General features: G+C 43.8%; 3 protein-coding genes and 1 pseudogene across 9 annotated transcripts; all 4 read left to right on the top strand.

The window, feature by feature from the left end:
- The first annotated feature begins 20,779 nt into the window (after positions 1-20,779).
- Positions 20,780-22,490, top strand: LOC149854860 (ribonuclease pancreatic gamma-type-like; annotated as a pseudogene). The gene is made up of 2 exons (XR_016438772.1): positions 20,780-21,055; positions 21,654-22,490. The product of XR_016438772.1 is annotated as a ribonuclease pancreatic gamma-type-like (transcript).
- Positions 22,491-53,756: 31,266 nt separating this feature from the next.
- LITAF (lipopolysaccharide induced TNF factor) lies at positions 53,757-83,214 on the top strand. 2 transcript variants are annotated; one of them, XM_090023820.1, is made up of 6 exons: positions 53,757-54,170; positions 64,626-64,679; positions 68,666-68,775; positions 76,932-77,135; positions 79,364-79,520; positions 80,032-83,214. In XM_090023820.1, the coding sequence occupies exons 4-6, from the start codon at positions 76,937-76,939 to the stop codon at positions 80,138-80,140; spliced, it is 465 nt and encodes a 154-aa protein (XP_089879946.1). In that variant the 5' UTR covers positions 53,757-54,170; positions 64,626-64,679; positions 68,666-68,775; positions 76,932-76,936; the 3' UTR covers positions 80,141-83,214. The 2 variants fall into 2 exon arrangements, with proteins under 2 accessions (XP_089879946.1, XP_089879947.1); XM_090023821.1 differs by lacking the exon at positions 64,626-64,679.
- A 14,743-nt stretch (positions 83,215-97,957) lies between these two features.
- APOLTP (apolipoprotein lipid transfer particle homolog) lies at positions 97,958-278,864 on the top strand. Of its 5 annotated transcripts, XM_090023138.1 has the most exons (73): positions 97,959-98,099; positions 106,740-106,790; positions 109,842-110,002; positions 112,136-112,206; positions 114,153-114,318; positions 115,984-116,121; positions 118,383-118,572; positions 119,716-119,843; positions 140,461-140,564; positions 142,879-143,044; positions 148,842-149,024; positions 153,681-153,833; positions 155,745-155,889; positions 160,049-160,207; positions 165,591-165,709; positions 166,745-167,026; positions 170,406-170,561; positions 171,047-171,231; positions 173,648-173,830; positions 177,742-177,833; positions 178,052-178,221; positions 182,692-182,851; positions 183,063-183,142; positions 185,425-185,605; positions 186,303-186,458; positions 189,599-189,732; positions 190,766-190,924; positions 193,522-193,702; positions 197,787-197,998; positions 200,717-200,905; positions 202,203-202,342; positions 206,151-206,313; positions 206,435-206,521; positions 206,969-207,103; positions 207,551-207,670; positions 209,363-209,580; positions 214,827-215,020; positions 216,349-216,651; positions 217,568-217,797; positions 219,446-219,607; positions 219,820-219,897; positions 226,785-227,141; positions 228,084-228,440; positions 229,519-229,869; positions 232,332-232,463; positions 233,457-233,606; positions 234,374-234,490; positions 239,279-239,452; positions 240,132-240,339; positions 242,835-243,001; positions 244,427-244,539; positions 245,787-245,862; positions 246,859-246,996; positions 247,720-247,882; positions 249,142-249,263; positions 250,620-250,760; positions 253,370-253,483; positions 254,110-254,238; positions 254,775-254,936; positions 256,564-256,728; positions 257,757-257,922; positions 258,785-258,969; positions 259,886-259,978; positions 260,613-260,817; positions 261,995-262,182; positions 263,347-263,444; positions 265,264-265,448; positions 266,088-266,290; positions 267,141-267,336; positions 269,409-269,518; positions 272,461-272,583; positions 273,365-273,506; positions 276,946-278,864. In XM_090023138.1, the coding sequence occupies exons 1-73, from the start codon at positions 98,039-98,041 to the stop codon at positions 276,948-276,950; spliced, it is 11,580 nt and encodes a 3,859-aa protein (XP_089879264.1). In that variant the 5' UTR covers positions 97,959-98,038; the 3' UTR covers positions 276,951-278,864. The 5 variants fall into 5 exon arrangements, 4 of the variants coding, with proteins under 4 accessions (XP_089879264.1, XP_089879266.1, XP_089879265.1 ...); XM_090023139.1 differs by lacking the exon at positions 106,740-106,790 and having other exon boundaries at positions 97,974-98,099; XM_090023140.1 differs by lacking the exons at positions 202,203-202,342; positions 206,151-206,313 and having other exon boundaries at positions 97,960-98,099.
- Positions 278,865-282,601: 3,737 nt separating this feature from the next.
- Positions 282,602-284,907, top strand: RMI2 (RecQ mediated genome instability 2). The gene is made up of 2 exons (XM_090024583.1): positions 282,602-283,058; positions 283,699-284,907. The coding sequence occupies exons 1-2, from the start codon at positions 282,809-282,811 to the stop codon at positions 283,845-283,847; spliced, it is 399 nt and encodes a 132-aa protein (XP_089880709.1). The 5' UTR covers positions 282,602-282,808; the 3' UTR covers positions 283,848-284,907.
- The last annotated feature ends 3,451 nt before the right edge of the window (positions 284,908-288,358 follow it).

Below are 288,358 nucleotides of genomic sequence, written 5' to 3'. Positions count from 1 at the left end.
TAGCCGCAGCATCGCATTGCAGGCTCATGTTCATCTTGTGGTCAATGATGACCCCCAAGTCTCTTTCTTCTGTAGTGCTAACCAACGTAGCACTGCCGAGCCTATAAGGATGCTGCAGGTTTTTCCTCCCAAGGTGGAGAACCTTGCATTTATCGGTGTTAAACACCATGAGGTTCTCGTCTGCCCATTTGCTGAGCTTGTCCAGGTCAGCCTGGATCACCCGCCTATCTTCTGGCGTGGATGCTTTGCCCCAAAGTTTGGTGTCATTGGCGAACTTGGCCAGTCCACTCCTGACTCCAATGTCCACATCGTTAATGGGGCTGTGTAGTGTGTTGTCTGTTTAATAAAACTTATTTGGACCCCTAAGTTGGGTTTTGCTTTATTATGGTTTGGCCCTGCTCCAATCTCTGCTCCTCGCCCCTCTAACTTCTGTCTCATTTCTCCCTCTCCTGCTTCTGGCTTACTGCCACCTCCAACACCAGTCCTGAGCTCCTCTCTGCCTCCAAACCCCCCATTTCTTTGCCACTGTCTTATCCCTGCTATCTTTTCCTTTTCCTCTGAGCAACCAGGTTTCTGCCTCAGTTTCTTTCCTGGCTGTCTCCTCCTTGCCACCACTTATCTGCCCCACCCCACAATATCTCAGCTGTCTGCCTCAGTTTCCAGCCCCAATCTACCTTAAGTAAACCTAAGCCTTGGTTCCTGAGCCAGCTTCTCTGTAGTCCACCAGTTCTAATCTTGGTTCTGGCAATTTTCACTCCCTACACTTTAACTCTCTCTCTCTCACCTGAACCTTCTCCCAGGTATCCCAAGCACACACATACACACTGTACCATCCAAGTTAGGAACTAACTTGTGTGTTTGTGTAGGTGGGTTGTATGTGTGTGAACTCGTGTGTGTGTATATGTCATTGTGTGCATGATATATGAATTAGTGATCTGTGTCTAACTTTTGGGGTGTATAGTGTATGTGCTTGAATTGGTGATAGGTATGCATGTGCCTAAGCTGGTTTGCATGTGTATGTGCCTGAGGTGGTAGTGTGTTTGTGTGTATGCACCTGATTGATTTGTGTATTTGTATATGTGCAATTATGTCACACCCTCCTGTCTAATGGTGCAATATTGAGATCCTGAGAGTTGGCTTGACCCCACAGGGCAACACAGCAACTCATATCCCTACAGTTAATGGGGCTGCTGCATGGTAACTGAAGTTGCGTCTGTTTTGACATTCCTAAACTGGAGCAGCTTAGCAGTCCTTCATTCAGGGGTAAGCTGCCATGGTTTGGTTTTCACTGGGAATGTCGACATGTGCATTAAGATGCTTTTTCTAATGTGCATTAAATTTAGTACCTCCCATGTGAGGAACTATGTGCATTAGACTGCTTTAGTGCATAGTAATGAATGCACAGGGCTTTAAAGTTATGCTTAATGCACAGTAGTCTATTTTACTGTGCATTAGTGCAATCACACAGTTTTTATGTGATGCATTAATGCTCAGTAAAATAGGCTACTGGGCATTAAAGCGCAAGTGCAGATGCACCCATTGTGGAGTAATTGCTAATGCAAGGACAGTTACTGTAGGGCAGCTGAAATGGCAAATCCCTGGTCCCCGTTAATTGCAGGCTCAGGAGCAGCAGTAGTTGTGTGCATGTCTAACTATAATTACCTGATTATAAGTGCTAATGTGATCAAAAGTAGTTTTGGAAACATCTGGCTCCAATGATTCTTAATGTATGTAAGTGTGAGTGGTCAAATTTATTGCTTATGGGTTTATCTAACACAAAGCAGTTCAGTCAATAGGTACCCCGAGTTAGCTTTGCAGGCACTAGTTCTGGAACCAAAAGTAGTATTGCTGCTGATCACCCCAGGTGCACTGCTGTATTAATATGGCTAAACTGCTTTCAGTTTCAGATGCAGCTTGGGGTACTATGCCCAGTGCTCCTATGTATCATATAGACATACCCTTTCTTTATACCAGTGCCTGAAGGGGATGTTGTGGTTTTGCTGAAATTAGTATAGAGTTGTTAAGAAGGTTGCCCAATAAAAATATTTGTATTCTTTGGAGAATTGGTTAAATTACTTAAATTAAATGACTCATTAGCATCATATGGCCTGGGTATCTTTGTACATAAATCAAGTTACTCTTACTTCTGCTAACCTCTCCTTTTGTGTTTGGCTCTGATTATAGGCAGTTGAGACAAACAGCAGGGAAAAGAATAGATGGAAGTTAGGTGCTGATGGGCTTCCTGTGCTGGCAGCCTTTTAGCCCAGCTAAGTTTTGAACAGTCTGCGAGGAAGGGGCAGGCTAGGGGGATCTCAGCTTTCGTTCTGATACTCCAGAGAGCTCACGGAAGTGGGCTGGACTGGCACCCAGATCAAGCTGAGAGCTGTTTAATATGAATGGTCTTTAGGTTGGGACTGGCATTTGGGCTTGGGGGCAGAGCTAAATACCAGTATATATCACCTAATGACCATTGTGGAAGTCATTCCTCATGAAAGTAGTTGTGATATATGCATGATGTCAGAGATTTGAACAGACTCTAAATGATAATGGCTTCTTAGTATGACTGAGCATTTGAAGAATCCAACATCAGGCTGAGTTTAGCTTGCCACATTCAAGTTGTCCCAGTAAAGTTGCTGAGTCTCTTTTACTTATCTGAATAAGGACAGTAAAATTTGGCTGTTGAATGCATTATATGCTGTCTTTCAACATTTAAATAAAGATGCCATGATTTATTTGGCCAAAAACTTGCTAAACCCAAAGTTTAAGAGGAAAAAATTCAGCTTGAGCTGTGTAGTGCAGTTAACTGTATAGTGCAGTTGGTACTGATAGCACTAATAGCCTACTAAAAAGAAGAAAAAACCCCCCAAACTAATAATTATTTTTTATGTAAAAGCATCAAGGAGGCCAAGTACTTCTAATTGATTATTCAGATCATGGTCTTTCTAACAGTTGTAAAAACAGACTCGCCTTTATCACAGCTTGGTTTGATTTATCCTTCATTGTTGCTGTGTGCTGGAGAATTTAACAAACTGTCTAGGGCTGTGGCTCCCAACCTTGGGTCGCGACCCAAATCAGGGTCACAGGGCATCCATCCCTCGCTCTGCCTCCTCCAGCCTGCAGGGCTCTCCTGGTGCATGGTCCACATGGCTCTCACTGCCACTGCCCCCACCTGATTCTAGCCCCACTTGGGCTCTGCTGGCTCTGCCAGGCATGAGTGAGTTGGCAGCAGGGGTGGGGGTCAGAACCCAGATTCCCAGGGATATCCAGGGGTCAAAAAAACACCCCACACTGCTCCCTTGCAACACAAAGGACAACTGAACATGCAGTATGTGGCACTGCAGACATGTTTGTAGCATCACATACTGCTCGGCTGCACTTGTCCGGATGTGGCCCACTGGTTCCTAACTCTGCCATGACCTGGTATGTGTGTTTGGCTAAGTTTAAGTTGAACAGGGGGATACACTCTCCAAAGGTGGTGACAGTTAATTCATGAAGTTTGTGAAGTTATTTCATGTAGTAAATCTGCAGTGAGGTCGGAAACCTGGAATACATAGGTGCCAACTTCATTTTTGCTGGTGGGTGTTTGCAGACATAAAAAAACAAAACAAAACAATGGTGTAATGTGGTGCCAAGCCCTGCTCATGCCCAGAAGAGGCAATGCCTTACTTCAACCTCGTTCTGCAGTGTCTGTAAAGATTGGGCACTTCACTGGGGCTTTAGTGGGGCTTTTTATCTAATAGCTAATTGAATCAGCTTTAGCTAAAAGTGCCAAAAAAGCCCTGCTGAAGTGCCCAACCTTTATAGATCCTGCAGAGCTAGGTTGAAGTAATGTGCTGCTGCTTCCCATAAAGCATGGTTAAAAAATACAAAACAAAAAATACATCTGCAAGTGGCTCTGTGGGTCCTGAGCACCCACTAATTTGTTTCAGTGGGTTCCAGAGCACCCGCAGAGTCGGTGCCTCTGCTGGAGTGGCTGCCAATTTACCAATTGCTGCTAAAAAGAATCCTGCCAGCTAACCTCAGTACTGACTTAATGCACTTTCAGCTATAGCTGCAGCTAACATGCTGGCTTATTTGCCTCTTGCATATCTGTATTAGGAAGAACTTTCCAGGTCTGAGGGTGGTCAAATCTTGAATGAGTTTACCTAGCTAGGCTTGGAATCTCCATCAGAGGTTTTTAAGTGCAGACTAGACAAACATTTGTCTGGTATTGTTAAAAGGCATATTCCTGTGGCGATCAGGGGAGACTAGATGAACTCCTAAGGTTTCTTTCAGCCCTTCTTTTCTAGTATTTTAAGTCATGATTCTAAGTACTGTAGCAAGAGCAGAGTGCTCTAGAGTGATTTAGCCAAGAAAACCTCAGCAGCATGGGATTAGTCCATGGTAATGGTTTTCTTCCCAAACCAAAAAGGGTATTACATAAGTCACTCATCTATGCCATGGAGCATCAGTTTGGTTGAATGCAGCATTCCATAGTACATGCCCCAAGCCATTATTTAACTAGCCACCCAGTGGATACATCTACACATGCGCTTTAATGCACAGTAGCCTATTTTACTGTGTGTTAAAGTAGCACTTTAAAAACCATGCTAATATGCTAATGTGCAGTAAAAATAGGCTACTGGCCATTAAGCATCACAAAAAAGCATGGACTTTCACTGCTGTGCAGTAGGGCAGTCTAATGCATATTTATGTAATACCTCACATTAGATGGCTCCTATGCATGTGCAAGGAGGCTGCTCCAACACACTGTAATTACAGCACATCAGAGTAGACTCAATTAATTGAGTCTTCTGGAGTATGGCAATTACTGTGCTCCAGCAGACTCCAGTACCACGTGTATCAGCATCCCCGTGCTGGAAAATGGCATTGGGGCGTTTTAAACTAAAGTTTGTTTGACAAGCTTTAGTTCAAAGCTCCATGCCGCTGTTTTTTAGTGCAGGCACACTGATATACGTGATGCTCTCAGCATTTTAATTAGTGCGACTCTCAGAGCTAATTAAGGTGCCTCCCCCACCTCCCAGAGCACATCTATAAATGCTCAGAGGTACTAAATTTAATGTTCATTAGGAAAAGTGCATTAATGAACGTGTAGCTGCACCCAGTAAGAGCCAAACAGATCTGTCTCAAGCAAGCAAAGAAGACAGCCTGCTTTAAGCTGCAGATCCTATGATAAGTTAGGGTTTAAGAAGGAATTCCTGTAGGTGCAACAGAAAATTATGGAAAGGCTAACTAGAAAGCACTTGTTAAGAGTGTGATACTCTACTGAAAACCACATAAAGACACTGAGCACACAGTTCTGATTTGCTAACCAGCTGCTATCACAGTGTCCACTAAATATCACATCTCTTAAAGAAGAATGGTTAAGTCACTAGAATGAGTTGCTATGCTGTGGAGAGAAATGTATTTCTACCTTAAATCATAGCCCCTGTCTCTCAGGTGCTGCAGAACATTTTGAAATATAAAGGCCCTTCATAAAGAAGCACTCTGAATGATCAAGTCAAATCACATCTGTAGTACTTGAAAATCATGAGTTTTATGTTAGTATCATGAAAACAAATAACTGCTATATTTGCAATATGAGGTTTTCAAGCCTGTATAACTGGAGGCTAATAGGTAGTTACTGTATGGACAGTGACCTTTTATGTTGATCAGGGGAACTGAGAGTGTCCTGTCCCTTTTCCCCATGAGAAATGAGGATTCAGTTATGATGTTTATATTTTATTGCAAGACGCTGATGGCTTGGTTTAATGTAAAATTCTTTAGGTTAATGTAACTTTCTTAATTAGCTTTATCCTAATGTTCCTAGAAATCTATTTGTCTGGAACAAATCTGGAATAATACATTAAATGACCGCCAGTAGTTCAGCATAACTACTGAATCCCCCTGTTAATGAGAGAAATCATTTAAGAAATTTCCTTGCTGCAAGAACTGCTGTAGGCACAAATGACTTATCAATAAGATTTAGTTTTTTTGCCCCTGTATTCTTCATTGACCCATGTTCTTCTGGTTTATGTGTCTGTTTCTTGCTGAAAAGCAAAAGAAAATGTGAAATTCCCTAAGACAGGCACACTGACTGCAAGCTCCCTTGTAGGGAGCAATAAAGAGTCTGTTCTACAGTGAAGCCATTAAAAAGTCAAAGTTTGTCAAGTTATCAGTCCATGCTGGCTGGCTGAGATCATTTCCTTCATACTTGCAGAGATCACTACAAGGCAGTGGTTGGCAAACTGATTAATAGTCCCATTGTAACTCCCAAGTTACAATGAGCATTTCAGGAGTTAGAATGGAATCTAAGCATTTGATAGTATTATGCATTTTTTGTAAAGATTAAAATGAGGCAGAAACAGGACAAAAATTTCAAATGCTGTAGCTGAAATTGAGCATTAAGGGGGTGCCTATGTTTAGGGCTGGTTCTGACTAACTCTTACTCCAGCTAATTCTGAGATAAACAGCAACAAGGCAAACTTCTTTTAGAATAAGTGGATCCATACGTGGAGTCAGTCAGGAAAACTTCATGTTGTTAGATAATCCATAAGTGGTCTGTCTTTTATCACCTGTGTTGAAATCAACAGGTTCTGAGAGTAGCTGTTCAGTTAGAAGAAAAAGAGAATCAAGGTAATTGGTTTGGTGCCAATCTTGATACCTTTGTTGGAGAAGCTTGCTTAAGCATCTTTTCTCATTCTCCCAAAGATGCCTCCTTATTTTTCTGCAGGATTAGAGAGAGCACTTTGGTTCATTTTTTGACACTTTTAAAGACATTTTCATCTGGGTTTCATTTGTTGTTTGCATATTGGGTGTAGACACGAGTACAGCTCACAGCTGTAACTCAAAATGATTTTTGCAAAATATTCTGAGTTACAACATTACCTCAGACCAAAGAGAAGTTCACTGTTGGTTCCAGGGGAGAGGAGTCTAGCTGCACTGGGAGCCTGCAGCCAGGTTCCCATAGCGATAGCCAGGGCTTTCTGCCTGGGCTTGCTGTTTTCCAGAATGGGAGGGGAAAAAGGCAGCAGAGGGAGCTCATTCTTGGGACTCCCCAGCTGGTGCTGTAGAGTGGGTGGGGAGGCTTCAATTCACCCGCCACCCCTTCTAGGGCAGGGTCTAAAAAAACCCCAGTCTGAACTCTCTCCGCTTCCTTTCCTCCCTCCCGTTCTGAAAACAGCAACAGGCTGGGATCTCTGCAGACGCAAGTTACAAAAAGCGCTACATTTTGAAATGTCTTTATCTGATACCTCATGCAATGAGGGGTCAGATTTTCACCTGATCAGTCATTTTGAAGCTGTTTTCAGTCATGCACATAGGCGGTGGAAGGCCAGAGCTAAGGGAGCTCAGCCCCCTCAAACATGGGGCAGCAGGTAGGACTTGAAGGTGGTGAAGGAGACAGTGAGGCAGAGGCAGAGGCAGGGGCAGAGGCAGAGGCTGCAATGAATAGGGCCCTAGTCGGGTTGGGTGGTAGGATGATTGGAGCCCAGGTGGCTTGTCCAGGGGCACAGGGGGCTTCTGCCACTGTGTGCACCCTGGGGGAGGACCAGGGGGCACATGGCCCCCAAACTGTGTGTGGGGCAGAGGCGGCTTCTGCTACATGATGTGCTTTGTGCCCAGCTGCAGCTGGCCCAGGAGTGGCACACCATTATGTGCCCACCAACACGGGCTGCGCTGTGTCCCCTGCCTGCCCCACAGCAGGATACCCATGGCATCACATGGCTCTAGAGGCAGTGGCAGCTGCAGTGGGGCACAAAGTGCAGCCTGCAACTGCAGCTGCAGCCACCTTCATTCCATGCAGACTGGGGGGCATGTGCCCCCAGGCCTCCACCAGGGTGCTCACAGTGGCGGAAGCCCCCTAGCACCCCGGATGAGCCATCCAGGCTTCAATTGTCCCAGCACCTGGCCCGGCCAGGGCCCCATTCAGCCCAGCCCCTGGTCCTGCCTGTTCCCCGCTCCCTCCCTCACTGCAGGGACCTCTATCTGCCCTCCCATGCCCCTTCTTTCTCCCCTTGCCCCTTCCCCCACAGACTTACCTGCTGGGCCGGGCAGTGGGGGGAGGGGAGAAGCACGTGTGTGCATGCATGCATGAACGCGATCTCAGCCCCCCCACATACTTTTTCTCCCTCTGTCTATGGACATGTACTTGTATTTGGTCACAACTATAAACTGCTCTCTGTGGTCAGATCAGACAAAAATTGTCACTTCTGTTTGCACCCATTATCTGATGGTTTTAATTTACCTGTCCAGGATTTAGTAATTTTATTAAAGGTCTTATTTAATTTTCACGTGACAATTGTTGCTGATGAGTTTTTCTTTTTATCTGGAGTTCTTTGTACTGCACCAGTCTCTAGGCTGTGTAGGTATTAATATATGACAAAGCGGTGCATCTGTATGTGCGCTTTAATGCACAGTAGACTATTTTACTGTGAATTAAAGCATCATATGAAAAACTGTAACATTATGCTAATGAACAGTAAAATAGTCACTGTGCATTGTGTCACTAACAAAGTGGACAAATGCATTACTGCACATTAGTGCAGTGTAATGCATATTAATTTAGTACCTCACATTGGAAGTACTAAATTTTTGTGTGTATTAGATTACTACAAATGTAGATATGCCCACTGATAATTAACAAGGAGCCTCTGACAGCATTTTGAATCACTCTAGTCATTCCCTGTCATAGGGGAAATGACAGAACCCACCAAATGTATGTAATTCCTCCTGACAGTTTGAGTACCTGAAACACTGTGGGCCTCAGTACAAGTTGAAGGTGCTGAGAATGTCAGGATTCGGGCTCACTAGATTTGCTCAGTTCATGTTTCCCTTAGTGAGACAAGTTGAATATATTGAGAAAAGCTCCTTAAGCACTGAAAGTTGAAGCTGAAGTTACACCTAGATTTTTACTTTTCATACAATTGTTCTCATCTGCATTAGCTACCTCAGGTTTAAAGAACTGCATAGGTTAGTGCTTATGTAGAACACTTGAGTGCAGGGTGGGATCATGACATGATGGGGCCCTAAGCTATATCAAGCTTAAGAGACCCCATAGCATTACCAAAAAAAGTATATGAAAATAGAAAAATTAAAGCTTTATATTTACATATATACTTAGGTGAAGGTGCAATGAAAGACTAATAATTTAACTAAAACATAGCTTCCAATAAGCCTATTTGCATTATGAAATACTTTCATGTTAAAATACTTTATGATTTCTTAATTAGCCTATATGAAAACTTTTGATCTGCAGCAACACAACAGCAATTACACAGATCAGCACCTACTAAATGGAAGTAGCAAAACATCCTGTACTATGTCTATTTGCACATCACATAAAATTTAAAACATTTTCTGTCTTGATTTTTAGAGAGCGAAGTCATTGATGATGTCCTCAAATGATAAGCTACAAAGTTTATCACTTTCTATTCAAATAATATTTAGTGCAGACAGCTTTTCTTGCAGCATTGTTGTTCGCAGTTCATTCTTGATCTTTTTCAGCTGTGAAAATGACCTTTCTCCTGAGCAGTTTGTTACCATTAGACTCTAAAAGAGCCACGATATTGCTTCTACATTAAGGAAAGCCAACTGAATCTTATCTTGGATGATGACTTGATACAGGTCCTGGTGGCATAAATGCCCTTTATTTGAATAATTTTGCTTGATATAAACATGGAAGTTAATATCAATATCATCAGGATACTCTTTCTGTGGAATCACACACCTACAACCAGCAGCCCTACCAAATGTGAATAACATTCTCGTGTCAGGTGTAGTTTCTTGGACTTTAATTGTGGAAAATAATCATAAGGTTACCAGTGTTTGGCCATAAGTTACTTTCATCTGTACAGTCTTTCCATGACAAAATTTCTTCAGTATGTGCTGTGCTGCAGGGCAGAATGAAAATAAACTGAGAAACCTAAAATATTCACTGTGACAGGAAAAGAATGAGAGATGTCCGAGAGTCCTCTAGTCTAAAGCCATGTAATCAAGCAAGACGCCCGTAGTATTCAGCTATCAATCAGCATTTCCTAAGGACCGTCACTTCTTAAAATTAATTGAGTGCAGGCATCTAGGCAGCTTGAATCACAGATTCCCAAAGGATAATTCTCACTACATCAGTAAGCACAGAAGACTAAGTTTCTCTGCAGTCTAATTTTAGTCAACCCTTGATTCTGGTATCACCTGTGAGATTTAGGAGTAATTCCACTGAAATCAATGGGTGTCCCAGAGCAAGATTTAAGGTTGGAATTTGGTTTTTTAAATTGTGAATGTTACATTTTGTCCTTTGATACTCCCATAGTGGTTTGCATGATGGAATGGTTGCATTTCACATGAGGTCACTGGTTAGGGGCTGTCATCACTTTTAGTGCAGGGGAGACCAGACAGGGACCTAGCACTTTCCCCCTCTCTTCCTTCTTGACTTTGCAGAGAGGAACAAGAGAAGGAAAGGGCTTTTCCAGGAGTGGTTTAAAACCTCTTTCCAGATAGTTGTAAGTCCTGGCACCAGCACATTTTAAAGTTTCCCTTCCTGGCACTGTCACCAGCAGTATCAAGCGTAGACTGGTTCTCAGCATTTTTGCCATCCCATGGTCACCCAGACCTGCATCCATTCTAGCCATTCTAGTAAGTGTTTAAGAAAAATACTAGTACAGGTGAGTTCAAACCATATGGAATTGATTTACCTTAGAAATACACAACTGTTCATGGCTGCATGTATGAGTGACTGGTGCCTTTTGAATCTGGGGGGGGGGAATCCCCCAGGGGCCAGCCAGCATCTATAGGGAGAGGGAAGTCCCCCGGCATCCAGTTGCTGAGCTGAGCTTCTGCTGGAGCCAATTTCGGGGGGGGGGGGGGAACTAGTGTTCTCCATACCCCCCTACCAGCTGGAGTGCTCACTCTCAGGGGGGCACTGGCACTCTCAGGCAGGGCATATGCTCCCCCCATACCCTCCCTATGCATTGCCTATGGCTGCCTGAGAGTAGAGAATACCCAAGCATCTCAGAGTGTAGACTGGACATACTAGAAGCAGTCCTGGAATTTTGAAAACTTTTCTTTTGAGAATTGTTAGTGACACATGGATATCTTTGGACTGGGGAACAGGACTCTTCAAAACCTTTCTGCATGTATGTTCTATATTACTATTTCTCAGTTGTTCATAAATAGTCAGAGCCATAAAACTCAGAATCAAGAAAGAGGACTCCCAGTTTGCAAACAAATCCAGTTTCAGCCTGTTCATGTGAGCATTGCAGCTGGGAAATGTGTTTCGGGTAGAAGGGAAACAAGGAGAGTTCAATAGCGAGCTTTTATTATAGAGTTTTATATGTTTAAATGAGTGCCTAACTCCCAGCAAAGGCTATGCAAATTGGACTTCAGTCAGTTCCAATAAAAGATTGGTATATTAGAATTATGTATGGGTGGATACTGTATTCTTCTTTGCTCATTTTAAATGCATGAAACTAGAAAAAAGCAACTTATTAAAATAAATCAGGCCGCTGCCGTCAGTAAAGGCGCAGAAAGCTAAAAAGAGGTTTAGATGTCGGGTTCAGTGATCAGAGGCAGTATGACAGTCCAAGATGATTTACACCGGGGATATCAATCCAGTCCACAGACCCCAATCATTTGCTCACCAGTGCTGTGTCTGAGTCTGGAGTTTACCCACGTGGTGCACAGAGTGCACATGAGACCAGCCCTGCATGCAAGGCCCAGGATAGAGGCCACATATGGCACATGCTGTGGCTGGCCCAGGACCTGTGCTGCATACTACCCAGCCCCGCCACAGCTGGACCAGGACATGCACCATGGGTGGCACTTTCCCCAAGCAGCATGGAGCACACCACAGGATGCCTGTCCCGGCTGGGCCAGAACCTGCATTGCATGCAGCACCCTCTGGCAGTGGAGCTCAATCAGCCACACGTGCAGTAGGACCGAGACTCCCAGATTGCAACCTGGAAGGCATGGTAGGCATGCAAGGGGATGCCAGCCCCAAGTCAAACCTAGCTTATAAAGACTAGCCTGTCCAGATGGGAGGGGCAGAGTGCAGTGGCAGAGTTTAAAATTCACCCAGAACAAATGGGTGGGAGGACTGGAAGTGGTTGTGACAATACAGTGTCAGCTGTGTGTCTGAGGAATTGTCCCTGCAGGGGTGAATGGTGGGAACCACGGCAGCAAGTGGCTCCCATTGAAGCCAGCTTGGAGGAGCTGGGTAACTTACCAGAAGGTAGGACTGATTCTCCTCAGTGACAACATCTAGAGGCGGTCCTGAATGACTTGCAGGCAAGACAAAAAAGTTGTGAGTACTAGAGCTGAGCAAAGGGGAAAGGGAGCCAACTTCCCCTAATCTCAGCATATAGACTGCTTTTGTATGGACTTTTTACCTCCTGAGCTGAGGAGGTACGCCAGTGCAGAGGGTTTTGTTTCCTTTGTCCTCAATGCTGGAAAAAGACTTTGGGAAATTGCCTGGACATTCTTTACCTGTGTTTGTCATCTGAGAGGCACCAGGCAGGGTGTAGGGGAGGTGGCGCCCCAAGATGCAGGACCCGTGGTGTCTGTGTGAGGGCTGTATGAGGGCATTGAAGATCAGCCTCTCTATTTTCTATAACACCAAAGATGTGGCAGGCAAGAACTTATAGCACTCATGCAGACACATGAACTGGCAAGCTGTCTATGTAGCGGGGAATGATTATACCCTCTCTGGGAAAGAAGTCCCATCGGGCAGCAAAGGACAAGCACAGAAGATTATACACCCCTTCTATGCAGCATGGGTCCCAAACCAGGTGGAGTGAGCATCACATGGACTGGGTCCAGCATGTGGCTGGAGGGAGGGTTGGTGAGCCCATGCCAGCCTTAAGGGACAGCCACATACCATTCTTCTGGCCTGTGGACCAGTCCCCTATCACTCATCCATCCCATGGGGCTAAATGAGTTTGACACCCCTGAAGTATAGGCATCCTGCTCCCTGCTGTCTGGGTAGGGATTGTTGGGAAAGGGGGCAGATGTATTTTGCTATGGCCCCAGTGGTATAGTTTGAGCCCCATTCTAGACTTATGTCAAGGCCTCTATCAACCCAGCTGTAAATGGGTACCTGGTCAGTTAGACCAAAGAATCAAATGTGGCTAGATGTGATGCTAGCTGTCTTGCTCTTTTGCATACTGTTGGTTACCAGGACTGGTATGCATTTATCATGCTAGCCCTTACCATACAGGACCTTAAATTTGACTGTGGGAGAAGCAGACCAGATCTTTTTGAGTTACTTCACTTTTGGGAATGAAAATGCAACAGCCAAACTCCTATTTCAACTCTGTCTTGCAGAACAGTTGTCAGGCTGCTGCATTAAAAAAAATCACCATGTGCCATATTGTCCTTTCTGTACAGTGCAACCAGAGATAAAAGGAGGATTTGAAGGGCAAAGGATTGAGGTATTATGATTTCCTTCTCTGTCCTCTGGTAGAAGAAGCTTGAGAATCCATAAAAAAATGGATGCCTTTATGCTGACAAATCTGCCAGCTTTGAATCTGAACCTTCTTCATCACATAGCCATTTTCTCTTTGATTGTTTGTATCAAGCATCTGCAGTGAGCAATTGTTCCCCTTACTATTATCTATATAAGACCCCAAATGTCCTGGGAAAAAAAAATGTCTTATTATCTTTTAGACACCAAATTATTGCTGTTGTGCTTCGTATTGCTCCCTTGGGGAGCCCATATGTTTTACATACTCAAATGTTTTGCCGCAATGTACAGTAAAGAGTTTTACAGTTTGGCAGCTGTGTCACAGTAGTTATTAGCAGTAAGAATGATAATCATATAGGAGTACTTAGTAATTAGGCAGCACCAAAAGGAAGCAATGGTGGTTGTGGTGGAGACTTAGGTTTGGATTAATTTATCATGTGCAGAAGCCTTGGTAGGTCATGTGCTGACAAAAATCTCTAGCTCAAGTGATATGGTGCTTTAAACTCTAGCTAGCTGACTTGTCAGGGACATAGGCTGAAGCTTGAATGCTACTATTGCTAGCACAAGTAAAACAGACAGGATGCAGCAACTCTGTGCTACTGATGGGGCAATTACTCTGCTGTGAGAGCAATCTTTTGTAGGATGGCTACTTATTTGAGTTAGGCTGACTTAAGCACAGTTAACTCACGTGCATGTGGCACAAGCCAACTACAAGGAAAACAGAACTTAAAGTACAAAAATGTATGGAGAAATGTTGCCCAAACCAGAGCAGCATGAAGTCTTGTGGGGTTAATTTATCCTGATTTTCAAGTAGGTTTTGATGCCTATGCTGAGCTGCACTGCTGTTGGAGTTATACTGTTATATTAGTACCCAACCCCCTTGGGTTAAAGCTAACTCAGATAGGTGGAGGCAACATTGCAGTAAATACTGTTGTGAGTCTGAGTGTTTTCTCAACCTACCACTGTGCAGGAATGCCACAGATTTTTAACATACTCTCCCACTTACGCATCACACCTTGATGGTTTGGTTTTCTTGGGGAGGTTTGATGACTCTTTAGGAGAAGGTGCATCTGGTGAAGTCCTGGGTCTTCTGCAGGGCTCCACCTCCCCTGCACCCTGCCCCTTTCCTCTTAGATCTGTGGTGAAAAGTTCCCTGGATCTTGCATGTGGAGGCCTGTCTGGGTCTACTCTCCAGACTCCTTCGTGTTCATTTGTGTACCACTCTATGCCTCTTGTCTCCTCTCCTGCAAAATCTTTATCTATTTTTAAAGTTGCTTGCTTATCCACAAGTAGGACGTTCATTACACTCTCTTTGCCTCATGCCTTCTTTCATGTAACTCAGAGATTCATTTAACTAGCCTTTTAGATCAACTTATTTATTATTTCTCCAGCCTTTCCTTCAACCTTACTTCAGGTTTTAAAAATTAATTCCATCAGTGCATCTTGGATGGTAAGATGGTCAGTGGTAAGACCAGTCCCAGTCACAAATCAGTATCCTCTGGGCTTCACCTTTGCAGCTGTAATTCATTTGCCCTGATAAAGTAAATTACAGTTTCTAATCAGGCCCAAATTCATCTAAAATTCCTAAATTAAATCTCACTCTCTTCTTTAAACTGTACTCTAGTTTCAGCAGGCTGTATAACTCAATCCCCTTTTCTCTTCTTTCCCTTTTTGATCTTACTGTGTAAATCTCCCTGTGGCATTCACTTGTCTTGGCTTGCCTCTATACCCCACTGCTCTCTTCAAGATCCGTTCAGCCTCTTCTGCTAGCTTCTGCTGGATGCCCTGGGAAATGCCTCCTGCCTGGCCCCATCTTTAGTGTTGCTGGCATGGCTCCCACTATCTAGCCTCCTGCTTCACTTAGCTTTCTCTGAGGGCTGGTCAGATCCTCACTCAGGGTTTATTTGGTCCTCAGCGACTCAAAGTGATTCAGCTGCCAGGACCCTCTTTTTCCTTGGTCTGCACAGCTCCAGGTTTCTCTGTGTAGTTTTCCCCTCTCCCAGGTGGATGCCAAACACTGATTGCCCACTTAGCATCACTTTAAATTCCCCATTCCCTTCTCCTGGCCAATCAGAGCCAGTTCCCTGGGGCATGTGGTTCAGTGCCCCTGGAGGCCTGCTCATCTCTTGGGTTTTCCCCGGACACTTTTCTCTGGTGCACCAGGGATGCACAGCCCTTCCAGACCCATGTCCAGCCAATGCTACAGCCATCATTGCAGTGTAGACATACCCAGACAATCTAATTGCATTTTTATAGACTACCAAAATGCATCTAGGCAAGATGGTAGCAAATGTAACCTTCCACTTGGAATTTCCCAACTTTTCAATGCTTAACTGTGCTACCTGAAAGATCTTATGTAGTTGTGGTATGGATTTACCCATCCAACAAAGCAGCTGCTAATGGTGTCATTGGGTACCATCAGTCAGTTTGATTCTGTAATAAGGTATTGATTTTTTTTCCTCATGAGTACTATCCAGTTGTGATGATAAATGAAACTTGTAAGGAAAATGTGATTAGTCATTTTTCAACAAAGTCTGTTTTATTAGAAGAAAATCAGGGCCTTAAAATAGCCTGTTGTCTTAGTGAAAAGAGCTGTATACTTAATGCCATGCTACAAGTTGCAAGGAGAAGATTTGAATAGAATTCAGAATGTTTGAATATAGCCGTCCATATTGAGTGGGCCCTATGTCATGGGGCAAAAATGATGGAATGAATGAGTCATTTTAAAATATATTTTGAGAATTCTGTTCTCAAACCAGCCTTATTGACATTCAGAGGTCTCCAGATGACTGAAACATCCAGCCCCTGTGAGTAACTTATTCTTTTGTATCTCAAACAGCTGAATAATGAAGGATGACATACAAAAGAATTTTAAAATAGCAGCAGCATTAAACCTTGTAACCCATTTCACATGGTATCACAGGATTGTTCCTTACAAACTCACTTCCTAGTTATTCTTTTCAGATTAGTTAGTTTTTAAATAAAAGCCAAAATTAAATGACCCCATTTGGAAAGTTCAGATTCATATTTGCACTCTGTGTGTGTGCCCTAATATGCTTAGATGTTTTACTGCATATTTTAACCAGGACATGGATATTCACTTCATGCAGACTTTACATTCCTGGTTAAAACTAATCAAAAGGGATAAGGCTAAGAAGATAATGCAGGAACCATATTTAACCTCAAGGTCATGGAAAAATTAGAAAAACTGTCCTGTGTATACTCTCTAATACTGGAAAATAAGTCACTTTGCATCTATGACCAATTTAGCTGTAGGAGCATGAGTTTAAAGTGACAAATGGCTTTGATGCTATATTTGAAAAGAAACAAGGATATTGAGAGCACACTTGACTAGCCTTAAGATCTCTCTGAGAGTGACTGCCCAACCGACTTGGTCTCACTAATATTTTGTCTAGAATATGAAATTACAAGTGTCATGCTGAGAATTTTAAAAGCAGGTAAAGTTGGAAACATTATAAACACTGACTTACCACTTGCATTAGCACAAATGGCAACACATGAATGGAATATGGAATATAAGTAAAATTGTTCACTTCACTTCAGTCACTTTTTTCCTGTACAAGACAACCCATTCCTTCTTTCCTGTTCTCTGATCAAGAATGCCTGGACTCTGAATGTTGTTCTGATTAAATACTTAAGTCCTTGAATATTTAAGTCCCACAATAAATCTCCAAATACTTCTACATCTTGCTTCCTTGGTGTCAGCCAAGGACACAGCAATAAAAGCCTTTTTAGGATTAAAGTAGAGCTTCCAAAAATGCTTGTTTTATTTCTTATTTGCACAATTTTGAAAACAAAATTAACATAATTGATTAACCATAGCAATTTAATATAATGGTTATGTCACAGAGCGGGGCCCTGGGGGTGGCCGTGCCAAGTTTGCTTCAAAGAACCCTCGTTCTCTCCTGCCACATCTTGATCTTATGTAAATTAAAGGGAGGCTGCCTCTCGTCCTCTTGGTCACGGTTCTTCTGCTACCCTGAGTCTTGTTTCTATAATAGGCTTCCGGGCACCCCAGCCTTATGGGCTATGTGTGGCTCCAACCACCCCTGTACCACGCCCCAAACCTTGCAGATCTACCAGACATTGTTTGTTCTTAGCTGCAGCCCTTGTCTGTCTCTCTCTGTGTCTTCTCTGGCGCTTGGGCTCTCCACAGCCCTTCTCTCTCACCGCGCCCTCTGGTGCTCGTCAATCGCTGCCCCCTTTTGCCTGGGGCTTCTCACGCTGCCCCCTTTGCCTGGGGGCCTCTCGTGCTGGGGGGGCTAGGTGGCCATAGCCATGTCTGGCCCCAACTCTCCTCCTCGGAATCTCAAACCCCCCCCACAGGGCTCAGGCCTTGGCCTTACCTGGTTTCCAACTCTCCGCTCCCCTTCTCAGGGCTGGGGTCAGTGCCCCCCAAAATGTGCCCTCCCCAGGGGCAGTGGTCCCCACAGTACCGTGGATCCCATATGAGGCTTCCTCCAACCCCTAATAGCCTCACCCAAAGCACCGGATGTAAACAGTAAACAGAAAACTCCAAACCCTAGGCTATAATGTAAATCTCTGCCAATCGGCTACAACAGAATTCTTCCTGCCATGACTGGGTTGCTCCATCTTTCCTGAATCTCGGGCAGTATCTGCAGTCTGGCCTCTCCTTTTTATTCAATCTGGCAGAGCTTCTTCCCCTTTGGCCACCAGCAGGGAACTGCCTGGCTGGCCTCAGCTGGGGGTTATATAGGAGCCAGGCCCTGCCCTTTCTGGTCAGTTGACTCCCACCGGTTAGCCTGGCAACGTGCAGCTAGACTTCTTACTGGCTGCTCCACAAGTAGCAGGCACCTCAGTGCCCTGCTACACACCTCCCCTCTTTATAGGAGCAAAGAACTAAAGTGCTCTGTGACAGGTAAATTTTTTCCGGGAGAGAAATCTGTTCTTCTGTATGTTGCTAATTGAATCGAAATCCATACTGTGACTATCATTACAGTGATAAACTCAGTCAGAATCAATGATTCTCTTGAGGCAGTGATAAGCAGATTACCAACAAATGGTAGAAAAGTTCTGATGTTTGTTTACAGTGTCAAATTTTCAGAAACAACACAATTAAAAAGTCAGGATGCCCACATAAACAATAATTTATCACTCTGTAAGCACTCAATGTTAATTTTTGCATGCTGTTGAAATATAGTGGCTCACCTTAGTGGAACTTGTTAATACAGTGCTACAGGTAATTAACCAGGGGCACTACTTAGTTCCTTGCCACAACTCACTCTAGCACAATTTTACCTTGCCAAGAACTTAAGGGAGGGGCAGGAAAAATATGACTTACAGGCCAGATCCAACCTGCCAGGCCATTCTGTCCAGCCTGTGGGACCCCCCTCCCCCCCCAAAATTAGAAAATTTATATTTATCCACCCTTGGCTGCCTGTCAAGATGACAGGAGCCAGGGGCAGCAGGACCCAGGGGAAGCCACCAGCAGCATAAAGCAGCTGCAGAAGCAAGGCCCAATACCACCCCTCCACCCCCAGCCCTCAGCCAGAGGTTTGTGCTGAGCAGAGAGTTCTGCCTTAGGACTGTGGGGCTGTTCATGCCTTCCAGCACTGGAAGGAAATTCAGATAAGTAGGGGAGGGGGAAGGTAGGGGAGAACCATGGGTAATAGCCCCAGTCCTCAGGGTCAGGCCAGGCTGGCTGCTGCAGTCCCAGCCTGCAGCTGGGAGCCACATGGTGCTGAAGCGCTGGTGTGCTGAAGCCAGGGCCAGCAGGGACCCAGAGTGGGGTGGCAAGAGTACGGGGCTGGGCTAGCAGGGCTCTATGGAGCCTAGCCATCTCCCTGCTAGCGCAGCCTGGCCCGGCTCCATAGAGTCCCTGCCAGTCTGTGTCCCGCACTCCTGCTGCCCTGCTCTGGGCCTCTCTGGCACTGGCCTCACTCTCCTGCCCAGCTGTCACTGTGCTCCGTGTGCCCCACTCACTGGTGCTTCCCCCTGCTTGCTGCAGCCATTTGCCCACTGCTGTCACCATTCCCCTCCGCCATATCCCCCCTACCAGTTACTCCGGCATCACATGGTTCCCAGCTGTAGCGTTGGGCCGCAGGATGCAGCAGGAGCCAGCTGGCTCCTGCAATTCTCGGCTGCCCCTGTACGGTGCTGGCTGGGCCTGTCTAGCTCCTGCTGCATGCTGCGGTCTCTGCCATGCAGCTGGGATGTGGTGCCAGAGAGGTGAGTTGGGGGGAAGGGATGGAGAACCAGCAGAAGGGCAGTGGTGGCAGATGGGGAGAAGTGGTGGCGAGTGGCAGCATGGGGCTGTGCCAGTGCCCTGGAGGCAGGAAGAACAGGAGCCCAGAGTCAGGGCTTGGAGGAGCACTGGTGGGGGCTCTGCCTGCCACGGGGAAGCTGTGGGCAAATCCTCCCCCTCCACACATACTACAGCCCTTCCCAGCCACCCTCCTCCCACACACACTCACAATCCCAACAAACCCCATACCCACCCCACCCACACCCCACATATCCACACACACATTCACATGCTCAGTCACCCCACATACAGACCCACATCCCCCAACAATATACAAGGAAGTTTTCATTTTAAGCTATTGTGCAATCACCTCTATGTACACTACACAAACACATGTAAAACAGGACAAAAATATTTTTTGAAATCAAATTAATGAATGTTCTAGTAGATGTTTGATTTTTAGAATATAATTTGGTATTTTTCTGGTTCTGAGATGGCAAATCCTTGCTGAAAGGAGTTCTTCTGAGGGGCAAGTGGAGGGACTTCTGGTGGCAAAGGTCAGGGGTTAGGGCATGGGACTTCTGGTCCCAAGATGGTGACTGGGGGTGGGGCACCTGTCAAGGGGCGGGGCTACCCTTGCATCCCTCGACAGCTTGCCAAAACTCAGTAAGTGGCCCTCCACCCAAAATAATGGCATGCCCCTGACATATACACTGACTATTTAATAGGAAATGTCTGTTTCCTCTGCAAGTTTTTATGGGATGATCTCTTTAAATGTGCAAGTTCAACTGATCTTTGTCAATCATGGGTTGAGTCCAAACACAGCCATCCATCCATGCATCATTTTTGCCATTTAAGAAAAAAGATACCCATCCAGCCTCCACCCCCCTCCATCAGCCAGGAGAAAAAAGTCATTAAAAAAGTTCCCCCAAAACGTGTTGTTTCTTGAAAGCAGTAGTGGATCTAACCTATTGATGCCTTTGGGCTACAGTTGCTTTACAGAAGCCAGTGTTGTGATCTCCTGATGGCAGTGGGGCCTTGGCTTATTCACACCAACTGGGAATTTGGCCCCATTGATCCTAGAGGACATAGGGCTCATTTCCACAAGCTAGAGACTGCTTTTTTACAGACATTCTGGCTAGAGCCTGCAGCATGCACGTTTCCCAAGAAGAGGCAAGGACAGTGCCTTGGGCTGGTGGTGGGGCTGGGCGATTCCACCACTGCCCCCATCTTAACTGTGGGCATATGCCTGCTTTGCTCATTTTCTCCCCCCAGGGCTCACCTGCCACAACTTTGGAGATGGGAAAAATGATTAGATGTAAATCCCTGAGGGGAACAAAAGCACCACAGACCCTCTAATGGGTCCTGTCAATCTCTCACTGTCCACTCTCCACTGGGTAAGTGTCTCTTATCTCACCACATCTCCATGGATCTGGCTTTCCTCCCCTGGGAGGCTTCGTTTACTGCTGCTTTCTGCAGCCTCTTCCTCTTCTCCAGTGCCTCCAGGGCAATGTGCTGGTTCTCCCCTCCTGCCTTTTAAGCCCAGCAGCGTCCCTAATTATCCTTATCCCTGCCTAGTGAGCTAAAACCTCCACTACTGTGATTCCAGCTCCTCTGGCTGCCCAGGGCCCTGGTTTGCCCAGTAGCAGGGTTTCAGCTTGAGCCCCTGTTACACAACACAGTGCTGGGAAACACAGCTAGGCCCAAGGCCTGTGGCATGCCTCAAGGGTAGGAGAGGAAGACAGGTGGACTTATGAGTATGCAGAGCAGTGGTGTTCAGGAACTGTGAGTCTTGTACAATGTGGCAGATAGTTACTGATGCTCAAGGACCTGGGATTGGGTCTGTACTGAGCAGCCAAAGTTGGAGAGGATAGGGTGGGGGGACATGATGGGAGTGGGATGGGTTTTGGGTAGATGACAGTGTCAGGTGGGTTGTTAAGCAGTACTCCTTATAACTGTCTCCATCCATGTCCCCTGCCCCTTCCACAACTGAAGGTGGATCAAGTGGATCTAAGGAAGCCATGTCTCCCAAGGAACTCCATGCTGCCCTGCTGCTGATGTTCCTGATGTCTTCCTGGCTGACCGTGGATGGCAGGAAATCACAATACCAGGCTTTCCAGAGGCAGCATATCAATGAACCCTCACACCTGCCATTCAATGATGCTGACTGCAATACGATAGTGAAGAGCCAGAAGATGACCACTCCCATATGCAAGCCCTTCAACACCTTCATCCAGTGCCTTCATTTATCAACAGTAAGAGCTGTCTACACATGGACCGGGACCCGGAGGCCCAAAACAGGTATTACAGCAATGACAGCTTCTATGTCACCAACTGTGAATTAATAAGAAAGGACCAACAGCAAGGCTGTGTGTACTGTGCAACCACCGTCTCCTGGAGGATTTGCATAACCTGTGAGCAAGTCCATTCTGGCAAATGGAAGAAGTGTTTCCTTTAGTAGCCAGGGGTGGGGAAGGCCCTGATCCCGCTGGATCCCTCAACTTTTGCTTGGAGCAAAAGGCCTGGTCACAGAGGCCTAAAATCCACCCCACTCACTAGTTACATTCAGAGGCACAACAGAGCAGCTAAGTTCACAGGGCAGTGACAACGCAGTGGGGAAGTGGTGACTTCTGGCTGCCACTGCCCTTGATGTGGTTGCACAGCTTTGACAGCTGCTGTTATTCCCTTGTCCAAAGTTAGCACATGGGGCTGCTGCCTCTCTCCTCCTTAGTCACACTACTGGTTATATTATATCTAGTATACAGAACAGGCACTCCCAGCCCATCTCATCAATCCCCCTCTTCTGGCCCTAGTGCCCAATATGCAGAACAGCATCTTCCTTCCCATCCCATATCCAGAGACAGCAGAAATGTGTGCTTAATCCTCCAGCATCCTGGTGAATCCTCAGGGCTGTTACTGAGTTGAACCTTCTTGCTGATTTTTGCAATAAACAGCTGTAAGTTCAAACTGGTCAGGACACTGTCTCTATCTGTGTGTGTGGTTGGTGGGGGGAGAAGGGCAGGGGGCTTTGTACACAATAATTTATTTTCTTTTCCCAAGAGGTTGAAAATGGGGCATTTCTCACACTGGGGTTTCCCCTTCCCTGCAGACACAAGAGAAAGCTTAACTTAACACTTTCTGCTGCCCTTGATTACTCTTGAGTTGACCCGGCTCAGCAGGCTCCATTCCACATCTCCACCCAGATCCATGACTACTTTCCTTGAGACCATAGCCAAGGAGACCTTACAGTCCTTCTTACTCCAGATAAATTTCCCACTCTGTGCTACTCACTGGCCCCCATGGCTATGAATCCTGAGTGTGAAGTTTCTTCCTGTGCAGTACTGAGGTGGGGTTCCCCTTTATCTGCAGCTAGCAAGGTAGGCAGAGGGGACCTAGGTGTACAGGGTGATCATGGGTGCCAAACAGCAGTACCTGCATGTTAGATCTGGGAAACAGAAGCATGGAGATGGGGAGTGACTTGGGAAGGGGAGAGAGATGATTTTCAATTCTAACATTTGATTCTTTTAAATCGGGGTGGGCAAAATAAGGCCTGCAGGCTGCATTTGGCCCACTAAGCCATTCTATCTGGCCCGTGGGACCCCTAAAAAATTTAGAAAATATTTATCTGCTCCTGGCTGCCTGTCAAAGATAACAGAAGACAGGGAAGGTAGGACGCAGGGAGCCCTCAGCAGCACGCAGCAGCCCAGCTCCACCCCACCCCTAGCCATTTCCCCGCTTTCCTGCTCCAGTACCATGTGGCTCTGGCTGCATCACTGGACTGCGGAGCATGTGTAAGAGTGTGTGTGTGTGCAGGGAAGGACTGTGCATGTGTGTGTAGGGAAGGACTCTGTGTGTGTGTGTTCATAGGGTGAGTCCCAAATGCACATCCCAGCATACACATGCACCCACGCCTCCCTCGCACTGCTATACATGCAGACCCCCACACCCACACCCCCTCACACACCCCAGCTACCCTCCCCTCACACACATTCCCCACAAACCCCATACCCACCCACACCCCACATATCCACACATGTACCCACATGCTCCCTTACCTCACTCCCATAACTCCCACACCTATCCATTCCCCACAGACACACCCACACCCTTCCTCACATACCCACACACCCAGAGACCCAAAGGGACACCACCGAGTACATGCAAAGGGAGGCAAAAGAGCCAAGAAACCTTCTGGGCTGAAAAGGGAAATCCAGGAGAGCCTTCAGAGGAAAAAAAATGCCTACAGGCTGTGGAAGCAGGGGGCAGACACCAAGGAGGAGTATACCTATTTGGCTCGCGGTTGCATGGACACAGTGAGAAAGGCCAAAGCAGAAACAGAACTCAAGTTGGCAACAAAGATTAAGGATAACAAAAAGTCCTTCTTTAAGTACATAGGGAGCAGGAACAAGGCACAGGGTAACAAAGGGCTGCTACAGAATGGACTAGGGCAACTTGTAACTGACAGGATGGAAAAAGCAGAGCTCTTTAATAATTTATTTGCTTCTGTTTTCCTGAACACGGATACAACTGCACCTCCCAATGAGTCTTTAGTCTGGAGTGAGAATAATACCAATCCACCAACAGTCAGCACTGACCTAGTGAAGGGACACTTGGAAGGGTTGGATGTATTTAAGTCAGCAGGCCCAGTGATCTTCACCCAAGGTAAAGGAATTGGCCGATGACATAGCAGAACCACTGGTGCCGCTGTTTGAGTGCTTGTAGCACTTAGGACAGGTCCCAGAGGACTGGAAAAGGGCCAACATGGTCCCTATCTTCAAGAAGGGGAGGAAGGAGGACCCAGGTAATTATAGGCCAGTTAGCCTCACCTCTATTCTCGGCAAGACCTTAGAAAAAATCATAAAGGATCACATTTGCAGGGGGCCAGTGGGTAACACAATGGTAAGGAGCAACCAGCATGGGTTTATAGCAGGCAAATCTTTCCTGACTAACCTGGTTTCTTTTTATGACCAGGTCACAAAATGCTTAGGTGCAGCAGAGGAAGTAGATATTATTTACCTGGATTTTTAAAAGGCCTTTGACACAGTGCCACACCCAATTCTTACAAGCAAACTGAGTAGCTGTGTTGTAGATTTTTTCACAGTAAGGTGGGTGGAAAAACTGGCTTATGGGACACACCCAAAGTGTGGTGGTAGATGGGTTGGTTTCTCCCTGCAGGGATGTGGGCAGTGGTGTCCCCCAAGGCTCTGTCCTTGGACCAATAGTGTTTAAAATCTACATCAGCGACTTGGACAAAGGTGTTGAAAGCACCTTGTCCAAATTCACAGATGACACTAAATTATGGGGCATAGTAAACACACTGGTGGGCAGGGAGCGAATTCAGGCAGATTTGAACAGACTGGGGAAGTAAGAGATCAAAATAGGATGCAATTCAACAAGGATAAATGCAAGGTGCTGAACCTGGGGAGAAAGAATCTCCAACACATCTATAGACTGGTGGGTACCATTCTGAGTACCACAACAGTGGAAAGGGATCTCAGAGTCCTGGTTGATGCAAAAATGAACACGAGTCATCAGTGTGATGAGGTAATAAGCAAGGCTAACTGCACTCTTTCTTGCATCAGCAGGAGTATCATGAGCAGGTATAGGGAAGTGATAATTCTCCTCTATGCGGCATTGGTGAGGCGGCAGATGGAGTACTACATCCAGTTTTGGGCACCGCACTTCAAAAGGGATGTGGATAACCTTGAGAGGGTTCAGAGGAGGGCTACTCGCATGCCTGAGGGCCTGCAGGTAAGACCCTATGAAGACAGACTGAGGGATCTGAATCTCTTCAGCCTTTGCAAGAGAAGGCTGAGATGCGATCTTGTGGCTGCCCACAAACTCATTGCGGGGCCAGCATGGAATAGGGGACACTCTGTTTACCAAGGCACCCTTCAGGGTTACCAGGAATAATGGCCTCAAATTGAAGGAGAACAGATTTAGATTGGACATAAGGAAGAAATTCTTTACAAAAGGGTTGTCAAAATAAGGAATGGGCTTCCCAGAGAGGTGGTGCTTTCTCCTACCCCGGAAGTGTTCAAGAGGAGATTAGACAGGCATCTTTCTGGGGTTACCTAACCCCAGCACTCTTTCTTGCCTGGAGCAGGGGGTCAGATCCAATGATCTACCAGGTCCCTTCTGACTCTAGAAATCTATGAAATCTATGACCCCCTATACCCACCCCCCACAATATACAAGAGTAAGACTTCATTTTAAGCTATTATATATGCATGCTATTCAAACACATGTAACCCAAGACAAAATATTTTTTGAAATCATATTAATGAATGTTTTAGATGTTTGCTTTTTAGAATATAATTTGGTATTCTTTTGGTTCCGAGATGCCAAAACCCCTAGCTGACAGGGGGACTTCCAGGGGCAAGGGGAGGGATTTCTGGTGGCAAAGGTCAGGGGTTAGGGGACAGGACTTCCAGTCACAAGATGGCGATCAGGGGCCGGGCATCCATCAAGGTGTGGGGCTACCCATACAGCACTTGACAGCTTGCCTCTGTTAACTCAGTAAATGGCCCTCTGGCCAAAATAATTGCCCGCCCCTGGCTTAAGGGGAAGTGCTTCAAGAATGTCTCCTTTGGCTATTTGGTTAGATATCAGCCTCTAACTCAAATATAGATCCTATGGTGGAGTCCTTCTTGACTAGCTTGCTCTAGCTTTAGAGAGGAGCCATTGTTTGTACTATACAGAAATGTACATTTTGCCCAAGTTTACAATGTAGCTGAGACAAGAAAAGAGTCTAGGAGCATTTATATACATGATGGACCTCTGTTCTGATGTATGCTAATCAGCATGTGTCAGAGCAGACTTGATTAATTGAGTCTACTGGGAGTCTGCTGGAACATGCTTCCAAATAGTGCACTCCAGCAGTCTTTTTGCCATGTGTATTCGGTGTTCCCATGTTTCAGAATGGCAGTGGAGGCACTTTAAAGCTCATCGAACAAACTTTAGTTAAAGTGGCCCCACAGCCATTTTGAAGTGTGGGATGCTGAAAATATGTGACACTGTGGGTGCTTTTATTAGAGCAGCTATGAGAGTTGCTCTAATTAAAGTGCCTCCACATATCCCCCACTCCTTATTCACAGATTCATAGATGTTAGGGTTGGAAGGGACCTCAACAGATCATTGAGTCCGACCCCCTGCATAGGCAGGAAAGAGTGCTGGGTTCAGATGACCCCAGCCAGGTGCCCATCCAACCTCCTCTTGAAGACTCCTAGGGTAGGGGAGAGCACCACCTCCCTTGGGAGTCCATTCCATACCTTAGTCACCCTAACTGTGAAGAAGTTCCTCCTTATGTCCAGTCTAAATCTGCTCTCTGCTAGCTTATGACCATTATTTCTTGTGACCCCCAGGGGCGCCTTGGTGAGTAGAGCCTCACCAATTCCCTTCTGCTCCCCTGTCGCAGGACACTTCTGTGCCCTGCTCCTAGAAAGAGGGACAGGTGCCGGTTGCCGGGGCAACCACAGTTTGGTCAGCTGACCAGAAGGGGGCATGGCCTGGCCTATATAAACAGCCCAGGCTGAGGCAGTTTCCGGCTAACATCCAAGGGTGAAGGAGCTCTGCTGGAGCAAACAGCGTAGAGAAGCCTGATGCCCGAGCAGCTTCTGTTCAAGGTTACTGGGTGGAAAAAGCCCTGGTAGGGTGTGGAATGAAGATTAATTAGGTGGCTTACAGATTGTGTTTCAGCCAGGAGGCTCAGTTTGAGTTATAGACGGTTGGCTCGTGTTATTGTGTTTGTTGTTTGTTATTACACCGGAGGACTGGGTGAGGCTAATAGGGGTTGGAGGAGGCCTCATAGGGGCTCCACAGTGGTGTGGGGACCCTGGTGCCAGAGAGGGCACAGCATTTAAGGGCACACTGACCCCAGCCCTGAGAAGGGGCACAGTGCATTGGGGGTCAAGTAAGGTCGAAGCTGCTTGAGCCCTACAGGAGTTGTAGACCCGAGGAGGGGATTTAGAGGCCAGGCACAACTACAGCCACCTGAACCCCAAGCGCAGAGAAAGCCCCAGGGAGGGTGCACAGGTGAGCAGCCCCAGGGAGAGTGCTCGCTTAAGATCCCAGAGGGGAATTTGGGGCCAGGCACGGCTACGGCCACCTGAGTCCTGATTGTGAGACAGGGCCCCAGTGTGGGCAGGATCATGAGGGAAGGTCCCAATCGCAAGAGAAGGCCCCAGTGCGGGCATGGCCGTGGAGAATGCGGGCATCTGAGAGAAAAGAGAAGCCAGGAAACGCTCGTGAGGGCGCAGGCAAGACTGCTGCGAGAGGCCAGGGATTGTTCACGGGGAGCGCGGGCAACTGTGAGGAAAGAGAGGCCAGAGAGCATCCTTGAGAGCACAGGACATTGAGAAAGAGGCCAGAGACCCCATGAGGGCCTGGGCCAGGGTGAGAGAACCCTGGGAGCCCGTGAGGGCACAGGCAATTATGTGAAGAGCCAGGGGTGCCCACGAGGGCACAGACAGAAGTTGACTAGACAACATCTGGTACATCTGTGAGGCTTGGGGTGTGGTATCATGGGCGGTAGGAGCCACGCATAGCCCCCAAGGCTTTAGTGCATGGAGTCATCTAAGACGGGGAACAGACTTGGATACATCAGGGGTATTGTGTCCAAGGGGGTGAAAAGGCAGCCTCCCATAACACTAATAACATCAAAGACTTGGTGAGTGAGAACAAGGGTGCATTGACACCAACTTGGCATGGTAGAGGGTGCTAGGAGAGATCACGGCCGCTCCTAGGACCCCGCCCCGTGACAGCCCCCAGGATGAATTTTTAGGTAGCCACAAGGTCGCCTCTCAACCTTCTCTTGTGGAGGCTGAAGAGGTCCAGGTGCCTTAATCAATCCTCGTAGGACTCAGCCTGCAAGCCCTTGACCATACAAGTGGCCCTTCTCTGGACCCTCTCCAGGTTATCTACATCCCTCTTGAAGTGTGACGCCCAAAACTGCACGCAGTATTCCAACTGTGGTCTGACCAGTGCCCGTTAGAGGGGAAGTATCACCTCCTTGGTTCTGTTTGTCATGCATCTGCTGATGCATGAGAAAGTGCAGTTAGCTTTTCTGATGACTTCATCACACTGACGACTCATGTTCCTTTCCAATTCCGTGCTACTGAGCAGGTAATTTCCTAGGCAGTAGGTGTGCTGGACATTTTTTCTCCCTAGGTGCAGCACTTTGCATTTCTCCTTGTTAAATTCTCCCTTATCCTAGGAGGCCTGACTCCCATTCTTTTCTGTGATAGTAGGTACTGTACAAACAAATAAGTCAGGGCTGTCCAACATCTAAGGTCCCAAGGGCCACACCATTGGGGTCCACATGCCATGCAGGCTGCAAACAGTGAACCACTGGCCACCAGAAGGGTGAGTTCAGGCCATGTGCTTTGTGGGCACTTCTCCCCGCTGCACTGCGTGCTTGCCCCTACCCCCACTGCTGCACTGTACACACTTTTGAGCACCCACTTCCCTCACTGTACTGGCCTCACCCCGCTGTTGCCCTACATAGACATGATCCCCAACCCTGCATGCCCTAGGCTTATCCTCATCTCCTCATGTTGCTGCACTGCTCTACTCCCTGGAGCAAGAGCAGGAAGTGACAGCTGGAGGAGGAGCCCAGACTCTCTGGCTGCTGTTGCAGCTGGAGCAACAGGGGAGAGGTATGGGGGGAGAGCAGTGGCAGCAGCTGGGTGGTGACAATTTTCACCTGATCTAGTTCCAGAAAGTAATTTATAACTGTGACAAAACACAAGTACATGACTGAAGACAGCTTTAAAAATGGCCAATCGGGTGAAAATCTGACCCCTCATTGCATGGGGTATCAGATAAAGATGGCGTCTTCTGCAACTTGTGTCTGTAGAACTCGCAGCCTGTTGCTGTTTTCAGAATGGTACAGGGGAAGAGAATGGAGGGAGTTCAGTCCTTGGGTTTTTCAGCCCCTGCCTCAGAGGGTGAGGAAGGTATATAGGAGCCCCACCCAGAGGTGGAGGGAGGCTCCAATTCACCCACCCCCTCAGCACCAGCTGGGGAGCCTCAAGAATGAGCTCCCTCCATTGCCTTTCTCTCCTCCCATTCTGAAAACAGCAAGCATGGGCAGAGAGCCTGGCCACTGCTATGAGCACCTGGCTACAGGCTCCTGGCTGGTAGGTATATTCTCCTCCCCCCTGGAACCAACAGTGAACTTCTGTTTGGTCTGGGTTAGCGTGGTAACTCAAGATGCTTTGCAAAAATCATTCTGAATTACTCACCCTAGCACAACTCATCCCAGTACAACTGGGAGCTGCACTTCTGTCTGCACCCAAGAGCTACAACTTAACTCCTTGTGGGTGCATGTGGCTCATGAGCCACCCACTGGGCAGTCCTGAAATTATTAATCATCGTTCTACCCTGAACAGTTTACGTTCCACTACATAGCATTTTTCTAAATGACCATTTTAATTTAAAATTAAAAGCCAACCTGGATGAAACTATTTCATTCTGAAGTGTCATCTATGGTAGGCATACATAAACTAACACCTGCAGCTCAACATCTCATTTATAACTGTGAAAATCTAACAGGAAACCCTGATTAAAGACTGGGTTGTACATATTTAAATATCTGCTTCTATCTGAATGGAAAGCTATGCACTGTTCTCCTTAATGTGTTTTTTCATTTGTAACATACTCCTTAGAGCAGGGGTGGGCAATTATTTTGGCTGGAAGGTCATTTATGAGTTTTGGTGAGCTGTTGAAGGTCATGCAATAAAATCTTTCAGAAGACATTTTAACAAATTATAGATTTAAAAAAAAAAGTCATATACCAACATCAAATATCTACTATAACATATTTTAATTTTATTTCAAAAAATAATTTTTGTCCTGATTTGTGTTTTTTGAGTAGTGTACATAGTGGCAATTGCATAATAGCTCAAAATAAAGTCTTACTTTTGTATATTGTGTGTATGGGGGGGAGGTGTATGTGGGGGTATGTGGAGTGCGTGTGGGAGGGGTGTAGGGGGCTGTTGGGTGTGTCTGTGGGTTCCAGGAGCTGGCTAGAGGTGGAAGGAGGAAGCAAAAGGCAGGATGGTCCCAGCCCCCTCCCCTCCCCAACCACTGTGCGCAGCTTCCTGGCAGGGCTGTTCCCAGTGCAGTTGCAACTGCCCAGGTACTGCTTGGCTCCCTGTGACTCTAGTGACTCCTCCTCCTCCTACCCCTGCTACACTATTCCAGGCAGGGGGAAGCTGCAGCTTGGTAGCTCCTGCCCCAGTGTGTGGGGCTCCCACTTCAGCTCCCAACTGCCTTCCACCCATTCTGCCCACCCAGCGTGATGAGTAGCCATCTGCAGGTGGCAAAATGGGTAGAAGAAGGCTGGGAGCTGGAGCCCCATGCGCTGGGGTAGGAGCCACCCGCTTCCCACTCATCCCACCTGGAGCAGTGCAGCGGTGGAGCGGGGAGGAGGATGAACCGAATAGTATCCAAGTTGCTGCAGCTGCATTGGGGGGGGGGGGGGGGTAGCCCTGTGGGGAAGCTGTGCACGCTGGCCAGGGCCAGAGCTTTTGGGGACAAAGGCAGGAAGGTGACATGGGCTGCCCAGGGTGGGAGTAGGCGGGGTTCAGCCCCATGCAGAACACCATGGGGGCAGCCAATGGTCAGATCTAATCAATTAGCTGGCACTCACCTGCAGGCCAGATCCAGTCAATTGGCAGGACAGTTATGGTCTGTGGACCAAGTTTGCCCACTCCTGCTCTAAAGACTACCAGCTGCCAAAACTGGCTTTTGTTTAGATCAAGCATCTCCACTTTCATATTTTCAGGCTGTTGTGAAGACTAACAACCCTGAAAGGGGTCAGGTTCTGTATATGTGGAAGTGGCTCAGGCTCCTGAGAGTAAATACTATATAGATACTATATAGATGGTATATAGATGGAGACGGAAGAGCCTGCATTTTAAAGGATCTTCAGACTTCCGCTTCCCAGACTGCTTTCCTAAACAGAGATTGATGGGCAAGTTTTCCTTCTCTCATTCTCCTGTTAGGACAAGTCTGTTGATTGGTACTGGTTGCTGCTTTCAAGTAAGGTTAAATCTCCTAGGGCCTGCTTATTAGCCTGCCTTCTTTTCTGAAAACAAGCTATTTTAACTCAGTGATAGTGATAAAACAAAAGGGAACAACATCTTGTTTTTCCAGCAGCAGCAGTATTCAAAAGTTCAGCATGTTAGAAAACAGAGTTTCCCTTGAGGCTCTTTCTTGTTGGTGTGCTCTTTCATAGTTGACTATATATCCCGGTAAGCTGTTCCCTAAAGGGAAAGGGATTAATGCAAAAATGTATATAAGAAAACCTAGTGGAAATACAAGTGTGACCTGGATCTTACCCCAAGTTTAACTTGTTTTGACTCTCACCTACTTATAAATGTGTAGTTTACACCTGCCTGAATTATCATAGCATAAGGGCAAGGTTTACCCATTCATGATGGTGTAACTCCCCCACCCACTGCTCAGAGGAGAGGAGTGCTGGAAGAGCAAAGGATGTGGACTATTGAAGTGTGTAAAGGGGCAGACCACACCTGCCCCTTTTTCCCCCTAGAACTTTTTTATTTTCTACTCCTTATCTTCCCACTCAGCATAATAAGGCAGATGGCTGGGATGAGTTGAGTCAAGTTGGGAGCCACCATCAGGAAGTTTTGGGGGACTGTACTATGATGTTGACTTAAAAAAATCTTCAGCTGTTTAGATCAGGGATTGGCAATGTTTTCTGGTGGGCGGGGGGGGGGGGGAGGAAGGGACAGGGAAGGCAGATGTAGTGATAGTGTTTGCAGACGTCTTTAAACAACAGCTCCCCAAAGCGTGAACTGGTGTGTTAAGACTGAAGTCTAATTATGACTGTTCACATATCAGTTACACATTTAGGTAAAAACCAAGCGTCACAGTAAAGGATGATTGTATTAGAAAACATGATTCATGGTGACTGTCTCACTGAAATCAACAGAACCACAACAAAAGTAACCTATTAACTGGCCTACAGTTTAGTGCAAGCTCTTTTAGTACTAGCTGTTGTGGGTGTATTGTTCTGTTGTTTCTTCTTGTGTTATAGGCCTCAGTTAGAAAAGGCCAGCTCTTTGAAACAGGGGTAGCTTCACTTGTCAGATAGCTCTATTACTTCTGAGAGGCAAGGATTATATTTTATTTCCCTTGCCCCCCTTTAAAATTCAAATTCACTTCTGTACTGAGGGTCCACACAACTCTTATGCACAATATAAGCCCTTTTTGAAAGTTTGTGGGAAAAGATGTATGTGGGTTGTTACCATGGGCGACTGGTGCCTCCTGTGTCAGGGGGCGGGGCACAATTTATGGGCAGGCCCCGGGGCGGGCCAAAAGCCCCATATCCAGTCCTATACTTCTGTGACAATAAACTCAGTAACAGCAACATATCAAAGCATTTACATAAGTCACCCTATTTGCATGGGGCAAAGATCTGTGTGTTGGGTCAGGTGAACGCAAGTGTTCCCCTGGGTCTCACTGACCACTTTGCTTTTGCTGTTGTTGGAGGGGGAGCTCTCTTTGGGGCTGGAGAGGCCTGGCCTCACATGCCGCAGTTTAGTGCCCCCCCCCACACACACACATACTGCAGGCCTGCATGGCAAAAAATTGCTTCAGGGTTGGTGGGGGGAGCACAGCACAGCACTGCCTCCCCCCTCCCTGGCCGCTCCTCCTAGTCCTCTCCCCACAAGACTCCCAGGCTTACCTTTCTTCCAGCAGCAGGAACAGCAGCTCTGCTGGGGGATCAGAGCACGCTCTTTACAAGCAGGGAGGATGCATGGAGGAAGGAGGGAGGACAGCACTCTGGTTGGCCAAAACAGCCTCTGATGCTCTGGGCTCCAGAGTGCTGTCAGGGAGGGCAGGGCTGGGTAAAGAAGCAGAGCGTGATCCCCGGCTGTACAACCAGGCCGGCGGGGATCCGCTCCATGCCTGGCTCTGTCTGGAGCAGTGCCAAGTTGGGTTGCATAAATGGGCCCCCCAGCACTTTCAGGGGCCCATCTTGGGGGGTCATGTGCACTCTCCTGTACACCTCCTACCAGTCACCTATTGTTGTTGCTCACATAAGAGGGTTCTGGCAGTTTGGTTTACATTTTAGCATAAGATAATTTCTGTGAAGGTGTCTGGGAGTTACCCGGACTAGGGGGCCCCGGGAGGCTCCTTCAGCCCAGGCGCAGGGGGCGGAGCAACCACTTACCCGGTCCAGGCACCCGGATGAAGCGGGAAGCTTAAAAGAGAGCCCGAGATCTGTACGGGGGCGGCGAGCGGTGGGACCGGAAGTGGAGGAGCAGATCCACGCCGCCCAGCGTGGCAATGCCAAGCCGGAGCTGCAAGGGTGGTTCCCAGTCGTCGGGGAGGAAGCAGCGAGGCGGATCCCCACTGCACAGACCCGAGCCGCGGGAACGGCGCTGCGAGCGCAGCTCTCAGGAGGCGCAGAGGAGGCAGAGGGGCGGATCCACGCCACCCAGCACAAAGCCACGAAGCCGGGGCTGTCCAGAGGACTTCCAGCCACCGGTAAGGGAACGGAGGGGCGGATCCACTCTGCCCAGCATGGGGCCACCAAGCCAGAGCTGCCGGCGGGGACTCCGGACGCCAGCGAGGGTGTGGAGGAGCGTGGCTACCACGCCCAGCCCAGAATGGCAGAGCCCGGTCGGACAACGTGGTCCACAGCCGCAGGCAAGAGGGAGGAAGGGCGGATCCACGCCACCCAGCGAGGACCCGCTGAGCCAGAGTGGCCGACAGGGACCACGGTCGCGGACACAGACGCAGAGGAGCGAGTACGTGCCATCCGGCACGGAACCCGGACATTCCAGCGCAGTGAACAAGGACGGCCGGTGGGAACCCGGGGATCCGGTGGTGAGTCAGGTGCCCGGGAATTGCAATACTCGGTGGGCAGAGGGCGTAATGCAAGCCTGGGGCCGGCCAAGGTGGATAAACCCCAGGTGGTGACCGCACCATACGACGCAGGGGAGGAAGTAGCGGGGACCCCCTGGACTGAGGATGGAGGCAGCGGGGACTTACCCCACAGTACCCTGAAAAGAAGGGGAGACTGAGGCTTTACTTAAGGGGAGCGGTGAGGACGCTCAACCCGGAGGACCAGGCGAGGGTGTAGGGGAGGAGGAGCCCTCAGAAGTCCCCACAGACCAGGTCACAAAACGCCTCGACGCAGGAGGAGGGGTGGATGTCGTATACTTGGACTTCAGGAAGGCCTTTGACACGGTATCCCACCCCATACTGGTGAACAAGTTAAGGGGCTGTGACTTGGATGACTGCACAGTCCGGTGGGTGGAGAATTGGCTGGAGGGTCGCACCCAGAGAGTTGTGGTGGATGGGTCGGTTTCGACCTGGAAGAGTGTGGGCAGTGGGGTCCCGCAGGGCTCGGTGCTTGGACCGATACTCTTTAATGTCTTCATCAGCGACTTGGACAAGGGGGTGAAATGTACTCTGTCCAAGTTTGCAGATGACACTAAGCTATGGGGCGAAGTGGACACGCCGGAGGGCAGGGAACAGCTGCAAGCAGACCTGGACAGGTTAGACAAGTGGGCAGAAAACAACAGAATGCAGTTCAACAAGGAGAAATGCAAAGTGCTGCATCTAGGGAGGAAAAATGTCCAGCACACCTACAGCCTAGGAAATGACCTGCTGGGTGGCACGGAAGTGGAAAGGGATCTTGGAGTCCTAGTAGACTCCAAGATGAACATGAGTCGGCAGTGTGACGAAACCATCAGAAAAGCCAATGGCACTTTATCGTGCATCAGCAGATGCATGACAAATAGGTCCAAGGAGGTGATACTTCCCCTCTATCGGGCGCTGGTCAGACCGCAGCTGGAGTACTGCGTGCAATTCTGGGCGCCGCACTTCAAGAAAGATGCGGATAACCTGGAGAGGGTCCAGAGAAGGGCCACTCATATGGTTAAGGGCCTTCAGGCCAAGCCCTATGAGGAGAGATTAGAGAAACTGGACCTTTTCAGCCTCCGCAAGAGAAGGTTGAGAGGCGACCTGGTGGCTGCCTATAAGTTCGTCAGGGGGGCACAGAAGGGAATTGGTGAGTATTTATTCACCAAGGCGCCCCCGGGGGTTACAAGAAATAATGGCCACAAGCTGGAGGAGAGCAGATTTAGATTAGATATTAGGAGGAACTTCTTCACAGTTCGAGTGGCCAAGGTCTGGAACGGGCTCCCAAGGGAAGTGGTGCTCTCCCCTACCCTGGGGGTATTCAAGAGAAGGTTGGATGTGTATCTAGCTGGGGTAATGTAGGCCCAGCACTCTTTCCTGCTTATGCAGGGGGTCGGACTCAATGATCTATTGAGGTCCCTTCCGACCCTAGCACCTATGAATCTATGAATCTATGAATCAGACGCACCAGTCTCATTATTGGACACTCTTGCACGCGCCGCACAGGAGCCAGGAATAACATCAAAGTCGTGGCAGGCGAGCGTGGCGGGCGCAAAGAGAGACCAAGAGAAAAGGGGAAGAGACCGGTGACCTAAAGAGGGGATACTGGAACCGAGTCACCCGACGAGGGACGGACTCGTTCACAGAAGGGTATCAAGTCTGAAACATTGTGGGGAGTAATTCAGGGTCTACAGTGGCTTAGAACTAAAGAAACAAAAGAGGGTCTATTCTGCCTTTATGGCCTGAAGGTGCACCACTGGTGGGAGCTCAGGTTGCATCACTCCTAAGGGTTTGAGCTGAGTAGCTAGGGCTCAGAGAGAAGTGCAGCTTCCTGCCATAGCTGAGAACACTTTGCAGGATGCGTTCTGAGTTACAAGGAACCCCCAGACCAAACAGAAGTTCACCATTGGTTCCAGGGAGGAAGGGAAACTAGCTGCTGGCCACAGCTGGTTTCCTGTAGCAACAGCCCGTCCTCTCACCCAGCCTGTCCCTGTTTCAGGATAGGAGAGGGGGAAGGGAGGAGAGGTGGGTGCATTAGAGCCTCCACTGCCACCTCAGGGGGGTTTCAACACACCACCCTACCCTCCAGCACAGGCTGAAAAACCCCCAGACCAAAGTCCCTCTGCTCCCTTTCTCCCCTCCAATTCTGAAAACAGCACAAGGCTGGGAGCAGGGGCGGATTAACCCTTGAGTGGGCCCTAGGCAAACACACTGTACATTTAGTTGCTTTGCATAGTGCAGCAACAGCAACAGCTGCAGCATGCTGCCCTAGAAGGGGAAAAGAGCTGGGTGGCACTGGTGCTGCAGAATAAACACAACTGAGCCCCTTCTTTACTTAGGGCCCTAGGCATGTGCCTAGTTTGCTTATGCATTAATCTGTCCCTGGCTGGGAGGCAGTGCAGATAGAGTTACAAAAGACACTTTGTTTTGAAACATCTTCATCTGACTCCTCATGCAATGAGGGTTCAGATTTTTGCCCAACTGGCCATTTTTTAAAGTGGTCTATAGCCATACACTTGTGTTTGGTCATTACTATAGACTGCTTTCTGTTACCAGATTGAGCAAAAATTGTCACTTCTCTCTGCATCTGTAATGGTTTAGTTTGAATGTCAACATCACCTGGGTGTGTGCCCATGAAGAAGAAGGTCCCCTGGTTTGGGGCTATGGCAGTGGTGCTCAACCTCTAGCCTGTGGGCCTGTGTCAGTCAGCCAATAGGTCTTCCCTTGGGTCCAGAAGTATGGTGGCATAGGAGCAGTAGCAATATTAATTGCCATGGCTTCCAGGGCTGGTCTGCAGCTGAATCTGGCAGGCTGGATGGATCATGCCCATGGACTGACCTCATGCACTTACCCCACATGAGATCCAGCCCACAGACTGACCCAGCCTGCCAGATCTGGCCCACAGACTGGCCTCACACCCCTCATCCTGACTGTGGCACAAGAAGTTTGAGCACCACTGGGCTCAAATATTTGCACCCTTTTGGCCAAGAGGGTTGTGAGGTAGTGCTGAAGTAGTGGATTGTATTAAAACAAACTTGTCAGGATATGATTCAATGAGAAGTAAGACCAATCATGTACTTGATCAGAAAATACTACCTTAAAAAAAAAGTATAAGTTAAAAATGAATCCTACATAGCCATGTTAGGGACACAGGGTGAATATAATGGGGTCATGGCTACAGAGTCCAGCGAGTTGCAGTACTTGAGTTTCAGAAGCCCTGCTGAAAAATTCTGAGGGCTTCATGTTACTAAATACAGATCTTGTCACAATGAATATGCACTTCATAAGGTGAAATGCCAGCATGTCAGCTGGCCAAGGCCACTGCCTTGTTTCCAGTGAGGCATGGAGCTCAAGCCTTATGTCACGTAGGGACTTGCACAATCACGAAAATAAAACATCTTTGGAATGTTTATTAGTTAGCTGGAGAACAATCAAAACTTCTTTGTTTTCCTGTTTCAGATATGGAACAGAATACCAATTACTGCAAATGGTATTCATGATATGTGTAAAACTTACTGGATGTAATTCAGACCAGCTTTAAAGTACAGTTTGAATGAAGCCCATGGAATTCAAAAGAGCTTGTTTAAATATGTCCCATTGTCACAGTAGTGCACAGATCTTTAAATCAGAGGGGATCATTGGCTCAAAAAATCTGACTTCCTGTAGTTGAATTGTAGTATAGTACAGGCTAGAGAATGTCACTCAGTGCCCCTGTGTTGAGCACAGTGACTAGTGCTTAGTAAAGCCTATTTTCCACAAAGGTAGAGGGTCAGAATTCATCTAGCTCCTCAATAGTATGTTCTAATGGTTAATTAAATTGCTCTCACTGTTAAAAATGTGTTTCTTATTTCGTATTTGAATTTTTCAGGCTTTAACCTCAGAACATTAGTTCTTGTTTTACCCTTCTCCATTAGATTAAAGAGCTCTGTAGTATACAATAACTTTCTGAGTCAGTGACTCAGGGGGTAGTTCTTTAAAATGAAGCAAATTTTATAATTCTATAATTGGAAAGGAAAAATCAAAAACAACCCCCCAGCTAGCATCCACAGAACTTTGAGATTTTATATCAATATTAGATAATAAAGAGAAATGGAAAAATAAGGTTTTTATAACCTTGGCAAATTAGAAAGGGCAAGGTTTGAGGAGTTTTATGTTAATACTGTTTATTTAGGAAAAAAACCAATATGTAGGATTTGTGTCAATTATTATATTTAATCTCTAAATAGAAATTGACAATGCTGAATTCTTAATTGAAAAAAAATCTGAGGGCTGGTAGAGTAATAATTGATCACCAGAAAGAAGGGAGAAATATGCAATGGGGATTATAAACTTGTGTGAACCAACTACATAAAACAAGAAAAGTGCAGGGGATTTATATTGTCACACACAAAAAAATTACATTAAAAGAACTTGCATTGTGGGCTTATAGAAAAAAAAAAAAATCAATAAAATAATTGGCATTTATACTGCACTAGTACAGTAGCAGAGTCCTTTTGCCTTTAAAGAATAATGGCAAGGAGTCAAATGTTTCATTCTATGCTGTCAGAAGTCCCATTAACACACATGGAATGATTATGGCATCTGCCTGGCATTCTTTATCATTGATTCCACCTGGAAATTCTTGTGTAAAGGACTCAGAAATCGGTTTCCGCACAAATAACTGATCCTTGCAACAATTCATGCTGACCTCCCCCCGTTGCCTTTCCCTCCCCTTCCAAAATATGCACACAAAAAGATCAAACACACACAAACTACACATCCATATAAAATACTTGCTGCCTTTCAAAGTTAAGATTCCAGGTTACATCCTGTATCAAAATTAATTTATATTTAAGAATATATATTTATATTTTAAAATGTTTTTCTATTGATCATTAAATATATTTATACCAAAGTATTAATTTAGTAAAACCAATATACCAGTTTAATTAATATATTAATTTAAACATTAATATATTATTAAATATGTTTATATTTAAGACTATATACTTAAGAATATATTTATATTTAAGAATATATATGTATACATTCTTAACTATTTACATTACAAGACCCAAGGTTGCAATTTTAGCTGTTTACTCATATCAAGCTATTGAATGGCCAATGAATTACAGAACTGTTATCTTCTTTTACCCAATGTCAGCTGATCACATTGCATGGCAGTTTTTGTTCTATTTGTTTTGCCACATGAAACAGATATTACAACACTACAGAAAAACATAACTTGAGATAATATTATTTGTCTGGTTTAATATTAGTTACCTACTTTATCTTTAAGCTTATTCATTGTATTGTGATAAAATAGTTGCATTATCAGAGCAGAACTGTATTTTCTCCTTAAAATTTCATTGCTCCTTTGATATGGAACGCTTTCCACACCCTCAAAAAATGAATGGAAACAAATATTTGATTTTAAAATTATTATAAATAATTGGATTGTACTTAGCACAATTCCAATAGAGGTCCGCCTTGAACAAAGTTCTGTTTGAATAGTCTAGGTATCTGGAAATTGTGGAATGCAGTGTGCTAAAATTACTGTCTCTGTGCTGCACAGTCTTCCAATACTGTAATGTAAAAAATTATACAACCTGGATCTTGGTTAGGTTGTGAGTGGGCTATTGCATGTCTGTCTGAATTACTGTGTGTACATCATAAGAGAAATTTAAAGGGATGCATATGTCAATTGTATTCTTACATACAGTAATAAATAACTATGCTCTTACAGACAAAAATTGCAAACAAACAAACAAACAAAAAGAAAGAGAAGTTAAAGATGAGTGCATATAAACAAACGTATTTGTAAAATCCTTACAAAAACAGATATACCTATGTAAAACGTTTAAATAGTCAGGGCTTTCAGCACTATCTGTGTTGAAGGGACCATCATCCTTTCAACATTAACACAGATGTGAGATGATCCACAGAGACCTAGGAGGGAAGGATGCGTTAAAGAAGTGAGCTGATGACTCCAACAGTGGTGCTACCGAGAGTGCTTCAGTTTCTTTGACCACAGCTCACACTTCAGGGAGAGAGGACTCCTGGGAAGGGACAGCATCCAGCTCATGTGGAGGGGTAAGTCCCTTGTCTCAGCCAGGATGGCCGATCTTCTAGATAGAACTTTAAACTAAGATTGCGGGGAAGCACTAACTGGAGCATGCCCGGGGACCAGCACACAAGAAAGCTCTGAAGTTGGGGATGTTACAAGAGCCACTCTTGCGAGAGTTGAGGAAATGGTTCTCCTTCAGCATGACAGGAAATCGAGGGTCTCAACTGGAGGACTCAGGTGCCTGTACACTAAGGCCAGGAACGTGGGGAACAAACAGGAGGGGCTAGCTCTCCTACTCTCCAGTGGGCATTAAAATCTAGGAGGGATTGTGGAGACCTGGCGGGACTGCTCACATCATTGGAACGTAACCATAGAGGGACTGAGTAGGGACTGTAACCTTGCACAGAAGGGACTGAGTAGGGAAGAAAGGTGGAGGTGTAGCTCTCTATGTGAGGGAGCAGTACACCTAGGTCAAATTACAGGTGGGGGGGAGAGCAGTCAGAAAGACCTAACTGTAGGTGTATGCTACAGACCACCAAACCAGGAGGAGGAGCTCAATCTGGAGTTCTCTCTAGAACTGGCACAGGCTGCATGCACACAGGACATTGTTGTCATGGGTGACTTCAATTAGCCAAACATCTCTTGGGAGGAACACTCAGCTAAGTTGCATCCGTCACGTTGCTTCCTGACTGTATCGAAGAGCTGTATCTGACTCAGGAAGTGCATGGGCCAACCAGAGGTAACACTCTCCTAGACCTGGTCTTGGCCATAGGAGATGATCTGGTGAGTGACTTGAATATAGAGGATAGCCTGGGTGACAGCAACCATGAAAACATCATGTTCACTGTCTATTGCAAGGCAGGCAAATCAGCAAACGGTTGAAGTTTTGGACTTCAGAAAAGCCAATTTCATCAGGCTCGGGGTAATAGTAGGGGAAGCACTGGAGGACCAGGGACTGAAGGTGAAAGGATTGTGTGAAGAGTGGTTGTTCCTCCAGGGCACAATCCTTGAAGCACAAAAGAAGTCCATTCCCATGCACTGAAAAGGTAACAGAAGGGCTGGTGAGCCCTCCTGGCTTAATAGGGATATTGTGGTCCTCTTGAAAAAGAAGAAAGGGGTATGCAAACAATAGAAGTCTGGGACAGTCCCCAAGGAGGACTATACAACAACGACCCGCACTTGTACAGAGCAGATTAGAAAGGCTAAGGAGGTGACTGAATTCAAACTAGCAACAGAAATCAAGGACAATAAGTTCTTCTTTAGGTATGTAGGGAACAGGGGGAAAACAAATGGAAGCATGGGGCCATTTCTTAACAACTCAAGACAGCTGGTTACCAACACTCCAGAGAAAACTGAACTCTTGAATCATTACTTTGCTTTGGGATTTCACCGGACTAATGGGAAAATTATACTAGATAAGTTTCAGAATGGGCATGGTGGGAATGACTGTCTTCCTACTGTTGGCATTGAACTGGTGCATGGTGCACTTAGCAAAGTTAGATATTTATAAGTCAGCAGGACCAGATGAACTTCACCCAAGAGTGCTGAAAGACCTGGTGAAAGTCATCGTGGGACCTCTGGTAAAACTCTTCCAAAACTTGTGGTTCTCAGGGGAGGTCCCTGAAGACTGGAAGAGTAGTATCGTAGTGCTTAGGGTTGAAAGGGACCTAAACAGATCATCAGGTCCAACCCCCTGCCCCGGGCAGGCATGGATGCGCTGGGGTCTTATCAACCCAGCCAAATATCTGTCCAGCCTCCTCTTGAAGACCCCCAAGGTAGGAGAGAGCACCACCTCACTTGGGAGCCCATTTCAGAGCCTGGCAGCCCTAACTGTAAAGTAATGTCTCCTGATGTCCACCTTGAACCTTCTCTCTAACAATTTGTGGCCGTCATTTCCAGGTGGTACCTGGGGGAACAGAGGCCCCCTAATTCCCGCTGGTCCCCCCGGTGAGTTTGTAAATCACCACCATATCCCCTCTCAGCCTTCTTGTGTAGAAGCAGTATAGGTTTAGGCCCTTAAGCCTCTCTTCGTAGGGTCTGTCCTGCTGCCCCTTGACCATGCGTGTGGCCCTCCTCTGGACCCTCTCAATGCTAGCCACATCCCTCTTGAAGTGCAGCGCCAAGAACTGGATGCAGTACTCCAACTGTGGCCTGAACAAAGCCGCATAGTGGGGAAGGATCACCTCCCTGGACCTGCTTGTGATGCATCTGTAGATGCATGACAAGGTGTGGTTAGCTTTACTGACCGCTTCCTCAGATCGGCAGCTTGTGTTCATCCTGGAGTCACCGATGACTCCAAGATCCTTTTCTGCCGCCATGTTGTTGAGAAGGGTGTTCCCCAGCCTATAGGTGTGTTGCTGGTTCCTTCTCCCTAGATGCAGTACCCTGCACTTGTCTGCATTGAATTCCATCCTATTCTCATCCACCCACCTCCTTTAATTTGTGTAGATCTAGCTGGATTCTGTCCCTCCCCTCCAGCATGGCCACCTTGCCCCACAACTTGGTGTCTTCAGTAAATTTGGACAGCGTACATTCCACACCCACATCCAGATCTCTGATAAAGATGTTGAACAGTACAGGTCCTAGGACCAAGCCTTGCGGGTCTCCACTGCCCACATCCCTCCAGGTCAAAAACAACCCGTCCACCACCACTCTGGGTGCGACCATCTAGTCAATTTGCCACCCATCTGACTGTGTAGGCATCAGTGCCACAGTCACCTAGTTTTTTTAAGAGAATGTGGTGGAAAACCATGTCAAAGGCCTTCTTAAATTCCTGGAAGACAACATCCATCCCGACACCCTCGTCCAGGGACTTTGTGACCTGATCATAAAAAGAAACCAGGTTATTCAGGCAGGACCTGCCCTCAGTGAATCCATGTTGGTTACCCCTGAGCATTACCTCCCATGCTGGGCCCTTGCAGATATGCTCCTTGATAATTTTCTCAAAAGTCTTCCCAAGGACCAGGGTAAGACTGACTGGCCTATAATTGCTGGGGTCCTCCTTTCTCCCCTCCTTGTAAATGGGGACCACACTGGCCCTTTTCCAATCCTCTGGCACCTGGCCAGTGCCCCATGAGTGCTCATAAAGCCATGCCAGGGGCCTCATAGAGCTGTGCCAGGGGCCCTGCTATGACCCCCGCCAATTCCCTCAGCACCCTTGGGTGAAGAGCATCTGGACCTACTGATTTAAACATGTCTGGCCCCTCCAAAAGTTCCCTAACTAGGTCGTCTCTGACCCAAGGCATGGCAGTGCCTCCCCTGGGTCCATCCTCAGTTCTAGTGGGGGAGATGTCCAGGTCCCTGTTCAGGTATATGGAGGCAAAGACTTCTTTAAAGAGGTCAGCTTTTTCATTTGCTGCAATCACCAGATTGCCAAGCCTGTCCTGTAGGGGTCCCACATTACCCAGTGCCTTCTTCTTACTTCCTATGTATTTGAAAAAGGACTTTTCATTATCCTTAATTCTCAATGTTGAACTTCATCTGGTTGTGCCCATCTTCAAGAAGGGGAGGAGAGAGAACCTGGGCAACTATAGGCCAATTAGCTTAACTTCTACCTCAGGGAAAATCCTGGGAAAATTCATCAAGGAGTCTATATGCAGTATGTTTGCAGAAGGTAGGATTCTGAATGACAGCCAGCATGGCTTTGTTGCAGGCAGGTCTTGTCTTACCAACCTCTTCTCCTTCTGTGACCAGGTAGCTTCCCACCTGGATAACAGAGAGGAGGTTGCCATTATATACCTAGACTTCCAAAAGGGCTTTGGTCTGGTATCCCATGATGTTCTCATGGGAAAATTGGACGATTGCGGGCTTAACTGTTAGATTGGTAGGAAGCGGGCTGCGGGGTAGGACCCAGAGAATTTTAATGAAGGGATCTGTGTCATCCTGGTGAGAAGTGGCCAGAGGTGTCGCTCAGGGGTCCGTGCTCGGTTCAGTGCTTTTCAGAACCTTTATCAATGATTTGGATGTGGGGTAAAGAGCTCATTGGCCAAGTTTGCGGATGACACCAAGTTATCGGGGAGCATGGTCACACTTGAAAATAGGCTGCCGATACAGGTGGACCTAGACAGGCTGGCAAGTTGGACGGATTGGAACCAGATGAAGTTCAACATTGAGAAGTGTAAAGTACTGCTTCTGGGGAAGAACAATCCTTAATGTACTTACAGGGTCAGTGGCACCAAACTGACTAGCACCATGACTGAAAGGGACCTAGGGGTAATAATAGACCATTGTATGAACATGAGCCACCAGTGCGATGCTGTAGCCAGCAGGGCAAGCAATACTCTGGCATGCATCAACCGATGCATCTCAAACTAAACCAAGGAAGTGCTTCTTCTGCTTTACTCAGCACTGGTGAGGCCGTAGCTGGAGTACTGTGTCCAGTTCTGGGTGCCACAGTTCAACAGGGATGTGGAAAAGCTTGAGAAAGTCCAGAGAAGAGCCACCCATATGATCAGAGACTTGCAAGGCAAGCCATACGAGGAAAGGCTGAGGGACTTGTGTCTCTTCAGCCTAAAAAAGTGAAGGCTGAGAGAGGACTTGGTAGTAGCTTACTGCTATATCAGGAGAATACATTAAGGGCTCGGGGAACAACTGCTCGCCAGGGCACCTTTGGGGAAAACCAGGAGTAATGGCCACAAACTCCTGGAAGATCGTTTCAGGCTTAACACTAGGAAAAACTTCTTCAGAGTTAGGGTGTCCAGATTGTGGAATAAACTCCCTCCTGAGGTGGTGCAATTCCTACCCTGATAATCTTCAAGAGAAGACTGGACTGTCACCTCGCTGGGGTCAGTGCCTGGTGCAGGGGGGCTGGACCTAATGATCTTGTGAGGTCCCTTCCAGACCCTTACAATCTATAAAGATAGAATTTAGGATAACATATATTCAAAGGGGTAGATGTGATCATGCTTTGAGGTATAACTTTATTGTTGACTCCGAGAGATGTTAATAAAGTTCCTTTATAAGAAGATTATTCCATAATTTTCCAGTGCAGAGTTTTCCTTAGCTGAAGAATTTGTAACTGGTCATTTGAAACACATTATGGGATTATATCAGTGGTTCTGAACCTTTCTGGACTAGAGGCACCCCTCCAAGTGTTTTGTGAATTGAGTGACACCTAATTTCAAAAGCTAATTTCTGTACTTAGAGTGCCTATCTCCCTGCAGGGGGCATTCAGGGTGGAGGATCAGCCAGGCAGGGAGGAGCCTGAGCCTGCACTTATCTGTTTAGCCAGTTCCACCCTCCTCCACCCTTTCAAAGAACCTGCTGCCAACACCCTGGTCCTTTAGGGCAGTGGTTATGTTCCTGGGAAAATGTACACCCAGTCCATTTGCATAGAATTGATTTCTCTGCAAGGGTCTGCAATAAGTATGTGGCATTGTCATAGCAATAAGTCTTGCTGATTTCATACAAGTTATCTAATTTCATGATCTAGGCCTAAGAATTTAGGCAGGAGAATATGCATACAGTCTGGTACATAACATAACAGGACTTGTTCTATGAGGTATGGATCAGCCTTAGGATTTCATAGGATTGTTCAAAATTATTTTTTTCCAGGGATAATAAATTATTGTAAAGCAGACTGGAGCCAGGGCAACTGCCAATACTGCTAACACTAAGGATTTTGAATTCTTGTAATCCCTGTTAAAATAAAATTACTATGGACAGATCGTTTTCTTCAGAGTGTTGCTGCAAGAGCAAAATGAGGTGTTATAGGTGCCTTTGATGAAAGGGAGTGAATTAGGTGACTAGTGTACAGGGCATGCCCTGCTGTTCTCTTGGCTTTGGAAGAGATGCAGGGAGTATTCTGATATGTATACTGCCCATAGAAAATATGAATTTACGCTCTTCAGAACAAAATATTTCTTTTTGTGCGCCATAACCCAAAATCTGAAAATAGCCTTTACCGAATACTGTAAGACAACCCATCCACACACACAACCTAAAATGTTCTGTTTTCCTTAATGCCACTAGTCTTAGGGATAAAGAATCTAAGAAGCAGAGGGACTTGGAGTTCCCTAAGTTTCTTCTTCTTTTGGGTGTATAACCATAAAAAGCTTAACCAAGTGTGCATCAGCAGAAGTTCCTTGTGTGACTGGCACTGTTCCTTGAAAATGTTAAGATGCATTCACTATGGATGGACTATGAATTAATGCACTACGCTTTTTGATTCTGGTTTTCAAATCCAATGGTACATTGCATATAAGAATGCATTGTCTCAGTTATACTTAGTGATAAGTATCTTGATTGCACTGCACAACTGCTGAGTCATTCACAGGACTAGAAAATACTTTTGACTAAAATAGCAGAGACTTATTTATTTAATGACTTACAGGATGCCTGTTCTTCTAGAAGCTAGAATAAATTCTTTAAGTCTTGAGTCAACTCTCTTAAAGAGCCCTTTCCTCTTTTCCTTCCCGCTACCTAATGGTAGGGTGACCATAATAATTTGAGGGAAATCCAGGATTGTGGGCACCAACATGTGCTCACACCCCTCTCCTGCAGGACTCAGCAGTGGGGCCAGGCAGGACAGTACAGTGCGTGTGCATGTGTACATACACACACAGCCCCGTGGCTCCCCGTACGCTGCCCTCCCACCCCAAGTCTACTGCTCAAGCAACTCTGCTCGCAGCCCAGTGGAGTCCAGATCACAGAGCCACTGGGATCCCTGGAGAAAACTGAAGCAAAGGTCTCAGATTGGTGTGAACCTGCCCACATGGGAGCCAGGTTCAAGCAGTCAGGAAACGGTCAGATGTGGGCAGGTTTACACTAATCGAGGACTTTTGCTTCGATTTTCTCCAACAGTCAGGACACTAAGACCGCCTCCAAAATCCAGGACTGTCCTGGCCAATTGGGGATGCATGGTTACCCTAGCTAATAAAAAAAAAGAAATCTTCGTTAGACATTTCCAGAAGTGAATTAATGTTAAGGCATTATTTGTATTAGGAATGTTTTTGCTATTGGTTACTGACTCTTTCATTGGTGCTCTTCACAAAAGCATCAGACTCTGCGTTAATACGATTTCTTTTCCAGCCTAGGTCTAGATTCATAGGTCTGGGGTCTGCTTTGCCCTTTTTCCTTTATCGTTTTGTACTGACTTATCCTTTTAGGCCACAGTTATAAAGTGACTATTGATTCATAGTATCTCAGTTTCGGCTGCACAATATGACACTCAAAAGCAGCTTAATTTTTCACAGGGCTGCATATTCAGTCCTTTCTAAAACAAGGCCCTTTTAACAGTCACAGGCTATTGATGTGCCCCAAATCCCTTGTTACTTTGAAAATCCTAGCTCTAGCCTTTAGGTTAGTGCAGTTCTAAATTTGAAATGTATTTAATTTCACAGTGAGCTAAAGAATCACCACTCCTACTTCAGGTCATATTAGATTTTTTTTTTCCTAGCTGGAAAATACATAACCAAAGCATCTACTGTTTCCTTACTTAGTTCTTTCTTCCTCATCTGTGTACAAATGCTTGTTCTTTGAAAGCATGTCCAGAGCCTCCATAAATGACATTTTTAATCATTCCTAAACCTTGATGCTCTTTTAAATATTACACACAAGGTATAGCCTCATTAGCTCTTCCTTTTAACTTAGAAACCTTGAAGATTAGCATGAGTCAAAATCCTTTGGGGCTTTTTTCTGTATCGGTGTTCAGATTTCACACCCATTCCACAGTGAAATGCACATTCTAATTTCTGCAATAAAGATGGTTTATTTTCCTGGTCTAATTATTCCCGTTCATTTTTGTTTCATTTCTTTTTTTTTAAAAGGAAAACAACTTCAGGGCATATTGTGGAATGTAAACTACAGCTTGCAGTCTTTTACATCATTTCAGTTTTAATATAGTCTTCATGAAGTTTCTATGGTAGGAAAGTGTTATTGCTGTGAAAACAAAAGCTAATAAGCCTAGCGCATTTGCAAAGGCATTTCTCATTCCTGAGGTTAAACTGACATCTACTGGTATCCTGTAATAGTTAATATACTAATAAAAGCAATTAATTTAATTTACAGGAATACATTATAGTATGTGTTTTTACCAAGAATGTAATATTTCTGGTTTAGTTTCATCATATCTTTCCTCACTTTGTTTTTGTACCAATTGACTTTTTAAATTTCAGTAAAAACAACATTCTAAGAAGTAGCCACCTCATGTGGAGAATGATTTCCCATATTTTTTTTATTTTAGGAAATTGTGTACAGGTCATTTTATAAGAAAATGAGTTGTCTGAACTCTATAAGGAAGAAAAATGTCAGTGTTCCCTTCAGTGAAATACATACCACCGTAACAATTTAGAGCAGGATAAGATTTCAGAAATACCTATTTTCTAAAAAACATGCAAGGTGGTCTGGACTATTGATATCCAGTTGAGATGGAGGATCAAAGAATATACTTAGCCCAGCTATAGCTAAATCAGGACACATAGGTTAAGAAAATCCTGTTCAGTTCTTGGAGAAGAAAAGTGTCATAATATCATAAGATCTTCCTTCCAATAACAAACAATAATCAAGATGTCTGTTTGTTTCGTCTGAAAGAGCAGAGTAGCATTCTCAGATTTCATAATGAGGTTCAGTCCTGGATAACAGGAAAGACTGGGGAGTATTGGATTATTTACCTGCAGGAAAGCAGATCTGTTTTTTTTGTGGGTTCTCATCAAGTACTCACCAGATCAAATTGTGCTTGATTTGAGATTGTTTGAACACAAAGCCTTGGAGAACAGAACTGCAGGGAACTCAGCAGAATAATGCAAGTGCAAAGCATACTATTAGAAGTCCTGTTGCCATTTTGAATGTAACTTTACTTTAAATTCTAAACCTGGCTCCAGGATGCATTTGTACAGATTGTGATCTCTGTGTATGACTTCACCCAGTTCAGACAGGGCAGAGACTAAGTCATGTCTAAGTCTGGGTGTGATCCAGAAACTAGGTATTCCTCCACATTAGCCCCTGGAGGACTCGATCTCAGAGCACACCAATAAGATTTGGCTGCTAACTAACAATTTAAATTGCAGATACCATTCTTTTACAGCATAGATAAAAGTAGTGATGTTTGGAGCACTCCTTGGAGAAGTGGTGCAGTCGGATTTAAAACCCTTCCTACCTGAAAGGGTTCAATCCCTATGTCCCAGGAGAATCCCCATATCCCATGTCCCAGGCCTGTTTTACCAGGCCATAGGCAGCTGGGCATTCCTTTTCTTGAAGTGATGCCAATGTGAAAAAAGAATTCAAGCTTCATTAGCTAGAAGGAGAAGAAAAAGGGAGCATGACACTGTAGACTTGTGATAAGGATACTCACCAGGGAGACCTGGAGTCTAATCCCCAAATGACAGTTGCGAAGGAGGTGCAACAAGTGTTATTTGGCACAGCTGTGTCCAAATGAGATGTGGAGGTAGCTAACATGGGTACATCAGCTATGGTTTGCCAGGAACGCCTACATACCATATACAGGCAGTCCTTGGACGTACGACACAATTGGTTTCTGAAAACCATGTCTTAAGTTGAAATGTTGTAACTAGGAACCAATTTTCTCATAAGAAACTCCATTATAAATGGGGGATTGGTTCCTGAACCAAGGCCTGATACTCTATTTCCACCAAAATACCCCAGAATTTTGTACTCGATCAATTATAGATGAGTAAAATAGTTACATTAATATATTTATATTGTAAATAGCAATCATATTGATTTGGAAGGACTTCTTTGAAGTGACTTTTTGAAGGGTTCTTGGCTTGAGTCTTATCAGGAGTCTTGGCTGCAGGTTTTTCTGGAGTCTCGTCTGCTTTCTTAAAGAAAGTGTCCAAGGAAGTTTGGACAGAGGTTCTCCAGGGAGATGAGTGAAGCCGCGAACTTGTTCATTGGCATGGCATTGCATTGGATCAAGCGTTGTAAGTCAAAACTGGCATTGTAAAGTTGAAACAAGGTGTCAATTTATAAACTTTGTAAGTGCGAAATGTTGTAACTCAAAACGTTATCAGTCGAGGACTGCCTGTACATTTCTGTGGTGTGGCTCACACCTAAGCCCAGCAGAAGTTTCCAAGCTTTGAGTTCAGATATGATCAGTGCTGTGAATTAAAATTGCAAATTCACCAGAATAAGCTAAACAAGTTGCTTGAAATCTGTAGATGGTAAAATCAGTAAAAATGTAGATGGTGAAATATTACATGTAGTAAACAAATGCAGGCTCCTCAATATGTTTTGTTGCATTGACAATATATTGAAGGGGACAGACCCTCCCCATAAGAGACAAGAGCCCCTCTGTAAGATTTGAAAATCATAACCTGGGGGGGTCTCCAATTGGATTGCTCCTTCCAATGAATGAGTTCAATTTTTTGGCAGACCCCCCCTGAGTTGAAGTGTAATCTGAACCCTGACTAGAAGTAATGGGTGTATCCTCCTGCAGCCAGAAGGAAAAGTCTAAAACCCTGCGAAAGGATGGGAAGTAAGCTACTCTGCTGTCTCCAGGACTCCTGGGGGCTGGTTTCAAATTCTGGGTTATTTTGGGGGAAAATAGGGTATCAGGCCTTGGTTCAGGAACCAATCCCCCATTTATAACATTGTTTCCTATGGAAAAATCGGTTCCGAGTTACAAAGTTTTGATTTAAGTTGCGATTTTCAGGAACCAATTGTGTTGTAAGACTGAGGACTGCCTGTATAGGTACTTTTTCCAGAGCAATGTATTCTACTTCAGGAAAAAGAAGTTCAACCTTTATGCACTGCAGTACTTAAGTCCCTCCGGCCTTTAATTCCTCCATTCAGGGTCATAGAATCAATAAGTGGGAAGGGACCTAGGCAGATCATCTAGTCTGACCCCCTGCCATGGGCAGGAAGGAGCACTGGGGGTAGCAGGGGTCATAAGACCCCAGCCAGGTGCCTGTCCAGTCTCCTCTTGAAGATCTCCAGGGAAGGTGAGAGCACCACCTCTCTGGGGAGCCTATTCCAGGCTCTGGCCACCCTTACAGCGAAGTAGTTCTTCCTAATATCTAACCTAAACCTATCCTCCCTGATAAAGTTGTAGGCAGCCACAAGATCCCCCCCTCAGTCTTCTCTTGTGGAGACTGAAGAGATTCAGGTTCTTCAGCCTCCCCTCATTGGGCTGGCCACAGAGGCCCTCAACCATACGAGTGGCCTCCTCTGGACCCTCTCCAGGTTCTCCACATCCCTCTTGAAGTGCGGCGCCCAGAACTGGACACAGGACTCCAGCTGCGGCCTGACAAGCACCGCATAGAAGGGGAGCAAGACCTCTCTGGACCTGTTAGTGATGTCCCTGTTTATGCATGACAGGGTGTGGTTGGCTCTGCCTATTGCTTTATCACATTGGCGACTCATATTCATCTTGGAGTCAATCCTGACTCCAAGATCCCTCTCTGCCTCTGTGCTGCCGAGAGGGGCAGCCCCTAACCTATAACCATAATGCTGGTTCCCTCTCCCCAGGTGCAGCACCCTGCACTTGTCGTTGTTGAACTGCATCCTGTTCAGATCCGCCCACTTCTCTAACCTATCCAGGTCTGCCTGGATGCGGTCCCTGCCTGCTGGCGTATTCACTGTACCCCACAGCTTGGTGTCATCAGCGAGCTTGAACAGGGTGCTCTCCACACCCTCGTCCAGGTCACTGCTGAAGATGTTGAACAGCACCGGCCCAAGGACCGAGCCCTGGGGGACTTCGCTGCCCGCACCCTCCCAGGTCACCATCGACCTGTCCACCATCACCCTCTGGGTTTGCCCCTGGAGCCAGTTTGCCACCCATGTGACCGTGCATTCGTCAATGCCGCAGCCCCTCAGCTTGCCCACCAGAATTGGGTGGGACACTGTGTCGAAGGCCTTCTGGAAGTCCAAGAAGATAACATCAACTTCCTCCTTCACAGCTAAGCTCTTTGTTACCTGGTCATAGAAAGAGACCAGGCACGATTGGCCCTGCATGAACCCATGTTGGTTACCCCTCAACATCACTTCCCCTGCAGGGCTCTCACACATGTGGCCCTTGATAATTTTTTCAAAGACCTTCCCCAGGATAGAAGTGAGGCTGACTGGCCTGTAGTTGCCAGGGTCTTCCTTCCTCCCCTTCTTGAAAATAGGGACCACATTGGGTCAGACCAGTCTAGCTGGGGTCAGGAAGGAATTTTACACCATGGTCAGTTTGGTGTGTTTGGGCGGCAGTTCCAGGAGCCTGGGCACAAATCCAGCTTCACCCCGATGACTTGCCTGAGGGGGAGCTGTTTGCCTTCCTCTGTAGCAGGGCGGCACAGCCCTCTCCTTGGGATCACTTGAACATAAAATGACTTTCCATGGAAGCAAGACATTGGCTAATGGATTCCCTGCTTTACCTGTGGCAGGTTAGGGTGTTAAGTCTGTGCTGTGTCTTTGCTGATGGTAGTCTTAAATACAGTTTATATTGGGGTGGGCAAAATACAGCCTTTGGGCTGGATCTAGCCTGTAAACATATTTGGCAGGTCGCCACACCCAGTGGATCTGGCCCGCAGCTGGTGGCTCCGGCTGCTGTGGTGCCAGGTGGGTGGGTGGCGCTGTTTCTGCCCAGCAACGTCAGCTGTGGACCCAGGTGAGGCCTTCCACCGCAGCAGCAGCTGTGGGCACCGCCGGCAGGCTCAGGAGCCCCAACCGAGAACCTGCTGGTGGATGCACAGCTGATGCCGCCACCCTCCCAGCACAGTCTAAGCTCCTGCCTGAAGCCCCAACCTGGACGCTGCTGGCAGAATCAGCCGTGACCCAGGTAGGAGCTTCTGCAGCACTGGGCTGGCGGTGGTATCAGCCCCAGATGCTGCCAGCAGGTTCTGCATCGGGGCTCTTGAATCTGAGAGCGGTGTCCACTGCCCACCATGGCAGAAGTCCCCATCCGGGGTCACAGCTGGGCACTGGGGTTCCTGGCAAACTACGGCTCACGCTGGGATCTGGAGGGAGGGAGAGAGGGGGACTAGGAGAAGAGTGAGACACAGAGAGAGGGATGCAGCCCTCAACAGGTCACCAAGGCTCATGAAGTGGCCCTGCAGCATAATAACTGCTCCCCCCTAGCTTAGACTGTGAGTTGTAGGGGAAGGGTGGGACAGGGACAAGGATGCTCCTGCCTCAGGCAGGGGGTTGGACTAGCCGAGCCCTGGAGGGCCCCTCCCGCCCCAGGCTCGCTTTTCCGTCCTGGGTCGGAGGGAGAGGCGCCAGAGGAGCCTGGAGCCTCGTGGCGGGCCGGGTCCCCGGCGGGGAGGGTTTGCCTGTTACTTTTCTTGACCCGGGTTTAGTTGCAGCCGCTGGCTTCCAGCCCGCGGGGACCTGCTCGTCCGCCTCCGGCCCGACCCGCGGGCCGCCCGAGGGACGAGCGCGACCTGTGCCGGCCCCGGCCCCGGCCCCGGCCCGGGGGGGCGGCAGGGCACTGGCCAAGCCTCGGCCCTGAGCCGCGCCCGGGGGGTCCGGCCCGGCTGTTCCACCCGGGCCGGGGCATGAACTTCCCGCCGCTGGGGGAGGGGGCCGGGCAGGAAGAGGCGAGGCGAGGCGGGGCCGGGCCGGCCTTGGGCTGCGGCAGCTTCGTGGGAGCCGGGGAGAGACGGTGGGAGCCGCGAGCCCGGCAGGTAGGCGCGGCGCGGCGCGGCGCCGCCCAGGGGCTCCCTCGGGCCGGGGCCGGTGTCCCGGGCTGCCGTCGGGGGGGAGGAGCGCTGCCCCGGCCGCCGGCGCCTCGGCGCGGGGCTCCGGGCTCGCACGCGACGGAGGCACCCCGCAGTGACAGCGCCGAGGCCCCGCGGCGCCTCCCCCGGGCCGGGGTCGCTGCCCCCGTCGACCCCCGCGCCCGCCCCCGCCCCTCGGAGCGGGGCCGCCCGGCGCCTCCCCCGCTCGCAGCCCCGCTTCCTGAGCCGAGTCACATGTCGCGCGATTGTTTTCCCCTCGCTGTCCTTATCGCCGACTCCGAGCTGCCGCCTGCGTTGGGCCCGCGGACATGGTTTAAAACGGGCTGGGGGCGCCGGGCTCCACCAGGAAGCCTTGGAGCGCGCCCCGGCCCCGGCCCCGGCCCCGGCCCGTCCAGGAGCGAAGCGGGCGCCGCTCACTTGGGCTTAGTTCACTCCGCCCTCTGCGCCGATCAGACTCGGCTGCTCGGGACGGAGTGACCCTGCGGCTCCTTGGCCGTTTTTTGAGGAAAAAGCCTCCCCCGCCTCATACATTGCTCTAATTCCGGAGAAAAACCCTTGGCCTGCAATTGGCCCTTAAACATCCAAGTCCAGAACTGAGTCACCAAGGGGCAAGGACCCAGAGGGGGAAAGGCACTAAAAATACTAAAGTGAACACTGACAAAAAAATGTGACTTGGTATTTTTATTGCATGTACAAAAACTACTGGAAGTTCAAAAGTCAAGACTGGAAGGGAGCCCGATGTAGACTGACCGTGTGCCGAAGTCAAGCTCAAGACTGGGTTTTTAGGAGGAAAAAGGCAGACTTGTATCATCTAAACAGTAGGGGAATTCAGCGCTCAGGTTTAATGAACTTTAATTAATGAGCTTTAAGGTCACACCTTCAGTTAATTCATCTTCACTTTTCCAAGCGACTCTGTGGACCCAAGCTCAAAAAGAAACAAAAGTGGCTAGGTCATGTATCCACCCGGTTGTATTACAAGTGCAAAAACGCAGGGCCAGAAGCACAGGTTCCATCAGATAACATTTTAATAAGCAAGTAAGATATTTTTAAGAGGAAGTTTGGAGATAGGAAGTCCAATAACAGAAATCAAAACCAGCAGATATATTTTTATTTTTAAAATGCACAGTGCTGTTTTTCCTGTATCTAAGCTTACAGAATTCTTTAAATTATTCCATGTATTGCTTCTCAAATAACATCATAACCTGTAATACTCAAAGCCAGAGCAGAATTCCAGTTATGCCAGTCATAAAACTTCTTCAGGAGGACGCTATATAGGATCCTGCTTTTGAAAGGCACCGCCACACCCAGAGACCTACTCAAATTTGCAATTTCATGGAACCCGTGAAATCGGGCATTGTTCATGAAATCCTCTAAATTAAAAAACCCCTAAAAATAAAATGCTGGCCTCCCAGTGGGAACCACAGGGGTGGGGGAAGGGTGTGAAGGGGGGGCAGCAAAGATAGTGGCCATCCCTCCCTGCTGATTGGCTGAGAGGGCTGCCTTTCATGCAGCCTTGCTCCTCTCTACCAATCAATATGGAAGGTGGATCCATATCTCAGAGCCCAACTGAAATCCAGCCCCACACTGAGGAGCTGTGAGGGGGCGCTTGGCACCTGATGCCAACTGGTGATGGGCAGGCTTCTCGACCAATTAGTGGTGCGGGCTGTGGCCACTGGACCCCCCCGGGCCAATAAGTGTGTGTGCACCAGGAGGGGAAGGGGCCGCTGTGAAAAGCCTGCAAAAACGGTGGCAAGACCTGCGATCAGTACGCAAAATTGGCCACCTGCCTCCTGAATTTCAGCAGGTCCTTATCCATACCTGATAGGATTGAGCCTTTATTCTTCTATAAACCTGCACTATTTTAATTAACAACAGTGGGTGTGTGTAGACAAAATGGGGGTTTACTTCACCCTAAATTGAAGCGGTGGATTTTTAAAAACACCACTTCAATTTAGGGTGAAGTAAACCCCCATTTCATGTACACCTGTGTCTTACCTGCCTCTGGCAGCAGGGAGGGGACGGCAAGCTCAGGCGGAGCGGTCCCCGGGCTGCAGGGGCAGGGTGAGGTGGTGGTGCTTCCCTCCATGGCAGCGGTGGCCCCCCTCCAAGAGGCACCCAACTCAGGCGGTCCCGGGGGTCAACGCAGGTGCAGAGGGAAGGACCGAGTCTCTGCGCAGCCCATGCAGGCAGGCACTGATGTGTGCAAACACCAATGCCATTAAAGTGGTGCAGAAGCATTTAACCCGCTTTAAAGTGTCGTGCACACATACCCAATAGCAACAGCCTGAAGAGGATTCTGTTTAACTGTAAATAGTTGACAAGTTATGGAAAGCCTTATTGTTCAGAACATGAAAAACTTGATCTTGCACAAGTGTTTATTAGTTGGTTGCTCTTCTACTGAAAAATTGTGGGTGCCCTGACAAATCAGTATATATAGTGGTATATTCCTTCTGGTTTCAGAAGGAAAGACTAGTTTATATCTCTGTTTTTCCAAGTGTCACTAATGACACTGATGACATCCAGATACTTCTGTGCTGCACTGTGGGGAGGGCCATGTACATAAGCCATGTGCATGTTCTGGTGACTAGCACAGGACTCACTAGTGAACAAGAGCCTGAATAGTTAAAACTAGAACAGAGAAGGGCAGGTCAGACACTGAGAGGCCAAGGGGGGAGGGGGCAAACATTCCCCCCGACCCCGATGGATTTGAGATTCACTTCATATTAGGAAAATACTTTGCGTTTTTTTAGAACATTCTCTTGATTCTTTTCCCTACCAAGTATACAGGTGAGCTTTATTTCTTTTTTTTCACTCCAAGCAGTGCCTGCCCTAGTTCTGATAAAAAGATCTAGGTTTCCCTCACTTTATGAGGCTTCTGTACGTGCAAATTTGCTCTTATGCGATGATCCTTTTTGTACCAAAAATTTGTTACATGAGAGGTAAATTCATTCTTATGTGACTGGTGTGGTGCAAGTGCTCAGTCGGTTGCCATGTGCAGTGCATCGTGTGAGTGACGCACACCAAAATATAGTCTCCTGCGTGGATCTGTGCTCCTTGCTTGTCTGCCCCACGTGTTTCTGTAGTTGCCGTCCCCACTGTAATAGTGCCATGTGCTTGTGTGCACTGTCTGCTGTTGGCGAGTACCAAAATTGTCTTGTAAAAGTGGTAGAAATGGGTCTGGGGGTCAGTACAGTTGAGGTCTTGGAACATTTCCCTGTTTGTTACATTGTAAAGTGGGTTCCCTTTATGCAAATTCAAGTTATATGCTGTGTTCCAGCAATGCATGTACAGCATAAAGCCAGGGAAACCTGTATCCGCACCAGCATTTAGACTACTCATGCACTGACTGAATTTGTCATCTAAGAGCAGAAGGTATATTAACAAGATACTGTTGCAAAGGACTGGTGTCAGCTAGGATTTTTGTCTTTTGTAACTGTATTTGTATGCTATACTGTGCAGTGCCAGTATCTTCATAGTCCGGTTATGGGAACTTCTGCATTATCTGTGAAAAGAACATAGCTTAAAAGCTTTAATAATATCTATTATTACAGAAACGTGACCTGGAAAAGATCATTTTTCTTTAAAACTAAGTGAGATGTGCATTTTCTGTGGTGTCAGAAAATGCCACAAAGCCTTTGGAGAACTATACACACATAAAGATAACTGCTTTATCTGCTGTCTCCTTGTCTTGAGGAAATGTGGCAACCATTATAACAGAGCCAGTACCTTAAAGCTATTTAGGGATGAGGAGTGAAAAATGCAAGGTTGGGTAAAAGCAATGAGATGACATACATAGGCTGACTCCTACTGCTCAAGTTGAGACAATATTTTTAACCAGTCACTATTTTGAATTCATTAATAGATGACAACTCATTCACCGAGACTAACCAATTACAGTAAGTTGTGTGGATAAGAACAGTCACTTCTAGGTCTCTTTAACAAACAATATAATTTTTTGTTTTTGGAGCTGAGTTTTACACAACAAAAGACTACATAATGTTTTCTTTCAGTGCTCTGAATAGTGGACACACTGTTGTCTTGAACTTCTCTATGTAGAGTTATTTATTTGTTTTCTTCGTAAGTAACTCTGGCAAATTTTTTTTGGTTTGTTCCTTTTGTCCAAGATGGCATCAGTTTTGGTACTGCTAAAAGAATGTAATAAATATTCCCATGTAATGAAAAGCTGTAGTACTTGCAAAAGTTCAAGAGAGTGAAAAGTAATATAACCATCCTTGTATAATGGTGTTGTGGATGCTGGACTATTCTCACTGTCTCAAATACTACTGCTCTTCTTTATAAAAATAGCAGTGGTTGAAGGGCAGTTGGTAGAGGTGATATATATGTATGTGCCTCTTTATTTTGCTCATTAGATCAACTTTTTTTCCTTTGAAAAGAGCAGTCCATGAACATTTGTAGATTGCTGGTGTTCAAGTCCTCCATCTCCACTTCAAGAAGGATACAATTGCAGACCCATTTAAGCTAATTCTCTTGTGGGCAGTTGGGAATTATTTATGTACTAATATCCTCGTAACTGTTAGTAAAAAACAGAATTACTGAAAATGCACTGAATCATCTTTACCCTTTTTTGTTTCTCTTCCCAATTGTCAGTTTTTTCCATTTGTATTAGGAGTTTTTTGACTTTAGCAATCTGGGGGTGGTACTAGAAACAAATACTGCTCTTAAACTGTACCCACCGCTGTATTTGGAGTCTTCTGTCTAACAGTATCTGAGGATGACACCTGTGTTTTTCTTATACATGATACAACTGTAAATTTCTAGCAGGACTAAATGCAAAACTGCTTCTTTTAACAAGTCTCTCTCTCATTTCTTCTTATTCAAATGAGATGATTGATTGACTAGTGCCAGATATAGTGTTTTTCCAATGCAGCAGTTTGACATGTTACATATATAGGAGGAAAAATTCTTCACTGTCTGAGCCCCTAAGGCCTGGAATAGACTCCTTCCAGAAGTGGTGCAGGCACCTACTCTGGACTCTTTCAAGAAATGTTTGGACGCTTACCTTGCTGGGATCATTTGACCCTAGCTGACTTCCTGCCCCTAGGGTAGGGGGCTGGACTTGATGATCTTTAAGGTCCTTTCCAGTCCTAATGTCTATGAAATCTATAATCTAGTTCAGGAAGCAAGTTTATGTGACTGTTGGATGAAGGAAACATTTATTTTACTGAGCTCCTGGCTGAAATTCTGTTAAGCAGTCAAGTGATCTAAAATGTTTTAGAGACTCTTCATATTCTTGGAAATGAGTAGAGATCCATAACTGTCAGATAATAATTGTCATACAATGTTGACATACTTTATGTTATTTGGTTCTGCTTTGAACAGGGGGTTGGATTGGATGACTTTCCTGAGGTCCCTTTCAAGCCTAATTTTGTATGACTCCATGATTCTAGAAATCTTGCATTTCCTGAAAGGCGATCTATCTTCAGAAATGCGTGTAGAAATAAGGAGAGGGGGAAAATTATAGAAAAATTGTAAAAGTTTCTTGGAAACAACAGAAGTTTGAAAAAAGCAAACAACTCATTTTAAAAATATATATATTTGAAACCTAAGACTCTTTTATAAAAATTAGCCCAACTTCAAGAGCCCTGTGCTAAAATAATTAGAATAAACTTATTGGGGTTGTGCTGAAATAGTCAATGTCTAGGGCAAGGGCCAAACTTTTTGGCAGGCATGCCACATTGGCCCTATAGCCTCTTTGAGCACCACTCAGATCCCCTTCCCCTGCCTGATCTGCCACTCTACTTTCTGTTCCTTTGTTCCCTGCCTGGCAGATCTGCTGCTGTGTTCTGTGCTTCCTTCCCAATCAGCTGCATGCCACACATCAAAGGTGTGATAGAACTCCATTTCCAGCCTCCTCTTCTGTTTTTTTTTTCTTTCCTCTTTCTATGTCCTCTCACATGTCTGTCAGCCTGGTTGCCTTGGCTTACTGAGTACTGACTGACTTCAGGGAAGAGGGTGTGGATTTAACCTCTATTGTTTGGAGCTGTGACCTCATGACCTAGGGGCAGGGGCCTAAGCCCATGTCACTCCTCTAGGTAATTGTGATGTTTTTCAAATTGATTGGCCAACATCAAATGACACCTGTGCCTGACTGGGTATAGGTGGTGAGGTCAGAAAGGCTATTTAAAAGGGTCCCTTCTAGGAAGAAGGAGTTTGGACATTTTAGAACTCGCACACACAGAAGCATGGACCTTCACAGCTCTCTCTCTTGTACTCGGGATGCAGAAGTGAGTAACTTATCAGAAACTTGACTAGGAACTTAGATTAATGTACTCTAGTCGCGTGTCAAAGGGCTACCAGGCCTCTCTGTTTGCTCAGGGTTATTCTTTTGCTCATTCTCTGACTTGTACCTCTTCCCATGCCTATCCTGTCTACAATAAAGAGATCTGATACAGCGAGCCTGGTTGTACATGTTTGAGAGGGATTAGGCAGGCCTTCTTGCTCCCTTTACTCGGCTGACTAAGGGAGGCTACTTTCCATGCTTCAGGCTATAAGACGCACCCAGATATATCCTGCTGGGGTTAAGCAACCCCAAGGTCTAGAGGGTCTGTGTGTCCTGGGTGGCATAGGGCACAGACAAAGACCCGAGTCTGAGTGGTGGCAGCGTTTACCCCAGGCTTGTGGGTGTGCTCCAGGAAGGGGAGCGGCCAAAAGTTGGCACCCCTGGGGAGGCATCCAAAGCCTGGTTTTTGGCCATGCACAGTGAGGCGGGTAACTCAGCGCAGAAGCGCCTCCTGCTCGCCTGCCACAGAGGCTGCCCGTGTCAGGTGTGTTGTTTGATTAACACACACTAGATGAGCGATTCTCAACTGCAGTGCCAGAAGACCCCTTTAGCACCATTGGGGTATATCCCCGTGAGCAGGAACATGCGTTTCCCCGGGGACAGGTAGCAGCAGCACACCTTGTGCCCTTCTGCTTGTCCCTGGGGAATGCCTGTGCCATGTGTGCTCTGGCATGTGGCAGGTTACTCCGAGTAGGGTAGGGGAGGCTGGGGCCAGCAACTGTGATGGCCCCAGCTGCCTTACCTGGGATCCTGGAGGCCTCCAGGAGCTGCAGTCTTAGCACTTCTGTAACAGGGAGACTGGTTGGCATCTGGAGCATGGCTCTGGTTGGCTAGGCCCCAGTTTTGGGCGGTGCGTGCTGCCACCACATGCATGACTGTGGTTTTAGGGGGGGAGGGGTTGGCGTGGGCTTCCTGGGGTCAACCCCTCCCCCCCCAGCTGCAAAGAAGCCCCCCATATACCACACATCTGCACTAGTCTGGATGCCCCCTAGGTGTGCAAACACCTATACATGATTCACAAAATAAACCCAGAAATTTCAAAGAGGAAATCCATATTGTCAAAAACATTCTGACATGTTGTGGTCTTGTTTGAGACCACATTTAAAAATGTATTTCCAGTCATACTTTTTTTTTTTTTTTTACACACTATAATAAGTAATTTAGGTTCTAATATGGGATTCCACTAAATTCAGAAACATTGTGGAGGGCTGTCTTGACTCTAAAAAGGTTCAGAAGTACTGCTCCAGTTGGTGCTGTTTTGCTGTCTGTCAAAAAATCTCCTGGGAAGTCACCTGTCCTGGCTTGCAAGTAAAGTAAGTCTTAGTTTTTTGCTCTCTGCATTTTTTGGATAGTTAGGAATTTAAAATGTAGGACTTGACACTGTCCTGTCTGCCTTACACAGACACCTCTCAGCATCAGCTAGCATACCACATGCTGGCTATGGTCCCTGCTGTGGGACATGGGAGGGAAGGAGAGAGGGAATTCTTGCTTGAGCAGTGTGGGGGTTGAGGCAGGGGGAAGCCAGGCAGACCCTGCTGTGCTTGCCATCTCTGCTGGAGCTCCAGCCAGGGAGCAGAGGAGTGGAGCCAGCCCTGCTCTGGAGGAGAAAGCCCTGCCCAGGGCTGCAAAGCATCTGGGATGCTGGGGGACTCTGTTTTAAGCTAAACCAGGAAGGGGTCTGGGACAGACATTGCATAAACTGGTTTGACCCAAATCAGTTAAGTCTGATACTACATTCAACCAGATTTATCTCAAATTGGTTTCAGCCATTTTCAGACTAGTTTATGTGTACTGAATATCTGTTCTGTTACAGGTTTAAACCAGTTTCTGATCACTTAAACTGGTTTATGTGTGTGGCAGGACACTGTTGGTGCCTGCAACTTTAAGGGCTGGAGCAGGCAGCAGCCAAGTGTTTTGAGTACAGCAGCCATTTTGAGAACTAGGTGTATAAAAGCTGTAGTCTGCTGCTGCCAGCCCAAGGGGAAATAGTGCCTGGCTTAGCTATAGAAGGTACATGTGGAGATAAGGGCAAGAGCTTATGGGGATGGCTAGGAGGTTCTTGGTCCTAGGCATGACCTAAAACTGCGCCTTGCTGGGGGTGGGTGGCCTGGTGGGGCTCCTCATGGTGTGGGAGCCGCCAGGACAGTTACCACCCCAGCAAAAGGTGGGTTAGGGCACCTTAATAGCCACAGCTCCCACAACCAGCTGGGTAACTCCATAGTAAGGCCCAAGAAAGTGGACCCATGTAAGAGAGTATGGGATAGTTGCTCAGAAGCCTGACTTTAGGCACCCTCAACTGGTCAGTGCTGAGGCCAGGACCAGAAGGGTCAAAAGGGACAGTAAAGGGACAGTGGCCACCATGAGGGCCACCTAGAGCCAAGGGCCTGGAGTTCCAACTGGCCTTGGAGGTGAGGCCAGGGCCTGTGTGGCCAAAGGTCCTAGGGGAGGGCACATCTGAGAGGGGGAAGACTGCAGGGAGCTAGGCAGTCCTGAATGAGGGCAGAGTAGGCTGCCTGATAGGAGGGATCTGGTTGGGGTCCAGACTGGAGTGTTATGGAGCCCAGTGTGGGGCTGGAGACATTAAGAACTGAGATGCCATCTGCGAGGCATGGGCTGCAGTGTAGGGAAGGTTTGGAGCTTCAGATAGCACCACCTGGCATCAGGGAGCAAAAATGGGCAGCCTCCTGCCTAATTAACACCATAATTATGTATCATCCAGGTGTGGCAGACTAGAGAGGCAGGTGGTTAGCCCAGAAACAGGTGGGTGGGCCAACATCTAACTGGCACCGGGAAGGCCCCCTGTTACAATGTGTAATGTCTGTCCCTAGCCCAGATGCTTGCCTAACAGGATCTGGACAGGAGGTCCATAGACAAAGAGGGTGACCTATGCAAGTATGTGATCACGAGGACAAGGCACCATTGGCTACTGGGGAAGAAGTACTGTAAGGAGCAAGTTTGCTGCACTGGAAAACTGAGAAGCAACTGGTAGAAACAGAAGATAAAAACTGTTCTCTTAAGAGGAGGAAGAGATGATGGAAATAGCTGGAGACTGGAGCTTAAGAAGATATAAGGATAATGTGCAGGTGATCATACAAAAGAACACAAAGAGGGCCAAAAGGAGAATGACTTGTGATTCATGCCAAAACCAGTAAGGGAGTTCCCTCTTGGGAACTTTTGTTGAAGAATTACCAGGCTTGTCACCAGAGCAGGACCAGAAATTAGCAGGTTCTGCTATTTGCTAGAAGTAAAGATACTGAGACCTGGACCTGAAGCTTAAAGGAATCTCGATACGATGAGAAAAGAATCCTTTGTGCTTGATGTTAGGACAGTGGCATCACATGGCAAGATTCTCGCTGGAACAGGAAAAGCCAGGCAAGAGAGTTGAAGAAAGAGCAGACTTCTTCTAGTCTCTGGAGAAAGGAAAGTGAAGACATGACAAGATGATGATGATCAACAGAACTCAAGAATTGGTGCCATGTGGAAGGTTTTCAGATACTCAGCCATTAGGATGCAATCAGGGAAAAAAAAATGTACCCTAGTTATTCTCAACCAGGGTGCTGCATCACCCTGGGGTGCCTTGAGAACTTTTCAGTTGTTCCACATGCTGTGTAATGTTAACTATTAAGTGTGCACACTTGATTTGCAAGAGAAACCCAAAGATCTCAAATGGGAATCTATAGTGTTTAAAATATTCTACCCTGTTGTTGTCTGAGTTCTTTGCAACAGAAACTTGTCTATTATTTTTCTGTAATCAAAAAACCTGGTAAAAACTAAGAGCTGGCACTTTTGGGCATGCCATAAGTAATAATTGGTACAAGTGACTGCAGTAGGGTTTGGATTCTATTGTTAGGCCAGTTTTGTACCAGGACAACTCACTGACTACAACAGTTGCACAGTAGTGTAGGTGAAGAAAGAATCCAGCCCTCAGAAGCTGAACAGGATGTGCTCCGTTTTCAAGCTTGTTTTGCCTTGCATCTTCGAATTTGCATTTCCTACCTCTGATTTGTTAAGAAATTACTTCCCAGTAGTTACAGTTCCTGTGGGGAAATTCTAAATGAGTTATTTCTGACTCACCTACTATGCCTTTTGTTTCCTTCTAGTAAAGCTGTCTGGTGACAGAGCCTGCTTCCTTCCACTGAGTGCAGTCTGCCCAGGTGTGTGTAGTTCATTCATTACTCCAGTATTTCCAGTGCTGTTCCTGGATTAAAAAATAAAATTGCAGCTGACTTTTTTTCCCCACCCCCAACACTTCCTGTGGAACAGAAGTGCAGTGGACTAAATTTTGTCTTTTACATTGAGAGGTATTACTAGCCTGTATGATACAGCACAAGAGGGGAATTGCAGAGCTTGTCTGTATGTGGTTTCTCTCTCTCTCTCTCTCTTTTTAAATACAGTGAATTTAAGCATGAGGAGTCATGAAATTTAAAACATACAACCCCCCTCTGTTTTGAAACTCAGTGACGAAAAGATCCTGGTATTTACGCACACACTCACTCCCCTAAGTTGTATTTTCTTCCTTTTTGGTTTTTCCTCTGCATCTCATTCTTTCTGCGTAATCAGATGTGGCTATTAATAAAAGCTAGAAACCTATCCTTGCTGTTCTTGTCTGGCATCTTGTTTGCTGAGATTCTCTGAAGAGTCAGTAAAAATAAAACTAACATAAAAAAACAAGCTAGCATAATGTAGCTCTGACAAACCTGCATTAGGCAACAGTTACTACAGTTACAGAGCTAAACATTAACATTGGTGCTCTGTCCTAAGCCACCCTGTATGACCATTAAAAAAATAAAAAACCCTATCCTCACCAAAATGTATAGATATGATGAAGGAGTTTTAGAACAATTATTTTTGACAGGCTTTATTCTGAAAAGTAGCTGATGATGGACACAAACCTTATCTATGTATATGTACTGCACTAGTTTTAAAATGTGATTTAAAAAATAAAAGTTAAACCTGTTTGTAATCTAGTAAAATTATACTTTACATTTGCTGGGCCAGTTCTGTGCCTGGGGTATTGCTAATTGCTCTTGTCAATATTATTACAGCCAGAGTTAAAGATAATTACATTGCGGTGTCCTTTTAATCCCAATGCCTACTCAAATAAGGCTTTGAGTTTAAAAAAATTTCGGGGCAAATTAGTTCAGATTGTATACACAAGTGTGGAATAAATAGCTAAATCAAAACATGTTCATAAGTGAGAACAAAAAAAATAGACTGTAAACAAATATATAGCTAATTCGTTTACTTCCTAAGTGTAATGATGTACAAAAAGTTTTGAAGAAGAAAAGAAACCTGAATGCCCCACCTATAAATAATGGTGAAAAATGTTTTTTTAAACCACAGCTTTAGTTTTAGCAATATGGCTGTATTACTGGTAAGATGGCTAGAGACATTTAAAAATATATATATGTTGCTATGAACTGATACTTTTCAGCCAATTCTTATTTGTTTATATCCTCTTTTTCTAATGTAGCCAATAACTGCGATCATTTTATCTAGATATTAGTTTGTATTATGGAATCAATGTGTACGTCTACATATTCTCACATAGTACCATCAAAGTAGGTATGGAAACATTTCATGAAAGAAAAATAAGAACCAGCCCAATTCATCTGCAATTCTGATAAAGGCAATGACTGCCTTGACTCTTACTTTTTACTTGTTCCTTTGCAATCCAGTATCTTGCCTTACTGCTGTTTTTTGCCTATAGACAATAAAGCAATCCTTACTCTTTTTTTCTTCTCCCTTTCCTTTTGGGTTCCCCAGTGGCACACAATTAAGCCCTGGATTCACAGACAAAAACAAGTGTACTTTTTCAGTTACCTAAGCCAAACATGCTAAAGAAGATCTTTTAGGATGTAGGTTACATGGTAGAAGGTTTCTTTACTAGTTTTTGGCTAATGTGTTAACTAAAACCTGGGAAAATGCTGGTGTGGACAAGGCACTTCATAGTGTTAACAGGTCAAAATGCTGGCAAAGTCTATGCTTTTCTTGTAGGCCACAAGCCAGTGTTTCAAGACAAACTTGCTTGCAGTATTGTTGTGGTGTAGGGGTAAAGTGTACATTATAACAGGACCCTCTAAACATGGCTTTAAACATGTTTGGGTACTTGTCAACAGATTGTGAACTACTTAAATTATTCATTCTCTTCTATAGTACTTACCTCAAGCTGCTACACCTAGGGACAGCTCCCTTTGTCTCCTATGGGATTTGAAAAATCCTTATGGGAATTCAGGCTAGCATCACCTTCCTTCTTTCCCCCCATCCCCCACCAATCAAACACATCCATATGGTTTGTAATGCACAACCTGTGAAAATCATATAGACCAGGGTGACCCACGTTTTAGTGACTGTTCCAAAAATGTTTCAAGCTTATACTCGGATAACGATTGAAAAATACTTTTGCCAGGTGGGACATACCCTTGCTGCACCACACTGCGCAGTTGCCTGTCAACTAGCTTATAGCATGAGGTCAGGTTTTATCTCGAGTCAGTGGGGTTTTTTTGGTCAGTTCTAAACTTGAGTCCATGAGGGAAGTTATAGGAATCGGGGCTTCATAATAAGTCCTTAGCCAATAAGTTTCCAGGATAATAGATCCTTAAAAGATTTCATAATTTTCTCCTTTAGCAAGACTATTAGTATGTGTAACTAGGAGTCTGCTTAATTCATAGTTGCTGCCAATGCAATATTTCCTGGCAATCGTGGACAGTTTCACACACGATCAACCTAATCCCCCATTACATAACATGCTGTCTTAGAACGTCCCAGTGCTCACCTCAATACAAAGATAACACAACAATCACTGCAGTGATAGCTCACCATTGACTTAAGGTATCAGTCAGTGAAGTGAACATGTTTCAGTACCATCCTTTAAGAAGCTAAATACAATACCAATGCCCCTCTGCCAGTCAGTGACCAGGGGCAGAGCCACAGGAAATGCCTGCACAATCAATTCTGTGGCAAGACTTAAGCTGTGAAAATTGCTTTGTCTTGCTGCAAGTTAAGTAGAGCCCTATGTATAACCAGATGTTGCATACTTCTTTGAGACTCTGTTAAACAGTCAACACTTTGGAGCAAGGGGGTGAGTGAGAATCTTGTTAATAGCTTTAGGTTTATGCCCCAGGACCTGGTTTGGAGATACTTGGTTGAATGAAGCCAGCTTTTCCAAGTAGACCTCAATGAAGCCATCAGGGTTTGTTTAGGTTCCACAAACAGGTGCAAGATCCACCTGGCCTCATTATGGTTAGGAGGGTTTCATATGGGTCAGGGTCAGGCTCTGAGAGAGCAGTGTCTTGGTGCATCACTCTCTGAACTTGGGTTTGTGGCATAGTTCCTGTATGCTTTATACAACTGTTGTTAATCTGAGCAGTTTTGATTGAAGCAAAGCTGTTTAGTAGGTTTTTTCCCTTTCTTTTCTCTGCTCAATGAGTTGGTTTTGTGTGGAAGGAGGCAGAGCTGTGGTAGGAGCCTGCCTAGGTAGAAAGTGACCAGAAGGGGTGCTGCTCCTTTTCCCCAAAATAGGCATTGGATAAAAGTCTGTATGGTGAAAAACAGGAAGGATTGTGGAGTAGTGGCAGCCTTCTGTAGTCATGGTTCTCCCTCCAAAATCATAATTAGCAATAGGAATAGCTGAAGTGGGTATTTAAGTTGCCTCATGTACTCCTGGCTAGCACTTGGGTCAACATGTTTTCATATCACTGAGTACAGCTGGGTGTAGTGAGTTGATAGCCACTGTTTTGTGCACCATGAGTTGGTGGGGGAGGGGAGCACTGTAGGCAGTCACTGGGGTCCTGAGCACACACTGAGGCTAGAATCTTTGGCCCACTTGTCCTATAAATGCATTCTTCGGTTGAAAGCTAATGAGGTATATAGTCTGCACCAAGAAGCTGCAGTCTCTGTCAATTATTTTCTTTGCCTGAATTACAGGCATGTATTAGGGAGTTTACTGAAATGATTAGGGCCTTTCTGTGCATCATTCTTGCATGTAGTCTGCATGCTACTCCTAAAGTCTTTTTGTATATTGTAGTTTTGGATTGTGAAAGCACCAGTAATTTTGCCTAATTTGCAAGTTGTATATGCAAATAATCTTGTGTCCGTTGCTTTAGCCTTCTGTTTTTAAGCCCTTATTGTCCTCTTTTAGATTGCCGGGTTCTTTTCACCACCATCTTTCCTATCTGAATCTTAAGGAAGGAGTGTCTTGAGAAGACTGGAACTCCGCTACCAGCCCAGCACTGTGCCTGTTCCATTAAGGTAATGTCTCTTTGAATTTAAATAAGTGGCTCATTTTGTGTATAACGCACACAGTTCCTTATAATGTCGGTAGAAGTCGTGCCTTCTGAATGGGCACTTAAAATTATACAGCACCTGTAAGATTTGGGGCTTTCCTCAGGGCAACTGGTCAGAATTCCTCCTCCTCCTCCACACAGTTGGGCAGGGGGCTTTCCTTTGTCCTTCAGTTCAGAGAGATCTGAACGTCAGCAATGGCTGGTGTGAAAAGTTGTGGCTGAAACCTTGTCTGGCTGAATGAGTGGAATCTTAATATCTTTTTAAAGTATCTGTAGCATTGCACAGTAAAGCGCGCAATATTAACTGCATCCAATGTTACCCTGTTTTGTTCTTGCTGATGAAACCTGCGTTTGGAGGAGTGGTAGATGTTTGTTTCTGATAACAGGGAGAGAGTCTTGCTCTGTCTGAACCTTTTCTTACAGTCTTCTAAATGTTGGTCAGTTCCAAAACAAATATGACTTTGGAATAGTTCGTTTTGCAAATATTGAAAGAGAATGTTCTGACTTCTTGTTCTTCATTCAGGACTACATTTTTTAGGTAAATTTAAAAATGTGACCAAAAAAAACCCGACAGCTTTTTCTCTCTGCTCCCTCCTAAGTATGAGAGGTGTACTTAGAGCATTTTTGTTTGGGAATGTTTTCATAAGTATAAAAGGGGGGGTGGGGAAAAGAAGGGGGACCTCTACCGATGTGTTGTTAGAAAAGGTCTTACCTTTTCTAACACACGAAGGAACACACGATCCCAGCAGATTCTCTCTGCCTGAAGAAGGGTGTTTATGCCTGAAAGTTTGCAAAGAACAATTTTTTCCTTCTTTTTATTTAGTTGGTCTAAAAAAAGATATCACATTTACCCAAAGAACCTTGACTGCCTAAGTCAAAGAACTTGTTTTGCCCTACAGCACAAAGTTGGGGTGGTTTGTGATGGTTCTTAGTTCGATTGGGAGTTTCTACCACAGTCTTGGACCCAAAAAAGCTGTTTTTGGAAGGCTGCAAAATTTCTCTTTCAGAAGAACAGGAGTAAGGATTTTCCAAGGATATAGACTGAAGTTGTTTTGTTCCCCATCCTTTTTAGCTAGTGATATCTGAATTTGTGTGCAAATTTTTGTTCACCCAGCTGTTTTTATATTACATTATTATTTCAGCATTGAAACAGTGCAACTCTTAATAGTACCTACACATGCATTATCCTTGGATTTTGGTTCTGTTTTATGGAGAGTTGTGGCCAGCTTTGTAAATTTAGTTACTAGTTTTCTAAGTTTATTGATTTTTAGGTATTATGATGTATGATCAAATTATAAAGTGGTAGTATACTTTGTAACACAGTTGGATCCCTGAAGTTTGGGTCAAATAGACCAATGTAATTGTGACCAAGTCTCTGATTTTCCTACCTCAGTTTTCTATGTGTACCCAATGGTAACAAATTTGTAGCATGTACAATAATATTATACATGCGTTGTACAATATTACAAGGTTTAATGTTAAAAAATGCTTTTAGATCTTTGCAAAATAAGAATTAAGAATTCAGCCTTTTATCTTGTTGAAGCCTTTATTCATCCTTAAAGAATGAAACAAGCTGTTGATTGACATCCATTATTGGGGAAATAAAACAATGGTGTCTGACCATTGAATTAAATGGATCCACTGGGAGTTTCAGGGAATCTCATTCCACAGTCTCAGTCAGTTGGCTGCAGTCAGGGTAACAGGCTGCTGCATTCAGTAAGGATCTTGCAGGCTTACAGATATTCATGGCTTTTCAAGAGAACTGGAGCTTGAAAGAATCTGACCAAATATTAGAAATCTCTTGGGATAGTGTTGCACAAACAAAATGCCCTCTGAAACTGAGAGCTGGACAATGGGAAAACTTCTGGAATGACCAGCTACTTGGTTTGGGTTCCACCTTAATGCCTACCAGTTTTATAGCACCTAACATTCCTATTTAATGATATAATTCATGTGGAGGGTATTATTTGATGGTACAACGCTTAGCTTTTGGTTTTTCTTGTAGTGTTTCAGGAACCTTGAAAAATATTATCTTTTTCGTCCCTCCCTTGAACAACACAAGAGTTGTTACTTTATTTCTTCATTTTTGGCTGTCAGACCTACTGGTTGGACAAGTTCTATTGCACCCACAAGACTGTCATGCTCTATGTATTTCTCCATTGTTAATGCTTACTGATTCACATAGCTTCATTATAGTAAACAAGCTTCTAAGTCTGATGTAATAGATTAGCTCCCAGAAATGTGTGCCTGCTTCAAAGATATGAGTTTTTTATAGTTTCCCCACAAACATTCATTGTTTGCTACTGTGGAATTCATTTTGCTGAGTTAAGAAATTACTGTATTTTCTCATATACCCTCAAATAAAATATTCACCTTGTTTTTGAATGAAAGGGGAAAAGTTCTGTCTTTAAAAAGACTGGTAAGTAGCAGTAAGCACTTCAGCTAAGTTTCTGCAACAGGAGCTTCTGCTTGGGGTGGGGGGGAGAGGAAGGAAAGGGTCCATAGGCAGCAGCTAGGGAGCCCCACATACAGCCACTACAGCATTACTTTCCCTCTCCCCCACTACCAGCAACAGAAATTGCTATTATGGTGTTTTGTTCCTTATAATGCACACCCCCAATTTCCAACAGCTGGATTGAGCGGGGGAAGGGAAGGAGTGTGTTGTATGCAAAAAAAAAAAAAAAAAAAAAAGGGTATTTAGGTTGTACCATTTAACTAAAAGGGGTGTTTTGTGTGCGTCTTTAATTTAGTTAAACCAATATAAAACTGTCCAGTCCTTGACTGGGGGGAACTATTAATACAAGCCAAGTTTAAATCAAAGTAAAAGTGTCCACTGTGTCCATATTTACTAAATTTAATTTTAAATTTAAACCAATTCATATTTGAATGTGGATGAGGCAAAAATTTGGATGGATGGGCAGCTTGTATTTACATAGCTGTCTGGTTCAGCTACCATGTGCAGCAAAAACTGTAGCTGAGCAGAGTGCTTAAGTGATAGTAAACTCTTATTTATTAAGTAGTTCCTTGGTTTGGTCAATATGAAGCTTATGTCTGGTTTTTCTTCTCTCTCATTTTTCTTTCCACTGCTTTCCTAAGGCCAGGTACAGACATTACACTTTTACTGGTATAAGTGAGCAGAAACTGGTCTGTACCTGTAACAGAACAGAAGTTTGGAGCACACAGACTGGTTTAAAAATGGCAGAACCTGGTCTAAGATTTCCACCCCCGGAATGTGTGTTCTGTTGGCTACCGATCTAAACTACACCACTTGCAGAAAGCTGCGTAACATAGATTCTGGTTCAGGCTTTTTGAATGTCTGTACCCAGCCTTTGTGTTCATAACTGATCCGTTTTTTCTTCTGTGCTCTATTTAGATAACATGCTTTTCTAAAAGCACAAATGGCTGTTACTAAAGTGTCATTGTAGTTCAGCAAGTCCTAAAGGATTTATATACCCAAATGTTTTCACTTGATACAGGTTCTCTCTTGATGAAATGTGTTAGCGTAGATTGATTTTTAACTTGGTTTCCTTTTTCTGAAGTGTAGTTGAAACAACTTTTATGTACTCCCGTTTACCTTCCACCTTGTTTCTCTGATAATCATGCTTCTCTGCCCACTCCTGGATTTTGAAATGTTTAAAGCATGTTTCGTTGTTTCAAGCATTGCTTGCTGTATTAAAAATACTGTTTACTTTGTGATAACGTGCTAGCCATCGCTATGTCCTTGAACCTGCATGTTGTGTCTAGGTAATGCTGAGCACTGTTTGAAATGTATGAATACTGGTACTATCTAGTTTTTTTGTGATAAATTGAGAGCATTGTTGAAATTGCTGCTATAGCTCGAGAGTTCTAAATGTATCTAATCTTAGATTGTGTTAGTGTCAGGTTCCTTACATTATGTTTCAGATAACCAAATGTCAACTGAAATAAGCCAAACTTCAGAGGCACAGAATTTTCTAGCAGCAGTCAGATGTGCGGGTTCAGGATAGTTTTTGGCCCCCGTCTAGCAGCATGCTTTGTAAACAAGGCAAACCTTAATTTGTTTACAAGGCCCAGATGCTGATTTCTGAAATAAGACATATAAAAATACCTTTGTGGTTAAAGGGCAAAATTCTTAACATTTTAATTTCCAGAGCTGAACATCGAGCTTATTTTATCAACATGTGTTGGGCAGGCAATTGATGAAAAAAAATACATGGAATTTAACATCCTTTCTTTTCATTTCAGTCAGTGACAGAATGATGGGCTTGCATGCTTTTTATAATTACCTTAATAGCTCACTGAACTGATTCCACACATTAGTTGAAATCAAAAATGCTTTGTGCTTAGAGCCATTGCTCTCAATTATTTCCAAAAAAATTGCACAAGGAAACTCTTGTTCAGAGCTTTCCAAAAGGTAGCTTTTCAAAATAGCTGAAACTGGTTTGTGATAAACCTGGTTGAATATAGGATCAGACTGAACTGATTTGGGTCAGACCAAACTGATTTGGGTCAAACTGCTTAATCCAGTGTCTGTCCCAGATCCCCTGCTGGTTTCAGATAAATCAGAGTCATCCAGCTTCCCAGTATGCTCCCTAGCTGGGCAGGGCTCTCTGCTTCACAGCATAGCTGGCCCTCCCCTTTGTTGCCTCGCTGGACCTCAGCAGTCTCTGCAGGCATCTGCCTGGCTCCCCCTCTCACTTCCCCACTCTCTGCTAAGCAGGCATTCCCCATCCCTCACAGACTCCTCAGCATTAGCTAGCAGACCACATGCTGGCTACAGTCTGTGCTGTGGGAGATGACAGGCAGGCAAGCTTTTTGGAGCTATTCAACAGTTGTCCTTTCTTGGAAAAGCTGCTTAAGAGCGGTTTGCTCCTTCCTTTCCCCCCCACCCCCCACCACTCCCTGCTAAGCAGGAATTCCCCTCCTTCCCTCTGCCTTGTGGAGAAGGTATCTGTGTATTAGCTAGCAGACCACATACTGGGTCTGTGCTGAATCAACAGGTAGCTGGTAATGTCCCTCTGTTTTTTTAATGGTGTGATGAACACTGAGATAGGGGTGACACTTATCAGTCCCCCCACCCCCAGCTTACTTATCTGTCAGTTTTTGCTGCAGGCAGTATACAGAAGCAAGGCAGGAGTTTGAAAAGCTCCATATGGTCAACAGATGCATGCACTGCGCACGCCCCCTTTGCCTCAGTGCTGTCTGGGGGCTGGCAACACTCCCACCCCTTGAGCAGCGAGCTGGGAGAAGCCTGGGACTGCAGGCAGGCTGGGGGTTCACACCCCTCCCTAATCAGAGCCCCCTGCTGGGACTTGGCCACACCCCCTCAGCTCAGCTCGGAGAGGGAAGGGAGGGCTGCTTTAGTCCTCCTTGCCCCCCTCCCCTCTTCCAGCTGAGCCGCTCTAGACATGTGCCTGAATTTCCTCTGTCCAGAGGGATTGTCTGTATGGTTGGAAACTGGTTCAGCCTAGCCAGGTTAAACTAACCTGCAAAGGTTGAATCAATTCAGGCTCAGGCTTTTTGAGTGTTTGTCCCTACCCAAAGTGTATGGGGAAGGAGCTATAATTTTTTTAACTGATCCTGTTTGGCATCAAAGTCCATTGAGGAAAATAAACAATTTTATGGACTATGTCTGTGTCCTGCAATATATCTGGAGATTTTTCTTAATGATAGCCATTGTCCTGTTGCAACAGAGCTTGATCTGCCTTCTGCTCTTCTACCACATTAAATGAACTCCTAATGGGTCCCTTATGGTCAGCACTGCTTTTTTTTTTAAAAAAGGAACCCAGCTCTGTTGTCTTTCTGTTCTTATTATAAATAATATCCTAGTAACAGTGTGTGTTGTGATAGCTTTAGAGGAAGTGTTAGTAAGTTTGTTTCTGTAAATAGACTGAAAAATTCACAAAGTATGTGGCATAGCTTGTGAGAAGAGGTTTGCTTGTTGTTTAACTTCATTTTGTAAACCCTTTTGTGTAATGTTGGTCTGAATTCCCACCCAAACAAGGAAGTTGCCTTTGTTTAAGACTTTCTTTTGTAGTTTTGCTGTTGGAGGTTGGCCTTAAGGCTTTAAATGACCTTCTTAGATTTGTAAGTTTGGAAATCGGTTAAGTTGTTGACAATAGTTACCAAAAGAGTAAGGTGTCCAAATTCTAATTTTCATTACACTTGCAGTATATCAGCAGGATATGTAGTGGTATCTTGTAATATGTAAGTGCTAATAAGGTGATTAGTGTATCCCAGTAGAGGACTGTTCTTTGGAGTTGGACTGAGGCAGGTTTCTCTACAACTGAAATACTATGTTGTCTCTGTGGCATTACTAAGAGCAGCTTCTCTTCAAATTGAAACATTCCTCATAGTTGTCTCCTAAAGAATGGGAATAGTTATGAAGGAACTGATTGTTGAATTTATTACTATATCAATTCGAATTAACCTGTTTTATACAAATGTGGAATCAAAAATATGCTAATGGCATTTCTCTTGTTTTGAAGCTTGTGTTTCTATTTCTATACTGCCAGAAGTATATGGAGTAAGCAGCAGATAAGTTCTGTCCTAGATGCAGGTTCCATCTAGCCTACTATAAAGACATTTTGCAATGTCTGTCTCCGACCCCTTCCTGGTTTAAGTTTAAACCAGAGTCCCCCAGCATCCCAGATGCTTTGCAGCTCTGGGCTCAGCTGGGCTGTCTGCTCCAGAGAGCAGGGCTGGCTTCGCCCCTCTGCGCCCTAGCCAGAGCTCTGGCAGAAACTTGCAGGCACAGTTGGGTCTCACTGGCTTCCCCCTGCCTCACCCTTCACTGCCATGGTCCTTAAGCATGTGATGTGCTAGCTGATGCTGAGGGATGTCTGTGTGTGTCCAGTTTCACTGGGACAGGCAGACAGAACAATGTCCACTTAGGGGTTTTAGAGACAATCAACAGATAACTGGTAATGTCCCTACATTCTTTTCTTGCAAAAGGCTGTTTAAGGAGAGCTTGAACTAATGAGAGGCTTTTGTTTTCTTGACGGGCTGCTAAATGCTGTGTTATCAGCTCCCTCATGGCTCCCTTGCCTGTCAGATTTGCTGTAGACAGCATGAAGAAGCAAGAAGATGGAAACGCTCAATATCATCAACAGATACATGTAGTGCATATCCTCTGCCCTTTGCCTCAGAGTGCTAGCTGGGGGCTGGCAACACTCCTGCTCCTTGAGCAGTGAGTGGGGAAAAGCCTGGAACTACAGGCGAGGGTGGGGGTTAAACCCCTCCTTAATCAGAATGTCCTGCCAGGGCCTGGCCATGCCCCCCTCAGCTCAGCATTGTGGAATAGAAGGGAAGAATGTTTTAGCATCCCTGGACTTCTAGTCTGAGCCACTGCAGGCATGTGTCTATATTTGCTGAGTCCAGAGGAAATGTCTGTCCAGCTGCAAACTGGTTCAACCTAGGCAGGTTAGACTAACGTGCAGTTCAGGCTCAGGCTTTTTGAATGTCTGTCCCTAGCCTGGGAGAAGGGAGACAATAAAAGTAAGCATAGGGCCAGAATGAAATAAATGGGGGAAAGAGGAAAAAACATTGTTTTTATGCCAATGATATATGGCCATAAAATGATTGTTTGAACTTGAACAGAATTTGCATTGAATCTTTAATATAAAATAACAAATGTAACATTGAGAACCTTTGAAAGGTGAAGGGGCTTTTTGAGTTGCATTTACCTATGCAAACTTACCAACAAAAATGGTCCTATATTAACTCTTCCATGATGAATCGAAAATAACCACCATATCCTGAACATGTATCTTATTTTAACAATGGTTCACATGTTCCAATTAATGCAGAATGTATTCTGCACTTTTTCTATTTAAAGGGATATGCAGAGAACCCTCCTCTCCCCTGGCCCAAGAGATGAAGGGGACTGGTTGCTAGTTTAGTATGTTTACCAGAGATGATGGATGTGCCTTAGCATTTTCAGTTTAAATAGCAAGGAACCCTGGGAAGAGCACTGTGAAAACTGTCAAGACTTGCATTTAATATAAGAAAACTTGTGCAGATTACCAAGTAAAAAAATCTTTACCAGCAAGCCCTGTTTTTGTTAGCTGAATGCATGCTGTATCATAGCTGAATAATTTGCCAAACATTTTATGTTCTGGTTTTCTCCCCATTTTGTTTTAGACCCAATGGCTGCTCCTCAGCCCTGTCCATCAGCTCCTGGAGGCTACCCAGGCCCTTCTGCACCTCCTTCCTATGAAGAGACAACAGGAATTAATGTTAATTATCCATATCCTTATCCTATGCCAGAACCTGGGCATGGACCAGGCACAAAGGGTATGAATCCTCCTCCATATCCTACACAAGCCGTACCAGCTCCTAATCCAAGTAAGTGATGTTTTGTACAATTTTCTTGTACTTGTGGTAGCATGTAGGGACCCTAATCCAGGTACTGTTTAGACTTGCAGTGATCATGATTCACAGATTTTCTACATAGCCTGCCAGACTGCATGTGTAGTGGAACAAATAGAAATATGGTTAACTTTTCACTCAAGGGGGATTGGTGATGACTACATATCTATGAGACTGTCAGTAATTATCAGTTGTTAGCCATATTTTTAACTTTTTTGAGATGAAGACTGATTAACATGAATGACTAATTATTACATCACTATATTTTGCATGTCATAGAAACATCCAAGAATGATTCTTGATACTTATAATGAAGAAAAATATAGTAAATAGTAATTATACATATAAATGAATCAGGTACAATGTCTTACTACAACACTATATTCGAGGTATATGAGTTAGTCAAAGATTTTTGCTATGCTCATAGCCAGAGTAAAAGTAATTATAGAATATAAAACAAAAAGGCTGATCATCTGTATCCTGTTAAGCCAAAAGCTGAAGTATGTCCGGTGTTTTGTGAGTATCTGAAGGCTTTACAGATGCAATAGAGGGTATCTGGATTTCTTTTTCACTGACTTCAATTGTCATCATTTCTTTTGCTTTGCACTGCTGCAAAAATATAGTAATAAAATGTTCAGTCATGCAGAGATGCATCAAATTTGATACAATCAACTATACATGTGGCATGGCAGGAGGCATGATTGTGTAAATTATATACTAGATCCCATTGTGTCTTTACTTGCACATGGGAAGGACTCCTAGTGACAAACTAACTGCATTTTACTCTATATGTTACAGGACACAAGGCAGAAGTGATTCTTGAATATGTACAAGGCCCTACTTATAATACTGTGTCTGACAAGCTTTATTATTAATAATGACTAGCAAATTACCCATCAAGAATGATGGTGGGGGAGGGGAATGGACAGGGATGGAGGGGGGGGGGAGCTTGCTAACTCTAACTGTCACTGTCTCCTGGGGGGTGGGGGGAAGAGAGCTTGCCCTGCTGTCCCCCTCCACCAGCCACCTCCAAGGACCAGGGGTGGGAAGAGCTGCACACAGGCAAACTAGAGATGCACTGATATATCAGTGCCATATTGGGATGTCACATGCAGGCGTGCAGCCACAGCATGCACGCAGCCAAGAATGCAACCCGGCGGCATATACAGCAGCACCCAGCAGGTAAGTCTGTGAAGAGGTGGGTGGGGGGACAGATCAAGGCCCCCACAGTGAGGGAGGGAGTGGGGCAGGGGTAGGGACAGCAGGGAATGGGACCTTGGGATTGGGGCAGGTAATGGGATGGAGCCACAGGAGGCTCATCCAAAGGCACTGAGGGGGGAGGGTGCAGCTCCCCACTAAGGCACTCACCCCAGGGGGAGACAAGCACCGCCCCCCCCGATTTGTGCACAGGACAGAGGTGGGCTGCATGGGGCAAAGGGAACAGGGTGAAGAGCCCCAGCCCACAACAGACAGCCCACTTCTGCCCCATGCACAAATCTGGGGGGGATGTGCCACCTATGCCTCCCCCAGGGGTGCATGCAGCAATGGGGAGCTGGTCCCCCTACACCCTTCCATGAGGCTCCATCTCATTATCTGCCCTGGACCCAGGGTCCCATTCACCCTAGCCCCTGCCAATGTCCCTGCTCTACTCCATCCCTCACTGTGGGGGGCCTTGATCTGTACCCCCTGCTCCTTTCCCTTCATCTCCCCTCCCCTCCACAGACTTATCTGCTGGGTGCTGCTCTACACACCACGGGGCTGCGTTCCTGTAGGGTTTCCATATTTTTAGTTTAAAAAAAAAAAAAAAGACACCTGTGGCAGGTTGAACATGATTGTGGGGGGCCCAGTGATATGCACGTGCCCTTCCCTGGCTCCTCACTTCCAAGCCACAGCCCTGCTGCTGTCTCTCACTTCTGACCCATGGTACCCCAGCTCCTGCCAGGACGTGTGGAGCCCCCTCCCCACCTCCCCAGGCTCCAACTCCCCCACACACCCAGAGCCCCCCACACCTTCACAAATTCCCCCCCATACACATCTCCCGCATCAACCCCCAACCATACAAAGTACCTGCATGATTTTGAGTTTTTTAGCTGTGCTATTAGAATCGCAATTAATTGTGACTAATTTTTTAAATCATACAACTAATCGCAGTCAAATTTTTTAATCGTTTGACAGTCCTAGAACATGTTTCTTTGCTTGCTCAGTTGCAGTTCAGACAGTGTATGTGCAGCAGCCGGTAACATTTTACGACCGTCCAGTTCAGATGTGCTGCCCTTCCTGTAACAAGATGGTAGTGACACGTCTCTCACACAATGCAGGAGCATTGACCTGGTTGTCCTGTGGCAGCCTTTGCCTGCTGGGGTATGTCGAGTTACATTCTATCCTTTCATTTTAATTCTGTCCACCCATTTCATTCCCATAGAGCAGATACGTGCCAAGAGTCTGTGCTTGCTGGGGTGCTTTCACAGGAAACTTCCTAGTCCTGTTTTTACTTATTAATATTAACACATTTTTGGTTTAAAAGCCAAGTAGGCAGAAATAAACTTCCACCGATGCATCTGTTAACTTACTCCAGCAGCAGTAAGTCAGAAACACTTTGCACTTCAAGAGAAAGTCATGAATAAGAAAAATGGAAGTGCCCACATGTTTATAGTTGCTTGAAAACTGCTAGGACTCGCTTGGTTCTTCCCAGTAAATGTGATATGATGAGCTGAGTGGCCTTCAACCACAAGGCATGCTTAAAACTAAAGTGAAAGTCCAGTGAGATAGATATATATCTATTAATTTCAGTTGTGCAGGCATTGTGTGCAGGAAGAATGTTATTTATTATGAGCTGAAGACAGCACAAAAGATACTGTTTTGTCTTTTGCAGGTGTGTAGCTGGCTGCTGTTTTATCCCTTTCTGCATTGATGCTCTCCAAGATGTGGATCACTATTGTCCAAACTGTAAAGCTCTCCTTGGTACCTATAAGCGTTTGTAGGCAAAATAAAATGCTGAGTAAAAATGGATGTTCAAGATTGGTCAGCACCTTTACAAGCTGTTGCTAAACTTCATGGAGATCTCTGTATGATGCTGTGTATTTTTTTGTCATGAATCAATCAAGATGTATGTTGCTAGGTTGGTTTCAATATTAAGAATTTGCTTGAGGACTTGGGTCTAGTAAGAAGGTAAATAATTTGTCACTTGACAGGCCACATACTCATTTTGGCCCATGTCGATAATGATCAAATGCCATCCCTGTCTTGTTGGTTTCTGTAAATTAAGTTAGTGATGACAATGCAGTTATTCTTACCTAATTAATGTTGCACACTATTACCTTCTGTTAGCAGATTCAGCACAGATGTGAAGGCAGACCTGGCAGGAAGAGAGACTTGCTGTTTTTTCCTCTGGTGGGGAAGGCCTCTACAGAAGTGTTGTCTGTATTCTTTAGCTAAAAAGGACTCTGATCTCCAGTCTTGTCAATCTGGCACCTTTTACAAGCACTAAAATTCACTTTAATTTTTGTTTAAAGTTGCCTTTAAGAGAGAGCCAAAGAAGTCTGAAGTTTTCCTTTCCCATAGATGTTTTACCAAATAGACAGCTCAGACTATTATGCGAGAGGGTTTCTTAACCTGGCTTTTTCATTAATTAAAACTTTATCATGATAGAGAGGTTTCTTGATGGAATTCAGTTATACATCCTTTGGATTTTTTTACTGAGTTATAAATATGGAAATATATGTATTTTTTTCTAATAGTCAAGGGTCTATCAACATTTCTATATCAGTATGATCTTTCCTTTTATAATTATGAGAGCCAAAGGGTAGATCCTAAACAAACCTCAGTCTTTTGCTAATTGTGTATAGCATGTATCCCACCTGTAAAACTGTAAAATCAAATCCAAATGTAATCTTTTTTTTTTTTTTTTTTTTTTTTTACTTGGTAGTCTGATAGCCATATCTTTCCATTTAGAAGATAACTTTTGTATGAAGGAGTTTTTCAGAGTATTAGATATGATTTGTACACTGATTGTTTGCAATGAAAGATGGGTTTCTGAAATCAAAATAAAACTTGAGTAAAGGCATTAAGATGCTGGTTACAAGAACTGAGGGACAAGTCTCTGATGCTTCTAGCAATTTATGCTTGAAACTCCAAACTAGCATCTGATCCTTGTTTAAAATAGATTATGATTTGATAAGGAAGGTTCAAATGTGACTTGTCTTGATTGGATTGAATGATGCCTTAGTAAAGTCTGTTAGGAGTGTAAATATAGGCTATGGTTCTAAAGCTGTGTTAATCTATATAAGCAATAAATATTATAACTATATTCCTTTAAACTGTGCCTTTTTATAAATAGTTGGAATATGGCTAACTTTGAAAACACTTCAGCGTAATGTTGAAAACAGTGGCTGCTAGATAGCTTAAGGATACAAATATGTATATACAGGTGATACATTACTTTAATTTTGCTAAATTGATGCTTTTTTGTTTCAGGTTGTTTTAAATGTTTAATAAGAGCTTTTTTCAACATTACAAGTTTCAGGTCTGATATATGGCTGTACCATCAGAATTTACAATAGTGGCTACCACCTGGCAACACAAAATGGTAATCTCTGGTGGATTTATCTAATTCTGTCATTATGGTTTAATTTGCTGCTGTTTCAATTTGCTACTAGATGATCACCATCCTTTCCAATGATCTACTCTTGATAATTGGTCACTACTGGATACTTTTGCCACTTTTTGCAGTGGTAGCTTGGAATGGTAAATTAACCAGAGTTTACTACAATAAGTATAAAACAGTATGAGTCTTTAAATACTTCACACTGTATTTACGAGGTGAACTCTCACAAATACACCAGCTGTGAGTATTAGTTACCTTCGCTCAATAAAGCTCAGGCTTGATGAACAGAGCAGTAGACAGTAGTGCCAAGAGCCCTAGATTGAAATTACTTCTGTGGAAACAGGAAAGAGAAGTTATCATTATCATAGAGGAGTAAGGCCAAAAGGGGACCTCAAGAGATCATTTAGTCCCACCAGGGATTGAACCTGCTATTTTGGTATTATTAGCACCACACTCTAACCACAGTGGAAGTGTTTACATGTCATTCTGCATGGTGTAAAGGCTGCTTTCTGCATTGTCATTTGGGTGTTGTGAAGTTAATTTTTTTCACATGGCTATTTCCAGTGTGTGGTGAATCATGATGTGCAATGTTTCGAGGTGGGGGGGATTGTTTATACGTTTTTTTTGCAACAGAATGCCTTCCAAAAGATCAGATAAGATCAATGAATGTTTCATAGTGTGTTACCTACACTGACCTCTGCAAATACTTGTCCTTATTTTGAATATTTTCGTATTTTTTTTTAAATGTGTTTTCTATATTAGTATTGGGGATACCTTAATGGGCTTAGTAGTGGGGCTCATCTTGCAATTTTATACCAATGTACACTAACAGAGCATGAAGTGGTGTAATAGTACAAGCCAGACTGTCCTGTGTGACAGCCCACTGAACTCATCTACAGTTAAGATGTCAGCGCCTTGGAGTGCTCTGCAGAATATGGGACTATAGCTTTTGTTCAGTTTTAAAAAGTTTTAAAATGCTTGTAAATCTAGTAGTGCAGAGGTCAAGGTATCGGGTGATAAATAGAGACTAACATAACATGCATATTGGTTGCCTCATGGCAAAGCATTATGTTTTTATTCTGTTTATGACCCAGAAAATCTTTGTTTAGCTCACTGTTTATGTGAGACAGAAATGGTGAAACGCATGACATTTCTTAACCTTGACATTTGCTTGCATCACAAGAGGAGGTATTAATTTGCACCTCTAATGTTGCTCCTTTCCACAAGTCTAACAGCTACTCACTTCTTGAAAATGTAAGTTTGCTCCACCCTTCAGAGTGACGTCATGGAAAATCTAAGTCAATAGCAGAACAGTATTTTCGTAACTTGCCAGGCAAGGAGTTTAGTGGTTTTCTTTGATATGTTGCATTTTCTTTGTTTTGTCGTGGAAGCAGAATAAGACTCATGGAGTGGATGAATCCTTTCAAATGTTGCATAAACTTGTTAAATCACCTGCAGACACCATCTTACTACCAATTAAATGTTCCTACTTTGAGCTTTTTTCCTTGAAAAAGTATGTTTCTTGTGTAAAGTTGAAATGGCAACAGAACAGACCAAGAAACTATTAATTGTCAAAATCAGTGTAACAAAGACATGCAGGAGGTATTTTACTATATGTGAACATCTTTGTTAGTCACTGTCTGGTTTTTATACTGAATACATTTAAAATAAAATCTTTTCTCTTTTGTGTAGAATAATTTCAAAACATGTTATGAAGTGTTGCATCATATGTGTGAACAGTGGTTCTGTTAAAATATGGGCTAAAGATGTTGCTCTTAAGATAAAAAGATGCATGCTGTCTGTCTTGGATTAAATTTCTTTAGGGCCAGTGGCATCCTTATCAAAGATGTCTTTCTCTTGCACACACATCCTAACTTTCAGGTGTGGCTGCTTGACTTTAGGCAGCCACTGAATTTAAGATGACCTTGAGTATAAGATAACCCCCCAATAATTTAAATTCTATACAAAAAAAATGTATAAATTCGTTATAATTTTCTTTGTATAGAAAATAATTATTTGGGGATCTTCTTTAATCCTCCCCACCTCCCCCACTGCTGCAGGGGGGTAGGCAGTAGGGGAAGCAGGTACTACTGGGCAGTTGAGTAGCTTGCCACCTGTTTGTACTGCCCTCCCACTACCTCTGCCCCCGTCCTGCAGCCTCTGTCCACTGCCTGGCCCCACTGCACCCTGCCAGCTTCCGCTTGCACCCTCCCCCCCTTCCTCCCAGCTTCTGCTCTGCCTTTTCCCCTCCTTAGCCTTGTTCCAGGCCAGCAGGCTCTGTTCAAGCTGCAGTCTGGGGCATTGAGTCTTGCCTTAGCCCACCTCCCATGGTAGCCATGCAGGCTGTGTGCTTCTGTTATGGGCTGGGCTCAGTGCATGGACAGAGCCTGCTGGTGAAGAGCAAAGGTAAGGGGGGAGGGACAGAGGGATGGGGGAAGCAGAGGCTGCATAGGGGAGAAATGCAAGGGTTGGGAAAGGCTGGAGGAGGGAGATGGTGGGGTCCAGGGACAGTGGGGGTGGGGAGGGACAAGTAGCAGCTGCAGCTAAGGCCCTGACCCTGGGTAGGGACTGGAGCCTGAGGCACAAGAGCCAGCAGTACCCCTTCCCACTCTTGTACGTGATTCTAAAACAAGGGGCTTTCCCACCCATGTTAAATGCAGAAAAAATCTTATCCTAGAATCGAATAAATGTAATTTCCACTATTCATTGGTGTATATAGGAACTTCTGTATTTGGCTGCCCTACAGAAACTTCCAAAAGCTTCCTTGAGAATGAACTAGTACAATATAGTAGATGCAATGCATTCCAATACTGAAGACCTTTGCAAGCAAGCAGGGAATAGCCAATATTTTGGAGGTTCTTTAGAGCGGTGGTCTCCAAAGTGGGGTGTGTGCGACGATCCATTGGGGTGAGGGAAGAAAATATTAGAACTTCTATTTATATAGATAGGGGTGCACGATCAGAAAAGTTTGGAGACCACTGGTATAGAGTACCAAACGAGAAGCAAAGTATAATCAGCCCAAGATTTTATGGAGCAACTGTGGGGTTACTACTCAAACTGAACTGTCTGGGGAGGGATTTCAACCTTGATGGCCAGCATCAGAACATCAAAGAGAAACTGGGAAAACCGAATTAAAAGCTAGCTAAAGTAAGCAAGTAAAACGCTGCTATTAAGCATCTGACCGAGAGAGGGGGAATGAAGGTTGTATTTCCACAATTCAAATACATTTCCGAAAATTGAAGTTCCCAGTAAAAACTTGCTGGAACTTTTGGATAATATCCTATAAAATACTTCTTGGTTATTACTTAGAAAACTTATGTATAATGTACTTCATTATACTGGTGGCCAGTGAGCTGAAAAGAAAATTTTGACTTCATAAATTTCAGTATGAAAATATGGCTAGTAATCTGGTAAGGAAACTTTAACTTTCTTTCATGAGGATAATTATATTGAACACAACTTCTTGCAGGGATGTTAAAAACGGTCTATTCTTTGAAGGCCTGTTAAATAATGTTGTAAAAATCTATTTTAAATAGCAGCTGCACCTGCAAATTTAACCTTCATAAAACCAGAGCTATGTATTTATAGTATGTTTACAGATGAGAACTTGCATCTATTTTGAAAAATGATTAAAAATAGCATAGGGAGGTTCTAAGTTTATGGTATTCTCAATATATCCCATTTGTTCAGTTTACAATTGGAGATTTCTAAGACCCTATCTATACCTTCCCCTGTGATCTGGGGGTATTGGGCTTTTCCCCCTGGCTTATCTGTGTATAAACAATTAGTTTTCAGGATTAATTCTTTGTTCCACCTGTTTAGACAACTGACTCAGGCTGTCTATGTGTAGGTACTACAGGTGGCTTAGAATCTGAATTTAAATCTGCTCACCATACAAGCAGATTTGTTCTGTCATGCAAAGAGGTTCAAAGAATAACTCAGCTGATGTTTTGCAAAGACCAGGTATGAGTAAGAATGTACAGACCATTTTACATAGTTACTATTTATTACTTTGCTTCTGAAAGCACTTCTCTTACAGATATCTGTTGTCAAACTATGTTTGTCTTCAGAGATGCAAGTAGTGCAATTTCACTAACTTAAATCATTTCTAACATAGCTGAGCAACAGAATATTAGTGGCTAAACATACTGTCAAATAAAAGAAACATGTAAGTGAAGATGCTTCTATATGCAAAATTCACACTAGTTTTAATTGTATAACTTGATTTATTTTTATGTAATGCCAGGCTGATCTTTTTACCACTATTTTGTTTTCAATTTTTTTTTATCCCTCATCTCATGAGCACACAGGGAGATACAAATTCATGATCTCAGGGTAATTTTTCAGATGCATTTTGTGATGTGTAGCACATTATATAATGCGTCTGCTGTTGGGAATTTGACACTTATAATACATTCTCTATTAATCCCCTGATCTAGAAGTGCTGTATTTTCTTTAAGGATATCAAAAATATGTTAAGGGTTAATGACTCATGGTGGGATGAGGGCGGGGCAGGGGGAAAGAGTGGGGATTTTCATGCAAGTTGTAAAATTTATTTAGATTTTTTTAAAATTACTTGTAGTTCTCTGAGATGCTGAAGAATTTGGCTGCCTGCTCACTAAAAAAGGCTATGTGGTGTGCGGTTTGGACAGCTTAAAAATAGCCACTCTATGCACACAATTATTTTGGGTAAAGTCTGTGGAAAAATTGTAAATCTCAGTCCAGACAGTCATTTTGTGTTGTTGCATGTGACCCTTTTCCCTTTAGTCTTATGCATGTAGCTCTTCTGATTTAAGCATTTTTAAATAAGATGCCAATTTTTTTCATGGGACTTTTTAAAGGTTAATGTATTTCTAAAGGAGTGGGGAGGTTTAAATGTGGCCCGCAGAATGGATACCAGTCAATCAAGGAATAAATGGGTACCTGGTCATTTGAGTGAGGACTCAAAGGCAACCAGATGTATACTAGCCATATCACTCTACTGCATGTTATTGATTACAATAATTAGAGTAGAGGTGGCCAACTACCCTGAGCCACAAGTGGCAAAGGTGGCTGCTGTGTCGGGCACATGAGCCCTGAGTAGTCAGTAAGGGAGATAGTGGGAAGGATGCAGGGAGTGGAGCACTCCACGGAGCTCCTGCAAAAGGTGTTACCACCAAAAGCCAGGTTAACCCTTTACTGACCCTGAAGCTGCCACCAAATGTAGGTTTCTGGATCCTCGCTCTACTTCTTGGAGATGACACCTGCTCTTGTTGCAGGGTCCTGTTCCTGCTGCAATCCATGCGACTGCAGGAGGATGTTCCAAGCCCCCTGCCTCCATTAAGCCTGTGCAAATAGGCAGCTATTCAATTCAGCTTCAACTCCAGCCAATTTGGATGCCTGAGATCTGATTCAGAGCTCCAAATTGGTTTCCTGCTTCAGTTTGGCCAAAGGACTCCAAAGCTTCAGAGCTGCTTCAGACATCTGGCCATAAGGTATAATGGGGAATCAATGAAATATCTATAACTTTGTTTTTTGTCTGATCTGGATAAAACTTGGAGGAGTGGTAGCCTCTGCTGAGAGCATGATGACTGTCAAGTGTCAAGGAGATGGGTGGAGGGGTTTGGGAGAAACTGCACCCTAAATTCTTGAAAGCAAAACTCATGTCGTGTGTGTGTGTTATATACCACAGTGGGGTGAAAACTGCAGGGGTGGTCACCCCTGCTGAGGCTACAAAGCCTGCCACATTTCAAAGAGATGGGTGCAGGGGGAGTCTGGCTTCTGGGGCCCTGCTCCTCTGACTGCTAACAGGCAAAACTCATGACATAGATGACCCTGTGTGTGGTGAGGTGCAATGGGGTGATAACTGCAAGCCTGCTAGCCTCTGCTGCAGCCACAAAGCCTGCCGGCTGCCAAGGAGATGGGTGTAAGGGGGTTCTGGGGCCCTGCACCCCTAGCTGCTGACAGCAAAACTTGACATGGATGCTTGTGCAACTGACTGCGTCTGTCTTGGGGCAGTTAATTGTATTGATTATTTCCTCTCTTTAGTCTGGTTTTGTAGGTGTTGATACTTGTTCATTAACTGGTTACATTAGCTAGCTACTGTGTATTGAACTGGTCCCCGAGTGAATCATGATTGATTGGTAACACAGTAGCTTAGCAGCCAGCTTAGCAGTATTCATGCCCCCTCCCCCCCCCCCAACACCCCAAGACAGACAGGGTTGCACAAGCACCCATGTCAAGAGTTTTATCTGACAGCAGCTAGAAGTGCAGGGCCCCTGCACCTATATTCTTGACAGCTGGCAGGCTTTGTGGCCACAGCAGGGGCTAGCAGGCCTGCAGCTTTCACCCTGATGCACCTTAACACACACAGTGTCACCCATGTCATAAGTTTTGCTTGTCCACAGCTTGAGGTGCAGTTTCCCCCAAACCCCTGCACTTAGCTCCTTGAAACTTGGCAGGCTTTGTGGCCTCATCAGGGGCCACTACCCCTGCAGTTTTCACCCTGCTGTGTTCTAACATGCACATGACATGAGTTTTGCTTTCACAAATTTGGGGTGCAGTTCCCCCCAAACCCCTGCACCTATCTTCTTGAAACTTGGCAGGCTTCATGCTCTCAGCAAAGGCTACCACCCAAATCAGATAAAAAAAACAAAAAACAAACCCCCCCCCCCCTCAAAGTTATAGATATTTCAATTATTCCTCATTATACCGTATGGCCGGATCTCCGAAGCAGTTCGGAAGCTCTGAACCACTTCAGAAAGCCTAAAGAAGCCAGATCTTCAACCTGGATATGTTGCTTCAGTGTCTGAAGCATCCAAATCTTCTCCAGATCCAAAGTGCAGTCTGAAGTCTCACACAGCCCTAGCCTCCATTCCAGCACTCCAGGGCCAAACTATCACGTATTCCTCTGGTGGAAAATCAGAGTGGCACTGGGTGGGGTTTGGGGGAAGGGAGCTGCCATAAAGTTTGACTATGCTGGTCCGACAGGCTACTAGGTTCAGAAGGACCTTTAAACTGTCCTCAGTATTTCCTATAGCCTAACTGTGGTCAGCATGCTGGCTGCTTTGGATCCTGCTTTGAGGCTAACTCACCCCATTATTCTATAAGAAGCCTGGATGGCTACCGCTGGGTTTCCAGAAATAAATTCTTCTGGAAACAGTGTCCAGGAAGCATGGTATCCCAGGGGGCAGTCTGGGTGAGACAGCAGGAACTTCCTAGTATGGCAGGACAGCAACAAGGTTAAGCCCCTGACCCTTGGGAGGGCAACAGCAAGACTGTTAGTTCTTTACGGTAAGTAGTCCTTTATTATTTACAGGAACTTGCATAAAGTTTCTACAGCACAAGCTTTATCAAGTTACAATTGACTGCATGCAGCAGCTCACCCTGAGCCAGTTCAGTGGCTCTTCAGCCAAAACCTTTGCGAACACTTGTGAGGGTTAACAGTGGACTCTGCCCTGGATCTTTGCAACCCCAAGGAGAAGCAGCAGCCATCCTGGTAGCCGGATGTCACAGTATCTGCTTGCTCTGTTCTACTCTGCTTCTATTCCAGTTTTCTTACTGATTGGAGAACTGATCGGTGGGTGTAGGGGTGGGAGGTGGTACACATAGTATGCAGATAAATATGTTAATACCTTTTAGTGGCCTGGCTGTGGAAGTGGGAGGAATATTATGCAAATACCCTTCCCCCAAAGGCCATCACAGAAATGGATGCACAATTATGTTTGAGAGGTACTGGCTGGAGACGGAGGCTTCTCCTACAGCAGAGGTGGCCAACCTGTTGCACAGGCAACTTCTGCATGTGGTATGTAGCAGATGAGGGAGAGAACACGTAGCACAGCGGCTGATATGGCAGGGGCAAGAAAGAACAGGATATTGGGCAGGGACCACAAGGTGACGAAGGTGATCTGACAAAGGAAATGATTCAGAATGTTAGGGAGGCTGCAGAGCTAATTTGTGTCATACTGACAAAAAGGTTGGTTCCTAATGCCCTACATCACAGTGTGGAAGATGCAGCCTGCAGAGCAACAGCATCTGGCACCAAGCAGGGCTGGTCCAGGGCTCCCCCATGTGCCAGATGCAATTCCCACTCTGGCCAGTACAAGACTGCACAGCATGTGGCACCTGCTTTGGCTGACCTGGGACATATGCTGCATACTGTGTCCACCCATGATGGGCTGGAGCAGGTGCCATGGGTGCTGGATCTGGCATTTTGGGGAGAGGATGGGGACTGTGAGCCCAGTGAAGCCTATGGAGCCAGCCCATGCTGTTTATTTGGCCTGTGAGCCTGTCCCATTCCACTTACCTGGCCTGTGGGACCAGACACGTTTGACCTGCATGCCCTACACAGGATGTTGATAAGAGTTGGGTAGGAACTTTTCCATGAGCTTTATTTGTGGGAAGCACAGGATTTATCAACACTGAAACTCTGCAGAGGCCTCTTTCAGTGCAGCATCCCTCAGGAAGGTACCTCGCACCCCAGGGCAGTGTGCATTGTGTGTGGCACCCACCTCACCTCAGACCGTGGCTTTTTCAACCAGTATCCCAGAAAAGTGCTCCCACTAGATGGGACCTGCTCTCCCTACTGCGTTGGGTTACATTTTAACTAGCTGTAGAAACCATGGAGGCTGCAAGAGGCTCTAGACCCATTAGTCTTTCCTTTTTTCTGTAGCTACACGTTCCTGTCAAGTGAGGACTCAGGCTGCTTTGATGTTACTTGCTTCTACTAATGTCCACTAGTGCTTTTATCTCCCCTTTCATTTGGACATCAGATTTTTATCCTAGTGCATTCAGATCTCCCCTCCCACATGCTCCAGGCAGCAATGTAAAACCAGAGTAAGGCAAGAATAGAGAAAATCCTTACAGCAACTGTTTACTATGGGCTCCATCCAGCCTAGTTAGTGAGCAAAAAAACCCAACATTGAACACTGAACTTGTGTTGCGTCTTCCAAGTATTTTGACCAGCTGATTGAAAAAGTAAAAGAGTTTTACCTTCTCTCTGATGCTAGTAAGTGTGGAAGGTATTTGTATATATTAGCTACATCTTCTGGTTATTAAGCTATTTTGGGAATCACAGAAATAGCTGACTACAAAACTGGCCCCTCATCCCGCATTTAGGGATGTGCTTGTCTTTGCAGGATTCTCTAATCTTTTGACTTTCAAGATCACCTCTCATTTCCTCAACTCTGGGTGTAGAGAATGAGTAATGGGGACAACGATAATATTTTCCAATTTAAAATACTTTTCACTGAAAGATCTCATTGTGCTTTACAAAATGCAGTGTCATTTATGCTTTACAACAGCTGGATGAATTTGTTTCCAAGTCTGGAAAATAGTACCAGACTTCTGAGAATCTTGGAACCTAAATTCTATGTTGTTCATTCTGTGAGCCTCATCAAGCATAAAGATTGTTTAATATTCCTGTGTTTATTAACTGATATATAGACATGGAGAAGAGTTCCTTACTAGTTGTCACTAATGTTAATGGACATCCTCACTGCAAAGGATTGTAGGTGGTATCTTGTAAAATCAAGTAAAATATCTTTTAAAATGGATTAAGGATTCTAAGAAGAATACTTTTAACAAAATGTATTGCCAATAAACTTAAGACCAGAAGAACTGCCATTAACTGGGTAAGAGAGGTTCATCTTGCCCAGTCTCCTGTCACATAGTGGCAGAGAGTGGATGGTGAAAGGAAAAGTGAACAGGATATGACTAGGGGTTTTTTTGACAGTTCCTCTCCAGCATTTGAGGTCTCAGACCAGGTCTCACTGCAGCCTCCAACATTTAAGGTCTAGGAAGTTCTGATTCAGAGACTCTACCCTCTACTGATGCCCCTTGCCTGCTAAAAGTTGTCCAAACCCTTTTTCAGATCTGGCTAATCTGTCAGCTTGCACAACATCTGGTGGCAACGAATTCCACTAATCATCCTCATTGCCCTTCTCTGGGCCTTCTCTAGTTCCTCTATCTTTTTTGAGGTGGGAGGACCAAAACTGGACACTGTATTCAAGGTGTGGACACACCATGGAGTTATAAAGGGGCATGATGATACTTCCTGTTTTGTTCCATTCTTAATTATCCCTAACCTTTTATTTGCCTCCCCGATGGCTGCTGAGCACTAAGCTGATGTTTTTAGAAAACTGTCCACAATGACTCCCAGATCCTTCCTGTGTCCTAACAGCTAATGTAGAGCCCATCATAGTGTATAGGTATAGTTTGGGTTGTTTTTGCCCATGCGCATCACTTACACTTGTTATGTGTTATTTTATATGTATTTTATAAATATAAAATATTTTTCTGTCATTAGGCTTAGTTCACAAAATGCAACTGATTTCCTGAACATCTTAAAAACTTGGAGTGAGTTGATTGGGACAGTGTCATATTGGAAAATATCTGGAAGCATTTTTAGAACAGGATGTGTTTGGTGAGGTTAAAAGAAAGGTGCAATTGAAAATTTTAACTCAGTTTTCAAGCTTGGGCCTGATCCTGAAAACACTGTCTTCACCAAACAAGTGGGCTGTTCATATTCACGAGGTCATTATGTATGATCTATACACCCGCTTAAAGCTGACCTACTAAAGCAACTGTAAACCAGTTCTTCAGTTTCCAGTAAGAGTGTTAAGGCACCAAAGAGCTCAACTGCAAACTTAAATTGAACATTTCTCTTCAAAATTGGGACACAATTTCATTTTTTATTTTGTTTTCTCCACTGGAAGATTAGGGTGAGAAGTGTCAGTTGCACATATCCAAACATTTGAAACCAAATTTTCTTACTCAATATGAAAATGTTTGGGTTTTGTTTAGCAAATTGGCACTTACAATTTTAATTGAAAAAGTAGAGTAAGAAATTTTTAATTGTCATAAAAGCTATTAATTTAAAGTAAATATATCCCAAGTTAATTCTGATCAGCTCGAGTGTTTAGCCTTCCTGATGCTAACAAGCTCTGTGTTTGTGTGAAGGGCCTTGAGTGGGAACACATGGCAAGGTCAGAGTCCAAATCATAAGTGCCAAACTTTAAGGGCTACATCTGAACACTAGCTTGTTTGGGCCTCCACATATAATAAATAATACCCATTTTTAAAATTTAAATTAACATTTTTCTCTAGATGTAAAGAAGCCAAATAGGGTTTGTTGGTTCCCTCCCTCTTCCCCACATTCAATATGCAACATCAGGCATAAGAATTTAAATAAGTTAGTAGTGATCTTTGATGCCCAGCGTGGCTCTTTACAAAAGAGATGCCCATCTCTTCTGGAAACTTTAGTAGTGCAACTAGTTGGGGATGTCCAAAACCAAAGACATCAAAAACATTTTAATGCCTTATGTAAGTCTAGGACATGATCTTACATGCGTTTAAGATGTGCCTAACTTCAGGTATGCAAGTAATTCTGTTTACTTCAAAACGATGACTCCATGTACTTAATTTGAAGTATGTCTATGAGAATTTGCCAAACTAAAACCAAAGGGCACTTTTACATGTACTCTGGGAGTGGGGAGGGAGGAGGGGAGTGGCGCTTTAATTAGAGCGTCTCCAAGAGCAGCTCTAATTAAAGTGCCACTGCATCTTGTATATCAGTGTCTTGTATAATGCTTAAGAATGGCAGTGGGGATGCTTGAACTAAAGGTTGTTCAGTGAGCTTTACTTCAAGCACCCCTGCCACCATTCTGAAGTATGTGGACACTAATACATGAGATGCAAGAGGCTGCTGGATTGCAGTAATTGCCATGCTCCAGCAGATTTGATTAACTGAGTCTGCTCCGATGCACTGTAATTACAGTGGATCGGAGCAGCCTCCACACAGCGGTATAGGCACCCAAAATCTGTAATTTCATATATAAACCTTCAAAAATGGTAATGTTGTATCCTTGAGCCCTTCACAAAAGCTCATTGGCTTGTAGTTTAAGAATGAGAGTTTAACCATAAGACACAGGCTATGATATACACAGTAAAAAATATGAACCTACAGGGCCATGATTCTTGTAGTACTCATAGCAGTTACTTTTATAATGTTATTGCTAAAGAAGATAGAGCACTTTTACATGTGCCCCAGAGATGGGGGGAGGTGGTCCTTTAACTAATGCAGTTCAGAAAGCCGCTCTAATTAAAGCACTGCTGCGTCTCAGCGTCCCGATGCTTAAAAATGGGAGAACGGGCGCTTGAACTAAAACTTGTTCAATGAGATTTAGTTCAAGCGCCTCTGCTGCCACTTTTAAGCACAGCGGTGCTTATACATGAGAAGCAGGAGGCTGCTGGAGCGGTAATTGCCATGCTCCAGCAGACTTGAGTAATTGAAGCTGCTCTGATGCACCAGAAATCCAGCACGTTGGAGCAGCCTTCCTGCTTGTTCATAGGCACCCACAGAAACTTAGAAAATATCATTTTAAATAGATGTGTCTGTAAATGCTATCATTTCATTATAAAAGCTCTCCTCTAGTTCAGCTACAAATTACCAGGCTTGATAAAATTCTCTTGCTTTTGCCAGACCAGGATGATCCTAACAGCCCTCTCTAGCTTTAAACTCAATACATCACAGCATTACTCTTTATTTGCAATATAGCAATGCAGAAAATTCAGGGGTGGGGGTCGGAATTAAATATGTTCTTGAAAGAGAAAGACAACAAAATTTGGCAAATGTAAAGAAAAGCATTTCTTACCTGACCAAGACAGGTCTGACAAATGATTAGCCATGACTGTTGCAGACTAGCTATAGGTTGTTCTGCTGTCCAGTAGTGTTTGTGGTATTAAAGTTAAGGGTGCAATTCTAGTAATGCTCATTATGGTTCTGCTCCAGGAAAGGTCTTAGAGTTAAGTAAGCATTTTCTTTGCCCTAAGGAGCCTGCTCACATACTTAACATTAAACAGACATTTCCATGCTTTGCTGTGTCAGGTCATTGATGTTGCATGTGGTATCAGCACCCTCAAATGTAAAACTTATAAAATCTCTAATTCATTTAAAAATCAGCTTATTTTGGCATTGCTTGCATGTCACAAATGTTCTCATTAGTACAAGGATTGGGCTGGACAACATGAATCCAACATACGCTTATTGCTGTGTAACTTGATGTTGGGCCCTGGAGGTTTTAGGAGAGTCAAGCAAATACAGAAGTGCTCTAATCCCAATACTGACAACTTTCCACAAGCAAAATTCCCATTTCAGTTGAAATTTGATCTTATTAAACCATTCAGTAACAGCCTAAATGAAGTTTAGTACGTAGACTTTTCCATAGTTTGAAGTCAGACTTGTGGAGAAGTGGCAACATCATTCATGTGGAAAAAAAGCAAAAATTGATGTTACACTAAAACAATTTTGTTGCAACTTCAATCTAGTTTTACCATCTAGGGCCTGCCCTAGTTTTTGATGGTAGTCCAAGAGATAACTGGCTATAGAATCATTTACTACGAACTCACTGGGCACATGCCCATGAGTGTGCATGTGCAGTTTGCAGCGCTCAAAGCCTTCTTGAGGCACCGCAAACCACATGCAGTGCATGGCCCATACACTCAGTGTAACATGGCATGTGCGCCCGGAGATCACAGTGTAAAAAACCTGTTGCTAAAAGAAGTGATGTGGCGTACATGGCAGCAGCATATGCCACCAGAGACTGGAGCCTGGCTAGCAATAGCCATGCTCTGGCTGCTGACCAGGCTCTGAGCAGCCAGTTCAGTGCCACTGCTGCCCCCAGAGGACCCCAGGACCCCAGGTAAGGCTGCTTGGCCCAGCCCAGGTGCTAACCCCAGCCTCCCCTACCGCACCTGGGTCCCTTTGCCATGCGCTGGAGCATGTGTGCAGGGGTGTGCCTAGAGACAAATAGCAGTGGGACAAATACATGCTGCTGCATTTGTCCCACAGGAAATGTGCGCTCCTGCACTTGTGCACTCATGGGGATGCACCCACTGAGCCCGGCACCCGGTAGCAATACGAGCAGTGCTGCAGGAACTGAGCCAAATGGGTTTAAGAGTTAACCTGAGGAAGTGTATGTTGGGACAGCTGGAAATCAAGTATTTAGGATTCCTGGTGGGCCAGGGTCAAATTAAGCCCCTAGCTGACAAGGTGGAAACAATAAGGAATTATGAGATTCCCTCAGCAAATGCATATGTTCTTAGGCCAGTTATTACAGAAGGTTTATCTCTCATTTTGCAGGACTTACAGTTTTTCTCACAAATGCTAATAAGAGAAAGGGGAATGGTCTAATTAGGTGGGACGAGGGGCAATGGAGGGCCTTCAAGGAAGTTGAGAGCCCTGTGCCAGAATGTGATATTGCATACACTGAATTTTTCATTACCTTTTGTCCTGCAGAGGGTTATGTCGGGACAAGCAGTAAAGGCAGTACTTTCCCAGAGGGTTGAGGGAAATGAAAGGTCGGTAGCTTACGCCAGTGAAAAGCTTAATGAACAAGAGAAAAGGTATGCTACAGTTGAAAGGGAATGCTTGGCCCTTACATGGAGGATAGAATATTGCCAGTACTATCTGTTAGGATGCAAGTTCACAGTAATAACCAATCACGCCCCTTTGAAATGGCTTAAATCAGCCAAAACAGACAACGCATGTATAACAGGTCAGACGTGACCAAGGAGGGTGCGGATAGGGTGGGTGGCCCAAGCTTTGGGGCGTCTCCCCTTTTGCAGAGGAAAAGGATGCACAGGGATTGTACTCCAGGATTTTAACCCCTTGAAAAGAGCGTCTGGGGCAGGGAAGGGCAGCAGCTAGCAGGTAAGTGTCCCACAGTGATGGGACAGCAATCAACGAAGAGCCATTGGACCCACTGTTTGTCCCCAGGTGGTAAAGACCAATGTAGTGAACTGGACTGATGATAAATGGGCTCTACTAGTGAGTGACCACCCCAAAAGAGGGCTTAAGGAACATAGCAGCGGCTGCTGCCATCTTTTGTTATAGTTTTGGATTGAGTTATGTTTTTTTGCTGTGATTAAAAAAATTTCCCTTTGGGGAAAGGACCCTCAAGTGGGCTGAACATGATCGGGCCACCTGAGATTGTAGGAGAAGGGAAGGGCCGGGCCAGAAAGCGGCCTTGTCACAGGCTGCCACCAAAGACTGCTATTTTGATCCATACCAACAGGTCAACACTGGTAAGCCATAGGCATTGATTGTTTTTCGAAGGCTGGAAGTGGTTTGGTGGGGTAAAAGGGAGGTTTTGGGGCCCCATGAAGAAGTCAGGGCGTTGGGTCGGGAAGGTCACCTGTGAGGGAACTGGCTCCCAGTATTATAACATCAAAGTTGTAGCAAGGGAGAAGAAAAAGCTACCAGGATACCTGGGTGACGTATTCTAGGTCCCACCATACTGCTGCCAGTAGGCTGAGGGTCAGTCAGGAAGGGCCTTAAGTCTTATAACACTTACCGGCTGTTAACACAGGAATAGTGGCAGCAAGAGAAGTTTAGGCTAGGTATTAGGAAGAACTATCTCACGAGGAGCGTGGTAAAGCACTGGAAGAGGGTTCACAGGGAGGTGGTGGAATCTCTATCCATAGAGGTTTTTAAGACCCAGCTAGACAATACCTTGGGTAGGATAATATAGTTGGGGCTGGTCCTGCTTTGAGCAGGGGGTTGTACTAGATAACCTCCTGGTCCTTTCCAAGCCTAATTTTCTATGATTCTGTGAACTGGGAAACAGCATGCTCAAGGCAGGTCCAATCGGGAAGGACTTCATCTCCGTCAGAAGGCTAGTGAACACTGTAACCACATATCCAGTGTGTCATAAACCCAGTAGCTACCTTAAGGGTTCTTTTTAAAAACTGTTTGTGTGTTTTTAGGCACAGGTTCAATCACTTGAGAAGTGGGTCTGTGGCTAAGAGGATGTTGCTGTGCTCTGGAAGCGTGGAGGAGAAAAGCTTACTTGTTCTTTTTCCAAGGGAGGCACCTTTCCCAGACCCTTTTCATGTTCTCCTCTGTTCTTCTAGTTAAAGCTGCAGGGGATGATTACTACACTTTTTACCTGCATTTCAGCACCACACTGGGTTGTTCTGTGATGCCAAATACTCCAATGTTCTCCACACCAGGTTGGCTACTTCTAAAGGGTTAGAAATAGTTTTTGTCTGGGTAGGGGGGTAGTAGGTCTCAGACTTTATCAAAGACCTCTGAGTGGCTGAGATGGCTCCCTCTTTCCCCCTCTGCACACACCAGCACACATGCTCCCCTGCAGCCCCTCCCCTGACTGGAAGAGGGGAGTTGAAATAGTCAGCTCCTGCTTTGTGGAGAAAGTTTTCTTTCACTCCCTGCTCAGAGCTGCCTTTGAGAGGAGGACTGATGTGGTTTTGTTAGCACTGAGCTAAGGAGCTGATCTGGATGATCATGAGGCTGCCTTCAGTCATTTTACTCTGCACCGTTGTGGCAGGAGCTTCAGGGAGTAAGTAGAAGAAAATGTTTCCTCTGCTAGAACTGCAGCTTGCTCTCAAATGTAAAATGTTTGTGCCCAGCAATGATCTCGCTCACAAAGCATCTGAGATAGTGTAAATTATGTTAAGACTTGTAGTTCTGCAGAAATCCTTCTTGTAGCAGCTTTGTCTTGACTTTCAGAGAAGTAGTTTGCTCTACTGGGCTGCCTAGGTGACAGTTTTGCAGGTGGGAGGGGATCCTGCATGTTAAACAGCACAAGTAAATACTGTATCCTCCTTCAGCAAAGGTTGGGAAGGGAATGGAAACCACAAGGCTGCTTTAGGAGGTTCATTATGTCATTAGAGAGTAAGTGGAGACTGTAAAAACCTGCATGAGTGTGCTGGTTAAAAATTATGGTTGCTGCATAGCTGGAAAACAAAATATTGCTTTAGAAAGCAGGAAGTGTTTTTGTCTGAAAAGAAAGAAAAACAGAATGTCTTCCTAAAACCAAAACAAATAGTAAAAAAGATGAAGAAATAAAATCCAGGTGTATAAATAACTAAGTAAAATTGAAAAGAAACCTACACTGAAGGTTCCTTATCAAGCACCTAAACCAAGTGGCTGGATTTTCAAAAATGTTCAGCCCTCCCCAGTTCCTATTACTCAGCTGCCTGTTAAGCACTTTTGAAAATCCAGCTGGACACATCATTTAGGTGTCCATGCAGAAGCTAAGTGTACAACTTAAACTCTGGCCGTAATTATAAGTGGTTCAAATTTCCATGAGGCCCTGTGTGTAAAAGTGAATTGCAGGAATTTTGTGTTTTATTACTTTCTGCGCTCTTCAATAAATGAGTGCTGATTGCTGCACTTAAAGGTTATTATCTTGCTATTAGCTTCCTCCCTTTGGAGAAGGTGGGGAAAGGACCCAATTTTATTTTCTGAATCATTTCCATTTCTGAACTTGCTTGCTAGATTTTTAAGGCTGAAATGCTTTTTTTCTTTTGTATACGTTTGTTTTCCGAAGGCTTATGAGGGAATTAACTAGAAGAGTTTTCTCTCTAGTAATGCCGTATAATTGGGATTTAGAAGTTTATACAAATACATAGATGAGATGTTGCAGTCTGGTGTTATTACTAGTGAATTACATAAACAAATCAGCAAACTGCTATTTTTCTTGATTTCCAGTTACCAGCTGCAGGAAGACATAATTTAATTAAATACAACAACACAGTCCTGTGCATTCTGTTTTCAGTTCCTGTGTGTGCTTTCATAAAGGACAAAGAAATAAATGTATTTGGCAGGAAAAGAGAAAAATGGTGTAAATATACTATGGCAAATGTAATTTGACTCTCTCCAGCTTTAACTCCATTTCAAGAATGAAAAAAGTACATAATGGATACTGGAGGGAAAAAGTGCTCTGCTTATTTTTGTTGCAAGAGCAATTAATTTTTCTTCCCATGTTTTTAAAGTGCAAAAGAAACAGTAAGTTAAATTCTTTTGTGTCATTCAAGTAATCTGAACAGGGGATTTTAAATGCCTTGGTTTGACAAAAGCATTTTTTTTAAGGCAGATGGCACATAATATATCCAAAGGCAAAAAACCCAGCAAGTAAAAGGGTATTATTAATGTCTGTCTCTTGTGGGAATAATTGACCCAAGAAGGTCTGAGATTCTTGCTTATAACTGGAGGCTATATTTTATTAGCATGGAGTTTGTAGAAGCAATATAAACATCTCTGTTCTTCATACCAAAGCATTTTCCCCTTGGTCACCTCTCCCTCAGTTGTCCCTATCTGTGGTACCAACAGTACCACTGTTCTTCATACCAATTGTGTTGTATCATATCTACAGTGAAGTTCAGTTTTTGTAACTTTATGCATGTTCCCACTGAAAACCAAGGAAGTTTTGTGCATCAGAAATGTAGGATCAGGCTGTTGTCAGGGTTAGCTTCTAATATGCATCTGGAATCTATGGGGGTTTTACTCCCTGGATTTTTCCCTGGTACAGCCCTGTCTACATGACACTGGCTCTTTGACTGCCTGGTTTCCCTATTTGTACATGCAGTCTAGGGACAGACATTCAAAAAGCATGAGCCTGAATTGATACAATCTTTACAAGTTACTCTATTTTAAATCAGTTTGCAACTGCACATTCATTCTCTCTGGACTGAGGAAATTCAGGCACGTGCCTGCACTGGCTCAGGCAAGAAGGCGGCGGGCACTAGAGCAGCCCTCCCTTCCCTTGTTTAGTGCTGAGCTGAGGGGCGGGGGGGGGGAATGGCCAGGCCCCAGCAGGGCCTCTGATTAGTTCAAACTCTTCTTAAACAGCTTACTAGCTGACTTGTTGATTAGCTCCAAACAGCCCTAAGCAGTCATTGTTTTGTCTGCCTGTCCCAGTAAAATTGGAAATACACACAGACACCTCTCAGCATTAGCTAGCATGCTACATGGCTGGGGTCCCTGCTGTGGGAGATGGGAGGGAGGGAAAGGGGGATTTTCTGCTTGAGCAGCAGGGCATAGGTAGGGCAGGGGGCAAGTCAGGCAGACCCTGCTGTGCCTGCAAGTTTCCCAGAGCTCTGGCCAGGGAGCAGAGGGGAGGAGCCAGCCCTGCTGTGGAGCAGAGAGCCCTGCCCAGCCCAGAGAGCATGCCGGGATGCTGGGGGTACCTGATTTATCTTAAACCAGTAAGGGGTCTGGGACAGACATTGAATAAACTGTTTGGAGCTAAATCAGTTAAATCTGATACTACATTCAACCAGGTTTATCTCAAACCAGTTTCAACCATCTTCTAACTGGTTTATGTACACTGAACATCTGTTCTGTTACAGGTTTAAACCAGTTTCTGATCCTTAAACTGGCTTATGAGTAATATTTGTCCCTAGCCACAGTTGCAGTAACTGTGCAAGTTACATCAATTACTCTCTCTCTGCCTTGTTTCCCCTTGGGCACAGGATTGTTTCTGCTGGTTTGGAAATCCAGGGATTTGTCCAGTTGTGTTGTATCCTAGTAGTTCCAATGGAAATTGTACATACTCAAATCAAAGAGAATAGATTGACTATTTATGTAGAATGGGCCAAATTATCATTTAATTTATACTGGTGGAAATTTGAAGAGAATGCTCTTTCACCATTGGATTTACCCTGGTGTCTCTAGGACTTTGCTACTCTTTTATGCAGGAGAACAGAGTGCTCTGGGGATTTGGGGTGGCTAAAAAACCAGCATTGGTGTGATGTGATGTGATGTGATGTGATGGCTAGAGTTTGTTTGATGATTTGCTGGTGCTGAAAAATATCACCTGCAGAATTGAAGCCTGCTCTTGTTCCTGTTTCAGGTGACAGAAGCAATATCCTTCATTTAGTATAACTGCAACTGAGTGTAGGCAAGAGTGGCAGAATTAGTCCCTTACTCTCCGCATAAGAAAGGAAAGAAATTAAGTGGTGTTAAATGTTCATGCTAACCTGAGTAGATGCACAAAAGGGACGACGTGTATTACAGGAGCCTCCAAAATGTGCTCAGGGAAGTACAAGCTGACAATGAAATTGTAGTCCCACTGGACTGCGTTGCAGAACTCCCACTACCTTGCTGGTGCCAGGATTGCAGCTGTGCTTCCTGTGCTGAACTGTGTACAAGTGGCTGAAGTAATAAAACAGATAGGGACAACTGAAGGGGAAGGAGCTCAAGGGGAAGATGGCACTTCCTTGGGTCTGAACTCAGAGCGCTAGTGGCATTTGGACTCTGTGTTATCTCAGAATTTTGGGTGTTGTGGAACACGTTGCCCCTCCCAGCCCCGTGTGCACAGTTCAGCCTTCCCTCTGGCAGCTACTGAGCTTGGTTTCGTGAAAGAATAATATTAAGAAGCGTTCAAAGAGAGACTACTTTAAAGGTGAAGCTACATGTTAGATGATACAAATGGCACTTTAAGAGTGTATGTCTTCATGCTAAAGCTTGTTAATTCATGCTGGGTGCCCCCCGAGTCTCTCAAAGTTATGCCACTTCAGGCAAGGGCTAACTCTGACCTGGGCTAACTAGTTTATACGAGGGTAACTTTAGTCTGGTCCACAAAGGTAAAACAAGCAATTTGCAATCCTCCAGCATTCCAAGGTCTCCCCTGCCACAATAGAGCCCGTGTCCTGGCTCCTACCTATGCCCCTGCTTTCCAGTTAACGGTCTTAATCCTTAATGTGAGACTGCTCACAACATCTTCTAACTTTAACATCACTTAACATTCTACAGATTTCGTATGGTTTAAATGTAATGTGCTACTTCACCCTTAGAAACCTAGCATGCCTACAGACGTTTAGGGCCCTGCTCTAACTCATGGTGCTTTACACAAAGTGCCACTAGTTAGAGCTCTCTTCTCTCCCCCCACAACCCAACAAATGTTCACCTGTTGGGTCAGGAGAAGGGGGCTTGAGTCAGCCTACACCAGTCCTGGCCAGCAGGCAGAGGCACTCCAGCAGCCTCCAAGGAGGCTGCTGAACTCCTCTTCCCCCCTATCTCCCCCCGCCCAGCTCTAGGACTGTCAGTGGGGGATGGAAGGGAAAGGAGAGGGGGCAGCAGGCAGCTGCTGGCTGGGCTTGGCCTGGCTTGAGTGGGGGGGTGCGGGATGGAATGGAGCCCCCTCACCTGGCGGACCCCCCCCAGCTATCCTGGCTGAGGCACTGGGGGGAGCTGGGTTGCATCTGTCAGATGAGGGGGGTCCCTTCCCCCATACCCTACCCAGGCCTCTTGACTGTGGGGGGGGGAGCAGGATTGAATGGAGCCCCCTTGCCTCATGGGCCTGCCCCAGTTTTCCCCAATATCCCAGCCAGACTAGCTGTGGTGGGGGAGGGACACGAGGTGGGGGGGCTCTGCTCCACCCTGCCCCCACTCTAGCTCTGGCCAAGCCAAGCCCAGCTGGCAGCTGCCTGCTGCTCCTTCCCCACTGAGGAGCCCCAAGGGCAGGGCAGGGCTGGGCTGGTACAAGCAGCATCCCAGCTGCACAAAACACAAAAAAAAAACCCTGGAGGGAATACAGATTCCCTAAGGCACTCTGCTTTGGAGTGCCTTTGTCTAATATCTGATTTGACAAGGGTTAACTTTTTTTGCAATTGGTTATTTTAAATACACTCTGCAGCCATGTACATGTTATGTTATGACTGGGGAGCGCTTTCAGGAGCCCGATTGCATGAGAAAATGTAATTTATGTAAGCACTCCTAGTTAATTACCATTGCTGAAGCTGCTTTGATAAATCATTTTCTCTCCCTGCCTCTGATTGTATTTATGTGCTATTTATCTCTTCACTAGATGTAGGACTTTACTTTTATTACTACCAGATATCTGCTCTTGGGCCCTCTGATGCATTAATCAAACATAGTGGTTGTGTTGGTCAGTGTTTGCTAGCCTTCTAATTTGGACTCATTAGAAAATTCGATGGTAGCCTCTGCTAAAGCAAAGGCATTGGGTGAATATGGAAAATAATCTAAAAATCAAATGCTTTGTTCAGAGTGGATTGATTTATTTAGGTATGTCTAAAGTGGGCCACAAGTGAAATTACAAAGGGCATGTGCTTTGTTCACCCTGTTGGACTTAAAAGCAGGTTTTTAAATCTAGTGCTTTAAGAATTCATACAACACTCAGTTGTTTAATAGCAGAAATGCTTGCTTTAATAACTACCAACAACCTACACAACTAAATGACAGAAAAAAAAGACTCTTTCCCAATATACTATGAACTATTACAGAAAGTCCTAATACATATTTAGCTGCAGCAGTATTTTCTCACTAATGCAGGCTGGAAAGCTAATCCAGTCTTGAATCTTTACAGAGCACAAGTCCTTCACTTTTGGGCTGGGTACAGGGTGGCTTCTTGATCTTTTCTGGACTGCACACCTTGCTGGCAGTTCTGTCTTGCTTTTTATACTGTTTTAATTGTATAGCTTCAAAGCATTTTTCCTTGATGGTTGGCCAATTTTAAGTCCTAGAGGAACAGGGCGGAAAAGAGTGACTGTCATATTACAATCATTAAGTTGTCTGGTTCCTGTTTTTGGATTTGTCCAGGTGTGAAGATGTGTGTTTCTTGCAATTAAATGTTATGGGTCTTGAGTGGTCAAACACGATACTTAGAGGCAATCATTACCAGACCTGTTTTTGGGTATTTGTTTATCAATGGGGCAAATTTACAATAGCTTGTACCAGTGATGGTCTATTTACAGAACTCCAGACATAAAGTGAATGATTGAAACATTTGTAACACCTTAGGCATTGGATGCCTGTTTTGAGAAATGTAAAGATACCATGTATGGGACATCTTTCCTGTCTTCAATGCACCTTTTACAGGTTTTGCTTGAAATGTATATTTAGTCTTTTATTTTCTTTAGTTGCTACTTCAATTGAAATGTATATTTAGGTAGGTTCCTTGCCTTGTCTAGTTACACTGGCTTTTTCTTTTGCTCTCTTACCTTGGAGATGCATGTGATGAGTGTGTCAGGTTTTTTGCTAACAATTTTTCTTTTAGAGGAGCCAACATTTTTATTATTTTATGGCATGGATCTGGTATCGGGTGCCTCAAGCGCAACTATCTCTACGCCTTAATGGGTTGCAGCCATTGCAGAGACTTGGGGTGGGGGGGGTGGCAGTCTTGTCGCCACAGCCCAGGCTTGCCCCAGCCACTGTTGCATTTTTGTGCAAGAGGCATTGTCCAAGCTTTTACAGCCAACATAATTCATCTAATCAGAATGGTTAGTCTCATTCCAGCATTAGCTAGTCCAGCATAGCATTTGCCAGCCCAGCACCTGCAGAAACCCTCCAACATTGCTTGCAGCCCAAGGAAATTAAAAACTGAGATATGATAGGGAGAGCAGTCTTATGTTGTCCAAAACGCATTCCTTGCTTAGTGCTGTTGCTTGTGGGCCAGCAGAGGTTGGGAGCCAGGTTCAGTGTTCCCCTGGAAGATGGCACTCTTTCTGTCTTCCGGGTGAAGTATAGGAAACAGGTTACTCATTTGATGTATTTGGTCAGTATTGATTGTGCATCTCTGCCCAAAAAAACAGAAGAGGATGGAAAATCACAAAAGGATGGAATAACAGCCACAAATTGTTAGAGAGAAGGTTCAGGCAAGACATCAGGAGACATTACTTTACAGTTGGGGCTCCCAAGGGAGGTGGTGCTCTCTCCTACCTTGCGGGTCTTCAGGAGGAGGCTGGACAGAAATATGGTGAGGGTGGTATGACCCTGGCACCTGTTTCTGCCTAGGGCAGGGGGGTCACACCTGATGATCTGTTTAGGTCCCTTCCAACCCTAAGCACTATGATACTAAAAGCACACTTACATAAGGGCAAATGTGATGCTATATGAGGGGTTGGCAACGTTTTGGGGCAGAGTGCCAAAAACACCCATAACCTTGACTTGTAAGATGTTGGCATGCCAGGGACAGATGGTGGGGGAGCTGCAAGGGGCCCGATTCTTGATGTAGCAGTGCAGACCTGGCCTTTTCCCCACTGTCCATCCAGAGGCATGCATGCCAAGCAAAATGCCATTGCATGATACGCTCTGACACTTGTGTCAGGAGGTGCCTACCTCTGTTTTTATGGTGAGCACCCATCCCTAATTGGGCAGAACAGTCCTGAAATGTAAATATTGAGTTCCAGGCCTGGGCTGAATGACTCTGAAACAGCATTTGTCATGAATTCCCCAGTCTCAACACAATTCAATGGAAAGATGGTGACAGAGAGAGTGAGTGCTAAGCCTGGCTCTTGTAATGGCAGTGGCCAGGAGGATGCAGAGGCAGCAGTAACCGGGGCTGGGGCCAGTTGGGCACAGAGGGTGGCCCTTGGGGTGGGGGCTGTGGCACAACCTGCCCCTGTGGAGTTGGTTGGGGGGGTCCCACTGCCGACCTCCCTGCCCCTATTGTTCTGTGTGTGCTCCGAAGGTGGTGTGGGGGCTGCAGACAACTCGTTTCCTAGGGCTGGCAGCAGCACTGACAGCATGGGGTGGGGTGGGGAATGCATTCCCCCATATAGGCTTGGTGTGGATGGTGGGGTTGCACCACAAAACCCCCCCTCCTCCGCTCCCCCCCGCCACTGCCCAGCTACCAGTGTCATGTGTCCCGCTTTTACATTTTGTAAAGGTGGTCACCATATCTGTTCTATACCTATAGAGATGGACTGATAGTATAGCCCTTGGTGTAGTCCTCCCTGAATGAGCTTCAGGGACATTCAGGTCTACATCGCAGCTTTGTATCTGATTTGTATGAAGAACTCCTAAACCTTATATCTTAACTCACTGTGCAGATCTCCACTTTCCTGCTCTGGCCATTAGTGCCCATTGTAGTACAGCAGATGCAGTGCCAATGATTACAGAAGTTTACTTGAGGCTGCCAGATTCAGACAGTCACTTTGGTTCTCTCTGGTGTGCCAGAATAACTACAGAGGGCCTGCGCAGTGGTGGGAGGGAGGGTGGCGTTTGCATGCTGATTGTGAAATATCAAAGCAAAATGACTGTGTGTGTTCCCACATCCATGTTCCTGCCACAGCATTTTCCCTAGTAAAGCTCTTGCTCTTAGAGGACTTTGTGTGCTGCTGCTTTCACATACCTCTTAGGTTTCCTGCAAATGAACAGCTATAGGATCAGGCACTGGAGCTGCACACAGGATTCTGAATGCCCTTCTACAATTACTTTTGATTTGTTGTTTCAGGAACCCAGGAGACTTTAGAGCAGGAAGCCTCCTGTATGACAGAGTGTGTTGGTGAGTAAGACAAGGTGGTATTCAGGGCTATGGCGCAGTAGTGAAGGATAACTATGAAGTTTTCCCCCTCTATATTGGGCATTGCTTTATTAGAAGGGTGATATTAATATCTGCACTGAGGTTTACTACTGCTAGGCTAGAAACACAGAGGAGAACAGTGAGTAGTATTGATGAATGAGCCTTGCAGTGCCCTGAGTGGCCACAAGTGAAATTCAATGGAGTTGGATCAGTCACAGTAATTATCAGTGCAATATATGCAGAATGTCTCTTCTTCCAAGTCCCAGTCTTATCTTCACAGAAGCAAGTGAGGAGAAAGACCTAACTCTCTCCTGGCTGGTAGGCACAGGGCATGGCTATTGCTGCTAGGGACACACTACAGCAGTGATTCTCAATCAGCGTCATGACACCCTGGAGCGCTTTGAGATACTTTCAAGGTTGCTACGGGTGCCATGCAATGTCAGCACTGTTAGGTGTGCAGACGTGATTCACAGAATGAGATTCTGAGATTTTTAAATAGGAAGCCATGGTGTTCAAAACAGTCTAACCTGTTGTGGGCTTTCTGAGTTCTTGAAATAGAAGAACTGCCTGTTATTTCCTATAGTCAAAAAACAGTGAAAATCAAAAGCTGTCAGAATTTCCTAAGTATGACTTGAGTCTCCCAAGAGGTGCCCTGAGTCCAAAAAAGGTTGTGAACCACTGCTTTCCCTAGGGTATATGACCTACTAAAGTCACGGTTTCACGATTTTTGTGGAAACCACAAAAACTGGCAAACTCCATGATCACTGTGAAAAATGGCATTGGCAGCAATTTCTCGGGAAGTCAACCAAAAAACCCAAACTTACTAAAAATAAAATGCTGGCTCAGCAGCCAGCAGTCCTCGCTCTTGCTACCGCCTGGCCTCACAGCCTGCCTGGGAAGGGAAGCTGTTGGCTGGCGGAGCAGCATGGACAGCAGCCAAGATGTCAGCTGCCACCTTACGCCTTTCTGTCAATCAGTGCTGATGGGAAACGCTACCTCAAGGGCATCCAGCAGTCAAGATGGCAGCTGCCCCCTCATCCCTTCTTCTGCTGGGAGGCTTTCTACCAATCAGTGCCAAGGTGTGAGATCACAGTGACATGACCCCGAAATTGGCTCTTTCAGCTATGACCGAACTGCAAAAATTGCTTTCTTTCACCAGGAGTTATGTAGGCCTCCACATATAATTCATTGGCTCTGGGATATGGTTAGTAACCTCAGCCTCACATTGGCAGCTGCTGCTTTTGTGTGTGTTGCTCCTTTTCTGAGTCACAGGAGGGGAAGACAGGAAGGCCTGTGCTCCCACAACTCCCCTTCCCTCTCACCTAAGCTGTAGGCTGCCCTAGCCCGTGTGACTGAGAAGCCCTTTGCTTACCCAGCTGCAACATGCCTAAAAACGCTTTTATCTCAAAAAGGCTTGGAAGACTGTGCAGACAGAGACAGTGGTAATAGAGGGCAGCTACGCAGTGCAGAAAGTGTTGTGCCAGAAAGTGTTGCAGGCACAAGAGAGCATACTAGCCAAACTTTCCACTTCTGCCTTAAAGTAGTCCCACTGCTAGAGATGGTGCTCAACTCTGATCTTTTAGAGGCTGCATGATTGTCAGCCTTTGATATACCGTGGCCACCTGAAATTCTAGGACCAGCAGGGTTATAGTTCTGATCCTCCAGCTGTTAAATCACAGGTCCCTATCACTTTGTTTCCTTTGACTGTAGCCATATAGAGCGATGACAAACACTTTAGCCCTTCGGACATTCTCTTCATTTGGGGGTGATGCTACCCAGACACAAGGCTAATCCTTACAATTAAGCAGCTGTTTTCAACACCATACTTTGAAAGGGACTGTAGTGAAATGGGACTATTGTCTCTGTTTTGCGTTCAGTGAGAAATAACTACACAAGCTGAAAGCCAATCCATACAAATAGATTGTTGTCTATAGCCAAGCTCTTTTATTATTTGAACTGCCTCATGGATCACGTATCTGTGAAACAGTTTAGATGAAGTTTATAGCATAAAAACAGCTAATGCCTCCAAGAGGGAGGAAAGGGTTAACACTTGCACAGCTCAAAAAATCCACCCCCAGTTTTGATTGCTTGTTTTCCCACTGTTTGTTTCCTGCCTTCTGAAAATGTAAGTAATGCGGCCATACATAAATCGTATCCATTGCCCTATAGGGTGAGATGTACTAAACAACATGGTGGAAAAACATGTAATAGCAGATATTACAAGACGCAGTTTATTTTTTTAGGCTGATTCCACTCAAAAGAATGCAGTGAATAGTTCAGGGCATAATATACCGACTCTGACTTCAGGTTTAATTATAACTCCACACTGGACCACTGAAGATTTGGGAAATTATTTCCCACTCTACCATGCCACAAACATGATTTCAGAAGACTTCTGATTGATACTTGTATCAGAGGAATCTAGCCCCTTTCTGCTTGTCCTGTAAACCTGACAATGTCCTGTAAACCTAATCTCCATCAGTAAGAAAGGATAAAGTTGAATGTATGCCCTTAAATCCAAATATCATTCCTGACTTACCTTTTGGTACCCCAGAGTGAGCCAAAAAGTCTCAGGGGGTGGTTCTGACTTAGAAATCACTCAACAGTTCATTTGTCAGTGGAGACGCCGTTCACAGCACATGTACGAAATGAAAGCCGTGAAGTCTTTGCTTTGGACTGTAGTCAACAAGAAGTGGTGGGGGAGGGAGGCAAGGAGGATGTTATGCCTTCCAGGCCCTGCATACTTCTGCTGTTATTAGATTTTTACAGCCTCAGGAACTGAGGTGTTACAAAATTGTGGCTGGTCCCTGAAAATGTGCATGGGATGAGGGAGGGGAACTTCTCTTCCCTGTATCTTCCAGAAGGAATCTGCACAGCTGGGATGAGTGGGGACTGTTGGGTGCTTTCATGCTTTTGAAAACCTGGCTGCTCACTTTTTAGACGCCTTGAATGGCCCAAATCTACAAATGTCACCTTAATTTTCTGAGACAACACAACAGTTCCTAAATGGCTTTCTGTGTGTTTGTTTCCTAGGACACACCACCTTGCAATTCCCTAAAGGCTCCAGATATATCTATAGGTATTCTACAGCCACCACCACATTCCTACAGGGACCCATTTACAAAAGGAGTGGTGTTTCCCTTGAGAGCACAGTGATCCTTGAAGCACTAGGAAAGTGCCATATGGTCTTAAAAGTAAGTATTTTCATGAATTCTGCAAGTGCTTCAATGACTGGAATTAATTAGCACAGAGCACTGCTACTCTGTAGGGTGACTGCTGCATTTGAACCAGTGGAAATCTGCAATTAAAACAATAATGACAAAACACTGTGACTGATTATGAGCACTGCAGAACTGCTTGGATGTTTCATTGCTTCTAATTAAACAATAAGAAGCTTTTTAAGGGCTGAATAATAGAAACCAGCTTCTTTCCTGAGTGAAAAGACTATTTTGCTTGTTGACTATATGAAGTGCAGAACTGGAGATGAAGGCAATCCCTTTGAAAAGGGCTAGGTGATTTTATTTTTTTAAAATCACTTTTATATCTGCAACAGTAATTTAAACAGCAGCAGTTTTTTTTTTTTTGTTTTAAAGAGACCTTTAGAAGTTTCTGTGAGTTGTTTGACGTAAGCCTTTCGTTCCAGTTTAGAATCCAGGGGTCTCCTAATGCTGCTATTGAACTTGATGGGTAAAGGAGACCAGAGACTTGAATTTCATAGTTTATCCTGAGGTGTGGCCTGCTGTAGGCCAAATTCAGTCTGACTGCTATGAATAGGTGCCCAACAAGAGAAGTATGAAACAATAATCTATCCATACTACCTGGGCTTCCGCTCGTATTCATAGACTGATTAATTCAGAGGCTTCCTGTAGCAAAGCCATGAAGAGGCTTACTGGCATGAGACTAGTTTAGGGGGGTAGTCCGTGGTTTGAGGCATGTATGCTTTCCCTTTGCTCAGGAAAACTGATAATGTTCCTGCTCGAATCATATCCTTTTCTTCTAACTGTGTTATCTAAGCATGTGGGAACTGGGTCCTAGTGGGCAAAACTTGGGGAGTTTGTGTGTGAAGAGACTCTTAGCTAGAAAAAGGAAGCATGAGTTGCTTTTTTTGGTATGTGGATGTTTACTGACTCAGACCCCACAGAGGAACAATACACAAAAATGTGCTTCAAGAAGAGACTGCACCACAATGAACAAATTACATGAAGGGCAAATTGGCTCCCCACCTTGTCACCCATCAGGAACCGCATCAAGGCTGTTCCCAAACTGACCCTGACCATGCTACCTGTGTAAAGGTAACTGGCTACAGCTTCCATGATCCCATCTTGCCACTTGTGAAGGATAAAACTGGCAAGCTACAGGAGATACCAAAGCTTTCAAAATCACCCTGCAGCACCAGCGGCTAGACTCAACACTTCACAGCTCTATATTGAAATAAGGGGCCTTATAACTATTTGGTCCCTGCTGGCAATACCCTGTGATTCAGTATCTGTCTTGATTTGCAACAACTGTTAAAACAAGGTAGTGCCCTGTGGTCAAACCTCCTTGGATGTCAACAAGAAAGGCCCACATTGCCAGCTTCCTTCCAGATTCCAGTCCGTAATTGGACAACTTCCCAGTGTCTGAGCAAATCAAGCCACAAGCCCTGAAGCAACTTCCCTTCCAAATTTGTCCTTATGGTTGTTTTGAGAGGAGGTGGTTGAAATACCAGGAAAGTATCTGCTTTTTACTCAACTCAGCAATAAATTCTGTAAGACGATTGTTCAACATGGTTTCTCACTGTCTGCAGCTTCTGCTTTTAACTGTAACACAAAACAGACAATCTGTTATAACCTTTGTTAATGAGCTGAGGTCTTCGAGTTAAAGCTGAAGCATTTCATACTTTTTGGTCTAGAGGTACCTACTTCCCGGTACATCAGCCAAAATAGCTGTCACACATGCTTTGCCTCTGTAGCGGTGTATTTTGTTTGAAGAGCTGTGTCTAGCCAACTGTATCTTTTTTTTTTTTTTTATCTCCAAAGCAGGATGTCCCTTTGTGTCTGAAAATAAAGTATAGCTTGTATAGAATGCTGTAGGGCCTGACCCTACAGCTTTTATTTACTTGCGCATCATACAGGCAATCTCCAGAAATTAATCATCCATATGTGAGTTGTCCCAAAGACTTCAGTGAACCTGTTTGTATCTTGTGTAGTGTTGACTTCCATGAGTAAAGGCTGCAGAATTAAGCTTCTGCTTAATGTTTTTTTTATATGCCTATGTCCTTGTGTGAATTCAAGCTTCTCGGTCCCTGTTGACAATGGTATTTGCTGCACTGGTATTTTCTTTCCTAGATGCAAGAAGTTCAGATAAAGAAGACACGGGCATCCAGGGAAGATCCACTGAAAGGAATAGATAGTTTAAGGTAAAATGATCCCTCATCTGGCTCAGTTCCAGGTGTTTTTGAAACTACATGGCTTTGCAGCAGCTTATTAACATTTCCCTGATGTTTCTTGCTTCACTTAATTTCCAGTTGAGAAAAAAGATCGGGGTCAGATCTCCACTAGCAAAATCATTAAAAGCCATTTAGTTTAAAAAATCAGGTCTAGTTTTTAGGCCTCTCACGTAGAGACATACCTGCAATGGACAGTGCATGTGCAAATTGTCAGGTGCATTGCTGGTTTGTGATGTGCAGATGCCTGGTTTGTGCTTATGGCTGTGATGGCTACAGGAACAGACAAGATCCAGGGTCCTTGAGCTTTGAAAATGTGTCTCCAAGGTTTTAATTTTGGAGAAGATCAATATTTCTCACGATGCAAATTTGCTTTGTGTTCTTCCACAACATTTAAAGGGCATTTATTTTTCAAGTGTCAGCTTCTCCCTTTTATATGTTAGGAGCTCATTCATAACATGCTGTCACTCTGGCTAAGGTACAAACACTTGTGGGGGTGCCTGTACAATAAGGGCTTGATGAGCTTTGGAGGATTGGTATTTTCCCAGAGATCTAATGCTCCTTGTTTCACCAAGAAAAGCAGTTCTGTTGTCTGGTCTGGCTGAGCTTGGTAATCTCCCTGCATTGTCCTGCTGCTTGGATTCCCAGCCTTTAAACACTGAGATCTGTACCAGGCCCTCAACAAAGATAATTGACTCAGTGCAGAGGGTCAGAAAGAGCAAGTTTTGAGCAATTTTTTTGTATTCATTAGGAAAACCTTTTGTTCCACAATACAAGCCCTGATATCAGAGTTCAAATAATTTGGGACACAGATGCATCTTCAAGGGGTTCTCTGTAGAGATAAGGGCAGTTATGTCCATTCTTCTGTGCAAGGAAGAAGAATGCAGAAGATGAAGTAAGTGAAGACAGCATTCACTGAAGTTTGGCCGCTCAAAATAATTATTCACACCTGCAAACCTTATTAGCATTTTCTTCAGCCCTATTGCATATATGCTGGGGTCTAGCCTGCCTTCTATAGATGCCTGTAATTTCCACTGAAGCTAGTATGGGTCACAATGGCATATTGTTGGGAGAAACCCATACTCCATGCACATAGACATTTACCTTCTATGAAGACTTTATCTGGGTGTTGTTCCATGAAAGACTTTTTCTCCTGAAGCAACATTTTGTCCTCAATGATCAGATGAATAGGTCAGTTTGACGGTAAGGAGCAAAGCAAATGTGTTGTCTACTGTAGAAGCAGACTGGTCACTGGACTACAGTAAATCCTCTTCCTTGGGGCATCCCTGTGCATGTTATTTCCTTTCCTATTCAGAGGAATTCCTGATAAACAAAAGACAATGTTTTAATACCACAGCTGCATTCAGTATTGCTATCCATGCTGGCAACAAGGATGGAGGCTAGGTCTATGTAAATAGCAGAACAGATCTGCAGTCCTGTGGGGAAGCAGCAATTGTTCTCTTTTCTGCATGTATCCCAGTTGTGGAAGGCTTGCAAACATTAGAGGAAATGACAAAGTCAGCATGCAGCTGAGTCACAGACACTGTGGCCCAAGACCTACTACATCACAAAAAGATTCCCCATTAAATGGAGTTACTGTCTCCAATTAAGCAAGAACCACTGCCATTAAACATAATAATTAGCCTTAAATGAATTCCCAGGGAGCTGTCCTGATTAAGTAGAGTCTAATTAAATAGAACGTTTTGTAGCAATTATCTTAATGGATGTTTTAAAGGGCTTGTAAGGAACAAGATCAACTTGTGACATAAAAAGGAGCAGTTATAAAGTGTGAGGTATGTTTTGGAGCCAGATAGTCCCACTGAAAGGGAAACGCCAAGTAAAAAAATTTGAAGTCTATTAAGGTTCATAAATTCCTCTTGCAGCTCAAATCTAACCAGTTGTAACTTACCTAATTGCAGGGAACTGCTAGAGCGGCATCCTCTTCACTTTTCTTTCCACGAGGGGAGAGTTTTAACAATCTCCCCACTGAGGAGTGAACAGACCTGGGCACTGAACATCAAGCGGGGCATTCTCAGTATCCTTCAGACTGCACGTGCACCCACTGCCGATGGAATCGTTGAAGAGGTGAGTGCTGCCACGCTCCAGGCTGACTTTCAGCTGTTGTGGGTATCATGTCGATGTCCTTTTTAATAAGCAAAAGTTGTTGCCACTTGATGGCTGGTGAGCATCCATTGGTGGTCTCTTTCTTAGTGGACACATCAGAAAATTGACTTTTACTGGTATTTTTGTCAGAAGTCTAAGCACACATGGCTTAACTACTACTTACCTACCCTAAAGAGTAATTCTTTCTTCTTGTGGTACAAAGCGGGGCACAGTGGTGTGAGGATGGGCACCTTATACCTGCTTAGTAGGGCTATGCAAAGCTTCGGTCCCTGATTAGATTTGGCTTGATTCAGTGGCTGAATCTCTGAATCCTAATTGAATCAGGAGACCCTTTAATCTCTTCAAATCAATTTGACGAGATTCAGACAAAGGCGGAGCTTTAAATGTTTTTCTACATGCCTCAGGGTACCAGATGACTCATGAATGCTACAGTGCTGGGGCGGATGGAACGTCCCACAGGAGCGCGGGGGGCTCCAGCGCACTCAGCAGCAGACCCAGAAGTGGACTAGAAGCACTTGGGTTAACTTCCACGCCACTTCTGGGTCTGCCAGTGAGTGTACCAGGGCCCCTCCCTCCCCCACACCTCCTAGCTTGGTGACTGGTGCCTCCTGGATCTGAGGGGGCACCTGGGGTCTCCCCGTGACCGAGGTGGGGGGGGGGGCCCTCACATGCTCCCCAGCAGACCCAGAAGTGGACTGGAAGTACTTCTGGTCCACTTCCAGGTTCACTGCTGAGCATGCGGGTCCCCTCTGCCATCCCCCCGCCGTGCTCCTGTGGGATGCTCCATCTGCCCCAGCATTGTAGTGTTCACGAGCCACGCCTGGTACCTCAAGGTATGTAGAAAAAAGATTTAAAGCTGTGTCTATTGCCAAATCGCTGATTCTCCGAATTGGCATTGAATCTTCAGATTCAGATTTGGCCTAATCAAATCACTGTCCCTGATTAGGGCTGAATCCAAATCGAATAGGACCCATTTCACACACCCCTACTGCTTAGGCTATACCTGTTCTGGGTGCGAAGTGACAACTTTCCTCCCCGGGGCTGATCCTGCAGCTATTAAAGTCAAGGAATTTTATAACTGATTTCAAGGGGTTATAACATTTGGCTTTTCAAGGCTCTCACTTGAACATCATCCAAACACTACTTTCAAAGACCTAACTTTTAAAACCTAAGGTAAAATTCTGTTCTGGAATATTGTTTTAAGTCTGTTTTAAGTTATTGTTACCCACTAGAGTTGGTGGATTTGTATGAGTCCAAGAGCTCTTGTCATGTGGCCCTGCACAGAAATGCTGTCTGGAGAAGGACCAAGGTGTTAAAATAAGGGAATGACCCAACATCTGCTTTAAAGCAAGTTATCTGGTCCAAAATCTTTCAGATTACTATTAAATAAACCAACCAACCCTGACTTTTGTAAAATGAAACATTTCACCAGGGCATTTCAAATGACGCTACATGCCAGGCCAGAGCTCAAGCATTGCAAAGGAAAGAGCTCAAGCATTGCAAGGGAAAATTCAGGTCTTGTGCAAAGCAATTATTTTTAGTAGCGGTAATGATATGTAACTACTCTATATTGTGTGCATGGGCATAAATATTATATCTGTCTAGTTATTGCATGTTTGTTACTAGGTGGACATTCTGGGAAAATGCCCAACCAAATATCAACAAAAAGGCCCTATTCTTTTGAAGACGAGAGACTTAAACCTGTGTTCTCACCGGTATTCAGGTTTTACCTCCTTGCAGTCCATTGCTCTACCTGGTGCAGTGGTAAGTGTGGAGAGTTGGTCCTACCATGAATCCTTCCTACTGGTATATTTCTCTGTAGGTCTTGAGAGCCAGGTCTGGTTCTATAGGACTGTGTTTCTGATAATCAAAATATTTCCATCAATTTAAATGAAAGCTGATTGAATGGTATCTTATCCCCAATTTCAACTCATATGTTTTCACTCATCTCTGAATCCTCAGGCCATGAACGTGGTGTTTCATATAATATCAGATAGACACTGTGATCACATTCACATGAGGCAGGGGATGCATTTGCAGCAGTACAAATAGTAGAGGCATAAATTTGTGCTGCTACTTTGTGCTGTAGTGTGTGTCCCTGCCCATGTGCTTTGCAGCAGGACATATTGTCCCACTGCTGTATGTGCTTCAGGGGGGGCTGACTGGGGTACATGGTGCCTCCATGTGGAGCTAGCCGGCAGGCAGCCCCACACAGAAGCACCCTGTGCCCCAGCCAGCTGGGAAGCAGTATTTGGAGATGGAGGAGCAGGCAGCCCTGGGTTGCCTGCTTACCCGTCTATGTTTATCCGAGCACATGTCCCTTTAGCATTCTTTGTGCTGCTTTTTTCTTTGGGGTTTGGGGGGGGCGAGGTTTGCTACTGGGAAATCCCAATAATAAATTTTGCCCCTGCGCTGCAAATTAGCAGCACCATGCATGGTTTAATGTGCAACATGTATGGTTTGTGGTGCCTGCGTGTCCGGATCTGGTTTATGGGTACATTCCGATAAGCATCCACGTGTGGTTTGCAGTGCTGCAAACTGCATCTGCTGCACACGCATACGTTTGCTGTGCTGCTAAATTGCAGTGCAGAGGGTTTTTCTGACACCCTGAGATCTTGGTGTCAAAAACGTGCAAAAAAACCCCATGGTGCGGCACACATAGCTGCAGCATGCACTGCCTGAAACCAGAGCATGGCTGGCCACATCCACTCTCAGTCTGCTGGCCAGGTTCCACGTGCCTGGATCACCACCACTGCAGCCCCAGGAGACCCCAGAGCCCCAGATAATGCTGCCCAATCCCACCCTGGGCAATTTGCCTTATGCCAGAGCAGCATACAGGGGTGTGCCCCAGGACAACTAGCAGTGGAACAAATATGTGTCACAGCTATTTGTCTCTGTGGAAACACATTTCCAGTCACTGGGACACACCTGGTGTCTTCTTGTTTTGTTTGTTTTGGGATTTGTTTTGTGTGTTATGGGCATGATAAAAGAAATACAGCATGTTCCATATGTGCGTGCAGCTTTAACTCTGCCTTGGTAAGAGTATGCATTACATTAAAGTAATTAATGCCTTGTTCTCTATTGACTATATTACCACAATCTGTTCATTATCTAATGTGCAGGCAAGATGGTTCACAGTCAACTTTTCAATTAATCTGGACTTTTTGGAGGACCTATCCTCACTGTTTGTAGGTAGTAGAAGAAGCAGCTGTTCAGTGCTGCTTTCATCCTCACTATTCAGAGTGAGGTCCTATGTATTATACATGACATGCCATTCAACCCATGCAGTGAATGCAACAGAGTCTTTTGGACTCCTGCCTCCTTGACTACTTATCTCTGCTTTTTTTGCTACATCCTATTCTGAAATGACTGACAAGAGTCCTTTGGAATGGAAATATTTAAGCAACCTCTATAGCAGATAAGATCTAAACTGATGACTTTTCCGTGTGTGTGAAAAGTCCTTTGCTAACAATGCACATTTATGTTCTGTGCCAACTCATTACTCATATGATTGGTAAATAAATAACAATATATGGAAGAACCTGATTGCTGGATTAATTTCCTTCCTAGAATACATAACAGATAAAGAATATTTGAAAGTAAAATATTTGACAATAACATTAAAAGTGAGGAAGCTAAGTATTGCTCTAAGTTACTAAAAGCTGTTTTGAAAATGTAACACATCACCAAGTACAATCGGTGTACATGTCACTTCTTTTTTTAAAATGCTAACAACAGAAATAAGTCAAACAACTTACTGTATCTGCTGGCTTTCAGATAACAGCTTTTTTTTTTTTCTATTCAGATCTCCACTCACAAAAGAAACCTAGTTAACACGGATGCATTAGACAATTAAATATAACGAGTCTGTTGCATAATGCGCTTGTGCATGTATTATTGCCACCTCCTGCAAATCGTGAAAGATCTAGCAGGGTACAGAGCTGGTATCTCTGTTTCATAGAAAGAATTGTGTGGGTGGCCATTGGTCACACAGATTTTCTCTAAGTGTTTTTTGTTTCTTTCAGTCCCAGCAGCAGCTCCTGTCTTCCAAATTGGAATGTGTTCAGAGCTTTAAGGAAGGAATCCTAGCAGAGGCCAAATGTACTGAGTCCAATCTCCTTACCCCTTTCTCTAGGAAGGGCAGTGGAGCAAAGACACAGACACAGTCTGCACTAAAACTACTTCAAGTAGAGGCAGAGACCTTGTACAAGAAAGGTATTAAATGATTTCCTGGAAAAGTTTTTAATTGCATTTCACCTGTCTGCTGTAAGAACTTGCATTGTGCCAGCACTTCCCTTTTACATGCGACTCTGTGGAAAAGGAAACTGTTGTATTCTGGGCTGCACTCTGCTGCCTGCTGTGGGACACAAGGCCCTACGTGCTTCATACCTGCAGGAGGGGTTGAATCTGAAGTGTGGCTAAGGCAGGTATCTACCAGAGAGATTCCTTGCATCTGACTTCCTGCATAGCCAAACTCTACTCCAGGTCTTTCAAAGCCCTTGACTTTCAGCATTGACTCAGTCACCTTCCAAATGCATATATTCCTTCTGCAGTGGCTGAGTGCTACTCCTTCCATTATTAATGTGCGGTTCCTAATATAAAGCAAGTCCCAGTGGGACTCAAAGGAGTGTGCATTGTAAAGTTTCTACTTTCTTCTTACTCACTCATCTCTGAGTGTACCTGAACTATAGCAGAATAAATTTGCTGAAGCCTTTGGGAGCTTTTCCTGAGTGAAGATTGACAGTCAAGATCAAAATATTGAAAACCATTTAATTTAACTATGCACACTTCCAAGCAAAGTGTTATTTTTGTTTCTAAAAACATCTTAAGTTTCCCAGACTTTAGTTTGTTAATATCTATCCAGAGACAAAATGCCAAGGTCTTTACCCCTCAAATTTTAAAACTGAAGATTCCAATAACGTGTTTGTTTATACACCAAAAATTGCCACTAAATTTACTGGGACTTCAGGCCCGCACAGTCAGTCAGTAAATGGGTGTGATAGAACAAGGAACGATGAAAGTAGGTTGATTAGGCTGTGGTCATGAGAGAGAAACTATTGAAAAGCATGTGATTTGTTTGTGTGTTGAAAGATCATCTGATTTTTTTTTTCCTGTTCCTGTATATCTTATGTGGTCCATTTTCCAGGGTACATGCCCTTTTCATCCCTGATTCAGCAATGTACTTTAACACAGGCCTCACTACAACACATGTGACCACATCTCTTGACCCTCAAGGAGCGCAGTCATGCTCAATTTAGGCATATATTTTGGACCCTTGCTGACCTGACATCCTTCAGGGTAGTATTTGGTTTCGGTCATAGGAAATGATGCATAGTTTCTTTTTTCCTCTGTTTTCAGTGGACTGCAAGGATCTCTATGTGAGTGGTATCCTATATGAAAAGGAAGAAACTGAGAGGCAATCTACAGAAAAAGATGTGGCTGAAATAGTGCAAAAGCTCTGCTTGGCACATAGCATGAGTTTTGAGGTATCCTGTTTTCAGATAAAATCTTTCCCATGTTTTCTAGTTAAATCAGTAACCACTCAGTGCCATGATGTATACCTCCAGGATATCACCCATGCTTTTCACTTTGTTTTAGTGTAATTCCACAGTATCAAAGCCCCAGTATGAAAAATGGACACAGACCCAGGATTCAGGACACCTAGAATTTTCTTGTTTATTATAGTACACCCCAAGAGGCCTTATTCGAGATCAGAGTCCTGGTGTGTTAAAGGCTGTACAAACATAGAGGAGAAACTTTAGAAGACTAGTCCAAGTTGAAATCAGAAATAAGTATAATAAGCAAGAGGAAGAAAAAAAGAAACAGGTGAGGGCAACAAGATTACATGGATTCATAAACCTATTATATGACTTGATGGTTCCAAATAATATGAAACCATTTTTTAAATATGAAAACAGCCACTTTGAACTGAGACTAGTCATTGTTAACTGGCTAACTTCCTACAAAGGTCCCTTCCTGCGTCTGCCACAGACTTCCTTTGTACATTGAGGCAAGTCATTCAAGCTCTCTGCTTCTGAGTTCCTCATCTGTAAACCACAATATGGCTGCATTTCAGCCATAGACACAGCTTTAAATGTTTTTTCTACATACCTTGAGGTATCTGGTGGGGTAGATGCAGCATCCCACAGGAGCGTGGGGGGTCCCCCCGAGTACTTGGCAGTGAAACTGGAAGTACTTCCAGTCCACTTCTGGGTTCACTGCTGAGCACACAGCCCCCCTCTCCCCCCACCCCCCCGGCTCAGCAATTGGCCACAAAGGGACCCTGGGTGCCCCCCCAGACCCAGGAGGCACTGGTTGCTAAGCAAGGGTCGTATGGGGGGGCCCCCATGGACTCCCCAGTGGACCCAGAAGTGCTTCTGGTCCACTGTCAGTTCTGCTGCTGAGCATGCTGGGGACCACCCTCCCCCCCATGATCCTGTGGGGTGCTCCATCTGCCCCACCACCGCAGCGTTCATGAATCGCCTGCTACCTCGAGGAATGTAGAAAAAACATTTAAAGCTGTGTCTATGTCTGGATCGCTGAATCTCTCATCAATTCGGAGGCTTCCAGTTTGATTCAGAGAGATTAATGGGTCTCCTGATTTTGATTCAGATTCAGAGATTTAGGCATCAAATTGGCCCAAATGTTTGCAGAATCGAATTGGGGACCGAAGCTTTGCACAGCCTTAGTAACGAGTGGTAGCGGCATATATTGAAGGGTCCAGTCCTTGGAGTCAGACCCTTATATATGTAAAGCTGAGAAAAATTCTTTGTCAAATAATAAGTTCACAGAAAAATCCAGTATAGGCTGAGAGAAACAGGGCAAATATTGGAAGATGTTAAAACATTTCATGTTAATACTTTTCAAATGAAACTTTTTATTTCAGAAAACTTTAAATTAAACTTTTTAGGGTTTTTTTTAATGGTATTTTCATTTAGAAAGTGAGAAGTAAAGGGGAGAAACTGAAGGATTCAAAAGGGTAAAATAAACCATGTGTGAAACACAGCATTTCATTTTGTGTTGATGTGAGACACAACTTGTTCATTTTTTCCTCCCAGTTTGACCAGTCAACCAAAATCCATATTTGCACAGTCATAATGAAATGACACTTGTTGTCTCCAGCATATTTACAACACAGAGCTTGCAGTTTCTAATCACCTGGGTTTAATAATGTGGACCCTTTCTCATTTTTAATCACCCTAGCTTTTGGCTACTATAATATAAATTAAGTACTTCTCTGACTAGCACAGGTCGGAGATTTTGGCTCCATCAGCCCAGTTTTGTAAGGCTTGGCTCTCAACAGGAGCACTAGGGGTGTTTAATAGGGCTGTGTGAGGCTCTGGACAGAGCTTCGGATCTGGAGAAGCTTTGGACACTTTGGGGTCCAAAGCAGCACATCCAGGTCGAAGCGCTGGCCTCATTAGGCTTCCCAAAGCAGTTTGGAGCTCCTGAAGAGCTTCAGAGCCGCCTTGGAGATCCAGCCATACGGTATAATGGGGAAACAATAAAATATCTATAACTTTGTTGGTTTTTGTCTGATTTAGATGAAACTTTCAGGAGTGGTAGACTCTGCACAGAGGATGAGATCTGTCAAGTTTCAAGAAGATTGATGCAGGGGTTTGGGGGGGAACTGCCCCTCAAGCTGTGGACAAGCAAAACTCATGCCATGGGTGCTTGTGGGACTGACTGTCTCTGGCTTGGGGCATGGAGGGGAGACACTGCTGCAGGCCTGGCTGCTAAGCTGCTGTGTTACCAGTTACCAGTCGATCGTGATTCACTCAGGGACCAGCTACTACATATTGACTTAAGGAGCATCAATTAGCACCTACAAAACCAGGCTAAGGAGAGGAAAGAATCAATACAGACAATCAACTGCCCCAGGACAGACACAGTCTTGACAGGAGTTTTGCCTGTCAGCAGCTAGGGGTGCAGGGCCCCAGGACCCCCCTGCACCGATCTCCTTGACAGCTGGCAGGCATCGTGGCCTCAGCAGGGGCCACTATCCCTACAGCTGCCACCCCGCTGCGCCTTAACACATGCAGTGTCACCCATGGCAGGAGTTTTGCTTGTCTGCAGCTTGAGGTAGAGTTTCCCCCAAGCCCCTGCACTTATCTCCTTAAAACTTGGCAGGTTTCATGCTCTCAGCAGAGGCTACCATCCCTGCAAGTTGAATCCAAATCAGACAAAAAACAACAAAACTATAGCTATTTCATTGATTCCCCATTATACCCTATGGCCGGATCTCCGAGGCAGCTCCGAAGCTTCCGAGCTGCTTTGGCTGGAGCAAGGCAGAAACCCGGTCCAGGTCTCTGGATCGGATCATGGCCATCCAAAGCAGCCGGATCCGTAGCTGGATCGGATCGCTGCCGACTTGCACAGGCCTAGTGTTTAATCCCCAGCAGTGCTCTGTTTTTGCTGTCATCTGGCAATGTTTGTTCATTCTGTGCTCCTCAGACTAGATTTATCCCTTCAAACCTTTTTGCACATTTCATGAAAAACTGCTCCTGTAGAATCTAGATGTTTGTGGTAAATTCTGGTGGCAAAACTATTAAATTCACTAATTTCTGCAGTGAACGTTGCTTGTTAGCTGACTGCACACCTTGAGAAATAGGAGTTTTCTTACTCCTCACCAAAAGCATTTTAAAGAGTAAATGTGTTTTAAATAGCGGAGAAATATCCTGCAGGTCTCAGACTGGAGCATGGGCAAGCTAGACCCCCATCGACCTTCCTCCACTTTACCCTACACAGTGTCCCACGTCAGTGGGCGAGTTGTCCATTTGCTCTTCTTTCGGCCTTTGGCTCCTTTGTGGAATCTGTCAGCGGCGCGGTAGTGTAGTCCGTATCCGTTTGTGATTTCTGTGAGGTAGGTCCAGTGGGAAGCACACGGGGATCATCAATTCTCCTTTTATCTGAGACACAGGACAGTCAACAAATGATGATGTTTATTCACTACTGACCTGAGGTGAATTGGGACCTGAAACCGGGGTGAATTGGGACCTCGGCAGTAACCCGAAAGAGACAGGCCCCATATTCCATCATCCTTCATTTCCTAGCAAGCATTAATGAGAATAAGATGTAAATACAAAGCCAAGAAAATGTGCTTGTTTGAATGCTACTTGTGTCAAACATACAGAGAGAAACAGCACAGCATAGCTTGAGAGCGCTGGGCTGGGATTCAGAGCCATGGTTTTGCTCCTGATCTGCTATGTGACTTTGAACAAGTGACTTGTGTTGTGGCTTCTCTTTCCCTTTGGCTGTCTTTTCTCCCTAGATCACTGTTGCTCAACCTTTTTGGCCCGGTGGGGTCTGTTTGTGGGCCAGACGAAGCTCTGGGGCCCAAGACTGCTCCCTCCTGTCCTCCATGCACCAGGATTGGATCCTGGGATTGCAATGGGATCCGGTACCAGAGGACAGGGCCGGACACAGGCATGAGTGAACCCAGTGGCCTTCCAGGGCCTAGACAGAAAGGTGGCCTGAAAATGGTAATTTAAAAATTATTATTATCGTTATCTCTGGCAAAGGGGAGCCCAATACTAAAAGGTTGCCCGGGGCCACCGTGAGTCTAAGTACTGTGCTGCCAGCATGAAGAGCCCAGGGCTCCCCACAGGTCTGAAAAAGTAGTGCCAGGAGTGGTAGCACCACACCCCTGTTCCCATATTTCTGGACCTGTGGGGGAGACCCATGGGCTGGATGACATAGTGCCATGAGCCAAATCTGGCCCATGGGCTGGAGGTTGAGCACCTCTGCTCTAGATCGTTAGCTCTTTGGAGCAACGATTGTCCTTTTACAATGTTTATGAGCAGTGCCTTGTTTTGTGAGCTTCTGGTTGCTACTGGAATACAAACAACCATAGGTAGTGAAATCTAACCTTATATGTCAGTCTGTTCCTTTCAAGCTCCAGGGCAAAGAACGAAAGTTGCCCTTAGCCTTTTGACAGGTGGGGACATAGATAGTAGGAGGTGGAGCACACGCCTCCAGGGCAACTCTGGTAATAATTATAGAACCCGCTTCTGCCTTCATCCAGTGGATGAATATATCAACTCTCCTGATTCTGGTCAGTGGTTAATGAGCATGTCATTAATACAGGCACTTATGTAATGTGGTGTGAAACTCGGGGATAAGGTCAGGGGAGAGTTCACATGCATAACAACTGAAATAGAGGACTCCAACTCAACCATGCTTAGTTACAACTCCTCTAGTTACTCCCAGCCTATTAGATGGCCATAACAGTTTGACCCTTATATGACAGCCTAACAAAGGCTTCTAAGTGATGGTAGAGGTGGAGAGAAGAAAGGAGGGTTGTGGAGGTCATTTTTATGTATGATGGACTTCCTGCTCTGAGACAAAAAAGGTGGTGCTGTCCCTCTAGCTAGATATCTGGAAGCTAACAGTGGTTGAGTCACAAAAGTGCCCTCTCCCAATAAATGCAAGAACTGATTTCCTATCTGCTGAACCTTACAACAGAAATGTGGTATAGCTTCTAGTAGGAACAGTGTATCTGTTAAAACTGTTTGGAAAATGTTATAATGCTGGTGCCATGGACTGGGAAAGTTTTTCTAGTAAGACGTCACCTTTTGAGCATGCAAAATACAAAATAAAGTTTCTCTCAGGAAATGACACTTCATTTCTCAATAGTAGTTGGGAGTCATTTGCATATCAGAAGAGCCACACCAAATTCATGAGGAGGGTTTGTTTTGTAAACTGCTAGGACTAGCAACGTAGATGTACATTATGAATAATTCACTTCTCTTTTAGAGAACAAGTCCCACCACTGGAGACTATTTGCCATTTTTAGTGTTCCAAGGTCTTTTTTTCTGTGTGACAAGAGGTTTCAAATAGGACTTGTAGTATTTCTCCCCCTTCCCCCCACCTTCGTCTTCCTCATTCAAAACCAATATAATGTGTTTTGGGAAGGGAGTTATGGGAATGTCTGTGCTGTTGTCTGGGAGACTGGTCTTTTGGTATCTTTGTGTAGCTTATTTGTCCCCCTATTGTCTGTCTCTGAATGAGGCAAGATTACGCGTCTTATTCAGGAAACAAAACCAAGAATAAAGAGAGAGAAATCTCCAACTCCAGAGAAAATAGTGAACAGTGAAAAAGGGGGAGAAATTGTGTCACTCACCAGGAAGCTGGGTTTCTTTGAAATGCCATTAGGAGAACACATTGCATTTCAATGTGAATGTAGATTAGCTAATGAACCATTAAGTGAACAAGCTGAAATTTGAAAAGTGGTCAAAAGGAAGGAGACATTTGCAGGAAGGCTGTCACAGCTTCTGTTGTGGTTTCCATCATTTTGTTGTGGGAATTTTGATGTGAGATTGATACTCTGAATGGGGCATGGCTGGCTTCCTGCTCTTCCCTGTTACTGTGCCGCAGCCGTGACCTGGATAGGTGACCTCTATGGACTAGTTTATTCTCTACCCCATTTATTTGTTGGTCTTGCAGCTCTGGTGTTCAAATAGCTTACTAATTGTTGCCAGTTGCAGTAGCTTTATGATGTGACTGCTTGTACCCTGGGACCTGGACTCACTGATTTTGACTAGAGGGAAGTAGAAATGAAGGAAGTAGAGCTATTCCTTAAATGGATCTGACAGCATTTAATCTGAGGCCCCTGGTACGCATTATGTTTCTGGCACAATTAAGGCATTAATTGCATCAGAAATAGCAACAGGACAGATATTCACAGAATTTATGGTGCCATAAAATTGCAAAGCAGCTGCAAAGATATTACTTGAAAAATGTGTAATATCTTTGTGGCTGATTTATATGGCGCCATAACTTGAATGTGTGACATGGCTCAAGCCCCAGAGAGATCCTGATCAACTGATTGTTGGTTGGCTGGGATGCCCTGGGACTTGAATCTTGGGGCAGTCCAGCTGATGGGACATTGGGATCACCCTGAGGCTCAAACGCTGGGGTAGTTGCTGTTAGCTGGCAGGGACTACTCTGGGGCTTAAACCTGCAAGGTAGTCCCTTCCTGCCGACTGCTGGTGGGGACTGCCCCAGAGCAGTCTCAATCGGCTGGCAATCAGCTGGTCACTGGCTGGGTCCAGGGTTAGATTTAGGTTTAGGGTAACTAAGACCTAATTAGCTCACGGTAAATTAAAGGAAATATGGGCAGGCCGGTCCACTAGGCATTGGCCTATGGCCTGGCCCCATCTAGTGCCACCAATAATTAATTAATGAATAATACACACAATACAAGAGAGAGGGTTAAATGACAAGTGTATTGTACCACAACAAAAAATAACACACAAGGTACAATAGAAACAACAATAACCCAAGATTACACTATGCTATCAATAACCAACAAATGAGAGAGACACGAGAGCTCCCGCAGATGGTGCTCTGGAGCAATATGGCTATATAACCAGCTCTGTCATGCACTGCTGCTGCCAGGCATACAGCTCTCTCTCTCACCTGATGTACTGAGGAATATCAGCCGCCCAGGCCATCACCTGAGACTTGACTGCCCCCCTCCGCACCCACTCTGACACATGACGATCAATCACTCGGTTCCACGCATGAACGATTGAGACACTCTCACACTGAGTATGGTGACCCCTCCTCCAGTCAGCATCCCCTGGACAACCACGCCATCAGTACATGTCACAGTCAATCGCTCGCTTGCACGATTGCACCCCCTCGATCACACCCCTCCACAGCTATGATCAGCTTATAGATCTCTGTCTCATTCACACAATGAACCAATCACCACACGGGTGCATCCGACATATGTGCGCACTTGGCGCACACTGCTACACACAGCCCTATACAAAAATAACAATTGGGGTCTCTCAAAAACTCCTCAGAGCCCTCCCATCAAAACTCATGCTTCAACTGAGCCTGCGTACAAACAGAGCTAGGTCATCGGTCCAAAAGGTCATTGATTGTAGAGCCTTCCAGAAGTGACCGTAACCAGGCCATGGGGACACTGCAGTTTCACTGCCAACAGAGGTGGAAAAGCCCCCATAGCCCCTCTTAATGCCCAGGGAGGTTTGTACCCTGCTGTACTTCTAGTGTGGTCTTACCCAGTCTAGTTTCAAATACCAAGTTCTGCAGCTTCTCCCCCTTTCCCGGGCAGAGTGCACCACAGGTAGCGGAGCTCCCCGTCAGGAGATGTTCACAGAGCTCTGGAATGTCGCTCACCTTCATTTCATTCATTCCAGGTGCCTTGTTTTGGTATTCATCTAAAAACTTTCTGTCCTTTCACAGTGTTTACAGGATTCACATATTTGCAGACCATTATTGTGCCTTCCCATACCTGTCACTTAGCAAACTTTCACTGTAAATCGCACCCTGCTCTTAGCCCCGGTCATTTTTATTGCTTTTTTTTCTGAACTTTCTGAACTCTATAGTTTGTCAGTATTTCCTGATAATATTGTTCCTTGAAATAACTACAGTAACCTGGGAGAGTTTGTATTCCAGCTACTCAGAGAGGGTCGTTTACCCTCGGGCTTTGTGATTAGAAGTGTTTACATGCACAGTCCAGATTTGCAATTTTTTATTGCCTTGTTGCATTGCAAAGTTATATTGCATTATATTTCATATTCCTGCTCTTTAGTTTCTCTGGTTTGTTCTTCCCAAGGAATGCTGTTGGATTGCCGGGCAGATTTTCACTTTCACTTTTCCAAATAGAATTGCGTTTTGTTATGTTCAAGTTTCACTTCACTGGGGATACTAGCGCCTTCTAACTGAACAGCTGCAGGTTTTGCTGAAATACCTTTCTCTCCCATTTCTTTGTGATATGTTGTGAGTTCAGCAACACAGTCTGGACACTTCTGTGTTGAACTAACAGTTATGTCTTCTTATAATTCCTTGGAATCATGTCCAGGTGGATCTTAACAGTTGCCCTCAGTAGGTGTATGCAGAACTTACATTTGTTCTGCCTTTGACTCGACCCCATCCAGTCCTTAGAGGGAGAGGCACCAAGAATGCCTCTGGCCCCTCCTGGCAGAGAACAGGGAGTCCCCAGTGCTGCAAAACTGCCAGAAAGTAACTGAACCCTCCAGTGCTGAACATAAGGGCTTTGGCCTTCAAGGGACAGCACAAGGAAAACACAATAAGACACAACACTACTCCCCACTAAACAGAATAGTCAGCCAACCATTTGGGAGGACTCCACTTCCACTGTGGTCTTCCCATAGAGCCTGACTCAGTGAGGGGTTCAGCAGGTGACAACCTTGTCAGGCTGTCTGGAGATTCAACAGAGATTCTTCCTTCTGATGGTGATGGCAAAGGGTTTGCATTGGTGGAAACAGGTGATTGGCACTTCCCCAATTAACCCATGTCTGTCAGTGGTGGATTGGTGCTTGGAGATTGCTCAGGTGTAGGGTTATCAGTAGGAGAATGCCCACGCAGCTGGACCATATGACATCTCCAAATTTGTCTGTCATCAATCTGTACTGTATATGATACGGGTCCTGTGGCACTGACAATTTCAGATTGAACCCACTGTGGGCCTGTCCCATAGTTCCGAGCAAACACCGTTTCTTGTGGAACGAAAAGATGTAAAGTATCAGATGCCAATGTGGAGTCCAATTCCTTTTCTTTCCTGAACTGCATGTCTCTTACAAGGACTGGGTTAACATAGTCAAGGCATGTCTTGAGATTATGACCCTAGAAAAAGCTCTGATGGGCTGGACCCTGTTGTAGGCTCAAATGAAGTTGCAGCTGGAAAAATCTTGGAACTCGCTGAGGTGAATGTACTGCCATTATCAGAAATGGTAGTGTCGGGGACCCCCTGGGTTGTGAATAGCTGATGGAGAGCTGTTATAGTAGCTGTTGGTGTAAGAGTTGAGACAGTAATCACTTCAAGCCATTTTGAGTACGAGTCAACAACAATTAAGAAGTTCTTACCTTGAAAAGGGCCAGCAAAATTGATGTGGATGCATGACCAGGGTTCCTTTGTCATTTCCCCAGGGAATACTGGTGCCTTTGGATTATGCTGGGTTGCTTGACAAGTGCTGCACTCCCTCACAACCCTTTCTATGTCATTGTCCATACCTGGCCACCATACATAACTTCTAGCCAGTGCTTTCATCCTCACAATGCCTGGGTGTGCTGCATGCAGTGTTGTCAGTGTGATTTGGCATCCTGCTTCTGGAATTACAATATGATTTCCCCACAAGAGGCAACCCTTTTGAGCAGACAGCTCATGCTGACATGATGAAAATGGCCTGAATTCCTCAACCAATTTATCTGCAGGCCAGCCCCTCCACACACAGTTCAGGACACGGGCAAGGATATGTTTTTTTGCAGTCATCAGATAGCAAGGATGACAGCAAAAAACCATATCCTTGCTGTCTGATCAGCCTGAAGAGGGGCTTCTGGCATGGATTCCAGCATGCAGACTTCTGTTGGCAGAGGAGTAGCATAATCAGGTATTTGTAGCAGTAGGTGGCTCAATGCATCTGCATTTGCAATTGTTTTCCCAGGTTTTGTACACGCGTGTATTGTCATATGCACTTAGCATGATGCTCCAGCATTGCATATGGGGAGACAAAATAGGAGGAGTTGGTTTGTCTGTAGTAAAAATTCCAAGAAGGGGTTTGTGGTCTGTTTGGATGTATGGCCATAAACATAACTATGAAATTTTTAAATTCCTGCAATGATTGCCAACACTTCTTTATTGATCTGTGTGTAGTTCCTTTCAGTTGAAGTCATCATTCTAGAGTAAAAAGCAACAGGTCTACCCATGCCATCAGGTAATGTGTGACTGAGAGCAGCACCAACACCAAATGGTGAGGCATCACAAGTAATGGACAGTGGCTTCTGCTCATCATAGTGAACAAGGACAGAGTCTGATGCCACCAACTTCTTGATGCCCTGGAAGGCTTCATTGTGCAGCAAGTCCACTTCCACTGAGCTCCTTTATCCAATAAGTGATGAAGGGGCTCTGCTATGATGGCTTTGTCTTTCAAGAAGATGTGATAAAAATTGAGACTTTTTATGCTTGAAGATCCTGCCTGCATTTTGGTGTAGGGGCATCATGTGTTGTTTTCACCTTGTTTTCAACTGGGTGAATGTCAGACGCATCAATTTGATATCCCAGAAAGTTGATACTGGAAACTCCCAGTTGACATTTTTCTCTTTTTACTTTGATACCTGCTTTATCAAATCTCTGTAAAACTTCTCTGAGTTTCTCAGTGAGTTTATCTCTAGATGACCCCATGATCAACACATCATCAAATTACGGAACAACCCCAGGAATTCCTGTTAGCATTTCTTCCATGAACCTCTGGAAAATTCCTGGTGCCACAGAAATTCCAAACTGGAGGTGCTTGACATGTAGCGCTCTCCAGTGTGTAATTATTGTTTTGGCCTCAGCCGCCTTGTTATCCACTATCAATTGCTGACAGGCTTGAGCGAGGTCAAGTTTGGCAAAAACCTTCCCTCCTGCAAGAACAGAAAGTAACTGGTTAATGGCAGGCACAGGGTACGGGTCCTGCTTAAGTGCTTTATTAACAGTGCATTTGTAATCCCCACAGATGTGAACACTGCCGTTAGGTTTTAAAACAGGAACAATTGGTGTAAAATAGGAACAATTGGTGTGGCCCAGCTTGTATGTATGATTGGCTCGAGGACCCCTTGCTGATCTAATTCTGCATCAGCGTTTGGGTGCAGTGTGAAAGGTACATTCCAGACCTTCATAAAGATAGGAGCTATTGCAGGATCCATTTGGAGCGTCACAGGTCGATGTAAGTTCCTAATTCCTCAGAGAAAACCTGGGGAAACTCCCTTGCAAGCCCTTCCAGACTCTCTGTGCAGAAACTATGTATGCCTTGAATACTGATTCCCAAGATGAGAACCAACTTCTTTTGAGGGAACTTTTAGTGATAGTGAGGGGTAGACACTGTCTAACACATCCATACTGGACATCTACACTGCTGCTACCCAAAGTTTCCACAATCTGTCCATGGCAGTCACGCAGGCTACATTCAGGTTTCAATAACTTGGGAAGAGAGTGCCAAAACAAGTGGAAGAATGTGTTTTCATCTATGAGGGATACTACTGAACTCAAGTCCACCTCCATTTTGTACTTCTTTCCATTTATTACTACAGTTGCAATCATCTCAGAACCTTGAGCTTCAACAACACCAACATTTTGAATCAAATATAGTTTTTGTACCTCACATTCTGGGGAGGACTCTAATCTGTGAGTGGATTGGTAGTGAATACATTTGCCACAGTCTTTTTGTCTCCCGGGACTGGCCTTCAAGTGGCAAACCCTCTCTATGTGGCCCTTCCTCTTGCAGGCATGACACTCCACATTCCTAAACCCGCGCTTCCTTCATCTACATTGGCCGCCACAACTCAAACATGTCTGTGGATTAATTGGCTTACTTGGTGCTGTTGGTGAGGATATAATCCTCTGAATTTGCTGGTGATGATCTGGTTCTTGATATTCTTGGAGTAAGTGGACATTGCTGGAGAATGCCTGGCAAATTTCTATCACATTATGGGATGTTGCTTCGACTGCCAAAGCTTTTTCTTGTTCAGTAGCCAAGGTCAAATTTGGTTCAGAGAGCAGGCAACATTGGATTGCTTCATCTTGAACCCCACAGATCAGACGGTCGTGAAGCAGGCCACCCAGGAGATCCCCAAACTCACAAAATTCAGCAAGGTGATGGAGCTCAGTCAGGTAATCTGCTATGCCTTCATTGGCCTTTTGGTCCTGTTTAAAAAAAAAAAAATCTCTGCAGAGTAACAGAGGGCCTTCAGCAAAAATGTACCTTTAGCAGGGCAATTAGTTCAGCTTAAGACTTAATGTTTGGTAAGGCAGGTGCTGTGAGGTAACGAACAATGGCAAATGTTTTGGCAGCACAAACTGTCAGGAGGATTGCATGCTTTGCTGGGTTTTCCACTTTGTTGGCTTCCAGGTAATAGGATAGCCTCTCAGCATAAGAGTCCCAAGTAGCCGGCTGGGCCGCATCAAATTCTTCTATATGCCCCAATGGGGCCATTCCAACTAACATCAGCCATAACAGAAAGAAAAGAAGAAAAAAATTTCCTCTGATCACAAAACACCTGGTCTCAAAATGCCATCTCACAATCGGAAAGGGGGGGAGGGGGTCTTCTAGGCAACGGATCCCATCCTCATCGCCAGAATGATATGTTGTGAGTTCAGCAACACACTCTGGACACTCCTGTGTTGAACTAACAGCCATTTATTATTAAAATTCTCTGGAATCATATCCAGGTGGATCTTAACAGTTGCCCTCAGTACATGCATGCAGAACTTATATTTGCTCTGCCTTTGACTTGACCCCGTCCAGTCCTTAGAGGGAGAGGCACCAAGAATGCCTCTGGCTCCTCCTGGCAGAGAACAGGGAGTCCCCGGTGCTGCAGACCTGCCACAAAGTAACTGAACCCTCCAGTGCTGACCATAAGGGCTTTGGCCTTCAAGGGACAGTACAAGGAAAACACACTAAGACACAACACTCGATCTTAAGCATAACCCAAGACTGATCCTAACACTGGCCACTATGGAACCTTTTAGGCAGCTCAAGCTTTGCCATTAATTATTAGGATTCATTTACTATTTTTCTACAGCTGCATCACCAGACTGTACCCAATTAGATTTTTGACTAAATTATTTTTTTCACAAAAAGTATGGATTTTTTTTATTGTATAAAATCCCAAATTTCACTCCTCTTGACCTGAAATATATACTTTTTTTTGGTCAACTTTATTTTTTGCTTTTCATATGAAAGTTTTTCACTGATGGACAGAAAAGTAAAAGTTTTCTTCAGAGAAATATTTTCTTTTTCAGCTAGTACTAGATGAGAGCAAGGTCTCTTCAAACAGATGATCAGTATCAAACTCTTACTTTAATTTTGAATGCCAGTTCTGTATTCCTCCTTTCAGTCATCTTCCTAAAATGTGGCATCAGTTTTACTCTGATGATCAGCATGAGTAGAATTGTTTTGTCTTTGGCTCTCCACTCCCAATACATTTATCTTCAAAACACCCAAATAGGAAATTAAGTCCGATAATTCCCATTTTAGAGATGGTAAACTAAGGTACAGAGGGCTAAGGCATTTGGTCAAGGTCACATAGGAAATGTCTGGTGGAGCACAAAGTTTTTAACTGATCTCCTAAGGGCTACGGCAGAATCATTCTCCCTCTCTACAGTAGCACTCTTTTGAACCTGTTGACTTCAGCAGGGCTATGTATGCTATAAAATTTGGGTATTCTTGCAGTGTTTTACAATGAGACAAATCTAATTCAGAGTTCACTAGATGCAGTGGCTTTATTATTACCTTGAAAGTAAGTTGTATGAAGATGCAGTAGTTCTTAATTAAGAATAACCTCACAGAGGCCTCTTATTTTCAGATGAAAATCTGACTTTTATCCTAACTAGAAGTTTATTTTTTCTTTTATGTGGAGCTCTAAAAATACTGTAATTCTAGCACAAAGATTAACACTAGCTTCCCTTTTGAAAATATAGCATGCTTGCAACTGGAAAGTAATGAATAAACTGCTAACTGAAGAGGTGGTTAACCCTTTCCTCATAAAAGTGTTCTTGTTGACACTGAATACAAACAGTTATACTGTTTAAAGCATGATGCGGCATCTGCTGCCAAATGCTACAGCCTCAGTTCGTCAGAGCCTTCATAGAGTTGTGGGTAGATTTGCTTTGAAAATTTGTTGTCAGATGCATTTGTACTTCATTATTAGTATATGGCAGCACAAGCCTGGTTTCCTTTTTGCTAATGCTGTTATCTTTCTTCTCTTGGGCTGTGTATTGCATGCAATTTATTTACCGTTACCTTCAGTTTTCACTAATTTTTGTCTAAAATTGTACTCATAGCGATACAAAGTGGAAAGTGATCCAGGAGGGGTCCCTATTCTATAGTTGCTTAGAGTTTTTTGAAACACTTTCTGTGGACATAGACTGTCAACCATTCTTTTTCATGTTGATTGTATCCCTTCACCCCTTGGCCCTTTGTCAGACCCTCCCTTAGTTGCCTCCTATTTCCAGTGAACCTTAGTATGGCTCTGGTTTAGCTAATCAGGTAAACACATGGTTATTTGTAAATGTATGAATAGTCGTATTCCTGTTCATCAAATCACTGAGGTGTATATTGTTACAGGTATGTGAGTGCTTACTACTTTTGAGGATGAAAGTCCCAATTCAGCAAGGTGCTTCAGCACATACCAATCCTAGTGGTGGAATTTAACCGCATGCTTAAATGTGTAGGGGCAAGAACCACAAAGGTATTTGGGCATCTGATTTCAGTGAAAGTTAGGTGCCTAAATTGGAGTTAAACACCTAAATAGCTTTAAGAATCTTTGCCTGGATACACCCCTGAAAAAGAGCAGAATTAAGCACACATATAGCTGCTTTGTTAAACACGGACCTATATCATATGTATAGTTAAAATGAAGCTTATGAAAAGCTTGTTTTAAGAGTTGTACTTTCTCGCTAATCCTTGAGTACCTTTCCATTGACTGCAGTGGTCTTAAGCCCTTTGGGTTAAATTAAATAGGAACTGAAACTGAGTTAAAATGTAAAGAGTGCTTCAGAGATTAAGGAGCTGAAGGATGGGACTTCTAAATTATTTTAGAGATTTTTAAAGCTGTCACCCACTATCTTCACTACTTTGCTGTTTCTCTCCTATATAGAGAGCATCTAAAATGGCTATTTGATTAGGCTTTCTTAAAGCTACAAGTACTGGAGCCAGAGTAAAGGCTCTGAGATAGCACTGAGTGTTTGCGCATCTCCTGTACGGATTATGGTACCTTTGAGAATACAGAATGGCTGCATGTAGGCCCCAGTTCAAGGAAGTTAGCATTGTACTTATCCACTCCTGTTCAGTAGAGCACAAATTTCACTGACAGTCTTGTAACCCTATACATCACAGCTATGAGATTTGATGGGCCAGTGCGCTTATACAGTTCAGCCAATGTTCTCATTGTATTCACTGAGGCAACTCAAGTGAGTAGCCACTGGGTTTATCATACTAAAATCCATAGTTTGCTTGAAGGGACAATTATTCTGACCCCAATCTTTACAAATGCTTTAGAAGAAGTATATTAAATATGCAAGTCTAGATGTTGTACAGGATACAGAATGTCCATTATACTACATGGTCCATAGTGTTCAGAGTTGGGCAATTTCATTTTTAAAGATGTTTCTGAAACTGATTTTGGAATGGTATTTTTGTGAGTTTATTTTGGTAAGATCGATATGCCAGTGCTGAGCAAAGGCCAAGAGGAACAAATGCATAAAAAGTGAAATAAATTATTTTGGATCCATGAAATGAGGCCCCCCTGCCCAGCTAAGGTAAGAAATTATTCTATCTACTTCCAAGGTGCAGTTCTTTTTAATGAAAACCTTCTGTCACGTTTTAATGAAAATCTATTGCTGGCACCAGATGATACCAAGTTCTCATTGCTTTTGGAAACAGCTCTGGAGTTTTATTTTCCACATCAATAGTAGCCAGCTTATAAATGATTGGTTATTTATTGAGGAAGGATTCCTGTGTAGAAATGTACCATATGTGCTCAGAATTAGAGGAAATTTCAGGATAGTTAGAGGTCAGGAGCCAAATTAGGTCTTCCCCTGTCCTGTGGATCCTTTTGGAACTGTGACTTGACAGATGTAAAAGTATGTGTTTGTTTTTCATGCGAACTATAATTGGTTCTTTTGAGTAAGAATGACATCCTTGCTTTATATACTTTCACATCTGAAATGAATGAATAATGTAAGTGAATCCAGTGAAAATGCAGTTTGAATTTAAAGTTTGGCTAGATTAAATAGTATATTAAAACCAAACTGCAAGCCTCTGTGTGTATTATAGCATTCTGTCAACCTTCCAAGTGCTGTAGTGTTTCCCCTTATGAACTTTGAATCAGTCCACAGAGACATGTTTATATACCATGTAGCCTTTTTTTTTTTCATTTTTATCAACTATGTTACTAGGATATCACATTAAATCATAGGATAAATAGGCTCTGTGGAAATTAGAAGTGTTATTTTGTACATAATCCCTTTCTCACCAGAGGAAAGTCCCGTAATGTGTGTAGTAGGAAGTTATGCATCTTTGAGATTTGGGTAGACAGGACTACACTGCATAAAAATTGAAAGCTGACTCTTCTCACTGTGTAAGACACTTCTTTCCTTTAAAGTTGGAAGTATGCAATACTTCTTTAATGAAGAAACTCTAGCGCTATGTATATTTAAAGTGATTTCTTGGTTCATAGTTCTTTATTACTTTCATATTTAATATTTCCTCTGATGATTCACTGGTGATTTCTTCACTGAAACATTTATGTGTGACATTGGTGCAGACACATGAGAGTGGAGCTCCTTTAAACCAAGAATATAGCATAATCCCTTGTCTCAGGAATAAGCCTTTTTTAAAGGAAGATACAGTCTCACCTTATATATTGATACCAATAGGGTTACCATATTTCCAGTTTCAAAAAAAGGTGAAATCTGTTGGGGGGCATAATACGAGTGTGGGGAAGACCATGATATGCCCATGCCCTGCCCCTCACTCCCAAACCACAGCCCGCACAGCCCTGCTGCTGCCCCTCACTCTACCCAATCCACCAGATCATGCTGGTGCCCCTCACTCCTGACCCACAGCCCCTGTGGCACTGCCTGTGCCATATGCCCTTGACCCACAGTCCTGCCCCTCCGCCCCCAGTGCCCTTCACTTTCAAACCACAGCCCCCTGCCCCTCCCAGCCCTCACTCCCAACCCACAGCTCCCTGCTCTCCCCAGCCTTGCAGCATCTCCCAGCTTCCCAGCCACTGTGAGCACAGGCACTGACCCTGGTACCACTGGCCCAGCCATGCAGCTCCCTGCTGCCCTTGAAGGAGCCCCCCTGATCCTTTCCCCTGCTGAAGGGGCAGGCACCTCCCTTGCCTCCACGCCCTGCTGCAGCCCTAGCACCCTGTGTGCCCTGCCACCAATTGCCTTTCGCCCTCCACTCCCCCCAGTGCCAAGCAGCTCCTTGCTAGGGTAAACTGGGAAGTGCTAGGAAAAATTTTGATGCTGAGCAGAGGCAGAGCAAAGTCCTAGATATTTGTTGATATTTTAAAAAAACTGCCCTGACAGAGATGGGAAGACGCAAAAAGAGGACATGTCTGGGAAAACCTGGACATATGGTAACCTTAGGTACCAATTTCTTGTGAGCTTCAATAGTAAATCTCTGCAGAAAGCTGAAAAAAATGAGGGCAAATGACTAGAGATATGTGAAAGGCCGAATTTCCATTTTGGGGGAAATTCTGCAGGTTCAAAAATTGTTTTCACTCTGAAGTGGAATAAATTAAAAACATTTAAAATTCCTTTGAAACTGGAACAAAACTACTAAAATAAAACAAAAACACCAAAGATTGGAACAAGACCAATTTTTTTAATATCCTGTAAAATTATTTTTTCTTCCAAAACAAAATTCAGTCAAAATCAGCACATTCTTCTGGAAAGTGGCAATTGTACAGGAAAGGTATTTTCCAGTGACCTTCCAGGAAAGGTATTTTCCAGTGAATTTTCCTGCTGGAAAATTTTGATTAGCCCTACAAGTTAGGCTTAATAGGAACTGGAGAAAGACATATTCATATGGATATATTTTTGAGAAAGCAAGCCAAGTATTGGTTAAAATGAGCTGACAGCAGGTTAGCTCCAAGATATAGATCATAAAGTGGGAAAATAAGATGAAGATGGTTAAAAAAATTTACCCTGAAAATGTTATCTTAAGCCTAAAATTCCCCATTCCCTAAAGGAGACTGGGGAAAGAAAGAAAGAAAGAAAGTGTAGGACTAGGAATGTAGAAGTCCATAATTACATTCAAGATATTTGAGTGTCCCAGAAAAGAATAGCTGATAAACTGGAAAAAAGCTCCTTTATTAGTTAATCAAATTTCCAACATTAGGTTTTATGAAACTGAGTTTTATCACTGTTAGTTCAGTATACAGCCAAAGGGACCTTTAACAGAGCAGTCTTTCACTCTGAAAAATAATTATTTTTTCCCAAGAGAAAGATGATACTAATATGTAATTACAGTTCTTGAAGTTTTAATTTGTTTTCCTGTGATTCTGTTACACTGATTAATAATAAAGCCAGTTCTGCTTTTTTGGTGATGCCTTAGAACTGCAAAATGTGATTTAGCTTCATATTATCATTAGTTTTTTTCAGCTACATGAGCACAGATGTGGCAATGAGTCTAAAAGGAGACTATTCACTTTAGGCCAACATTTTAAAAGATCTTAAATAGAAAATAACATAAAATAAAATATTGCTGATTTACTTACTTTGTCTCTCAGGGATCTGATAACTAAATCATAGAAGGCTTGTATACTTGCTGATACAGCTATACAGGCAACTCCATCTAGTGGAGATACAGCTTATAGGTTAGGGACAATAATTACATATAAACTGGTTTAAGTAATTGGAAACTGGTTTAAACCTGTAACACAGCAGAAGTTCAGTGCACATAAACCACTTTCAAAATGGCCAAAACTGGTTTGAGATGAATGTGGATGGATGTGTAGTATCAGACTTAATTGGTTAAATTAAAAAGGTTTATGGCACTTCTGTCCCAGGTCTCTTCCTCATTCAAGTTAACTTACAGTCCCCCAGCATCCCTGGATGCTTTGCAGCTCTTGGCTGTGCTGCCTGCTCCAATGGAGCAAGGCTGACCCTGCCCCAGCTGTCACAGAGCTGAGGCACTAACGCCTCTGCTCCGCAGCCCGCTCTCTGCCTGGGCCTGTCAGCCCCACAGGACAGGAGGGCAGAGGAACAGATGCCCAGGCCTCCCTAACCGCAGGCTCTACAGCAAGGGGAGGAAAACCCGCTGTGTTGGGGACTTTATGCTCCCCTCCTTGCAGCCCAGCAAGCTGGGCAGGAATCAGTTCAGTCCTGCCCTCTCCCCAGCCTCCACCTCCTAGAGGGGGAACATACCCTACCCGCCTGGAACTCACTCCCCCAGCCAGGGTCTGCTGGCAGGAGGGGGGAAGCCTCCACCCGGGAGCTTTCCACCTGCCCCCCTGCAGCTCTGAGCCAAGCTGGGATTGGCTCAGACCCTCTATCTCCTTAGCCATCCACCTCTGAGGAGAGGGCTAGGTAGGTGGGAATGCACACCCCCAGCCAAAGTCTGCCCAGCGTTGGGGGGGAAGCACCCACCAGGGGGCTTTTTGCTTCCCCAACAACTCCCTGCCCTGGGATTGGTCCAGCCCTGCCTCTTCCCCAGCCCTCTGCCTTTCAGTGAGGTGGGGGTAGGGGGGCACAGGATGCAAACTGCCCTCTCCCCTGCACTGGCTTCCCCAGCTGGGGGCTGCCCAGCACAGAAGGCAAAGCACCCACCTGGGGGCTTTTCATCTCCCAGAAGCTCAGAGTTAGGCTGGGATCACATCAGCCCTGCCCCCTCCTCAGCCTTCTCCTGGCTGGGGAAGGAGCACGGCTGAGTCGGTCCAAGCCCAGCTCTGAGCTACAGGGAGATAAAAAGCCCCCAGGTGGGTGCTTTCCTCCAATGCCTGGCAGACCCCAGTGTGGGGGGCTGATGCTGGACCGGGGAGGTGCATTCCCACTCCCCCTTGGAGGCAAGGGCTGAGGAAGGGGCGAGGCTGGAGCATTCCCAGCCTGGCTCGAGCTGTGTGGAGGTGAAATGTCCCTCAGGTGGGTGCTTCCCCCTGTGTGGGGCAGACCCTAGCTGGGGGGGTGGGGGGTGGATGGGGTAGGGGAGAGGAGTACAGTTGGAGGGGATTTAATAGCAGCCTTCACCTACCTGAAGGGGGGTTCAAAAGAGGATGGCGCTGGACTGTTCTCAGCTGTGACAAATGACAGAACAAGGAGCAATGGTCTTAAGTTTCAGTAAGGGAGGTTTAGGTTAGGTATTAGGAAGAATTTTCTGCCCCGGAGAGTAGCAAAACACTGGAACGGGTGACCCAGAGAGGTGGTGCAAGCTCCATCCTTGGAGGTTTTCAAGACTCAGTTAAACAAAGCTTTAGCTGGGATGATCTAGTTGAGGACAGTCCTGCTTTGAGCAGAGGGTTGAACTAAATGACTTCCTGAGCTCCCTTCCAACCCTTATTTTCTATGATTTTATGATTATTATATAATCCTACATTGCTTTTTTTTTCTATTCTTAGAGTACAGATCTCTTCATGACTCTGGTGTTTGAACTTAGAAGTCTCTCCATTAATGCTTTAATGGGCCTTTGGCAAAGATCTTCATTTAAGTGCAGAGACAACTGGTAAGGTCTTTTTAACAGTGAGCACCTCTATTTTTTCATAGTATTTTCCCCTTTATTTTGACAGTAAATATGTGGATATCAATCTGTTCTGCCTCTACTGCATGCTAACAGTCATTAAATCCTCAAGGAGTTTGAACTGACAATTGGCTTTTGTATGACAGAAATATGATATCCCTCCAAATATGATGTTCCTTCTTAAGCAGGATTCTGTCTAGTTTTCCAAAGCATATATCTGAGCATCTTCAAACACTTCCCAAACCCGCTTCTTACAAATGTAGTAATCTGCATAATAGAATATAAAACTAAATGCACATGTTCTGGGGTTGACATCTTGTGGACAAAAAAAGGAATATTTTGCTCTATATCTGAAATTAGTCTGTCCAACTGTCAGCAGCAAAGCATGGCCTTGAGTTCCTGGTTATGTGCTTTGAGATGACTGCAAGATTATTGTTCCCTTCTGAAAATCCAAGTCACCGGACTGGAAGTCTGGAGAATCGGGTTCTAGCCACAGACTCCTTCTATGCCCTTTAAGTCCCTTAATCTCTTGGAGCCTCAGTTCTTCAGTAGTACAGTAAGGATAACCCTGTCTAGCTTGTCTGTTGCGACACTGTCTAGGCCAGGGAAGGCCATTTGCTTTCAGACTGTGTGTTTAGACTGACTTGTGTCATGGGGCCATATTGTGCTAGTGTGCAGAAGGGGTAGGAGTCGGGTACAAGAGGTCATCGGGTTGCTACTGGTAGATTTCGAGTCTCCACAGCAACTGGCTGAGTTGTAAACACATTGCAGGGAGGCGCTAGTGGGCTTGGCCTTGGGCCCAGGTGCTCAGCAGTTTCCAGAAGTAGGATGGATGGCATCTAATGGGAAAAAATGGCAGACAAAGGTGTTTTTAATGAGAATGGTCATTTGGTTTTGGCTAGAAGGCAGGCTAAGTAATGGCCCTAAGTAGCAGCATACCCTGTTTTTTACAAGTATATTCTACATTGCTTTGTCTCTAGGTCCTTTCCTCTACACTCTTCCCCCACCTCCTTTTCCTCCATGGGAACCCATCACTTACTGCTTCAGGTGCTTTGCTTTATAAATCTTGGCTCAGTTTGTATGAAAAAATGTCACTTGGATTCCATTTTTATCTACTTTTTTCTGCTTTTCTTCCTGAGTCAATACAAGTCAGGATCGTTTGGAAGTGATCCACACAGCTTGCTTTAAACCAGGTACAAGAAGAATCCTATCTTGGTGAAATCAAAGTTACATGGACATTTATTAAAATATTTTTAGTGATATATTAAAAAGCTAAGCTGTTTGGCCTTTCCAGGTAAAAACCCAACATAACCTAATTTCTTGACACTGAAAAAATGGTCTGGTGGAGACCATACATGAGAATAATTTCTACTACTTCTTCTTTGTAGTCATATTACTAGTACCATGGAAATTAGTCTCACATGTAGTTTTTCATAGTTCAAGCTTTCACCAGCCACAAAGAACAGAGGTAGGTTAAAAAATGTAAATAAAAATAAATTTTTTGGATGTTGGTGTTTTTAAAGATTTTGTTTCTGCTCTTAACTGGTCCCAGCTGGCTTTCCCATTCCTACAAATGATTTCCTTTCTAATAGAATGCTTTTTACCATCATTGCTGACTCCAAGTAGGAATGTCAAAACCCCTTGTCTAGCCTTTCCAGAGGTCAAACAACTTAAAGTTCACAGAAGGTTTGGTGGGAAAAAAAAAAAAAATCCCAGGTTTGGATAAAAAAGCTGTGGCTGCTGGCCAGGCTCCATGTGACTGAATTGCCACTGCTGCAGCTTTGGGAGCCCCCAGGACTCCAGGTAAGGCTGCTGGAGCCAGCCCAGTGGTGGCCCCAGCCTCCTCTACCCCACCCAGGGTAACTTGCCACGCGCCAAAATGCATGTGGCATGGGTGTTCCCTGGCAACAAGTAGCAGTGTAGCAAGGTGTGCCACCGCTACTTGTCCCCAGGAAACCAAACATCCATGCTTGTCCGGATGCAACCTAGATGTTCAATTTGAGACAATCCTTCCCAATTTTCAGATGCCTTTCTTGAAATTCAGGTCCCTGGTAGGCACCCAGAACCTGAGATGCCCAAAATAAGTAGTCCCAATCTTGGCCTAAGGATCTATGATTCTGCAGCCCTCAAAACCAAGGGCACTCCTACCACTGACTTTAGTTCATAGGCCCTCAGTTCGTTAATGGGCTTTCATTTCCTTTGAAGCTAGATCAGCCTTAGGGTGCCAGAAGCTAGTGTTCTTTGACTCTTTGATACTTTGTATTGGATCAGGTTTAACATTTTTTCTCCCCTGTTTTAGGCAGCCACTGGCAGATGCTCTCCCATCCTGTGCTACAGAGGCTTGTGTTTTCCTTATGAAAGAAATTATAGTCTCAAAAGAAGTGGAAGAGGACAAAATTGAATCTTTCCTTTGGTCACTGTCATTCATTCTGAAGCCCACTGCAGGCATGATCAACTCTCTTGCTGTGAGCAGACCATTTTTCTTTCTATCATTTAAACCAGCTGGTTCCTATTCTCTGGGTATGCCTACACGTGTATTAGTGTGACGTGGTTACTGTGCATTAAGTTTAGTACCTGTAATAACAGGTACTAACTACATATGCAGTAATTGGTGCTATTGGCAGTAGCGGTGGCATATGCCTTCTAAGTGATGCTAGTGCACAGCAGACTAATTCTACTGTGCATTAGTGCAATAGCATGGCGTTTGCTGTAATGCACTAATGCACAGTAGAATTAATCTACTGTGCATTAAGTGTCTGTATATTAAACTCTAGTACAGGAATGATATAAATTGATAAGAAACTCTATTCATTTATATGATTTATAAACTGTCTTTCACAATGAAGGGGCTTACAATAAGTGAACAGAATAACTTATAAAACAGGAAAACAAACAAAAGAACAAAACAGCATATCAAATAAAGTAACCTAAAAATACTCCAGCCTAGCTTTGTTTGCTGAAAGTCTGCTGATTTAGGAGGGTTTTTACAGTGCTTCCAAAAGATGTCAAGATTTGGGCTCTGGTTCGCCGCGAGAGGAAGGGAATTCCAGAGCTGAGGAGTGACTCTGCTCACCTTCATTTGTAAAAGTGATTTTGGTGATGAGACTGGGAAGGAACTGATGCTCCCAACACATTTCATCTGGGACTCCAAAAGAGGATATGAACAGTACTCAGTTACAGGTGCTTGATGTAGACTGGCAGCAGAGAGAAAAATACAGGGGTAAATACTGAAGTACCCTTTGGTCCAGAGAGACTCGTCCCTGTGAGTCACATTTCAGGTTTATCAGTACAGCATTGTGGGGAAACTGATACTGTTGCAGCTCCTGCTGTAGCTGTCCCTTCAACTAAAGAGGGCTGCCAGTTCAGTTTCAATCCCACTCTGCAGTCCTGCCAATCTCCGGCATCTTTTCAGAAGCACTGTACAAGCACATTCCAGCCTTTGGTCAGATTTAGTGCTATTGAAGATGTTATGATTTTAACTTATGCTAATTGCGTATATGTGCTCTGTGTGTACTGTAATGTGGACTTCTTTCCTATGTGGAGTGTGATGTGGGTCAACACATTTCAGCTCATGTAGCATTTGACACCTTTCACTCCAACATTCGGAGAGAAGGATGGAGAATTTTCATATTCCCTAAGGGGACCTTAAGCTCTATTATGTTGTACTTGCACAGAGCCCTTCTGTCGGGCTACCTTTCTGCAGGGGCCAATGACTGAAACTTCTATAAATAGGGTTTTTGATGGGAGTACTTCAAAGAGTTTGGTTCAGTCAGAAGGGCACACAAGCATGAATGCGCTTCTGAAGCAGTATTCTCTGAAGATTTTCTTGGCTTGCAAAATTAAGCTCAGGTTCCTGTTAAGAGATGCTTGTTTGTAAGATTCCCAGTATTTCTGTTACTGAGAAGACTGTAATGAACAACCTGCCTGGCTCTGGCTCTGGCATAACAAAGGGTGGAGGGTCTCTGTAGAAAGGAGAATATGAGATTGCAATGCACCAAACAGTTCTTCTTCAGTTTACCCTGCTTCATCAGCTTTATAGGTGATTTGGCTTTTCAGAAAAAAATGTAACATTAAGACCTCTGAATAAAATAAATAGCTGACCAAATTATGAACAAGGCACAGACCAAAACTCATCTACAGAAAAATGGCCATTGTTCCATGCCTTCTGCAGCGAAGTGAGGAAAAGGTGCAAGAGGAACGCAAAGAGGCATTTCCAGGGGGTGTAGGGGAAGAAGCTCCCACCACTGCACCGGATGAACCACCCGACTAGCGACTCCTGGCCAAGCAGTGCACAGTGGTTGGAGCTTCCCCCCTCCTGCACCCACCCAGATGAGCCTCGGGTTTGTCCCACACCCGCCCTGCCCCGCTCCACCCCGGCTGGACAGCACGTGCCCCTGCCCCAGCTCCAGCCCTATTCCTTCCTCTTCATGGGGGCCTTTATCTGCCTCCCCCCATGCCCCTTCCCTCCCCATACACTAGACTTACCAGCTGGTGTCAGCTCTCCATACTGCTGGGCTGTGCTCCTCACTGCCTGTACTGCACTGCACGCATGCAAGGGCTGTTTATTGGCCAAATGATCGGGCTGATATGGCCAGTTTCCGATATATTAAATTTTCTTTGTATCGGTGCTGAACTGATATCAGACTGATATATTAGTGCACCTCTAGTTCTCAGGCTTCTAACCATTGTTGTTACTCTACACTGGATTCTTTCCAGTCTGTCCACATCCTCCTTGAAATGTAGGGTCCAAAATTGGACAAGGTACTCCAGGTGAGGCATTACCAGTGCTGAATAGAGCATAAAAATCCCTTCCCTTGCTTGCAAGTACAGGCAACCCCTGCTTAACGCTGTTTCGCTTAGTGCTATTTTGTTATAACACTCATTTTAAATTGCTACCTGATTCCAGTTAGTGCTCAATGAGTTTCATTATAATGCTTGCAGTCACCATCTTTGGCCAGTAAAAACACTTGCGGTCGCCATCTTGGGTTGTCAAATACTTTCAGTTTTGTTTAACGCCCATTTTGCTTAACGTTTGGTTTTTGAGGAACCAATTAAGAGCACTAAGTGGGGGTTGCCTGTAACACTTCTATTAATACAGCCCACTGCACTGTTTTGCCTTTTTTGCAACAAGAACTGGTAGTACTGTCCTGTTTTAGTTGGCCAGAGCTTAATAAATATTCATGTAACTCAATGTGTTTAAAAATCCCCTAGAGGGGGAGGGGCAGAAGCAAGCTATAACAAATCATTATTTAACAGAGTAAAATGTCTCAATAATAATTTTTTGTGCATCTTTGGCTTGATTGCCAATGATCTATTGATTAGACATGAAGAGTCAAACTAGCTGTTTCTCACATCCTTCTTTTCCTGATCAAATGTTATAGACTAGGGCAGTAGGAGGACAGCTGCCAAAGAGTTTTGTAGGCTTTCCACAACATCTATTAGGAACAATTCATACTGCATTCATAACAATTCATAACAATTCATATAATATTCATTGAGTTTTCTGGATCCCTGCTGAAATGAAAGGGTTTTTTTAGCAAAAGCATATTTACTTCGGAATTTGGGGTGATCTGGGGTTTGACTACAGATTTATAGGACTAATAGAAAGATACATTCGTTATGAAAACAGACAGACTCTCAGGGACACAACTAGCTTTCAGTATTTTTGTCCTATGTTGCCTTTAGTTGAGAAGTTTTTTTTTCCAGTTTTTTAGAGAAGATTGCATATTGGAGAACCATCTGTTAATAGCTCATGACTCATGAGTCATGGTCCTGCAAGCGCTTACACATATGTACACCTTTTACTCATGGAATTGCCTCATTAAAATTGTGTGTTATATTAAAAGATTGACTATCTTGTATAAATGATGATTCTGCTCAATGGCCATGCTGTATTCATACACATTCATTACACACTGAGCAGATATGTTATGAACTGTTGTTGGATTTATTCCTGTCTTTAGGGTGCTAGGACTATGATTTTTTCAACAAAGTCTCCCCTGTCCCTTCTCATCCTTTTTCCCTCCAGCTGCTTTTTTTCCTTTCCATCTCTTCTTCTCTCCAGGTGCTTTTTTTCCTTTGCATCTCTTCTTCTCTCCAGCTGGTCTTTTTGTTTTCCTCCCTGGACCTCCACATCTGCTCTTAATCTGATAGTTGGTTTGGGTTTGCAATTCTGTAAGAAAGCTAAATTGTGTAGGGGTTGAAAAGCTCCTAACTGCTATCTCATTACTAAAGCACAAATCAGAAACTGCTTTGATTGCCAGCAAGTGCAACAGAAACCTGTTGCCAAATCAACAATATATATTCAATCAATCAATTCAGTCAATATCCTGTATAGAATTGTGAACTCCCATTGTTTTCCAGGAGAATTAACATACTTGAATGTCACACAAATCATATTTGTATACAGGCAACCCTGGCTTAGTGCTGTTTCGCTTATCGCTATTTAACTACAATGCTTGTTTTGCATTGATAGCCGATTCCACTTAGCGCTCAGCGCGTTTTGTTATAATACTCACGGGCATGATACAGCTGGCACTGAAACTGATGCTAATCCTGACAGCCCTGATTCTGGTGATTTTTGGTGGCTTGTGAAAGCTGGTTTTGCTTAACACTTGGTTTCACTTAATATTCAGTTTTTCAGGAACCAATTAAGAGTGCTAAGCAGGGGTTGCCTGTATTATATATCCCAGCTACCAAAATAATGTAAAATATAAAAATAATGAAAATGGAAATAATCCAGTTCCAAAAATTAAATATCAAAATCTTCCAAAATGATTTTCCCCCAGAAATTCTGTTAAATGGGAAATCTCCAAATATTTATCTTTTTTTTATTCCAAGTAAAACTTTAATTTTGAAATCTTGACATTTCCCATAAAACAGAAATCCAGCATTTCAGCCTATTGTAGCTATAGCAGCCACAAACTTCATAGACTGCAGGTCCTATCTGAACTTAAAAGGCTAACTTTATGTGAGTAATGGTTTTCAAGACTCGGCTTTATATACAGCATGTGGGTCAACCCCGTATTTTAAGGGCTTGCTTATAAATGGCATATAAGTGACTCATAAATGTTTTATAGCACTTGTAAGCATGCCAAATGCATGAGAGGCATGGATTATATATAGCTATAAGTATATCAGTGGAAGGTGATATCCATGATTATAAATAACTTATTGGCCCATTGGAGTAAATGGTTGGGTACTTAGATAATAGTTTAGAAAGGGATGACCCTGCCTTGAGAGGGGTTTGAACTAAATCTCCTGAACAATCTCCCAGGCTTATTTTTCTATGATTCTATGACTAATCATTTATTAACTCTTGGTATTAATGTTCCATTCACGGGTAATAAAGTGTCACTTTTTATTATAATATTGCTCCCTTCCACCTCAATAAATGTTTATATTTAATGTGTGCACCACAATAGTTATATCTGATCAAAATTATACTACAATGGGGGGCCTTTATTTAAAACACTTCCCTGTTGAGAGTACTTTAGAATAGCCACTTGTATTAATGTCCACACTAGCTACAGCTAGAGTACAACAGTGGTTTCTATATGTTGTATCTTGATATTAACTTGGAGATCCCAGTCCTATTTGTGATAAAAATGCAGCAGTGTCTAACTAAGAGGATTGTCTTGGAGTACATTTCACTTTGGAGGGAAGCCTCAAGTCTTTCCTTGGATTGCAAATCGGTAATATTAAGGCCAGTTCAGTCCTCATTTCATAGAATCATAGAAAATTAGGGTTGAAAGGGGCCTCAGGAGGTCATCTAGCCCAACCCCTTCCTCAAAGCAGGACCATCCCCAACTAGATCATCCCAGCCAAAGCTTTGTTTAGCCAGGTCTTGAAAACCTCCAAGGATGGAGCTTCCACCACCTCTCTGGGTAACCTGATCTAGTGGTTTACTACCTTCCTAGTGAGAGAATTCTTCCTAATATCTAACCTAAACTTCCCTTGCTGCACCATTGCTCCTAGTTCTGCCATTTGTACATGTGTGGCTGGAAGAATTTCCTATTGGACAACCCCCTTCTGGGGCTGTGATCTGAATTGCCCTGGGATATTTTTATTAAGCCTTTCAAAGAAAAAAATATTAGAAAATGGGGGTTGTTTCAATTTACTGCTAATCTTAGGTTGCTTCTGAAAACTATGAAGTTGTTAATGCTTACAAATCTCTTTGAACACATAAATGCCATAAAGTGTTAAGAGTACTAACAAGAGAGCTACATTTCTTGAGCAGTGTGTCCTTTTGTTGGTTTACAGCCTTTGCTACAATCACCAGGAGCAAGCCAGACTACCTTCCTAGGAATAACAGCTATGGTGCATAACTTCTGTTCGAGTAGCAGTGCCTGTAACCTGGTACCTGCAGTGCAGATGGTAATAAGGATTCTGGAGGGATACCTGGGAAGAAACTGCAGCTTGGAAGAATTGGAAGACCTCAGCCAGGTATCTGCCATTAGATATTTGTGGAATAACTCCACAGAGCAGCTTCCAGTTTCAAATGGCCACTCTTTTGTTCTACTGTCTTGTGATACAATAATATTAAGTACTTGTATGATAAAAATGAAATACAATGCAGTAATGACACAAATGTCTATAAGTTCGTAAGTGTTTCTCTCTCTATAAATTCAGATATGTTCTTTAGTATGTGGGATGAGGTGGGCAAAAAAAGCCTTGGTGGACAGAAAGAAGTTGCTATACCACCACCTGTGATGTTACTGATTCACATACTGATTCACTCTGGGCAACCACAGCATAGCTGGAGTTGCTGGGCATGACACTTGGTGGATCTACTGCAGAAGGGAAATTGTATTGTTCTGGTTGCTTCCTGTTTGAGCTTTCTGTTGCTCTGGGAATGAATTAGTGCATATTCCTAGATTCTTCCTTTTGAACTGTTTTCTGTTCTTTTGGACCTATCTTCCTACCCGTTCTCCTTTCACTTAAATTAGCTTCCTCTTTCTTCTACTTAAAACTCGGACAACCATGGTAGTGCTACAAAGTATAACAGGAGCACCAAAAACATGTAAAATATCATGTGTTTTGTGCTTCCTGGTATTTATTTAAGGTCCCAATGTGCAAAGCATTTGCACACTTTATTTTTTTTGTATGATTTGAGCAGTCTGTTCACTCTCACTTCTGCATACATTACTTAGTGAAAGAATAATTCATAAAACAGTTTTATTTAATGGGAATTTCAAGTGAACTTTTGAGATAAAAATTCCATTCCTGAACTTCTTTGACTTCCCTGTGGGTCATATGATTATAGAAGGAAAATGGTAATACAGGTGGAAAAGGTCTGCTGTATGAGGTTATCTAGTCCTGTCTCCTGGCCTGGGCAAAATTGTTCCCAATTGTGTATTTTCTGATGCTGCATCTAGCCTCGTTTTTAAATGATTCAGGCAATAGCTCTTCTACCATTTCCCTTGAGGCACTATTCCATAGTCTAATAGCTCTCCCCATTAGAAACTGTTTCCTGATAGTAAGCCAGATTTCTCTTAATTTGTTCAACATGTATTTCTCAGCAAGCCTAGTTTTCTTTCAAAAAGCCATTCACATAACAAAGGAGTTTTCCCCTTGGTATTCCATGCATGAGCTTTACATGAAAATACATAATAATTTGATATTTACAGTCCTGTGAAATCCCAAAACTCTGCAGAATGTAGCCAAAGGTTTCACACACTCACTGTTCAATGTAGGCCCCTTGGCACAGATCTCCAAAATTATGTCCATTGAAATCAATGGATGTTGGACAGCTAACATTTTTACACATGCTCTGGGAATGCGGCGGGTAGGGGGCAGGATCTTTTAATTAGAGTGTCTCCAAGAGCCACTCTAATTAAAGCACTCACAGTGTCTCGTGTATCAGGGTCCCTGTGCTTCAGAAAGGTGGTGGGGGTGCTTTAACTAAACCTTGATGAACCAGCTTTAGTTAAAGTGCCCCCACTGCCATTTTGAAGCACATGGACACTGATACACAAAGTATAGGCTGATAGAGCCATCCTAATTAGCATGATGCGCTGTACAGTCTCTCCGCACATCTACAGGCACCGCACCCCTACATATCATTAAGAGTCTACATACTAAGCTAGGCACCTAAATACAAATGGCTTAATCTTTTAGAGAGCTGAGCATCCCTCATCTTTATTGAATTCTGAGGGAGATAAAGATGTTCAAATGCTCACTTTCATGGCCTTTCAGGGGCTGCAGTGGCATAACGGGGAGGGAATAATAGGGGCAGCTGCCCTGGGCAGTGATTTCAGGGGGCAGAAAAAAGTGTGGTTGCTGGTAACCATGGCTGGGGACAGACATTACACACAAACTGGTTTAAACCTGTAACAGAACAGATGTTCAGTGCACATAAACCAGTTTGAAAATGGCTGAAACTGGTTTGAGATAAACCTGGTTGAATGTAGTATCAGACTTAACTGATTTGGCTCAAACCAGTTTTAAGTAATATCTGTCCTAGACCCCTTGCTGGTTTAAGATAAATCAGACTCCCCCAGTATCCTGGCGTGCTCTCTGGGTTGGATGGGGCTCTCCGCTTCCTGGCTGCAGCTCCAGAGACTGCAGGCTGCTTCCCCTCTCCCCCTCACCACTCTCTGCTAAGCAGGAATTCCCTCCTCCCCTCTGCCTTGCTGAGGAGGTGTCTGTGTATTAGTTAGCAGACAACATGCTGGCTACCATCTATGCAGAATCAACAGGTAGCTGGTAATGTCCCTCTGTTGTTTTCTTAATGGGGTGATAAACCCCACCAAATCTTTGCTGTGCTAATCAGAGTATCCTGCTAGGGCCTGGCCATGGCTCCCTCAGCTCAGTACTGTGGAAGGAAGGGAGGGCTGCTCTAGTGCCCCCCCAGGTTCTAGCCTGAGCCACCACAGGCACGTGCCTGCATTTCTGGGATGTCTGTGCAGTTACAAAGCTGATTTAGCCTAGCCAGGTTAACCTAACCTGCAAAGATTGAATCAATTCAGCCTCAGGCATTTTGAATGTCTGTCCCTAACCTATGTGTTTACATTCACAATCCTGGCAGCAACCAGAAGTTGGTCAGCTCCATGCTGAAAGGGGTAGGAGGAAGAGGATTGTGGCTCTAGAAGAATTCTACTAAAATTGCCATGGAACAATTAACATCCAAATACAGTGGAAAGAATCTCCTGGCTGAGATCTTATCAGAAACATCTGACAGCAAATGGGGCCTCAGGGTTATTCATTTACACTGGCTTCTATTGCATTTAATCTTGGTTGGTTTCAGTTACTCCTGACTGACGCTGGTACAGGAGAAAAATCAGGCTTTGTATGATGCAGCTTATCTAAGAACCACAAAAAGATCAGTTGACCTACCAGAACTTGAATCTGTTGATATATGGAGTTTAGGCACAGTAGTGCTATTAAAAGGCGGTCATTTTCCAACAGTTATCTGGTTCCAACCATTGTCCATGCTGTCGGATTTTTGCAAAGTTGCTGGTTTCCCTAATATTTGATATAGGAAACAGCTGTGGTAATTGTATGGCATCTGTTGGCAAATGACTTTTTAATCATCCAAGAAAGAGACTTGGGGGTCATCATTGACTACAAGATGAACATAAACCTTCAATGCGATGCTGCAGCTAGTAAAGTGACCAAAACGCTGGCTTGCATTCATAGATGCTTCTCAAGCAAATCCCAGGATGTCATCCTCTCACTGTACTTGGCCTTGGTGAGGCCGCAGCTGGAGTACTGCGTCCAGTGTGGGCCCCACAATTCAAAAAGGATGTGGAGAAGCTTGAGAGGATGCAGAGGAGGGCCATGCACGTGGTCAGAGGTCACGAAAACAGACCTGATGACAGGCTGAGAGCTATGGGGCTTTTTAGCCTGGAAAAGCACAGGCTCTCCAGGGTGATCTGATGGCCACCTTTAAGTTTATCAGGGGTGACCACCAGTACCTGGGGGACTGTTTGTTCACCAGAGCGCCCCAGGGGATGACGAGGTTGAACGGTCACAAACTACTACAAGACCATTTCAGGCTGGACATAAGGAAGAATTTCTTTACTGTCCGAGCCCCCAAGGTCTGGAACAGTCTGCCAGCGGAGGTGGTTCAAGCACCTACATTGAACACCTTCAATAGTAAAATGGATGCTTACCTTGCTGGGATCCTATGACCCCAGCTGACTTCCTGCCCTTTGGGTGGGGGGCCGGACTCGATGATCTTCTGAGGTCCCTTCCAGCCCTAATGTCTATGAAAATCTATGAAATATTTGTATCCAGAAATCCAGAATTTCCCACTACATTTTTTACCCCAATCAAAATAAGATATGGTTTTAAAGTACTTGAAATAGTTTATGCTATACCCGATCTGCTGTCATGCTGAAATGCATATGAACTATATTTTTATGTCTTTGTAGTTTTACTGTTCCAAGCCCAATTTCACTTAAGTGCCATTTTGTGACACAGGGAAACAAATTTTCTATGCATGTACAGCCTTGTCTCAACTAAAAAGGATTTGCTGGTATATGCATCCATGTAGTTGGTATACTGAAGACACGGTTTACACTGGCAAAAAAGTGGTTTTATTGGCACCAGTTTTCCGCACGAAATAAGTAACTCTGGCAAAAAGGGCTATGTTGGTAGTATAACTGCTTCTACAATAGCATTTTTGCTGGGATAGTTTTTTGTTTTTTTCACCATGCTACTAGATATAACTATGCCGACAAAACTTTAGTTTGTGACCAGGTCTAATTCTCTGGTTGATAGGCAGATGGTCTTCAATCACCTTTTTTGATCCAAACTGCTAGCCTGGATCAAGGGTGCTACCAGTAATTTCTGTTCTGAAATTTTGCAAGGAAAATTCAGCTGTTCTAAAGTATCTAATATAATACTCTTCGCATCCTGTCTACAGGTGAATTTGGTTTGTGGTTCAGTCTTATGATCAGATCATATTTTCTGTTCATTGGGAATGTCTCATGCTGCAATAAATTGCAACAATGAGCAGAAGTCTGTTTTAGGCAGAGAATTTTGAAGCAAGGCATGATAATGTGGCCATAATAAAACATTGTGTACAGATGACTGGATACGTTTGCAAGAGTTCCAGCTCCAGTTTCCCATCCTGCCTTGCTTTTGTATTTTCAGACGCAATTAGTATTAAAAGCAATTGGAAATGCAGGTCTGGCAGCCACATCTCTTACTCCTGTCCTGAGTTCATGTGCATTCCAGAAAAGCCACCCTACCGAAATCCGACTAGCAGCCATACAGGCCTTCAGACGCATTCCCTGCGCTGCCAACGTAAGTGACTGACACTGTCAGTGGCTGATGGTTTATTATTGTTATATTGGATTGTAGACTGCATGCTATAAATTACGGACTAAACAAATGGCTGGAAACTGAGTTTAAAAGTATCTCCCAGCAGAACTCTTTCTGGAAAATACCATGCGCTTCTTAGAGAAGCGGAAGAGCTATTTGGAGGATTTTTTTTGACAAATGTCATTTTTTTCATAGGCAAAAAGGTACAGGTAAACGAACTATAAATACTGCATTATAGATTATGAGGTACTATGTCTTGGCTTGTGTTTGGACAACTGTGGCATCCCAGTTGGCTTGTTTTGGTACCTGTTGCTGGCTTTCTAAAGCAGTAACTTGAGTTGTGTGGCTTGCATGTTTTTGCTGAAGACCTTAGGGCAGTTTTTTGTTTCTGTTTCTGTGTTTTTTAACATTCCACGCCTCCGTCTCCACTTGTGAAATGGTAAGTCTCAGTACTGGAAGTTTGATGCAGTAGGCAAAATAAGGGTTACATCTAGGACATTCCTTTTCTTAGCTAGCTGGAGGAAAGAGCTAAATATAGTTGTTAGCACAGCACTTGGTATAAAAGTCTAAAAAACTATATCCAGCATGTTTTACTGAAGCAAAGCTTGCCTAAAGCATGTTTTCTACAGAGAAAGACGACATTTTCTGTAACACTTGAGAAGACTTGCATGCTGAGTTATACCCAGAAAGATAATGCATTTTCTGCTAATTTTATGAGTCGATGTATTTACCATGTAAGCTGGCATGTAAGTGACAGACATGATCCTGTCATTGTTACTAGCTGCCATTGAAATTGAGTGAAATGTTGAATGCAGTTTCATGGTATAGACAAGTGGTTTTTTTGCAATATCTTTTTATTGAACCAACTGTCTAGGTGGGAGCACAGGTGGATTGAGGAGGGGTTTAGTTGTCCAGTTGCATCCCACTTTTTGATTGCTGCTCCACTCAGATTTTAAAAGAAACTGTCTAGCAGGAGCAGCTGCATTGCTGTTCACATGAGCTGAGGGAGTCAATTGACTTCGTGGCTCATTATTATTTAGCTGATTTCTGTTAAACTCTTTCCTTCATAGGTGTTAACATTTGATCTTCTGCTAATCAAGGTATCCTTTCTTATACAGTTATCCTGGTAACATTTCTCTGCTCACTTCCAGCATGTCCAATAAAGGTGTACCACAACCTAGGACCCTGTACTGGGTTGCTTTACTCCCTGTGGATTCAAACCCACAACAAATCAGTCAAGATGGGGAAGGGAGGGACAGGGTTGAAGGCAAGTACAGCTGCATGCTGGCTGTGATGCAAAGCTCAGAGGCAGGAGGGAATTGCAAAGATGAGGCAGAGGGAATCGGTAACTCCTTTCCTGGGTTATTTCTTGCAGTAGGTGATGTAGTCTGGGATGCTGAGCCAGCGGTGTAATCAGGGCAGCATAAAGCTGGGAATAGGTGGAACCAGAGCAATTGGTCTCTCCGGATGGGGGCACTACAAAAAGCTGAAGCGAGTCCTTTCCTGACCCAGCTGTTTGTTTCTATATGTTGAGAATGGAGGGCAGCGGAGACCAGCTATGGGCATGGTGTGGGGCGGGGGGTAGTTAAAGCCCTGCCCCTGCCTGTCCCTTGGTCAGGGTCTTAGGGGGGTAGGAGGAAACATTTGGAAGGAGTTCTGAGGGGAAAGGGGCTGGATGGGAGTCATGGCACCAAAGGGCTTTTGAAGGGAAGAGCATCTGCTCACATGAAGAAAACCTGCTTACGCACAACTGTTAGCAGGACCAGACTCTTTATGTGGAACTTTGGATTTGGTCCAGTACTAGTGAAACTTTTACCTTAAAATCAGTCCATGTGAGCTATGTTTGGGTACTTGGGTCCTTTAGCCTGTTTCTGATGATTTTTCCCCTTTTAGCGCACCGTATTAGTCCAGCTGTATCAAGCCGCTGATGATGATGTGGAAATAAGAATTGCTTCATATTATATAGCAATGAAATGTCCGAGTAAAGAGCTATTTCGCCAAGTACAACAGACTTTTCAGCGAGAGACATCTAGCCAAGGTCAGCAGACAAGTACTTTTAATATTTTAATTTCTGGCTCTTTTAAAGATTTTGACTTTAGTAGGAATCTTAAGCTGCAAGCAGCAGCAGCCCATCTCAGGTCCACCTTACATACTTTAAAGCAATTATAATTGGCTTTTTTCCTTTAAAAAAAAAAAAAAAGGATAGTTCAGTGAAAAATGAAATAAAAGCAAGAGAGGGTTTCCCCAGTTTTTTTCACTTTTTGTAATAGACACCCATTTATAATATCAAGGAAAATTAGGGATAAACATGGAGCCCTGCTAGGTATTATTACATTCTGAATACCAAATGGCTAATTGCATAGTTTCTGGAATGGAGAAAGAGAAAAGTACCAGAAAAATGAACATTTTCTACATTTCTAAAAATAACATGGTAAGAAATGAGGATTGGAAAAATATTTTTCCAAGTATTTCTTTAAAATGTTCCTTGTTTCCCTGACTTATATGTGTCTATTTAGTGCAGAGTGCACTTTTGTTATTAGTGATTCACCTTTTACTGACTACAGCTTCCACTGCGCTTCTCTCCTTGTCACTTTGCCTTTGCTGTAAGCTGAACTACCCCCAAACATTACAGATGCAATAGAATACAACATACAGTGGGAAATAAATGCAAAGGAGGCCAAAACTAAACAGCAGAGACAAAGCATGTCTGGAAAATCCAGAGAGAGATGCATTGATTCTTTTTTTTCATTAGTTGATCAAAAAGCTTGTGGAAACCTTAAGAGGTTTTTTATTTTTCTGGAACTGTCAGCAAGACTTGCCGAGGTATCATTGTGACAGGAGCAACTCCTCAGACCACTGGAGAACAGTGTGGAAACGACAGAGGTAGTGATAAGCAACAGGAACAGCAAATCATTAATAAGTCTATAAGTGAAAAATACAGTTAAGAGAATAAGGTGGTTTAGAAAGGATCTAAAAAACTTCTATCTTTCTTATGGACTTATAATATGCTGAAATATATTGTACCTAGGTAACAGTGTAGCAGCTGTTTAAAACATGTATAAATATATCTGGAAAAATAGTAGAGCTCAGACAAGTATTATTACTTGTTTGCTTTATTTCATCCTGCTTACTTGAGTAACTCTTTGGGGCTAGGTACAGACAGTCAAAAATAGGGCTGTGCGAAACAGCGTCATTCCATTTCCACTTGCGCTTTGAGGTTTTGACAGAACAGCGTTTCGTTTCAAATTTTGTCTGGATTCAAAACTGCTGTGCCATTTCATTTTGTCAAAACAGTGACACTAGGGCTGCATGAAACACTAGGTCTCTGGGATTTTCAGTCCAGAATTATAGCAGCAGGACTTTGCAGGGTTGCTTATCACTTCCCCTCCCTTCTAGGTGCCTATGGGATTTGTAATCCACAGTTGTAGCCAGCAGTAAGTTTGAGCAGGGGAAGGGGTGTTCAACCCCCCTTCCTGGTCCCAGACCCCACCTGGGGTTTGCCGAGGGAGGGGCAGTCCTCCCCGTTTTGACTGGCCTGCATCTCCAATCGGGCTTGTCCCCCACCCCTTTGTCAGCCAGCCCTCACTGCCCCAGGTAGGAAATGGAGGGGTGGGGTCAGCCCTACTCTGTGGAGTAGGCAGTACAGCCCAGCCCAGGGCTGCAGAGCATGCTGGGATGCTGGGAGACTGTGATTTAATTTGAGGCAGGAAGGGGTCTGGGAGAGAAGTTTCATAAACTGGTTTGACACAGATCAGTTAAGTCTGATACTGCATTCAACCAGGTTTATCTTAAACCCGTTTCAGCCATTTTGAAACTGGTTTATGTGCACTGAACATCTGTTTTGTTACAGTTTTAAACCAGTTTCTGATCACTTAAACTGGCTGATGTGTAACTTCTGTCCCTAGCCTGATTGATTACTCTCTGATCTGAGCCAGATTGCTGCCATGAGATGCTGAACTAAATGCTAAACCTGAGCAGAAACACTAGGCACCACACTAGGTTTCAAACACCGATTGTGTGGTGAATTGTCCAGAGAAGAAGCAAGTTCAGTTAGTATGAAAGGAATAAGAATTAGGGTTGCATAAAAGCGAAAAATCTGTGCAGCTGCTTTTGCCACACACGAGTACTTAAACAAATTCAGGGCTGGCTGTGAAGGGGGTTTGCTCAGAATGGTTTCAGCAGTCATCAATTAATGGTTATAAAGCCCAGTGATTTCAAGTCTGTTGAGAATGAATATGTTTTGCGATCCTCTTCTCGTTAATGTGATGTGGAGAAAATAAAATCAGGGCTTACTTCTACAAGCAGGAGTCCAAAACTATTGTTTGTCTGCAGCAGTGATCAAGCTCAGTAGTCTTAAAAGCCTGTGTAGTGTGCCACTTTTGTCCTGAACCACTGTACTTGCAGAATGTAAACAGATACAGGAGATAACATACCCAAAGCTTATGTTAGACATACAAAAAACCTAGAACTCTTGGCTTGAAAATGATACCTTTTATTAGACCAACTGGGAAATTGCAAGAAAATTGTCCTTTTCTGCAAGCTTTCAGGATCAAAGTCCCTTCATCAGGCTCTGGGAAAAGTGTAGATGGTACCAGATGGTAAAAAGTCCTTATAAGTAGGAAATAAATTTCATTTTTGCACAGAGGAAGCTGAAAATGGAAGGCTGTCTCCCTCTGGGTCCATGAGAGTGTCTTTTAAAAGTCAAGTCTTGCCTCTTGTGTCTCCCCGCCACCCTTGCACCTGGCTTCTGCCGAGGTTTTTAAAGCTCCTGCAGTGGTGGTCGCAGCTGCCGTCATCAGCCAGCTGCTGCCCAGCTTGATTGACAGCCACTTGAAAAGGTGGCACAACACCAGCTCATGCAGCTTCTTCCTGTTCCTGTCCTGCCTCTCCGGTGGGTTTTGAGGAGGGCCAGGACCCCTGAGTCCTCCACCGGGAGTGCCGGGGTCTGTCCCTGGTGCTTCTGGTCCCTGAGGGTGGCCCCCGCCACCACAGTCTTCTTGTCTCAGGTCAACACGGCTACCAACTATACTTCTAAAGCTTATGTTGGAGTTTTTTCATGTATTTGATTCTGAACAAGGTACTAGAAAACCAAACCCTTTTATGAAGAATACAATTGTTTTAGATACTACAACTCAGGTTGTCTTATTTACAGTTAATGCACAGTGGCTGGGAGTTTCAAAAACAGTTACAGTCTCAGTAGTGAAGTACTTTATTTACCATGTGACAAAGGCTTTTCTTGCCAGTTTCCTCTCAAGTGTGTCTGCACAGCTGGGAAATGAGAATACTCTCTACACAGGGTATGGGAAACAGTGCAGCATCGGCAGCTGGATTTGCCTTTCAGAATAACTGTACCGAATCTCTTGTCTATGGTGTTTGTAACCACTAGACTACATGTCAAAGTTAGGCATAGGGTGCAAGATGACCTTATGATCAGTTCTTCTGATGACCATCAGTATGTTTCTACATGAAATAATTTCTTTCTTTTTTTTTTTTAAGGAAATGTTGAAAGTTAAATTAAAAGATTAAAAGAAAGTGAGGGGAACTGGACTGGGATGTAGGGCAGCTAGGCTCTGTTCTGGACCATGCTATTAGCTTCCTATCCTGTGATGGGGAAAGCTGTGAAGAAAAACACTCACACAACATGAAGAAGCTAAATTAAGGCTGCATTCTGACCTTCTGAATACTTGACTTTGTTCTTTAAATGTAAATTTGTATATGTGGTATTACATAATGGACAATCTTCACTGTGAATTAACAGAGAATCTGCTCTGTTGTACTAATAGAAATCCACAATATATCATTAGGGCCAGACTCCTATAACTGGTCAGCATGCCAGATGCACTTAGTTCAGAAAATCCCTTGCATACTGCAAATAATGAGGTTGATTAACTTTAAAAGCTATTTACTTAATTAGACCAATTGGTAAATTTATAACTGTCAACAGGGTAACTGCAGATAAAATCTGTCCTTTCTGTGATATTCTAGGATGCTCTAGGACTGAGTTTTAAATAACTTTGCCACTGATGAGATTAACTAGTGAGCTAGATTTTGATCTCAGTTACATAGAAGTGTATAAAGTTGGAATTAATTCCACTCAGCCAGGAGAGTGATTTTGATTTACACAGGTGTAAAGTGAAAAATCTGGCCCAGACGATTCTTTCTTCTCTGTGATTTACAGAAATTTCTCTTTGTTTCAGTGGGTTCTTTTGTTTGGAGTCACCTCTCTCAACTCCTGGAGACAGATGACCCCCTGAAAGAATACCTCCGTGACTCCATTCCTGATGACATTCTTAGCAAAGAGTTTGATTGGGAAATGTGGAAATATTCCTCATATTCAGATGTCACTTTCCATTCAGGTATGTGTGCTCTTCTTGCAAAAAAAGCCAACAGAATCCTAGGTTGTATTAACAGGAGTGTCACTTGCAGATCAAGAGAAGTGATTCTTCTGCTGTGTTCAGCACCGGTAACACCATCTGTTTTGGGCCTCGCACTTCAAGAAGGACACGTACATTTTGGGAAGAGTCCAATGCAGGACAACAAAAATGATCAGAGACCTGGGAGATGAGACTTATGAGGAAAGGCTGAAAGAATTAGGGTTGTTTTAGCTTGGAGACGAGTAGACTGGGGGGTGATGGGCAGAGAGAGCTCATAAGTCTTCAAATACCTGAAGGGTGATTATAAAGAGGATGAAGATGGGCTTTTCTTGTGACTTTTGGGAACAGAACTAGGAACAGCAGCCTCAAGCTGCAGCAGGGGAAATTTAGACTGGAGATTAGGAAGAACTTTCTGAATATGCAGATGGTCTGGTATTGGAACAGGTTATCTAGATAAGTTGTATAAGCTCCATTCTTGGAAATTTTCAAAAGCAGGTTAGACTTGGCTGGGATGGTTAGGTGGGGATCATCCTGCCTTGTGCAGGAGGCTTGACTAGATAACCTTGTGAGATCCCTTCCAGCTCTGCTTTCCTGTCATTCTGTGTTCCTGTGTTGAGCTATAGAATTGGATGCTATGCAGCAGGCCTGTGGGTTAAATCCTTGTGGCTTTTCTATTCTTTCACCTCTTCCTTTTTTCATAGAATATTTTCAATTGTGAATTAATAGAACCCCAAAATGTATCAGAATCAGGACCATGATTCTCTCTTACTTATGTTGATATAGATCAGGAGGAAGTCCCCCAAACTCTACAGTGTGCCATAAAAGTATGTGAAAAGAAATTAGCCCAATGAACTTAATTTTCGTGCCTGCCGCAAATTCTTTTGATTTAACAATCACTTTGGTGGACAGCCATTGCAGCCAAGTTATGGATAGTGTTCTGGTCCCTGCTGCCAGTGTTACCTTATTTCCTTGATTCTAAGATGAGTGTTTTTGCCCATTTTAACGTGTGTGTGTGTGTGTGTGTGTGTGTGTGGAGTCTCTTATATTAAATTGCATGAGGCGTGGGAAAGGGGGGAATATCCAGCTGCTTTGGCTTAGGTTCCAGTCCTACCTGAGGTCAGGGCTATAACCACAGCAGCTGCCTGCCTTCTCCTCTCCTCCCATTGCCTCTGCACCCACTATCTCCCCCCTACAACCTCTGCTCCTCAGCATGCCCCTCTCCTTCCTCCACTTACCTTGTCTCCATGCTAGCAGGCTCCATGCATGCTGCAGCCTGGGACACTGAGCACAGCTGCTGACTAGCCCATAGCAACGGTGTACAGCCCACACAGCTGCTATAAGACTGGCCTGGTGCCATGCTCAGTGATCCAGACTAAAAAGGGGATGGTACCTGCCAGCATGGAGCATATGCTGGGGGGAAGGGGAAGAGCAGAGGCTTGGCAGGGGTGTGTGTGGGGAGGAGGGGGGCCCCCAAGGCTGAAGCAGGGGCAGGCAGGGGGCAGAGGTGACAGGGAGATGGGCACAAGTAAGGGGAAACCTGCTTGACCTCCCTATATTTCCTGCCTCCTCACTGTGTGCTCCCCTGCGGTGGTGGGAGAAATGACTTAAAGATGATAACAGGTAAGTGATGGGGGACAGGGCATTGCTGAGACTAGGGGGTCAGTGGGCACAACCGTTGGAGGCCTCAAATGCCTCTACACGAATGCTCGAAGTATGGGGAAGAAGCAGGAGGAACTCGCCCTCCTCCTAGCTGTCACCAGCCCTGACATAGTAGGGATCACAGAAACGTGGTGGGACTCATCGCATGACTGGGCGGTGAGTGTCAAGGGCTATAGGCTATACAGGAGGGACAGGATAGGAAGGAAAGGTGGAGGAGTAGCACTCTACATCAAGGAGGAATATACTTCCTCGTTAATTAGCAAGGGGTAGAGGGGGGGCACTCTGAGGTGCTCTGGGTTAGAGTAAAAGGCAGTCCAGGGGAGAGAGACTTAACGGTGGGAGTCTACTATAGACCTCCCAACCAGGGAGAAGAGCTCGACCAGGAATTCTTAGGTCAGCTCACAGAGGCAGTGAGGGCTAAGGATGTGGTCATCATGGGGGACCTGAACTTCCCAGACATCTGCTGGGAGGAGCAGTCAGCCAAGTCTGATCGCTCACGTCGGTTCTTAGCCAGAGTGCAGGACCTCCATCTAACCCAGGAGGTGCACAGCCCCACCAGGAGAGACGCCTTGTTGGACCTGGTGCTGGCCACGGGTGATGACCTGGTGAGGGGGCTGCGGGTGATGGGCCACCTGGGAGACAGTGATCATCGCTTGCTGGAATTCACCATCCAGCGTAAGGTGGCAAAGGGCTGCAGCAAGGCAACAGCCCTAGACTTTAGGAGGGCTGACTTCAACAAGCTAAGGAGGATCGTTGGGGAAGCGCTGAGGACCCAGAGGGGAAGGGAATCAGATGTCGAAGGGGAGTGGTTGCTCCTTAAGGAGACGATCCTCCATGCCCAAAGGGAGGTAATCCCAACAAGGGTCAAAGGGAGCAGGAGGGCACATAAACCCCCATGGCTCACTAAGAGCATCCGGGAATGTCTCCTTGCTAAAAGGGAGGCATACACCCAATGGAGAGATGGGGTCATCACCAAGAAGGACTATGTTACAGTCGCCCGAGGATGTAGGGGGGCAGTCAGGAGGGCCAAGGCAGAGATGGAGATAGGACTAGCTTCCCGGATTAAGGACAATAAGAAGTCCTTCTTCAAATACATAGGGGGTAAAAAGAGGGTCCCGGGTAATGTGGGGCCCCTGCAGGACACGATGGGCAACTTAGTCATCACGCCAGATGACAAAGCTAACATATTTAACGATTTCTTTGCCTCTGTCTTCCTAAGTAGGGACCAGTCCAGCCACCTCCCTGCTGGGCCCCCCTCGGGCCCCGGGAGAGACACGCCTGGGCCAGGGGTTAGTGAGGAGTTAGTTAGGGTACTTCTGGAGAGGCTGGACGTGTTCAAGTCCGCTGGTCCGGACGATCTTCACCCTAGGGTTCTACAGGAACTGGCCGAGGTCATTGCGGGACCCCTGGCGCGGCTCTATGAGCACTCGTGGTGCTCTGGTGAGGTGCCGGAGGACTGGAAGAGGGCCAATGTGGTCCCTATCTTCAAAAAGGGAAAAAAAGAGGACCCGGGAAATTACAGGCCAGTTAGTCTTACCTCAATCCCAGGTAAGCTCTTTGAAAAAATTATCCTGGCACACATCCAGGAGGGCCTTGCGGGGGAATGCATGCTCAGGGGCAACCAACATGGGTTCATCAGTGGCAGGTCTTGTCAGACCAACCTGGTGGCCTTTTACGATCAGGTCACCAAATCATTAGACGCAGGGGTTGCTGTGGATGTAGTCTTTCTGGACTTCCGGAAGGCTTTCGACACTGTCTCTCACCCTGTCCTCATCAAAAAGCTGGGAGACTGTGGTGTCGATGCCCACACGGTCAAATGGGTCGCCAACTGGTTGGAGGGCCGCACCCAGAGGGTGGTAGTGGATGGGTTCTTCTTGACCTGGAAGGACGTGGGCAGTGGGGTTCCGCAGGGCTCGGTCCTCGGGCCTGCACTGTTCAACATCTTCATCAGTGACTTGGATGACGGGGTAGAAAGCACCCTGTTCAAGTTTGCTGATGACACTAAGATGTGGGGGGATGAAGGGTGCACTAGGATACAAGCTGACCTTGACAGGTTGCAACGGTGGGCAGATGAGAATAGGATGGGGTTTAACACTGATAAGTGCAAGGTGTTGCACATGGGGAGGAAGAACCGGCACCACACTTACAGGTTGGGGAACTCCCCTCTTGTCAGCACGGAGACGGAAAAGGATCTTGGAGTCGTCATTGACTCCACGATGAACATGGGCCGGCAGTGTGGGGAGGCAGTCAAGAAGGCCAACCGTACCCTGTCATGCATCCACAGATGCATCTCGAGCAGGTCCAGGGAGGTGATCCTCCCCCTCTATGCGGCACTGGTCAGGCCGCAGCTGGAGTACTGCGTCCAGTTCTGGGCGCCACACTTCAAGAGGGACGTGGACAATATGGAAAGAGTTCAGAGGAGGGCCACTCGTATGATCAGGAGTCAGCAGGGCAGGCCTTATGAGGAGAGGCTACGGGACCTGAACCTGTTTAGCCTCCACAAGAGAAGGTTAAGGGGGGACCTTGTGGCCTGCTACAAACTGGTCAGGGGGGATCAGCAGGTATTGGGGGAGTCCCTGTTCCCTCGTGCGCTGCCAGGAGTGACCAGGAATAACGGTCACAAGCTGGCGGAGGGTAGGTTTAGATTAGATATTAGGAGGCGCTACTTCACAGTCAGGGCGGCTAGGGCCTGGAACCGGCTTCCAGGGGAAGTGGTGCAGGCTCCTAGCCTGGGGATTTTTAAAAGGAAGTTAGATGAGCACCTTGCCGGGGTCATCTGACCCCGGTGCTCTTTCCTGCCAAGGCAGGGGGTCGGACTAGATGATCTACCTAGGTCCCTTCCGACTCTAGCTACTATGAAACTATGAAACTATGATGACCCTCCAATAATTAGAATCTATACATGTAAAATTATAACATATTTATTAATTTTCCATGTATAGACTCTTGTTATTGGGGGGTCTTTTTAAATTCAGGGTCAACTTAGATTTGAATAAATATGGTATTTTCTATTTTTAACCAATGACTGCCCAATGTAAAATACGTGAACAGTCCAAGGAAGTAAGCAAGAGAGAGAAGGAACCCAGGTTTCTGTTCTGGCTGATTTGTTTTAATTGCTAGGACAAGGGTTTTTGACCTTTTTTAGTAAGTGTATCCCTGGTGGCCGGACATGGAGCAAAGGTGGGGGGGAGGCAGCTGGACACAGAATTGCTGCCCTCGCCCTCTCTCCCCTCTCCCTGGCCCCGCTCCTGGGAGGCGGAGGTGTGGGGTGGTGGGTGGCAGTGCTCCATCCCTGCCTGCCCGCGCGTACCCCCTAGGGCTCTCCCAAGTATCAACCCGTGTGCTAGGATATTAGGGAAAAGATAGTGTTAGTGACACCACTGCCCCTTACTCTTTATTTGTGAGCTGAATTCAGTACTGTTGATGCGAGTTAGGTGTGCTTAGAGAAGCTCCAATAGATTGAGTCCTCTGGGACCTAAGCCATGCATTGTAAGTGCTCTTCCTTTATGTTATCCAGAAGTTTTGCATCTGGCACTATCCATTCATCTTTTACTGTAGGAAAACCTCAGCAAGGGATGCCCTTATTGACTGAATGTTCTCCTTTGTAAAGGACAGAACAGCAACATTCCAAAGAATGATTATACGTGAGAAGTAAATGAGAAAATTTGCTCTCCAAATGGCCTGATAGCTGATATTTGTATTGCAGGAGCTGCAGGTGCCAATATGGAGGCATCTCTAGTTTTTTCTCCTGCATCTTTTATTCCACAATCCATAATGACAAACTTGACCATATACATTATGGGGCGGGCTATAAATCTTCTAGAGGTAAGTCTGGTTTTCCTCCCATTCAGGGGAAGCCTGGAGTATTGAAACAGAGATAAACCATTTCTACTTCTAAGTACCAATTTCTTAATCAAGCTTTGCTTTTTTCTTGAGGTTATTGAATATTTTATCCTTCTGGCCCTTCATGCAGGGATAGGAAAAAAATCTTTTATTCTACAGGCTGATTTTGTACTGAAATTTATAACCATTTCCCCTGTATTAATGTGACATTCAACCTAAATAAACCCTGGTCCTCTTATGTACCTGGCTCATTAGATGAGTCTCTAAGGCCCATCCAGCTCCCATTAAAGTCAATAGAAATCTTTCCACAACTATAGTGGAAGCAGATTAGACTCCAGCATAATTAGTCTTTTAATTTAAGGGGAAGAACACTGTGCTTTTGTTGCTGAAGTCCCAGCGTTAAGTCCACGCTGACATCTTGTGATGGATTTATTACAAAGGGGTGATGCTTAAGCAACATATTGTCTTTAAATTGTATCCTCAGTTACTGGAGTTTGAGTTGTATGTTAGGTTTGTAGAATATTTAGTGCCAATGAAGATGCATATGAAGGAAACAACTCAGGTGAATTTTCAGATTTCAAGTTAAGTTGGCAACTGGAAACAAACTTGAAATTTATCTATAGCACAGAATAAAGGATGCATCATTTTATAATCAGGGCTACTAGTTGTCACTTACTAAATTGGAAGTAGCCAGTATTCACAGTCCATGCTTTCAATGGATTACTATCATATTGAAAAAGGAATATTTCTTCAGTATACTGCCTGATATAGTAAGGTAGTTGTATCATGGGAGTTAATACTGAAAAGTGTCTAACATTGGATACTACCCAAGTGAGACTTGAATTTGATGGACCACACTCTGACCTTGCATGGCTAATTCTTTGTTCCTATTAGAGCCTGAGTACTAAGTTTTGTGACTTTAGATCCAGGTTGTCAGTTAAATTTCTATTTCCTAAGAATGTGCATATTTGTAGCCATCTCTTTGTAGTGTTTTAAATGCAGCATGTGTTTCCCCAGCTTGGTGTACGGTTAGAGAATGCAGAAGATCTCATACAGACGATATTTGGCCAACAATCTACTTCTTTCAGTGAATACTTGTTTTCAACTACTGACGAAAGAAACCCCAAATCAGAAATTCCTGTGGAAATAGCTAGAACAGCCAAGCAGAAGAGACTGACTTCAAAGAAATACAGTGCTGGAGAACGTCTTGTGACTAAGGCTGGAAAATCCAAGTTAAGTAAAGCAAAGCAGAGTTGCCCAGGTGGAAAGTATAATAAGATGAGTGAATTAGTGAAAAAGGTAAGTGATTCTGCATCACCTACTAAAAGTCATGCCAGTCTAGAGTTGTTTTTTTGCCTAATCAAGCACTGCTGAGCACTTTGTGCAGATGCTGATTCTTATGCAAAAATGGTATAGAATTTTACTATTAGGCAGTGGTTAACGTATGCTCTGCACAGGTATTAATAACCACGCAAGGTGCAAGGAAATAGAGAATCAGGCCCTCAATCTTTTTTGGAAGACTATATGAATCAGAGCTTTGATTCTGAAGCAGACATATGTAACAAGTGGGTGTCCCAGGGCCGGTCAGATCCTTGCCCGCTCACTTGTCTCTGGGAAAACCACCCACCTAGCTCACCTGCCACACCTTAATGACAGTGATTGAAAGATGTCAATTAGGCAGGAAGGGCATTTACCTGCCCTGATGCCAAAGGCCCATATACATGGCTCCAAACTCCCCTGTACCATGTCCCATGTCTTGCAGATGACATCCATATTCCCCTAGTGCCTCACACTGTGACCCAAGCTCCAGAACCTCACATGGGATTCTCACTCCCCACTGGAGCTTGCAGTCACTGTGCCCTAACACTGGACTCTCCCTCAGTCCATTACTCAGGGCTCCCAGCCCCTACCCATTCAGGGCTGTGAGCCTCCTCTCAGTTCAGGGCTCCAAGCTCCATTCCCTGCCCTACATTGGGCTACAATCCCCTTATCCCTTCACCCCAAGAGCTTCACGTATAGCTCCCCACAGGCTCAGGGCCCCACCCCCCTGAAGCCACACACTTGGCTCCTTAATGCAGCCTCAGATCTTGCAGTAAGTCTGGGTGCTGTCTCTGGCCCCTTTACCTGGCCAGGACCCTGCCTCAGGTCTTACAGTGAGCCTGGGCCCTTGCTTTGTTCTTCAGGGTGTGCTCCCCTAGCCTTTCCCCTCCACAGGGTCACCTGCAAGGCAGCAGGGGCTGAGGATTTCTGGCTTCCCATACTCATCCTTCACTGGGGAGCCCCCAGGTGTGGCATTTTCTGCAGGCTGCCCTGCCACTGGCAGTCCGACCACACCTCATCCTCCCCAGCAGAGCGTAGTTTTAGATCATACCCCAGGACCAAGAGCCTCCAGCCGTCCCTATAGCTCCTGCCCTTACCTCCAAGATGTCATGAGCAGCAGCTTTGGCTACGCAGTGTTCTCTTAGTAGCTAGCAGCAGATTGCTGGCTTTGCTGCTCAGGGTCCTGCTCTTATAGTGAACAGCTGGGCCCTGTTTCTAACCAGGTAATTATGTCTGTTTGGAAGAATAGCCAGCTGCAGGCTGCCTTGCTTCTGCCCACACCCCTAGAAGTAGCAGAGCACACCCTATACTCTGTTACATTATACATAACAGCAATAGCAGAAGCGTTCATGTTGTGGTCCTGTCAGATTTTAACAAATTTGCAGATTCTGCTAAATACTTGTCATTAACAATTTCAGACAAGACACAAGGAGAAGATGATGAAAAAGAATACAAGCTGTCTGTACTCTGGGCTTCCTTCCATGATATGAGTCATGATCTTGTTCTTACTGATTTCTTTGGGTGCCTATACATATGCATAGAGGCTGCTCAGATGCACTGTAATTACAGCGTGTTGGAGCAGACTCGATTAATCAAGTCTGCTGAAGCATGGTAATTACTGCACTCCAGCTGACTCCAGTGTCACATGCATGAGCATCCCCATGCTGAAAAATGGTGGCAGGGGCGCTTTAACTGAAGCTCTTTCAGGGAGCTTTAAAGTGCCCCATCACCATTTTTCAGTGCAGGGGCACTGATACATGTGACGCTCCAGGCACTTTCGCAGAGCCACTCTAATTAAAAGCACACCCCCGCCCCTCTTGGAGCACATGTATAAATGCCTTTTTTGTCCACTGACTTCAGTTAGGACATGAGCAGGCCCTTAATATTGAGCTTATGAGACGTGCCCTGGTGCTTTTCATTATGCCTGTGGTTGTGTATGCTCTCTGAGCTACAGTGGCATCTCTTTTCTTCACTGACCAATGAACTGAAGACATTTGCAGCAAGTTGTCTTCCAGGCAAAATTGGCCAGTAGGTTGGAAGACTGGCTGAAAGCGCTGATGTACAGTTTTATTTCAAGTTCCCCTTTCCAAAGGGAAGTGATTTAGAATGAGTTCTTAAAACAGGTGTGGTATAACACCTTGATAGACAGCACAGAATATGGCTATATGTTAATCTGCATCATAGTCTATAGCAGGCAGTGTTCATTAAGAAACTTAACACCTATCGGGAGGCTTGGTGTGGATATAGCGGTAAAGTCATTGTTTTTTATTATCATATTGACTGTGTTTTATTTAATACAGACTTAGGTCAAACATTCTTTTATTCAAGTGCTTAATTTTCAGTATGAACTAGTGCTACTAAAATTGACAGTGACTGCCACATGTTTAAGATTTATACATTAAGATTTAAGATTAGTGCATGTGAATGTTTGCATGACAGAGGCCTTTCTTTTCACTCCCATGGATTACAAATTGAAATCTGTAAGAACCTACAGCAAACACAAGGTAAAGGAAGCAAAAGGTTAAAAAAAATCTTAAAACAAAGAAATAAACAACCTCCCATTCCCAAAAAAGTAATTCACAAAAATTTCAGGACATTGAAAAGTTGTTGAAAAATTTCAAATTTTGACAAAACACAGGAGAAACAATGTTAAACAAATCAGTTTAATCAGTTCTATTAGAAATACTGTACTATACATGAACATCTTCAGAGTGTTGAGGAGAAACATCAAACAGATTTTCATAGCAGTAAGGAACCATATTCCCCAAGTAGATTGACACTGAGCATTTTCTTAGTACATTTATCTGGGGGAAATGGCTATGTTTTGGGGACAGGAGTATGCTGAAATTGATATGGCAATAAGCAAAGACTAGCAAGTTGGAGTGGCAAATAGTGCTACCATAGAATGTGAGCTTTATTCACAGTGGAAATAATTAAAAAAAAAAAAAAAAAAATTCCAGCAGGGTTTGGGGGCTGTGTTGTCCCAAATTTTCCAGCTCCCCATAGCATTGTTTGTAGCTGATTCAGTAAGCCTCAGTGTTTTAGGAGAGGAGTCCTGTTCCTCCATTATTTTAGTCATTTTCAGTTGGAAACGAATGAAACTTGCTCCTGGCTGGAAGCAGATGGTCAGTATGTGAGTTGGAGCCAATGTGATGCCATACAGGATGCTGCATGCCTGCTAACCAGGGTGTGATGGAGGCTTAGAACCTTTATGGAGGGATAAGATGCAATCTTCCTACCTCCATATGCCTCTGATTAATAATATGAACTGTACTGCAAATGTGTTTGATGTGGGTTTAAAAGGTATTTGGTATAAATATCTCCTCCTTCTAAGCATCTTTGTATCGCTCCATGTCAGTTCACTGATCGGCTGGGACGAAAGAAGGAGTTGAAATGTGAACTAAGCATAAAGATCTTTGGAAATGAACTCAGCTTTTTGGACTGTGAAGATATAAGAAAGAAAGTGAAGCATTATTCCCTGAACCTGGCGGAACTAGCTGTCAAGCTTCTAAAGGTAAAAGTGACTACTTTACCATTTGAAAGTGGGTGCTTTGAGCTATGAGGATCACAGCCTATTATTCTTTTATATCAAACCGACAGAGCATTTTTCAGAAACCCTAGGACTTAGGAAATATATATGATTTAAACTAGGTAGGACACGTTATGCTTTGAATAGCAGCAAACAGGGCTATGAACAGAATTTGTCCTAGTCTTAATTATTTTTATCTTGGTCTCCTGGTATGAAATAGTTCATATTTCAGAGCAAAATAACACATAGTTTTTAAACTCACATAGGATGTGGTCTAGCTGTATTGGTGCCTTTTCTAGAGATGGGCTTGTTTTTCCACTTCCAAATTCAGCTCGGTGAAAAAGCCCTGTCAAGGAAAGGGAATGTTCTGGAAAATCTACACTGAATGGTTTCATCCCAAGCCTAAATCTGGAAAAATTATTGTAGGCTGACTTCCTGGTAGCAATTCTATGTTGTTTTATTTACCATAGGGTCAAGAGATCCAGTTTAATAAAAGACTGAGTTTGGCCACTGAAGAACTGCTCTTCCCAGCAATTTCAGGTTTTCCAGTTCAGTTGGTTTTAAATGCCTCTGCAGCAATCAATGTAAAAATCAAAGGGGATGTGGATTTCAAGCACCGATCAAATTTTTTCATTAATGGATATATCAAGCCAAGGTATGCTTTGGTTAACAGAGACCAGATCTGTTTAATTCAGGTACATTGTTACATATGTTTCTTACTTCCCCACATTTCTGACAGCAAGGAAACATGGGGATGTTTTAGGTACAAATTCCATATGGAGCAGCAGAGTTGATCAATTAGGAAATCCTTGGTGATTTCCTTCCATGATCACTGTTGTGCTATATGTTGCTATATTCTCTTTCCTGACTGTTTGATTTTAAAACCTGTCTTGCTGCCTCTTTGTCAACCATGTTCTTTAGTCATCCTAGCTAGAATATCTATAAGGCACTTCCTACAGGCTTGCAGGTGGGTGATCACATGAGTTGTTTTTTCTGTTGTAGATAACTTTCCTTTGGATTTTATAAGGCTGTTCATTCTCTGTGGAGTGGAGCCACAGGGCAGCCCTGGCATCGGCTCCGGGTAGCCGCAGTGAGAAGGGCCTGGCATCAGCGAGGGAAAGTGGCCAGGTCCTACTTTTTCCCTGCCCCCAGCAGCTTCTGCTCAGCTACCACCACCACTGCTCATCATGGCTGGGTGGGTTTGGAGTGGCACTGCAGGGACCGTGACACCCTATGTAGGGTGGGCCAGGGCAGTGTCTTCAGCCTGGGGCACAGACCTTGCAGGCACAAGTCCCAGCTGGGCTCTATGGGGCCAGGGCTGGTAGTGGTGGCAACAGCTGGAAGGAGCTGCCACCACCATGGCTGCCAGAAAATGGAGTTCAGCCGCAGAAGTGCCCCAGCTCTTCTGTGCACCTGGGGGTAGCGGGACACGCCACAGGCCATATGGTGCCTGGGCCAGACGGGACCAAGGGACCTATTTGTGGGCTGGACAGAGTTCTTCTGTTGGCTGCATCTGGCCCACCCCTGCTCTAAATGGTGTTGGAGAATGGAGTCTCCAGTCTCAAGGGCTAAGGATGGAAATTCAAAAAGACTGAGCCTGAATTGATTCAATCTTTGCAGGTTAGTCTAACCTGTCTAGATTGAATCAGTTTGCCAACTGCACAGACATTCTGTCAGGACTGAGGAAATGCTGGCACATGCCTGCAATGACTTGGGCCAGGAGACAAGTGGTGGCAGTGCTAGGGAAGTTTGGGTGGTGATGACCCCCTCCAAGCCCCGGCACCACCACTTACTCCGTGCAGTCCGTGGCAATGTTTGACCCACTGGAGTTGAGGGGTGGGGCCAGCTCTAGGGGACTGGAGCAGAGAGCCCAGCCCAGCAAGCATGCTGGGATGCTGGGGGACTCTGGTTTAAGTTAAACTAGGAAGGAGTCTGGGACAGACATAGCATAAACCGGTTTGAGCTCAATCAGTTAAGTCTGATAATACATTCAGCCAGGTTCATCTCAAACTGGGTTTTATGCACTGAACTTCTGTTCTGTTACAGGTTGAAACCAGTTTCTGATCACTTAAACTGGTTTATGTGTAATGTCTGTCCCTAGCCAAGGGGACTGTAGTATAGGGCATAGTTTATGTACTTTTTAATTGTATGAGACTTTTCCATTAGAATAATTAAACCAAAAATATTCCTTCTCTCTGTTTTTCCTGCCACCCTATTAACTCAGGAGAGAAGTTCTAATCTGAATCCAAGTTGTACACTTCTGGTATTTGTCTTGCATTTTCACATAATCCATCCATTATTCAACAGTTCTTCCAAAGCAGCTGCCTGAAAACAGATGTTGGTACAAATATTTTTTCTTTGTGCTGTTTTTTGTTTGTTTGTTTGTTTTGTTTTTTGTCCTGGATTTTTTGTGCATGCTGGATGTAGATCTCTAGCAAGTCTACAAAATCCTTCCACTAGTAATAAAATGTGGTAAACCCAAGTATTTCATCCTTCTTCTGAGACTATTCAATAAAACTGCATGCTGACTTATTCCTGAATGTTGGTACATATCACATTAGTTTTGCAAGATTTTAAAGATATTTTGCAAACATTTGAAAACAGAACTATTAGTTTGATGTTTAACTGGTGTCACTGGAAATATATGCTGCCATGTACATTCTTACCTGACTCTGTCCTAGGCACAGAAAGTTGTTTTTGACTTGTTTCCTTTACCTTTGCTATATTGTATACAGGGAACTTTTTACCCTAGATAACTGAGTCCAGTCATTTTGCTTTCTCTCAAGACCTGCTGGTAAAATGCAAATTAGTGTCCAGCTACTATTTCAGCTTGCCTCAGACGAAAACTGTATGTTCATATGTTTGGAATATTTTCAATTGCTTAATAAGACAGAACATCCACTCTAATTTTAAAGTTAACAGTAAAAAGCATGTGGCATCAAAAAGGAGATACTTGTTACAGGGAAGAAGAAGCCTGTCCTTTTAGATAATGATCTTGGCAACAAAAACGGTATTTTTCAAAGGAAACTGTGGTTTGTTGTTCATTTGTTTTTTTTGGCATCCTTCGGCAGTGCATTTATCCAGATTTCTACCCAAATGGGAACTGTGGGGATTCTGGGAAAAGCTGGCTTGGCCTGGGTAACTGGCATTAAGACATCAACCAGCCTGGATGGAGGAATCCAGGTAAAAAAAGGACAAGAACTTAAAGCATTTTTGAATACCCCTGAAGAATCCATGGAAATAATTGATTTCAGGTAAGACCAAATGAGTACATCTTCCAGAAAACACTAACAGTGATCCCATTGCAGAATCAGAATTTAACTAGAAGGGTTGTGAGCAATGCAATAGCTAACATTTGAATTCAGTTTTCTCTTATAGATACTATGAATATACTTTAGCAGTAAGCAGACAGTTGCAGTCTAACTTAGATGGCAGTAGAAAGCTGCCAGCCAAAAATAAAAGCAGCTGGAATTACACAGGTATGATTATATTGCTTCACTAGAAATTTGTCCATGTTCCTATCAGAATGCAATACTAGCTTGCTGACTTTGCTTTACAGGATTTTTTAGAGTTATGACAGTAATGAACTGCTGCTATCCCCCAAAATATTTTTCCTCTTTCTTTCTTATTATTTTCCCTGACAACAATGCTCTGTTTTCTCTGAAGCTTTAACATTCAAGGAGCCTGTGTATCAGGGAATTATGTTAGTGCAGCAAAAACAGATCTATTCCCGCAGATTTAAAAAACTTTAAGTATCAAAATAAGTAGCATCATTTGATAGACCATAATTATTTGAGTTGTGCCTGTACTCTTCTAGTAAGTGTCTACTTATATTCCTGAATATATTGGGTAAAGGATGCTTCATGAAATGCTGCCTCAACAAATTCCAGATGTTAAACAGATAAAGTGTTTGTGCTAATGAAAGCTGGGCTATTTAGTTTGTATATCCAGCTTTTTTTGTTTTCTTCCAACCTTCAGATTTGATAGTCCAGTGGAAAATTCTTTGATCAGAAACATATCTGGATGTGATCACACATTATAAGCCACATGCTCTGGCCACTTGGAAGTTATGGCAGATTTATGAAAGGTTTACAGCATACGGATTGTTACTTTTGTATCGTGTCTTGCTTTTGTACCCTTTGCTATACTCTATGATATGCAGGCAGACCAGTTGTGAGCTACAAGGTGGTAGAATTAGTATTTAAAGTACTCTCTCCTTTTAAGATCATGAGCAGGTTACTGGTTTAATTTTGTTTCTGAAAGCTAAGATGGATCACATTTCATTGATCTTTGAAAGAATGAGGGCCAAAATCAAGCAATTTTCTCTCTTTATTCTACCAATTAAATAAGTTAGAGGCTGTGTTGTGTTATATACTTCAAGTTTATTAACCTGTATTTTGGACCCAATGCATTTTCTGCATTTATTAAGTCTTGTTTGCCACTCTTGTTATGACTTATAGCTTTGGATTTAACTGTGGTTGGGATTTAGATTTTTTTTTGATAATAGCTTGGAAGTAATTTTTCTTCCTATAGGTGCATAGGTCCACATCATGGACCTAGCACTGCACGTTAAGTAAACTGGCTGCATTGTCTGGAGGTCTGTAGAGAATAGTAAGGTTTATTGGAAGATTGCATAGTCTTTTGTGGGGGAGGCCAGTTTCTGAACACCTGCCTAGGCCAAATTGGATATCCCCTGTCTCGTTTCACTCATCCTGTGTGAGGAAGTCACATCAGTTCTATCTTCACCCTCATGAGAGCAATCAGGAAAGGAAAAAGGAAAGTTCTGGTGCTTTTTCTGCTAAAGAAGAAAAATTAGGAAGCTCTAGTTCAGGTTCTATGGTTTAGAGGTCAACATGTAGCTTGTCTGCAAGCTAATTTTCAGAGTAGTGCAAAAATAATGAACATTTGAAGGAGGACAGCTAGTGCCAAATGCACATAACCTTTCCTACCCTCAGCACCTAGTATTTACATCTTGGAATAAACTTCAGCAATTGTACTTAAATAAGGTCTTAAATAATTAAAAAATTACTGTACAATAGAATTCAATTGATGTCATGTGCAGGGATCCAGGTTTTTCATTCACCATGGAAAAATGCGGTAAAACCCAGATTTTCTCCTTTTCAGGAGAAAAACATGGGAAATGATGGGTTTTTCCTTGGAGGTTCGCAGAGTCCCATCCTGCAAGGGGCTGATGGGAGCAGGAGTAGGGCGTTCAGGCAGGGAGTGCCATCAACACATACACATGCACATAGGGAAGGGGGAGACCTGGCTCCTCGCTGCTGCATGCACTTGGGGGGGGGGAGGGCACGGCGTGCGAGGCATGTGCCCCCCAAATCTGTGCACAGAGCAGGTATGGGTTGCCCACTGCAGGTTTGGGGTTCCCCACCTTGCTGCCCTCCTGTCAGGGCCTCTGCAACCCCTGGGTCAATTCCCAAGCCCCTGGGGTGATTCCCCAGCTTTCTGATCATTCCCCCAGCTCTTCCCAGGGGGCACGGGCCCCTGGATCTCTGCACTGGGTTTCAGCAGCCTGCAGCAGCAGCCTGTTGAAACCCCACAAGCAGATCAGGGGCCTGTGCCCCCCAGGAAGAGCAGGGGGAAGCAATCAGAGAGCTGGGGAATCAAACCAGTAGCTAGATGTCAATACCAGAGCAGTCCCCGTCCCACCTATTGTCCCTCCATCTCCTGAGTTTGTTTAGCTGTAAGCAAACCTGCTTTGAAACTTAAAACATTTTGAAAGCTTCAAAATATTTCAAGTGCCCTCATTTTGTTTCAAAGCTGTTTCGAAGCCTTTTGTTTCATTTCGATTTTGCTGTTTTGAGCTCGAAATAAGTCGAAATAGCTTTGAAATGAAGCACCCATTGAAATGTCATGCAGCCCTTCTGGCAGGGCAAGGAAGCTGCAGGTGCAGAGTGAGGGGCACCAATGGGGTGAGGGGGGCTGTGGGTGGGGAGTGATGGATTTTGGGGGTTTTAATCAGAGAATCCACAAATTTTTTTTATCAGAGAATTTTTTATTTTTAAACAGAGAAAATCAGGATCCCTGGCCATGCATCATGACAGTTTCAACTTTATAAACCCTTTCATCCAAACCAGAGCTTGTATTCCCTGTCATGTTACAAAAAACCATTCTGGTCTCATGGCAAGAACCAAAATTACATTTAAAAAAAAGCGTGGAGGTTCAGAAATGAATTCAGTTACCTTAAATTAGGGTGAACTAGTTGCAGTTTTATCTAGTTCTCAGCATCTCCCCCTCTACTTTTCCCCATGCATAGAATTCTCCTTTGTGGATTTGCGTTCTCCCTGGTTTTGAATGGAAAACTTGCTGTGCGGATTGAGAGTAAGACCAAGTGGATGGAAACTCTACATAGCACCACTTGTCTTCAAGTCAGTTAGCAAATAGAAGCAAGAAACCCTGCTCTTCTTGTCAGTGCATGGCTTAGGCCAGAATTATTGTTGTCAGTTGTGAATTTACTGCTTTTAAATTTCCCAGTTCAGTTTACATTTTTTTCTTTATTATTATATATTTCTCTCCTTTTTGCTTGTGACAGCAGCTACCTTCTCTACAGGTAATGCACTTTCTCTCCTCTCCTGAAGTCAGTAGTGTTGCACAGAGGTGTAGCAGGGCAACTCTGTGCCTGAGGCAGGCACAAATGCTTGGGGCAGCATGGGCTGCACCCCTGCTGATTGCATTGGGACAATGAATTGTTGTTGCAGTGGTGGCTATTTTTGCACAGTCCTACAAAGGCAGTGACTGGGATGCTGTCCTGGTCACCCCCTCTTCAGTTACACTACTAGAGTTGCACTGAAATGAGTCCTGAGAGCATTGGGCCCTCTGTGTGGGGTCTACATCTAAATTAGAGTATGGATTGTTCTGCATCTCTTACAGGCAAATTTAGACTGCTAATACACAGTTTATGCACCAATTAAGTCCCTTTCAAGACTTATTTTGACTGCATAAGCAACATAAAGCTTTTGTGTTGGTCTTCTGCAAAATAGCTTGCTGCTTTTCTGAATACAAATACCTTCTTGATCCCAGAAGAACTTTAGCTTTTTTATATTTTATACCTAGGAGAAAATTACACTGAATTAAAGACAAGCCAATACATTGTTGTGTAAAATTTACAGCTGTGATAAGATAAAGGTCTATATGCATTTCTTTATTATAGCTCTAAAATTTACCTCACAACAGCTGATGGAATGGAAAATATTGATGGTTTCCAAGACCGTGTAGAAAGCAAATCCTGCACTAGTGAGGAAGGTAGGTCTGTTCGTATAGCATTTGTCATTTTTTCATTAAATTAACGTGTAGGGAAATCTTCACCAGGGCCTACAGCAAAAGTTTTATGCAACAGAGAATTCCTTTCTCATCACATTACTTCAAAATAGGCTACCTGCTTGCAATGTTTATCTGATAGCTGGTATGTTTTCTTTGTTCATTCTCTTCTAACTGAATGCAATGCTGTTGTGTTCCACCAGTATCCAAGATTATTGGCTGGCAATTGTGTTCTGAAATGTCTTACCCTGACTCAACCAGTAGTTTGCCTTTCCCACTTTCTGGGCCCGTGAAAGCATCTGTAACATTAACAAAGCAAGATAGAGGTCTCCAGCAGTACCTGATGGAAGCAGCTTATAATTATGTTTCTCAGGTACAGTTACACCATTATTTATGCTGTATGTGGTAAATGAGTTAATTTTTTTAGACCAGCGATTCTCAACCAGGGTGCCTCAACCCTGGGGTGCCTTGATCCTTACTGGGATGCCATGGGGTATTGCATAATGTTAGCACTGTAAGATATGCAAGCAAAGTAATCCCAGAGACTTTCAAATAGCAGTCCATAGTGTTAAAAATTTCTGACCTGTTGTAGTCTTTCAGCAATTAATAAGAATTGCTGTATTAATAAGAATAAGAATTGCTATATTATTTTTCTGTAGTAAAAAATACAGTGAAAATGAAGAGCTGACACTTTCTGAGGCACTTTTACATGTTCAGTGGAACGGCGGTGCTTTAGTTAGTGTGTCTCTGAGAGCTGCTCTAATTAAAGTGCTGCAGCATCTCGTGTATCAGCATCCCTACATTTCAAAATGGCAGTGAGGGCACTTGAACTAAGGCTCATTCAACAACCTTTAGTTCGAGCGCCCCTGCCACCATTTTGAAGCATGGGGAAACTGATACATGAGATGCAGAGCCTGGCTGAAGCACGGTAATGACCATGTTCCAGCAGACTCAATTAATCGAGTCTGCTCCAATGCACTGTCATTACAGTGCATTGGAGCAGCCTCTGCACTCACGTATAGGCATCCCTTGAGTCTCAAAAGGTTGAGAATCATTGCTTTACTTTGTAGTGTATAACAGTGTTAAAGTATGTTGTATGTCCAATTTGTTATCAACCTCGAGCAGTAGTTCTCAATTATAAGCCATTTCATCACTCTGAAGTTTGTGACCCAAACTCTGGTCAACCCTACTTCTGGACCAAGCCCATCCAGAACAATTGAATATATGCAGGTCTCATGTTCCCCAAAAAAGGTCACAAACTCCAATTTGGGGACCACTGATCTGGAAATTCAGGCCTCTTTAGATGGGAAAAAGTGGTGTGGGAAACTATTTGTGGTGGCTAAATATTAGTATACTTATTTAAAAGGCAGGGCACAGAAAGGTTAAGTAGTAGTCCGAGTCTCCTTGTGTGGCCTGGGCAAGAGCTTGGAGTAGAACCCAGAATGACTGAACTGGTGCCTTGGCTGGGCATGGTGCCTCTCACTGATACCTGATCTATACTTTCACAGTGTAAAACAGATTTATAACTAAATCTCATTAAATCAGTAGTAACCCTTAACTTTTACCAGATTGATACTTGCTAAAGAAAGCCAACCAAAGCTAAATTCATTTTAAGTAGGCGTTAAATAGACTCAAGTGAATATACCTTAGGGGTATGCACCAGCTGAACTAAATTATTTTTAACTTGATTTAGCCTTTTTGCATGTACAAGGCCTAAAATGAAGGTTTATTGCCCTTTGGGAGAGATAACAAAGATTTCTCTTTTTTCCAAGGACAGTTTTTTAGCTCCTATTTTGAAATGCAAGGTTATCAACAGGGATCTTGGTTTTCTCTGTTTAAAAATCCTAAATTCTCTGAGTAAAACCCCTCAAATCCATGTTTTCTGTGATTAAAATCAAACACCACTATTTATGTAGGTATCAGTTGAACACAATGTTTTATTGATATATTTACAATTTTAAAGCAATTTGGAAGCCTAGCAGTAACTCAATCATTATAATAAAATGAATTCTAAATACCTACATATTTTGGTGTTTGATTTTGTTTTTTTAATCATGAAAAATCAGAGCTCCCCCTTTCCCCTTCACTCAACAACATTGAGAGGGTCCAGAGGAGGGCCACCCGCATGATCCAGGGACTACAGGGAGGGTCTGCCCTGTAGTCCCTACAATGAGAGACTGCGGGACCTGAACCTGTCCAGCCTTCACAAGAGAAGGCTGAGGGGGGATTTGGTGACCATCTGTAAACTCACTAGGGGGGACCAGAAGGGTTTGGGGGAGACCTTGTTTCCCCTAGTGCCCCCTGGCATGACAAGGAATAATGGCCACAAGTTGTTGGAGAGGAGGTTTAGATTAGACATCCGTAAGAACTACTTCACGGTCAGGGCGGCTAGCATCTGGAACTGACTTCCAAGGGAAGTGGTGCTGGCTCCTACCCTGGGGGTCTTTAAGAGGAGGCTTGATGCCTACCTGGCTGGGATCATTTGAGCCCAGTTTTTTTCTCCTGCCCAGGCAGGGGGTCGGACTTGAAGATCTACAAGGTCCCTTCCGACCCTACTTCTATGATTCTATGACCAAGACATGTGGCTGTGGCTGTGGCTCCTACTGCTTTGTGGCACTGATATGCCAGTACCCTGCCCCCGCCCCTTCCCATGCCATTGCTTCTCACTCCCAACCCACAGCCTTCCCAGCCTTGCCAATGCCCCTCACTCCTAATCCACAACCTCCTGGACCTTCCAGTGCCCTTCACTCCTGACCCACAATCCCTTTCCCTCCCCATCCCAGTGTGTGAGGAAGGGGGTGGGTGTGTGGGCGGGGGGGGGGAGGTGTCAGCACAGGCGACATGTATTGAGAGGGGTGGGGGGACACCTACCTACCTCCCAGATTTCTGCACCTACAGCAGGGCACAGGGCTACACCTGGACTGGACTGACTCCAGGCAGTTGTCGCCTCTGCAGCCCAGCAGGCAAGGCCTGGCATGGGAGGGAGTGCTGCACCACCATGGCTGCCATGGTGAGGCGTGGTGGTGGTACAGAATTGTACCCCCTGCTGCTGCCAGGCAGGCAGGGGGCACCTCACTTTGGCTGTGGTGTTGCGGCACTCCCTCCCACGCCAAGTCCCACCTGCTGGGCTGCAGAGGCGGCTTCTGCCTAGAGCTGGTTCATCCAGTCTGCAGCCCTGTGCCCCACTGTGGGTACAGTAATCTTAGAGGGAAACATGCCCCCCTTCCCCTGACACATGTTGCCTGTGCCCCCTCGACCTCCCGATGTCACCTATCCCCCATTTCCCTCCCCCAGTTGACTGACTTGGAGGGAGCTGCAGGAGGTACTCTCTACCACACTGCCTGGATGCCATGTGCATATGTGTTTGCACACATGTGTGTGGCTCCCCATGTTCTGCTCCACCCAGCCTTCGCAGGCTGGAACTCCACTAGCCTGTAAGGGGAAACCCTTTAAAGGAGAAAATCCATATTTTGGTGCATTTTTCTTTGGCAAATTGAAAAGCTGGACCCCTACCTTATTACTGAATTTTTAAAAAAATGAAACATGGACTTCAGGAAATTGCTTTGTATGAGTGTTTTCCTAGTAGATGCGTTGTATTTGGAAGATGTAAAACTGGTTAGAAGTGTCCTCACGTGGACAAAACCAGGAAAACTTAGCCATCCACATTTAATGAAATGAAGGAACAATAAAGCGATCAGGGTAAGAGCAACCAAAAGGATGGGAAAACACTTCTGAGTTGAAATTACTCATGTCAAAGATGTGCCTGAATCACACCCCTCCCCCCAACAGGTAGCCCAACATTTCCTGGTAGCCAAGAGGAATGCCAGGGAAAACAGGGTGAACTGTTTGTTTCATGTACCAAACTCTAATATCATAAGAGGACTCCATGCTTGTAAAAAAATAACATGACTTCTTATTAAGAGAACTATTTATAGATGTTCTGCAATGATAACTAGGATTTAAACTATGTGCATATAGTTAACTTCTTTGTGCCTCCTGCAGTCTTTCTTCATACAACCTCTGCTCCTCCAGGTTGATAAAATATTAGCACAGCCATTTGGCATTTGTGACCTATGGCACTGTGAAGAATTTCATGGGTAAATACTATGGATTGGGACTTTCAGACCTTGAGCTGAGTTAAATGCAGAGACAGCCTAAACTTACTGGCACAGCCATAGACAGTATAGCTTCTTTTGGACTGCCCTTTGTTCTCAGTTAGTCATGGATTTATTACTGAATTATACAGCTTAGCATTAGAAACCAAATATTGACTATTGCCTCCCACTTTATTTTCAGCAAAATTTATGATATTTTTTCTCAGATTTGTTTATGAATCAAAATTGCAATATTCTAATGCCCAAATCTGTCATGATCAATGACAGCCATTGACGTTATTAGGAAAATATAAACTATTAAGAGTCTTGATTAAAGTAACTGAAAAGGCTTAAGTGAATTAGGCTTAAACTGAAAAGCTTAGATCTTAACGTGGACCTTATATCCAACTGCCCCCAAATTTTGGCAGGGCTCAGCGTATTTGTAAGAGGTGTTCATTCTATTGTGAACTGTGCAAGCGTTCAGATGAAAATTCCTAATCTAGCACTGGACACAGAATAGAAAATTCAGCCTCTTGTTTTGGTAACGTGTGTGTGAGTTAAACACTTGGAATGAAAAAATAAATAAACTTCAAATGACTTGGGGATGAGAAATGGAAATGTTTTATAGAGGAGTTAAAGAAGCAGATTTGAGTTCTCAGCATAGCAATGAAGCCATGGAGTGATTCTGTGTGTTGGATTTAATTTTGTATGCGGTACCACATGCAAAAGTCATTTTCATTTTTTCCTAGGAAGATTCTTGGATACCAAGTGAAGCTGTCGTTCATTTCTTTTTTGGGACTCCAAAGTCAGACCTGAAACGGGATGTTGGTATTGAGCTAAATGTTAATGTTCCACAGAAGAAATTCCGAATTCAGTTCATACAACCGAAGAAAAAAATCCAAATGGATGGTAGGTGTTTCAGTTAAGGGACAGATCTTCAGGTAGTGTCAGTCAGGAGTGTTATGCTATTATTTACTGTTTAACTATGACATTGTTAAAAGTATGTTGCAATTTTAAACAGGATGTTGGGATATATTTTTATACAAGACATGGTAAAAGTGAAATTTTATTGTAACTGCATATGCAACCAAAAACGTAAGTTCCTGTATTTTTCTCTAAGGAAAAATTGAGTTCTCTAAGAATTCACGAATTGGACACCTGGAGTTGATACTAGATGATCAAGATGTATATTACATTAAGGTAGGTCCTCAGACCCAAAATTTCATAATGCAAATGAATACATAAATAGAGGAAGGATAACAAATAGCTTTCTGAAAGGACAATGAAATATACATTGAATTGTGTGACAAGAAATAATTAGGGTTTTTTTTGGTTTTTTTTGTTTTGTGTTTTTTTTTTACAGGTCCACATAGTGGTAAATCATTACTAAATTGTTTAACTCAGGGGTGGTTAGTCTCTGGCCCACAGGCCAGATGTGGCCCATGGAGCCATGGCATCTGGCCCACAGAACTCCCCACAGGTCAGGACATTTGGCAGCAGGGAAGCAGTGGCAAGTTAATACAGTCATGGTCCCCTGCTGCCAACCTCCCAAATCCCAAGCCCTAGAGGTGGCTGTGACCCCTTCCCTCTGTCTGGATCGGTTGGTGTTAGGCTGTGCCCCCTTCCTCTTCCAGGGGGCTGGGTTGGGGCCACATCAAGCCCCCTTCCCTTCTTGGAGCCAGAAGGGCTTGGAGCTGAGCTATCCCCCATGACCCTCTGTGCAGCTGGATAGGGCCCTGGGGTGCTGGATTGGAAGCACAAACCAGATGTGGCCTGGAGATGGACTGGACACTACCAATCTGGCCCATGGACACTACCAATCAGGCAAAAAGGTTGAGCATCACTGGTTTAATCTCTGCAAAGGAATAACTTTAAGAAAGGTTCCAATTTATTATTTAAAGTACTGTTGTATCATTCACATTTCTTGATTAAAATAATACAGACCTTTTCTGAAGTCAACTGAAGTCAGAAGGATGGATTCCTATAGACTTCAGCAGGCTTTGATTCTGTATGTGAATGTATATTCTAATCCCTCATGTTTTTCCAGATATGAAGGAGAGAGCCAGGCTTTAAGGGTTACAGCTAGTTGGAAGTATGATAATGGAGTACAGAGCCTTCTACCTAGCTGTAGCTAGGTTAAATTGTGCCAACTCTAGGGCTGACTAATAGCATACACTCACGCTATGGTGTTCTAATACTGACCTCTTCTGGCCACCCTCATTGACATGGTTCAGAGTTAGAGCTTGTACTACCCTGCTACTCCCCAGTGGCTGCCAGTTTATGCAGAGTTATCAGCAGTGTTTTATGGGGTGTGACTTTGTGCTGAATGTAGTTCCTAGAGTAATTATTCTGAGAGCCTGATTCTTTGGTAGAATCTAGCAGGCAAACCCCTGGAACTGTGCTGAGTGATTGCAGGCATCCCCATTGTCCACCCATTCCTGTTCTTTATTCAGGCTTGGAGCCTTGGCCTGGGATTTTGGAATGAGGTTTGGACTGGGATTTTTTAACTTGAACTTGATTCCAGATGAATGCATTGTGAACTGATTTCTTTGCAGCTGGCTCTCTTCTGAAGTTGTGCAGTCTTAAAATGCAAAGTTGTATTCTGGCCCTACAGAACATCTGTGTCTGAGCCCAGATTCAGTTGGCCACCTGTATGAAGTCTGTGGAGACAGGAATGTCCCAAGTAGTACTCTTTATTTTAAATATATATAACTCTCTCCCTCTCTCTATATCTATCTATCTATCTATCTATCTATATCTATATATCTATATATATATATAATATTTATTATATATATATAGAGAGAGTTGTGGGAATGAATAAGACTATGCCAACACTGAAACTACAGAACAATAGAAAACATTAAGATGGACATTTAGCACTGCACTCCTACTAAGATTTTTTAATTAACTTACCAGGAATTAGGCAGTAAATTTTTTTATTCTTTTTTCCATTCATGGTTTGGGTCCACAAGTTGGATACTCTACCCTGCAAGAATCAATCCTAGAGAAACATTATACATTTTTCAATAATAAGTGTAGCTGTTTACCAGCTGTTGTATTTACAGTACAATCTCAGCCAGGATATTTCTGATTTTTCTCCACTATTCAACAGAGTGATAAACCCAAACGATATACCCAAATTCCCATTGCTGGCGACTTCATTTGCATACTGTCCCACTCTGAAAAAGTTCCAAACTGCCATACAGGCACTGTTTGCAGTAACACTATATCAGATGGATTTTGTTTCTGTTTCCTTCTTCAGTCTTTTGGCCCAGTGCTGCAATGTATTATATGCTTTCATCTCCCATTAAAGTCTGGGAGCTGAGGTTATCCAGCACCTCGCAGCATCATGCCCTTAGTTGGAAAAGTAAATTCTCCCTGCTTCTCCATCTTCCTCCCTCCAAGTTGCAAAAGTGCCTATGTCTGTGGTAGCTAGGCATTGAATATTAACTCATTTATGCTGTTGGGGTTTTTTTCAGGGAATGACAGATTTGCAAACAGTGAATGGAGAGCAGAGATACATAACCCAGCTGGAGGTCAAGCTGGTAAAACAGGGGAGTCCTATCATTCTGTCAGGAAACATCACTAAACAACTTGGCAAGAAAATGGCCCTGTCGGTATCCCTGAATAATTTATTGAAGGATGCAGCATTTCTTTCAGGTTAAAGGAAAATGAGTACCTGTTATTCCCCTGTAGTCCTTAGGTTATATAGTTTATATGCAGAGAAAAAGTGCATTCTGGTTTCCTGTTTTTTAGTTTTTATTCTAAAATCCTGTTAAAATCAATGGCATTTTAAAAACATCTAAGGTCAGTATGCCATTTATTTGAAAATAATAGCAGTTGTTCAGTAAATTACATTGCAAAATACATGCCTTCCTTTTGATTACAGGTCCTGAGCAGCAAAACATTTTAAATAGCACTAAAATTTGCAACGAATCATTTTATTATGGAAACATTAACTGATAGTTTCTCAAATTCTATCATTGCTATGGTTTTATAGAACTTCCTATAGTTGCACGTGCATGAGTATGTGCATACACATGCTCATGCATGTAAATATCCCACCTTTCTCTAAACATCAGTATACCTAGGGTGTCTAAAAGGTCTTTGGATTTAATTTGAACTTGGTAAGCAAAGGTATTTCTTTCCTTACCAACAGACTGGGGATGACGTTTTGGGGTGGGGAAAGAAAGAAAATATCAGGGAAGATGATTTCGCTGTTGGTGTAGTGTTGATAGATGAAAATGAATCAATAGACTGGAATAAAACAACATGCAACTCTGCAGCTCCTTTTATCCTATTTTTAACTGAGTTCTCAGTTTGAACCAACATGTGCTGATTTCTGCTCTTTCCTTAGTATTTCTGGAGAGAAAGGTTGATGATAAAGTGAGGCAGTACTCACTTGAAGGGGAAACTTACCTTCCTGGTGTGCTGAGATTGCATGTAATTGGCCTCTTGCAGCAGCGAGGAAACTTGTGGTCTAATGCTCTACGAATGAAATATGGACTCCTAGGTATTTATGTATATGGCATTTATTGTTGTGTTATAGGACAAAGTCTAAGCATCTGAAGTGCCCCTCAATTCTGGGCATGTAATTTGTCCATATAATCAGCATCTGTTTGTGTGACGAAGGGAAAAATGTGGCCGCATTTTGTACGTGTTTTCTAAGCTGTGTGTTTTCTAACATGTGATATGTTTTTGTACTAACTGGATGAACGTAACACTTAGCATCTCAGTGTGAAAGCTTAGAGTTAATTTAAAATGTGCTTTTTGCTCATATATATTTCTAATATTTGATTAAAATCCATGGTTTCTGCAAATATCCTAGTAAATCCATTGAAAAGTGGAAAAAAAAAAAGGAGCACAAACTCTGAGACCTGATTATTTGGAAAATAAAAAAGACGACATTTTTCCAGTGCACAGCCGACAGTATTTTCTTAGCTACAGTGTGTAGGTTAGAAATGCTGAGATATTCAAAGAAATTACATGACAATAGTGTCAATATTTGGCCACACCATGCATTAAAACCTGGTAAATAGGTACTTGCATATTGCAAGGACTGGTGTCAGTTGTGGAATATGGCTGCCAAAGTTTTCTTAATGAAAATATAATTGTGTCAACCAAAATTCACTTGTGACCGTATCACTTCACTAAAATTGGTGAATAATAATAAGAATATTACATTGCAAGAAAACTCATACGTTCTTGTCCCAGAATAAAGTAACAAAGAGATTACAACTGCTTGCATGTTGCAGTGGCTGTTCTGGCTCATGCCGTTATCAACACAAAGCAAGTGACAGGGACCCTTTTGTGTTCTCTTTTATTGGACCAACTTGGAGCTGGAGTCATTAAGGTGCACAGTTGATAATGCAGAAGTTGCAAGTTTGAGACCATACTAGAAGCACTCGCAGTACTGCCTGTCAGATTTAATGAATCTGCAAGTTCTGCTGAATACCTTGTTACAAGAACACAAAAAAGGAAGGATTGGACCAACTGTATAGCTGTGAGAGACATTAGACCAGTAAAGGATTTTGCCAAAAAAATCCTTGCCTCTCACATATATGGACTTTTGTAGCTACAGTATCATCTCTCTAACCCTGCCACAACTCAAAGCAAATATTTTGAGCTTCAGACTTAGTCCTGATGCATTTGGAGTACTGCCAAGCTGAAGCTTTCAAAATGACAAGTTTTACTTTACTATTGTGAAATATTACAAAATCATTATTTTGGCATTCATTTTACGTGTCTTTTGGAGCTTGATTCTTAAGGATTTACATTTTTTTAGCTTTTCTCAGAAATCCCTTGGGCAAGAAACTTTCATTTTTTTAAAAATGGAAGCTGCAGTTCTTGGGTAACTTCAGGAGCTGGGGTTGTAAGAAGAAATCCCAGTATTGTGCAAGTCTCAGTAAAATTGCAAAGACTGGCAACATAGTATTTACTAAGGCTCACAAAGGCTTTACCCATGAACACGTCCATGAAAGAGGAAAAGCTGATGCTTCTGTATTTTTTGTTTCTGAGAAAAAAATGAGGATGATAAACAGGAAAACAAAGCAGAATAAACACATAAGCAGTGCTTTAGTTCTCTTTAAGCAGAGCCAGCCTAAGTACTTGGATCATTTTCATTTTGCCTTTTGTGATGACAGATGTTTCCAATTTCCTGAGCTTGGAAATATCTTTAATTTTATTCGAGTATAAAATAAACAGAGCCCCTGAGTCGGCCAACTTCGTATGTAAATCATATGTTGCAGCTTACCTTTCAGGATTTTTATTTCTAGTACAATTTGTGGGAAAAATCAAAACTTTTATGGTCTCGCCCAACATTTTGCAGATAGCATATGGACTGTAGTTTGAACTGAACTTGCTTGCATACTAATAACAGGAAAGCTGCACCTCTGTGCAGGTGACAAAACCCAGCTGGATTACCTCAAACAGTAGCCCAGCCAGTAGCCCCCAACCTACCCCTGAGCACATCCCACCCGCATCCCATGCCCCCTGTCCTAGCTGGGCAAGCGGTGGCAGTGGCCGCATCCCGTGCTCCCCAGCCTCAGCTGGCCAAGTGGCAGTGCCTGTGCCCCACTTCCATGGCTGAGCAAGTGGCAGCAGTGCCCACATCCCATACCCCCGGCCCAGCTGGGCAACCAATGGGCTATGCCCTGCTGTCTCTTGCCCAGCTGGGGCAGGAGGGCGTGTGATATAGGCATGGCACTGCTGGGAGCAGGGGCTATGCCCTGCTGCCGCTTGCCCCCTTCCACCTGGAGCAAGCCGTGCCTGCATCGCACCCCCCCGCCTCCACCCTAACTGGACAAGCAGCAGCAAGGCATAGCCCCCACTCCCCGCACTGCTGCACCCACATCCTGTGCCCCCTCCGCTCCCCTCCATGAGTCCTGTGCCCCCCAACCTCACCTGGGCAGCTTGTCCCAGCCCCAATCCCTCCCTTGCTGTGGGGCCATTGATCTGCCCCCCTACACCCCTCTCCCCCTCCACCCACCAAAATAGTCTTACCAGCTGGAGGCAGCTGTGTCCAGTCTAGTGTGGTGAGGACTGCTGCCTGTTTAGTTAGTCTATGGCCAAATCTCCAAAGCGGCACTGAATCTTTTCCAAATTGATTTAAAGGCTTCCAGTTCGATTCAGACCTTTTTAATTGGTCTCCTGATTCAATTTAGATTCAGAGATTTGGCCGCTGAATTGGGCCGAATCTCCTCCGAATCGAATTGGCTACCAAAGCTTCACACAGCCCACTCATTACTACTGTATAGTAGCGTCACGTGGCACAAAGCAGTAATTAGCTACTGCACAGTTAGTGTCACCAAAAAGCCAAGCTGGGACTCTACTGTGCAGTAACACTGGTTGCCAGACAGTCATTTAATACTGGTGTATGCAAGTACTAAATGACTGCAGTAACAGCTGTACAGTCAGCATCCCATGTAGATGCGGCACCTATGTAGTGAGTGCATGCTCATTGACAACTTGAGTGTGTTTCTAGCTTGAGATATTTAGAATACAACAAAAATAATAATCCTATAAAAAAGAATGTCATGTTATGCCTAAATGAATAAAAAACTAGAATGGAGACTTGGAGCTTTATTGACTTAATTCTGATTGTTTATTCAAAAACCCTTACCATTTGTGTGTTTTGTTTGTTAATTCAAACAGCAGGCGCAAAGAACCTTCAGCATGAGTGTAATGCAGGGCAGAAAATCAGGATGGAGACTGGTCCAAATGAAGCCTACAAACTGGATTTAGGACATGAGCTTCACTGTACTCAGGCTCCAGCCTATAATCATAAGGTAGAGTTCAACATGATGCCTTCTGTTAATTGTAGGGTTTCAATCATAAGGGTGCTGTGGAGGCCAGTTTGGGGACAGTCATTATCTTCTCATTTTGGGGTTCTTTATAGTTTTATATGTGGGGAAGTTATCAGAAATCTGTCACTAATTTCTGCTCTTGTTTATACCTCTATAAGTTCAGAGCAACTCCAGTGACTTTGGTTTTGTATATGAATTGTTTTCTTGAATTGTATCTTTTGTGAAGTGTTTGTATGGTATTTTTGCATATGCTTTTGCAACACCAGTCCTTGGATGCTGACAATAATATGATTTGTCTGCACACACTAACCATCAAAATCATGGTTTTATTGTACTTGTGTCCAGAAATTAGTGTATTTTAGCTCGGTTTGTAACATTTTTCACTTCAGCTTTAATGTAGCTCTGTGGAAACTAACTTTTAGCTTTAAAGCCTTTGGAAGTGGCCAGTTCTCTAAACTGCCAGAAGGCAAAGTGTAACTGAGAATCTTGCCTTCAGTAAATTCTGCATGACCCTTTCCTTTTATCCTAATGATACTAAAAGCTAAACATTTTTAATACTAAGCGCTAAATGTGGTCTGTGCACCTGGTGAAAAGTAGGGTTTCTTATTTGTGAGAAATTTCCATTCTTTTGAAATTTTGTTGTGGCCTGCATTGGATGAAAAAATTACATTTTGTAATTTTTCCATGAACTGGAAGCTTCCCAGGCCTTGCGATGAATTTAGCAATAAAACCAACATTCCTGGTCCTGAGACAGTTTATCAGGAAGCATGGCAGAGAACTCTGCCTTGAATTAGGTGAAAGTTTAATTAAACCAAATGTTTCAGCTGAAACTTCTCAGGAGTTTGTTTCATCCAAAAAAGAAAAAAAATTTGCAAGGAATTTCCATGAAGCTCTTGTGAGAGAGAACTCACTTTGCCTTGCTACTTAGTTCATAGTCCATGTTCTATATATGTACAACACCTTAAATTAAAGAGGAATCAGAATGCATAGAAAGATGATGCATTTTGTTCTTCAGGTTCATTTACAGCATGAAGAACGTCCATCCCGGCTCCATTCCCACCTGGAAGTGAACTATGGAAAACACTGGGATGAAATCAACAACAAGAAGAAATTGCTGATCAGCCAGACATTTAAAAATAGTTCAAGTCATTCCCTAGCCAGCTACTTCATGGAGGTAATAGCATCTGCTGGGGAAAAGTACTGGCATTTAACAAAAGTAAAGGGCAAATTGAAAGAAAGCATAAGGTACGGCTGTGCACCAGAAGTGATTCTGTAAATAGCACAATGGGTATCCTGCTTTGTCTTTTTAGATTAACTATGCCCAGTATTATAAGATAAAGACATTTCTTCCTGATTTACAGATGAGTAAATTTAACCTGGGATCTGAGAGTTGAGCTTAGTTCTTCCTATTCCAGTTATTGTTACTAGGAATAAATGTTCTGCAGTTCAAATGATTCTGTTAGCTACATTTGTACAAATGAATTGCATTCAGTAACTGATAGTTCTTTTGAAACAAAGAGGACAAGACTCCAGTCTGTTCCCTTTCTTAACTGCTTTTGCTCTTCAGACAATAAAAAAACAAACATTTATTATTAAAGCAAGTAGCTATGACCACGAGTACACCTCCAGCATACTCTGAGGAAGATGGCTTATTTATTGAGGTAGCCAGTTTTTAGAACCATCTGTATCTTGTGCACCATATGCCACCAGAGTTGTACAAAATCAGAATTTGTATCTTAATATTACTTGATTACTTAGTTACTTAATATTACTTAAAAACTTAATTTACTTAGTAGCTTCTTATTGAAATCAGATTGAAGCATTATGTACCATATAAGAAGCTTCCTTTCAGTCTACCACATTAAGTCTTTAAAGGAAAAAATAGATCTTGGGAAGGCTTGTATCCAGTTGAGACCATGAAAGGGAAAAATCCATGAAAACTAAGACAAATAACAACAAGAAGCCCATTAGCTGGACTCTTGTCAAACCTCAATAAAAATCTTAATATTAGATTTGGTTTGAGTTTTTTGTGCGAGGCTTCGAGTTGGTTCATTTTATGCAAACCAGTTTTCCGGGTCTTAAGCCTGCCTGATTCATAACATGCTGCAGTGGGATCTGTTATGTTAGCAGTAAAATATAGTAAGCTACTGAACACTTAGGTAGAATGTAATTGTTGAATTACAATTGCTAGACTCCACGTGTCCAGAGCAATGAAGAGAGACAGATCTTACTATTTCAAAAAAGAAAAACAAAACAGGAAAAACCCTCAACTGTTCTGTCGAGGTTCAGGAAAGTTTGCCAATAATCCAGTAGAGCCTAGGTGGAAGTTTGCCTCCCTGTCACATGTCCAGCATGGGCTACTGTGAGACTGAGGAGAACAGCTCGTGTAACAATCAGTGTGTTTCTATGTAGATTTGTAAAGACTTGTTAAAGAAGCCATGCACATAAACTTTTTGTATTAGTCTGGGGGAGCGGAGGGAATGGCGGAAGGACAGGGTGAGGTTTTATAGAAATTACAGAACTTTTCAGCCAGGAGCTCTACATGCAAATAAATGTTAGGCTTTTAGACAGATGTTGGCCATTTTATGTGTCCTATATTTGCACAGTATACATGTTAGAGCTTGTTTCAGCTGGGGTCTTCTGCAAGTGGCATATAATTTACCTGCAAGTGCTTGAAATAAAAAAAAAAATTATAATAATATCTGAAGCCCATTAAAACTAAGTTTTTTCTGTTGATTTCCATGAACTGTGGATCAGACACTAAGTTAATAACTTACAAATATATATAAGAACTAGTTAATTGCCCGTCAAGAATGATGGATTTCAAGGAGTATTTACATGGCTCCCCGCTCACCCTTTGGGGCCAGCCATGTAAGGACTCCCTCCGCCACCTCCTGTAGCCTTTGGCACAGGGGCTCCCTCCCCCCACCCACTTCCGCCTTGCAGCAGGGCTTCTTCCCACCATCCCCCGCTGCTCCCTTCCCTCCCTCCCCACCGCCTCCTTTGCTGGCTGTTGTTGCAACTGGGTGGTGTAGAGCACCACCACCGTGACCCCACCCTCCCCTCCCCACATCCCTGCTGCCTGGCCCCGAAAACAGCTGCCACCATACCCCTGCTTCACCTCCCCCCGCCCCATACCTGCCCAGGCCCATGCAGCCTCCCTCCCTCCCTCCCTCCCCACCACCTCCTATCCCACCAGCTGTTGTTGGGGCCCCCACCTGCTCATCTCCCTCCCCCCCCGCCACCCAGCCCTGATAACAGCCACCACCATGCTTCCCCCTACCCAGTTGCCCTCCCTCCCTTCCTGGCAGCTCTTCTGGGGGGTGGTGGGGATGGGCGGTGGGGGGTAGTGCTGCCACAGTGACACCCCCCACTTTGCCCTCAGGTAGGGAGGCATGGGGAAGCCCCGCTGCTCAGGTGGCCAGGATGTGTTTGCCACTGCCACAAACTTTCCTGGCAGCAGCTCAAACTTGGGCCCATGCAGCCAATAGCTGCCTGCCCTCTCAGCAGTGCATGCGCAGTTGGTCAAAAGCATTACAGACAGATGCACAGACAGACAGACTATGCCCTTTATTATATTCTAATTCTGTACCAGGTTAAAAAAACCATGAAAAGCTTTGACAAAAAATGACAAATGTGCATTGGTGAGACTTTTGCCTTGAATTTGTCTGCCATGGCTACTTCACACCCAAGCAAATATTCATTTGACCGTGACAACTCTGATGATGAAAGATGCTTCTAAATTTATTTTGATTTTTTTGTGTTTTCCAGTTTAGCCTGCAAGTCCCTGAAAAGCAGATGAATTACAGAACCCAGCTGCAGCACTCCTGTATCTCTCAGGGTTATTCAGAGAGTAGCACCAACTTTAAGGTGCAGTATAATGACCGTATGCCATTTGTGGCAGGACTGCAATGGAAAGATACCTCCAGAAATTACCTTAAGAAGTGGGAAGGTGAAGCATCACCAAAAATTTCCTATCTGTGACTTTAGAAGTTCTTTTGCAGATATGCTGCTGGGATTTTGTGGATTAGTTGTAGGGGCTTATCTTTTAAACTGTGGGTTCAATCTGATTAGAAGCAAAAATTTTCCATGAAGAGAGTAAGTAAAGGGCAAGTCACAGTTTGAATTCTTTGCTCTAGAAGGTACTGACCACATTCACATTACTGACATTAAGGAAAAGAAAACACACCAGGGACAATGACTAGAATATTGAAAGGATCTTTTCAGTTGTCTATTAAACACTCAGTCATATAGTGTGATTGTAGCCATGATAGTCCAGGGATATGAGAGAAGCAATGTTTGGTGAGATGATCTTTTATTGGACCAACCTATTTTGGGCTCTCTCCATACTATCCAAGCTGGTCCTATAAAGGTGGTACCTCACCTTGCATATCTTGCTTCATACTTATACTTGTAATAATTCACCTTGGCGTATGTCACCAAAAGAGAGAGATAAATGTGAGGTTTTTAAATGTTCTGTCTCAAGAAATTGTTTCTTCAGGAAAAAATACCAAGAATTGTGTCTTTAGTACATTCTGCATTTTACATTTGCAGTTATATGAGAAGCAAGAGTTGTATTTCTTATAGTGGGGAGGGGGGTTCTCAATAATTTATACATGTTTTAGCCATCAGCAGGAGTACAGGGACATGTTGAACAATAATTCTTGTTCTAACGCCCGCTACTGACATTCCGGTCTGAGTCTTGTGGCTCAACCCTTTTTTTTTTCTCTAGAACTTGTCCCCGTGCACCACCAGCTAGGCTGCTGGCAGGATGGGCACTGCCTGAGATCCAAGGGGCCCAAGCAGGCTCAAGCAGCACCCAGCTGGCTGGCAACCCAGGTTGGGGGTGGCTCAGGAGTGCAGGCTCTGGAGAAAAGAAAAGAATCAGTTCCCTCGGAGCTCAAACAGTGAGCCAGTTTGGGTAGTAGCATGAGGCACTGTGTCCTCTGGGGTGCTCCAAGGCTGTGGCATTTGCTCTGCCCAGTGGGAGCAGTGAGCCTAGCTCCTAGTCCTGTCCCTGCTCACCAAGCCTCTAGTGGCAAGTCACAGCTGTGCAAGTGAAGGACAGTCAGAGATGGTTTTTCACCTTAAGGTACAACTGCTCTGTCACTAAGCTGATTAACATTTGTTCAACTTACAACACAAGGTGTAACAAGGTCCCTAGATATACAAATACTTTTTTGGGTCTAGGCCTTACTGATTACATTAAGTGGGTCAGGCTCAGTGTAAATTTACATTTCAGCAAGGTTACATTTATGCGAATTAGAATACCATTTGGCTCTGTCAGTGTATTTACCCCTCATGCCTATATTTTCAAAGCAAGCCTACAGCTAGACAATTTTAGTGTCCAAATCAAGCAGGAAGGTGCAAGAAGGTTGAATTCACCATAGTGTTGTTCAATAGACTTTAAGTGAATATACTAGCTTTGAATTTGCTCCCTAACCAAATAGCTTTGGGGATTAGCTTTTGAGATTTGGCTTTTTAAATGTGTGGCCTTACAAGTCACTTGATATGGCAGATATTTGCGTAATGTAATTATAAGCATTGAATTTTTTTTGCCCCCATCTTTGGATGAAATGTCTTCGTCTTACTAGCTAAATCACAAACAATTTGCTTTATTGGCACAGCTAAATGGCATTTCAAGATATGCAGTAGACCTTGTTCAAAATGTATATACATATTGTAGAACTTAACTTCCGAAGTATGGTATCCTGTCAGGTGTGAGAATAATCATGTGACTATTGGGGTGTTCAAAGTGGGCCCTATTCGATTCGGATTCAATCCTAATCGGGGACAGTGATTCGATTCGTTGATTCGGATCACTGTCCCTGATTCGATTTGGCTGAATCAGAATCTGAAGATTCAGTGCTAATTCAGAGAATCAGCAATTCAGCCACAGAAACAGCTTTAAAAGCTGTTTCTACATACCTTGAGGTAGCAGGAGCGGCTCGTGATCGCTGAGATGCTGGGGCACATGAAGCACCCCACAGGGGTGTGGAGGGCCCTCCATGTGCTCGGTGGTGAACCCAGAAGTGGACTGGATGTACTTCCTGTCTACTTCTGGGTCTCATGGGGAGCATGCTGGGCCCCCTCCCTGCGCCCCCCCAGCTCAGGATTCAGCTGCAGGGTGACCTCAGGTGCCCCCCCCAGACCCAGGAAGCACCAGTCACTGAGCTGGGGAGGCACGGAAGGAAGGGGCCCCCACGCACTCCCTGGTGGACCCAGAAGTGGACCAGAAGTGCTTCTGGTCCACTTCCAGGTCTGCTGCCGAGTGCGCTGGGGAGCCCCCCATGCTTCTGTGGGACACTCCGTGTGCCCCAGCATCACAGCATTCACGAGCCCCTGCTACCTAGAGGTATGTAGAAAAAACATTTAAAGCTGTTGGACATTTGGTCTATGTCCAAACTTCTCCGAATCGATTCAGAGAGTTCCGATTTTGATTTGAAGAGATTAAAATGTCCTCTGATTCGATTTGGATTCAGAGATTCGGCCACCAAATCAGGCTGAATCAGATCAGGGACCGAAGCTTCACACAGCCATAGTGAATATGGGCTGCATAATTGCTTGCTCAGTGACAATAAAGATTATTCATGCTGGAGCAGATTATGCAGTAGAACCTGTGTTTAGCCAGTAGTCACATTGTCTCCTATCTATTCATGGCCACGAATAAACTTACAGTAGCATGGCACATAGAAGTTATAAGATCAGAATTAGTTTACACACATTTGCAGTTTCTAATTTACAAAGAAGCTAAAGATGCACCTTCACTCTAAACGTCATGTGTGACAAAGTTAGCCTCCAGAAGATAGTCATGGCACCCCCTAACAGCCTGTAGAGCTGGCTACTGGTTCCTCAGGCTACTGCCTTGACGTTCCTGGATTGTTTATATGAATTAGGAGACTGCCCTCAGATTATCAGGGTAAGACGTGGGTGGTTAACTGCTCTGCTCACCATCAGGCTGCCTCAGTTTGATCTAACTTTCCTGAACAAGGTGTTGCTCTTTGCTACTGGTATTAGTTAACCTTACTTTTAGTCTCTCCCTCTCCTTCTGTCTGGGCCCCTTGAACCTGCCTTAGTTCTCTGGACATCTTGGTCTTGCCTCTGGGTGTTGGACCCAATGGGCACCTTTACTCTATTCTTAGCTTCAGCCCTCCAGCACCTTTGCCGTACCTTACCACCAGATGGGTTCCACAACTCAAATTACAGAGAACTCCTTTTACAGTCCCCATGGCCATCTCCTCCTCTCCTTTAGCCACTTCCAAATCTTGTGGATGAAAACATCACCTCCTACCAAATACAGCTACGTTTGTCCAGAATGCTCAGCAGAGCTCCTTCCAGATCAGGGCCAGTGTCTCCTTTAGCTCTGGGCTACACCTATGTAGCCCCTGACTCCTCCCTTTTCTGGTCACCTGATCTTCTTGCTTCCAGGAGATAGGCTCAGGGGGTTGCTATTGTCTACTCTGTGGGTATGCTGCTCCACAGCCACTTGGCTCTATTGGCCTTTCCTTAGCAAGCCTTGAGGCTTCCCCCCTTCTCATTAACAGACCCACTGCTCATGCAGCCCACACAGTATCTGCAGGCTGCCTCTTTGCAGTTCTCACCCTGCATTCTGTAGCTTGGTTTCTTTCACCAATTAGCAGGCTAACTATTCTGGATCCTGCCCTCTGTAGCCCTGTCTTACAACGAAGCTAGCTTCTCAATAGAGCTGTCTTCCTGCTGCCCCTTGAGCTCTGCTGCCTGGCCCTACTCTCAGTGTTGGAACCTCCTCCCTTGCCTTATTGTCTGCCAGCAGCTCACTTCAGGTAAGTGGCCTGCAGCTTTTCTGCCACTTTGGAGCCACTATTTCCTTTTCCCCTTTGGCTGCTTATTTCTACCTACTTTGCTTTAGTCAGGTGTCCCTGTCATAGGGTAACACAGAGTAGGAACTCCCTATAACACCTGACTCTTGTTAATTTTCTTGTGGTTTTAGGAAGCAAGTAGCCTGAGATCCAGCTTTTCTACCATTTTCAAATGTATGCTATGTTACTACTTTTCAGGTGCACTAACAATGGACACCCCATGGCTGTATCTGTACACTTCTCACAAACTACACCAACCTCAACATTCTGCTTATCTGTCTACTGTGGAGCTAACAGCTGGGAAAGCCATTTCCATCAAGAACCTGGTGGTGGAAATGTTCTGCAAAAACAAAGACAATGAAAAAGAGGGCAAGATTCACATCTATACCCCGATTGCTACATATCTCCGGGTCAGTAACATACTAGCACTTCCTGTGTGCAAATGAATAGTGTACAGCAGCAGTTGCAATTACACAGCATGCAGTATACAGTAACTTGCAGAGTCTGTTGTTTAGAAATCGTTGTCAGTGGGTGTATGTACGCAAGATGTTACTGCGTAGTTGACTATTTAACAGCACAGTAAATGTCTTGGCATCTACACATGCACCCCTATTATGGTGCACAAAACTAATAAACTCTGCAGCAGGGTAGTACTTGTAAAATACATTTTTCATATGCAGCAGCACACATGCAGATGCTGTCCCAGTTGTCAGCAGGCAGCCCCCATGTTGAAGCACCCTCTGCCCCAGACAGCCTCTCAGCAGCATGTGAAGCCCCATTCGAGTGGCTGTGGACTGGTAGGCTGACCCCCAGGCTCCTTGCCAGCCTGGGCTGCTTTGACTGGGCTCCACATGTTGCACACAAATAAACTTATTTGCTTTGGAGTGTTTTGCTCCTGGGTACGTATTCAAACATCACACCTGGGAGCAAAACAATCTCTGGAACAATAAACATTAATAGCACATGTAGACACACCTAGTGTGTATTATTTTATCAGTCAGGGTCTCAAAGTGTGCCCTGAGTTCCCCCTGGTTTTACCATCAGACCCCTCCCTCTAGCCTTCAAGTTGTCAAATAAGCACTGTCAGTGCCTCTCAGCCAGTTCTGAAAATAGTATGTGCAATAGGTGAGGATGCATGTATGGTTCCTCTCTCTGCCAGGCTCAAATTCAGCCCTGCAAAAGCCTAATAAACAGATGACCAGTTCCCATGACTCTGTAGGAGGAAGGAATTCAGTTGCGATAAGAATATTTTTGATATATTTAACATATGTAAATCAGTGGGACCTCCTTTTCAGCCAGCAACTTAGTGGGCAGGACACGCACCACTCTTCCAGAATGTGGGATACTAGAATCAGATCTATCCACCTCCTGAGGACATACAAACTCACCTCTCTCACTTCCCTGGGAGGCATGGAAAATATCTAGTTAAAATCTTTGCTCTAAAGTAAGCAGTACTGGTTGGAACTTGGATCTCCCACATCCTATGCAAGTGTACTAGCAACTGGACCATACAGTGTTCTGAGGTCGTGTTCAGGTATCACTTCAGTTGAAGTAGTTTTACATCCTATAACATGCATAAATGTTTTGCTGATAACTGGGTGCTTGAGCAATTCCTGCTGTCTCTGGCTCCATTAATATTTAAGTGTTTATACAAAGTACAACAGTGATAACAAGGTAGATGCAGAGACTCCTAGAACAGTGATTCTCAACTTAGGAGCTTTGGCAGCCTGGGATACTTTAAGATCTTTCAGGGGTGCTTCAGAATGCCATGCAGCGTTACTGCTGTTAGGTGTGCAAGATATTCATAGAGATCTTGTGCAAGATTCACAAGATATTCACAGAAATGCCAAACAGGAGTTCATAATGTTAAAAACATTTTGGCCTGTTGAGATCTTTGAGTTCTTGGCAACAGACAAAACTGGTCTATTATTTTTCCATGGTCAAAAGCAAGTGAAAACTAAAAGGTAGCATTTCCTGAAGGATTCCTTGAGTCTAACAGAGGTAAGTCGCATCTAAAAAAGTTGAGAATCACTGCTCTAGCCACTCTAGGGAACACTCTATAGAGTGAGGATGAGAGTCTTCTCTTGATAAGTGGAAGGTGCAAGGAGATGTAGGTTTGGATCCTGTCAGACCATAGAGATTTGAGCCTTTGTCTCCCACATCCTGGGGGAGTGCTTGAAGCAGTTGGGTAAAGGAGGGAGGCCCCTTCTCACTGGCTTTGAGAATCTAGCCTGTTCATCCAACAGTTTGGGGCAAATTCGGTGCAATGTCATGACTATGTACAGGTCACCAAAACCTGCCTTTTGGGAAAAATAAGATATAGATATACTTCTGCTAGGCTTTGGGGTCCCTGAGTAAGCATAAATCATTTCCAGGTTCTGCCTCCATTAATGGACTCTAACATAAGCATCACACATATTGATTCTAAGCCTGTTCCTGTCACGCTATTGTGCTAAGTACAGTTTCTTTATACTGCCCTTGTTTCTTAAGAAGTTAAACACTTCCCAGTTCCTCATTAAGCAATGCAACTAACTTTGGTTACTGGATATCTGATTTAGCTGGTGCATTTCCATTTATTTTTGTGGAATTGCTCCTTATTTATCTCATGATAAATGAGATGAGAATCTGGAAAGTCAAGCCTCTTTTGAACATATGTTATTCATAATTAAAAAATGAAGTTAGTATGTAAGAAAAAGCAGCCTTCAGATGAAATATTTTTCATGCTTGACAGACATTTAATTCACAATGCTCTTGAAGCTGTGTTTTCTTTTGAATTGTACCATTCCCATTGGATCATTGTTGGTCAACTCCACATTGCTCCGGACCGGTGGGAGCATTCTCATTGGAAAAAGAAAACAAAAATAGGCTTAAAATGCTCCCCTTCTCCTGTTCTAGGGGGGGAAATCAAATACAAGGAACAAAAGTAGTGTTGGCCTCCTTTATAAGGGCTACAACAACCTGAAAAGGAAGTTAATATGTAATTGCTGTTAACGTCTAGTCACTGCTATTCTAACAATCACATGGGTGTTTCATTGGAGGAAAGATTTCCACTCACTTTTCTGCTGCACTGCAGACAGAAAAGGACTATCTGCTGTAAAACACAATGCATATTTATCCGTACCTTTCAGGCATCCACAGTCAATCTCTTTGGGAAAAATATTCTGCATAGCTACAGTGAAATGGTATCTCTGTGGAACCAACTCGTGATGAATGAGATACACCTGGAGAACAGTGAACAAGCCAAGTTTCTCTGCTTTAAAATTAAGACTTCAAAGCAGGAGTTCAATTTGACAGCTGACTATTTTCACCGCCAGGTGGTAAGAGAATTGTATAAATGCTAACTTTTCTTGACCTGTCTCTCTTAGGTTTGCCACCCGATTGAAAGGTATCAGTGCTGTACTACATTTTGTTTACTTTAGTTGGCTCTTTTTTTATTATTCTCTTGCTTTACTGGTATGCTGCAAGAAATGCTGCCGTGTAAGACTGAGCTTTTAAAAAGCTTTATGCAGGTAAAAGGATCAGTCATAACTGGTTGATTTCTCTTTCTTTTATGTACTGTGTTTTGAGGTTTTTTTCTCTCCTAAAGGTCAGTTGCACAGGTAAGGGTTCTGGAATGCCCAAAGCATTCAGCGAAGGTGAAAGCCTAATATGTGATATATAAGGGAACTTCTTGAGTCCCTTGAACGATCAAGGTACTGTGCTAGCATATTAAAACCAGCTTCTGGTATTACTACATTACTTTGACTTGAGCATCTCTGACCTCAGGAACAAGCCTGTAATTGCAAACAACAGTATCAATTGGAGCTATATTTATTTTGCTTTGCAGATGATAGACAGTTTCTGAAGAGAGGTCTTGGCCAACTTCTGATACCATAAAAAAAGCAACTCTGTGCTATTCACAGCACTCCAATGCTTTACAAATCAGACTAGCTTTTGAATATAAGTATACACATGACTCATGCCAAATACAGCCACTTACTGCAACCACTTTGTACTCAGGCATCTGCACTGAAAAACAATACCATCAGCTATAAGGTAACTCGTATCATCTGGTTGTGGTGAAGTCCATGGTTGAACGCTGACACACAAATCAGTGCATGCTGAGAGCATCTCTTGAAGTAATTAAAATATTCTGGTGCTTTCTGGTTGGCTTTCTGAGCCTAATAACATCACAGCAATGGTAAGCATTGCTGTGAAATGCACCCATGCACTCATCCCTGCTTTATGTTTGCCAAATCCTGAAAGTGAGGCTAGGCATCTTCCTTGGAGAGTCTCTGAGTATGTGCTAATAAACATGGCTGAGATGGAAAACCTATGATCAGTGCTTGGTGTTCGCTCTGCAAGGCCACTCTATTGCCTCATTTTTGGGAGGTGGAATGTGTAGAGTGAGACTGAGTGACAGGGTTCACAGTGGTGCTGCACAGAGGTGATAAATACAACCCCACCCTCAAGAGCAAGATAGACTTGATACTATAAAATGACAGCCTCAGAGCAGCCTGATAAATTGTGTAGTTTGCAATTTGCCACCCTACAACATGAATCCAGCAAGTCTGACAGCTCCATTTTCCCTTCCTTCTCAATGCCATCCCAATGATCGTGCTATATGGGCTTCAGCTGAAGAAGACAAATGCCTCCATGAGAGTTGTATGGACAGACCACAAGAGCCTGCCTATTGTGCTACAGCTCGAGGGCCAGGTAGAAGAGCTAAAGAAGGAGAAGATGCTCTATCAGAAATGTGGAACGATCCACTTCAGGTTTAGTGATTTCTTTGTAATTTCTCCCAAGAAAGATTTTTTTCCCTAACCTTTGTGCAAATGTTAGTGCTCACATACATCATACTACCTTGGTCATTGGCCTAACCTTCTTCTGGACAGACTTACTCTAGGGACTGATTCATTTAATTGTTGGCCTCTCCTCTGAGAGTATAAATAAAGTGGACAACCACAGCAGCTTGTTTTGTGATCCGGCCATCTGTTCCTTAGGAAGTGCTGAGAGTTTCATTTTGTTTCACAAAGCACTCTTCAGATGGCCAGGATGTCTCCTGGCAAAAGAATCTAAACCCCTTGATCAATCCCATGGCCACCTATTTCACTCCTATTTCTTTGGGAACCATAAAGTTGCTTTCAGGTCTTTCCCTGTACGACCTAGATTGGGGGCTGGAGCTTCAATTTTGGAATATGTTTCTATTCCTTTTTGGGATGTTTCATTACTGAAATATAGCTTTGAGGCCCCAGTAGAAGGACTCTGTGAGAATACAGGTTATGAGAATTCTTAATTTCTCATGAGGCTCCCTAGCAGTACTTGGGATATGTCAGGAGCTGCTCAGCACCTTGTAGTTATCAAAACATATAGGCTAAGGACAGACATTCAAAAATCCTGAGCCTAAATTGATTCAGTCTTTGCTAGGCAAAGTCAGTTTGTAACCCAGGCAGACATCCCAGAAATGCAGGCACATGCCTGCAGTGGCTCAGGCTAGAAGCTGGGGGGTGCTAGAGCAGTCCTTCACTTCTGCAAGGAGTTGAGGGGGCAGGACATTGTGATTAGGTAGGTGTCCATTCCCATCCCCCCCACACACATACTTTATAACAGAACATTTATCAGCTCCATTACCAGCATTTATCCCCGCCATCGGAAAACAAAGCTTCATTCATTACAAGCTCTTAAACAGCTTTTTGCAAAGGAAGGAATGCAGGGACATCACCATCTGAGCAGTTTGTTACCTTCAAAAACCCCTAAGTGGACACTGCCCTATCTGCCTTACACAGCATTAGCTAACATACTGTAGCGGAGCGCTAGAGTGCTGGCTACTAGTGATGGCAATGTGGGCTTAGCTGCCAATCAATAGGGCAGCACAGCCGGAGGTTGCCTAAGCAACTGAGTGGGTCAGCTGACTGCCGGGGGGCAGGGCCTAGCCTATATATACACACAAGGCTGAGGCCCGAAGCAGTTCCCCTCTGGCAGCCCAAGGAGCAGGAGCTTTGCTGCCGCAGAGCCGAGCCGAGCTGAGCGGACCAGAGTTAAGCAGAGCAGCCAGAGTGCTCCAGCATTTGTATAATGATGAGAGGGGGCGAAGAGAACCCTGGCAGAGAGGTGAGGGAGCGCCTAGGTGGCGCACAGTTTAGGTTATAGCCGGGCGGCTTCTTTTGGGTTGTAGCCGGTTGGCTCAGGGCTTTATGTGGCTAGTTTGTTATCATTACACTGGAGGACCGGGTGAGGCTGTAGGGGAAGGAGGAGACCTCATTAGGAGCTCCCCAGTAAGGTGGGGGTGCTCCCAGTGCGGTAGAGAACACTGCATTTCGGGGTGGCCTGACCCCAACCCCAGTGGGGGTGACTATCAGGATAATTAGTATGGTAGAGAGTGTGGCGTTTGGGGGTGTCCCGACCCCCAACCCCAGGAGGGGTGGCTAGTGGGATAATTTCAGGGGAGCTACCCAAGAGTGTGGGGGTTCCTGGTGATCCCAGCCCTGTGGGGTGGTATTTTACAAGGCCCCAGTGCGGGTGAGAGAGCGCAAGGAGCGTGGGACAGGCCCCAGAGGGGGCACGAGACCCCAGTGAGGGGAACTTACTGTGGGAGGTGGGTGACGAAACCCCAGCAGGGTAGCACCCGTGGGGAAGTGCGCGGTGACCGCAGAGAAGCCCAGTCGCGGTGAAAACGTGGGGAGCGCGGAGACAAACCCTACGGGGTGGGGGGACCCGCGGTGACTGTGGTGAGACAGACCCTAGTGGGGAACTACCTATCTGGGAGAAGCCCCAGCAGGGGCAAACTTATTGAGAAGCCCAGCAGGGCGAGTGTATAGACAAGCCCAGAGGAGCAAGCTTAGCGAGAAACTTAAAGGAGCAAGCATAGTGAGCTGGCCTGAGTGGGCTAGCGAATACAGGGGAACCGGTAAAAGGGCGCGAGTTGCATGACAAACTCGGGAGCGCCAGTAAGGGTGCTGGTTGCGTGACAAGCCCAGGGGTGTTAGCCAGGACGCCGGTTGAGTGACAAGGCCAGAGCGCCTGCAGGAGGCGCCAGTTGCGTGACAAGCCCAAGAGCGCCAGTCAGGGCGCAGAGAGTAAACTGACCAGTCAACGTCCAGTACATCTGCGAGGCTTGGGGCGCGCTAAAGGGGAGGTTGGAGGCAGGCGTAGCCCATAAGGCTGGGGCACACTGGGTCACCCCTCATAGGATAGGGGCCAGGACGAACAAAGCACCGTGTCATAGGGAACAGTAAGGCAGCCTCCCTTAAAAGATGTATAACACCAAGACGTGGTGGGCGAGACTGAGGGTGCTAAACAGCTTGGCACGGTAGGGGGTGCTAGGGAGATCATGGCTGCTCCTAGGGCCCGCTCCATGACACATACCATATGCTGGCTGCAGTCCGTGCTGTGGGAGAGACGAGGAAGGGATCCCTGCTTAGGTAGCAAGTGGTGAGGGGAAGAGCAGAGGGGAGGAGCCAGTCCTGCTGTGGAGCAGAGAGCCCCGCCCAGCCCAGGGAGCATGCCGGGATGCTGGGGGTGTCTGGTTTAAACTTAAACCAGCAAGGGGTCTGGGACAGACATTGTATAAACTGGTTTGACCCAAATTAGTTAAGTCTGATACTACATTCAACTAGGTTTATCTCAAACCACTTTCAGCCATTTTCAAACTGGTTTATGTGCACTGAACATCTGTTTTGTTACAGGTTTAAACCAGTTTCTGATCACTTAAGCCAGTGTAATGTCTGTCCCTAGCCTTAGAAGAACATATTTTATTAATGGAGAAAACATGTGAATGAAAAATGAGGAGCAATGTGAAATGTCCTACTGTGCCTGAACTCAGTCCTGTGTCCAATTATAGAACTGGATGATTTTTTCTAAGCTTCAAGCTAAGTAAATGCAGGAAAAGTGTTTATTAAAGTCAATAAAATGTTGCCCCTACATATGCAGACTGCTGTGGATTAGCTGCACATCTGTTTCCTGGAACTCCTAATTTACTTCAGTGATTTCTGTGCATGTTTATATTGTTTCTACAGAGTCTAAACATTTCCTTGCTAACAGATTTTCAAAGCTGCTTGAAGGATTTAGATAATCCATCCCTATTAAAAATTAATAGGATTGTACAGCCCTATCTTCACATCCTTCTGGAGGCTTTGGCACTCTTCCATATTGATTATAAAATATAAGTGTGAATGATATGAAGCATTGTTTCAGGTGTCCTTTCCTTCATGTACCTGCTGTCCTCTGTGCCTTATCCATGCCATCTAAGATCATTTGCCATTTCAGCGGATGGCAGATGTTTGATATAGTGTCTGGGCTAGGTTGGGAATTCTCTGTCAGGAATTCTCATGCCTGACAGTAGTGTAAATCTGTAACCATATGGGGCATTCAAGCAGGTTTATACTAGAACAGCTCTCCAACTTCTCTTGGTCTTCCTCGTTCACTCTTTTGGCCAAATATTCCTACAATGTTGCTTTAGCGTTTGACAGCTGTGTGCTGTTTGCAACTGGAAGTCCTGAAGTTTCAGGCAAAGATAAGAACTGTGCTTGTATTTTCTCTGTGAGTTTTACCTTAAGATCTTCATGCCTTTTTGTTTTTTCCTAGGCATCCATTTAAACTGTCTATTCCCCAGAGCTTTCTTCTTCAGGAAACATTTACTGTAGATAAAAAGCAAAAATGCTACATCTTGGAAACTAAAGTTTTGATAAATGGTCTGGAACAATCAGTTCAAACTTTTACCCTTGGCTACCAAGCTGAAAATCCCTATGTGAGTTATACCTGATACAAGAACTAGCTTGCAACCTAGGACAGTGACATAGCCAGAAAATAAGGTTATTTCCTACAACTCTTGTTCTTTACTTTTTTTTCCCCCTCATTCTTTTTTTTAGATTTGTGCTGGCTTGGTTCACCCTTATAACAGCAAGATTTTCCCCCAAAATGTACAAATGTGTGTCTTAACCCGAAGTCACCAAAATGTAAGTGAACTTTTCATTCAGGTTAACTTAGAAGGAGGAATTTATTAGCTAGCTGCATAGCAAACAGCTAGATGTCATTTAAGTTAGTTGTTTGGTTGGTTTGCTGCTTTCCTCACAGCATCTATCCTAATGAAAGTGAGGAAAATGCAGCTCAACATGGATTGATGTGACAGGTGTCTCCTGAGTCCTATTATGTAAATTAATGTTGAATGTTATAATTAAAATAATAAGCAGTTCTAGAACCAGAACTGTTGGGGTTCTAGTCCGGGTTCGGTGAGTTGTTTTACCTTTACCTCCAGAAAGAACTTATTTTTTCCTACACTTCTCAACATTATTTTACTGGGCCATAGTGTAATAGCTCCACATTAAAGTGTTGTCTCTCATATACCATAATAGGTCAGGCTCATGTGCAGTTTGGTTTAAAAACTTCAGTCTCTCCACACGCAGGCAAAGCATGAAGTTGAAGCTACTCTGAAAGTTAACAAAAAAGATTCTCTCAGATTTCTGGGCAAGTACCAGAACAAGTCCAGTGAGACTGATTTTCGGCATCTCTTACACATGGACATGACTCATGCATTTCAGGTATTTGCATGCACATGGATTGCTATGTTCAGTTCTTAGAGGAGTTGCTTGTTCCCCCTTCAGATTACCATTCCTCTTTAGCCTTCATTTGTCCTTTGAATAAAAGTAATAGTTTGGTGTATGTTTTACTTCATTTCTTACTTTAACTTTCCCTTTGCTTGATTTAACACATTCATTTTGTTAAGAGTTTATACAGAGTCTTACACTGTGGCTAGAGCTCTCAGAGACCATTGCAATCTGAATAATTAATAGTAATTTCTTAAAAGAAGAAACCAAAAAGAAAATACTGATCCATTTTGTTTTTTTATTCACACACATGTGCACGTATGTGGAAGAGTGTACCCACACAACCCAGCATACTTTCCACTGAAGGTCTGGCTAGGGAAATGATTTGAGGTAATTCCTATGAATATAATAATTATGCATAAATTGTGTTTTATTGAACAGCTCAAGTTTCCACAAGCACTGGCCTTGAATGGGGAAATCTATTCTAGGCAAACCAAACTGGAAGACTTTGACTATGGTGTGAACATAAAAGCCATGCTCAACAAGACTGATTCTTCCCAGGTCAGGCTCCTACTCATTGCAGTTTTTGTGTGAATGAGATAATTGCAATATGGTTTCTCATTCCTACATTTTAGGCTTTTGTTCATTAAGGTGCAGAAAGGTCCACTGTGTGCAGAAAGCTAGTTTAAAAACTTTGTGCTGCTAAAGGTGTATGTGGGGCTTTGCACTTCTCTTCTGCTGGCCCTCTGCATAGAATGGATTTCACTCTGAGCAGTTCATGTGATGTGTTTTAATTTTGTGCCATTCTTGTGGAACTGCTTTCAAAGAATGGACCACAATGTCATGCAGTTCCTAGAGAATTAGATGAGTCTTTTGGGAAGGGAAAAGCGTTGAGCACCTCACTTGCTTATTGCGATTAGATTGCCCATGTCTTAACTGCTGAGTGCAGTGGAATTAGTATAGTGTTTTTTGGCTTGAATTCAGAAAGCTTTGAAATAAATCATCCTGACACTGGGGCTAAACTAGACTACAGATTTGCTATGGCCCTTCGTTCCAGCTGTGTAACTTCTCTGGTATCAACATCTCAGTGCTCAACTGAATGAATCAGACATTTACTGGATTTTCTTCCCAGTTTATAAAGTGCTGACTTTTACTGCTGATGAAGAACATCTTGTACTCAAAAGCTTGTCTAACTCTATCCCAACTATGCAATTAGTCCAATAACAGATATCACCCTAAGAAATCTGTCACCATCTACACATACAGTACTATTAGGACAGAGAAAACTAATTAACTGTGCTGTGGATAGTACTTCTGGACACAAGTACTATTCTATAGTGGAGTTATTTACTCTGCTGCAATGCATGTGTAGATGCTGACAGCGCTGGCTGGGGCACAAGAGTGCTTTAGTGTTGGTGATGTCTGCTGGCTAGCTCTGCACTGAAGCATCTTCCACATTAAGCCAAGTCAGAGCAGCCCCAGGCTGGCAGGCTGGCCCTGGGTGCCCCCTGCCAGACGGGACTGCTTCACAGGGTGCCCCCTGCCAAATGGGTGCTGCTGTCTCAGGTACATGTGTAAATGTGGCACTCAGGAGCAATAGACTCTAGTGTGAACTGCACCAGAGGTTATTCAGCTGCATTAATTGCATGTGTAGATGTGACCAGCATGCATATCCCTTGACAGGGAATCTTTTTTTCTCTCCAATGATGGGTACTCAAAAGCTCAACAGTGTAACCAAGGTGCAAGCTGATGTGGGTGCAGCTTACCTAGGTATTAGGGAGGTCTAGAACTGGATGAATAAGGGGCCATACTTAGTCCTTCACTAATGACATAGAAATATATTTTTAAAGTCATCGTGGTCTTGGATTGGGTGAGATGGTAAAGTGGTTAAAGTACCTCATTATGGAATCCAGAGCCTGAATATAAGTACCTGGTCCCTAGTCTAGGGCAGTCAAAGGTAGTTGGATGTGTTGGTAGCCACAACACTCCTTGTCATGGTGTTGACTACAGAAATAGTCATGTTGTATTTTTATGAGCTGCTTTGGTGATTTACTGGTAGGCAGCAAGACTCCATCAGACACGGAGAAGTTATGTCTTTCATATTCTTGACCAAATTTTGACAAAGGGCTTATGGGACCTTTACAAAGTACATCTTTGCCTGCAGCAGAGGCCACACTGTTCTGCCATGTATTTTGTGACTGGATGTATTTCTAACGCAGCAGATGTCCTGTTTTCATCTTTCCCTATGCTTAGGCCCATGCAGTCCTAAAGAGTTATGGTAAGAACAGTCTCAATGGATCACTTTACCTTCATTCCAGTGGAAAGGATCTAGTGCTGCTGGAGGTTGATATGAGCAATGAGAACAGGAAGAATGCCAGGTTTATTGGAGTGAGTGCTCTCTTGCATCAAACAATTTTGAAAGAAATGGAGTCTACACAGCTGCAGTTAATGGGCAAAATATATCCCTCAAGGTAACGGAAACATAGCGGTGATCTTGGCTAACACATTCAGAAGTCTTTAAAGTCTTCAAATTTATTCTGACTTCTGCAAGAAGCCATTGAAAAGATGATATCCCGTGCAATCTCCTAACTACTTAAATAGATTTGGGGTTTTTTTGTTTTTCTGAGTCAATGAAACAAATTTATAGTCCTCTCTCACAGCTGACTGCTTTCATAGATCATTGTTTAGAGATAATTTAGAGAACAAGAGTGATGCTCTGTGAATTCATTCATTATTCATTTTTGGCTACTGTTGTTCATCTTCTAAAACTGAAGGAAAACTGTTATTTATGAGCTGCACTAGGGAAAGGGATAGACACAGAAGTATTACTGATGTATGTAGAACACTACCTAAGTGCTATAAAGGGCCATCAGTCGTATACTGATATATGGATAAGATTCAAACGGTCCAAATACTACTGTATATATTTACTGTACATCCTTTTAATAGGCATCATCACTCCCCATTTTTTTTTTTTTTTTTTTTTTTTTTTTTACAAATGTAAAATATCCAGAAAATGGATATTTATCAAAACTTTAGATATTTACAAAAATGCCAACATTTCATTTTGGGGAGGGGGATAGAAAATTGTGAAAAATTGCTCCAAGTTAGTGAAAGCTTTGTGCATGCAATACAAGGGCAATTTCAGGGGAGAAAACTAATGCATTTCACCTATCTGCAGTTTACAGGAATTTCTGGAGTTCTAATACTATGGGCCCCTGTTTAGCCACCTGGTTGTTCCATAATTAAGTAATCTATTTCTGTTCAGTTCATAAGCAATAAAGTGGAGCGTACTAGAATTCCTGGCATGTAAACTGTATTGGGATTAATTTTATGGGGGGAAAAAGCCAGGACACTCAGTATGCTTGGGGGTTGATGGGTGAGACCCAATTCAAGCAAATTTCAGTCATGTGGTGGTTTTTCTTGAATGTGTTCCTTTGTTCTATTGGTTGGACTTTCATTAATTTGAACTTTGAATAAACCAAGCATCTGCCCTATAGAAGGATTCCATGGAACTCTGATTTGATGGACTCTCTTAAGACGCTGTGTTTCTGGGATTCAGAAGTTCATGCATGATGATGGAGAGCTGTTGATAGTGATCTGTAAAACGCATCTGATTTCTTTTATACAAAATCCTGAAAATTGAGGTGCTTCTTGCTTCATCTGATTTCTTCAACATACCATTCCAGGCTGTGTCCCTCCATTATTGTACACATAAATATAAACTGTATGGCATTTCAAGCTATTTCTAACATTGAATTCTTGGTGCTGAGCTTTCTAAATCTGCTTTTAAATTATCTGGCAAAGGAGACTTCATGTTGTTTTAGAGACAAATTTATTTCCAACTGTACTTCAGTTTCCAAGCCTCCAGGTGCCTTTTCTGAAAGGAGCTTAATATATTGTTGGTTTCCTTTCTCTTGTGGTGTTCAGGTTCATAATGAAAACATCCAACTACCTTGATGAAAAATAGGGCTGTCAAGCTCTTAGGTTACACTGAGTAGTGTTCTAAATATCCTGCAAGTAGTGTATGATGATTAGTATAATCAGTCTGATTCTGTTCTTCCTAACTTTGCTTTTTACATTGTAGAAGCTATTTATTTCAGTTGAATTGGTTCTAATTCACCGTTGTGAAAGAGGAGCATCAGTTCCACTATATTTTGTTCAGAACTGCCCTATTTCACCTTCAAAATATCTCCTGTTCTAGTGCACCCAAATGCCAACCTTTTTATGATAATCATCATATCTCTGTCTGGCTCCTTTCATTTAAATAGGTCTGCTAATAGGGCATCTCATAAGTCAGTGCATCCATCCCTGCTGACATTCATCAACTCCTAACAGTGCACTGTAATGGCAAACAAAGTGAAGGGAGGATATAAAGAAGTTCCAAGCCAGTTGTAGAAAACAGTTTAAGCAGGTAGTATAGCATTGGGAAGAGACAGGATAAAATGGGTTCTGGACCTAGAAGAGTGCAGGAGCACAAGGACCTTTGCAGTATCCTACTTTTTCTAGCCACGTTGCCTTTGGGAAAGAATCCGTCAAAACCTGAAGCCAATTGGAGTGGCAAAAAAGCAATTCAGCCTGGACTTCGTGGCACTGATGTCATTACTCTGAACATTCATTCCCCTGGGCTGATCAATTAACTGCTCCTATCCCCTCCCCGCCAACCTTTCTCCATTCAGCTTATTCTCTCCCAACATTATTCCACTAATACAACCCAGCAAAACAAAACCAACAAAACTGCAGCATCAAGATGAAGCTTATAGTTTCATTTGTTCATACTGCTTGTATGCATGCAAGTTTAATTTGAGTGAAATTTAGCATTTCCATGCAATTCTGACCTGTCAATACTTACAACCCCAATTAGGATGAAAAGTCAAAATTCCTCAGTTTCGTGATATCATTTCTTTAAAAAAATGATTTGGAGATGTCCATGAATTTTATTCCAATAATATTTAATTAAATGAAACACTTCTCCTCCAGCTGTGCCTGCCTCTCCCCAGGTGGTGGGGAGCCACAGGAGCCATCCCCTGCCCAGCCCCAGCACTTTAAAAAAAACAAACAAAAAACCCCCCAAAAAAGCAAAAAAACCAAAAAAAAAAGTCCCCACTCACCTGATGCTGCAGTAGTGGTCAAGACCTCTGACAGCTTGTGGCAGAGCCCCCCTGCACAGCGTGGGACAGTAGGGATCACCAACCCCTGCCTGGCACCTGCATGGCAGTGCCCCATGGCATGGGTGCAGCATGGCTCAGCAGGGCGCCACATGCTGCCTGGGAGCTGGGGCTGCTGGGGCAGAGCACTGCCAGGCTCTGGCTAACACATGGAGTGGCCCCAGGTCCCAGGTGAACCGAGTCAGGGGCTGGGGAATTGAGCTGGGAGCTGGGGAAATGTTCAGACCCCTGAACATTCCCCCAGTTCCCATTTCAATTTCCCCGGCTCCCTGATCTTTCCCCCAGCTCTCTGATCACTTCCCCCAGCTCTTCCCGGGGGGTGTGGGCCCCCAGATGATGTAAGATGACAGGCTGCTGCTGCCAGCTGGGGATGGCAGCAGCTCTGGGCTATTTCCCCAGCTGGCAGCAACAGCTTGCTAAAACTCTGCTTGCAGATCTGGGGGCTGCGCTCCCTGGGAAGAGCTAGGGCAGTGACCAGATAGCTGGGGAATTGAACCAAGAGCTCCAGCTGACAGGAGGAGCTGGCCAAGCTCTGGGACAGCATGTGGCACCCTGCCAAACCATGCTGCACCTGCACCATGAGGCAGCTGCCATGCAGATGCCAGGTGCAGGGGGTGATCCCTGCCGACCCCCACTGCCCCGTGATGCATGGGGGTCTCTGTCATGAGCGCCCAGAGGCCTCAATCACTGTTCCTGCAGCCAGTGAGTGCATGGCTTTTATTTATTTATTTATTTTAAGTGCCTGGAGGCTGGGCTGGGCAGGGGATGGGGCTGGGCAGTGCATGGGGGCTTTTCCTGCAGCTCTCCCAGCTATGCCTGCCTCTGCCCCAGTGGGGGGAACCACAGGAGCTTTACCCTGCTGCCGCTTGCCCAGCTAGCGGGGGATGGGGGTGCAATGCAGGCTTGGCTCACTCTGATATGATAGTAAAAGTAAGGATAGGCAGAATTGTACAGTCCACATTGAAAAATTGTTCAGGAGAACATTGAATTTGGAAACTCAAAGCTTGTGAAGAGTGCCACAGGATTTTTAAAGACTGTTTTGCATTTTATCCAACAGGCAGTGATTTCACTTACCCTGGTGCAACTCCACTGAAATCAGTGGTATTACCTCATTTTGATATACTATAAATAGGATTAGAATCGGGCTCAGAATCTCCACCACTGCACCTGGGGCCACTGCTCCTGCTTGCTGAATTGCCTTGACCACTACAACAACAGTTGAGTTTTTCCTGGTGGGCTTTCATCCAAATATTGGCTTAGCCTGTTGCTGTTAAGAAGCACTTTGTGGTTACCAGCTAGAAACTGTCACTTATTCCAGTTAAAAATAAATATTTGCTTATTTTAAAATAACATTTTTACATTTATTTAGATGCTTGTGTTTATGTAATTGGAGAGTTTTCTGCATCTCCTCTGTAATGGAAGTTTATGATTTGTTTAGTTTTTTTCCCACATTTTCAGTGATCTTCTAGTAAAGCATATGGTGGAATGATGCATATTTACAGAAGTTTTTCCTTAAAAATAGCCAGTTTTTCCATGTTCTCAGCTATTAACACAAAGCAGCTATATTTGGCTTTGGAATCCATTACTGCAGCTTCTGAGAACTCCGCAATCATGAATGTATTTAATAGCCCTAGGGAAATGCTATGGTCCCCATATTACACATAGGCAGACTAAGTGCCTTGCCCAAGATGGCACAGGAAGCCTGAGGCAGTGCATGTAATTGAACTGAAGACTCCTGCATGCCAGAATAGGCTAACCATTGGACCATCCACCCTCCTCCTGGATGGCATAAGGCCCAAGCCTTAATCCAATTTCATTGTAAGTGGAGTTGTACCCGAGTAGGGGCTAAGTATTAAGGATGTATCATGATTCTTATCAGTAGTTCTCAAACCTTTTCCACCAAAGAGAGGTAAAAAACATGACCCAAAGTCAAAGAGTAAGTTAGGAGCAAGTAGAAAGAGTTCCATCAACATTCTTCACTTCCTGGATCATGCTGCTATAATTAGCTAGTTTAATCAATTGACTTTTTCAGAACTGACCCCCACTAAGCCACTTCTAGATATTTCAGGGTAAGTTTTCACTTTTGTTAACTTCTGCCCATGCAAACAGCATCTCTAGTATGTGCACATTGGGTGTGCTAAGCAGTTAGTGTGGGTTTGCCAAATGGATTCAACAGCTAGTACAAGTGAGGATACATATGCAGGTGTTGCTTGAGTTTTGTTTGCAATTCCAACTACTGAGGAAACCTCTAGACTTCTTTCTAGTGAGAGGTCACAAAATCTGCTCTAAGCAAATGAGAACAAGGGTGCTCACTTATGAGGGCTTATAGTTACCAAAAAGTAAGCAAAGCAAAGGTCTCCTCTTTAACTTGCTGCATAGATCTGTTTCGCTTAAGTATACACTTAGTATGCAGTATGCAGAGTATGCAGTAGTGTGCACTAGACAGCCAAATGCAGCATGGACCAGTCAGTTTTCCCTTATATTAACAAACAGGTAGACTGACACAAAACACTGACACTTTTGGCCATTTGTTTCCTTCTCATCTTTAGACTTTTGGTATCTTCTCAGATGAAGCTAAATGAAAACAGGTTGTGTCTGGACTTCATGGGAGCTAAGGAACAGAAAGTTGGTCTTGTCATGACTGTAAAAGGAAAAATTCAACACAACATTGCTGCCTGGAAGGCTGTACCCCAGCTTCTTTCTCTTAATGGATCCCTGAAACGCAAGAACAACATTCATGAGGGTACTTTCTTCCTTTTGTGTTTTGCTTTAAGAGGCTAGTTAACTTCAGATCATTCTAATAGTAAAAGCCTCAGTATGTCTGTCTGTCTGTAACACTTTATTTGCACTCTGATTGGTTGTCTCGGCAACCAATTGCAATGCTGACTAAAACAACCAATCAGAGTGCTCTTCACAGACAGACACGCATGGCAGAGCACTGCAATGATGGCAGGGACTGAGGGGCTGGAGTAGGAAGCAAGGGCAGCACCGCTGGCCTCATTTCCCCACCCTGCTCCTTGGAGGCGGTGGTGGTGCGGGGTGCTGGTGGCGCAGCGCTGTCCTTGCCCCCCGGCTCTGGCCTCACCACCATGTCCAAGGGGTGGCCATGCCTTACCCCCTGGTGGCCAGACAGGAGCAGGGGATGGGGGGGTACAGGGGGTGCCTTTCCTCACCCCCCTGTCACTCATCACGGGCAATTTGCTAGTTTGTACTTTTTACAAGCTTAATGAATCTCCCGGTATGGTGTCTCAGTGCATTTCAAACAGAAATATTAACCCGATCCAGAAAATGCAAGCTTAGTATTTTTGGAGGGTGGGAAGTTATGTTATAATCTAAACCCAGTGACAGATATTTCCATTTTTTAATTGAAAATGGCTTTTCAATAAAATATTTTTTTTACTACAAATGTTTCTATTTTGCTTGAAAATATTTGTTTTTATTTAAAAAAAACACAACGTTTTGAACTGTTTTCAGTCTTAAAATGTAACACTATTCTCTGCCAAAAACTTGAAAACATTTGAAGCTAATTTGATAGAGACGACAATGTTTCTGCTGATGATGTTTGCGGTAAAAAACAAAACAAAAAACCTCCCAGAGCAATTCTCCTCAAAGTGCTGGGCCAGCTGGTTGTCGAGTCTGTTCTGTTCTGGGCTGTTTTGTAGAGTACGCTAGGGCCCTGCAGAGGTCTGTGGGGAAATTGTGCTCGTGGGGACATGCCCATCCACTCTCTTTACCAGAACAGTACGCTGATCTTGTGGGCTATGTACATTCCCTCTGTAAGTTCCCCTTGGCTGGTACGTCTTGCACAGTTCAGGGCCTTGAAGCCACAAGCAGTTTTATAAATAAAAAGCCTTTTGCTGTATAGCAGTTGCCTCAGGAAATCAAATTAAAATTACTTCTACTAGCAGAGCGACTAAGCCACATAATCTATTACAGCCAATGAACATGCGTTTGATTCCAGTCTATCTTCAATGTGCATGTTAGTTTGTACATTGCCTGTCAGAGCTGTTTTTCTCTTCTGTGAATTTCCCCTTCCAAAGGGCAGTTAGCATTTCTTCCTGCCCATCACAGGTAACATTAGTGTGATGATCAGCAAAGCTCTGTACCGGTTCCATCTCCGGAATAGGAACGTGTTCGGAAACACCAGCCTGCACAATATCACTTTCGCCATGAGTCAAAATGGAAGCCAGACAATCCCAGCAGAGGCAAAGCTGAACGGACACCTGGAGCTCAGTGAAGGAATCAAAAGAGGCCTAGCCAGCCTCCAGGTGGATGAGAAAGCTCTCTGTGTAGATGTTTCTAATGTTCTGAGTCAGGAACAGAGAGGGCTCACTGGGACTCTCACACACAACATCAGCTCTTTACAAAATGCAGGTATGAAGAAAACTCTGGCTTGCTTAAATTGTTGTGTCACCTTGATATGACTTGGTGCAACCCCAGAGAACTTGAGGCTGGTTGCACTGTATTCACGTACACCAGGGTAAAACTTGACCTCAGCACCATTCTTATCAAAATTCAAAAGAACATAAATAAAGTATATGAGGCATGTCTGTTAGACATATCTGAACTGTTTATAAAGATCTGTTTATCTTTCCTGCACTCTTCTCCCTGACTAATGCATGTGAATTGGGTCATTAGAGCCACATTTTAGAACACGTTTTCCCTGGGGACAAGTCTGAATTATTTCTTGAATGACCGTCATTGCCTTTCAATGAGTCACCTGCAGAATAAGATGTTGCACACATTGAAAGTCTTTTCTGAAATACGGTTTTCAGTACCTGCTTACTGGTAGAATGCTCCTGCCCCTTGACTCTTGAATAGGCTACTTTGAAAATGTCCGGCAGTAGAATGGTCGAAGCATGTACAATGTGCAGTGGCTCCTAGCAATCAGGATTCTCTCAGATGGCTCAACGTACGGATTCTGAAGGATTATGAGGAATGTGAGAGTCGATCAGAAGGGTTTATTCCTTTATTTAGGAAAGCAGATCCTTTGATATACAGAAGTATGTACCAAATCCAAGTAATATATCTTAATTTATGCTTGCTAATAATGTTAATACTACAGAGATGTCATTTTCACTAATCCCTGCTATAAATGCTCAGCAAAAGCTGTGGCTCCCCTGATATATAGTAATGTTAGAAAAAGCTAGTTTGCTGTTATGAACAAAATTGAAATGCTCTTAGTTTCTCTATTTATGAAATCATATACACAATTGTCATTTAACAGTATTTAAAATCATTTCTCCTTTACAGTATTGTGCTTCATGTTCTTCTTTGGCGTTTTCTATAGGCTTTCCCAGAGATGGCACTGTTACTGCCACATATCACCATGTCACGACCAACCGCACTTGTACTATAGCCCTACAGAGTGGCAGTGAAAGGATTACTGCTACATTTGCAGTTCAGAGACTTACCTTAGAGTCTCCAAAATCCCAGTTAACTGTGAGTTTGAAGCACAATGTCACAGAGCTAAGAAAACATGGCATCCCTTTTACTGTAGAAGGTGCCTGCTATTACCAGGTAAGAAGAGTTGCGTCTCAGAACCATGTATAGTGATTGTTGATTGTCTCTGTGTGCTGCTACCCTCAGTAGTATATAGGGGCTGCAGTTTAACTGATATGCTATACTGGTTTATTGGCAAAAAATTCTGCACAGATTTCAGTTGCACTTTACATCAATTATCTCAAATCTGGACTAGATTTAAAATAAATGAGAATTGGTGAGAATTGGTTCAATTCTGGATTTATGGCAAGTGTCCTCTTGCCTCAGAGCAGGAGTCTTGCCCATTTTATTTCTTGCCTGTCCAGAAGAATGAAGCAGGCAGACAAGCCCTGGATGAATGGAGCAGCATTGCATACTGGGCTGTATTAACAGCAGTGTAACTTGCAAATCAAGGGAAGTGATTCTTCTGCTCTATTCAGCACTACTGAGGCCTCACCTGGAGTGCTATGTCCAGTTTTGGGCTCCAAACTTTAAGAAGGGTATTTTGGAAAAGTAGGATATTGTGGATATTTTGGAAAAAGTCCAGCGCAGAGCAACAAAAATGATCAGGGGTCTGGGAGACAAGACTTATGAAGAAAGACTGAATGAGCTAGGGCTATGTATTCTGGAGAAGAAAAGACTGTGGGAGGATTTGATAAGTCTTAAAATACCTAAAGTATGATCACAGAGGGGATGGAGATGGGTTTTTCTCTGTGGCTGTAGGGGACAAGACTAGTTGTAACAGCCTCAAGTTACAGCCAGGGGCATTTAAGTTGGAGATAAGGAGAAACTTTCTGACTCTGAGGATGGTCAGGAATTGGAACAGGCTGCCTAGAGAAGTTATGCAATCTCCATTCATGGAAACTTTCAAAAGCAGGTTAGACAGACACTTGGCTCAGATGATTTAGTCAGAGATAATCCTGTGTTGAGCAGAGGGCTGGGATAGATGACCTTGTGAGGTCCCTTCCAGTCTTACTTCCCTGTGATTCCTATGTCAAGATGGTACCCATAGACCAAAGCACAGTTGGTGGATCTGATATGCAGTGGAGCCAAAATTGACTGATATTTCTGTTTCACTTCTCTTCTAAAGTCTAGAGAGAGGCTTAATATCACTTTCTTTCTGTGTATGAACACGAACCGCCTCTCCTGTATTGTATTGCCTAATACAGTGTTGTACTAAACATAATTCTGCAAATTCCCAGCTTTTTCATAGACTTTTTGCACCTTAGTTTATCCTTCTTTATGACAGGAGAATATTTTAACCCCATTCTCCTGACACATGTTGAGAGGCCAGAATCACTAGTGACTATGATAAGCTCAGATACTAGGATAAGTATCTGTAAAATAGATTTTCCTGCCCCAGTGTATTCTGTGTTGTTCCTCTTTCTCTCATTCACTCTTAGTGTAATTGTTATAAACAGTCAAGATGTAGGGACCTGTGCCTTCAGACCAGTGTTAAAAGGAACTGAGGGTGTTTAGCACCTGGTAGGATCCAGCTCTTTGTACAGACTCCTTCCTTAAAAGAAAGCCACACTGAGCAAGTGTAAGCAGTGTCCCTTTTACCAATGACTCTCTCATTGCAAAGGCAGTCAGGTTCTGTGCACATGAAAACTCCTCCATGTTTCCCAGCTGCTACTGTTTTGTGGCTGTCTGTTTCTTTCCCTGATTTGGTATGTCTTCTGGTCAGAACGTCAACAAAAAAATTGCTGCAGGAGTAACTACCAGGATGGAAAAGGAGCAGTTCAAGGTTGAAGTGGAGAAGAAAAGCACGAGCAGCACTGTGGAAACTGCCCTTTTACTCCTCCATGACCTGAGAGGACTGATTAATATTTTGCCAACGGTAGTACAGGTCAGTGGAAAATTCTTGCCATATGCTGTATGCAATCTGTCTTACTGGTTTTCATCTGGTTGAGGTATACCTGTAAATTTTAATTTACAGTAGTGAATTATATTTCCATAATCTTCTCCTTTGAGCAACCTCTTAACTTTCTCATCTATCTGTATTTCAATCTGCTGCACTTGTTTCATTTTTACAAGCATTTTATGTTCCTCTGCCTGCAGGTCAACTGCAATGGAGAATCCACTTCTAATCAGCATTCTGGCTACTGCAATGGGGAGGTTGCAAGTCATCTGTTTGAGGTACAGGTTTCATTCTTAAAAGGGTGTCATCAATGATGTGCTGGTTTGAGGCTTCATTATGACAGACAGAGTCTAAGCATTGGAGGATGGTATTGGCATAGAAATGGGTCCAAGTTAACAGGAGGTTCTATGCATACTCTCAGGTTCCTTTACTTCCTTAATATCCCCAGGAAAATATGGATCTTAGCACTAGTTAACTGAAAACTTGACAAGTACATGTCAGTATTCTATCTTACCACAGATAGATGGGATATTATTCTAAGACAAAAGCATCACCAAACCCATATTCAAGCAGTATGTGTTTGCATCTCTGGTGCATCCAAACACAGCTAATGTAAAGCATATAGCAAAGATGAGGGAAGTTTATAAATTATGCAAGTGCTGTTTTGGAGGTGATATCCAAGCGTCATACAGCAGACAAGTGCCATTGCTTCAACTCAGAACTCAGTACAATGACTCGTACCTGGGAAAATCACATGGCATCATGAGACATGGGGTGCACAGAAGGAAAAAAGCAAAAGAGTCTGTGGCAACCTGGGTATCCCCGCTAGCCGCAACTAGCCCCCCACTTGTCTTTGGGCATGCCGCCTGCCTGTCTCGTCCACCATGCCTTGTTGGAATAATAATATGTTGTTAAATAAGGCGGGAGGATGCCCATTACCGCACCCCCATATTTGGGGGTGTCCACGGCTCCGTACCTCCCCTACACCACAGCCCAAGCCTTGCAGATGGCATCCAGATGTTAATAGTCACACCAGACCCACACTAGGCTCCAGAATCCTCCCGGCAGGACCCTCCTTTGGTCTCTCCTCTCAGGTGGCCTCCACCGCCTTCATTTGGGCTGCTGAGCTCCTTGTAGCTGACTCCCCTCTTGGGCATGGTCCCCACTTGGGACATTTGGCCACACACAGGCCCTGGCCTCACCTCGAAGGCCAGGCAGAGTCCCAGGCCCACAGCTCTGGATGCCTCTTGCATTGGGCACCTAGCCCTTTTGACCTTCTTGGTCCTGGCCCCAGCATGGGCCAGTCAAGTGGGCACTCTACCTCCAGCCTCACTAGCTCCACACTCTCTCTGGGTCCCCCTTAATGGATGTGGGGAGATGGGATGACTCACACCATGACTGGTGCTCCAGGGTCTCACAGGGGACTCTCCCCCCAACCCCCCGGAGCAGCAGGTCATGGTGCTATCCTGAGATTTTATACTATACCCCCTCTGCTCAGGGCTCCACAACATGCCCCCCTCTACTCGGGGTCTCGGGGCTTCCCTCTTCAGGTGGGCTCAGGTGGCCATAGCCATGTCTGGCCCCCTCTACCTCCGATGTCCTGACCCACCTGAAGGTAGGAGCTGGGGTTAAGGTGCCCCAACCCACCTTTTGCTGGGGTGGTAACTGGCCTGGCATTTCCTGGGGGCTCCTGCACCACTGAGAGCCCCACCAGGTCACCCACTCCCAGCAGGGTGCAGTTTTAGGTCATACCCAGCACCAGGAGCCTCCTATCCATCCCCAACAGCTCCTGCCCTTAACTCCAGCTGATACCAGGAGCCTCGTAGCCAGGTGATGTTGTTGCCTGGCCTTCCAGCAGCAAAATGCCCTGTTTATGTGGGCAGCCCTGAATCCAAAATGGCTGCCTTAATCAGGCACCTGCCAGCTGCTGGCTTCAAGCCCTTAAAGTGGCAGGCACAAACAGTGCCCTGCCACAGTGTCTCATTGAGGTTACTAGATGAGGCCCAAAAAAGTACCTTCTCTGTAAACTAAAAATGAAAAGTAATACAAACTATCTCAGTAGAAGCTGGATTCTTCTGCTACTGAGAAACCAACCCAGAATGAACTGGACCTGAGAGCACAAGCTAGGGGAAGCTGAGAAAAATGTCTATTCCAGAGAACATATGCATTGGTGCACTTATAAATTGCAGTGCAGTTTCTCTGAAGATACGTGTTAATGGCATTGTGGATGGAAAGCCATTCAAATTAGAAATGAGGACTGCTTGGGCAAAAGAGCTTGAACTGGACTGCAAGTTTAATCATACCATTCCAGCATGAAAACATGCTGGTATACCTGGCCAAAACTGGTTACATGGTGCAGACTGGGTTGGAAATAGAATGGATCTGAGCCTAGAAATCCTGAATGGAATATGCAGGGTGTCTGGAGTTGGGACTGTTTACAGAGAGAACCTCTCCGAAGTGGCACCTTGTCATTCACAGTCATTGTCCCATCTTTCAGGTGGAAAGGAAAATGTCTCTACAGAAAAGGACATGTTTTATTGGATTACAGTTTCTTCTCTGTGTTCCACGAAAGGCTTCTTACTTTCTCACTGATGCCTCAAAATGCAGCAAACTAACAAGCTGTGAGAATAACGACCGCTCAGCAGCCCAACACACTTAGGGCAGAACTCTTTCATCTAGTGGATGACAAGGGCACAGCTTGCAACAAACTCTGAGTCACCTGATTAAATTTAATTTACTCGGTTCATTCACTTCATTTCTAACAGTTTTTGTTAGATTTACCCCTTTGATCATCAATATGTTGTATTATCTGAAAGCCACTCAGCATGTCAGCTTTGAGCAATATAAGTGATTAATGGCTAACTTTTATAGCTGAAAAAATTGTGGCTGACACTTAGAATATAAATGGGGAAGGGGCAGATAAAATGGTAACAGGACTAACACATTTTTAAGACGGGTTGTCTCATGAATTGATACAGAAAAAAGCATTTTGGTGGTCAAGTTGCATGTACTTTCAAAATCATTTAATTTTCTTCACACTGGCTCCAATCATAAGAAAGAAAAGGTTTTTTAGGTCTCCTTATTCAGAGTAACTAAGGTTCACTTATTCATGCTGTTTTGTGGCACAGGCATTGTTGAATAAGGTAAAGACCTCGGTAACACCAGGTATAGTGTGAAGTCCTCACTGTGCTGCCCTTGGACTTTAATTTACAGCCTTCACTATTGTCTTTCCTTCTCCCACAGAAAGTACACCATGAAATCAGAGCCAGTACAAAAGGAGGGTTTAATTGGTCAAAAGAGCCCTGTAGGTGCTTTTGAGATGTGGTATTTGCATCCCCAGTAGTATTGTTAGGATAAGAAGCCTCTGGCATTTTTAAGCAGCATTTTAAGCAGCAGGTGAATTCCCATTTCAGGATGGGAACTACAAAGAGTCTCTTTCATTGGCACTATCATTTGGCTAGTATATCAACTCATGGACAATATTACTCTTAGTAGTTGCACTATGACTTCAATGAGAGAGTAAGTATCTGCAGATCTTTACATGTATCAGGTATCCAGGTTGTAGCTTTATTGGTCTAGAGACAAAAGGAATCAGAACTCATAGTAGAGGTGATATCTTTTATTAGATCCATTAGATGTTTGCAAAAAAGGTCTTTATTTGCAAGCTTTCAGACATAAGTACCCTTCTTCAGGCATAGGAGAAAAGATTGTAAAAGTTCTCCTTAGCAGGAATGAAAGTTCATATTTCATAGGAGAGTTGAAGGTGTAGTAAAATCTGTTTGGAACAGTTCATTTTATGCAGATTAGGCTCAGACAAAAGCGTTTACCTCAAAGTTGTTTGGTAGCAGGCAGGATGTAGAATCATATAATTTCATTTCATTGAAATGGAATCTTCATAATTTTGCAAGGAGGAAGCAAGTTTTACCACCTGAAACATGAGACCTAGCTCCTGCAGGGTATTTTGCATTAGCAAAGAGCCCAGAGATACTTCACCACATAAGAAATTCCTGCCCAGAAGAGCATTCCACTTTTTTTTACTCTTGTGTGAAATATGGAACATCATAACCAGAAGGAAATAAGACCACATCCTGGTTGCCACCAAACAACTCATGGCACTCAGGAGAGGTTCCTGAAGACTGGAAAAGGGCCAATGTGGTGCCTATCTTCAAGAAAGGAAGGAAGGAAGATCCAAGGAGCTACAGGCCAATCAGTTTGATCTCAGTCCCTGGTAAGATCTTGGAAAAAATTATCAAAGAATCCACCAACAACAGGCTGACAGAAGGTGCCATTCTGAGAGACCGCCAACATGGCTTCATTTTGGGTAGGTCATGCCTGACCAACCTCATCTCCTCCTATGACCAGGTAACATGTCACCTGGACAGGGGGGAAGAGGTTGGTTTCATTTTTTTGGATTTCAAAAAAGCCTTTGACTTGGTCTCCCATGATATCCTTATGGCAAAACTGGAGAACTGCAGCCTAGACAACCCTATGGCTTGGGAACTGGCTCCATGATCAGACCCAGAGAGTGACTGTTGATGGAACAGAGCCAGCATGGCGTATGGTGAACAGTGGCATCCCCCAGGGTTCAGTACTCGGATCGGTACTCTTTAATATATTAGAAAACAATCTGGATTCAGGTGTCAGAAATGAACTGGTTAAGTTTGTGATGACACCAAACTATGGGGAAGCGTGGTTGCACTGGGGGATAAGCTGGGGATCCAGGCTGACCTGGATAGGCTCGCAAAGTGGACAGATACAAGCCTGATGACCTACAACATAGAGAAATGCAAGGTGCTCCACCTCGGGAGGAAAAACCCACATCATACCTATATGCTTGGCAATGCTTTGCTGACTAGCACTATGTCTGAAAGAGACTTGGGGGTCATGATTGAACACAAGATAATGTGCCACCAACGTGATGCCGCAGCCAGCAAAGCAAATAAAACTGACTTGCATCTAACAATGCATCACAAACAAGACTCAAGATGTCATTCTGCTTTATTAAACCTTGGTGAGGCCACAGCTGGTGTAACTCTGGGCTCCACACTTTAAAAAGGATATGAAGAAACTCAAGAGAATCCAGAGGAGAGCCACACACAATAAGAAGTCAAGAAAGCAAGCCATAAGAGGAGTGGCTCAGGGGCTTGGGACTCTTCAGCTTGGAAAAGTGTAGGCTCAGGGGGGACTTGGTGGCAGCCTATAAGCATAGCGGGGGCTGTACATCAGGACCTGGGAGAATGTCTGTTCACTAGGGCTTCCCTAGGGAAAACAAGGTCCAATGGTCACAAACTACTGGAAAACCATTTTAGACTGGACATAAGGAAAAACTTCTCTACCGTCCAGTTCTCCAGAGTCTGGAATAGACTCCCCCCATAAATGGTGCAGGCACCTACTCTGGACACATTCAGGATGCGTTTGGATGATTATCTTGCCGGGGTCCATTGACTCCAACTGACTTCCTGCCCTTGGAAGGGCGGCCAGACCAGATGCTCACATGAGGTCCCTTCCAGTCCTAATGTCTATGAAATCTATGAAACTTCAAGGTAAGCAGACTACTCCACCTTTTCTTTGAGCCTAATCTGCATAAAATGAACTATTCCAAACAGGAGATTTTACTGCACCTTCAACTCTCCTATGAAATATGAACTTTCATTTTTATCTAGGAGAACTTTTACAATCTTTTCTCCTATGCCTGAAGAAGGGTGCTTGTGCCCCAAAGCTAGCAAATAAAGAATTTTTTTTGCAAACATCTAGTTGGTTTAATAAAAAAAAATCACCTTTACCATGAGTTCTGATCCCTGAGGATCTTTACTGTATTGCAACTGTGACTAGATGAGACAGCTACTAATAGCTGCGCTTTAAGAGAATGCTTGGGAGTAGTGGTCGCTCAGAGACATTGACCCTTTCTTTCACATTTCTCATCTTCTGATGAAAACATATGAGATCTTATATGAATTGCAGTTCTGTCAGAAAGAAAGCTACAGGCTGTAGGTTTTATAACATAACACATGCTTAGGAACAGAGATATATGCTATCATACCAGTATGTTAGATTATCTTATAAGTAAAGATTTATTTTTATCATAAGTGTCCTAGCCTTTCCAACTGATTGCTACGGAATGTAGAACTAGCTCTGAACCAAAGAAGCAAACATATAGGGGGTCTCCTTTATAGCTCTCTTTCCAAAACGCCTTTCAAGCTTCTAGAATACATAAATACTGAAGCTGCAGAAACAGGGCTATCTTTAGGTGTGAAAAATGGATTTCATTGAATGAATTGGCTACTGAATTTTTTAACATTCGTGATAGACCTGTGTTGGAATTGGACAAATGTGTTTCTGATAACAGTAGCAGCTGTTATTTTATACCAATTCTTACACTATTGGCAGGCTCAAGGAGAGCTATTCTAAAGACTACCCAAAGCTATTAAGCATTAGATAAGATGAACAGTGTTTGATGCTGTGATCCTGGAATGATGATGTAGTTTTAGTTTTATTTCTATGTTGTTAGTGAAATTTTTGGTATTGAAATTTTCTTCTACAAGTTCTGCTCTCATCTTTCCCATTTTGTAGTTTGTATGTGGACATCCACAAATTTGAACTGTTCAAAAAGAACAGTCCATGTATTCAAGATCTTTTTGAGCATGTAATTAAAATATGTTTGCTGTGGGCAACATGAATGGGAAACTAAAGTTACCTTGAAGAAGGTAGTAGCTAAGGTTCTGTTGATGCTCATCTGGTACAAACAAGAAATGCAGCTAGACTAGACCCAGTTTTGCCCTGGCGTGTGTCTAGTCCATGGTAGCACTGGTGTAATTTCCATTGAAGTCAATGGGGACTTGAGCCCACATCATGCTTCCTATACTGCTAGAGCTAACCCTGGTCTTAAGAAAATTTAAGGTTCACCTTTTATTATTATTCTGAAGGGAGTGGGGAAAAACAGCATTTTTGGGGCCTAATTCTCCATTTATCTATCTGTGGAAGGGACATAAAATTCAAATGTTCCTTTTGTGCTGACAGTAGTGTTTTGCAACCAATTAAATCAGATGAAAATGGCTTCATTATATTCAGTGCAGTAAATAATCAGACCTCCCAGTGAGTCTGTTTTGAAACAAGATCTGGTTTTACACAGGAACAAAATTGACAACACATTTTCTCTGTAATTTAGAATCCAGTGAGAGTTTCAGTTAACGGGTCACTGTTCACCAGCAACTCTACAACCAACTTAGTAGGACATGTTTCTTCTAATGATGCCTTTGTCTACCTGCACCTCCATGCCATCTGTGGCATCCAGCACAGCATGGAGATTGGCTTCAAGCATTCCTTGCCTCAGCTTGAGTCTCTGGGCATTGCCCAGGAGAACCAAGTGAAGATATCAGCTTTGAGAGGAGATACATATAAGGGCCTGCTGAATATTGCCTTTGGATCATGCTCCCTCAAAACAGATGGAGAAGTGAAACCAGGAAATAACGAAACAGATACAGAATGGATGTTTACTTTGATGAATAAATGCATTACCTTGGAGGTAATTATCTAGTTTGTTTTCTATATAGGATCCTAATGTGTACAAGCTTGTGACACTACTGCAGTAGGACTTGCATGGGGTGGACAGACTATCAGCTCTAGGCAGCTGTCCACAAGAGGTGCTCTTACAGAGAATTGCCGCTGGAAGATACAGGAGCCAGTAATAGCCTGTTTGGATTGACCAAATGGCTCTCTCAAGATTAAACTGATTCCTGCTGTGGAGGCACAAGACATACATCAATGTAACTTATGTGGGTGTGTAGTTTCTTCCCACTTTCCAAGAGGTAACTTTATGCCAGAGTGGAGTGACATACAATGGAGTACGTTTTATGACCCCCTCCATGATTATAGGTGTGTAAAGACAAATTACATCAGTGTAAACATGCTATGTGTCTACATTTTTAATCTTTATATTTTAAATTCCAGATGGGCACTGCTATTTTAATGGAATAAAGAGCTGCTTAATGTGAAGGTGACAGAATCTGCTTTTCTAGTGGAGGAGAGGGGAAGTTATTAAAAATGTCCTGGAGAAACAGCGAGTTAGTGTTTTGCAAGGACAGATATTTGAAGCTGAGAGTTCGGAGTGATGCAGTGACATGTTATTGTTGGTGCCATAAAATAATAGTTAACAACTGCTTTAGAATTAAACTAACTTCTTTCTCCTGGACTTAAATGAAAAACATATCCTTGCTGTCTAAGATTTTGGAGACTAGCACTGGGGTTATCTCTTCTGTCACCACTATTTATTAAAGAGTTTTTCCTCTCCATGTTGTTTATTCTTGAGCTCATTTGTGAATATTACATGGAAAAAGCCATCTAAAATGGTTCCATCTGCAAGCTTGCTGGTCCAGAAGGGAGAAATCCCTTATCACTAATTAGAAACATAAGGATAGATGCTTTGCAAACATATTTATTTGAAACAGCTTCTTTTCTTCTGTCACAGAAAGTGGGATTACCCCAAACCCTAGTCACTGAGGGCTCATTCATGGTGAATACCTGCAATGTCAGCTTGACCGTAAACCTCCAGTGTGACAGCAAAACAGCTTATGCACAAGTGGAGAGCTCCTATGGACAGAAGTACACGCTCGGAGGAATTCTGAGGCATTCAGTTGACTGGCTCAGTGACCTAGGGCTGCCTGCTGAAAACTCTGCTCGGCTTTCTGTAGCCAAAGGCTCTATGACGGAAGGCATTTTATCACTACATATTGGTGAATGCAAGTTCATGGCTAGAGGAGATCTCCAGACCCAGAATAAAACGGAATGGACTCTGGAGACAGAAACAGATTGCCAGCATCTGCAGGTATCTGTATGGCTTTTAAAGAAATATATATGAAATAGAAGAGGAAGGTTTTGCTAGAGTACAGTGTAGATGGCTGTTGTACAAATTTCTCTGCAAGTGTGTACAAGCATACCTCAGTCTTCAAATACAGGATTAGCATGAGGCACTGCTCTCTGATGTTACTGGTTGTCCCATACAGGCGAACCTAATTAATGCTATTGCCACTTGTTTCTCTGGCACAGTTTGAATGTCAAGTTCCAGTACAACTGGGTTAAACTGTTGTTTCTCTTTAAACGAAAAAAAAAAAAGGCAGTTTTTTTTCCTTGAAATTGGAAAATTTTGAAATTTCATAATTTATTTCTCTATTATCCCCACTAAGTATATTATGGAAAGAATACTTTAGGAGGTTATTTAGTTTCCATTAATTTTTGTCCCTATTCTTTTATAAAGAGTTTACTTCAACATTTTAAAAGTTGCCAAGTGGCAAAAGAAAATATGACCCAAGAAGAAATTGGAAGCTTATTGTTTTGCCTTCTGTGGCAGAAAGAAAGACATTCAAAATATTACATTTAGAAAAAAATATTTTCAGGAGTGATTTGGAAAACCTGAGAAAATATTCCATTTTGAGCCCTACAAAGCAACACTTAAAATTGTAGAATTTTTTGCAAAATTGGTTTTCTATTTTAAGTCAGCTTACACTAAATCTACCTACAAAGAACATCTGTCACATACTTTATATGCAGATTAGTGTATTGTCCAAATTCAGAATTGCTCATCCCTGAATAAAACGGGGTCAGCAAACTTTTACTAGCCTCAAAAGGTACTAGCTTTGTAATTTCAAGGTATTTGTTATGTGTAAAGAAACTGTATATTCTAGAGTACAAATTCCTAGGTCTTTTCTGAGATTTTATTTGGGCAACACTCCCAGTTCACTGACTGGAATGGGAGTTTTACCTGAACAAACAGTTGAATAAAGACTTCAGGCTTTGTCCCTGAATTTGTATTGTGACCATCTCACTTCTCATGGGTAGGAGGAAAAAAGAACCCTCTAATCTTACCATAGATTTCTAATCTGAAAGAATATTTTGTCTTTTGGTAGAAGCTCGGTATCCCAGCTCAGTCGCAGCTCACTGGATATATTCAGAGGGATGGCTGCCAAGCAGAACTGCTCTGTGACCTCAAAACAGATGGCAAGTCAGGCCGTCTGGAAGTGAGAATAGAGTGCCAGCCAAAGGTCACCCTGGAAATTGAATTCAGACATGACCTGACTCATCTTAAGGAAATCCCAGGAGAAAACAAGTTGTCCATCATGGCAGGCAAACAGTTAAAGTATGATATCGGCATAAAACTGACATCAGGCTTTTGTGAGCTTCAAGCCAATGGGGACCTGGAAGTTGAAAATAAACTTCAGTGGAAAATTCTTATGGAGAACAAATGCAAACCAATGCAGGTACTGCCTGGAATGTAAAAGATGTAGAAAGAAATCTGCTTTACCCCTTTGCAGCTTGTTCTGACCAGGGGCCTCAGTACTGCTCCACTGAAATCAGTAGAGAATTTGCTGATGAATTTGTGGGAATAGAGCCAGGAACTGACTATTAAAGAAATTTAGAGAGTTAGCAAAAATAGGTCTTAGGGGCTTTATGCTCTTTCTTATGTGTAAAGACACATTCTATATAAATCTGTCTTGGACTTGGAACCAAAAGCACTGTAGCAGCACTTTTATATGGCATAGGGTCAAATTCATCTTATACCCCAAGGTCAATGCCACTGCAAAGTTAATGGTATAGTATGGCTCATACTGGTTACTATAAACTCCCTTGTTCTTGCTTGCTAGGGGTCAGTGGTTAAAGTACCTAGGGCTTGATTTGCAGTGGGATTGACTGCTCACAGCTCCTTTTGGCTTCAGCTGGGGTTGGGATTGCTCAGTGCTTCTGAAATTCAAATGCTGAGACTGTTTGAAAGACCTCCTAGCAGCTCAGGGCAGCAAAATATAAATGCAATACAAAGAGATGATCTTTAGCTATAGAAATGTCCATTCCTCTTTACAGAAAACTGATGTTGTTAATGGGCGCAAGTTAATAAAAACAAACAAAAAAACCTTAAATATTGAACTAAAAAAAGTCTGCCCCAGCCAGGCCAGCAGGTGTTACCTAGGGCTGTGCAAAACAGCACTGTTTCATTCTGACTTCATTTTCAAGGTCTGGATGGAAGTGTTTTGTATCAAATATGATTTAGAGTCAAAACAGCCTCACTGTTTAGCTTCATCAAAACAGTGAGGCTGTTTTGACCCTGTTTCAACAGTTTCGTGGGACCATGTGGCTGGGGAAAGGAACTCAGCCCTGTTGGGCTGACTTCCCAGATCATGCCTGGGCTGGGGAGGCAGCCCCATATGCTAGATCACAGGGGGTGGGGAAGGAGCCCAGGTGGGCTACCTCACCATCCCCTGCGCTATCCCCATCCATCGCGCCATCCCCCGTGTCAGCTGGGCTACCTCCCTGCCCCCTGCCAGATCTTGCGCCAGGGATGGAAAGTCAGTTCAGCTGGACTGACTTCCTATCCCCAGCACTATGGTCGAAATGTTTCGACTAGCCTCATTTTGTTTCGAGGCTATTTCGACAGCCTTTGTTTCATTTCGATTTTGCTGTTTAGACCTCAAAATGAGTCAAAACAGCATTGAAACAAAATGGCCATCAAAATTTCGCACAGCCCTAGTGTTACTTTCTGGGGTATTTAAGATGAGAAATATTCTGAAAATTGGTGGTAGAAGAGCAACAGAAGGGGCAGGCCATTGCCAAAGAGCCGGTTTGAGTTGCATGTGAACCTGCACTCTATAAGCACCTTAGCAAGCACCAGAGCTGCACTTCTCTGTGAAGGGCCTTCAGTTCACCCTATGGCCAACAGGCCCCACGGCTGACAACACCTACTGTTTTGCTAACTATATTACTTGAGCTGGTCCATCTGGGTTTAGGTTCTGCTACTGAGTGGTCCCCAGAAGCTGTGATCGGTGTGAAATGTAGCAACCCAGGGCACCTTCATAAGAAATAAATAAAAGTGTTTGTTTAAGAAAACCTAACTAGTAAAGAGGAATAGGGTTAAATTAAAGCAGCATGGAGAAAATAACTGCATTTTGTGGAGGGCTTCAGCAGTCTTGTTCCTATTCTGAATGAAAACCAAATAATTTAAACATTCCCTGGATGGGAATCAAGCACTGTGCTCAGGTCGGTCTGGCTGGCAGGCAGTACCACAGCTACGGACCTCAGAAACTCTGGGGTCCCAGACTCCAAAGCGTTCTGCTGAAAGACTGCGTCGTGTGATAGTATTGGCGCCTGGAGTCCCTGACTCAGAAGCAACTGCCAAGTCTAGTGGCTGAGTTGGCAGGAATTGAGATTCTGCTTGGCTTCTGAGGAACTTCCTCCAAATCAAACTGTTTCTGTAAAATGGCCACATTTTGACAAATTGTTAACTTCTGACAAAAACAGTTTTTGTCACGTTTTATCCTGATGGACTCTGCTGACACCAAGACTCACCTGCAACAATCAGCTGCTTTCCAGACCTAAATGGAGTCAGACCTTTCTAGAATTGGCTCTGGAAATCACAAAGAAAACAATGCAGTAAAGATCAAATAAAGTATGGGCTTATTTTCAGGGAGATAAAGGCAAATATCTTTTACATTTTGTCATATCTCTGTCCCCTCAAGAAGCAGAGCTCAGCAGGAAGTATTGTTTGGTTGGGCTTCTGCTGCTGTTTTTGACTGCTACCAAGATTTTACCACAGACTGTGCAGTCATGCTGTCTGATTTCCTAGTTTTACAGCCAGATGCTGCAGAGACCACATATTAGGGGAGAAAAGTATATAAGCCTAAAACATATGGCAAAAAGGTCTTTTTCAAAGAGTTTGTTTTAATTATTGCAGGATCTTGGGAGTCCAATAAAAATCAATGGTTCAGGTTATGTCCTGATAGATGGAATGAACCTGGATTCACAAATGCTCATCGTTGTTGATGAAAGTACATTACAAGGGCTTCTTACACTGAAAGGCATTGATGTAAGTATTGTATTGCTTATTGAAATAATGTGGGAGCAGAGGGTGACTCACACTGAAAACTATTATTTTAATACTAAAGAGAACCAGTAGGTAGGCTGCAATTTTGTTTTGTAACAGTTGCTAATCTATGAAGAAAGGTACAATTTGAAGCAATATTAAAATGCAGCATACAACTCAAGTATTTGAAAATGCATGAGAGATCAGATGCTTTACGTAATATAATAAAGCCCACTGCAAGCTTCATAAATCACTTTCCTGCTATGTTCTTTGAATGCATATATTTTTATATTACACGATTTGTGTTCTTACTTTATTCTGACAGTAAATACAATATTAAGTGCAAAGGTACAGGCACTAACCACAGCCCAGATGCACTCTTTTTCCCCTAGTGTGATGTCATTTAATCATTGTAAAAGTCTATAGCACTGCCCACGATAGGAAGAGTAAAAGCTTGTGATTAATAAAGTGACTGCTGTGATTTATGGTGCAACTTGATTAGGGCAGTATTTCTTCCAGTCAGTTCTATTTTGTTTCTTCAGTTGCTAGGTAAATTATGGAGACCATGGACAACCTTCCTTTTGCCAATTATAAGGCCTGGCTTTTTTTATTGCCACATATTGCTAGACAGAACGGTGAATATAGAGGTGCCTTCCACTAGGAAGGAATATTCCCTGCTCCTCTGTGTACTGCAGAATAAGTGGGGGGTGAGGGGAAGAGAACACCACAGCACAATAGAAAAGAACCTTTCCATTTTTCCTTTGTAAATGATGCATTTCTTTCCTATCTTATTTCTGAGCCATTGGCCCTGAATCTCCTCTCTGCCTTTTTTTACCCTGTTGTACCTCTATTAGCTTCAATGAAATTATTTCTCATTTTCACCAAAATCTTACTGCAGCTCTTTTTGGTCTGTGTGCAACTACAAGATGCAAGGTCTTTTACCTGAAGGCAGAAAATCTGCATCTCCAACTTTTGTATGTTTTGAATTGTTTATAGAACAAACAAGAACTGGATGCACTGTTAACTCATAATATCCAAGGAGCCACTGACCTTGGCTTTCCAGCAAGGACACTAGTGGATGTGACTTTGGAACGAAAGGGTGACTTGTATAAAAGACTGGTTCAATTCAGTGTGGACAGCATGAAAGTAAGTGTCTTCATAGTATGACTTTGCGAAGTAAAGATTAGAATCATGTGTGATCATTAGTTTATCCTTTACAATTGCTGAAAGAAAGGACCTCAGAAGTATGAAGGATGTGTACAGATTCAACATGGACTCATTTTCATAAACCACAGTTAAAAAAAAAAGAGAGTCCCTGGAACACAAGTATATAGGCCCAGTAAAGACTAGCATGAGACCTTTCAAAAGACCACAACATCCCAACTGTGTTAATAATCCAGCTTCTTAGAACAGGCTGGGTGCTTTAAGGACCTGATGTAAATTGAGAATTTTTTCTGTTCATTTTAATAAATTTATGGTCAGGCCCCGAAGCCCAACACCAGAAATTCTGGAATGACTCTCAGTTCACTTCAGGGGCCATAGGGATGGGCTTTACCCTCAGCTTCACAGCTGCCAGTCCAGTTGTTCAAACTTTCAGACTGCAAATAACCCTTCTACCAATGCATTTGAAATTGGAGTTGGGAATACTGGATCATTCCAAAGCTGTAGCAAAGCTCTTAATAATTTTCAAATATCTTTACTTTATACAACACAATCACTACTGCAAGTCCAAGTTAAAAAGCAATAAGCCAGAAACCATATTGTGTTATGACCTCTGCAAATGCTACACAGTATCTTTATTTTGGAATGTTTTCCTAATATCATAGCAATCATAACTTTGATTACCCACTGCATAGTCCATATTAAAGATGCACAGCATACAGTTGATACTATATTTTGTGTTAACCAAACAGATTACAGAGGAACTGAGCTTTATTCAGAAGCTGGGTTTTGTGTCTATTAACTACAAGCTCACACATAATATAGAAGCTTTGAAGACTTTGCAAGTAGAAGACAGGACTGAGTTGCAGGTATGTCAAACCTCAGTTTAAATAACAGTAGAGATGTGTACAACCAGAGCATAAGGAAAACATAGAATATAGGACATAATCGTAATGGCAAAAATAAGTGGATTGTAGATACTACTGTTAAGCACTGCTGCATATGAAGGAACATAACTCAGTCTCTAAAATGATAAAATGCTACTCAATCTTGATGTATGAATTGTGACATCCACTTCTTAAGTTTTCATTACTGCTATCCTGTCAGAACAATTGTACAAGTAAGTACTTCTGTTAGGGCATTTGTACACATGTTTGTGCTCCAGTTGTTTATACCTGGGCTAACACCTGGAGGACAGGGGTTTAAATCCCCTCCCTGGCTGGTCTCTACTGATTTCAGTGGAGCAAACATGTGAAATGTGCATCAGCTCTGAGAAAATGGTGGCAGCGGATTTTTGAACTAAAACACATCGGAGGTGTTTTAGTTCAAAAGTGTGCCACCACCATTTTCTGCACACTGATGCACATTTCACCACTTGTACAACTGCATGCGGTGCAGTGCATGTCAGCTCGCATGTGGAGCAGATGCGATTAATCAAATCCACTCCAACCTACCGGATCTCCAGTGGATCACGGGACAAAAAGGTATATGTACAAATGCCCTAAGGGGGTTCAATTCAAGGAAACCAGTCTGAATGGTAATTTGTTACGACAACAAATTAGTCTCATCTAATATCTGATAGTTTTCCAGACATAATTCAAGGTGCAGGTTTTTACCTTAACATCTTAACCAGCCCAATCCCTACATACGTAAAGGGCTGCCTATTTATTTTTCTGTTATATTCCCCAAGATCATCCAAGAGCAGCCTTCTCCAAGTAGCATCAGTGCACCAAGTTTGTTGGGTAAAAACATAAGAGATCGTTCTCAGTAGTGGCTCCACGAGCCTGGAACTCCTTCCTACTTGTGGTCTGTCAGAGTCTTAGCCTGGGCATCTTCCAAAAACTTTTTGAGGTCTTTTTATTTGGGCTGGCCTTCAGCAAGCATGGTTAAGCTTGGGGGCATTGTCTGGGGAGTTTGTTTTATTACATGTTAAGAACATAAGAATGTATTTATTCTGTGTTACATAGTGGCAAAGAGGGAATGCTGAAAGGGAGAGTGAACTGGGTATGACCAGGGTTTTTTTCCTACTCTTCCTTTCACTTGCAGCCTCCAGCATTTAAGGTCTAGGAAGTTCTAATTCAGAGGCTGTATATCTAACTCCTGTTCTCAGTTTCCCCTTTCCTCCAATAATTTGTCCAGTCTCTTTTCAAATCTGGCTAAGCCGTCAGCTTCTACAACATCTGGCAGCAATAAGTTCTACACTTTAATTACATGCTGTGTGAAAGAGAACTTCCTTTTGTTAGTTTACATTTACTACCTACTAGTTTCATTTTTTGATCCCTGGTTCTTGTCAGACAGAGTAAATAATTAATCCCTATTTACTTTTTCTTGTGAAGCCTTATCATGTTGTCAAGTATCTAAGCCTAGCCTCTTTAGTTTCTTCTCATATGGAAGCTCTTTCACGCTGGTAATAATCCTTCTTGCCCTTCTCTGTACCTTCTCTAGTTCTTCTATATCTTTTTTGAGGTGTGGGGACCAGAAGTGGCACAGTATTAAAGGTGTGGACACACCATGGATTTATAAATGGGCACGATGATACTTTCCATTTTGTTTACAGTTCTCTAATAATTCTTAACATTTTGTTTGCTTTTATGATATCTGCTGAGCACTGAGCTGATGCTTTCAGCAAACTGTTCACAATGACTCCCAGATCTCTTTCCCGTGTGGTAACCAGACGCGGGTATAAGACAAAGCTCAGACCAGGCATGCTAAATGTGTTGCACAGACACACAGTTAATGTAGAGACTATCATAGGCTAAATATAGACAGTCAGAAAGCCTGAGGCTGTCTTTGCACATTAGTCTAAACTGCAGAAATTAAACTGAGAAGCAAGTGTACAGACATTCACTTTTGATTCAGGAAATGTAGCCACATGCTTGCAGTGGCCCAGACCAGAAGCTAGGGGGCACTATAGCGTGGCTGCCACCCTGCCAAACACTGCCAAAGGGAAGGGACTGAAGCTCCAGGCTTTCCCCACCACCCAGGTTCAGAAGAGGGGGCATGGCCAGGCCCTAGCCCTGGGCTAACACCTGGAGGGTGGGGGTTTAAATCCTCTCCCTGGCTGGGTCTGCTTGGGGGGCGCAGCACCTGCCAGGCTGAGGAGTGGGTGGGTGGGAAAAAAAGTATTGGCTATGAATTCATAAAGGCTTGAACAAGAATAGTCCTTTCTCTGAAGCAAGCATGTATTTAAGACAGCAATTTGCAATCTCAAGCATATGACAAAGAACAACCAAAAATCTTCTCCTCAGCTAAGATACAGCACAGTAAAACACAGTGAGAGCACACACAACTTAGTCTAACTTAAAATGGAATGTAATAAACCACAAAGACAAGATAAAGCCTTGCATAAGTCTTACATAACCCTGAGGGCAGAGTGTCTCTCTACAGCCAGGTATTCAGAAAGTCCCTCTTGGGGAATTGGCAGGGGATCTTAGGTGTTAGACTGGAGATCCCACAGGCCTCATCTCTAGTTGGGTTTTTATAGGCGCACTTGCACCCCCTTCTCCCACTTGGGTGCCTTGACATTAGTATGCTTGTCACCTGTAGCACCTTTGGCAGGACTCTCATGCATTCAGTGTCTTTTGTCTCATCTTCAGTATTCCAGTCTCCTACCTTTTACAGGTTCTGCTTTATAATATAAATGTAGTTCTCTGGTTTCTTTAGTCACACCAGCCCAAGCAGTCTCGGACCCTCTCCTGTTCCTTTAGCTACATCTCCAGCACATACATGTGATGTGCCAGGTCTTTGCCAACACCTCTCAGTTTGGTCCTGCAGGGCCAGGTGGCAGAGGACCACTCCCTCCAGCCTTGGTTCCCCAGCCTCTTCCTTCTCCCCCATGGTCTGGCGGAGCTGAGGAGAATTATACCCTCTCCCCCCTCCCCTTATCAAGTGCTTGCTTCAGTCTCTGCCAGAGATGGGAGGGGGTAGAGTCTGCTGGTACAATCTGTGGGCAAGGCAAGAGCCCCCAAGGGCTGCCTCTTCCGGCCATGTGCCTGCCTGTACACAAATGCCAGGAGCTTGGGGAATAAGCAGGAGGAGCTCGTCCTCCTGCTCAATGCAAATAATTATGACATCATAGGGATAACAGAGACCTGGTGGAACTCCACCCATGACTGGACCTCACGTATAGATGGCTATACCCTGTACAGGAGGGATTGTGTAGATAAAAGGGGCAGGGGTGTAGCTCTCTATGTTAAGGAAAGCTACATGTTCCTGCAAGCTGATATTGGCGACCAAGGTAGACGACTGGAAACCCTCTGGGTTAAAATCCATGGGGAACACTGGACAGGGGACACAATGGTGGGAGTCTACTACAGACCTCTCATCCAAAGTCCTGACCAGGAGTTCACCCAGGAACTGGCTGAGGCCACATGCTCCAGGACCATGGTTGTCATGGGTGACTTCAATTACCCGGACATCTCCCATTGGTAGTTTAGTCATCTCAAACACGCAATAAAATCAATGCTTTTTTAACCCAGAAACCTATACAGGCAAATTAAAGGTACATAGTTTATTTAATCAAAAGTCTGGAAAATACAATTTAATATTACATTTGTGAATGCCACACCTTGTGTTGACTTTCTGAAAATGTATGAGTTGATTAATGACCAGTAATTGTAACTGGCTGTTCCAGTCTCACCAGTTCTGTTGGTAATGCAGTTCTGTTGAATGTTACTACTTATACACAGCACCTTTCGTCATAAAGCTCATTACTTTTTATACACGATCATACACTACTAAGATATGGGGCAAAATGTTGCAAGTTTCAGGTAGCAACACAACATTTTAGGTTAGAAAGTGAAGGCCAACTCTTAATTTCAAAGCTGATTCTATTAATTAAGTTGAAAGGATTCACAGAAAGAGAGGAATCGCTACATGGAAGACAGGCTGTGCCTTGCATCCTGAGATTTAGCAAATATGGATTAAAGTTAAGACCTGCTACTGTCTCCTTACAAAGGCAATCAACAATTCAGAGCAGGAATGCATCAGCTGCATTCACCTATTGATGCACAAGAATAGAGGGAAGCTTCTATGTAGTAAGGACCCAAACCTGATAAGGTTTTATAGATTAGAATCAACAACTCCTTGAACTGACCTGAAAGCAAATGCAGGACTAGTACAGAGTAAATGAGTGTACTGTAGTCTGTATAATTGACATTGAACAAAGAAACAGGGGGAGTTGACCAAGACTTGGATCACTGAGATATCTAAAATGTAACTACTCCAACTGGAGTATTGCTGAAGCACCAAGGTTTAGAACCCCATTCGCAAAAAGCATCATATGAGCCTTCGTTTTTACATTCCATCTGAATGAACTATGAACTGAAGTTTTTGAAATCCTCTTGCCTGCATCAGAGAATTTTGATAAAAACAACAGTCATTCTGTTTCCAAAAGTAATGGGCCTAGGTTTTTTAAACAGAAAATTCTGGCAGATATTGAGTGATGATGCTTATAGTTGTTCTTAAAAGGAAAAAAAAACCCCTCAGCATACTCTTGACATGATGTCTACAGATCTCACAAACAGAAAGAGTTGATAAGAGGGTAGAAGAGAGATTCTACAATACAAACAAGGGATTCATAGTAGCAGAGCAGAAAATAAGAAGAAAGAGGATATGTTTCCTTTACAAAACAAAGTCAATGATATTATTGCCTACAGGTTACATTTGACCTGAAAGAGATCAAGAGCTTGAGTATCAAAATACAATATGGTTCTTGCTGGATGGCTCTGGAAGGACAAATCCAGAAGACTCCAAGGAGAACTGACTTAACTGTGAATTTCCAGAACAGCTGGCCATGGCTGCAACAGTCTGGAATCCCAACATATATCCAGGTACCTTTGATTTTTAAACTGATTTATTATTAGGATTATTTCTAATTGGAACTGCACCACCAGAGGGAGCTGTTCTTGTACTAGGTGCTGTATGAATACAGAACAGAAGTTTGATCCTTGTGATCAAACTCCCAATCTATGGCAGAGAAAAGTATGACACACACAAGCTTTTAGGATTAATTAATTGACTTCTTGTGAATTTGGTTGTTCCTGTTTGGTCACTGATAGTCCACTACAAATGATTATCGAGTATTTAAAACATAGCAAAATGCCCAAAGAAATATAATGTGAGTGCATAAGAAAATAAGGTGCATCTCCCATTATGAATTTTGCATGTATTCCTTTATACGTTCTCTTGATGGAATAATTGTGACAAAAATCTTCCTGTATTCTAAATACATTTATTATCTAAATCTGAGACATTTTCATCTTGTTAAGGGATAATGTATAGTTCAAGGAACATTTGCCAAAAAAATGATTTATGTTATGTTGATGTTCATCTAGTGGGATAGATTTGGCACTAGAAATGGCTATAAAGAATGAATACGTTAAAACTCTGCTGTCTACAGGTATATTTCTAAAAATTCTATATAAAAGTTAACTCTTCCTTCTGCTTGCTGTATGTAACTGGCTAGAATGTTATTTTGAACACACCTTTGAAATACTTGTCTTGTTTCAGATGGTTATGTCCCTTCAAGGAACAAATTCCACTCAAGAAAGACATGTGCGAGTTACAGCTGGACAAACAACAGTTGCATACACAGTTAACTCTCAGTACATTGGCCAGAGAAATGAATTTTTTTGCCAAAGTTTGCATAACAGTGAGGCACTACTGACATATGGCTACCCTAAAGTGATCAATCTGACTCTCATGTTACAGAAATTAGGTAGGATAGATGCTGTTTCTTTTGGATTCGTGTTATGTGGCTGGGCTCTGTTTTTATGACTGTTTCCTAATTATTTGCAAAAGGATTTGTTAAAAGCTGCTGTTATTATCTAGAAAAGCGCAGAATTTCCTGTTCCTGGTTTTCTTTTTTTCTCATGCATAAAATGTATCTGTCACTAAAAGAATTAGATACATTCCTTTCTATTTTCAAGCCAAGATCAGGGCTTCATTGTGCTATGGCCATATGGACATAGGAAAACAAAAAAACCTAAACAGTGCCCCAAAAAACCTGCATTTTAATTAACTTAGACTCAAAGTTTGGGGAAAATCACTATTTTGCAGACTTGGTAAAGATTTACAGAGGGGAGAAAGAGGTGTCCCAACAGCCGACAGAGAATCTTTGGCAGAGCTGGGAAACCGAGTTCAGAGATATGGGACCCAGTCTGATGACTCAGTCACAAGGGTCACACAGTTGGCCCCCTGAAAGTACTCTACAGCTGTGCCATGACATACGTGCACAGATGCAGAGTACTTTTAAAGTGGCTGATCACACAACAGATTAATCCTCATCAAATGAGGTATCAGATGAAGGTGTTCCACTTCAGAGTGCCTTAGGAACCTTCTGTTCCTTAGAGCTAATTTGTAGCATGATAGGGGCTGACGCAGCTGAGCCCCACCCCGGGTGGCTGTCAGCAGGAACGGAGGGGGAGGGAGGAGGGAGAGCGAGTTGCCAGCTGAGGTTTCCCTGGCCTGAGCTGAAGGAGGGTGGGAGGCAGGTGAATCAGAGCTCTCCCCACCTTGCGCCCCTCCAGCCCAACCCCTCCAGCTCAGGCCAGGCAAACCCCAACCAGCAGCTCATTCCCCCTCCCCCTTCCCTTCTTGCTGACAGCTCTGGAACTGGGGGGAGAGGGGTGACTTCTTGGCTGCAGGCAGGCTTCTCAGGCTCCTGCAGGCAGGCTCAACTTCTGCCTGCCTCCCCTCCCCCCCCCCAACCCAACCCAACCCAACCGGTGAATGTCTGTTAGGTTGGAGGGGCACTCTACCTCATGGTGCTTTATGTAAAGTGTCATGAGTTAGAGCCAGGGCCTGCATGTCTATCAGTGCCTAAGAGGGCATTCATCTACCTCTGACTGCACCACCTCAAATTTTGCTTTCAGTTTCCGACCAGCTTTCAGCAGCTCCCTCTGCTGGAAACTGTTATAATGCAATTGGATAGCTTTAGTGATGTAAAAGAAGATGAGCCTCTTTTTTTATATTTTGTGATTTTTTAGGAACCTTGTTCATATACCTCCATCACAAAAACTCTTCCTTTCAAGTAACTAGAAAAATTAAGATAAAAGGTAAAGATTGGTAAAGTAATACACAACTCTGCTAATGACCCCATCCTCATTTGTACTATGAAAAACACCACATCTCTTGATTTGGCCAGTTGATCTAGGCACAAAGTAACACGCAGTCGCACGTGCCTGCGCGCACGCGCGCACACACACACGCGCGCGCGCACACACACACACACTTCCTTCCTTCCTTCATACAGCCTGCCCTCTAAATTTCAGCTGTGAAAAAGCCCTCAAAGCACACAGTTTCATGGCACTGGAGGATATAAAGCTAGCTGGTAACAAACCATTTTTTGTATGTTATCTCCTATTGCAGCGGGCACTTTCCATGATTCAAATGGAAATTTGTTCACATTCAGATAAGCACTGTGTAAGTGTTAAGAAACAGTGGTCACAAAAACTCAGACATCATACAGGTCAGCAAGGACCAGGTCGTAGAACCAACACCACAAACCCCTACTCCTTAATCTAAAATAATGACTTTGTTAGTTGCTGGTTTATCATGTGTACATAATGATACAACTTGGGCCAGCCTGTAGAAGAAAATTGGACAACAAATCAATGTACTAGATTCACAGCCATGTTTTTGGCTACCTTGTCAGAAGCTTTTCTCAGTTTTGGGTCCCTCTCCTGGTTTTTTTTATTTGTTTTTCCTTTCTCTTCTCTTTATATTTGTTCCAATGTTGTTATTTAAAAATCAGGAGCAAACCAAAAAAAAGAACTGAAAGCATTTCATTTGAAAAATGGTGATTAGCTCTAGCTGCAACTGAGAGGAACATTTGACCTAAAAAACCCACCATTTTGGAATAATTCCTGCCTTTTGAGTGCGATACAAAACTGCATATGTTGTCAAACACAAAGGCTCCAACCTGGTAAAGCACATGACCACACTGACCACTCATATAACATAATAGAAATTCCACAGGCACTTTTCTAGATCAAGGTTTAATAAGTACAAAATGCATTAAAGACATCAGTTTGTGGTCCTCTCACCAAACTCTAGACTCTTGTCTGTCATCCTAGAACTGACTTTGTGATGCTTTGCATCTTGACCCCAAAGGTGAATAGTTGGTGGCTATTTTGGTTTGGTGTAAGCCTTCATGAAATGGGATGGAGTCCATTAAAAGGGCATTATTCCTGCTATGTTCATTGCTTTTAGAAAACAAAGCCAAAACAACCTTTGAACTTCAATACGATGACAAAAATATAACTGTGAACTTGGATGTTAATACCCATTTTGAACTGTATGGTATGTTTGAACTCATGGCAGAAGTAAAACATTCAATACCTATTCTCAAGCATCTTGGACTTCCCTTCTTCATTAAGGTAATAAAGCACTGATTAGTTTTTTATGCTTTGATTAGACAGGCTATGGAGTTCAATGGATGACCATAAGGTGTTTGACTGTGTACTGAATAGCATGTTGATTAAAAAATTAGCACTGTCCTACTTTAGTAAAGCTCACGTTAGGTGAATTCAGAACTTCCAAAGTGGCATATTAAAAAGGAGTTGTCAATGGGGAATTATCTCTAAATAGGTGTGATTTTAGTGAGTTTCTTGGAGACTGGTATTAAGCTTTTCAACATTTTTATCAATGAGCTAGAAGTGAATAAATCACTACTAATTAAGACGTGTGTGTGACACAAAGGGATGAGTAGAAAAGCAGTGACGCAGAGAAAGTGAGGGATCATAGCGGTAAGCAGCTTTACGAGGCAAAAGGAAGTTCTTTTCGCTCCATATATAATTAGCTTGTAAAACTCATTGCCACAAGGTGTTCCAGATGCTTTAACCAGGCCTGGACAAATTGTTCAGTGGGTATTAAACATGGTGCTGCAGCCTCCAGATGAAAACTTTTCTAGGCCTCTGACTGATGGAAGCTGTAAGGAAAAAGGGACCACAGACAGATCACTTGAGAGAGGTCCTGAACATATATGCTCCTCTTCCTCAGAATCTTCTTTCTGAGGCTAGTTGCTGTTGGACGCAGTATGGCATTTCTTATATCCTTAAGAGGCATGTCCCCATGTGCCACATTCCTATGTGTTTCCCTGGGGACAAACAGAAGCAGCACAATATGTGCCACTGCTACTTGTGCCTGGGGAACACCGTGCATGTGCATTCTGGCATGTGGCAGGCTGGCCCCAGTGGGGTAGGGGAGGCTGGGGCCCAGCAGACTTACCTGGGATCCTGGAGGCCTCCGGAGGCTGCAGCACAGCAGTCCAGCAGCAGGGAGCCTGGTTGGCAGCTGGAGCTCCAGTTTCAGGTGGTGTATGCTGCCACCACATGTACCACCCCACTTTTTTTAGGTGTGTTTTTTTCTTTTGCCCCTGGATTTCCCAATGTTACCCCCCTCCCCTTCCCCCTCCCACCAGGTCTGTGCTGCAAATCAGCAGTGAGGAGAATGCCTGCATCTACGGGGCGTGTGGCGCCGCATACTGCATGTGTGCGCTTGTCTGGATGTGCCCAAAAAAGGATATAGCTGAAGCTAGATATTTTCAAATGTAAAATAAGGCACCGATGTTCAGCAGTGAGGGAGATAAACCACCATAACAAACTACCAACAAACATATTGAACTCTTCATCACTTGAGGTCCTCAAATGGAGACTGGATTTCTGGAAGATAAGATTTAGCTGAAGATGATTTTTGCTTTAATCTAAGACAAGTGATGGCTCAATATAAGATAAAACAGGATTAACGTTAATGACCTGTTCTGTGCAGATCAGCTTGTCCTTAAACTCTGATCCCTTTCTCAGATGACATTCCTTGAAATCCTGACTGAAAATGAAATTGAAGGGTCTCTGACAGTGACCTGTGGGCCAAATGCAAGCCTCTCATTCACCGTCAATAAGAAAAATGAGCAGCAAAGGTGAGAGAGTGATTTTAGTTATTGTAAAGATTCAGTTAGGCTGGTGGGATCACACAAACATCATTTATGTACCATTAAAGGCCCAAGGAAATTCAGTTGGTAACCAATTCTGAAATGAAGTACATAACTCCAGTAAACAGACTGTATACTCCGGGAAGTGTATGGAGGGCTAAAGAACAGCATCAACCCAGACCTGCAGGTTATAGGGCAGGCATGACCATGTCACCTGAGGGGCCACCTGCTGCCACGTCCATTCCCCCCCATCCTGTTTCCATAAAGAGAATAAAGTGGAAAATAAAAACCTCCTGCAAGGGACCTCAGCATCTTGGCTTTCCACGTAAGAGAAAGGCAGTAGTTCCATGGAGATTTAGACTTGTATTCCCTTGGAAAAGTCCAGAGGACTGAAGCCTCATTCGGCCAAGTACTTAAGAACATGCCTTCTCTCAGAGCATCAGTTAAACTTCTGTTCAGCTGCTTCAATTTAGTTAAAACCCCATAAAAGTGGTGAAGGCACACTGAGGCTTATAAATAAATGGCAATTTTTAGCATACAGCCCATGCAGTATTTACTGTGTTTATGTACATAATTTTGTGTCATTCTGCTAGAAATTTTCAATGCTCTTTCAGAAAAGATTAATTATGTAAGTGATGCATGTTGATAGGATTACATAGCAAATATCTTAATACAAATATTTAATGCATTAATAATGCACAAGCATATGAGATTTATATTGTTCTGTATTTACATGTCTAAGAACCAAAATACTACTATTTTAGTTCTTTCCGTACATTCCAGTCTGGAGTCTACACTTGAGACCCCTTTCACATTCAAGCAAATTTCCAATAATAGCAAAGTTAGATATTGATATAAGTGTCTACACCCATGTATTCCATTACATAAATCTCATGGTTAAACCAGTGATGCATAAATGTGATAAACAGTGTTTTCCTATTTATCAGGCTGAATTCTACCTTATGTATGTGTACCTCTCCCATAAATGTCTGAATTTGGCTCTAGTTATTCAGATTCCTTTGCTGTTGAATGAACCTGCCAACAAAGGAAACCTACTAAGTGCTCACTGTGGGAGGAAATGCAGTTCATAATTCAAAAATTCTAGTGGACCGTTCTGCTTCGTTGTACCCACTTATGCCAGAAATGAACTTTGGCCTTTCTGAATGTTGCATTTAATTGACTCATAAGCAATTTTAGAAATACTGCTGAACAAACGATGCCTTTCTTTCCTCCAGTGAAGAACTGAATATAAAAGCTTTACAGAACTTTTTTCTTCAATACTTGCCCAGCACAGTTGAACTTTCCTCAAAGGTAACTATGTGCTAGTTATCTATCATACACACATAGCTTTGCTAGTTTTATCTAATATTTGCAGCTTCTAACTGCAATATTTGTAGCACTGAGGACTATTACATTTTTTTGATAATGGCAACCTTCCAAGTTGCTGGATGTTTTCCAAAGTAATACTGTCAGCATTCTGATCATAATGGTATATATTAGCTCCTCTCTGTAGATTCCATTTGTGTGTACTTGATTTAAAAAAATGCCAGAATTTGTATCCAATAAAAATTGTTAGCAATCTCCAAACTCTATTTAAAATTATACTGGCTATTAAAAAGTAATGTTTGGGTAGGAAATAGTTCTTCTCTACCAGTGGGAGGGAAACACACAAATAAGGTTGAAGTGAAAGAATGATAGGGCTATTTGTTGATGGGAACCTGAACTACCTGTGTATGAACAATTGTTGCCAGGATAACAAAGACTACCATATTTTTTTGCATACCACATGCACCTTTCCCCCAAAAAATCAGGCCTCAGCTTGAGGTTGCATTAAGTAGAGAAACTGATTTTTGTTTGCTGATATATAAAAGCATGGAAGAATAAAACTGTGGAGAGACTGTTGCTAGATGGCTGCCAAGCTTCTCCCTCTGCCAGCCTCAGGGAAGGAGGGGGCAAATTTTACCCTTTAGGATCAGAGCTCCAATGTTAGCCTTCTCACAGCACAGCCACTGTAATCAGGATCCTCTGCAGTCATCATATAGCCACAAGGGGGAAAAACGTTTTCTGCATTTTTGCATTAAGACAAAATGTGTGTCTTGCATTGGGGCTATAGTTTTCATTGAAAATAATCTAGTCTGTAAGCCTGCATGTTACAATGTGAACTCAGTAAGGGGTAACGGGAGGTGGGAAGGCTAAACATACCTTCCTTTCAGGTCTTAATGATCATATGTAATATTCTGTGCCAGAAAAACATGAGTCTGAAGACTAAGTCATTTATCCCTTTATATTTTACTGGAACTGCAATAGGTACATTATTATATGAAGGAGGCAGAAGGTAGACTCTCTATCAGGATGGAAAAGAAGGATTTCCATGTTACAACTAAGTTATCTTTCACTGGGACGACCTATGCGAATGTCATTGAAATGATGCACACACTGCCCCAGGTTAGTAACATCAAAGAAACTGCCAGAATCACTAGCTGCCCATCCAGTTTTCCAAAAAACGTATCCAGGAATACACTTACTAAACTATGAAGAGCTATTCTGTTGAATATATCAAGAGTTTTGCCACAGACTCTATTTGCAGCAGGAGCACATTGTTAGTGTACTATGGATTTAAGTTTGTTTAGTGTCCAACAATTTGATTTGCTGTTTGTTAGTGAACACATGTAGCTAGTGTATGGCATATACAAACATATACTATAAACTATCTTAAAGTTGAGAGTGTGCCATCTCTTACCACATAGTTACTACATATACTTCCTATTCTAAATAGGGAAGAAAAAAGATAACTATCTATAACTGTTTATACTAACAGCCAGGCAATGCTGGATTTTTTTAAAGATATAGCACTGTAGGCATATTAGAGAGAGTACTACAGTTTATTCAGCCATTTACAGAGGTGATGTATGTAATAAGCAAAAACAGATATTGTGAAGTATATACTCTACTACGTATTTATAAATAAAAAGAGAACTTGACAACTGAAATGCATTCTTATTTATAGAAGAATTATGGCTCACACCACCATTATGCTAGATTGTGTACTAGTACTTACTAAAAGAATGATCCCTATATTCAAGAGCTTGTAGCCTCAAGATGACACATTTTTAGGTTTCCATGTTGCAAAAAGCATGAGGCTTAATGGGCTTACCTTCCTTTTTGCAGTTAAAAATCCTTCCAAAGCAGCTTGTGTTCATGACTGGTTATCAAAAAGATAACAGAACTCATATATTGCGGCACATCACTCTGTGGAATGGCAAGGAAGTCAAGGTGACAGGCACTTACACTGGACTCTTCCCAAAGTTATCTGGAGATCATGATATTAAATGTAAGTTTCTAACCTCTCTAGTAAGTCCTGCTAGCAGAAATAAAGGAATGTAAAAGCCACAAAGCTAATTACTTAAATGTCTTAATGCCATTTTGTGTCCAGGCCTATGAACCTCACTTAGTCACATTTCTAAGTGGATACAAAGAGCGAGGACTTCTGGAGTGGGCCTTTGGTTTCTGCCCTCTGGGAAGAGAATGTAATGCTAGCCAGGTTACTTATGGCACTGTGTGAATGAGTGTTCAGTTCCATGTCCACATAAAAAAAAAAAAATCTTTTAATTTTATTGGCAAATTGCAAAAAAAAAAATGGTTTTGGGTTGAACAGAATGTTCTGCTTTCCTCTGGAACACTTGTAACTGCTTTGCAATAAGCATAAATAAAATGGGGAAGAAGCCAAGGGACATAGGTGCTGTTCACTAAGGAGAAGAGGATGACAAGTTTACGGTTATTTTCACCTTTACCATAGCACAGTGGGAGGGCACTTCCCTGAGATTTGCATTACATGGCTTTAAAACCCTTCTCTACCAGTTTCAGAGCAAGGGCTTTATTTTAGTGCTCTCCCTGCATAGGAGAGGAACCACTGTAACACAGAGGTGGGTTTCCCTCAGGCTGTACTGTTGCAGCTGTTCCATTTTGTACAAATATTTTATTCTTAAGTCCAGAGAGAGAAACCAGGACTCCCAGGGGACATTGTGTACATTACACAAAATATGGTGCAGTCACCAATTTTCAAAACTGAAATGACTAAAAAGGGCCACTAAACCAGTACTCCCAGGGGATGTTGTGTTCTAGCAACCAGTACATGGCAATGTCCCCATGTATCCTGTCTAGAAAGACAATCCAGCTCTTAATGCTTAGACTTCTAACATGAAAATACTGTTTACTGTGACCTAGCCTGATTGCCTTTTGAGGATTAAAGGTTTCTCCTTTTCTAATAGAAGGTCATTCTGTCTTCATCCAATCAACTTTCCCGGCTTCTCCCTGTAGGGGTTCATTTTGGGGCAAATGTCACCATTTTGTTTATTATATGATGTATCTATTCATAAATCAGGAACTTATCCTTCCTCTCTATGAATCTTCATATTCAGTAGTATAAATTCATGCCACAAAAGTTACTTTCTGAAAAAGAAACATTATCTTGAGAGCCAGATTTTTGCTAGTTCCCTTGAAGTGCCATGTCATGTTTTTTATCATTAAAAAATACAAGAAAACTGTCGTGTTTGGTGAAATTTAACATATTTCAACTTTTTTTTTTTTAAGTGGAGCTTTCCCATCCTCTCTCTCTCCCTTTTCCCTGGCGTACCAGCGTCAACATATACATGGAACATGCAGTGCACACTTATCAGGATGATATTACCATTGGCTGGAATGACAAGGACCAGGTACAATAGCACAGAACAGTTGTGCCAGGAGAATTACATGGAGAATCAGATAGCTTTGAAAAAGCTAAAAGACTTTGAGCAGGAGGAAAACTGTTGACTTTCCATATAAGTCTCATTATACCTAATAAACTTATTAGATAAAATGATTCCTAAGTGCCAGAGCTATAGAAGACTCCTGTTTGCTGTAGAGGAGGGACTGACAAACAGTTTTGTATTGATCCCAGCCTCCCACTGTAGCTGAGTCTCTTGATTGTATTACCTCCATAGAGCAATTGGACATTAGCTCAACACGTGTCAGGTAGTATGATCTGGAGATACTCTTCACCAGGAAAGTCCTAACTTTGCTACCCTAAGATAGCACTTAGCATGTGTTTTACTTCCTGAACTCTCAGGATACTAGCATTGTAAGTGCAGTTAAACATGTCCCAAGTAACATGCAACAGGGCCTAAAAAGAGACAGTCAGAAGCAAAGTGGATATGGTTCAGAGAGTGGCTGTAGTAGTTCTAACACAAATGAAAGGAAGAAAACAGCTGCTAAGAATTGATGGAAGAGAATGGCATAATAGCTGAGGCCAAGAAGCAAGGGCATAGGCTGGAGGGAAGACAGATAAGGATCAAAGAGAAAGAAAGGAACAAATCTTTGGGAATTTCAAAATCAGTTGGAGAATTCTGAATTAGATGGGAAGATGTTGTAGTTGAGGAGTCAACTGAAAAGGATGGAGGGTTTTCCTCATGCATTGAGGCATACTGAACTTGCATGAACAGGAGTTGCACAGATAGGTACACTATGTAAGGATGTTTTTAACATCAGTGATTAATCTTTAATCACAGGTTCTTCTTTCCTTTGATTTTTCTTAATTATCAGTAAAAATTAGAAATCTGGTCTGTGCTACATTTTCAATTGGTGTAACAGATACATCAGCAAATCTATTTTAAAAATAAATGATAAAAGGGCACAGTGAATAAAAATACCTTCATTATAGTATAGATATGCAAATAGCTTGTGGAGTTCAGATTATACATAACTTGCAGTACATACAGTGAATCTGTATCCGAAATATAATCACCAGCCCTCTGCGATTCTTATACTAGCATAATGTTATTTAAAGCATGTATAGTTCAAAGAGCATTATTTTCTGAATTAAATGGGAAAAGCGGGGTATAGAACTTAGTCATAGAGGCACCTGAATTTGCCTACAAAAAATATCAAGGTTCCCTTGCAATAGTAAGCTCTATTTATGTAGGCTGAAAATCCTAATTTAATTTTAGAAGTGAGGTAGATATGGAAATGCTTCAATGTAAAATAAAAAGAATTTTGTCATTCATGTCAGTTCTACACCTGTTGATCTTGACCAGGTATTAATCTCGTCTTCCCTGAAGTATGGAAGAGAACGTATTAAGTACCGAGCCACTGTCACTCACCCATTTAATTTCACCTTGAAGCAATTGGAGGTCAGTTCCTTGGGGGAAAGAAGAGATGGAAAATACAATCAGCAGGTACAATAGTCAAAAGTTCTGCAAAGTGAAAACTAATATTTATTGTATTTACTGGGTTTTTTTGAATTCCAAAACATTCCAGATTTTACTGTGTCTTGATTTTGGAGATACCACAATTCTTTCCTTTGCCAGGAAATTTTCTAAGATATTGTTCTGTGCAACTCTGGGTAATTGGTAACATTTTTTTCTGTATATAAAGTGGTCACTTTGGAAGATAAAAGTCAATCTCAGTGGATCACAGCAATTTGCACAACAGTGCACATCAAATGTATTTTGGCCAAGAACTGGTATTTAAACTCCTTCTTTAATGTCATAAATTCCTGAGCTCTGTAACATCCAACCAGAGTAAACAGAACTTCAGTTTTTAGGCTCTTTGCCTTCACCAGATATTGAAAGAAAGAATAACCAAGGTTATGGAAGTAAAATGGGACAAAACACAGCCTTGGATTTATCTGAAGAAGAATATGATTGCCTAATTTAATATCCTTCTATCACAAGAAAACTGACTTTTGGATAAGGGCAATGCAGTGAAGATAATTTACCTAGCTTTAAGCAAAGCTTTTGATACCATACCAGATGGGAAATTATTGGCCAAACTGGGGAGACAAGGATCAAGCACTACAATAATGAGGTGGAAAAGAAGCTGGTTCAAAAGGAGACTCTAGCAGGTTATGCTGAAAGATGTGTTATCTGAGTAGAGAACAATTACCAATGGAGTTCCTCAAGGATTAATCCCAAGCTCCGTTCTGTTTAACATTTATATTAAACAAAATAGATTGTACAGGAACTAGATGCATCCTTGTGAAATTTGCAGAAGTGGTGTCTTAACAATACAGAAGAGGGTGAATTATCATTTATTATGCAAGATTTCCTTGTGGAATGGAGCATTAAACCATAATATCAGTGTGAAGTACAAAGTCATTTACTTACAGTCCTCTAATAATGACTTTAGCTATTGTCATCAGCAGCCTCTTGATATGAGGATGAGTCTTCCAGTAAATAGGGAAGTCATCAATAAACCCATACGTGACTGAGGTGGCCAATCTGAGATCCATGTGCTTGACTGCAGATGTAGCAAATAAACAGTTCCAGAAGGAAGGAGTAAATCCTGGTCATGTCAGATCACAGGTCTTTCCCTTTGTGTCTCTTATCTACCTGCCCATATAGTGAGGTGATTTTGCTTAAAATGATCAAGCATTGGGGATGATTCAGTTCTTGAGTCTCCCAGGTATTAATGTTGTTATTGTATTTCTTCAAATTGGTCTTCAGTGTGTCCTTGAATTTCTTTCCGCCCACTTCTAGAGTAATGATCATTGGTGAGTTGGGACCTTTTTGGGGGGAGCTGGATGTCAGGGATCCTTACCATATGTCCTATACAACGGAGCTGGTGCTGTATAAATTTGACTTCAATGCTGGTGATATTTCCTTGAGCCAGAAGTTGTATTATAAGTTGGATACATAAATTTGCAGACAACTGAAGAGAAGGGCCTGTGTATATTGTTACTGTAGAAGACCATGAACTATATGATGCAGCTATGAAAAAGGCAAATATAATCCTGGGGTGTATTAGGTGGGTAAAGACAATGACAATCTAGTACCATTGTACAAGGGGTTGAGTAAGACCCCAGGTAAAACATGGTGCAGTCATCAATTTTCAAAACTGAAATGAGTAAAAAGGGCCACTAAAATGGTTAAGGGAATGAAAAACTTTTCTTATGAAAAAGGATTAAGGGAGCCTGTCTTATTTAGTCTGTCTAAATGGGGCTCAAGAAGGGATATGATTACTTTTTATAAATATATACATATGGGGAATATTAGAGAGAGAGAAAAGAGCTTATTAGGTTAAAAAGCAATACTAGAATGAGATCAAGTGACTACAAACTGGCTATGAGCAATTTTTTACAATGGAAATTAGAAGATCTCTATGAGAGGACTGAATTTTGGAATGGACTTTAGAATAAAATGCTGGAGATAAGGAACCTGATTTGTTTTAAGACTGAACACAATAAGTTTACTGAAGGGACAGTATGTTAGAACAATGAGTTTTGGGGTTAATTGATACATGCAATCAAGTATTTGCAATCTTTATTTTTGGCCATAGAGTTAATTCTCTCATGGTGCATGAGCTGTGTAGTAATTCCATATTTTGAGGTCCTTTGCTGGTTGCTTGCAAGGGCCAGGAAGGATTTTTTCTCCTTCTTAAATTATTCTGGGGAACTTTTTGCCTTCTTCTGAAGTATTAGGGCATTGGCCACAATTAAGACTGGGGGGGGGGGGCTTGCCTGGGGTGCACTGATGCTGCTGCTGGTACTTAGAAAATTAAGTGGTCATATGGATCACTAATTTTGCTCAGTCATATGAATCACTAATATAAAAATATCCCAACATGTGGAAAATCCTGACCTTGCAAATTCTTTGTACCAACTGTTAGTCCTTCCCTTCAACATTTTCCCCCATCCCCGCCCCCAATCCATGCAGCCCTGCAGTCCCCACCTGCCTCCATCCATGCAGCCCTGCAGTCCCTTTGGGAAGAGTCTACTAGGTTGTGGCTGCAACTTCTAATCCTGGAGCCCGGGGACACTGTAGAAATCCATCTCTTCTGCTTTTAGATGCAGCTTGCATGGAATGGTGGACAGCCTGCTGATTTCAATATTTCTTTGGAAAACAAGTCTAAGAGCAGTATCACCAGCTGGAATGGTTGTATGACAGTTTCTTCAGGTCAGGTATGAATGTTTTGCTTTTATGCTGTGAAGTAAGAGTTCTTTCCTTCTGTTGAACAAACCCAAGTTTTAGATTAAAAGTCGACTTTTCTAACCACCCCACTAGAAAGGGTGAAATACAACTCTGAGGAATCTTTGCTGTATTTCTTTCCCATCTAAAGCTGTCTCACCATCATACACTAATTCTGTTTTGCTGTTCAATTTATTTTAGCATTTAGGATGAAATTGATGCCTCTGCAGCACGAGTGACTGGTGCCTCCTGAATCTGGGGAGCACCCACAGAAGCCACTGGCATTGGCCTTGTCAGGGCGGGCACCAGCTCTGCCAATAGCATCAGTTGGCTGTTGGGGGGGGGGAGCATGTGCACCCCCTACCAGTCACCTATGCTCTGCAGATGGTCACATTTTATGTTTCCTAATAAGACTTAAAAAGACAATCTTGGGAGAACAACCTTGAGAATATTCTCTTCCATAGGATGCATTTCTACCCTGGGAGTAGCGGCTTCTTTGTATAAACCACTATAGCTATTTTGTAGCAGTTTATAAAATGTATATTCTGTAATTGCAAACTAATTTCTCAAAAATAAAATGTAAGTAGCACACAGTATATTGTATGTTTTTCTCTTTCAGCTGCAGAAAGTATTACATATAGGACACCTTCAGGCATGTGGGTCTATACAGCAAGCAGCAGTCTTATTTAATGAATATCTAGATCTGAATTGGGATGGCAAAAAAGTTGAACAGAATCTGACTTACGAGGTAACAACAAACTACTGTGAATGTACACTGATCAGATATTTTATTTCTCAGAATTTAGTTAAATAACTTAGAGTTAATGAACTGTCTGCAACTGTCCTTTTGTGAAGTAGATTGTTTTAATTTTATAAGTTCTCACTATTGATCTCTCTGCCTTATTTTCACATTTCTGTTGAATAACTGATAATAAATTAGCTAAAGTGAAATACTGGTGTCACTTTTGCCTTGCTTTGCTTTGCCTTTGCAATGATGTTGTAGTGATGCTATAGACTGCAGAACAAGTGACTGTGTGATAAATTAAAATGCTAATGAGTGAAAGAATTTTAAGTTTCAGAACAACCCTGACTCTTAGCTAAGAGGAACTTGGAGCGTCATGGAACTGATACCCCAGTACCCTAAGACAAATTAGCTGACTATGCATGTTTATGTACTGTATCTTTTAGTTCAGAAGTATAAGGAAACAACAATGGGTAGTTTAGGGTACTATAATTTTTCATTTAGTTACTACATTCAAAATAATTTATTTTTGTCTAATGCAGAGAAACCGACCATCTTATCCTGACAAAATTCAGCTAGAGGCCACTTTGGAAAACATTTTACTGACTTCATGCACCAAGCAACATATTCTAGGTAAAATGGAAACAAACTATTCAACATGGCTGGATTATTACATAAGCCTTGGACTCTGTGATCTTCCGAATGTAAGTCAGGTATTGCTATATGGATGTTGCTCAAATTCATAACTATTTTCTGGTAATTGGCTGAGTTTTACCAAACTGCAGATTTCCACAAAAAATGCAACTGTATATTTATTTCTAGAATGGCCTTTTGAGGTTGGAGATCATGTATTCCACCAAACTTATTTTTTTTTAATAGATGCCATACGTGGATTCTCTACTCCTCCTTAAGAATGCTAATGAGTTCCTTTTCTTTTGTATTCCTCCTTTTTCATTTTCTCACTCAAAAGTCCTTTAGCATCTCTTTCTGGAACATGTCAAAAAGTTCCATGAATTGGTCAAACTGGACACTAGACATCTCCCCTGGGTTCCCAGGTATAAGTTTTATCACCTTCATAGCATTGCAGCCTTTGTCTGTTCTGCTGCTGTGACAGTTCAGAACCTGAACTTTGATCCTAGGCTTGACGTTTGGTGTTCAGCTGACCTGAACAAACGGGCACCTTTCTGCAGTATGTCCTGTTTGCAGACTCTGGCTCCATTGTTTCCTTTACACATTAAGACTCACATAGTCCACCAACACACATAAGACTTGAAACCATAGGCAGCGTGTAGGGGAGGCACAGGGGGACACGTGTGCCCTCTTCCCCCCCAAGATTGGCTGCTGTTGGCTTCTGTGGGCAGTTGCCGCCCCCCGCCCTCCACCCCCCAATACTATCGGCTGCAGGCATTCCCCACTCACTGCTCGCCACCACCAACAGCGTGGACGGTGGCTGCCTGCCACTTGCCTGCCCCCCCCCACCACTGCCACTGCCACAGCTGCCTGTGAGCAGTCCCCGCTCAGCCTGCCCTCCCCATCCATGTCACCATGGCCGCCTGCAGGTAGTCCCCCTCGTCCCGCCCTCACCACCAATGTCACTGCAGCTGCCTATAGGCGATCCCCACTTGCCGCCACCGCTGCTACCGTCTGTGGGCAGTTGCCATGCCTCCTCAAAGGACGCATGTCATTCATGCTTGAAACTTATAATAAAAAGCTTGTTGTCATTGCCATTTCCTGTGGTTAAATGCTTACCCTGTAGTTGTCACCAGTTGGCTATCTTGTTGGGACTCAGTGCAGGTTTAGGCCCAATTAATGACAGGAAGAGCGGCAAGTTCTTAACCTGACCCTTGTGAAAAAATTTTGGAAGTTCACTATTAGTTTGCAGCTCAGGTTTGGGTTTGATCCTGTCTTTAACATGAACTAAATGTGTGTTGGAGCTGGTTTAAATTCATGTAACTGATCATAATATTTATATCTATATAAAAAGATATCTCTGAAAATTCCAGCTGTAATAAGAAATGTAAGACCTAAACTTAATTCACTTGCTTTCTACAAAATGTGGTTTCACTTCAGCTATCCATCTAATTGGAGGACATTATAATTGAATGTACATTTACCAAATTGTAAAGATTGAAGCCATGATAAAGTAACAGGCTGCTGTTAATTTTAAGATGCATTGGTTTGTGAAATGACAGGCATTGTTCATCACTTTTGTGAGTGACTTTGAGAAAGCACTGCAACCTATTGCAGTTCTTGAAGACTTCTTTAATGTTCCATGATGAATATGTTTCACTAGCAGAACTAAGCTTCAATAATGAAACTTTCCATACTTAGGTAATTGTCTTCTCTGGAAAACATCAGCTTAATAAAGGAGATGTAATTCTGCAATCAGAAGGCCGGTTCCATCTTGCTAGTGATAGAAAAGATGATGGATTGATCACAGTAGTCTTAAAGAACAATAGTGCAGATGACCTCAAGAAATATTCTGTGGAATTTGAAGTGAGTTTTAATGTTAGGGATTCATACCAGAGCAGTCTTTTAAACTGAATATTCCTGAGCACACCTACTGTGTTGTTTTTCTCTTTTGAAGACACACTGACATCTAGCTTTCATACTGTTCAAGTGCAGTCAGTGCAGGGTAATAAAAAAAGGATGTGTCTTCCTGATTTTGTTGCTTTCCCCTTTATTGTTACATTGGGTACTATGGAAGCATGGGGGGACAAGTGGCTAAGGGGTCAGGCACAGGCATGGGGGAGAGAGAAAAGTGGGGAGGGGGGTAAAGGTAGGTGCAGGGATGGGGGAGCAAGAGGTGGGGAGAAAGCTTCAAGGGAGACCGGGAGGTGGTGGAGAATTGGCAGGGGCAGGGGGAAGACAACAGGGCAGGCACAGGCATGGTGGCACATGGCAAGGGACAGGCAGCAGGGGGAGAGGCACAGGGGAGGAGGGGACACAGAGGACAAGGGGCAGAGGAGCAAGAAGCAGGGGTCTGGACCCTCACGGCCTGCTGATGCCTTCCCCACCATAACAGCAGGGGAACAAATTTTAAGATAACCCTCCACTAATTAGATTCCATACCTGGAAATTCTAACACATTTATAATTTTCCATGTATAGAATCTAATTACTGGGGGGGGTCACCTTGAATTCAAAGTTGTCTCGCATTTAAAAAAATATGGTACTTCACCATGTGCCCTGGGACCAAAGAGCACCAGGCAGTATACTAGCAAGGAATTGATTACCAGGGTATTCCTTTCTCTGTGACCTCTAAAAGATTATCTGCATGCCTAGCAAAGTATGCAGCAATGTAACTGATTGACTTTGCATTCTCCAATTGTTCAGATATTGAGCCAATAATCCTTCTGCTCCTCAGTACAGTAAAGTGCCAATGTAATGCACAATCACTGGGAAACCTCTCCATTATCATATTCTTCTATGGAGACTACTGGCAGTCAACATCATGACACAATATTGCTTTGTTTATTTTTTACCATAGCTCTCCATAAGTGTCTTTTTCTCTTATGGTCACAGCTAAAAGCATTTGAGGATATCTGGCTAGGCCTGACAGGAACTGCTACTTCCTCAGCTCTTCAAAGCCAAATCCTGGTGGAGGGAAATATTGATCATAAAGAGAAAGTAAAAGTAGCTGCCTCTAAAGAGAACCAATGTCTTCAGTATTACATGGGGTACTTAAAGGGTAAGTACATTAGGGCTAAAATTAATAATGATAAATTTGTTTTGACAGCTAGCTTTGCACACACGGGAGAGGTGAGACTACTGTAGATAGTGTCAGTCTAGTTTAGTTTTCGTGGCCTTTCAGTTGTGACTATGGGCTGCCAAATTGCGGGAAGGGAGCATTCATTATATGGTTCCTAGGTTTAACCCAGCAACTCATTGCAACTTGTGAATAACTACCAACCAAGTCTGGGTTTGAATAGATGGTAACTGAGTTGAAAAGCTCTGACCTGAGCTTCTGTTCCTTCCCCTGGCTACATAGCATTCAGTGATCAGTCAGAAAGCTGGAAGGAAGGAAGTAGTTAATAGCAATGGTCTGACTCAGTACTATCCATATAGGTTCTACCAGTATTTTTCAGTCCTCTATTTGTTGTATTTGTCTGAGCATAAATGGATCATTTGTGGAAACAGAACACATAACAGGTATTTTTGGAGTAAATGAGTAAATGAATAGACTGCCACCTTACTTTTATTTAAGACTAAAGCATAACTTGAACCTAGAAGTCTACCAGCAAAACCTATTGAAATCAAAGGCAGAGCAGAACTATGTGGCAAGAGTCATTGTGGAGATCTGTGATGAGAATTTTACCTTTGTACTAACCCAGTATTTTATTTGGGGTAGCTTAACAAAGACTGAACGCTTTTGGGTGAATTATATGCAGATTGCATGAAGGGATTTGGCTCCTTTTTCCCCTCTCTGCAAACACATGACCCCACCAGTAGTGCATGAACACTCCTCTCTTCCATTCATTAAATAGCTGGCTTTGAAACAAGTGTCTACCAATGTTGTCTGTACAAATGAACATCTCCTTTTGCTCTCCTAGGAGATTTGGAGGAAGGAGTGGAGCTTGCTGCTTGTACTGATGGGCAACAGATGGCTACAGTTGATGTCTATCTCAATGTGAACGGTGCAAGGCAAGAAAACACAGGACAACTGATTCTAACTGCTGTCAATGAAAGCTTGGGCTTGGTGGCTCATGGGTGTGGGGATCCTATAGTTAAAATGCAGGTGAGATGGCCTTCAACAGCTGTTTGTGGTAGTTGGGGGCATTTTCAGTTGCAGAATATTTTCTTAATTTGTCAAGTTAGTGAAATATCTTCTAAACAAGTTTGGTTTTTTTTTCTGTGGAGTTCTTTCAGTAACCTGGCCAATGAAAAGTCTTTGCAGTTCCCTTCTAATAACAATGTGCATTAAGTTCTCTCTCTATTTGGGGTGAAGGAACACCTGGGTGGGTTTCAAAAAGATTATCCATACCTACAACTCAAGTGTAGGACCCAGCAGAGATTCCTACTACTGCTCTCAATGGGAGCTTTGTGCTCTGACCAAAGGTAGGTCTGAAACACATGACACTACCGTGACTGAGAAGACAAGTTACTGAGGTACAAGTTACTGTGCCTACAAGGCAAGATTCATCTCTCTGCCTGTGCATTATTTTTAGGGGTGCAGGAGTTTAGTCATTAAAGGGCAGTGCCTAGAGGCCCCTGGTGAGAGTATGACCCCGGTGTGCTAGACGAGGACCCTGTTCCAAAGGTAGGAATAATATAAATTGAGGAGACGGACAAAGATTGAGAAGGGAAGCAATTTTCCCAGGTCATGCAGGCTCTTTCACTGATCAGATGGAATAAACCCCAAGTTTTCTGAACCCCAACACAGTGCTATGCGCACTGGATTCCTAGAAGGGGTCCATTGAATGCTATACATGGGAGACTCTTCAGAAACCTGCTAAGCCAGTAGGTTTTTAGACTCCCTTTTTCTAGCCAGAGCCATATGTTTTTGGAGCAATGGGCAGCCTGTTTCCCCTGTGGAAGTTCATCTAACAGCATTTTCTGCTGGTGTTTAAGCTAGTATAGATTTTGGTGGTTTTTGCCCCAACAGGAGCAGTTCCTAAATCATAAAATCCAAATTTTCCTTCATATTTTCACAGTACAAAGTTAATAAAATTGGGTCCCATCTAAAGGCCAAACTCCTAGAGAAGATCAAGAAGTTTGATGAATATATCTGGAGATTCAGGAGATCAGTAAGTAATTAGTGTGATCAGTTTGCTTAAAAATTATTAAAATCTGAGAACAGTCAAGCCCTCTAGTGCCTGCTGGCACATGCTTGCGCATAGTGCAGGGAAGGGCACCATGAAATGCTGTGCCAGGAGCAGTTTTGCTCCTCTGAGTGCTGGCCTTGATTTCTATCTAAGACCTTTATGTTGGAGTCATTAATGAAAATTTAGACATCTCATGTTAGCTGTGGCTACCATGCTTGACTCACCTATTAAATGGTTAATCCTTTGTTAACGCTGCTCTCTGTACAGAGGGAATCCCTTGTCAGCCTCATAAAGATGCTCTGTATATGGACCAAACCCTGAAAAGTGCCTCACCACCTCAGTCCCTTCATACTTTGCAGAGAGTAGTGAGTGCTCAGTGTTCTTTAGGATGTGGTCTTATAAAATCTGCCACAGTTTTCAATCAATCAGATTCCTTTTTCTATATGAATCTAGCAAGATACAGAGCATTATGGGAATGTTGTGAGGCCTGCTGCTAAAGACATAGCAGCCCTTAGGCTCCAGAGGTCTGATTACTGTCTTGGGAAAACATGCTCCAAAGGTTTGCTAAGTATCACCATATATTTCTACATCTCTTGCTGTTTGGGACTCACCGTAGGTGCAGCAAATTGATTTCCTGTATGAAGCAGCTGGCTGGCCTCTGAAAGCCTCTCAGGAGGTAGCAGGAATCTTCCAAAATGTGGGGAGAGCTGTTGCCCAGATGTGGAAGCAGAGTGGAATCAGGCAAACACTAAGAAGCAACCTCCCACTTTACCTGGAAAAAATTCAAGAAATTGTACAGCAAATGCAAAATGAACTGCAAAGTAAGTAGAGCTGTCCAGAAAAAGGGGGACAGCTGCACAGAGTGATGTCAGTGTAGGGAAAAAGCAGGGCTGGCAAACTGAGTAAATATGATGTGAAAAGCATGTTTCTATTCTGAGCTATCAAAATATGCTGATCTAGACTCTGGTCCCTTATACATTATTTACCTGCATGCATACACACACAAGCACACACGCACATACACGCATGCAGTCCCTAGTGAATCTTTGTACTTCTGGATACCCTCTTTAGCTGATTTAAAAAAAAAAGAAAAGAAAAAAAAAGCTCAAAGTGACTCCAGTTTAATTCAGCCATTAATTATATTCTGGAAAAAAATGAATAATCTTTGTTTTATGATGCCCTTCAGGGTCTGTCAGACCAGGTTTAAGGGCAGATTCCTCTATTGAGTGCCTGCTGGAGGTTCCCTACTAAACACACTGGTTAACCAGAGCACTTCTAATTCCAGCATCTGAATTCAGAAGATTCACATTAATCTGATCTCAGGCGCTGATGTTCTGTGGCTGGATGCTGCCAGCCCCCTCCTTTGCCAGTAGTTCACATTTCAGATGGACCACATTTCCACTAAAATTATTAGAGGACACTAAAGTGGCCTATTATCAATTGTGTCCACATAACAACTGCCTTCCCCTTACATGGCAAAATGGAGCTCTCTCTGAACCACGCAAGGATCAGTCCTTCAAGCGCGGCTGGTAACAGGACTTGGATCTTGGACTCCTGTTCAATACGAGTGAGTCATAAGGACCAGTACGTCCACTTGTTCCTCCTTGGAAGATTACAAGATAGATATAGTGCAGCCAGGCTTCCAGGCTTTCTGCCCATGCAAGGCAGATGTAGCTGGGTTGAGAAACCATTTGCAGAACTTTACTCAAGGTGGTTTTTGAAACGAGCATGTACTGCCTGTCTCCCCAAGGGCTGTTGCTGGGCAAGTAGGTGGACCATAACCATAGCTAAAGGGCCCTCACTTTTACCAGCTCCTCCTGACCCATACCAGGGTGTTCAAAGAAGCACAGGTCTTACCTGTGCTTCACACTAGTGCCTCTTTCTTCATCTTGCACTTCGACCTCTGCCTATGTTGGGGGAGTAAAGATTCTGTCCTAAATTATAACTGGGGGTGCACTTTAAAAATATTATCTAAGTTCACTTTCATGCTTGTTTCAGAACCATTAGCAACTCTGAAGGATGCCTACTATGATGTGACTTTGAAGCCACTAGATGAAGTTTGGCAAGAAAAAACAGAGCAGTATATGAAGAAAATCCAGGCTTTTGTGCCCAGTATTGTAAAAGATGTTTGGCTTATGGAACCAATCCAGGTGGCACTCAGAGCTCTGAAAACAAGCCTGGATATGGTTAGTATAAAATTCTTTATTTGTATAAAGGGGTGAAGATGTAACTTACAGATTGACACTTCCATTTTGAATTAGAGAGCTTTTTGTATATGCAGGTTTGGGTCTCACCCAGGTTGACTTGCTTTTCATACTTGGAAATTAAGTATTACAAATAGCTTCCATTCCATTTTCTAGTTCTGGCAACATTAACGTGCAATTATAATCTGATTCAAGGTTTTGTCTGCTCTACCTGGACATCAAAAGCCACATTTTTCAAAGTGCTGTCAAGCTAAATCCTAATGTTGCAGTGAAATGTCTAAATGTCATTTTTTGTGCATGTAAATTGTCCAGTTGACTCCCATCTTGATGTTTGTGTCTACACATCTAGCACTACAGGTTTGGGGTTTTTGCTGCTTTTGAAAATTAGGTCCCTGTTTCAGAAAATAGAGCAGCATGTCCTAATGTCTCTGGCCAAAATTACAGAGCTAGCAACATTTTTGAAACCCTCATGATTACCACCCTCCCACCCCAAAGGGATTCCTATACATGTTGAGTTTGTAAATATCTCTGGTCTTTTAGTTCACTGTCCTTTTTGAGGTCATCTCTGCTGTGATAGCAGTGGGCACATCTACATGTGCACTTTACTGTGCAGTAGACTAATTTACTGCACAGGAAAGTGTAACCATGTACACATGTGCCACAGTTAGGGTGCTTTAAATTAATTTCCTCTAGTGTAGGATGGTCCCATGAGATGCAGCTACTATCCAATGATGGAGTAGATTACTGCACTTAAATGCACATGTAGATGGCGTGGTCAGGTTTAATTTATTCTGGCTCAAATTGCACTGGAGTTTATTCAGTCTCATTAATTGCACATGTAGACACACCCAGAGTCTAATAATGGAGATCTAAATTCTATCCTTTGCTTCAGCAACTGTAGCTTATCAACTCCCTGAAATTAGCTATTGCATGAGGGATATATCATCTAACATACATCTGTCTGTATTTTCATTTGCCATCTTGCTCAATTACACCAAATAGCTGTCAGGCACATGGCCAATGTGAAGGAGAACGGAGCATCGTTTTTCTGAAGAATTGTTTGATATTGCAGCAAAAATCTTGTCTTGCCCTAAAACCATGTTAATGTAACAGCTACTTTTATCATGTGGTGTGTCACTTGAGTAGGCAACCCATCAGATGCTAAGGTGGGCAGAAGCAAAGTTGTCCCAAGGTGTAAGCAAGATCCGGAAGCCCTTATCAAGCCTGTACAGCTTTTCAGCCAGGTAACAATTTTGGATGAACTCTGTGCTGTGGTATAGCATTTTCTGCAGCATGTAATATTTTCTTAACACATTCGACAATAAGAAGCCCTTTTTTAAATACATAGGGTGTAAAAAGAAGGTTCTGGGTAACATAGAGCCTCTGCAGGATGTGCTAGGAAATCTGGTGGTCGCACCAGACGTCAAAGCTAACTTATTTAACAACTTCTTTGCTTCCATTTTAGTAAGCAGGGACCAGGTCATCCCCCCCACACCCCCCCAGCATGAACCCTGACGGTCCCAGGGGAGGCGCAGCCAGGCCCAGGGTCAGAGTGGACCTAGTCAGGGACCTCCTGGTGGGACTAGATACATCCAAATCAGCAGGTCCTGAAGATCTCTACCCCAGAGTGCTAAGAGAATTAGCAGAGGTCATTGCGGGTTCCCTGGAATAGCTTTATGTGCACTCGTGGTGCTCTGGTGAGTTGCCAGAGGACTGGAAGAGGGCCAATGTAGTCCCCATTTTCAAAAAAGGGAGGAGGAAGGACCCAGGAAACTATAGGCCAGTTAGTCTTACCTCGATTCTGGGGAAGCTCTTCGAGAAAATTATCCAGGAGAACATCTGTGAGGGACCAGCAGGGGAGTGTATACTTAGGGGCAACCAACATGGGTTCATCAGAGGCAGGTCCTGTCAGACCAACCTGGTGGCCTTCTATGATCCACTTCTATGATGCCCGCTAAATCCTTGGACACAGGCATTGTGGTGGATGTAGTCTTTCTGGACTTTAGAAAAGCCTTCAACACTGTCTCTCACCCCATTCTCATTAAAAAACTGGGGGACTGTGGTATGGATCCCTACACAGTCAAATGGGACACCAATTGGCTGCAGGGCTGTACCCAGGGAGTGGTGGTGAATGGGTCTTTTTCGACCTGGAGGGATGTGGGCAGTGGGGTTCCGCACTAAGATGTGGGGGAAGGTGGGCACGCTAGAGGGGAGGGACAAGCTGCAATCAGATCTGGACAGGTTACAGAGGTGGGTGGATGAGAACAGGATGGGTTTCAGCACTGACAAGTGCAAGGTCCTGTACCTGGGGAGGAAGAACCAGCAGCATACCTACAGGCTGGGGAACTTCCTTCTCGTCAGTGCAGAGGCAGAAAAGGATCTTGGAGTCATTATTGGCTCAGAGGTGAACATGGGCTGACAGTGTGGGGATGCAGTCAGAAAGGCTAACCTCACCTTGTCATGCATCCACAGATGTATCACGAGCAGGTCCAAGGAGGTGATCCTCCCCCTCTATGCGACACTGGTCAGGTCACAGCTGGAGTACTGCATCCAGTTCTGGGTGCTGCACTTCAGGAGGGATGTGGACAACATGGAGAGGGTCCAGAGGGCCATTTCCATGATCAGGGGGCAGCAGGGCAGGCCCTACGAGGAGAGGCTACAGGACCTGAACCTGTTCAGCCTCCACAAGAGAAGGTTGAGAGGGGATCTGGTGGCCCTCTATAAACTGGCCAAGGGAGACCAGCAGACCAGCACTACCAGGAGTAACAAGGAACAACGGCCATAAGCTGACAGAGAGCAGATTCAGGCTAGATATTAGGAGACACTACTTCACAGTCAGGGCGGCTAGGATCTAGAACCAACAACTGGGGGTCTTTAAGAGGAGGCTAGATAGACACCTTGCTGGGGTCGTCTGACCCCAGTACTCTTTCCTGCCTACTAACTATGAAACTATTTTTGCAGTTGTAATGCATTTTTCTCCATTTCTAGATGAGTAATACATAAAGTGCACTGAATATCTTTTAATGCCAGTGAGATAACAAGTGAATCATTTGTGCCCCACAGGAATTGTTCAGTGGCAGTGAACTTGCCAGTTCTACCCAAAGGAGAACACTCTATGGATTTGGCAAATATTACTAACTACCTCATTGAAGAAAAGCTAATGAGGCCCCTCAGAGACTTCTATAACATCAACCCCATAGCAGAATACTACAGATTCAAACGGAGGATGATGGAGAGTCCATTTGAATGCAAGTCTTTTCATGAAAGTTTTAATGTTTTTCTTTGGAGTCCCATTTCTGCTGAATTGCGTGAATTTGTAACCACTCCTTGGCAGACAACAGAGCTTCCAGAAGTGGCTGTTTTCTGTAGCTCCTGGATCTGGGCAGTATTTGGAGGACATTAAGATGGGGTTTCAACAGCGTAATTTTCAGAGGTGCTTTAGATCTACAGTTCCCTCTCACTTTAAAAGGAGTTGTCTACTTGGTGCCTGTGGAGTAAGAGAATCATTCCCTGTTCTATTTCTGATGTTGCTGAACTTTCTCTGAGACAAACACTTATCATTTATTCATGTTTCTAATACAAGAATATGCATATATATTTAGCACTTTTATATCTTAAATAGAGATCAGCTCACATGCAAACTGAATTCTCATTTCACATCTCCCAGTTTCAGAACATCTGAATTCAGGCTGATATAAAAAAAGATAGCTTTTTTCCTGCTAAAAAATTCACTATTATGGAAAAGCTTATAACTGGCTTAGAATCTATATACTGATGATTAGCTTAGAAAAGTCTCCTGAGAAGTAATAAGCTGTTCTGACACTGGTATAGTGCACTGCTCTGTGCACAGTTTAGTGACACTGCTCTTATATAATGTCTTTCTCCAGATCATGCTGTGTTGATGGGGAACAAACATGTTATGACTTTTGATGGAAGAATTTATGATCTGGCATCAAAGTGTAGTGTGCTTCTTGCCAAGGATTTTGTTCACAGCACCTTCACTGTAGTGCTGAACCAGGAGACCAGTGGCTCAAGATCGCTCTATGTGGAGATGAACCAGACAGTGTTTGATCTGTACCCAGGACTGAAGGTGGGAGGAGATATTCAAGTTTAATTGCAAAATAATGAAATGTTTTCTGGAAATTGCATTGTTGGAGCTGTTTGCTCCTGCATCTCTAAACCAATGATGGTGGGTGCCAGGGAGGTTAATGTATATGGGATAGATGTATTCAGTTCATTGCTTTCCCTCTAGCATGCACGTCTGCCACTGTTGGAGACGGGCCTGTTTGTTGAGTCTGCTTGGAGACATGAGCAGAGGAGTGATAGGAAAAGGGCCCCGCTGTGGGAGAGAGGCTGCAGGGCTAGAGGGACCACTGATCTGACCCAGTATAGCACTTTACCTTCTTATATTATTATAACAGAAAGAGCAACATTGAAATCATTATATTTTGACAATGAAGCCAAGCATCAAATGTATCACTATTCCAGACTTAGCATAAAGGGGGGCTGATAGACTTGTCATATATCAGCAAGCAGGACTAATTCTCAAAAATAAGAGCTAATATTGGTAAGTGTGGAAAATATCCTGCCTGGCTCCTGGATGCAGGAAATGGAAGAAGGCTTAAGGAAACTTACCCTTCTTTCTTGCACAGACAATATGATGCCAGGAAGACTTACAGCACTTGTGCTATGGGTAATAAACTCAGTGTACCTGGGTGGCTTTGTGGCTTTCTGCCCCAAAATGGGGCAGTTCATAAATGGCACTGCCCAGCCTGCACACAGTGAGCTAACCAGCCTGTGACCAGAAATAGTACTTTCCAAATACGTCACATTTCTGGCATTTGACATTACAAACACCAATGGGAATTTTAGGAATATCAGTTCTTTGTAAAACCCTGCCAAATATTATTTACTTGGAGATTTTTTTTTCATTTTAACAGATGTACAAGGTGTACAATCGTTCCCTGGCAGAAGAGAGTTGCCAAAGTCTTGATTTTGATCTGTCTCTTGAAAAAAATGGCCTAATTGCAAGAAAAGAAGCTAATAAAATAGAAGTGTCCAGTCAGAGTGGAGTTTCTGTCTCCTGTGACTTTCACCATGGCCTCTGTACCATTACATTGAGTGGATGGCATCATGGTTAGTATTAAACACAATCTTAGCAACACTTTAATTGGACCCTTCTGCTTCTAGCTGTTTTTTCCTCTATCTCTGAGACCTCAGTAACTAGATTAAAAGGTGCTGTCCTTCCTAGTTTGTTTCATACTAGCCCTGGTGATGGCACCAGACATTCCTAGTTAATGTGACATGAAATAAATCCATGTAATTCCTGTAACTTTAGCTGCCTCTTAATGCAACCCATGGTGTTGAGAGCTCAGCTCTGTTCCACCAGTCAGCACAAGAGAGCCATTGCTCTAGAGCAGGGATTTTAAACTGTTACCTTGTGGGCTGGATCTGGCAGTGGGGCAAGAGACATTAATAGGTGCTAATGCAGCCATCACCTGCTGCCAGTATGTGTCCTTAGCAAGGCTCTGTACCTGATTTCAGCAGCAGGCCCCATCCCTGCTTCGCCAAATTACCAGCCATTCCACTAGCTGTGTGGGCCAGGTGACATGTTTGACACCCCGACTCTTGAATAGTCTCTGACGTGCAAGACCAAATAATCAAACCCATTGTATAATGGATGCTATGGCAAGCTCTCCTTTTTTAACCTGAACAAACCATTTCTGCATTTTATCTGAACTTCCCCAGGCAGGACAGGAAGGCTGGAATTCTGTTTACATTCATGCATCTAGATGGCATTTTCTTGCTGCCTACCTTGTTGGTTTTGGCCCTGTCTTTGTGCTGTGGTTGCTTGGTCAGGCTTGGTGCTCTAACCATCCCACCACAGGACAGGCAGTAGCCAGATCCCCTTCCCAGTGCAATCTCTGAGGCTGTGCCACAGCCTCTTGCCTTTAGTCATTGCATAAAGAGCAGTCCAGTGGGAAAGATTCTACCCCAATGGGAAGACTGGATTGAGAAAGAGAGATGTAGGCCTAAAACACAGGTTTCTAGCTTCCTGAGTAGTGCCCTAACCACTCAACTACTGGGGCTACCATGTGGGAGGGCCCTTCTCCAGAGTGTTAATATCCACTAGTCATGGCTTGCTGCATTTTTGAGACTTAGATGCAGGTATGAATCCAGAATTGCTGTATGTATGTAGCTCTGTATGTGTCCAGTCAGGGCACAGGCTAGGGTTATCATATTTTCAGTCCCAAAAAAGAGGATACCTGGCAGGGGACACCTGACTCCCACAGCCCTCTTGCACTGCCAGTGCCCCTCGCTCCCAACCTGCAGCCCTATGTCCCTGCTGCTGCCCTTCACTCCCAACTTGCAGAACTCTGGTCCTATGCTGGGCTGTGCTGGTGCCCCTCACTCCCAACCCACAGCCCCCTGCACCAGGCAGCCTGGCTATGCCCCACCCAGGCAGCATTTCCCAGGTGCCCTGCCCCTACAAGCAAGGGCAGCAGCCCCTGGTGTAACTAGCTTGGCTACGCAGTTTCCCACTGCCCCTGAAGGGCCCCCCACCCCCTTTCCCCACTGGATGGGCAGGTGCCTTTCTTCTGCTCTGGCTCAGCCCTTGTGCCTAGACACCAGCATCATCAGGCACCTGCCACTGCCCCCCCACACCCAACACACACACCCATCCCCTCCACCCCCCACAACCCAGACAGTCTCCAAGCCCTGGCCCTCCAACCCCTGCACCCCATAGACTTCCTGCATCCAGCTACCAGGGCTACTCCCATGACCCTGCCTGGCTATATGCCAGCCATGTGTGTACATGCACACATTCACATGTGATGCCCCTGCCTCCCATCACCCTCCCCACACTCCTGGCAGTGGAGCAGAGCAAAATCCTGAACATTTGTTCAGATTTCAAAAAACTGCTCAGACGGACATGGGAGGACCCAAAAAGAGGGCATGTATGGGGAAAACCCGGACATATGGTAACCCTAGCATAGGCTACTGTGCATACTCAGTCTTCGTGTATGCGTTTAGTATCCACACTGCAAGGGAAATAGGTTTGTTACCTATACCTAAGCACCAAAAATGCCATGTGTGTGGCTAAAAACTTTAGATGCAGAAAAGAAATAGCGCTCTATCCTCAGTGCCTAAAGGCAGTTTCTAAACCAGTAACTGTGCTCATTTTACTCAGTTTTCTTTATTTCCAGGTGTATCAGCTGGTCTTTTTGGCACTAATGACAATGAAGCTGGAAATGAATGGATGCTTTCTAACCACTCCCACTCCAGCAGCATGCAGGAATTTATACGGAGCTGGCAGGTAATCGGCTGTGTCTCTGCTACCTGAAAAGACTCACAAAATGTGTCTGTCTAGGGGTCACTCAGACAGAAAGGGCCACATGTGACCTGCACAACCTACTTCAGTTTTCCTAAAGAGGTTAAAACACTTCCATAAAAGTGGGAATACTTCCTTATACAAGTCAGCCACACAATCTTGGAAATGTACCAATATTTTCACCATAACAGAACTGCATTTATTGCTTAAACTTCCTAAGCAAGTTAACCTTCAGGCTGAAACCCCACATTGTTAATCTAAGAAATGAGCCAAAGTGTGGAATCCTGCAGGTTGCTTCTGTTAGAATGAGAACTGTTGATGAGATCTGGTTATCTTTGATGCACATCCGTTACTAATGAATATGCTGGGCTCTCTTTCCCTGAATACAGGAGCAGTAACACAACAACAGATAACCCTAGGCCCCTTTCAGCCAGCCTGGAGCCCCCAGGAACTCTCAGCTTTTCTCAGGGCCTGTACTCGTGGTACCTCTATCTGATCCTTTCTTGCTTCCTTCTCACTTACCTCCTTTAGTCTGCTCACTCTCTCTCTCTAAAAAGGCCAGCTTTCAAGTAACGCAGAAATATGCAGGCAACCTGAATTAGTAAAAAAGAAAAATAATCAATGAAAAGTAATATGCGAGAAACTTATTATAATGGCATTAAAAAAGCCAGGGAAGCATGAATGACCTTTTTTAAGTGGCTGATGTCATAATGGCTCTGCTTATGCTATTGATTGCTACATTTCATTTGTATGCCACACAGCCTCTTTGCAGTGTACATTACTGCTGAGAAGAATTTATAGATGACTTTTGCTGAACTCTGTGCATTGCTTGCAGTCATATCCCATTCAGAAAAAGTAATAAAAAGATTGACTTGCTGATAATGTAACATTGACATACATCATTAAGTCAATGGACAGGAATATAAATATGCAAAGTCAGGGACTCTGTCTAACTCTTAGGAACTTTATGAAGAAATAGGAGGAGACAGTATGGTGGACAATGTACCATATTTACCCAAATCCAAGACTACTTAAAATTTAAGATGACTGACCCTCCCCCACCCCCCAGTAATTTCATTCCATATATGGAAAATGTATACATTTGTTATAATTTTCCAGGAATAAAATCTAATTATTGGGGGATTGTCTTAAGCTCACCCTCCCTCCTCCCCCACTGCTAGAGGGGAAAGCAGCAGCAGGCAGCTAGGGGGTAGGCAGTCCCCTTGCCCTCTGCCCCCTCCCCATTTCTTCCCCTTGCAGCCTACCCAACCACACCCAGCACCTGCCCCCACTGGTTCTCACAGCCCCTGCCTCCTTATTCTCACCACCCCCCATCCCCCGGTTTGATGCAGCTCCAGCTAGATTCTCTCCCAGGTAATGGAGCCCATGCCCAGATATGCAGCAGCACTCCAAGGCTGGAGCTGTACCACTACTGACTGGCTAGGCAGGGGATGGAGTCTTCATGTGCTCCGTGCCCAGCCGGAGTCAGAGCTGAAAGTGAGGCGGTAGAGGCTGCAGGGGCAGGCAAGGAGGACAGAGTGTGCAGACATGGTGGCAGGTGGCTGCTGTTGTGACTCTGGCTGCAACCTATGCTCAGATCCGGAGTCAGAATTGCAGCAGTTACCTGCTCCCCCTCCACCTTTTACTCGAATCCAAGATAAGGGGCTTTTTTACCTATCCTGAAAGGGGGGCAGGGGGAATCTTGTACTGGATTTGAGTAAATATGGTATTTAGTTGCCCTGATAAAATCGAATCAACCTTTCCCTCTTACACTGAAGGTTTGCTATAAACAATACGTGTTAGAGGGAAGACAGTAAGATCAAGTGCAGGGCAGATATGGCAGGGTGAGCAATAGCTGGAGGCCAAGCTTAAAGGAATAACCATGCACTCGCTTCTGCCTTGCAAAACTCATCTCAGGAACCTTACATTACAGTCGACTGGTGGTGACAGTATTATATGGCTGATAGGAAGGAGCACAGGAGCTAGCGGGCTGGCTTCTTATGCAGTGCAATGAAGTTGTGCCCAGTGTTAATGGAAGCAAACACATTTAACTTTAGTGTTGAAAGGCCAGAGCCATGAAAACAAGGGAGGATAAAGAGAAGACTCTTCAAGCAAGGAGCCATGCAGGTGCCTACTCACCTTAGAAAAAGGACTGTTTGGGAGGTTAACCTGGCAATTAAAGTTCTCACTTAATATAACCTGAGTTTACATTTGGATTTTGCTTGAACATAGAGGGTTCTATTAATGGAGCCAAAGCATTTAGGGCAAGTATTATTTTTTTAAAATTGCTGATCTAATGCAAAGACCCATAAGCACTACTCAGGCAAAACAAGCCCATTAAAGTTGCTAATTGTTGATTATGACATTGGCTATCACCATATTTGTGACTTGTGAAGGAGCTTACCTAAAACAACCATGGCAAAAATACATCTGTATCTCAATAGGCAAAAATGTTTGTCATTGCTGCTACCTTCATCCAGTGATTATCTGCTCTTAAAGCTTTCTTGATATATGTTAACAAGGATGAATACACTGGTAAAGTATTGTCTCTCTATAAAAGGATCTAGGAAAAAAAAGTTTATCTTAATCTATCATTTATAATGTTATCAAAAAGAGACCTAGCCAACTACTTATTATTTCACCAGTCATACACAAAAAAAACTTTAATGAATCATAAAATCAATAGGAAAAGGAAACAATATCTGTAATATTTATAAGACAAAAGAGATACTTTGTTTCATTTATGAAGAGTGCAAGGCACATCTTAATATTAATGAAACAATGAAATAGTTATTCAGGGCAGTGTAAAACAATAGGTCTAAAAAGCCTTTATCTAAACTGTCTCCTGGTATAAATTAAGGGGCTTCCACTACATTAATGCTTTAAAAAACAATTTGTTTCTGTTCTGACTAGTCTTGTTTTCTCAGGTGACCAGTCAGTGCAGCCATGTACAGAAGAAAGTGAAGGCATGTCCCATTACAGCAAAGCAAAAATTTTGTAAAATGTTTTTTCAAGAAGCCCGCTCTCTTCTCAGGAACTGTTTCAAAGTTGTAAGTAATACTAAGAATCAGCAGAGAAAAGTTTGAACTTCCAAACCACACAGTACAAAGCTGTTAAAATTACAAGAGATCAAAGAATAGATTAATTTTCCATGGTGCTTTAGCTGGAATTTAGCAGAAATTTAATATTACAGAAAGTCTAACCAAATGTCATTTTTCTCCCTGCTGCATGCATATTTTAGTAAGGTCTCTTAAGCTTTGGAACATTAGCTTGGCCTGACATTGATCTTTATTTCCAAATTCCAAACTAGTTTGATACAGTTAAGCTCTGTAAGTAGATTAAAGGACATTTTAATTCTGGTCTGAGACGAGGCATATCTTGAGTGAAATGCCACATTTTTTCTGGTTGTTGGTTGTAGCCATGTTGGTCTAAGCACATAGGCATGAGGTTCTTTGGGTAGACGTGATATTTTTTTATGAAACAAAATAAAAAATTGGGAAAACTAAAGGGTGTTTGTGCCTGAAAGCTTGCAAAGAACAATTTTTCCAACGATTTAGTTGGTCTAATAAAAGATATCACATCTACCCAAAAAACATTTTTAAGTTCTTTTTTTCTTTTATAATTAACGTGCCATATTTGCTGTACAATTTTAAGTTACCTGACATGATTTATCCACTCTTGTTTTGCCAACGCTAATTCTCATTTGCATCTGAGAATTACAAACTAAAAGGAAAGATTTATTTATTTCCAAATTGCTGTCACGCTTTTTGGAGTACAGGTTTGTGCTTTGCAGAACTGAAGATGTTACATACAACTTTGCTCATGTTTAAGGTGGACCCAGAACCATTCTATGCCATGTGTTCACAAGACTCTTGTGGATCCAGTGAGTTGAAAGCTGCTTGCAACTTGGCAGCAGCATTTGTCCACTTGTGCAACAGAAATTTTGTTCCCTTGGACATTCCTCCTCAGTGTGGTAAGTTTCATTTCTCTTCATCCTAAATATTCTACTTATGCTAACATTACCAAGTAACTTGTTTGCATGTTAATGTGGAAATACATAACCCCAGAAACAGGAACACTGCTTATAATTTTTGCTTGTTTCTAGGCTATGGTTTGTCTCACTTCTTCCCCAGAATTCTATTTTGGATTTCACTTAAAATTAACAGAAAAACTGTTTCAAATTCCTCTTTAGCTATCTTAATTCCTTTCAGTTCATACTTTTTTCCTTTGACCTTTTGTGTTTTAAATAATTAATATCTAGATTTGTGTTATCAGTATTCTATGCTGTGTAATTTTGAAAAACACTTTCCTTCTTTCTACCTTTATAGCTAGATTCATGTTATCAGTAGTCTGTGTTGTGTAAGTTTGAAAAACACTTTCCACCTTTTCTAATGAATTCAGTCTGTTGTTTTAATCGTTCCTTAGAATTCCACGATTAAGCTGTCTAATGCTTAACCCTCAGCCTTATGTCTTGACTTCCTTGGAAATGCAAGGAAAAATAGAACCATCAGAAAAAGTGCTAGTGGAGGTCTAAAGCCCTAGAATCTCTGCCAAGATCAAATGTGGGCCTCTCATATACTTCAGTTCATTTTACTCTTAACAGATTTACTGCTGAACAGTTCTGGGAATTAGGCCCCTGGCAGACATTCAGTTAAAGGTGCAATAGGGTCTGATGTTTGATCCCTGACAATCTCACTCCCTGCCATATCAATGATGCAGGGGGAGCCAGAGCAGGAATGTCCCCCCCACCCCACCCTTGCACTGGCAAGTAGGAAGGTCCTGCAGCTGGGAGCCCCAACAGCTGGTGGAGCTCCCAGCCACAGGTGTGTACTGTGGCCCCCATTGCTGGGAGCTCCATCAATTGATCCAGGCTCCCAGATACAGGGATGCACCGTGCCCAACAGGGCTGGGAGCCCAGATCAGTTGATGGGGCTCCCAGCCACAGGGGAGTTTGGTGCACCTCTGTGCCTGGGAGCCTGGAACTGCTAACAGAGCTTGCAGCTGTGGGGGTGCAGTGGAGCCTTTGACTCCAGCTGCACCCCAATGGCTGGGAGCCCCAATCTGCCACTGCTGTAGGCTGAAGGGTCATCTTGGAGGCTGTCCTAATACAGTACAGAATAGTATTAATGCTGATCCCTACCCTTACAAACTCAACAGCTAACTACTAGTAACAAACAATTACCTGTCTGCATAGAACTGCAAATCCATAGTTTCAGGATATAAGTAGCTGTATATTGAACTGTATATTGTACATGTATTCTGCATTATCACATATATTACTTGCTTACAGATATCTTCCCTTTCTATTATCTGGGAGGGGGGGAGGCTGGAGTGGAGGAGTGGCTTGTGTTTGCTTTCAGATTGTAGGAAATTCTAAAAACAGCACCATGTTAAATTATGTGCACTAGCTATTGACTACAGTTGGCATATAAATAATTAAAAATCAACTACAACTGCTGACATTAATCCTTGTGCTGCATTACACTGCATAAGCAGCAAAGGAATATTTTGAGACTGTAATCGGCTGAGAAAAAAGGTTTGGTTAAAATGGACCAAAGCATCCAACACTTCTTCCAGATAAATAAGGAATGGCACCATACATGTAAAGAAAAGAGCAAATGCCCCCCCACTCCAGAAAATGTGCTGTGTCCTTAATCATTATCACTTTATAAGAATATTAAAGGAAACAGGCATATAAGTCATTGCCACTCTAATTACTTCCATAGCTGTCCAAATAATAAATTTAAGATGTAATGATCCATTTACAACTTGTTTACTGCAGAGAAAAGCATTTACTGTAAGTAATTGATGGAACCATGCAGATAAGCCAATTATGCAGTTGCTAGGAATAAAGCATGATTTACACTGCTAATTTGTCTGCTGTATGCACTGCTGAGGCTTGGTAATGAGGAAATTGGGGATCTTTTGATATATCTAATGAAATGAAGAGTTATTCACTGGTATTTGTAAACTCAGTGCCACCGCAAAAATTGATTTGGTGGCTACAGATGTACAATTACATTTGTAACAAGCTACAAAAGTTTCAAGTGTATAAGACATTTTCACACAACCAAAAGGGGAAGATATATTTGTGAATTATTTTATAGTGGCTACAGAGACGGAACAGGAGATACTTACTCCACTTCACATTTATGTGCATGTACACTCCTAAATATGTCTTGATATCACACACTCCAAAATGTTGGAAATAAGCCAGCACTGAATGTGGACTTGATCCTTTTATGGATATAGAAAGTCATTAGCTACATTTGGTTTGTCGTTTTTAATTCATTAACAATTGTGTTTCATGGGCGGCCAGGTTTTTGGGCTCATCTCTAGCAGGGGAATTAATTTCTCTAAAACAAGTATTTTTTAAATAAAAGCAGTAACAAGAATGTATCCTTGAGGGTTCAATACCTTTCATAAACATTTTGATCAGTTGTACCATTATTTCTCAGACTCCCCTTGACTTCAGTGTTTTTTCTTCAAATACAAGATGCAGCATGGGATGATATACATGTTGTCAAACTTTACCAATGACTTTTGTCTTCACTTTTAGTATGGAACATATCCATAGCTGTTTCCATTTTAAATGTGAAAAGTCTTATGTTCATACAATTAAAATATTTTTTGGTAATGACCTAGGGAAATGTTTAGTTTCATTAACCTATTTTGGATAGTGTGTAGTCTGATATGTCATTTGCTTGTATTTAGGTTCCCTCTAAATATGCAGGTAAGGGCACAATGGGATCTAATGCAAGATCCATACAATTGCATCCCCTGCCATGCCACAAATGCTACATAGCAGGTGTGATTGTTGGATTATGCATTAGATCCTGTTGTTATTGCTGGTGCAGAGGGAGCCCACGGAGTAAGCTCTTGCTGCTGAGAGCCCCCTCAGTTGAAGGGCTCCCAGCTGCAGGGACACACCACACACCCCTGAGCCTGGGGGATTGTGGCTGCTCTGATCCCTCAGTTTTTAATGCACCCCTGAGCCTGGGGGATATGGCAGTGTGATCCCCTGAGCCCAAGGGTTTCATGCTAGGCATGGTGCACTCCTGTAGGGCTCCCAACCACAGAGGGGACTCTGCATACATGTGCAAATTGAAGCTCAATAGCAACTAGCTATAAAGTTATTACACATTTTTAGGTCCAACTTTATAGCTGTTTGGAGCTTTTTACAGCACGATAGCAACTTTGTACGTGTAGTTGGTTTTAAGGTAACTGCACAGTTAACCAGTTAATTGCACGATACCTGTAACAACTAGAAGGGGGCTTAGTTTCATATCGCCAGTTCCAACATGCTGCTGATTACAAAAGACTGACAATTTTGATGTTTCATTAATTGCCTTTTTTATCATTTAAGAAAGCAGGAAAAACTTTTATAGTGTTGTATCTCCTTTTCTTTGCAGTTTGATTGCTCCAAATGGTAACTGCCAGTCCTGATGATGGAAAAGCTTTTTCAGTATTGAAATAATTCAACTTTCTGATTAGACCTGCTAGAAGCAACAGCATGGAAAGCAGCAAGCTTCAGCTAAAGCAATGATTTATAACTCAGACTATCATGAAATGTGTTGTGTAAAAGAAAAGCTTTTTGGGCTAATTAGCCTGAAAAAAAGTTTAATTATTACAATTAATGTTATTATGTTGAAATCACATCAGAGTAATGTGGTCATGAGAAAATGTATGCTAGAGTAACATTTTTAAAACCCCGTTCACTGGAAAAATTCTAATCTATTCCCAATTGAAGATGCTCAATTCAAGGTACGAGCCATTATTTGAATAATTAAAACAATCAAGTTGCCTCTCCTACCCCAAGTCGGCAGAATCTTCCTCTGTTGAAACAGCACATACAGCTTTGAGTTGACACAGAGGCATATATACTGTTTGTTTAGAGCTCAAACTCAGTCATTCGCTGGGTTCTGAAAGAAATCACATCCAATCCATTATGTTAGAGGTTAGGGACAGACATTACGCATAAACCAGCTTAAGTGATCAGAAAGTGGTTTAAACCTGTAACAGAACAGGTGTTCAGTGCACGTAAACCAGTTTCAAAATGGCTGAAATCAGTTTGAGATAATCTTGGTTGAATGTAGTATCAGACTTAACTGATTTGGGTCAAACTGGTTTATGCAGTGTCTGTCCCAGACCCCTTCCTGTTTTAAATTAAACAAGTGTCCCCCAGCATTCCAGATGCTTCACTGGGCAGGGCTCTGCTCTCTGCTGGCTATGGTCTGTGCTGTGGGAGGCATGACAAGGGCAGACAGCACAGTGTCGGCTTAGGGCTTTTTGGGGTTAATCAACAGATAACTGGTAATGTCCCTACTTTCCTTCCTTGGAAAAAGTTGTTTAAGAAGAGCTTGAACTAATGAGAAAAACTTTTGTTTTGTTTGACAGACTGATAAATGCTCGTAACTCCCTGCTATGTAACTAAATGCTCTGTTATCAACAGCAAGGGGGGAAGCCCTCCCTAATGAGAGCACTTTGTGGGGCCTGGCCACGCCCCCCTCAGCTTAGCACTGTAGAAGGGAGGGAGGGCTGCTCTAGCGCTCCCTGGCTTCTAATCTGAGCCACTGCAGGCATGTGCCTGCATTCCTGCAGTCCAGATGGGGTGTCTGTACAGCTACAAACTGGTTCAGCCTAGCCAGGTTAGACTAACCTGCAAAGAGTGAATCAATTCAGTCTCAGGCTTTTTGCATGTCTGTCCCTATCCGGAGGGAGGAGCCCCAGCAAGGAAGGGTTTAGCTAAGAATGAGGTGGTGAAGAGGGGAATGAATCCTTTGAAACAATCATTTCTTTGTATTCCCCCATTGACTTTTCACTATCAATAGAATTAGTACTATTTTTAAAATAGAAACAATTTTATCCTTAGTGCACATCCCTGTACCACCTTACTTCCTTCAGATCCACTTTCCCAGAAATCTTTTTATGTTCATTAGAACAGGACACCTAATAGCAAATTCCAACCTTGGGGTAGTTTTCAGGTAGTATAAATAGAATGAAGAAAGAAATCTTTAGACATGTCTGTGTATGAAATGTCTTGTATCTGCTAAATTACTTTGATGTTTTAAATCAAGTGGATTTAAATATTTTGAACTTCATATCATTTTTTTTCAGTCTACACTAGGAATACCTTATAGTGCTTATTTTTTTAGTGAGGGATAACATAAAGCAAATATTCAGTAACTTTTGAATATCAGAACTATTCTTGTCATAAGTTGGAACAACAGGGTGCTGTATGCCTACAAAAGTTTACTTCCTTTTCTTTTTTGTACTTTTGCTGTAATGCACTTTCATTGATTGTTCTTTAAAGTTTTCCTGATGTACAGAACCACATGTCTGTGTAGTTCATCAGATTTAAACTGCCCCCAACATTATGGTCAGTTCATAAAAGGAACTTTTAAATCAAAAGTATTTAATTCTGAACAAATTTCTAGATACCTGCATCTTTGTTTCAACAAAACACCAACCTCATTATGTTTAAAAAAAAAAAAAAAGAAGGGGGGTGGGGAAGGTTCACACAACTAGCTTCGGTTGTGCATGAGAGTGGTCAGCGACATTTCCCGGTGGCATGCCAGAATGGCTCAGCTTGGGTCTGCGGTGGACTGGCACCAGGACCCAGCTGCTGTTTCTCCCTGCTGCCCAGTTGTCATATGGCATGGGTGAAGCTCCCAGGTGCCTGGCTTCAGTGGGCAAAATCCCGCTGCCAAGGCCCTTCACTACTGAATGCTGCCAAAGCCCAAGCTCCATAGGCCAGGTCCAATGGCTCCTGGGGCTGGATCTGGCTCACAGGCCATAGGTTACTAACCCCTGCTGTAGGAGATCAAGAGGCAAATTCTGATTTGTGTACATTCAAGGTAATTATCTTGGAGGAAACCGTCACTACTGTTTTACTGAGAGTAAAGAGTGGTCCACTACTTTAGAATTTTTTTTTACTGTTGTTTTAACATCAGTTAATTACTTGAAGTACAGCAGAGGGTTATTTGAAGGACTCGTGTTACTGGAGTTTGAAAAAACATAAGATCTAAGCTTACAATAAATCAAGGTAAGAAGTACTCCACTAGCCTAGTGGTGAAGGGACACTCGCTTGTATTCAGATAGGTACTACAATGGTTTGAGAGATCTTCCAGCAGATGTGAAGTTAATCTTCATCGCTCTGGTACCTATCATTAGTCCTCCAGCAAAGCATGAACAGAGTGAAAACAGTTAGCTCGATATTAATAGTCAAAGCCCTAAATTCAGCGAAGTTAGTTAGCTCCCCAAAGTGTTATTAATTCCAAGAGCATCTTCAAACAGACACCTTTTCCTTCAGCAATACCTTCCCTATAACTCCTTGAGTGGGATGAGTCAGTATTTTAAATCCCAAACTTCCCTTCCCACAAAAAGTGCAATAGCCGGGGCTGCCTTGCCCATGCTCTTGTACCAAAGTGTATGGGTCTTGTACCAGGTATAAATGACTCCCTGAATTCTAGTGGGACTACTTTCTATTATGATGAGGTGAGGGGTTTTGTGGATAGAGCAGAGAACTATGATATGTTTTGATTTTTATCAAGGCTTTTAACAATGCCTCACTTGATATTCTCATTAGCAAGTTATGGAAATACAGTCTAGAGCTGTGAGCCTCAAAGGTATGCCGCAAAAGTGAAGGAAGTGTGCTGCAAAATCCCTGTGTGAGGAGGTGTAGCAGAACCAAGTCCCAGGGGTGGTCATGACACCCCCTGGTGGCCTCTCAACTTCTGCCCTGTTCTGGCTCCTAAGATACCCTCCCTGGTATAGAGACAAAACCTTGCTTAATGAAAGACGTATTTGGTGTCATTGTTTTAATGGTGCATCTCAGCACTGGTATTTCTTCTGGCAAGAGAATAAAATATATTATGCTTTGAAAAAAAAATTACACGTGCACCCCCTCCGCCCCTTTTTGGGTGTAAAAGTGTGGGTGTGCCGCCAATTTTAATTTAGAAAAAGTGTACCCAAGTATCAAAAGTCTGACAAACACTGATGTAGACAAAACTACTGTAAGGTGGGTGTATAATCAGTTGGATCATTGTATTCACTGAGTAGTTATAAATGGTTCAATGTCTAAATGGGAGGAGGTATCAGGTGGGGGGCTCTCCAGGGGTCTGTCCTAATCCTGAAATGGATTAGTATCTTCATTAATGACTTGGAGGATGGGATTGAGTTAGCATTTAGTAAACTGCAGTTGGTACCAAACTGGATGGGGTATCAGAGACTTTGAAGGCTAGGATTGGGATCAGAGGTATAAATAATGATTTTTGTACCCTGGGCAGAAAGGGGGGCTGGGGGTTGTGCCAAGCACCTGAGAGCAGCAGCAGGGATGTTCAAGCAGGGGCAAGCACAAGGGAGTCGTACCTGATAGCGGCTGCTACCAGGGCTGGCTCTCTACATGCTGCCTTACTGGGCTGGCTCCAGGGCAGAGACCAGAGCCAAGTGCTGACCTCCTGCATGCTGCTTTGCTGGAGTCAGGCCTGGAGTTGGTTCTGTATCTATACACCTGCCTGGATGTGGCTGCTGCGCATCAGGCTGGTGTCCTCCCAAAACTGGTGCATGGGGTTGGTGCTCCCCATGGCCTGCCCTACTTACATTATTGACTGGAATTCAAAATAACCTTGATACATTGGAGTAATTGTTCAAAATTTATCAGGTGAAATGTAATAAATATAGACAAGTGCAAAATACTGCACTTGGAATGGAACAATCAAATGCACAAATACAAACTGGGGGATGACCAACTATGTTTCACTGTTGCAAAAAAAAAAAAAGCAAAAAAAATAATAGTGGACCACAAACAGAATATGAATCAACAGTGTGGTATTGGTGCAAAAGAAAAGCCAATGTAGTTTTAGTGTTTTTGGGTCCCAAAATAGTGATAACCCCCATTCAGCTCTTATTGAAATCTAATCCAGTTCCCTCTCTGCTTGAGCAGATTCAAACCTACATATCCAGATTCAAACCTACATATCCAACTTCCTGGAGACTGCTGCTCCACTCTTCCTGTTGAGGAGCTAAAATAAGATTTCAAGCTAAACTGATCAAATGAGAGAGAACTAAAGAAACCCAGGCTCTACAGCCTAATGTTCAGGGCACTTACATGTGCGAGCAGTGGCCTGGGTTCTGATTCCTGCTTCCAGGACTGCGTATGTATTTTATCCAATAGTTGTTTCATGTCAAAAAGAAAATACAACCCTGGGAGCAAGGACTGACACCCATCACTACCACTACTGAGAGCTGTCATTGCAGCGTGCAACAAAACTTTGAGCCTTGATCAGTCTCTTGAAAAGGAAGGGCATAAAAGTCTGCTTTTGGGAGAAGGTGCAAGACTGGATCCAAAGCATAGTACCTCTCTGCAGGCGCCGGTAAGGCCCGTAAGGGTTGAAACTTAAGACTTGCCGCTGTCCTCAGTCATTCCTGTCGACTAGCTCTAAATAGCTACTAGCTTAGTGTGCTGAGAGATTCCCTGCTCAGCTGGCTGTTTTGGCCCCTATTTTGAAGCATCAAACCCTCTCCATAGCGTATGGTGAGCTTAAGCACTCAGCCTAACAATCTGCATTTCATTCTGGACACCAGGCACTTAAAAGAGGGTTATGGCCTGTAAGTAAGGTCTCATTTCAACCAGGACAGTCCTGGATTTCAGAGGCTGGTCCCAGCCGGCTGCTGGGAATTATAATGGGCATCCTGGAAACAGAGGCACGAGGCCCAAGCCAGCTGGGAGCCAGAGCCGCGCAAAGTATATTGCAGGTGGGTTTGTCCAGGATTTCCAGGGCTTTAGCAGGATTTACCTGTCTTTCCCATTTGCAGAGCAAACGCACACCCCACACAACGCTGTTTTAACCTAAGCCGGTACACAACCGGGCTGTGCTCTTGCATCACGACATCGGCTGGCTTTACAGGGTCCGCCCAAACGCACCAAAACCATACGTGGCTGCATTTTCAAGCAGCTGGTCCTTTTGCCTGGCCAACTTGAAATCCCTCCAGGAGGCCTGGCCTGATTTTCCGAAATGCTCCCTGGGGGGTGGAAATGGGGCTCTTTCCAGCTGAGCTGTTGGACTTCGGGGGAGGCCGATCCCCGCGAGCTCCAGGGGGGCCAAGGCGCTTGTCCCGCTCCGTCCCACCCCTGCGCGCCGCTCCCCGCGGCCGCGACGGACGAGGCCGGGGCGGCCCAGCTCCGCCCGCCCCCCGCAGGCGGCGCCCGGCCCGGACGGTGGCGCCGCCTTCCCGCGCGGCGCCGGGCCGGGCCGGGCCGGGCCGGGCCGAGCGATGGCGGCCGGGCCGCGGGGGCCGCCGCTGAAGGTGCTGTCGGCGCAGCTGCGGGGCTGCCGGCGCGGGCCGGACGGGGCCTGGCTGGTGGAGCGGCCGGGCCGGGCCCCGCTGGCCGTGCGGGCGGCCTGGCTGCAGGGCACGGTGCTGGCGGCGCGGGGCGGCTGGGCCCGGCTCCAGGACAGCAGCGGCGCCTTCACCGTGCGGGGCGCGGAGCGGGTGCCCCAGGGCCGGCCCTGCCTGCGCGCAGGTAGCGCTGGCCTCTGGCCGAGCGGGGCCGGCTTGGCCTCTGCTCGCCGGGGCGGGGGTCGCCATCAGGCCGGCGGGTGGGAACGGAAGGGGCCGGGGCAGGGCAGGCCACCCCGGATGGGCCCCGCGGTTTGGCTGGCAGCTGCGCCGTGGCCTCCGCGGGCTGGCTCCAGTCATGGGCGGCACATGTGCCCCACCCTGGGTTTTTTAATTTTTTTTCTATGGGTTTTTTGACCCCGGGATGTCCCAGGGTCAAGAAAGCCCCGCTTCACAGCAGCAGCATGGGGAATGCCTGCACTTGTGGTGTGGCCAGCGGGTCTGCGGCGCCACATGCCGCACTCGTCTGGATAGGCCGTGGCGTGAAGCCATGTTTGTGTACAAGAGGCGAGGACTTCTGAATGCAGTCTCTTACTGGACCGGCTGTGGGGGGGATAAAGCTGATGAATGCAAAGGGATTCTTGCGTTGCTGCTGCAACATCATTTTGAGGCTGAATGTTGTGATAGTCTCTGGAGTCGGAGCTTTGCAGGCTTCGCCTTTCCTCAGGGATTGCCTAACCTAGCTTCAAATGATTAGTTTGCTGCTTTAACAAAATGCAGAAAGCACAGGAGTAAATTGAGTTGTGTGTTCTCTTTTTTTCTAGGAAACTATGTAATGGTGATGGGTTTTGTTCACACCTGCACCCCAGAGCCTCTTCTGCAGGCTGTGAAGATGACGGATCTCTCCAGTAATCCCATAAACAAGATGATGTGGAGCCTCGAAGTGGAGGATTTGCAAAACAGCATCCCATAGATAACCATATTTCTGTGTTTGTAGTTCCAGAGGAACTGGAAACTTTTACTTGCTTCTACATGGCTGGAGCTAGGCTCTGAATATTGGAATCTCCCCATAGCTACTTTTTATCCTGCATCTAGCTTGCATTGATAAATAATAGTCCACTGAATATGAGCAGCTCAAGAGCAGATTTACTTCTAGAATACATTAACATAATGTTTCCCTGGAGAGAAGCAGCAGCACACCTAGTGCTGCTGCTACTTGTCCCCAGGGAATGCCTGTGCCACATGCCCTCTGGCACATGGCAGGTTACCCCAGGTGGAGGAGGGGATGCTGGGCTGGGTCCTAGGGGCCTCTGGGGCTGCAGCAATGGTGATCCTGCCGCTCGGAGCCTAGCTGGCAGCCAGAGTATGGCTCTGGGAGGTCAGGCTCCAGATCTGGGTGGCACATGCTGCCTCGTATGTGCTGTTCCACATTTTTTCTGCAGGTTTTTTTGATCCTGGGATCTCCCGGGATCAAAAAGCGTTGAGAGCAGCTGGCTGCGCGGTATGTGGCACCCCAGACTTGTCTGCAGCTCCATGTACCACACGGCCGTGCTTATCTGAACGTGACCCATGAACTTGGTAAATTTGGTTCAGTGTCAAGATTTAGATATCTTTATGTCCTTGACATGGTGGAAGGTTTTGTTTCATGTCCCATTTTTTGGCAAATGCCAAAAAATTAAACCATATTAACTTGGGAAAAATTATATGCTGTTTTCTGAATAATACTGGCTACCTCAGTGCATTCTCCATTGCCAGAGTTGCCATCTCCTGAGAAGGACTAGCTGGGCAGCTGTGGCTATTGCATCAAGTCCTAGTATCCATTTTCATAAATGAGCTGCTTGGAATGGGGGCAGAGCGAGGCCAAATGTGTCTAAACTAAATTCCTTTGGTATCTGGTTTGCTTTAAGACAAACGTATTTTCTATCTGCAAGCATAATCTAGTTCCTCAAATGCCTTGGTTCTGTTTTTGTCTTTATAATGCTAAGACCAATGCAGTAATAAAAAACTGTTTCAATAATCTGAATGAATATTCACCACAGACTCCTATGGAGTAGGTTTGTTCTAAAACAAGGTAGAATAAGTCATCTAGTCTAACCCCCTGCTCAAGGCAGAGGGACCCCAAATAGGCCATCCCAAAGCTTTGTCTACCTTGGTCTTAAAAATCTCCAAGGATGGAGAGTCCATAGCTTCTCCGGGTAACCTGTTCCAGTGTTTACAAGAGTAAGACTTCATTTTAAGCTATTGTGCAATCACCTCTGTGTGCACTACACAAACGCATGTAAAGCGGGACAAAAATATTTTTTTTAACTCAAATTAATGAATGTTTTGGGTGTTTGATTTTTAGAATATAATTTGGAATTTTTCTGGTTCCAAGATGGCAAAACCTGTTGCTGAAAGGAGTATTTCTGGGGACAAGGCGAGGGGCTTCTGATGGCAAAGATCAGGGGCTAGGGGGGAATGGGACTTCCAGTCCCAAGATGGCAACTGGGGGTGGGGCACCTGTCAAGGGGTGGAGCTACCCATGTGGCCCTTGACAGCTGGCCAAAACTTAGTAAGCAGCCCTCCATCCAAAATAATTGCCTGCAATGAGCTCGACTATTCTCTGTGGTGGCAGATGACAAGGAGCAATGGGTCTTAAGTTGCAGCAAAGGAAGTTTAGGTTAGATATTTGGAAGAAGTTTCTCACTTGTAAACTGTGGGTGTAGGGGTCTGTGGTGGGCAGATAGGTATGTGGGAGCATATAAGTGTGTGTGGCTATGTTGGGGGTGGGTGGGTATGAAGTTTGTGGAGGGAGGGTGGCTGGGGTGAGGGAGTGGGTCTATATGACAATGTGGGGGGGTGAGTGCATGTATATGGTGGGGGGGCTTGTGGGACTTACCCTATGAACACAACCACACACATACTCCCTCGCCCCCCCTCACTGCACGCGCGCACACACACACACACTATGCTTGCCTCACTACACACACACACACACAATGTGCTTGCCACATTGCTGTCTGTCTCTCTCCTCCCCCTTCCTCGTTGCATGGATATCTACGCCCACCCACACACACCCTCTGACTCCTGGCTCCTGACCCCAGGATGCCGACTTGGCCCCATGCTCCTGGGGTCCAGCGATGCAGCCAGGGCCACGTGGTGCTGGAGCATACAGCCATGTGCAGGGAAGCAGCTGCAGGCAGAGACTTCCCAGTGAGGAGGGGTGAGCGTGGGAGGAGGCTGAGGGGGAGTGGGGCTGGGCCCAGCTGGCCTTTCTACTGACTCCTGCCAGCTTCCCCTGGGTCCTACTGCCCTGTGTCCTGTCATTTTTGACAGGCGGCCAGGAGCAGATAAATATTAATATCTAAACTTTTTAGGTGCCACGTGGGGTGGATAGAATGGCCTGGTGGGCCACATCTGGCCCGTGGACTGTATTTTGCTCGCCCCCGGTCTACCTCCATCTTCTTTGGAACCATCCTTCAGGTAGTTGAAGGCTGCTATTAAATCCCTGCTCAGTCTTCTTTTCTCTAAATAAGCCCAGTTCCCTTTGGATCTTCTCATAAGTCATGTCCCCCAGTACCCTCACCATTTTCATTGCCTTCTGCTTGATTCTCCGATTTGTCCATATCCATTCTGTAGTGTGGGGCCCAAAACTGAACACAGCACTCCAGATGTGCTGAATAGAGGGGAAGAATCGCTTTTCTTGCCCTGCTGGCAGCACTCCTACCAATGCAACCCAGTATGCTGTTAGGTTTGGCAACAAGGACACACTGTTGGCTCATATTCAGCTTATTGTCCACTGTAACCCGCAGGTCCTTTTCTGCAAAGCTGCTGCCCAACCAGTCAGCCCCCAGCCAGTCCTGGTACAAGGGATTGTTCCGTCCTAAGTGCAGTACTTTGCACTTGTCCTTATTGAACTTCATCAGATTTCTTTTGGTCCAATCCCCCAATTTGTCTCGGTCTCTCTAAATTTTATCCCTATCCTCCACCATATCTACTATGCCCCCCCAGCTCGGTGTCAGCTACAAACTTGCTGAGGGTACGCTCTATGCCATCTTCTAGGTTGTTGATGAAGATACTGAACAAAACCGGCCCCAGGACCGACCCCTCGAGCACTCCACTTGATACTGGCTGCCAACTAGACATCAAACCATTGATTACTTCTCTCTAAGCCTGATGCCCAGCCAGTTTTCTATCCACCTTACAGTCCATTCATCCAGCCCATATTTCCTTAGCTTGCCTGCGAGAATGCTGTGGGAGACCATAGCAAAAATGTTGCTTAAATCAAGATGCACCAAATACACTGGTCTCCCTGCATCCACAGAGCCAGTAATCTCATCACAGAACAATCAGGTTGGTCAGGCATGACTTGCCCTTGGTGAATTCATACTGACTTCCTAATCACCTTCCTCTCTTCCAAGTGCTGACAAGGTCCTTGAGGACCTGCTTCATGATTTTTCCAGGGACTGTGGTGGGGCTGACCCTGGATCCTCCTTTTTCCCTTTCTTAAATACAGGCACTGTTTGCCATTTTCCAATCATCCAGGACCTCTCGTGATCGTTAAGAGTTTTCAAAGATGCTAGAGGTGCACCGAAACATTGGCCCCATATTGGATCGGCACCGTTAAGGGAAAATTGACAGTATTGGAAATCAGCCTTTTTTTGCTTGATGTGGCCGATAATGCAACCAATAAATGCCCTGTGCGTGCACAGAGCCACAGTATGCACACAGCCAGGAACACAGCCTGGCAGCTTAGGGAGCTGCATCTGGCTGGTAAGTCTATTGTGGGGGAAGCGGGGGGCAGATTGAGGTCCCTGCAGTGAGGGAGGGAGTAGGGCTGGGGCAAGTGCTGTTCAGCTGAGGCAGGGTGGGGCGCAGGATGAAGCTGGGAGCGGTTCCTGTGGGGGGCATGGGAGGACCCACGTCCCAGACCCCCGCGCCTGCAGATGGGCAGTTAGTGGCTCTGTCCCATGCCCTGTCCCGCCTCAGCTGAGCAGCACCTGCCCCTGCCCCACTCCGTCCCTCACTGCAGAGGCTTTGATGTGCCCCCCCACCCATGCTCCTTCCCCCCCACCCTTTCCCCCACCACAGACTTACCAGCCAGATGTGGCTCCCCATGCTACGGGGCTGCACATCAAAATCAGATTGGTATTGGCCGATACGGCTCTTTAAAAATCGGCCATCGGTATCAGCACAAAAAATCTCTTATCAGTACATCCCCAATGATGCCTAGCAGTTCTGCAGTCTCATCAGCCAACTCCCTCAGCAGCTTTGGGTGCATCCTGTCCCGCCCCATCGACGTGTATATGTTCAGCTTTACTAACTACCCCCTAACCTGTTCTTTCGCCACTGTTAGCTGCTCACTTCCTCCCCAAACTGTGCTGCCAGGTGCACTAGTCTGGGAGCTGACCTTGCCTGTGAAGACTGAAGTGAAAAATGCATTGAGCACTTCTGCCTTTTCTGTATCCTCTGTCACTAGGTTTCTTCCCCTATTCAGTAAGAGAC

The sequence above is a fragment of the Crocodylus siamensis genome, chromosome 12, assembly GCF_052110815.1.
Source record: "Crocodylus siamensis isolate JL-2025a chromosome 12, ASM5211081v1, whole genome shotgun sequence".
Lineage (NCBI taxonomy): Eukaryota > Metazoa > Chordata > Crocodylia > Crocodylidae > Crocodylus > Crocodylus siamensis.
This window is presented reverse-complemented; position numbering and strand designations above follow the sequence as displayed.

Bases quoted from the DNA above. Each gene is read 5' to 3' on its own strand.
- LITAF (XM_090023821.1), top strand. From the start codon at position 76,937: ATGGCTGCTCCTCAGCCCTGTCCATCAGCTCCTGGAGGCTACCCAGGC. The intron at 77,136-79,363 runs GTAAGTGATGTT...TTGCTTGCTCAG, and splicing joins CGTACCAGCTCCTAATCCAA to TTGCAGTTCAGACAGTGTAT. The intron at 79,521-80,031 runs GTATGTCGAGTT...TGTCTTTTGCAG, and splicing joins GGCAGCCTTTGCCTGCTGGG to GTGTGTAGCTGGCTGCTGTT.
- APOLTP (XM_090023138.1), top strand. From the start codon at position 98,039: ATGATCATGAGGCTGCCTTCAGTCATTTTACTCTGCACCGTTGTGGCA. The intron at 217,798-219,445 runs GTAAGAAGAGTT...TCTTCTGGTCAG, and splicing joins AAGGTGCCTGCTATTACCAG to AACGTCAACAAAAAAATTGC. The intron at 254,239-254,774 runs GTAACAACAAAC...TGTCTAATGCAG, and splicing joins AACAGAATCTGACTTACGAG to AGAAACCGACCATCTTATCC.
- RMI2 (XM_090024583.1), top strand. From the start codon at position 282,809: ATGGCGGCCGGGCCGCGGGGGCCGCCGCTGAAGGTGCTGTCGGCGCAG. The intron at 283,059-283,698 runs GTAGCGCTGGCC...CTTTTTTTCTAG, and splicing joins CCGGCCCTGCCTGCGCGCAG to GAAACTATGTAATGGTGATG.